The sequence below is a fragment of the Xiphias gladius genome, chromosome 3, assembly GCF_016859285.1.
Source record: "Xiphias gladius isolate SHS-SW01 ecotype Sanya breed wild chromosome 3, ASM1685928v1, whole genome shotgun sequence".
In the NCBI taxonomy this organism is placed as follows: domain Eukaryota; kingdom Metazoa; phylum Chordata; class Actinopteri; order Istiophoriformes; family Xiphiidae; genus Xiphias; species Xiphias gladius.
In genome coordinates this window covers 4,620,314-4,884,030 of record NC_053402.1, presented here as the reverse complement: position 1 = coordinate 4,884,030, position 263,717 = coordinate 4,620,314, and the positions used below count along the sequence as shown (strand labels likewise).

The window sequence follows — 263,717 nt, the reverse complement described above, 5'->3', positions numbered from 1 at the left end:
TAGATATATATAAATATATAGTTGTATATATATATATATATGTATGTATATATATATATATATATATATATATATATATGTATATATGTATGTGTATATATATATATGTATGTATGTATATATATATATATATATATATATATATATATATATATATATGTATGTATGTATATATATATATGTATATATATATGTATTTATATATATATGTGTGTGTATATATATATAGATACATACTACTGTCAAGTAAAACTGGTAACTGGTCTTAATTTTGTGGCTGATCAGTGTATGTACACATATGTGGACTCCTTATAACATCACATCTTTCATCGTAATCATCATATTTAGACAATTTTCAAAAGTACTCCAGTGATTGTTACCTGTACATCCCTGGTTATGGTATTTATTGCAAATACAAATAAGAAAAAGAAAAACAATGTGAGTGAAAAATTTATATTAATATAATATTCATTCATTATAATAATAATTATATTAATAATAGAACCTTTTGTTCATTTTGCAGTATCAACCTGTATGTTGACACTATTAAGGCTTAAGAGTTTTTTGTTTTTTTTTTCATTAAAAAATCCTAAAACATTTACTGATCAGCCATAACATCTAAACTAGTTACCAGTTTTAATGTTTTGGCTAAGATTTGTACATGTGTGTGCGTGCGTGTGTGTGTGTGCGTGTGTGTGTATATGACATCAGTTATATATATAACTGATGTCATATATATATATCAACAGTCTCTTCAGGATTTTGACTTTCATGAATTTCCCCACTTCACTGTAACTTACCGTTTACAAGATATTGTTTGAGATTATTTGCATTTAACTCTCCTCTCTCTCTCCGCAAATTAGTAAAGTGCTTTTTATAAATGGAGTGCATTTACTGGTCTTTGTTTGATACCTTGCATTTCATCATATTGGGAGAGTTATTGAAAGTGGTTGGATAGGTGGGCACAGCCCCGCCTAGAAAAAAATTCCTCCAGGTACCTCTGGCCATGTCTCCAGGGGTAAAACCTGGGTTGTGGTCTGCATGAACAATTTAAAGCTGTATGTACTGTTCATAAATCCATCAGCACAACAATATAGTCCTCTGATGCTCCCCACTCCACTCACATTTTCTCTTTTTAACATGTGGACGTTTCTCACTCATTATTAATTCTGATTGGTTCTACTTTCAGTTGAGGAAAATAAATGCCCCGGACATTATATTTATTTAACACAAAGAAAAACGCTATACATTCTTGCTTGGCCAAATCCTGAAGGCTGTCATGTGATCAGGACCGAATATACTTTTTTCCAGTACCTGAACAGGGTAAAGATCACCTGAAAAATCTCAAAACATTATACAGAAATCAGTTTCAAAAGCTAGGAAGGAAGCAGAGGATTCTGCTGTCTCGTTTAGTCTCAACCCCTCTCCCTCAAATTAGATTATAAATTACCTCAACCTGCTTAAATAACTGCCAATATTTACCCAACATACACACACACACACATCAGCTCATTATGTGGTACCATATTTATTTTGCTTGGAGAGTGCGGCTCCTTTAGTCTGCTTTACAAAAAGCGGGCAGTCCGTCTTCCTGCTGCACTGTTGTTCAATTGAAAGAACAGACTCTTTCCCTCCTAATTACAAGCCATCAGGCTGGTGGAGGAAAACCCTGAGATATGACCATTTTTTTCTGCACAGGCAGCCAATTATGGTAAATTGGAATAGCTAGGTTGAAATGTTTGCTGGCTCTGCATAGTGGGGAGTTTTCAGGAAGCTCAGTGTCCAACACTTTTCTACCATTTATTTTGGCTCTCAAATCTCTTGTATAGAGCTTGTGGGCTTTGTGTTTTAAGCATTTTAAGATATCCTGTATTATGTTGTTAATAACAATAATTAGAATAATGATAATATGCGTGACATATAATAAAACAAAAATGATGAAAATTATATTTAAAATAATACAAGAATAAGTTCAGCAAATAAGACTAAATCCTGAATCAGACTTTACTAAACAAACAAACATGAGGAGCCCTTTACTGATGTCAAAACCATTTTAATGACCATGTGACTGTGTTTGAGTAAATGCATGTGTGTGTTTGTGTATGTGCATGAAATCTGAAAGGTTTTCACTGTCTGAGACGATCAGAGGAGGAAGAGAGATTCTACCAAACAGTAAATTGGGCCTTATGCAAGAACATTTCCATATTGTTATCCTAAACGCCAAATACTTTTTGCTCACATGAATGTTCCAAGTTGGATTCAGCAAACTTTACTGCATAAACTTAACTTTAAGGGTTTTGAATAAATTTAAATTGTCAGGGTAATATACAGTATATCTAATAGTTATAAACAACACTTTACCCCAATTTTAGAACATTTTACAGAGGGCAAACCTGAACACTACACAGTTTGTCATCGTTGCCACAGCAACAACACAGGCAGGAATGCTGAACTAATGTGTGAAAACTACATGCAGAGGAAGAGGGAGTGAGACAGGGCATGGGCACAGGAGAGAGAGATATAACCCATGACCAGGTTATCATAATTTATAAAAATGCAGAGCCATGAAAATACACCCATTTCATACAGGGGGCAAATATATAATGTGGATAGCGTGCATTTAACCAGTGTTGGACCCGTTCATATGGGACAGCTGTTGCTTTGTTTATTACTTTTAATAAAGACACCAGTATGCAGTGTAGTTAGTAGATTTCACTGATAAATCACAGAATTATGATCAAATTCATGATGAAAGAAAGCTTTTGTTTCATGTCTAGTCTTCTGTCCATATGCACGCATTCTCCCTCACTCTCTCTCTCTGACCCACTGTGAGTCCACATTGCAGGAAATATAATAATGGATTAATAAATATGATATAAATGCATAAAAAACAAAGTAAATAATTACTCCAATTACAAATACTACAAATACACTCTAGCCTGGGATGAGCCCTGACAATAACCCGCAAGTCGAGTTTTGACATAATTTTTCTTGCTCTGAAAATCAACCAATGCTGGGAAAGCATCAATGTTACCATTCTCCAGACAAGCTAACCACAACGACACATTGCTCACCCATGCTTAAGTTCTTTCACAGAGGGTGAGGAATGATGTATTTTCACCCTGGAGTCCTGCATTCAGATCCTTAGGTCTATTGAAAATGCTAGGTAGGAGAGAAAGCCATTTTTCATTACACATTTTTTTCAGCTAGCAGAGTGTTTTTTTATTTTTTTTATTTTTTTTATTTTCCAAAACAAAGAGTCTCACAGCTCGAGAAAACCTGACTGAGACCTTTGCTACAGCACAGCAGTTCGTGGTGGGTGTGGGTCCCCATCATCTGCGTGAAGACATACACAAGGTACTATTCATCATACTTCCTCCTTTTGGCTTTTTTTCCTTTTGATCATATGTGCAGTGCTGCCGATAAAACCCTCTGCCACTTTTTTCTCCAAGTGAGGAAATAGAACATTGGCAGTATGCACAATTCATTTTTTTAAGCTGTTGTAGATCATCACTAAAGCATATGTCATGCAAAAGAGCCAATAAAAACAAATTAAACTGTCAAAGTTGTCATATTGACATTTAATGCATTGATTGATTCACAATATCAACTCAAGCAGTAAGTAACATGCGAGAAAATATTCCACCTTAAAAGCTGCAGGTAGCTGCTGGTAGCCTTTGAGCAGCACAGTGAATTAAATAATTTTTTTCTACCTAGCTAACATTAACTAGTAAGGATGAAAAGGCAGCAAAACATCTTTTCATTCATCATTGACTCTCATGACAGTTTCTTTATTTGTGATGCATTTGCAAAGAAACTTTAAAAAATCAGCCTATTAAACTTTTTAAAATTTGCTTAGCTACCTTTTCATAACCTAACCTATTAGAGCTTGACCTCTGCCTGCACTGTAACTTTTCTTGAGAATGAATGTTTTGAATGTGGCTTCATTTGCTTGGCAAAAGTAAGTAAATAAAATCATATAAACACAAACTACTTGTGTTAATTCGCCTATATTGCTTAATGCTATGCTAATTACAACTTACTACATCAAGTGTATCATCTAATACTACTTAGCTAGATGTTTTGGCTGACTGCAACATAATATTGTCAACAAGATTAAACAATTCATAAAGTCTAACATCTGATTGTCTGGTCAGTTATAGTTGAATAATGTATGTAGATTTGCCACCGTAGGACCAGTGGTTACATAACCTTCGAAATGAGCCACAGCTGCCTGTGCAGCCTGGGTTGACTCTGGTACTTAAACAAATAGCACTACACCTCTTCATTTGATTCCTCTGCTGGCCGTCTTTTAGTGTCAGCATCTTGGGATTTTGTACTCCCACCGTTTAGTAATCGCTCCATGTGTCTGCAGTCTAACCACACTAGTGAAGTAAAGTGTGCATTCAGTTAGTTTTAGGAGTCTATGTGTTTTTATCAAGCATTATTGCTTTAACAAAAAAAGTTTCTCCTAACAGCCAAGACCTGCACTCTTGAAGCTTGGCAAACAATCAAAAATGACAAATGGCAACTTATGATACAATGTTTTTGAACCTCTAAGTAAACTGCCAAGGGGTGAGGATGTAGAGAATGTTAATTTTCAATATTAAGTTTATTTTAATTATTTTCTATTTTAATCACTTGTACATGCCACCCAAGAACAAAAATGTTGCATGAGGCCAGCTGTATCTGAAATATACACATGTATACAAAGGATGGAGAAGCTACATCTAATATATTTAAATAAAATAATGTTTAACTTGGTCCTTGGTCAGTCATTCTCTAAACTGTGTGCATGTTATTAAGGACTACTATTTTACACTGTATGATTATGCCAATTTAAATATCCATCCAGTGCTATAATCTCACGGTCAGCATAATAAAACTAATAAAACTGTCTCTCTTGGGGATCAGTGAAGAGTGTCTATAACTCACTAATTATGTTTAGGTAAGAATCTACATGCAAAAAAGTTTTGAAAAAGTGTGGAAAAGTGTGAAAAGTTTTTTGAAGTTGTTCTCTGTGTTAATGTTAGTGCGTTTGCTTTGTGTGTAGTATGGACTAAGTTAAACTTTTTAGTTGCACAATAAAGGTTTGTTAAAACTCCAAACTTAATCTAGCTCTCTATCTCCCGTTCTTTCAATTACTTTTAATTAGCTGACTGTTTGCCGCCAAGACATAATGCAGTGATAACCCAAAACAGGTTGCAGCCTCAACACACACTCATAAACCAAGATGTGTATACACACTCAAACACTCATGTGTAGTCACACGCTATTTACACAGAAAGACAAGCATTTCCATCCATCACTGTCAGCTTCAACAGGGAAGTGAGCTGTCAGAAACTTCAGAACTTCAGACTGATGACATTAATTACGCTTGAACTTTTGATACAAATAGGCGGGGAGGAGGATGGATGCAATGTATCACCAGTGACACCTCTTACACTTTAAGCTTTTTTATTTCACATTGTAGAAGTCACAAATGCTCATAAGTTGTTTAATTTCAGTGCAAACTTTGAAACTACTAGGTGGTAATTGACTACAAATATTATTAAAAATTATTTTTTTGGGGGGTATTGATCCTGTAATCTCCCATTTTGGCACCGCATTTACACACATTCACATTAAATTTTTTGGGTGAGAAATTATAGGAAATTAGGAGAGAGAGATCTGAACCAGGGACCTTGCAGTTCATTGTTGGCACCTTAACCTCTATGATTCTTGTCTATATCATGCTAAATAATGATTTGTTAATTATGATTTAGCTCAAGAGCGTTACATACACTTACCTTAGAGGTGGTGGGGAGTTCTGAAAACCACATGGCTAAGAAAATGTCAATCATGTGAAATGTTCAATGGCAATTTTGCATAATACATTGTAATTACATAACAGAATGAAGTCTCTGACCCAGCACAGAGAGAGCATTTAAATTGTTATGGCACTGTCTTGTAGCTGAAGCACTTTGTTGCTGTTGTGTGTTTGTGTACATTTGATAACAAAAGTCTGAAACCAGACAGATGTTGAATGAATGTAAACATAACTGAACACAATCTTTTCACAGGAATTACTGCTGGGAAAGATCAGGGCAACTCATGTAACTCTCTTGAGTGAGGCACAAACACATTAGAATGAATGAGAAGTCCAGCACTGACTGAACTAAGAAGTTGGGCTTAGTAATATAATAATTAGGTGCAGCTGAGGGTGGACTGACAAACTGAGGAGGGACCAGAGTGTGTTTGACATCACTCGTAGGTTTCTGGGGGGACCATCTCAAGCTTAGGTTGACCAGTGATTGCCGTATTTTTTAGGTTACAGGAACAAGACAATCCACAGAGGAGAGTGAGCCTGAGTGGACGTGAGGTGTGACGAGAAAGTGGTGACTATCATAGCTGACTGTGATAGGTTCTGCTGCCTGAAAAACATGCTCCTTTATAAACCTGATTATCCTATCAATCCTCTGACCCCCAACCCCTCTGAAGACACCATATTTTGAGGGTTGTAGCTGTATACTGTGTACATTGGGCCTGGAGTAATTTTACAACAGAAAAATTTTTTGACACAAATTTGGATAAATTGTTGAGAACAGAGCTTTTTGTGAATGCAGATTTATTGTGCTTGTATTTTGAGATCGTAGCTGGAGGTCTTGCTGCACTCAGTGTCTTACAGAAACACCACAGTTTAATACAACAGGTTTAATTTTCACAACTCTAGCCATCATGTATGAAGTGAAGCCTAAGTACCTAAAACTACCTAAATGATGGACTACCTAAAATTGAATCTGACATGTCATGACCTCTCCTAAAGTGACCCAGAATATACAAAAATGGAATTGATTTAGTATTTTTTTATTTATTTTTTTATTTCCTACGTATAGCTGGTACACATTTTTGTACATAGAATGCATTCCACGTCAAATTTGACCCCTATTTATTCAAAGGGATGTAAAAGTCACCAAAAGTGGTCAAATCGAAGTAAAGGGTGAAAAAAGGGTGAAAAAAGGGTGAAAAAGTGAAACTGTAGACTGGCATGTGTATTTTTTCATTGGGATAGTGAGAACAGAGTTCAAGGGGGACCTTTACATTGTCGATGTCCCCACCATATTGCTACGTTTGCCAGGATTCTCATCTTAAGCAAGCTCCTGTAGACCTTTGAGGTCTCAAGGGGGAATCTTGCAACAGAGGAAGAATAAAACTTTGCATAGGTATCATCATATGTGGTGTCCATAGGGTCATGAAATGCTTCACCATTGTTGCAACATCTGCACCTGCAAGCACATCCATTGAAAGTAACAAAATAAACCCATCCATTTTCAGGCAACCAATATAGTTCAGAAGAGTTTTTGTGTGTGTGTTTGCATGCATTTGTGTTTATAGGGACTATAATTTGGTGGAGTCATGGCAGAAGGACTCAGGGACTGCGTTTACATACATTCAAGTAAACAGCTGATTTCTTACCTGCCATGTAAACCCAAAACCTGGTTTCTGTGGTTCTGTAGATTTCTCCATGAGAATGCCGATTTCTCTGTCATGTGTAAAGGTAACCAGGTTTCTAATTAACTTTTTACAAGTGCACAAGTGCATGATGAAAGATCACAGATGAGGAAAGAAGCGGAGTGGAGTGGCTCGATGAGATTGGAGATCATTACATTGAGCGATGCATAGACATTGAAAGTGCAAATTTAAAAAAAAAAAGAGTCCGTCCAAAGTCCGATTAAAACTGAAACTAACGCAAAGTGGCCCATAGAAGTCTGAATAAGTCGGTCTCCACCACTTAACATTTTAAAAATTAGCTGTTAAAAGAGCACCTTTTATCCAGCAAAACACAGCTACAGCCACCAGGATCTTCGGGAGTGTGATAGAGTGAGTACAACTCCAGGGCTTTTATACAGGTTATGGAGTCTAGGTCTGCTATGCTTTGCATCCCAATAACACGGCTCAGGCTATAGAACTGTACCGGAGGGGGAAGCTCCAAAAGCGGTGTGAGAGGACTCAGAAGTGCGGCACTCATAGATGTATCTGGGCTAGGCGAAAAGCCAACGCCACTATACCTGCTCTCCCGTCATTCCTGTTATGCTCATTGGATAACAAATTAGACTTACACAGCTCTGACAAACTACCCAGCATGAAATGAAGAACTGCTGCACTTTTGTTTTCATTGAAACATGGCTACATAGCAACATTCCGGACACAGCCATTGAACTGGAGGGGCTAACTTAGTAACTAACATTGCTGTCCAGCAACACTCATGTAGGTGGACCGTGTGTGTATATCAACAAGGAATGATGCGCGGAAATCATGGTTGAGTCCAAACACTGTTCTCTGCTGGTGGCATATATAATCATGAGGTACCGGCCATATTATCTGCCAAGAGACGTCACTGGTGTTGTTATTGTAGCAGTCTACCTGCCCCCAAGTGCTAACACAACAAAGACAGTCTGAGAGCTGTACAGCAGCATCAGCAATACACAGCACATGCCAATGACATTGCTGGCAACATAAATCATGCAAATTTAAAGAGTGTTTTGCTGAAATTACACCAGCATGTCAGGTTTGTTATAAGAGGAGAAAATACATTGGACCTTACTTACACAAACACAAAAATTGCATACAAAGCATTCCCCTGCTGCCTCTATGGATATTCAGACCACATATCTGTCATGCTAGTCCCAGCATAAAGACCACTCCTGAAATTCTCCAGACCAATCCAGAAACAAATTAAGTACTGGCCAGAGGGGGCTGTCTCAGCCCTGCAGGGCTGATTGGTACATGTTCAAAGAGGCAGCTTCCTATGAGGACCGCATTGATTCTTATTGAGGAATACACAAAGACTGTGACAGCCTACATCAGTAAGTGTATTGATGATGTTACAGTCATTTAAACTATCAGCTCAAGGGCAAATCAGAAGCCATGGCTGACACTGGAGGTTTGGACAATGCTGAGGATCCAAAATACTGTGTAGGGACTGTGAGAGAAGGCAGTACGCACAGCAGCAAGAAATAACGTTTTAAGTGGCATCAGAGAAGCAAAACAGAATAATGCACAGAAAAATGATGAATGAATCAAGCACGACTTTGCTGAAAGCACACGGTGCTTTCTGAAGGACATATGCATGTTTAACAGTCACAGAAATTACAATAAAAAGCTTGAACCTTGAGTTTTTGTTAAACTCAGACACTTTATGCTGTGAAGAGGAGTTCTGGTCTGTCTGCCTGCCTGTCTCTCTTTCATTGCCATCAGTCTGCTCCACCAAGACATATAGAAAATTTGTTTGTTTTTTTTTAAAGTCAAGAATCAGCATCTTCTATCACTACACAGTAAAAGCTAGTGAGCCATGACTCTAAAATAAGTCTGGGGTAGAGGAGAAATCTTATCTGCTGAATGAACTGTTTACGCGTATTTACAGTAACCAGATTTTTACAGTGCATGTATTTGCAGTGTCCATAAGGCCTTTGATCTGTTATTCCAAGATGAGCAAGGAGACATTGAGTTAGAGGAGGAAGTATCAGAAGAGGAGGACAAGAAGAGAGGAGGAAAGCTCTGATTACAACTCCTCAGTTGAAGATGAACATGAAGGAAGAGCAGCAGGCAGCAGGGGAGACGTTTATATCCAAGGACAACACAATCTGTTGGCCTTAAGTAGCATTTCAGTCTGCAGGCAGGATAGCAGCGGATTCTGGGACCTACAAAACTGGCTACTTCCCATGCATCTGCTACTTTGTCAGCTTTCCAGTTCTTCCTCCCTCCAGCCATTGAAAAAAAAAATGTAACTGAAATGACAAACAAGGAGGGGATGCAACAGTCCGGTCAGGAATATAAGACTATGGATTTGACTGCTGGCCTCATGCCACATTGTGCAACATCATTTAAATACCCACCCACAATACAATTAAATTCATTTTAGTTCAATTTATTTATAAAGTGCCAAATCATAGCATACATTATCTCAAGGCACTTTACAGGGTAAGGTCAAGACCTTACAATATAATAGAGAGAAACCTAACAGTTGCTACCATGAGCAAGCACTTGGCAACAGTGGTGAGGAAAAACCCTCTTTTAACAGGAAGAAACAATACCACATTATGGGAGGGTGCCCGTCTCCCTCGAGTGGTTGCGTTGAGAAGAGAGGGAAAGAGGAAAAATGGGGGGAGAGGGGGAAAGAGGAGAGAGGGAGCAGGAACAGCTGTATATGTTGTATGCAAGCACTGTCAGATTATTTACAGATTTTTGATTACTTATAGGTGTAATAATGTAATTAACAATAACAACAGCAATGATAGCAGCAATTTAAAAATAATAATGATAATAATGATAATAAAATTAATAATGATGATGATGAGTGTTGAGTAGTAGTGGCACATCCAGATCCTGCAGCTCTGGAATCAGAGATGCTTGCAGAATGAGGAAAAGGAGAGAGAGGACAGAAAGGAAAAGCAGAAACCATGGGAGAGAGAAGACACTACGTTATGCAAAGTTATGAAATGCATTGGTTTGATATAAATGCATGGGGAGAGAGAGAGAGAGAGAGAATAAATGCTCATTGCATCATGGGAGTTCCCCCAGCAGCTTTTGCCTATAGCAGCATAAATAAGAGATGGTTCAGGGCTCACCTGAGCAAGCCCTAACTATAAACTTTATGAAAGAGGGAAATTTTAAGCCATATCTTAAATGTAGAGAAGGTGTCTGCCTCCCAAACCAAAACTGGGGGCTGGTTCCACAGGAGAGGAGGCTGCTACAAAGGCTTTGCCTGCTTTTCTACCCTTTGAAACTCTAGGAACCACAAGTAAGTCTGCATTTTGAGAGTGGAGTGCTTTACTGGGATAATAGGGTACTATTATGTCTGTAAGATACAATGGTGCTTAGTCATTTAGGACTTTGTATGTAAGGAGAGTGCTTTTGAATTCTATCCATGATCTTACAGGGAGCCAATGCAGACAAGCTAATTTGGGGGGAATATCATCTTTTTTTTTAGTTCCTGTCTGTACTCGCGCTGCAGCATTCTCAATCAACTACAGGCTTTTCAAAGAGCTATTGGGACACCCTGATAATAAGGACTTACAGTAGTCCAGTCTAGAGGTAACATATGCATGGATTAGTTTTTGTGGCATCCTTTTGAGACATAATGTTTCTAATTTTCACAATATTGTACAGGTGGAAGAAGGCTGTCCCAGAGAGTTGTTTTATGTGTGAGGCAAAGGACATGTCCTGGTCAAAAATGCCCCCAAGGTTCCTTACAATAAAAGGGAAGGCCAAGGTAATTCCATCCAAATTAACTATATGATTAAAGAACGGTTTTCTGAGGTACTTAGGGCCAAGTACAATAACAAGTCGTATAATAACTTTCTGAATTTAAAAGTAAAAGAAATATAGGCCATCCAGGACTTTATGTCTTGAAGACATGCCTGAAGTTTGACTATCTGATTGGTTTCATCTGGCTTCATACATTAATACAACTGGGTGTCATCTGCGTAGCGATGGAAATTTATGTGGTGCTTCCTAAGAATATTGCTTAAAGGAAGGAGGTCATGCGAAGATCGCTGGTAACTTTCACTAGTGCTTTTTCTGTGCTATGATGTACTCTAAATCCTGACTGAAAATCTTTCAACATACCATTCCTATGCAAATAATCACAGTTAGTTTGCAACAGCTATTTCAAAGATTTTAGAAATGGAGGTTGGATATAGGTTGGCTAAAACATCTTGATCGAGAGTAGGCTTTTTAAGTACAAGTTTACCTAATGCAACCTTAAAGGCTTGCAGTACGTGGATCGTTAATAATTCCTACACTAAGTTGACACAAGAGGACAAAAGAAAAGGAGATGTAACTTCTGCGCAGCAAAAAAGGAGCGCAAAACAAGGACAATTTGCTGCAAGAGTGGAAAATACATGTGCAAAGCCCCCACTTTTACATTGTTACTCCGACTGTGACATCTGCAAAGACTAATGTTTTGTTTTGTTTTTTGCAGTTTTGTTTGTTTGCAGTTTGAAAACCAGTTTGTTGTTTTGTTTGTTCACTAATACATTGATTGTTTAGTTTGATAGAAAATAAGTGTTTTTTAATATAGCAATGTGGGTAGTGTTGATTGATGGCTTTAATTGTTATAATGAAACACACCATTCAAAGTAAAATTAAAGTAAATCATTATGGTTGTTATGTTTTCTTGTTTTAGGTAACATAGAACCATAATACAGTGTTTGAATAGTGTGAATGTGATTTTGTTTCTCCATAAACAAATAGTGTAAAACGTGAAAATACACTTGTCCTGCTCTCTGAAACATTAATTAAAGAGTAATAACCTATTAATAAATGACTGATAAGTTAACTATAAATGCAAAATCAAAATTTGGTATTGAGAATAATTATGAGGGGACACTTGGGCTGTGTCAAAAATGAGCCAGTCCATATTGTGGAGGGTCAGACTATGAACAGTATGTAAAGGTTAAGCTGTCAGTGCTCTGCTCATTCTAATGCCATGCCTGAAGCCACACTGCCCACATGCTGTACCAGAGCATGCTTGTTAGAGGCTTCCTCGGGCCCAAATGGCTGATTTCTTGTTGGCTCCTTGAATACATGAATGGCATAAAATAATTTAATGGCACAGCTCCTCTAGAATTTACACATTTTAATGGACCTAATGGATCACGTATGGATCATAAACACAGTTATTTTGCTGTTTTTGACATTCAGAAAAATGTTTTCACCCTTTTATAGTCATCTCGACGGCGATGAAAAGGAATTTTAAAAATAGTGCATCTGCATGTGCATCACATGATCCTGCATGCAATGATGTGAAATGAAATCCTGCCTGATGCACAATGCTCAGCAATCTCATCAAGCCTCCCAAAAGCCCAGCATCCACACCCAGGCTTCACCAGCACCCTGCGTGGGCCTCTGCCCCTCTGTTCCGTCGACCCATGAGGTTCAGTCTACATGCCCATGCTCTGGGAGGCTGCAGGCCAAATGTGGTGGTGAACTATAAATACTAACATTCATCACATAATATACTAACATTCACATAATAAACAAAAACAATCCATGAGGAAATTTGAATAATTGGAATCATGAGATCTTGGAACATCACATCATCAACAACAATAAATCAAACAATATCAGACAACACAAAAATCAAAACAAACCAAACAGAAACAAACAACCAGAACCAACAGTTTTTTAAAAAGAGCAAAAACCAAAAGCTGGAGCTGAAAGAGAAAAACTAGTTGAAAACTAAATTAATGTGTGTGTAAACTCTGTAAAATGAATAAAATGTGTATAATGTAAGTGGTATTATTTTGTAATTAAACTTTTTTTTCTTTTTTTTTTTTTTTAAATTTGTTTTCTTTGCTTGTTTAACTTTTTGCTCAAAATTGCTGCAAAATCTAATTCTATTAATAATTTTGATAATATTTATAATTTTTAATTTATTTTTTTTTTTTTCTAAAAAATTAAACACATTCTATGCTTCCTTCTTCAATCATTGAGGATTTTTCATAGTTGATGGGTCTTACATATTGGTAATTTTTTTTTTTTTAAATTTTTTATTTTTTTTTGATTGTGATTTGACAAACATTTGATTTATAGGAAATTTTTTTGCTTTTTTTCTTTGCTTGCTTTTTTCTTTCTGCTATCAGATAACAGACAGATAGATATAGATTATGATATTATACTACTTTTTGATGATTGATAACTGAACAAACAAACTGTGGAGCCCAACACAGCACAACAACACAAAACAACAACAACACAACAAACACAACACACTGCAAAACAACATCAAAGCACAGTAGAGACCCCAGCTGAACTGGCTTCAGTAGCCAGACCCTCTCCCCTTGACCCCTACTCATAATTCAACTACCTTCATCAATACTATATATCATTAGCTTTAGCATTTGCCTCTTTCTCTGCTGGCACTTAGCATTGGGACACTTGGGAGGGAGGAGGAGGACCTGGACACTAGAAGGAGAGGAGAAAGACAGGAGCCACACCTTGTTCATACTAAAACCCAGGGCAGACCCCAACAACTGTGACAGGGAGGGACTGGGCAAAGGCCTTCTTGCATAGTCTATCATGGTGTCTTTTGTGATACTATCACTATTGGAGTCACCAAAAATCAGAAATGTTCAAAACCTACACACCTAAAAAAAAAAAAAAAAAAGAAGTATGAAATGTACTTTTTCTCAAAAAAAAATTAAATTTATTAATGAGATGCAGAAGACTCATTATGTGATATCAGTACAAAACAGTGAAACAAATTCATTCACCCCCCGTCAATAATACAATTAGGAATTTTCAGAAACTAAACAGTTGTTAAACAAACATAATGACACACTGGCTGCCATGGCCCCCCCCATCCCAGTTTGCTTATATTTTTTTTTTTTTACGCTTAAATAATATTATTCAAAATTTACACATCAAAACATTTTCCTGAGGAGGCCTCAGTAGCAAAAACCATTTTAAAAACTGGAGACAAATACCATACTGAACTAATAGGCAGGGTTCAGAGTGGATTATAATGTAAAAGTTAACATCTTGTGACACAGCAATATTTAAACCATACATACCAGTTTAAACATCATTCTGTGTGTGCACATGTTCATTTCTCTTTTTAACATGAAATGATTGTTTCTGTTAGTAAGCCATTTCATTTTTTTAATGATTTTTTTCATTTTTACTTAGTTTTGAAATATCATTGTCACCTTTGGTTTAATTAAGTATATTTACCTTTACATTTTTTGTTTCTATCTTATGGAAATTATTTGTTTTATTTCAGTTAAGTTTCAGAAATGTTCTATTACAATTTTACAGATAGAATTAAGGCTTCAAAATGGACTTATACGATAATAAATAAATGACTGATCATGAATTTAGTATGGTAAATGGACTTCACTTATATAGAGCTTTTCTAGTCTTATTAACCACTCAAAGCGCTTTACAGTACTGCCACATTCACCCATCACACACACATCCATACAACAATTTTTCTATACAAAAAGCGCTTTCTATACACACACATTTACACACCGATAATACATCAGAGGCAATTTGGGGTTCAGTATCTTGCCCACGACATGTGGAATGGAGGAGCTGGGGATCAAACCACCAGTTAGTGGACAACCTGCTCTACCTACTGAGTCACAGCCGCCCAAGATTACAGTGCTTGGTATTCCCAGGTGGTCTCACATCCAAGTACTAACCAGGCCCCAACCTGCCTACCCTCAGAGATCTGATGAGATCGGGCCTTTCCAGGTTGGAAAGGTAATTGTGAACTGAACATGAATGCTAGGTATTATTCTGAGTAAATTCTCAGTTACTACAGAGGGAACTAGAAAATGATCTCAGTAGAGTGCAGATGTCCGCCAAGGCCAGTGTCAAATAACGCACAGCAGACTTCAGAGGAAAATATTCAAATTCATAGTAAATGATCTGGATTTGCCTCAAAATTTAATGAGTACTTCCCTGGCCCATGCCCCAACCACCAAGTCTGATGAAAATCAGGTCAGTAGTTTTTGCGTAATACTGCTGACAAACAAACAAACAAACAAACAAACAAACAAACAACCATAAACGGTTGATCACATAACCCCCAGGACTTTGTTAAAACAGGATTATATAACAGACAAAGGTTTGTTTGTTTCTCTTATATCTTATAATATCTTAGTAAGAGTTTCTCATCTTTAACAGAAATATTTCCAGTTGCTTCCATTTTTCTGTTAGCGTCAATGAAAGTTATTTTCCTGTACAGATGTTTCAAAGTGTTTCACTGAAAGTAACTTATGAACAATAGTAATAAAAAAAGTAAAAGCTATTAGTGAATAAAAACTATTTTTTTTGAAAAGAGAGACTCAGAGTTACTTAGCAGCAGAGTGCATGACTATGTTGCTCTAATGGAATTGTGCTGTGGAAGTTGTGCTGAATTTACCATGTGAGCAAATAGACTACAGGTTTGAGTACCTCCTTTATGTCAGAATGACATGTAATTTCTTTTTCTGTGCAAAATATATATGACAAATCCCCCATCTTTATCAATTTAGGTTTAATATTTACAACTTTGTGGTGGAGACGGTATTTATGCTGATAAAAACTCTGCCAATTGCTCTATAGGCCTGGCTTATGGCACGTGTGTGGTAGCAAAATAAAGATGTGCTCAAAGGATAGAGGTGGAAGAGAAGAAGCAGAGTTTAAAAAAAGGTGGCGTGTCTTCCTTTGAACGTATGAATAAAAAGCAGCTCCTAGCCTGCAGCCATGCAGTTGCAGTATTCTGCTTAATCCCATAATATACTTGCATTGTCCTTTATGTTCATCTCTCTCTCCCTCTCTCTATCTCTCTCTCCCTATCTCTTTCTCATACACACACACACACACACACACACACACACTTGCATTTCACCATGCACCAAAACAACAGCAAACTCAAGACACACATTGTACCAAGTTATTAGCGAGGGCTATACCGATATGTAGTTTGCTTTTTGCAAATACAGTATAACATGATCATATTTGCCTTTCAAAGGGACAATTCACCCAAAAGACAAAAACGTATATTTTCTCACTTACCTCTAGTTGTGTCCAGCCATGGGTATAGTTTGGTTTTATTCGTGCAGGTTTTGAGATCAATGTACAGATCCTTGTCTGTGCATTGTTGGAATGAAATTTAGACCTTTAGGGCTCTAATTTAACATCAGTGCACCCCAATCGGAGGAGAGGTGCGGTAGAGGGTGTGGCAATGCCAATCCAGCAGTGCACTGCAATCTCGGTGCCAAGAATGCTCCATAATATTTTGGTCACTTCATTTATTGAAGGCACAGCCATGCAAACGTCCCTAAAATGTAACAAACGCCTTTACGAGTGTTTAATTAATTTTTCCACTTTTATTCAACATTTTTCAAACAGTTGACATGCCATCGTGTAAAAAAAAAAAAAAAATTCCAAATGCCATTACTGACAGCCAGACTGAATAAAGATTAATGAGTGATTCTTAACAGCTTCCCTTTACTCTGCTGGCTCTAAAGCCATCTGAAGGCAGCACGTACAGTGTCTGTTCCATCTGAAGTCTGTAACAAGAGTGATGTTGTGCACTGTCAAGCCCCGCTTACGCACGGCAGATCCGTTTTTTAAATTCTGTGCAACCAGCACCAGACTGTTGTAAAATTATGGGTTAATATTGTTCATCTGTAAAAATCCAAAGAAATGTGGAATTGCAAACCAGCCAACATTAGTTCAGAAATCAAAAATACTGTTGATGACAGCCACTATGTGTGGAGACAGTCTCAGTTAGTTAAAGACCTGTCCATTCTGTCGTGTCCTGATCTCCACCATCACCTACACTGCTTTAATGTGGACACATTAACCATTTAAATGCCCTAATTAAATTTTTTTTTTCGCGTTTCTGTTGTCAAATAAACAAATGATTGTAAAAAAGTTGTTTGATTCTTCAAACTTTAGCACTTTGTCTTGCCTTGTTACTGAAAGTTGCTATACAAATAAACTTACCTTGCCTTTTCTAAGTCTAACTACTGCTGTGTTAAATTATACAGTTATTCTTTACATTCATTAAAAACACATCTTTTCTTATCAATTTGTTTATTGACACAAAAAATGACAGAAAAATGATTCTTAATCATTAGTGTGCATTTCTGATCATATTAAATGGTTAGAGGTGGATGATAAACAGATTGCTCACCTCTAGGAGGATCTTGAGTAAGTGATGTAAGGCATGAGATGATGATATCATCTTCCTTCTAATTATTAAGGTGAACAAGTATATTACATTATCCAATAGCTACACAAAGTTTCCTCCACTGAGTTCTACTTAGCAGAAAAATTAAAGTATATCAAATGTAATAATGCAAATGTACAGAAACTGTGACAGTTCTATGGTCTTTGAAAAACAATTTGACAGCTCAGCAGTGAAAAAAATCTTAGTGTTAAAGCCAAAAGGACAACAAAAATGTACTTGTAGATTACTCTTAGAATTGCAGAAAGTATTTGCTATTGGTCTCTGTGCTTTATGCCAACAGTTAAGTTCAGTAGTTAAAAAAAATACTATATCCCCACTAAACCAGTATTTTTCTACACATGAAACCAGCACTTTTCCTGCATATCCTCCAGATTGGATCAAATACATGTACAAAATACAATAACAATGTCATACACCTCTTTTTGGCACCTCTAACCCTGTTTGTGATCACACACTAAAGGTGTTGTTATTATGCCGCATTTATGTTGATTTTATAAAATACCTTCATGATTATAACATAGTGATTAATAGTAACATCAAAGCTTGTTTTGTGTGGCCTGCATTAGCCATGCCACATAGGCAACTGAGCATATAAATTACATTAGTGGTATTGCAATGTGTGAAGCTGTTAAGTTGAAATTTTTTAACAGTTCTAGGATGTTTTTCAGCAGCAGGGACAGGGAGACTGGTCAGGGTTGAGGGAAAGCTTCAACTACGTGCTGAGTAAAGGATCTGAACAGTTGTGTCAAAGTGACATATCAGTTTTTCAGTTATGTATATATATGTAGTTATGGATATATATGTCTATATCTCTATATACACATGTATACATACACATACATATGTTGAGTTTCCTCCTGAGTTTCTTCCCTTGAAATGCTTTGCCAGGCCTTTACTGCAGCTACCTTCAGTACCTTCAGCTTGTATATGGGTCTCTCTGCCTTCAGTTTTGTCTTCAGTAATTTGGCTAAATCTGAGCAGATAGTATACCCCCTACACATTTCAGAATTCATCTTGCTAATTCTATCACCAGTCACATAATAAATAAACACTAGTGACCCAGTTCCATTGGAAGTCATACATGCCCATGCCAAAACATTGCACCCACCATTTTGACAGATGATGTAGTATGCTTTAGAAAATGAGCCGTTCCTTTTCTTCCCAATACTCTTCTCTTCCCATCATTCTGGTACAAGTTAATCTTGGTTTCATCTATCCAGAGTATCTTGTTCCAGAACTGGGCAGGTTTTTTTATTTGTTTTCTGGCAAAGTTTAATCTGGTCTACCTGTTGTTGAGTGTTAATAGTGGTTTGCACCTGGTGGTAAACCCCCTGTATTAACATTAATGAAGGGATCTCTTGATTGTAAACCTTTACAATGATATATTGAGGGTCTTTGACTTGGCTAGATGTCTTGAGGGGGTAATTCTTCATCAAGGAAAAAATTCTGCGATCGTCCACTTTAGTTCTCTTCCGTGGCCTTCCAGGCCTTTTGGTGTTGCTGAGCTCGCCATTGCATTCCTTCTTTTTAATGTACCAAATGTACCAAGTTTTTGATCTGGCCACCCCTAAAGTTCCTGCCATCTGTCTGATAGGTCTGTAATTCCTTAACGGTTAATGTGATATTTTTGTTTACACTTCAATCACATCTTAATGGCTTTGTTTCAAATCCATTGTTATGGTGTACAAAGGTGTGTGTGTGTGTGTTTGTGTCTGTATGTGTGTGTGTGTGTGTGTGTGTGTGTGTGTGTGTGTGTGTGTGTGTGTGTGTGTAACTAGCTAATATTACTTAGGAGTTGACTTCTACGACTGACTTCAAATACAACAATCCCTAACATTTTATCTGAATGTTTTCAAGTAGAAACAAGATGTGATTGGAATAAAATATCAACCGTCAACAATGGAGAGAGAGAGAGGCTTGTATTGTTGCTGCAGTCAGCATCCACGATCGCCTCCAGTAACACATGTCAGGGAACTTCAATTCATCAAGTGAATGAGAGAGAGAGAGAGCGCGCGCGCGAGAGAGAGAGATCAGCATTTTTGCAGGAAACGACACATACACACAGCTGGACTCTTTTTATCTCTGACACAAAAGCGCACTTGCAAACACACGCGCACGACGACCACAAATACACACACACCACATTAGAAACACAGGCATATAGAGACAATTTTCTGCCTCCCTCACGCTCCAGCGATCGCAGTCACAGTGAGTGCTGGCTTGCCTCCACACACACACTGAGTCAAACACACTGCAGTCGAGTTCTCTCTCTCTTTCTCTCTCTTTCTCTCTCTCTCTCTCTGCCAGCACTCGTCCTACCTTCTTGCCAGCAGAAAACGCACGGGTCTCCATCGTATGGGACTGGCTGCTGCTCCCTTTGAAGCTCCATCTCTCTGCTCACTCTCTGCCAATCATTCTTTCTCTTTCTTTGTTTCTCTCTCACTCTGCTAATTCTGCTTCTCCCCCTACCTCGCCGATCAGACCAGGGTTGAGTATTGTCGGGGCTGAGGGAGTTTGTGTTGTTAGCTAGAGGAGGGAACATGCAGCATCCTGGAGGAACATGCGTGGCATTACCCAACGTGGACGCCTGTCCTCAGCTGTCCTGCGCTGCCCTCACCTTCATGTATTTACAGCAGGTAAGTGTGTATGTGCGTGTTTAATTTTGTCAATGTAAATTTACATCTTGTATATATGCCATTATCTGCTGCGGCTGCTGGACATGTTCGTGCTTACAGGGCAAAATTAGAGAAACACAAAGAGTATGTGGATATCTAGCATCTCTAAATGCGTATTGGCAGTTTTTGCCAGTTTGAGAAGAATCAGTCCTGCTTGTCCTGCATACAGTTGATACTCAGGCTCTCTCTTCCAGTTCTTTGAAGATGAAAAAGGTTTAAGTGTAATTCCAGGAAAGATTCAGTGATGTTTACATTTGGTAGTTGGAGAGGCCAGGGATCAGGACAATCCTGCTCTATTTTGTAGGTTTATAGCCTATAAAACCATAAACTTTAATACCATGTCTGCGTGCTCGGCAAATATTCCTTTATTTACTTTGTATTCTAATTACTACATTAAGTATATTGTTTTCCAGGTTAAGAAGTTCCAAATAATTGTGATTTTGTCAGTAGGGAGTGTAATAGTGTGACTTTAACAATAAATTAAATAAATAAATATTTTGTCTGTTATTTTTCATTATTTTTGTTTTTTTAATTAAAGACTCATTGTATGATCTTCCATATAGCACCCAATTTTTTTCTTGAATTAGTAATGCTGTTAGTGCTGCAACAACATGAAGGATTTTATCTTTAAGATTTTTGTGAATTATTTTGATTAAATGACTAATTGGTAATTTGTTGACCATATAGTTAAAATTGAGGAAATTATTTTAAGGATAATATTCGGTTTAGGGATTTAGTAACTTTCTGTTAATGTTAACATAAAGAAGTCTGTGGCAGCCAATATTAAAAAGAAATATTTAAATATTTTATTTTCATGTTTGAAAATGCATAATAATAGTATTTTCACAATTTCTATTATTTATTTCTAGATTGGCAGACAAATTGCAACATAGGAGTTCAGCATTTGTATTTGAATTATGTGCTGTTCTATTTTATGAAAATGAAATGAAAGTGGCCTTTTCATGATCATTTTTATATGGGTTAGTTTCATTATAACTGGATTTTGACGGATTTTAAAAAATGAAGCCTGAAAAAATCCAGCCATTATGATTTTGTCTTTAATTCCATCAGAAATTAGCTAAAATCAGGATGTATTTCAAATTCAAAAGTAGTAGTCAGTTTGCAATTTAATTTTCAAACTTAGGTTGTAGACTGAATGGCAATTTGAAATTAAAAATTAGAAGTCAAGTATGGCAGTGAAACTTAAACTAAATAAGAAGTATTACTGACATGTTGTAAACTAGTGTAACACAGTTGAGGAAAGAATTCATTCTACTGTTACATAAAGGGCTAGCCATACCTATTGAAGTCAATACATGTGAATGAGTATTTAAGGCCCGAACAAAACAGAGTATAGAACTGGCTTTGTGAGTGGATTTTTGAAAATAATGCTTTTGTTTGCTCCATCAGAGAAGAGAGCACATTGTTCTGATTGTTCAGGTACTACTTTTTAAAATAATTACTTTTAAATTATGGTCACAGATGTATAATTCTTTCACCATTTATTCTATGTGTTTTGTTTATCGTCTCTCCTTCGAGTAAGTGAACTGTCTGTGTTAAGAGAACATTTTGAGTGAGTATGCGTGTGCGTATAAGCACGAATATACAAGCAGCATGTCTCTCAGTAAAGAAGCTGTGGAATGGAAACTTGATCATGTTTCACAGGCCTCATGTTCCTTGATCATTTGAGAACCCACTGATCGATCATCAGCTGTAATGAGTCCCAGTAGATGGCGCTACATTTTTATACATCCATCACTGTGTGTTCTATATAGTGTTGGTTTTTTTGCAGGGACTCTGTCCCATTGAAAACACCTGCACAAAATTAGCTTTCTTGCATCTGCTGAACCTGGGCAGGGATGACAGCCAGCACAGCAACACAATGTAGGAATTAGTAATTTGACATTCGACAATCAGTTAATCACTTTATTTGTTCTGAAATGGTAAAAACCACTTTTAAATACCCATTGAGTAAAAAATATAAAATTGTAAGAAATATTTATTATTTAGATCCTATGGTCATATTACCTTACCCTCACAGAGTTTGATTGACAGAGGTTTTGGCTTTGGCTGATGGGGAAAATATCAAATCAAGTTCCAGAGAGAAGGAGCAGGAGCTGAAAAGGGCCAGGTTCAGGCACTAAGTTGTGGGATCTTTAAGAGCCTGGTTCTCTGGACCAAAAGTGGGCGGTGTGGACTGGTGGAGGAGATCAGAGAGGTACTGTAAGGAGTAGTTAAGTTACTTAGAACCTTGTAGGCAGTGAGGAAGATTTATAGTTAATGTAGAATATACTGTTGCAGTCAGTGAGTCTGGATGTGATAAGAGGAATGAATGCAAGAGAGTTTCTGCATTCATGCAATGTTGCATAAATGGTAGAAGTCTGTTTTGGTGATCTGATTTAATTACACTGTGATGACTTAAAATAACGTAATATACATTAATATGTAATTTAGACATAATAGATTAAAAAAATAAATAAATAAAAACACAATCAGAATAACTAATAATTCCTGAGTAATATTCAAGTTTTAAAAAGGTGAAAATATAATACATAACAGAATATTTTGATTGACATATTGAACATCGATATTTAGCAGTAAATATAAAAATAAGCCATAATTTAACATTTTGATGTCTTCTCCATTTTTATTGCATTCTTTCCTATTTATCTAGTTACTTTTTCCATTCTTGTTTCATTATTTCCTTCTTCTGAGGCCTTCAGGTGTATACAAACACGTGCATATACTTAAGTAGTTGTGTTTTAAATAAATACAGATGGGTTTTTGTTGTGTATGCAGATACTGGAGACTTATGCTTTTACATGAGGCCTTCTGTTGTACTCATACATGCATGTCAGTGTAATGGAGTAAAATGGATGTGTGTGGATTACTGTTTTTTTCTCTTCAGTGGTTGTGTTGAATACATGGGATGTTTTGGAGATGGGATAAGAGAAATTATTTATAAATACAGTATGATCGATACAATATCTCAACATTTATTCACATGTATTCAAATGTCCTGTGAATATACTGCATTCATTCAAAGAAATAATCCCAAAGTGAGAAGGTTGTCAAAGTCTCTGATATCAGTCAGTTAGTACCTAAATGTTTTGTATGCTGTCATGGAAGAGGCAAGTTCTGAATGTGGCCATACGCTCACCTCTGACTGAGCCTTCATTCTTGTAAAAGAGTGCAGCAGTAGTTTTGAGCTCATACACCAGTTTATGACTGTTTGGTACACGTGAGTTCTGAGTTACAGCCCTGCTCCGTGAGGGTCAGGCCAGGTACAGTTGAGCCTGTGGCTTAGAGCTTTTGAATTCAGTTACAAGTTTTGATGTTGGTGAGTTTAGTTATGAGTTTAGTTGTTACATCCCAACTTGGGGTGTGAAAATATTTTCAATAACATTTTTCAATAAAAACATTTCTCATTTTACATGTGAAAGGTTTGTAAGTGCAGGGTCTTGAATTTCTAAATATGTTATTTTAACTCAGTTTTCCACAGAAAGAGGTGACAGTTTGACAGTTTTGAATTTTGTTACCTGCTCACAGACCTGTACAAATACAAAACATGATGATAATGTATAATACAGTAACAAAAGATTCCCCACACATCCGCATTTTAAAACCTAAGGTAAACACCACATTTGCTTCCACCTTACAATGAATACAGCTCTTTATTTCCATTATACAGTGTTTGCAGTCACCAACGTGTTGGTGAGCATGCCATAGGTTTTTATGACCCAGTTTTCAAGTACATCGGCACTGTGGGCCTTCTACTGCAACGTCTGGAAAACAAGCAGAGAAAGAAAATGCAAGGGAGCGAGTATGAAGAAATGAAAGTGTGACTGGTCAAATGCCTGAAGCAGAAGAATATTTTAACAGCACTCTGGGATGAAAGAACTAAATGACGAGTAGAGAAAATGGCTTCTGTAATCTGACAATTTGTCATTAAGCAACTTTCCTCCCTTAGTTTTTTTCCTTTATCCAGCTCTTTCATCCCTCACTACATGCTGTGAGAGAATGTGTGTGTATGTGAGAGAGACAGCTTTTGTTTTCAGATTGCAATTTTTGAGTATTTCAGATTGTGCTAATGTGTTGGCATGCCAGAACATTGTGTGTGTGTGTGTGTGTGTGTGTGTGTGTGTGTGTGTGTGTGTGTGTGTGTGTGTGTGTGTGTGTGTGTGTGTGTGTGTGTGTGTGTGTGTGTCCCTTCCCTACAGAGGGAATCTGGGTCTTTGAAGCTATATATAGTCGAGCCGTGTAAGACATTTTGAATACATCTGAAGGCCTTTGGGGTTTCTGTGTATATGTGTGAGTGTGTGTATATATTTTCAGACAGCACTGCGCATTAATTATTTTTTGATGTACATTTTGATTCATTCTTCGATGAGTTCTTGATTTATTTGAACACATGCATTACATATTTTGTTCTTTTCAAAAAACTCAATACTCTATCACATAAATGTGTGAAAGAGTATATTCTTTAATCATGTACACACCATGTTCCCCTGCTCATGTGTGTATATGAATACTGTTGGGGAAAATCAATTCTGGGTTGACGCTCTCATCCAATAGTAGAGAAAAGACCAAAACACTTAATGGGTGAAGAAGTGTGACTTTTCTGAAATAGTAGTGATAGTGTCATGAGAGTTACTGCACTGCATTGTAGATGCTATTGTTACATATGATTTCCCCAAGACTTGCAAAAATTATGATGGTAACAAGAATTGGGAGGAATTTTAGTATTGAAATAATGGCCGAGTTTCAGATAAATGGTGGCCAGCATGAAAAAATAAAGACCGGTCCCTAATAAATGCCAGGTGAAAAACATTGCAGAGAGGTGAAATAACCTGTACTACAATGACTCACATGATACATTCAGTATAATGTTCATTTCCACAGCACTAATTCCATCACTACAGCAAAAGCGTCATGTCATACTCACCACTCTGCTGCTCTCACTTTCTCTTTTGAAAATAAATGTTTTAATTCACTAATTATTCCCAGTGCTTGTGCATTGTTATTTACCATTCCACATTAAACTAATGTCAATTAAACCCACACTCTCTGCTGAGGTATCACATTAAGAGACTGGAAAAAGGTAGAGTATTTGTTTTTAGCAGCTAAAGGGCTTTTAATTTGAAACACCTGCGTAGGCATTGTTGAGGTCCATTGATGGTAGCTTAACACTATTTCTCAATTCTATTTAAAAAGAAATGATGATTGGCATGATTCTAATGGATGTTATTTCTGTGTAAACATCCATTATCCTTAATTTATGACAATTACACAAAAAATGGAGGAAGTGTTGAATTTACCTCAACAGCAAACTACAACTGGAGCAGATCACAAAACAGGGGGACTTTCTGCTAAAAATGATAAAATATAGTTATAATGGGAAATAAGAAATAATGGCGTGGTTCTCTCTGTGTTTGAGGTAAATAAAATACTTAGAAGTGTTAAATACTGTCCTACTTTAAGAATACTGACCATTATATACTAGTTCCACTTACTATGGGTATTTCACAATCTTTAGGGAGAGAATTAAAATGCCAGCAAAGCAAAGATTGAAATAGACTATGGGTGCCATTTGGAGTATTTTAATACACAATTATGATCTTGCATACAACATATTTTTTGGCTAAACTTGCGATCTGCTGTCTGAGATAGAATGCTGTCCAGTGCTGCCATCTCTGACCAATGGACGTTTCAGTCTATCTAAAAGCTCACTGTCTAAATGAGTCCCACTTGTTTTTTTTTGTTGTTTTTTTTTTTCTTTTTATTTGTGTGTGTCTAATTTTAAATCAGACCTTCAAATCTATTTTTACATTACAGAGGAGATGTTTTGTTTGTATTTATCATGAACTATGTTACAGATGAAATACGTCTCTGCAAATACTGCTCCATGGCTATTGCTTTTAATGTCACCTGTAGTCTAAAATGCGCTGGGAGGATTACTGATCATTGGTGTTTGCTAATAAGCAGTACTCAAATCAAGGAAACCATTGTTAATCTTTACAATCAAAGCAGGATTGCTGTGTGCACAGTGGACTGTCCTAGGTTCCTAGGCCCTCAGGGGCCCACAAGGCTACAGTTTTTCAACGTGTGGCAGTTAGTTTGTGCTAACTGTAGTAATTGCTGTTTTGTTTGTTAGTGTATGCACACTTAAGAACATTATAAACTGAAATGATAGTGGCCTTTTATACCTTCTGTTAGTGCCAGTCATTTTCCAAAGCATACAGCCATATTTTAGCTATTGTAATATTTTGCTATTTTGTTTAAATTTTCTAAATGAAATTTCAGGTACACCCACCTTAAAATTCAGTGCTTCACCTGCTTTTATCAGACTTTTACTTTTTTATAAAACAAACATATCCTAGCTCTAATTTCTCCGGCGGAGGTATTCATTCCTTCTGTGTAATTCTCTGTTGTGTCAGTTAGCATCACAGATGTCCCACCAATGAGTGATTCTGATTAGACAGACTCTGTTTAGTGAAGCACACCACATTTCTGACCAAAACATTAGAGCCAAGACGGATGCACAACTTTTTCAACTTTACTGTGAAACCACAAGAGCATTGAAATCAGAATGGTTTGTCACACAGGTAGGTTCATCCACTACATCGCTGCCTGGCTGTAACTCCAACAGCACCGCCAAAATGTCCCATTCATAGCAGCAAAAACACTCTGTTGTGAACTACATTGTTTGCCATGTGTTACAGCTCCACCACCATCTGTTATTTCAGAGGCTGGTGTTCCGGTTGATTTGATGATGTAGTGGCAGTGTTTTCCTCTTCTTTTCCTCCCCCTGTCTCTCTCTGCTCACCTCAGCGCTATTTCCTCGTCAGCATACTTTGGCTCAACTGATACGACCACAGTTGTTGTCTTAGCTCTAAGCTAAGCTTCTCATCATGAGGCTTGCTATTTAAAATTTTGCTGTGAAAGCATCACTGCTTTGCAGAGTTACTTATTTTTGTTTACCAACAAGTATGCGTTTCCTCCAGCCCTGATCAACCAATGAGAGCACACATCTGACTTGGTGCGTTTATGTGCTCTCGTGCAGCTAAAACTGTGGTGCAGTCTGAAGTCATCAAAAATAATTTTTATAGACCACCATTTCAAAAAAATTATGACATACTTCACAGACATTCATGCCTGATGATTTGTATTCTCCGTTGAGTTTCCGAACATCATTGCTTATTAATGCTATGTGACAGCTCTCCTGTCAGACTTTCACTTCAGCATATGAATGCATTCACAAATTATCTGCCATTTTAACACTATTACAAATCTAAAATTAAGTAACTTTAATGAAAATCAGTGCAGCTGTGTGTTTGATCATAATGCATTAGGTATGCTGAGCAAGTTTCAAGTCTTCGTTAGTTGATTTTGATAGTGTATCAAATTCAAGTGAAACCAGTGGGCTCCTGGAAATTAGAAAAACACATTTAAAAATGTCAGCATCACTTGCAGGAATTTTGAAATGGCTGTCAGTATTGTAAGTTGTAAGCATATAAAATTTAATGGACTGTGCAAAGGCACTGATATGTTCCTTTAAGATGACACCTGCATTATTATCTAATCTCAAGGCCTTGTGCTGTAGAGGAGACCTGAGTTTAAATCTTGTTTTAAGACTATTATTATTGGAGTTTAACTGTTGCATTTTTCAAGTGAAATTACAATTAAGTATGACAAAGTAATGGATGCACTATCAAGAGAGAATGGAAGAAAAATTATGAGGTCAATAGGATTACATAGCTCATTCCTCCTCTGGCCCCCATCAACCGGCTGTGTCTGTTATACTATGAATAACATGCGGATTTTGAAAACAGTTTTTTTCAGCAGCACAGCTGCAGCTTAAGATTGGTATTTGGGTTTGGCCAGGGACCTTTATTATTGCTCTCTCCCTAATTTCCTTCCACTGCTTAGCTATCGCTATACAATAAAATGCATAAAATACCCAAAAACATCATCTCTAAAAAAATTGTTTGCTTCCTACTTAAGTACCCCACTCAGGTAGCATATAAGTAACATTTTTTTTTTTGTCTTTACTGTTGTACTGTTACTGTTGTATTTTGTATGTAGCATTTTCTAACAGAAGGGCTTTTTCATCGTTTTTTTTTTATTGATTGATTTTTTTCCTCCTTAAGATATTCAACACCACCAGCCAGGTGGTTCAGGAAAAGTGGCTTTTCACTGTCTCTTCACTGTAAATGGACTGCGTATGCTTTTCACAGAGCTGTGTGTTTTTATAAGAGAAAGTGAGCCCTTGTTGAGAAGTAGCTCTTGTTCAAAGAGCAGATTAAGGTGTTTTACCAGACCTGTAGAGAGACAGAGCAACAGCACTGGGTAAGAGACAGGTTAATTGTGACTGTTACAATATGCAGCAGAACTGCAAATCTGTAGACTTGTTTTTGCTTTCTTTTTAGGATTTCTCCTCTTTAGCTGAATTCTAACCATTTAACAGTTATACTGTTAGTTCTATTCTTTTTGGAAGTGAAGAGACAACACAGTGTGGGGACTGTATGAAAATTATTAATTTTTTATAGTCTTTTAATTTTTTCTTATCCCATATTTATGTATGTCTTTGCCTTGCCTTTCGAAATGTATTAATAAAAAATAAATATAATAATAATAATAATAATAATAATAATAATAATAATAATAATAATAATAATAATAATAATAATAATAATAATAAATAAAAAGAGATACATGCCATGCACAGCCCTGTCTCTGTTTCCCTTCTCAGACAACAAGTAGCTAGTAAGACCAATATGTTAGTTTTGAGAAACACAGAATAAAAGTGATATGTGTCATTTAAAGTTAAGATGTAATATTAATTCAGCCTTTGGTATTATACATGTTTATTCTTGTCAATAATCCCAACAAAAGATATAGACCTTTTGTTGGGATACATATATATATATATATATATATATATATATATATAACCAGATATAGACCTTCTGTGGGATACAACTATAGAATGTTTGCTAAAAGCTACAGTGGCCATTTATTACAGGGAAATATTTAAAATGAAACAATATATTTGTGATGTGTTTTTAAAAATTACATAATTATTAAGAACCAGTGAGCTTCGATTTGAGAGCCACGGTCAAGGGAAAGAAATCAGACAGTAATGAAAGTTGCACTAACAGTGTTAGTTTTGACGTTTTCATGGGATTTAGTGATAATAATAAAAAAAGCCTCATCATTTGATGTATACACAATTACTGCAGTCCTTAATCATTTGAACACCTATTTGAACACTACATGCCTTATCACCTGTTTCTCTCACCATTAGCTGAACTGTTACCTAGACACATAGAGTTTTATTTATACATAGCATGTTGTGTATAAATATCAAATCAGATGCACACAAAATCAGAGCTGCCCTGTGGCAGCTCTGATTTTGCCTGCCTGCACTCCCACTCTGTAGTGGGAGTGCAGGCAGCACACAACTTCTAGATGTTAGTGGTATGTAACCATTTTATAATATTCAATTCAGACATGAATGCTTCCAAATGAAACTGTGTAGCAATTACTGCATGTGTGTACAATATGTATCCCTGATATGGTTGAATGAGTCTGTATGTCCTGTTCTGAGCTGCACTGTCATTTCCTGTTCATTGCACATGCCCATTTCATCTCTCTCTCTCTCTCTCTCTGTTTCTCTCTCTCTCTCTCACACACACACACACACACACACACACACACACACACACACACACACACACACACACACAAACATACTTGTACATCTATCTTTGTGAAGACACTCTTTGACATAATGCATACCCTAGCCCCTTACCCTAACCCTAATCTAAACCTAATTGTAACCTGAACCCTAAAATCAAGTCTAGCCCTCAAACAGCCTTTTGCCCAAAATGTCCTCACTCCGTAAGGTCTATAACGGAAATTAAAAAAGGTCCTCAAAAAGATAGAAGTACAAGTACACGCACACACATGCACACACACACACACACAGTCATGGTTGTGTGCCTGTAATGACATGCCAGCGCTGCACGGATGAATGGAGTGGAAGATGGAAAGAGAGAGAGAGAGCAAGGGAAGAGAGTGAAAAAGGATGAAAAAGCGGATTAGAAAGAAGAGAGAATAGAGAAGTAGGCCAAAGGAAACCAACTTCAGAATTCTTTGTTCAAAAGTACATTTCCACATGTTATTCCAAGTGGCAGGTAGACAGCAGTGGAGACTGGAGAGGCAGTGGAGCCTCTCCAGTCTCATCCTATTGGATGCTGCCGTCAGCATATTCAAATGACTCAATGTTACTTACACACATTTCTTTACTGTGTACTTAATTCACTTGTTCAAAACTCTTCACACAGTTCTCTTTACCAATATGCAGCCCAGCACAACAGTTAATCTCACATCCAAAATGTACTAATGCAACTAATGCAACTAAAACACTTGAGCCACATCTCAGGATCAACTCTGGGACCAGAACAGGCAACAAGAAACCATGTTACTCAGAACACACTGACTGAAAAAACACTAACAACAGGGAGCATTTTAATATTTACCAATACTGGCTTTGAAGTGGCTTTTATTTATTTATTAATTTTGTATGTTTGTATAAACTAAGATTTCATTACAACAAAAATAATTTTACCTTTTTACCTTATTACATTTTTACAGATATTAATGAGAAATGCTGTAATATGCCTCAATAGGCTTTATTTTCCCCAACTATAGTCATTCCAGTAATGCCATACAAATCAAATATGTATACATTATCACTATGCATTCAGTGTACATGTATAGGAAAGCTATAGATATAGATATACAGCAGTGCTAGTCAACCTTGTCTTCTGCATTTGGTCGCAAGTTCTCATTCACATCACACCTTCTGTCCTCTCTGTCCTCCTTCAATCACACGTCTTTCATAGAGCTTCCAGGAATGAAATTAGTTGCTCATTGTTTTGGGCCCAATCAATGGTTTATGTATTATTTATTTTTCTATGGTATTGAAAAATACATATAATCAATTGTTAAAATACAAACGGAAAAAAAAACAATGTAAATACCGATAATCATATATTATAAGTTCTGTATGTATGCGACAGTCCAAGAGCCAAACCTGTTTCCTATAAATTACCTTTATATGCAGCTAATTTGCAACAGCAAATACGTTTTGGAAGGAAACATGATGCTATCCAGATCACCATTTTCATTGACGTAATAAGGAAATATTGTTAACGTTTAATTTACTAAATTTATTTTATTTGGTAGGTCACAAAATTGTTGATACTTAAGGTGTCAGAAAAATGTTCAGTGACAACATGTTTCATTTGTTTTCCACCAAAATATCTGATCTTGCAGTACAATATCCATTTGTAGTGCCTACAGCATTAATACACTTTTTAATGCTTATGATTAGAATGTCACAGCTCTTGGTTAAGGTTAGGAAAAGATGGTGGTCTGGTCTAACACAAAAAGTTTGCATTGGCTTCAGACACAACCTGTTTATTAATATTGAGCCAAAACCACCATCTTTCCCAAATGTTATCTTAACCTAAGGTGCTTTTGTTAGTTGTTAGTTTTGAGTCTTTTCTTTAGGCATGTTTTTCTGTCAGCTTAGACTTGCCTTGTTGTTGTGGGTGTTTTGACTCTGACTTGTCTCATTGTTGGCCAGTGGTCTCTTGTGTCTGATATAAAGTGGTCTTGACTTCAACCCTGCCTTAAAACATTCGAAAAATATATTTTAAACATAAGAATTTTATTAAAGAGGTACTGCACACTTGAGCATGATTTTTGAGCTATAAAATAAATTATATGACTAGACTGTGATGACAAACATCAATGCTGTTGTTGGCATTTCATGGGTTGAAAATGGCTCAACACGCCATCTACTGTCATCTTCAACCTTGCAAGGCCAGTACTCACATAGAGTCAACCATTTGGGACATGAAATTCATATAAGAAAAAGAATGCTAATGCCCTCTAATCAGAGGTGGGCGGCCCACCTCCCCCCTCAACTGTCCTTGAGTGGGAGTCTGTGAAACTGTCCTCATTTTCAAATATATACTGATCGAGACTCATCATTCACAGGAATTTATGTTATTTTTTGCTAACCCATTACTTACTTTTTTTCAATTTTGGCGCATTGATTCGGAGTTGTGCTTTTGTCAAGTGATTTAGTATACAGAGTGACAAAGTCCGCATTAGGAGGAGATTGGGGTGGATGGATGGATGAACAAAACACACAATTTTCTCTAAGGAGAAGCTGGTTGTTTCCAGTATGAAACCAATAGTCAGTGTTGTTTCTTTGGACCATTCCACAACCTTAAATGCATGTTTATTATTGTTACCATGATGACAACGGTCCGGTACGCCTGTTGCTGGTACGCTTCTACATGTGTATTATTGTTTTTATGATGATTAAGGTCCAGTATGCCTGCCACTGGTATGCTCCTATGGGTCGTATCCATGGGTACGGACAAAATGACCTATATGATCGTTTAGGTCAGAGGACTTGCTGATGTTAACAATAGACACTGTACTTAAGTAACTTCAGAATGCCTGAGTCAATCCCCAATCAATTTTTATTACCAAAACCAATCAATGGCCAATTCTAGCGTTCTTTTAGAATAATATTGTAATTACAATAATAATATACACTATACTGTAATTACAGTCCTGCCCGCATCTGGCCCTTATAGATCCATATATGGCTGTCATTTTTGTTTAGATTTGGTCAACTGATTTGGGATGAGGATCAGTTCACGTTAGCTGCACTCAGGATTGCTTTCAGGTGGATGTTGGCACCCAGAATTTGGCCAGTGTACTTGGAATGAATCACATGAATCTAAAATGGCTCACAAAGGCTGGTTTGCTGGAATCAGCATGCTGCTGGCCAACACACAGTGTAGCCTGTTTTTCACTTTTATTTCAGTTACAGTTTTCCAACAGCTCTATAACAAATACTGTATATTATTGTATGGCATCTCTCTCTCTCTCTCTCTCTCTCTCTCTCTCTCTCTCTATCTATCTATCTATCTTTTCCTCCCGAACATCTCCTGTCAGCCTTTTTTTTGTGTGTTTGTGTTTGTGTGTGTTTGTACACTGTTACTTTCCTGTATTACCTTCCTGTACTGACAGCTGAAAGTGAAAATGACATAGATGTCAAGAAAATTAAATACAGTTTATGTTAGAATCAAGGAAAAACATCTAGATCAATTTCGTATTTTATGGTTTACATTCAATTATGCATTGTAATCTTAAATTAAAAATGATTACTATCATTTTTTAATCAAGTATACATTTTATAAGTTGGAAGTTATGAAGTTATTTCTATTGGCAGGTCATATATTTTTACTTTTCTGCTGACCAGGGTGTTTTGGATTGTATAATGTGTTACTTGACTTACATTCATTTCACCACTTATAATATTTTTGCAGTGAAACATGTTTGAATAAGGTTGCCACAGCTACTGGTGTTCTCTCCATCCAGGGACAAGGTAGCTGCTAGATGAAATCATGTGGGCATACTTTTAGTTTTTTTTGCAGCTAACTACTTTAAAAGCTGAGGTGGACAGCTAAATGGTAAATGGACTGCACTTCTATAGTGCTTTTCTAGTATTATTGACCACTCAAAGTGCTTTACACTACATGCTACATTCACCCATTTACCCACACATTCATACAGCACTTTTTCTAAACATACAGCACTTTTCCATACATACACACACACACACACACACACACACACACAATGTTCTGGCATGCCAACACATTAGCACAATCTGAAATACTCAAAAATAGCAATCTGAAAACAAAAGCTGTCTCTCTCACATACACACACATTCTCTCACAGTCACTCACATCAGGAGATTAATTGAGAGCAATTTGGGGTTCAGTATCTTACCCAAAGAAACTTCAACATGTGGATTTAGGAGCCAGGGATTGAACCACTGACTTTCCGGTTAGTGGACGACCCACTCTACCTCGTGAGCCACAGTTCCCTCCAAAACCAAAAATTCTTTGATTTTTTATTGATTGTGTACTCAATAAACAAATGAGATAAAACATGTTAATTAGTGAGCTTTAGATGTGTTGGTAGGTGTATTTTTGAACTTTGGACAGAAACAAGCTAGCCGTTTCTCTCCCACCACCCCGGCTCTGTACCCAACACACAGACATGAGATGATATCTATCTGAACATATTACTCTCAGAGAAAGAGAATTAACACATTCCCCAAATGTTGAACGTCCCTGTAAAGACTCAATTTTTGCCTGTCACAATTATAAATATATAAATAAATACATAATTACCAAAAACCCCCCAAAAAAACAGAAAGACAAACACACACTACAAAAATGTTTTTGAGACTTCCCATAACATAACTCCCGCACTGTCTCGCACACACTGTGAAAAATACATTTCTGTCGCACACACACAACTTTAGATATAATTACCTTTCTCTTTCTCACTTGTTCTCTCACTCACAAACACACACACACACTCCCATAAACACAATCACACGTGCTATGATAAACTAATTTCTCTCACACACTCTCAGATATAATTACTTCTCTCTTCCTCCCTCACTCACATTCACAAACACACACACCTGCTTTTATGCTTTCACTAACCTTATTGTCTTGTTTTTTGCTGCAGAAAAAAAGGATTTTGCTTCAAAAACAGAGGGAGTGCAGACTGAACAGTTAGAGAACAACAGAAGGTGGTGTCCTCCATTCATCGAAGAAAAGAAAAGACCAAAACCAATATCTTAGTCCATCTCTCAACAGTTTCTGACTTTACTACTCTGTCTGTGGCTCTCAGCTCTAAGCCCATTGGTTCGTACTGAAGATATAAATCTTAAAAACCAATGATAAATATATACATAAATATTTACTAAGCCTATACGCCAAATTTTGCATCTCTGCAATTCTTTCAATTTAGCTTGTATTTACAACAACTACAGATGTAAACGAGCCTAGCAGCACATCATGTGATTTTGATGAAGTGCAAATGTTTGTGTAACCAGCAGTTTTTAGCAGCCCCGAAAACATGCTTGATGGACTGTAACATAGTTTCTACTAAATATATGGCATCAACATTATTGCATATCTGATCTAGCCTTTGTTGCCCCTCTCAAGTTCTTTCCCTTTTTGCTATTAAAAAGTTTTATAGTACAAATTGAGACTCTAAGGAGAGAGGTTGTTGGATGTAGTAAAATAGGAAAGCCTGGCAAATTCGTGATTATTAAATTAAATTTGCTATATAAAACAACAAAAAAACGAGCAAACAAAGAACAAATGTCTGCTTAATGAGTATTTAATTGTCTGTTTCAGTCATATCACGATCTGAGCCATTAAAAGTAACCAGTAACCATAACCAGTAGAATACATATTCAAGCAGGAGGTCATAGGGAAACAGGAAAGTAGAATCATGTGACAAATAACAGCTCTTTCATTCCGAGTTGTTGTGGTGCTGAACGGACAGCTCCTGCATGCTGACCTCATATGCACAGTTGTCTTTGCCGCAGTGTTATTTGTGTAATTCCCATTCTATCCCACTGGTTTTTGGCCACTAAATAGAAAAACGTTTAAATAAATCCTGCAACCAGACCTAACACAACACAACATACATACTTTGAGACAATTACAATCACTATTTTAAGACTACTGAAAACATAAAGTCAGGCTATTGCATGGGTTAACAAGGTACAGTGGAGCATGTGCTGGAAGGGTAGTGTAGTTTGACTTTTGAAAAGGGGATCCTTTTACTACAAAGTTTCTTTCCGTTTCTATTTATTTTTTCTTTAAAACAAATAAATAAAAATGGCATGTAGCCAAACAAGCAATGTTTAGCCCTGCGAAACCTCACCCTTTAGTAACAACACATTTTTGCCGTGTAGCGCCAGAGAGGGACTGAAGTTTCTCAGTAAATATCCCTCAGTTTTATTCTTTAAAATGGCACATTTTAATATCACTTAAAAATTAGGGAATGCTGCATTTTTGGGGACTATTATTCAGCAGTGGATTGATACACATTTGTCTCTCTAGTGAGTGTTTGGGGCAGCAGAACATTGATGACAGTCAAAATAAACTACAGTGTGTGTGTTCATGGTAATGAAAGAACATGTCATCCAGTGCAACATTACGGTTCATTGATATGTTTTAAATCAGCACACCACCAACACATAAGGATCAGTTTACTCATTATGAGGAGTACAACTCAACTTGTGGAAACTGTAACAGAAACAGTTGTATAATGTCTTTTATGGCTCTGATGACATCATAGTAATGTCATTGGTATAATCTCAGCTCAAAAACAGAGACTACACATTAACAGAAAGCCTGTGTGATACACTGGTGGCAAGGAGTTTTTAAGCTGTGGGCATTTACCTGCAGTATAACAAAAATATGATATTAGGTGGAATCTCCACCGTATTTGGAGATTGCCCTCTGCTGCTTTGATTTTGATCAATCGTTTCTTCATCACTCTCTTGTGAGCCCCCCAACTTTATGCAAGTCCAACACTAGATCACTAGGATACTCCTTTAAAAGTTTCTGGGTAACAATGGAGCTCTATGGCACAGAGGAATAATACATCAGGCTTTGGATACACACACAATACTTGTTAGCAGGAGATATTCATTGTTAGTTACGCTCTGCACATGTCACCAGGCTAATATTTAGAGCTTGTACCACACCTGAAACTGAAAGAGAAAATGCATGAAGAAGAGAATGAGAAACAGAGAGCAGAGGAGTGAGCAGAGTAGAGATGAAGAAAAGGGGGTGGGGGGAGTGGTAGACTCCACAACCTCATTATGTCTGTTGGCATTTTAACTCCTTTTGATGATTTAGTAAGAAGAGGGGATGGAGAGGAGGAGAAGGAGGGGAGGACGACATGTGCTCTCTCCTCTGTCCATGACACAATTTCAATCCTCCACTCACCCTGCTCTCCCCATGACGGAGAAGAGAGAGAGAAAGAAGAAAGAAAAGTGAGTGTCTTTAATTTAGAGGGAACCCAAACGCGTGAAATCCTTTATGCTATCTGGGTCACAGTATGCCCTACAGGCTGAAGAAACACACACACACACACACACACACACACACACACACACACACACACACACACACACACACAATGCAAAGTGCCAGCCTGCTGGTTTTTTCATTGATTCATTTTGTGAGTGTCTCTTTCTGTTACATGTGGTGCTTATGGTATGTATTATGTAGGTGGTAGTAGCATTGTAATCATGCACCAGGCAGTATGCTAAGAGTTAGACCTAGCATCCAGCACTATAGCCCAGGGTTAAAGCAAGCCTTCAGTGTCAATCCCTTACCATTCAGTTTTCTCTTTAAGTAGCTTTAAGGTTACAACGATCATCTTACTCCACTGTCTGACAATATCATATAACCTACGTACATGGCCAAAAGCATGCAAAAACCTGAAGAAAACTACATGGACACCCGGACGCTACACCCATGCTTGTTGAACATGTCATTTCAGAACCTTGGGCATTATTCTACTGCTATAAGAGACTCCACTCAGCTGGTTTCAGGCTTTCCACATGAATCTGGCTGCAAAGATTTGCTCCCATTCAGAAAATCTAATTCAGACAGAAAAATATTTTTATTAAAAATAACACACTGTTCCTTTTACAAATAGGAAGGTTAAATTCATAAGCTATATACTGTAACTCCACCTTGCTCAACTCAGTACACTTTTTCCGCTACAGGAAAGCTCTTGCTTCAGTTAGAGCAGTAGTTTGTACTGATGTTTACGAATGTTTAGATTTGGATAGATGCAATATAACTCACTGTTTACTGCCTTCATGACTCCTCTTTACTTACATTGCTGTAAAGAGGCCTAACTTAACTCATTTGAGTTACTAAATTATATGCACAGTAAATGTATTATACTATCCATTGACTGGTCCCAACCGATATTGTTGACTGTAATAGCATTTCTTAAACTTTCATCATATTTAAATATGGACGCAGATAGTGGACACACAGGCACTGCTATATATACTACAATCAGGGGTCTTTGTATACAAACCCATACATCCATGCATCCATTTTGCTTTCCAATTGTAGTTGCAGTTGAGGGCCTTTAGTCTAATTCTAGAGATAATCTGACTATTTTCGTCCTCTAGACCAAAACAAAAAAAAAGAAAAAGAAAACAACAGAAACAGAAAACAATCTGTGATAATGCTGTAGAGTCTGCGCCCCCAAAGAAGAAGGCAACATAACATTCACTCTGATCTGGGCCACGCCCCCCATCAGCTCTCTGCTTCTCTTTCATTCTTTCTGACTGCCACAGATGGGGGAAATCCAGGTATTACATACTTTCTGCCATCATCCAGAATTCATAGAACTGTAGTTACATACCACCTCAGAATTGCAGTTCATTTAATGGCCACTAACAAAACTTAAATTGTACTTAAATGAAAAATGACTAATAAAATGCCAGTTTTTCTCTACTTATTTACAGCAGCACATTACTCAGTAATGTCTTACATACCCCTGAAACTGGAAAAGAGGGAAAGGGAATGTCTAAAAAAAGAAAGCAAAAAAAGGACTTAGACTTAGGACTAGACCACCACTAATGGAAAAAAAATTGAATTAGTCAGCCTTTCTCTTTCTGATGCTCTTTTTTGTCTCTCCCACACACACTGACACATACACACATACACACATAGACACACACACACACACACACACACACACACACACACACACACACACACACACACACACACACACACGCACGCACACATTCAGACAGGCACCAGTATGGTCATCTCCACCCTCTTTGTTCTAATTATTTTTGCCTTTGTAGTCACATCATGTAAAGCTGCTTTACTTTTGGATTGACTAGTACAGTTTATATCACTGTGACTCTGTAAGAACTTCAAAAGATCCACTCCATACCTGCAAACTAAAGCGCTTTGGTCTAGTGGCAGCACCCTGATGATGTTGGCATTTTCCTGATCTTTCAAGAGGCTTTTGTTGTGTTTTTGTATTTTTGTATGCAGTGTGCATGTGTTTTATTTAAATGTGGCAGAATATAGCAGTATTTTCCGAAGAACTGGCTGGTGAATTCAGGAGGGAATTTATGGATGTTTAACCTTAATGGACATGGGAGTTTTTGCAGACAAATTGTGTCACTCAGATGACAGGTAAACTTGCTTTAAAAAAAAAAAAAAAAAACCCAAAAAACTAAACAAAACAAATATTACCACACAAATTTGGAAGTTGTGTGCATCTGTGCAGAGTGCATTATCTGATGATATCAGAATATTGTATTGAATTACATCTTTAGTTAAAGTCCTCTGTTTCATTGTGTCAGGCAAGATGCCTAATCCACCTTAGCTTCAGGGTGCTGTTTTGAAGTTCACCCTGACCTTTGACCTCCCCATAAATGTAGCATCACATAATTTGTATATATTATTTAAAGGAATATAAAGCTCTGAAGCATGCTTTCAATTGAATTCCAGTCTTCTACAATGGATCAGTGCAAGGACAGGGTTTCACTCATCCCTCTTTACGCACACACAGAGGCGCTACAGCAGGGTGCACACACACACACTCACATAGACACACACACACAATCCATGTGTGTGTCTATGTGAGTGTGTGTGTGTGTGTGTGTGTGTGTGTGTGTGTGTGTGTGTGTGTGTGTGTGTGTGTGTGTGTGTGTGTGTGTGTGTGTGTCAGGTGACACTCAATGCTTGACATTCACTGATGGAAGAGCACTTAAAGCAGTAACTGGGAATGTTCTTACACACAGAGCAGAGTAGTTTTAATATGATTTGAGGGAATGGCGTGTGCATGTGTTGGTGTGTGTTTGTGTTTGTTCGGCTCCATACGAGAGAGAGAGAGAGACAGTGATAACTATAGAGCTAGAATTCTAAGTGAGCTGATACACAAACGCATGGACACTGAGGGAAATCACAGAGACAGATGACCCACATGGGTGTATTGACATCTCCCATGGCTGAACAAATGGCACAGTTGAGTTACATTCACTGACATCAATCTGGAAACTGTTTAACATTCCCTCCAACCCATGGCCTCACCTTGGTTATCCATAGAGCTCAGGGATATCATTTATCTCTCTATTTCTCTCTCTCTCACACACACAGACTGTGGTTTATTACATTTTAACAATTAACGATAGTCTCCCACTGCTGCTACTATTGCTGATGTTTTGTTGACAATCTTTTTTTAATGTTGATGATGGTGGCAGTCATGGTAGTGGTAAGATTAAATTTGTTAATGTTTACTTGATGATGTTTATGTTAAGATGATAATGATAATGCTGATCTTTCTGTAGGTGTTTCTGATGACTGAGATAATGCTGATGATTATCAAGTCTATCAGACAGTGTAACACTGATCCTCCTGCAGGGCTGGAAAGTAACAAAGTGATATACTTTATTATGCCATGGCTCCATTGTTGTCCAAAAACTATTAAAAACACATCAGCAAGCCAAACTGTTGCACTGGGTGACATGTTTCTTCATTACCATGAACTCACACATTGTAGTTAATTTTGACTCGTCCCACACACACCATCCTGCTGCCAGAAATACTCACTAAGGAATCAAATATGTATTCATCTGCCGCTAAAAATAGTCCACAACAAATGCACTATTTCCTCCTGTCTTACATTCAGTAAACACAGACTAGATCTTATTATCCCTTTTGCAAGCACTTACAAAAGATCTTGCTGTGGAGAGTGGTGGTGGACGGATGACAAAGAAAAGTTTTCTAGTAGGTACCTTTCTTCCTTGTCGTTGACTAGCCCATGACTTCTCTGGAGGGCGCAACAGCAATTTCTCGCAGGGTTAGGGTTAGCAGTCTTACAGTTGTGGGCCAGTTGTAGCTAGCCTAGCTCTGGTGGTGAGGAAACATTCCTGGCTACTTTCTGTCCCTCCTGGACAAAGGCAATTGCCTGCAGGGGGTTGGCTGCTCTTAGGGGCTGGGAACTGGTGGCTATTCGTTTGTTGAGGCAAGGCTCTTCATCATGACCTCTTCTTGAGAGCACAAGTCCTCCACCACCAATTTCCTCTACTTGATGCTAGTCCAAAGCCTCCTCTTCCCTGCTGAGCTGATGTTGCTTGCCTGGCAGCCTTGGATAATGTCTGTTTGCAATGGGATGTCACGATAGGTGCATTGTCATCTGGAGTCTTAAAGATGGAGTTAGTAAATTCAACAAATATCTCTGCAAAGTCCACTAGCTGTCCGCTCTGTGTATGTGCTGAAAAAAAATCAGGTGTTCCTACACATCCCTGGTTCTGTAAATGGGAAACAACAAAGTGGCTCAGACCAAGCCACACAACACTATTCCAGCCAATCAGCAACATGGGGCATTCTTGCTCATGCATTGGACAAGGGATAGAAGAAGGGGAAAGGGGGCAGTGGGAGCGAGAGACATGCTAACGGATAGTGGCAATTTAAGGATTACAAGGGGAAGGAGAAGGAGCAGTCTACCCATCCATCGCCACCAGACTGTGTTTTGAATGGGATTGATTGGGACTGCAGACGAGAGACCAGCGAGTGCATTGAAGGAATGTCAAGAAAGAGAGATGGCCAAGAAACAGCCAAAGAGGAGAAGGTTGAAAGAACCAAAACTGAAAAAGAAGTGCTATGATCAGGCAAGGGCGAAGATCTGCATTAATATCATGAGGCTTTCCAAAGGTGGTGACTGCACGGTTGGATGGGGAAAGAAATTCAGCCCTGGACTTAATCACTAGGACTGGCCCGCAGCCCGAATGACAGACACACAGAGAGGGCCGGTAAAGAGACTTACAGGTCTGGTAAAAACTTTAAAAACTTTTTTTCCCCCATCTAACTGTGGTCCATCAGCCCACTTCATGGTCCACTGGCCCACAGATGTGGCAGTACACTGGGATTTGTCCCGGTAGTCCTGATGGCCAGTCCGACTATGGTGTAAAGACCTCAGTTAGTTGAAAGGCATAAAGACGAATGTGGAGGCTGCCCTGTTTCTGCTTGGCAGGTCTATAAAACATTAGTTTTACTATGATTCACAGAGCCATTAGACCAATATTGTTTTGACTCATTTGCTAATGTTTGTGATAGCTAATCAAAACTGGTTAGTTAGCAAGCAGGAACTGGTGTCACATTTGTGTGTCTGGTAACGGTAATCTACTTTCCCACAGACATTCGGCTTACTTTTCTATATCCACTCTTCTGGATTCCACCACTGTTTCGTTGCCCTGGCAATGTTTGTCCATGAAGTTTGGGGGATAGAACTTTTGAAGGAGCATTGAAGGCAGGGTGTATTTGTTTTGCGATTTTTTGATATTTGCTGTGCTTGTTCTCTCAATTTTCTCCATGGTTAAGATTGGTACCTTATAGATTGTCAGTGGACACATTTCCCTGCACCAGATCGTTAATCTCCTGGGCAGCAGGGTGTCGTCGATGGCCTTTAGGCGACTGGTGATTTCCTTTTGTAGTTCTTGCACTTGCTCTTTGTCCTTCAGGGATGCATTGTACCACCTTCTGAGCCTTTTGATGGACTGTTCAACCTCTGATGGAATTAGATCACCGCTGATAAAGAGCTTGAGGTCAGTGAGAACTCCTTTGACAATGTAATGCTTGAGTGACTTAGATGGTTCTATCTTCAAAAGGGGACCAGTTGATGTTTTCCTGTAGTTTTTCAAGTAGCCTCTCAGTGCATAGGATGGTGGTGGTCAGAGTTAATATCATCCATGTAAGCCCTGAGCAGAGAGAGGCACTAATAGGATTTGTTTCATTTGCCACTTACAACTCATTTTGAAACAAAAATTATGACCTTTATGGCAAAATTCATGGGTGATGCGGTACATCGATGCTATGAAGCCATCTTCCAGGCACTACCATGTGGTGGTAAATCCTGGGATGGTGGAGCAGAGCTGTAAGTCCTGGAAGTAGGATCTAATCAGGGCTGTGATGGTTTCTGGTTTCTGGAAAAAGCTGAAGGCAGACCACAGGAGTTCATGGGGCACTGATCCAAATGCATTGATGAGATCACAAAGAACTACATGGAGGTCTCTTTTCTCCAGCTTCGTTAATTGAATTTTGTGCCAGATTATGCTGGTGTGTTCCAGGCAACCAGAGATCCCTGACAGCCCTGCTTTCTCCCCAGATGTATCTATGTACGTATTTCTTCCAGGTAGATGGCCAATCTGAGGTGATGGTAAAGAAGATTTCACCAGATACGTTTAGTCGAAAGGTTGGTCAGAATTGGCTAATATCCTTTGCATCCTTCTACTTTGAAATCAGGACCCCAGTTGTGCTGTGCCTCACTTTGGGTATGCTTCTGCCTTGCTCTTTTCATGAGGCTCCACAGAAACTACAAGGCATCTGGTGCATTCTTGTGCAGTTTATATGGGTCTGTTTGGCCCCAGGGCTAATGCTGTCCTTGCCCATCTGACTGTGTTTTCCACTTCTTTCCTCGTCTGATAGGATGGCTAGATGTTTGCAGCACCTTGGATCAGAATGTGTTTTCATCAAGTGCTCTTTTTCTCCTTTTTGAAGAGACCTGAAGAGAGAGAGTAATGGTGGATAAAAACTAGAGTGGCCAACTGTTTTAGGAAATTTCTAATGTTTAAAAAAAATACATGAAATGATATATTTGTGAGCCCTTTATAAAGATTTATGTCTTTTGTAGGAACCAATGAGATTGGAGCTGAGATGCACAGACAGCGTAGGGGACTCATAAAATATTGAGAGATGGACTTTTTTGGTCTTTTCATGGGGTTTGTTGACAAAAAGAAAAATCCCTGAAAAATCCCTGACATTCCCATCAGCCGCTGTACTTTTTATTCAGTGCTACACTTTGCCCTAATGCTAACAGCATGTTAGCATTGTCACTGTGAGCATTCTGATGATAGCATTTAGCTTAAAGCACCTATGTACAGCCTCACAGAGCTACTTTTTAGGATATTTTTCACCATGATATTTAAAAATAATCCTCTGATATACGCTTATATTTCTTTGTATTTATTTCTGTTTATACCTCTTTATTTTATCTGACTTACTTTTTAAATTTTAACATGGTTGTAGCTACTCAGCAGTAGGTTTATGATATATATTTCTCTTATGATATTAGTATGTAGGGTTTATATATCTGTTTGTCCTGTCCAGTGTCTCTCCAGATCCCAGGGAAGATAACATTCAAAACACAACTACACCAGTATCAACACACCCTGTTACTGGCAGTTACCTGCACTATTTGTGATTTTCATCAAATAGAAAGGCCAAGGCCTAGAAACAGGATTTGATAAGAACAGGATTCAATTAACACAATCACTCAGACTCAGCCAAATCTACTATCAGCACTTAGCAGGCTGACCATATTCTCTCATATGAACATAAAGGCAAAACTGTACCGTCAGCTGTAATTTTAAGTTGAAATAAAGCATGAAGTGGACACCAATAGATCCAAGGTCATAAGTGCATTTTACCCCATTCATGTGCTTCTCTCTCTCTGTCTTTCTCTCTCACTCTCGCTCTCTCCCACACAAATACACACACACACACACACACACACACACACACACACACACACACACACACACACACACACACACACACACACACACAAACGTAACAGTAGGCAATTACCAATATCTTCTAAATCTGCTGACATGACAGTTCTGATTTGAAGTTGTTTTGGTCTTTGAATAATGGCTCAGAAGCTGCCCTACATCCTCTGTTGCTTTCTGTGATTTTGCTTCATTTCCTTCCTTACCTATCACTTTCTTTTATTTCCTTTATTTATTTTGATCTTAACATTCCCTCTTTTAATTTATTTGCTTGTATTCTATTTCCTTTCCTTTTCTTTCCTTTCCCAGATAATCTATCTCTCTCTCTCTCTCTCTGTCTCCAGTCGATGGAGGGATCAGGAGGTCTGTGTCTACTTTCTGATACTGTGTCAAAGCCCATCGATCCCCACATATTCCTTTACCTAATCTCGTGGTTAACACACAAAAAAAACCACACACACACACACACACACACACGCATCGTTCTTTGACACATATAGGATTTCCTTTTCGTTTTCACTTTTCTTTTTCTGAAATGTATCACTTCTGATCCTATTGTAAACGAAAGGGTAAACCCAGTGCCAAAACCAACACAATGAACATGTAAAAATGGGACATTCGTATACAGGCAAGCAGACAATTCAACATATGTGATGCAATTCCATATCACAATATTCACGGGTTGATGTGAATATTAATAGGTTTAACTGGATCTCCATGGGGTTTGTAGACCTACTGGATATCAATACACGAACAGCTCAGTAACCTTTTACTGTGAACAGTAAGACCTGAGTGCGGCTCATTTGGTGGATTGTGATGTACTGTCCCACAGTGGTTTAGATCTATCTCACGGTAAACTAGTCTTACCAAATATGACATCATCAATAAAGCCTGACGTACCCCCTACAGAGTGGCAATGGTGAAATGAAGCTTTAATATATTGAAATTCAGTGAAAGTCATGTGAGGATTAAAGGGAAGATGGAAAAGTTCTTGATTTAGTGCTTTGTCATACAAAATATTCCCACAAAGAATGTAAGTTAGGGGTTATTTTAGAAATTAGAGATAAAAAATTATGGCTTTAGTCTAAATTACGTACAGGCCGTGCCAGGTGGTGCTGGATACAGGAGGGGGCTGGGAGAACAGCCAATTTTTCATTCATTGCATTGTAAAAATTAATTTAAGAAAAAGAGAGTATGTCAAAACATTCACATTAAGGAGAGTAAAATGGTAGCAATCCCAGTTATAATATTGAATTGGTGGGTTGAAGAACTCAAATATGGCCACCAGAAGGTGGGATAAAAACAGAGAAGGAGAGACCTTTAATGGACTCTTTAGCTGGGAATGAGATAACAATTGATTTGTAGCAATGTTCTACTTATTAGTTTGCAAACAATAAAGCTGCTCTGACCACAGCTCTCTCTCTCTCTCTCTCTCTCTCTCTCTCTATCACACAAACACACCCACATACTTGTCTTATATAAGTTGTGAGGACATTCGTTGACATAATGCATTCCCTAGCCCTTTACCCTAACCTTAACCATCACATATACATGTCTAACCCCAGCCCTTAACATAACCTGAACCTTAAAACCAAGTCCAGCATTTTGGTCCCCACAAAGCTATCGGACCTGCAAGTACAGTGGGCTCCCCGGTTTTTGGATCTCACGAATATAGTACAAGCGTCAACTTCAAAATTTCTTTCCAGTAACAATAAGTTGGTTTTTCTGGATAATGGGCAGACCTTAATGTCAACAAGTTTTGATTGGTAGTTTCTTTTGGAGAAATATTCCCTTTTAAAACTGCTGACAACATGTTGATACCTTCTCTGCTACACTCTGCTGGAAAGCTGTAGGGAATTAAATGCCTCAATGGAAACACTCTGCTAAGAGACATTAGTAAGTGAATCCACAAGTGCATTTCTTGTTTTGAAAATATACATGCAGAAGTTTTTGCGATGTAATCTACATTGAGGTGAATACATCAGTCTTATGGTAACATATTGTGTAATTTTAGCCATTCATTCATCATTAGCTACATTTACTGTGATTATAATTTGGGTGTGACAACTGACCAAGTTGGACTGTTGGGAGTCAGGAGATAAAATCACAGTGTAGGGTGATGACTTTTAAAAAATCTGTGTATCTTGCTAGAAGCTATGTGTGGGATTGTTCAGTCTTGGCAGGTTTTAAATAATCTTAAAATCTGATCCAACCTCTAGGTTGTGTTTACTTACTTGTAGCTCTTGTCATAGATTCCCCAAGTCTCTGGAACTCTACTAGATGAATGAACAACATTCTTCCAAAATATATTCCCTCATTTAGTGTTTTGATTATGGTGGTGGAGAGGGCTGTCTTATATGTCGCTACAAATTCTCCGGTAGGGCTTCAGTTGGAGTGAGATCTGGTGACTGGGATGGTGATTCAAATAATTTTCATACTTATCAAACCCTTCAGTGAGCCCCGTGAGCTGTATGGAAGTATCTGTATTTCACATTGTGGTTGACATTTGACCTCATCCATCTGTGAGTCTGTATCTATGCTTTTTTGTCTGTCTGTCTGTTTGTCATGTGTATGGAGCAGCTGGGAAAGACAACAGTGTGGCCAACAGCCTCAATGTGGCACCTCCAGGTGGCTTTAGATGTGCAAAAATTCAACTTACCCTATTTGTCTGGCCAAAGTATGGAATATTCACCTCTCCCTGGACACAGATGCCCTCTCTCTTGCGGTGTGTGTATGTGTGCTCAAAGGCGACTGAGGTGAAAACAGATGGAGAGCAGAGCCGAGTCACTCCAGCTCTTTCAACCCTCATCTAACTATTTATTCATCCTCACTCTGTCCACAGCTACACACACACACACACACACACACACACACAAACACACACACACACACACACACACACACACACACACACACACACACACACACACACACACACACACACACACACAGACACATGTTCCAGATGAATATTGATTGGGATTGCGCTGGGTGTACACATTCTCCTTCCCCAGTAACTTGCTACATGGCTGAGTCTGATTAAAGCCAATCATTTACATAATTAACATATGGTTCTAGGCCTTCCTTTAATGTGCTGATCATACTGCCTCACACACACACACACACACACACACACACACACACACACACACACACACACACACACACATGCAAGGGGAATGAGGGGAAAAGAGAAGTAGTGATGTATCCCGCTGACAGCAGTGTTGGTGTTCTATCTTATCATTTAATATAACCAGTAATTTCAAATTATTACTCAAACTGTTGCCAGTATTTCATTTCTAACAGCTTGCTTCTATTAAACATATTTGTTAAACAATATTTCCCTCTAAAAGGTTGAGAATGTGGTTGCAGTCTCAGTTCAGGGATTGCCTGAATGTGTATGCATGTTTGTACACGCACATGTGGTAATTTGGGAGTTGAGTAAGTATTGTGCAACATAGCCATTTGGCTGCATTGAGGTGCTTGAGGTTTAGACCTCAGTAACTTACACCACAGGTTGCTTTTCATTTGGTTGTGTTTGTGAATGGACAAACAATAAAGATGTGACATGTGCACCTGCCTAGATGCTGTGAGAGCACAGGAAAGCTAAAAGAGACAATGTCAATATGAATGAGTAACACCAAGCATTCATGTAATAAAGATAGTGTTTGTGTTGGACTGCATAGTGTACAAAAATATAGGTTATCCTCTATTTTTTTCCCCAGATGATATTTCGTATTGCATTAATAAGTATTCACAATCAATTTCAATACACTAAAGTGTGAGAAGAAAGATATCATATCTCATATCTGCTGCAGTGTAGAGTGTTAGTTAATGTTATTTCACAGATAAAAACAGTTTTCACTTGTAAAGTTGATCCGAAAACTTTTTTTGGTTTAGATGGAGACTGAGTGCTTCGTTTCCATAGCAACCAGCACGCTAGTGTCTCCTAAGAAAGTCTCCTTTGAATGCAACAGTTTAGACTAATAAATAGAAATCAGTATGTTAGTCATTACAGTGGCTAGTACACTGCTTGTTAGCTATTCAAAGAATAATAATAAAAAATAGTAAAATAATAAAAAACTAATCTGATGTCTCAAGCAATACAGTAATAGCATCAAGTTTTCTGTTTCTTGGTAATTTTGTTATAATAATATAATAATTATAATTAATATAATAAGTTCAATATGTAAAATCACAGAGACCATAGGCAACAACAATTTTGCCATTATAATGCCATTATCAACACCACTGTCATTAAATGTGACATTATGAGATAAAGTGTTACTGAGGAAAAAAAAATCCCATTATGAAATAAAATTTTCTACTTGAAATTGCAGTGTCTATTATGAACGAAAATAAGAAGGATGAAATAACATTTCATAATAATGAGTTGATTCTTAATAATTTTTTTAATTATTTAATAAATTATTGCTTCATTTACAGCATGTATTTTACACAATTTATTCTTATGACTATTTCATAATTATTTATTTATTTAATATCGAGCACTGTGGTTCTTCATTCAAACCTGCTGGCAAAGACCTAAAGTGGAAAAACATTAAATGTCTTGCTTTATCTGTAAATGCTCTGACTAAAGAGCACAGGGTTCAGCTTCAGCCATAGAGGGTTCAGAATACTGGGCTTTTGTAACTTTGCACTGGATGAAATTATGAACTAAATTTGTTCTGTGTCTCATTCTTTCTGGGTTGGACTGCCAAAATCATGGATGTATCAAAGGAGTACTCCATTGATTTAGCACTGCAATTCCAACGAGTTGGCAAACCTACAAGAGACAGATTTAAAAAAGGTAATGCCAAACCTCAGAAGCCAATATGTGCTGACTTTTAGTATCTGGTCTGTATCAAGTTCGAAAATTACTGGATCCTACATCTCCCATACTGGAACCCAAGAGCATCTTTTTCTAAGACCCTCCCTGTCTAATACAGGCATGTCTTTCATGATCTACACCCCCAATTTGTTGCAGACTGTCTGTTATAAGTCCAAGCTGATTCAAGGTTATTTTCTCAGACACAGACAAAACTCCTGCAGTGCCGCAGGAGACATTTTACAACTTGAGTTTACAAAGGCAGTTGGGAATGATGAGGCAACTGAGGCAATAAAACATCTGCTGCTGGCCTGCAGATACAGTCATCAATGCATCGGACTGAAATGAAAACACAGTGGTAAAGTATTAATGTAACTAAGTCACAAACTGATTCAGAGTTGCATCACTCCCATGAGGAGTAATTTCAAAGATTATCAGCAGTGTAACTGCAATCATCCTCATATTAAAAGATCAGAGAGATACAATAATCACTACAACTACACACTGTTATAATTTACTAGCTTCACTAACTTTTTCTCTAACATGCTTCTCTCCTTTTTTTCTCTCTCGCTCTGAATCCATCACATTCACCAGAGATGCTGTGTTGAACAAGTACCATATATTTGAGTCTTGACTATGTCTATGATTATATTATTTAGTCTGATCATTATTATTATTATTAGTCTTAATGTGCCTGTACCTGTACTTGCAGTATCTTGCTACTTTTTTAAATTTGTAGTGTAAGAGACAGCGTATTTGTTTTCCACCAAAGTATCTGATCTTGCAGTACAATATCCACTTGTAGTGACTACAGCATTAATAAACTTTTTTATGGTTAGTTGTATAGAGATGTAATTTCTAGGAGACAGGGTTGAGCGTCCATGTGTTCACATGGATTTGTTTGTTTTCCTCCAGGCCCTATGCTCTCTGCCTCTGTCGATGATGTGGGCTGAGCAGAAGACATAGATGAATTTTCAGTTCATTTGCATTTATTAGCTGAGAGATTGCAGAGAGGAGGAGAGTGCAGGTTTGCATCACTTTAGCGCTGTGTGTTTGTGTTTGTGCGTGTGCGTGTGCGTATGTGTGTGTCTGTGTTCGCACACGCACGTGCAGAGTGATCATTTTTCTACAGTTGAATATTGACTGTCTAATAAGGATCTCTGCGTGTGTGTGTGTGTGTATGTATGTGTATGTGTGTGTGTGTGTGTGTGTGTGTGTGTGTGCGTGTGTGTGTGTGTGTGTGTGTGTGTGTGTGTCTGTGTGTGTGTGTGTGTGTATGTGTGTATGGTGCTGCTGTTAAAAAAGTGCTTGCATTAGCAGTTTCACCTGAGAGCCTCTCAAATCAAATGACCAAGAATAATGTGAGAAAAATGCTTAAGTCGGCAATACTACACGCACACACACACACACACACACAAACACACACACACACACACACACACACACACACACACACACACACACACACACACACACACACACACACACACACTCACGTAGTTGCACAGCTTGGCCTGTTCGTATTTCTATATGAATGTGTTTCAATCATTTTTTTCCTTTGTCACTTCCTACCTTTTCTCCTCTTTTTTTCCTTCATTCTCTCTTTTACTATTACTTTTTTCCTCCCTCTTTCTTTACAACCTTGCTCTTTGTCCCTGTACTGTCTGTTGTATATAATCCAATTTCTCTGTAAGATCTACTAGTTGACTGGTGGACTTAAGCTTGAAATCTAGCACTGTTTCTGTGTTTACTCCAGCATTACAGGCACTGTAAAAAAGGTATTTTTAGCATTCAGTCAACGCTTCGTCTTTACTTACTGTGGCTTCAGTTAGAAAAAGATTTGATATTTCAGCACAATTGATTTTTTATATCAGGGCTTTGAAATGGGGCTGGATGATCACCGAATTTATCCAATTATCCCATTTTTTGAATCTCTCCATGCCCTCAATTTACTCTCTGTCACAGTTTTTTTAAAATAAATAAATAAATAGTCTAAATCCCATAAACTAAGAGTAGCTGAAGGATAAATGAGATCTAATAATTTGTTTGACCAATCAATCAGCCCAGAGTCTAGCCTGGATGTCCAGAATCTTGGATATATTGCAGGTTAATTCGTTAAGACAAACATAAAAATTAAGCCATTATTAAAAAGGAACATTTATCACAATGGAGATCATTGTGTCAGTGTATTATTAAATAGAATTTAGATTATATTAAAACTTTGGTGATTTCCACAGTGTTTCTGATTGAGGGGTAGATTCAAATATTTTCAAGTCTATTTTTGAAAATAATAATTATATTTTTTTAAATATTTTTTTCTGTATTAAAGTGTATTTGTATTACATTAGAAGTGGGCAGGGCATGTGTTATAAGTCGTGAATTGTCAATACTGCATCTTTTCCTGTGTTTACTGCTATTTATACTTTTCATACATACTGTAGAATTTAGTTTCCATAAAATATACAATAATATTTCTAACATTATAATTTACGTACCTAAATTAATCATATACTAAAGTATGATTTGTATTTGCACCCCACCTTCAAAAAATAAACACATAAATGAAATAGAAATGATAACTAAACAGATTAAATAAAAGATGCGTAGCTATCAGTGGTTCAGGTCGAAATGGATAATTGAAATTGAACATTGGGAAAATACCAATCATAATTGCATTGGAGCACATTGTAAGACTTTTCTTTAAACACTGTGTATAATGGGATGAATGTAAAATTGGTCAGAAGTGAACAAGGAAATTAGCTATTGACAATAGCTCATTGGATCAAACTTCATAATTTTAAAAGAAAAATGTGGTGTATTTAATGAGAAGAGGTTAAAGTTAGTTTTAAATGTCTATGAAAAAAAAAATCTGATGCTTGTATCTGTTCATATCCAAAGAACATATCTGTATTTCTTTACAATTAAAATAATAACCATCATTACGGGATTTTCTGTGCGTATGTAATGTCAAAAAATGTCCTGAAAAATTTTTTCTGATCTGTCCATGAAGAGTCATGCTGCATTAGTTGTAGTGGTTCCTGTTTGCACTGTAACCAAAGATGTGCAGACAACTATCAGTGGATTACCTTTGATACTGAAGAAAATGTCAAAATATGATGATTTGAGCAACTCTAAGATTATAAGTAGCATCTTTTCTATAATTTTCATGCGGATTTCTGGACATTGAAGATTCCACAGTTACTAGAGAGATTGTAGCAGGATGGTGTCTGTATGTTGTTCTTTCAGCAGCTGTTGGAGCTTTGATTTTTGTGGAAGAAAACCCACTTTGGATTCATTTAATTTAATAATAAATAAACTCAAGTATCATATTACTTAGCAGAAAACATCCAATCTTTACCAAAAAAAAAAACTTGTGCGTGTGTGTGTAAATGTGGGCGTGTGTTCCTGTTTTGTGCCAGTGAATAGCAAAGCCCAGCATCGTGGAAGCAGTATAACAAATAGGACCTGTCAGCACCAAATGGGGGTGGGGGTGGGGGTTATCGGGGGCACTTATGATTGATTGATTACTAAAGCGAGGAGAGTGTGTGTGTGTGTGTGTGTGTGTGTGTGTAAGACAGAGAGAGAGGGAGAGAGAGAGAGAGAGAGAGAGAAAGAGAGAGAGAGAGAGAGAGAAAGAGACCCACACACAGCTCAGAGGTGCTGATGTCAACACTTTGTCCCACCAGACTATAGCAGAAGAGTGTGTTTCGATGCAGGATGCCGGATGAATAATTAGAAGCAGCTAACAGCAACAAATTAGACCACAGACACACACAAACAGATGTGATACAGAAAGGGAAGAAGAGATAAATGAGATGAGACATACTCAAAGGGAAGGAAATAAGAGCAGTGAGGGGTGCAGAGGTTGTTCATGATGCACATTTGTCTCAAATTATTGCAGTCATATCTAGAATCTCCACAAAATGAAGGTTATGAGTCATTACAGGAAGAACACACACTTTGTGTATCTGGTGTATCTGTTGTTAGATGTACTTTTCTTATTTCTGTAGTTAACTGGCCAAATGCAGACAAGTGACATCACACAGTTAGAGTACATTGAGAATATTGTTTTATACATTAGCAGAGTACGTTTCAGACATCAACAGAAACATCTAGACTTACTGTCAGCCCTTTAGTATCAGAGACCCAATACAGAACTAGAGCTGCTGTGCCACACCAGCAACAGTAATATATCCAGTGTAGAAGAGGCAGGTGCACTTTGGTACACTTTATTTTACAGCAGTAACAAAGTTTATTTTAGTTTCAGTTTTTGCTATGCTACTATCAGGGCCAAATAATGGCAGTGTTAGTCTGTCCATCCATCCAGCATTTTGGAGCAAAGAGCCTCCACAAATGGAGGTCAGACTGCCATGAAATAGGTATTTATCCTATTCATAGCAGACTGCTGTTAGGGGCTCCTGCCCATTCACATGGGACCTGAGTCTGCAGCTAATTCCAAACACATCACTTTTAAACCTCAGAGTCATCACCATAAACCTAGCTAAATTTATTGAAGTCTAATAGAACAGTTCTGAAATAAAACCTCCTTCATGAAGGTTATAATGTTAAGTTTGTGTTGAAACTGTGTTAAAATGGTGTTGATTCAACTGTATAATAATTTTGGATTATTTAGTTTGTGGTGCTGTTGAATTGTATTATGTTGTACTGAGAGAGTTTTTGTTATCTAGCCTACCATCACTGATATAAATAGGGTGGGCAAAATAATGGAAACACCTTTCTGTATAAGGCAATACAACTGCAGCCTCCAAAATGACCACAACATTGAGTCAACACCTCTATAAAACAGTTTCAACACAAACTGAACATTACATCATTCATGAAGGAGGATTTATTACAGGATTGTTGTATTTGACTGCATTAGTTTTAGCTAGGCATTCCTAATTAACTGCCAACTGAGTGTATATCTGCAGACAGAGTTGTAGACTTTCAGTTCAGTTAAAAAGTTTGCCAAGTTCTATAATGGCTCACATGGTTAATTCAGCATGATATACAATTATACAGTACTATTTACATCAGTACAACAACAGAGTCACAAACTTAGAGTACCACTTTGGTGTTCTGTGTTTCTCTTTTTAACACAAATACTGTTTTCATTCACTAAGACCATATTTAAACTGTATGCATCTTTGGAAGATTGGATGGAAATCCCATTTCAAAAACGTTACATCTAAGTATACTGTATATGCATCCAAGAAGCATTCAAGATGGATTGAAATTTGTTTTTTTAAACCACTTTTGGTGATGCATTTTGGCCAGATGTAGAAAAGATGTCAATCAAATATGTAATACTTGTGCCTCCCAAGTTTAACTATATCAGTTAAGACTCTGTGGAAGTAGCCGTCTCCTCCCTAGACTGGAATTAGAAAGTGGTGTGAGTGAGAGCTTGTAAAAAAAACTAAAAAAAACAAATGTCTCACATGTAGTTCATAAAAATGATTCATCCATGTGTTTGTGATAGTTTATGGATAATTGTTAGCCATCTCTTCACTATCACCAAGAAAAGGGAACACATCTCACTTGTATTGGCTTCCCTTCACTGGTTACCAGTCCACTGGTTACCACTTTTCAGTTGCTGCCCCCAGACTGTGGAATAGTTTACCCCCGTCAGACCCCCCTTTATCTATCACCACTTACATCCCCGCTAAAGACCTAACTTTATAAAATTGCCTATGAGTCCCCTTAAATTTTATTGTCATTAAAAAAATGTTTTATTTTGTCTGTTATAGTTATATTTAATTATTTATGTTTTTAATTATTTACATTATTTTACTGTATTCTAAAATTTCTGTGTAAAGCACTTAGGTCAACTCCTGTTGTGTTTAGATATGCGCTATTAATAAATTTGACTTGACTTAATTAGCTAATGCTACCTTTACTGTTATACTACACTGAGTTTCATTGACAGTAGCTTTACAGCAATCCAAAAAAAAATACAAAGTGAATGAAAACAATATTCCTGTTAGGGATAGTACAAAATGTACTGGGTGGGGAGGGGGGCTGAATCTTATATTTCATTTTTTTAAAAATGCGAGACCCTCCCTAGCCTTATTTATATTTTTGTTGGAGTATCCCCTTTACACTGAAAACAACAAAACATTATGGCAAACATAACATAAAGGTAAAAATACAACCAGTCTTCAATTTTGAATAAATGAGTTGGTAAATAAACAGTTTTACAAATTTGTGAACCATGGACAGGTTTCAGGTCTGTGGCTCCTGAAGAATAGCTTGAGCGCCACAATACCTTCACCCTACACTAAATTACAACAAACAGCCTAAAATATTTAGGAATTAGATCAGATGATGTGTAGCATAATTTGTATGAGATGAAATGTCTGACTCTCCATTATGATCACAGTAATGACATGATGCCATGACATGTTGTGTGTTAGATTTTATTGATACAGATAGATAAATAGATTAGATAGATAGATGTGATACATAATATCATAGATAAAAAGTCCAGGTGAGCAGTCTGTTCAGAGGAGGAGGAGTCCCCTCCCGACACAGAAGAGAATCATTGTACAGAGTGATGGCAGCTAAGGGTCCTGTGCTGAAACTGTTGAAGAACATGTTCAACTCGTTGCATCTGTTCAGGTTTCCTCAGCCCGATTTCCGTTAGCTTGTTTTCCAGCTTCCTCTTGTGAGCCCGAAGGCTCTCTTCTTCCTGTTCAGCGATTCGTTAAGGTCGCAGGTAATCCAGGGCTTGTTGTTGGGGAAACGTTGTACTATCCTGGTGGGGATGGTTTTGTCCATACTAGATTCAATATCAACATATTTGCAACTTGCCAAGTATGTAAATTAAAAACATTTCTTCATTATGTTAATAGAAAACATAAGCCAGTTGCAAATAGGTTTCATACAAAACTTATTTGCTGATGCAATTTAGTTGTCTATACAGTATACGTAACTTCTAAGTGATTGGGTTGCTTTCAAGGAAATTATAGGTGATTATTTGGTAAATGCATTATAATTGATCAATTTATGGGTCTATTTTTGGTATACTAACATTAAGGAAAGCATGATAACCAGTTTGATCATGATTTATTATTTATTAAATGATTTACATAAACACAGTACTGAAACCAAATCTACGCCCTTCTTTTATGCTGAATTTATTTTTTAGACGCCCACAGCTGACACACACACACACACACACACACACACACACACACACACACACACACACACACACACACACACACACTCACGTAGTTGCACAGCTTGGCCTGACCAGTCCAGGTTGGTGAAATTGTTTGGAGTAAAATAGACAAACATACACAGATCATTGTGGTACTGTGGTGATAATTGACTGGTTGCACAATCACTTCCAAATTCTACTTATCACTGCTTGCGTTTTACACCTGCTGTCTACAAGAGCTCATCACCGGTGTTCATCAGGTTTGCAGGACGACTAAAGCCCCGACCAGCAAATTAGACAAAGGATTTTAATTATATGCTGCATCATAGATATAATGATACATAATATATAATAATATAACATACACATACATCATGTCAGTCATTAATTAAAATAGTAAATAAAATCATACACTGTCACCAAAATAATTTTAACTGTAATAACATACTAATGTCTCACCTCATATGCTACTTAATATTCGGATAGACTGATTAAGAAGCTACTTGGTGCTGTAGTTTATTAAATCTGTAACATTACGCCATGTTTTAACCGACAATGCGTCTTTATGAAACATACAGTGGTCATGCAGTAAAAAAATAAATGTTTTTTAATTTTTAATTTTTTAATGATAAGATTGACAACAGAATTCTTCATCATTTAACTGATGTTGACCTTGGTTGATGTCAAACAGCTGGAATATACTGTATACATTTTAGGTACCTGATATAGAATCTGATGTTAGCAATAGAGCCAGCAAACAACTGTAACCCAAACTGTCACTGTACCTGTAACTACTGTATTTCCTTTCTCCCAAATCCTTTACTTCTTTGGAAAGGTCCTCTGCAGCTGATGAGATCATGTCCAGTGCAGACGGTTCAGGGACTGAGCAGGAGTCATGATACTTTGTGACATCGATGTGGTGTTCTTACTCCACAGGAGGGGTTAACATGGGCCAGAATGATCCTGAACGGTGTTCCGGCACCTTCGATTAATAAGTGAATAAATCTGATTGGCAGTTTCAAGCTTAATAATGTATAGCGACATGTGTGTTGCAGCCCGGCGTTCCTTCTAGCTGATGCCACATCCATTTTCTGTTCTCATCCATAGTGTAACTGGCCAACGGGCATACCAAGACAAATCCCAGTGGGTCACTGCATCGGTGGCTGGTGGACCATCAAAAAAATCCATAAAGTTTTTGTGGATATTTTTTGTGGATGTCACTCCCTTTACCGGCCCTCTCTGTGTACCTCTAATTCCAGGTGCACGTTAGAGTGTGTTGAATACATGTCCCGGGACTGGGCTCACTGGCAACTCACATCCAAGGTTCAACCTTCACCAAGCACCTTACCCTGTCTTGAACATTTTCCTGCGTACACTCATGGTGAAATAACCTAAACATTAACACTATCAAGAGCTCTGTGGCTAGGTAGTTCGAAGTAAACAAATAGACCGGAAATGTCCGAGCTGTACTATTTGGAATTGTATATATGTCACAAAGCCTAGTAAATTGTAAAGTGAAACCAGTTGCTAAGTGGCAACAAACAGATACCTTTTTTAATTTTTAGAAACCGCTAGCTACCAGCAGCTGGCTCGCTGTGCATTACATGCTCACGGCCAAAAGACATAGAACTACCTACCTAGTGCCGTAGCCACACCTAATTGAAAAGTCATGCCACACAACTGATGAGGCATCACGCATGGGGACCAATTCAGAGCAACAGTAAGCGCATGTTTATCCAACATTACTACTAAAATACATATGTGTGCCATTAGTGCAGCATGCAAGCAAAGGGTTAAAATTCAGAAGTCTGCAGAAGCTGGCTAAATGTATAGAATATAGTGTAAGCCCATTTGGGTTTTTGTTATCTCACCAACGCAATCCATTATCCATATATACATCCGCATACTGTAAAACATTGCAAAGAGTAAGTAAATAATATTGCAAAGAGTAAGTAGTAAATTAGAAGCTGCAGTATGAAATAAATGTAAATCTATATAAAATTAAGGTAAATGTGACAATGCAGTGCTCTGTCTACTGCATGTGACAATGCAGGAGACAGAGCATCTACAGCAGGGAATGCCTGCTGCTACCCAGCTAATTAGCTAATTAGCTCTGACCCTGTACCTTTACATGGATGCATGGCAGACACACACATGTAATATTGTAAGAAGAAAAAGTTTGATTATGTGTTAAGAAACAATGTTCTCTGCCTTGTGTGTTTGTGTGGTGAGAGTGTATGGGTTTCAGTAATTTACTGGACGAAGAAGGGCTGTCTTTGTACAAGCCAATCAATCAGACAGAAGAAAGTAAATAAACACACACACTTGATGAGAGAAATCAATCAGTGAAGGAGCTAGCCACTCTCTCTCTTTATGTTTGTCTCTCTCTCTATGTCTCTCACTTTCTGCTTGTTGTGATAAGTGGGTTAAGCTCCTCTGGGTTAATTAGACTGTTTCAGATGTGACTAATTTACTGGCTGCAGGTACCACAATATGCTAAATACTCTGCAAGTGTGTGTGTGTGCATGTGTGTGTGTGTGTGTGTGTGTGTGTGTGTGTGTGCGTGTGTGTGTGTTTGTGTGTATGTCGGGGCAGGGCAGGGCAACCTTCACAATAGACACATTGACATGTATATATAAGATAACACATTATTAAACTTTAAGCTCTGCATTGTTAAATGTTCAGTATGTCTGTGTCTTCATCCATGTTACTCGTCTTTATTATTGTGTTGTATCGTTTTAGTTCTATTTTAGTATCATGCAAAGGAACAATTTTACAATTTCCTAGTTCATTTTCAGCCTCTACCCCCAGAGTGGAGTTCACTGTTCACCACTTTAGTAATATGTAATGACTTTAAAATGTAATGGAGTTCGTGTTCTCAGAACTTTTTCAGTATGTTTTCACCACTATCAGCAGTGCAGCATAAGGTACCACTGAAGATTTCGTTTGCATGAAGTAGGAGTTTTCAAGGAAATTTAGACCATGTCAAAGTTTCAACTCCTTATTGACAATGTATAATGTATACTTAAAATTTTTGCTGACTATGTTCAAATACAGGCTGTTTTATTCCGGATCAAATTTGAAAAGTGGTCTCATGGTGAAATTCAGGAGGCTTATGGCCAAAGATTTCACTACATTTCTCTCACTATACCCAACTTTTTTCTGGGACAGCCCAGAATCACACAGTATATAAGGGCTTTTACCTGACAAGGTTACAACAAGATAATAAAATAAAAGAACAGTATATTCAAATATTAAAATATATTACTGACAGTCAGTACTCAGTCAGTACAGTATTTTGATTCCCTAATTTTTCATTTTGCATGTCTCCTTTTCTCTTCTATGTTCTCTCTCTTTCTCTGGTTGAGTGCCAGTAGAAGAGGCTTAGTTTAACAGTGTTTTGAGCAGTGCATCTCCCATGTGTCATTCTGAAGACACACACACACACACACACACACACACACACACACACACACACACACACACACACACACACACACGCACACACACACACACACACACACACACAGACACACACAATCACAGATGAGGGGTGTTGAGTCAGGGCGTGTGATCACACAGCAGTAGATTTAGTATGACAGGGTCACTGCATCACTCGGGACATTAATATACACTTACAGAGTGAAAGAGAGAGAGAAAGAGCGAGAGAAGGGGACTGAGAGCCTCTCATTACCATGAACACATATAGTGTAGTCTATTTTGACTCAATTTTACATACACCATCCAGCTGCCCCAAATACTCACTAGGATAGATAATTCAGACTGTATTGAGCTTCAAGATTAACACTCAGTATATTTTTCTCTTTCTCTCTGCTGGACCTGATGAATTCATTTGACTTCATAAAGGTAAGAGCAAAAACATTTTCTATTTCACTTATCCCAATATCTATCTTACATCATTCCACACTGGGCTTTCATTTTTTCTGACTTTTGACTTTTTCACTGACCGACTGTAAAACATGATTAATGTTTTAGTTGTAACAGACTGGTTTGATGGCGGTTGGTGGACTGATATGCCATGTGACTGACTGATTTGCTGCAGCGATGTTGCTAGGCTTGAAGTTCGAAAACTTCCCCTTTAACATGTCAACCATGACCATCCCGCTGCAGAGATGTCCCCTTAGCAAGACCCTTTACCCCCAAATTTTCCAGTGGCCTACAGATCAGACTGTTTGTACTGGACAGCTTCTAGATGAGATTTTTTTTTAAAGTTACAGTCACATTGAACTTAAGTTATTTGAATATTCAGCCTTCAATTAACTTCAGTTGAAGCCCACATAACTGACGATGTATGTATCTTATATTGATGTTGTTAGCGGCTGGCCGTGTCACCCCCATCTCCTAGACATATCTCAAATATCTAGGGTGGCACGGTTGTGCAGTGGTTGACACTGTCGCCTCACAGCAAGAAGGTTCTGGGTTCAAACCCCAACTCGGCCCGTGGCCTTTCTATGTGGATTTTGCATGTCCTTGCGTGAGTTTCGTCTGGGTACTCCAGCTTTCTCCATCATTCCTAAGTCATACAGGTTAGGTTCATTGATGACTCTCAATTGCCTGTAGGTGTTAATGTGAGCGTGAATGGTTGTTCGTCTCTGTCCCTGTGGCAGAGCAACCTGTTCAGGTTGCAATGTCAACCGCGACTCGGTTCATCCCCCCCGGGACCCTCAAAGGATAAGCAGTATAGCTAATGGATGGATGGATGTTAAAATATGTTAAATTATCTGGATGTTGCAAAATGATGATACTAAGGCACAGAAGATATCTTATCAGAAAAATGACATCCCATCCATGGAGCTTTGCGTGTTTACCTAGTATAAATTATTGGGTCTGCCCACATTGTGAAATCAATATGCAAATTCCCTAAGTGGGGCTGACGGACTTTTCAACAATCACGGTGCGTCCCAAGTCAAATACAGCAATCTCATGGACAAAATAATTTTTTTAAAGAAGACTTGCTAGCTATTGCTACTACTTGTAACTTCTGTCAGTCAGCTCTAGCTAGTAGGAAAAGATGGAGTTAGGTGATGCCTCAGCTTGACGTTTCAGACTGAATACTGATCAGAATGCACTCTGATAATTTACTCCCACTTCCATGTGTTTATCCTCATCCAGATCAGCTATCTAGATACAGATTGCCAACTGTAAATCGGATTTAAATATATTTAATTAGTTTGCCTTCTATATACACTCTGAGCAACTAGAGCGTGATTAAATGTTTTTGTGGTTATGTTTAAGCACTCACAACACTTGATTAAGGATAGGGGCAGATTTTGGCTTAAAACAGAAAGATTCTGTCGACACACAACATGTTTTCTATATAACCATTTAATCAAAACCATGATCTTCCCCTAACACTAACCAAAGTACTTTTGTTGCCTTAACCAAAACACAAATGGAACTCAGGTGGAGAACCCAGTGTCAATGTCCTGTGCAATCCACCCACACCTTGTCCCTACTTCTGTACCAAACAAAAATGTATAACTTCCTTCACTCAAAAATCATTGTCTTTGAAAATAATCCAGGCAGCAAATATGTTTTCTGCCACAACTTAGTTGGGAAAACCAATTAATTATTATAGGAGACAAGGTTGGACTCACACTTCAGGGTTAAGTTTTGATCGACTTTGCTCTGCCAGTTTGCACAGTTGGCCAATAGAAACAGTTACATATTGTATTTGGAAATGGAGAAGTTATTACTCTAGTGATGTGTCACCATTTTGTTTAGTATAATATGACATTACAAGACTATAAACCACTTTCATGCACTGTAGCCTGTGATCACATTATTAATCATATCTGAAGTGTAACATCACATCTTTTTTTAGGTTCTGAGAGTAGGGGAGTTTCATTGAAGGCTAATGTGACTGTATCCTCATTTGTCATGCGAGACACTGGGTCCGTGTAATATTTTTTTTACATGGGCAAAACGGTTTAAAAATGAAAAAAAAAGGCAACAATCATTTAGACCAAATGAACTAAACTACAGGTGTGAAAGTGACCTAGACATACATTTTGAAAAAAATCCATGGATGGATGGATGTGTCTGTGTCAAGAAAGTGTATAACATGTGGGAGACTGCTGATTGTTTCCAGTTTCCTACCAACAACACTGGTTTCTATTTAATCATTAGTTTTTCCTAACCCAAACCAAGTTTTCTTTGTTCTTTCTTTTATTTTAAATATCTGTATTTAGATTTTATATGGGAAGTTGTTGGAAGTCAAAGCTTCCTCATTTTCTGTTTTAAATTTGTTTTCTACTGCCTTTTATTTTCTATATATGTATGACTTGCTGCTCACAGAATATACACTATTGTAATGGTTCTTACATTTTTACAATTACAATTTTTAATTTTAACCGTTTTGGAAGGCGATGGCAAACAACATATTTTGTTTTTTAGTTTGGAGGATATATGATTTATTAATGTAAACATCCAACAACTTGTACCTTTATTCACAATTAGTAGATTGATTAGTTTGATCGACAGATAATATTATCTATTTTCATAATAGATTGACCTTTTAAGCCATTAAACCCCTTCATTCCTCCCACTCTGTGCAGTATTTAAATTTTTTCTGTTTGTTCAAGGTTTTTTGTGTGGTAAATGAATTAAAACTTAAATTAATTAGGAATGACCATCTTGCATTGTCTCCTGCATTGTCACATGCAAGAGACAGAGCACTGCATTGTCACATTTATCTTAATTATATAGATTTACATTTATTTCATACTGCAGCTTCTAATTTACTACTTACTCTTTGCAATATTATTTACTTACTCTTTGCAATGTTTTACAGTATGCGGATGTATATATGGATAATGGATTGCGTTGGTGAGATAACAAAAACCCAAATGGGCTTACACTATATTCTATACATTTAGCCAGCTTCTGCAGACTTCTGAATTTGAACCCTTTGACCAACACAGGACTCCAAGATCGGGTAATAAAGGCCCTTATCATGACAGGTGATATTATGCTTTAGTGTTTCATACTCTGAAATTTATTTTCAAAGAAATGAGCTCAAACCAGTTGATGCACAGTAGAACAGGAGGTTAACATGTCACTGAGGGTCTTGGAACTCCAGGGGTCTGGGTCTGTTACACACTCTGCCCAGTATGCACAGTAGAACAGGAGGTTAACATGTCACTGAGGGTCTTGGAACTCCAGGGGTCTGGCAGAGCCCAGTTGAAAATCCAGCATTGGTTCTGCTTTGAAAATGTTTCAATTTGCTACTTTTCTCCCATTTTGGTGTGTGTATGTGTGTGGGCTAGTTTCATTATTGTGGGGTCTGAAAATTGGGAGCCCACCTTACTTGTGGGGACCAAATTGCTGGACCCCACAAGTTTAAATGGCTGTTTGAAGATTAAGACTTGGTTTGAGGGTTAGCGTTGGAATTAGGCTTAGGTTAGGGTTAAGACTAGGCATTCAGTTGTGATGGTTAAGGTTACGGTAAGGGGCTAGGAATGCATAACGTCAATGACAGGTCCCCACAAATATAGTAATATTGTGTGTGTGTGTGTGTGTGTGTGTGTGTGTGTGTGTGTGTGTGTGTGTGTGTGTGTGTGTGTGCGTGTGTGTGTGTGTGTGTGTGTGTGTGTGTGCGCGTCTGTTTGTTTGTGTGTGAGCAAGTGAGTGAGTGTGGGGCTGACTGCATGAGGACGGTGGCCTTAATGACAGCTAACTGGAGCAGTTGGAGAGCTCTTTTTGTTGCTGTTTCTTGGCCTTGCTGTGGCCGGTTGCTTACATTGATGACTGGTTCTCATAATGATGGCATTTACATTTTAAATGTGCCTCTTCAACAAACAACAGCAGCACGGAAATCATTGGAAGAATTAGTATAGTTTTACTAATATGATGGTGCATTATCGTTATTTAGACTACTGGGGTAAATAGACTACCAAATTACACAGCATACATACTGGTTATTGGTTGACTTTATTGTGCAATTCGTTACATAGATTTTAAAGCTGTAATGGCACAGTAGAAACACCAACCAGTCATGTAGAAAATAAATCACTGCTGAAAGTCAAAAGATAAAAAAAATTATTGTATATACATTGTATGTATAGTACTGCACATATCTAAATTTGTGGAATAGATTTCAGTGACCAACCATTAAAGGGAACAATCACACAAAAAACACTTTCCTTAAACCCCTATCATTCACTCTTTCCCACTGTGTTTTTTGTCCTGCTGGATGCAGTTTAAGCGGTGTCACCTTAATCAAAGTCAGAATCACATAATCTGGGTCTGCTTTTTCAAACTATATATGAGGTTTACACTGAGTGAAATAATCAAACTCAATACTGTTTTGTAGATGTAACCATTCAATCAAATGGAGACATTCTAGATATCTTTGTTTACACTGATCACAAAATTAAATCCAGTTACCGGTTTTAATGTTGTGGTTGATAGCTGCATGAACATTGTAGGGAGAAATTTTGGACGGATAATTGAGAATACAAAACATCTGACTTGGACACTAGAGACAGCTGTTCGCATTCTGTCTCTTACCAACATTCAGTAGTGTTTTCTTTTAATTCATTAGCACCATCACTCCATAACTTTAAGCACGAAGGTTTAGTTGCTTTGACCTAACAAAATCTTAACTGTGGTCAAAGCAGATCATAAAATGCTTGTTTAAATGTTTTTTGTAATGTGTTTTAGAAGGCACTGACAAACAATGTCTCGTTCTGATTCCCTCATTAAGGGAAGTTTTTTTCTAGTCTACTCCACGATGACAATGAAACACTATTTGTGTCAGCAGACATAACGGAATTTAAATTTACATTTGATTTAAATGTACTCATTTGGCAGATGCTTTTACCCAAAGAGACCTGCAAGTGAGGGGCAAACCTAAAGCTTCAGTAGAGTAGGAAACCTTGAAGTAAGTACTAAGTACTAGATCTCTTCAAAAGACAGAGTGCAAGGTGATCAAGTAGTGGAGAAGTTCACTGAAAGTGCACAGTATGTGCTAGTTAGGCATGTTAGGGTGTTAGAGGTGTTAGAGGGGGTGCTCTTGGGAGAAGTGAGTCTTCAAGAGATTCTTGAAGATAGAGAGGGACGCCCCTGCTCTAATAACATTTGGTAGCTTGTTCCACCACCAGGGAACTACACATGAGAACAGTATGGAGTGTGTTTGCTTTGTGTGCAGGGATGGTAATGCCAGACAGCGTTCCTTGGAGGAATGCGGTGGCCAAGAAGGAGCATAAGTCTGTATGATTGAGTTCGAGTAGATGGGTGCAGACCCAGAAGTCATTCTGTAGGCAAGCATTAGTGACTTGAATTTGATTCGGTCGCCATGGGTAGCCAGTGGAGTTCAATGAGCAGCGAAGTGATGTGCCCTTTTAGGCTGACCGAAAATCAGACACGCCACAGCATTCTTGACCATCTGTAAGGGTTTCACTGCGCATGAAAGAAGACCTGCTAGAAGAGCATTGCAGTTGTCGAGGCAAGAGATAACCATGGCCTGTACCAGGGGTTGGTGGCATACTGACTCAATTAAAGCCTGATTTTTCTTATGTTTGTATAGTGAAAGCGGCATAACCAGGAGACAGATACAACATGGTCAGAGAAGGATAGCTGGTCTTCAAACATGACACCCAGGTTTCTTTCAACCTTGGGTGGGGTGAGAGATGAACTAAGAGTTCAGTCTTAGAGAAGTTTAGTTGAATGTGGCGTTTCTTCATGTATTTGGATATGTCTGAGAAACAAGCCGTGATCCACACCAAGACCATGGGGTCATCTGGTGAGAATGACAGGTATAGTTGGGTGTTGTCTGCATAGCAGTGATATGAGAGGCAAGTGGATAATTTGACACAAGGAGGTGGTTTGTATTGCAAAGAGAATGGGCCCCAGCACCGAGCCTTGGGGCACCCCAGTGGGGAGGGGATGGGTAAGAACGTATATCCTCGCCATGATACTTGGAAGCAACACTAAGTGAGATAGGATTCAAACTAAGTAGCATTTTGCCTGAGATGTCCATATCTGAGAGTACAGACCGCAGGGTGTGGTTGTTCACCGTGTCAAAGGCTATTGATAGGTTCAGCAAGATAAGGACCAAGGACTGAGCTGCAGCTGTGGCTGCCTTTAGTACTTCTGTCATGGCCAACAGAGCTGTTTCAGTTGAGTGGTTGCTGGAAATGTTCCCGAAGCCAGTGAAGCATTTATCGCATGTGTGAATGCTGGCGCAATGGTGTGAGATATGGCTTGGAGGAGGTTGGTGGGAATGGGGTAAGGAGTTTTGATAACTCACTCTCAGTGAGAGGGGTGAATGAGAAAAGTGATACACCATTGACCTGGGAGACAGAGAGATGCATGCAGTAGCACTGCTACTTGTTACGCTTTTAGTGCCTTGCATTTAGCTAGAGGGCTGAGTGAGGGAGGGGTTGAGCCATTGGCTGGAGGAGGCAGAGAAGGGCATGAGAGCAGAGCACGATTGCTACATGTTTGGCTTGTCGGTGCACTGCCCTCGGTGAGAGGGCAAACGATGGAGAGGGATGTGCCCTTAACCAGGGGAGACTGGTTGTTGTTCAGAGAATTGGCTACTGATGGCCACCACCTCTTCTGTAAAGAAGGAGACAAAGATATCACATGAGAGGTTTGTGTCTGATGGAGGTGGCAGAACATTGAGTAATGTTTTGAAGCTTGAAAATAATTTGTGAGTGTCTGTAGTATTGCTGATGTTATCATTTTAAAAATCAGTTTTGGCAGCACTGATGCTGGATGAGAAGGAAGATAGAGGCAACTGATAACACTTGAGAACATTTTCTTTCAACGACTCTGAGATCAGTACGCAGCTTTTGGATATGGTCAGTCAGCCATTGGTGAGGAAGGTTAGATTGAGCAGATTTGGTAGATAGAGGACACAGGCTATCCAGACATGAGGTCACTGTGCAGCAGAAAGATTCAGTGACATCACTGGCTTCTAGTGAGAAAAGTGTGCTGATAGCCATGTTAAGGAATGGTAGACAATAGTGTCTCTATATCATTCCCAAAATCACCCATTTGGCCAGGTGGATGGTAAACGACAACCACAGAGACTTTTATCAGAGCAGTCACGTTAACAGCATGGTACTCAAAATATGTGTATCTGGTTGGAGGCAGCAGTTGTGTGAATTTCCATTTGCTGTAAAATATGGGGCCAGTCATACCTCCTTGCCTGGACAGACGGGAGGTATGGGAGAGTGCAGCTGGGGTAGCAGTCTTTTCTGGTTTGATCCAAGTCTCAGTGCCAGAAGCTCAAGGAATAGCTGGGTAGCATAGACAGGAATTAAATCAGCTTTGTTAACTGCAAACAGGCAGTTCCGCAACCCCAAAAAGGAACACGTTGGTAAGGAATGTTGCATTGACCGTAGGTTAGCCAGATTTCTTTGCCTTTTTCGCACAGTGATATTTTTTGCATTTACTGGAGACAACAGAAATGGAGTGGAAGCACATGGCTACAGTGCTGAGTATGGACATAGTTTAAGTGCTCAGAGCAAATAGGATAGTTTGCCTTGTCGTTGGCCTTGCACAGGTAGACTCGCAGGTCTTTACCCGAGTAGATCTTAAAGCAATGTGGGCTGCACATGAGGGCTGACGCATATGCCTACGCTTCAGCGTAATGGAGGTAGACGCCAGATTCTCACTGTTCTAGACAATGTTTGCTTTGCTTTACAGGTTTGATTTTCTGAGCTCGCTAGCTGATGACTGTCATGCATCTGACAGTGTAGTTTTAGATGTCCAGATATTGATAACAGTAAATGTACACATCACAGACAGGCATAAGGATTCAAATTAGCAAATGTTTAACTTATTTACTTTTTCTATGAGTTAGAATACCTTCTCAAATACTGGAGTCACATAAATACATAGTTCAGTAATTACCATCATATATTTTTAGCCTTTAGAGTTTCTGCTCAGTGTTTATCTGTCCGGCCCACAACTTTACTGTTTTGATCTCTCTCTCATAGTAGACTGTTTTCAACCACAACAGGCAGCTATATATGTTCAGAAAGCAAACAAAGGAGCTTTTCTTGCTGTCAGGAGGTCGCCATCATGTTTTCTAGTGCAGATGTGTGGAACAAGTCCGCGAATGCATACCCCCCAATTGTAGTATGGATAGAAGTGCATCTGTGTCCATTTGAGGGCAAGACGTTAGGATCTAAATATCCAAAGTTTCAAAACAGGGTTTATTAGTACAAACATACAAAATTAAGGTATTAATTAATATAAAGTATAAGTATAAAGTATAAAACCGTATTTTCAAGTGCACCTTTAAGAATGAATTAATATTCCCATCAGGTTAGCCGTACATGATAAATTATCATGCTAACCTACCCTGCTTAAAGGTGAGCTCACTTTGTCAAACAAAAACAAAAACAAACAAACAAACAAACAAACAAACAAACAAACACAACAGTTAAGTGCAAAAACCAAACATAACTTGGTAGATTACAGACGACATGCTGGAATTATTTAATATTCAACCAACATTGTATATCCTGGACAGCACTGGTTGAAAATGCAAAAATGTCACGTATACGCAATTTGGATGGTTGAGACTTTTAGGACTAGAAAACAATGTCTTCCTAGAATCTGCCAGTTAGGGAAGCTTCCAGAACATTCTACACACATTTTCCAAGTCTTTTTGAAGCACTGTATCCCAAAGTATATGTGTTTTTTTTTTTCAAAGACGACTCATTTTTAAAAAACTAGGGAGGCTGTGTATGTATGTGTGAGTTCTTGTCCTGACATGCATTATTTACTGCCAGCCTGTGCTGCTTGGGAACCCTGTTATTTTGTGTAGGTGTTAAGCGTGCACGGAGAGCATAGCTCGGCTCTGTTCATCACAGCTGTTGCATAACATTTCCAGTCTCGTGTGACTTAAGGGCTGTGGCTGTGTGGAGCTAACACTGCTGGCTCTCTGCCGCAACATGAATCCTCCTGATGTCTGACTCTGCTGCTGCATTGTGGCTATGAGGAGATGTATACAGTGTGTGAGTGTGTGTGTGTGTGTGTGTGTGTGTGTGTGTGTGTGTGTGTGTGTGTGTGTGTGTGTGTGTGTTAATGTTTTGGAGGCAAAATCCTGCCTTCAAAACATTAAATCTGGTGGTGTAGCTACATATTATGTAATGCATAAAATGCTAGCATTGTAGCTTATACATTACAAAAGGTTAGATTTTGTGTTAATCAATAGTTCATTGAAATTTTAAGTTGAGCAATATTTTTTTAACAAAAGGACTGCGAAGAAAATTTCCAACCTTCAAATTTTCCAATCTGTATAATTTTTAATGGATAACATGGTTTTTGTTCTTTTTGTACACCTCCAACCAATTTCAGCCTTTAGTTTAGGTTCAGCTATAATGTGTTGCCAAAATGTACAAGTTAGACATATAGTTTGTGCAGTGCTTTGTAGGTGTTTAAGATTATGCACATTTCAAGTGCATTCCTGTTAGCAATTCCAGTTTATATTTAGATAAATAAGTCCCATTTTGTTTATATTAGACAAACCCATGAAAAAATAAGCCTCATTTTGATGCAACCTTGGTTGTTATGGCAACTGCCATTGGGGACTGGGATAGTTTCACTCTATCAGTTATTTCACAGCTTGAGACAGACAGTGACCTACTGTTTTTAGGGCCTACTTGTAAGTCTTATAAGCCTAATACTAACTAAAGACCTAAAGAGTTGGAGTAACAGAACCATTACAATAATCAATTACAATATCTTTGTCAATAATGAAGTAAATCAACAAGAAACATAATTATACAATTGATAAATAATGAAAAATGTTAAATAACGCGTCAAGGAAGTAATTTAGGATCACCCATGCTGCATAAACATGGCACTCAAAACACATCTAACTAAGATCTAATGTTTTGGTCAAATCACATGTGTATGCATCATAGGGGTAGCTGCAGGCCAAAGATCTCCATCCATTGTCAGTTTGGGATTGGTGTAAAAGACACTGGACCAGTCAATTAGTTCTTCTGCTTATACTGATTAAAATCAAAAAAGGAAAGTACAATAAGGATACTAGATGAGAAATAATAATCAAAGAAGAAGTGCAATCAAAAGCTATAAAAATAAAAATAACCATCATAAATCATGTATTGTTGACAAGTTAAAGATTCATATTAAGTGATTCTAGTGACTAAATATGTACCAAATAACACTTGTACTAAGAATTAACAAGTAAATGTTATGAAATGAAGACACAATCAAAATCAATCAAAATCAATTAATACTAAGTCAACCAACCAAACACTAAATCAAATTAATAAACCATAACAGTCTAACCAAACTAAAGCAAAAGAATACTTAATCAGTCAAGTCCACATAATTAATACCACTTTGATTCCTGCATTTGAGAAAACAATGGGTTTTTAAACCACCAGTAGAGGTCGCTCTTGTGTATTTCTTACTTTGCTACTAAGCACTGAGGTGCTCGTCGATCCAGTCTTTGAGATCAGAAGTTACTCGCACGTGACCTACCGTTGGGAGAGCTATTATGTCTCCTATATTTGGGAGCGGGCTCACCTTTGGCCAGCCTCCTGTTTTCATTGTTTTTTCAAAAAATATTAATAACAAAGATTTTTCTTTTTTTTTAATTCTATTAAAATGTTCCTTTCTTCATTCATTTTCCTGATCGATTCATTTTGAATGCACTTCAAAATCTGTAACTGTGTACATTAGAATATATGACAGCATGTGTGCTCATATTGTTGGTCTCCTGGATCTCCTTGCACTGTCCCCTGCACAAATTCATCCAGCAGAAATAGGAAGATGAACCACCCTTTCACTCACCATAGCTTTTCACCTCCTTGTGAATGGTTGGGGAGGTGCTGGCCGGCACACATGGATCCATTCTGCTCTGCTTTCGACCTGAATGGCTGTTCTGTTTTTCTGCAGCACCTGGAACGGTCATTTCTCCTAGGAGAGAGAGATACACACACCCTCCCCTAGATATTTGATTAGTTCAAAATATGTACAATAACTATTTGCACATTTACAAAGGGACCCAATAGCAGTTCCAAATGGTTTTGCTCTACTGAGCTTTCTTTTCTCCTAGTTTGCTGACATGTCACTCATCTGTTCACCCCTGTTTGTGAAATTTGCGTGATATCTGGTGTAAACCATTGTGAACAAATCTTTTATCCCTCCTTTTCCCACATGAGTGGGCCCATGTGTAACATGGGCCAATACATGGCCGAAATTTTATTGTTCCTTTATTAAAGATAAAATTTCCCGATTTTCATTGACAAGTCCTTTACATGTTTAACTTGTCTGTCTCGTCTCTCAAGACAGGTTAATACATCCTGCTGTCTCAACAAGTGCGATCAGTGCCCACAACTAAAAATCCACTAAAGCTCCTGTCTCATTCTGAAAAGTCAGTTTTTTTCTTTTTTAAATCCACCGTGGCTCAGTTCAAATTTTTAAGTCAAAACAAAACTCCTCATCTCTTCTCTAAAATTATTTCAACATATGATGATTTGTTATCACTACGCTTCATGGTCACATCTGTTAAAGATTTAAATTAATGCCTTTTCAGTCATTAACTACTGTGTAGCCAGCAAGGTGTTTGTTATCAGAGGGTCTACAATCTGAACCGTCAGTGTAGAGAGTCATGTAAGAATTTGGCATGGGTGCCTGTAAAAAGTCTGGCATTTGAGACTTCCTTGTCTCAATAGTATCAATGCAATAATGCTCATTTTCTTCATCATTCAAAGGAAAAAGAGTGGCTAGATTTAAGGGAAGTGAGCACTTTAAGACACGTGGGGACTGGAAACAATGACCACCTCAAAGCCTGAGTGACAAGGGCTGCTGCCTTATGCTGAGTTACAGAGGTGCTGCAAATCTGCAACACTGAATGGGTGACATTAACAACATAGTCATGAGTCAGAACAATGGTCTAAAAGAATGTGGCATACCAAGGACTACTGGTGAAAGTCAAGACGCATAGCAACATGTCAGCAATGTGACCTGTGTTCCTGCATAAGGATACCTATAGCTCGTCATCCTTCTAATGCACATGCGAATGAAACGGCTGATGATATTCAATGAGTACATGCTTCTGATCATGAAAGTCATACATCATGCATCGTCTCTCCATTGCACAGTGGGAGGAGCAGATTGCACTGTGGCTGCTCTCAAAATAGAGTTCATAGCAGCATTACCATAAATTCAATGTCTGCAGTAATTTACCATCCCCAGAAACGAGAGCGTGTCTTTCTTAGTGTAGAGGCATGTTGTTCAAGAGTTTCACATTCAGTGGTGAAAGGAGACTCGGTCCACTCTTGAGAATGTGTACCATGTATATCACTTCAGGCACACAAAACTGTAGTTTAGCCATAAAAACCCTTTGACCACACAGCCAGTCTTTGCAGGAGCACAATAGAGTCAGAATGACAAGCTTCATTTGATGGAGAAGAACAAGTCATCAGCATATTTTAGGAGGGTGCTTACCCTGGAAACTGCTAATCTTCCAGATCACCTTTTACCCTTGCTCCACACACCACAGGACCTTCCATAAAGCCCAAAGCATATCAAAGTATAGAGTTTACCTTTAAATTTAAATACAAACAGATACTGACTATCTTAATACAAAGGAATCTAAAAGAATTCTGAACAAAAAAATCAATAACTATGTAGTACATGGGGCTAGAATTGAAATTTGTATGTTGCCCAATAGGAGTTATTACTGGCTAGCAAATCCCGAACAAATCGCCATTCAACCGGATGACTGGGTTTTGGAATAGGCAAAATGGACTGGTAGTCCAACACACCTTGATCTAGTAGAGACTGAATCACACCTTCAATTCCAGCCATTGTTTTTTATTTATTTTTTTAATTTAATTTAATTTAATTTAATTTAATTTTAGTTTTTTGATACAAGTGGTATTATTTAATTGTAGGCAGCTTAGCATTAGCTTTGAGTGTCATTCTGTGAGGTGGAGTAAACTTTAAAGTCCCACATGATTCTTATGGCCATAAAATGTCAAATGTACTTTGTGGCAGTGAAAGTTGTTCACTTAAATGTAAAGGTCATCACCTAGGTTTGTTATCAACTGTGTGTGTGTGTGTGTGAGCCTGCCATAGCTTCTCTCTCTTAGATTGGCATCATGCCACCATTTCTCCAACATGTTTTGGTTCACAACCAAGTGTCACTGCTACAGTAACTTGTAGAAATGAGACGTTGAGCAATTTACTGATTATCAGACAGTAGAATTGGTATAGCACACCCCTGTGGACCTACTGACAAAACTTGTGTACTCTTGTGTATTCAAAAAAGCATCAGCAAATTCAAGAAATACTTGAATTTATCTGAAGGATAAAATTCTCTGTACAATGACAATGCAAGACAGGCCTCATATCAGACATCAGTGATGCACATGCTGGTGATGTTTTATTTGTTGAATATTTGACACAGTAAAAGTAAATGCCATATCAACGTCTCTAATGTCCAGCAGTACAAACAGTCAATGGTAGATTGTAGAAATTGGACTGCCTGTAAGGCCCTCTCTTAAGGAATAGTTCAAATCAATCCTTCTGGAGTACAGTGAATGACAGCATTTAATTTGCATAACACTTCATGTCGCATTAAATTGTTTGGGCTTTTCTCAGAGATAAGGAAGGAATGTTGGATCTCTGAATATTCAACTGTTACACTGGATTTTTTAGACATTGGCTCCGCAATAGGTATGCCTGCAACTCCTACAGTAGTAACAAAATCAGAAGTTGGTGTTCACACTTGTTGATTAGCTTTAACTGCTGTAATAGTAGCTCCATTATCTACCAGAATATCAACAGTAGTACCTTTAACCTCAACTGGCTAGTAGAAAGCCAAATTGTTGCTGCTTGTTATTGTTTGTATTACAATATTACAATACCTTATGTTATATCTGCACATTACTTTTTACTTATTGCACATTTGCATTTGCACGTTTCTATTCCCTTGCTGTCGATTTATTTATTTATTATTTATTATTACTATTTATTTTTATAGTAGTTTTTACTTTTTACTTATTTACTTCCTCTTTCCTAACTGAGTGCTGAGCAAATTAAACAAAACAATTTACCATTGGGGATCATTAGGGTTTTTATGACTGTGATTGTGATTATTTATTGTTGTTCTCCAATCCACAGACTGTCAATCAGCAACAGACATTTTATAGGCTGTGGCAATGTGTGGTTGTACAGTTTGTAGAAAAGTTTGAACAGCAAAGAGGTTTTTATCCTAATCTGGTTAGCAGAGGAGAGCGAGGGGGCTGCCCCTCTGCCTTTCTGTGGACAGTAGCTGCCTGTGTCTCTCCCTGCACTCCTATGAATTTGAGCCAGAAAATCATTCTTTTTCATTCCTTTGGGCCTAACTGGTCTGTATAATTGTTAGCATTGTGTTGTGTATAGTGTTTTAGATATAGTGAAACTTAACTGTTTCTCAGAGGTGGAAGATTAACTAAGTACATTTACTCAAGTACTGTACCTAAGTACAATTTTGAGGTACTTGTACTTTACTTGAGTATTTCCATTTTCTGCTACTTTATACTTCCACTCCACTACATTTATTTGACAGCTTTAATTACTAGTTACTTTTAAGATAAAGATTTGGAAAATATAACAATCTTTTAAAATACTTATAAACCTTTTTGGCTTCTGACATCTTAAAGAAACAGTGTGTAGTCAGGGTCAATTCTCAGATGTCTATGAGTTGTTAACAGCTCCACCAAATAGTTTTTTTCCCTCTAACCTTCTCACATGCTTTCATTTCGATAAATGTTCAAATGATCCAATATCTCACCAAAAATCAGTGATTAAAGAAAAAAATCCAAAGACTGAAAACAGATTTATGTATCAGAAATTTGATATTTTCCTTTTGTCTTTTCTCATCTAATGATGTTGTATATTATAATGTATGAGTCAGAGGGGCAAAACCAATACTTCTACTTTAATAGTAACTACATTTTGCTCTTAATGCTTTTATTACTTTTACGTAAGTAGGATCTTTCATGCAGGATGTTTACTTGTAATGGAGTATTTTTACATTGTTGTATTGGTAATTTTACTTGAGTAAAGGAGGATATGAATACTTCTTCCACCACTATTATTTCTACTATCCTCAACCTTGATGCTTACATCCCCAATGCTTGCTGACTGATGTGTAACTGGCAGATTAGCATTACTCAAAAGAACACTCACACACTAACTCACAAATGAGCGAAAGGCAACCACTACCCATACTTCTCTGCCTTCCTACTATTCCTGCAGACCGTCATTATACCCATATTTGCAACATTTACATTAAAACATTAAACATTCAAACATTTAACATACAAACATATCAACAAACACTGCAACAGCATCAGCAGGTCTCAATTTTTGTATTATTTTGCCTTGAGTGTACACTCTACCAAATGGCACATCAGCTTCTGATGCTATCTAGACACTACAGAACCTTTTTCCCGAATGGACACAAAACTCACCACTGGTCTTGATTACACCAAAATAAGCATTTTTCAGCCCTTGGACCATCTTTCCTAAGGTGTAATCTCACTTATCATGTGTCAGGTGCAACCCAAAGTTGCCCCAGAAACAACCAACCTTTCAGTGGTGCTTTGGGGGTAATAAAACACACACCATAGTCTTCTCTCTCAAATTTACTAACTGACCACTGTCCCTGACATTTAAATTAATACAGTTAAGTTATACATAATAACACTACATTTAGTCAAGTCACATTCAAGCTCCTTGGACTGCTCTCTTTTTTTCTGCTCACTATTTTGATTAATCAAGATGTTCACAGCCAAATTGCAGAAAATTTACACAGTTTCTTTTATGATCCTCTCAAAGACAGACATGGCAAGGCAAAATCAAAGAACTTTAAATTTGCACCTACCAATCTTTTTCTGTTTGGAATCATGTTTGTAACTCAAAATTGTGATGGAAATCTTGTGTGTTGCTGGAGGAAGGTTCGGTAGACCCAGATGGGTCAAGCAGAAGCATTTATTGATGCTCCATGCATCAAGGAGAGAGGCAATGAGCAATATAATGTTAACAAGTTAACTAGAGTAATGCCAACCAAAATCTGAAGCTGGTCTCCTTGCGGGGTGTATTTAAAGATATTCTTCGTGGGCCACAGGGCCAACACATATCCATACATGTGTAAAGATTCTATTTGGGTACCAACTCACCTAAGTCTTGTTGTATAAGGAATTTCAAGGGAAGACAGTTTGTCTCTGAGCTGAAGGGCTCTTGTGTATGACTAAACCTACTAAACTGGATTCTTAGTCAATGGCATCGATGCAAGTTTGGTTACTATGGCAACTGCCATTGGGGACTGGGATAGTTTGACTATCGTTGTTTTCCAGCTATCCTTGAGACAGAAAGTGAACTTGTTTTTAGGGTTTACTTAAATATCTCATAAACCTTATACTAACTTAAGACCTAAAGAAAAATTAGAAAAGAAAAGAAAGAAAAAAAAAGGAAAAGTTCTTTCACAGTCTTGAGCACGATTAGACTCAGTCATCACTGGATCTTGAAACTGTTTGGACGTGTACTCAACTTAACTGGTCTTGACTACAGCTCTGGTATAAAAATGTTGCCAGTAAAAACATAATCCTGGAAGCAATTATGTTTACTCCAAAATGTATTTGGCAAAGATAAATAATATTATTTAATTGTAAGGAAGAGGGCTGGCAGGTAAGAGGTCTGTTAAAGACAACTGAAAGATATAAAATTCACCAGAAATACTGGTGATGTGGATTGCCCTAAGAATGTTGTGTCAGTTTTTTAGTTGGTCCAAAGCAAATTATCATGATTACTAAAGGCTAGATTGCCATTAAATGTGCATTTGATATTCCTAGCCCCTGCAGGGTGGCTCCTAATGATTTTAGTGACCCACTTTTCTCTAGCTCAATAGTCAGGTCAAAACCTTACACTTGCACAAATGGCATATCAAGCTCCAACAGGACAGACTGCAGTGAAATATTCTGAGCACATTTTCATTTTCAACCCTTTTCATTTTGGACACTCAGTGAGCTTTCCTTTACTTATTTTTTTTTCTCTTCATACTTTGCAATGTTTCTTATCATTCTCAACAGAAATGTCATGTAAAAAGTAAACTCTGTGTCTACAAGACTGTAAGATGTATCTGGATGCTTCATTTCATGCTGCCAGTCTGAGTGTGATAGTCTGAGTGTGTCTGCCCTTTCATTACATCCACCACTGGGAGAGGCCTAGGAAGTGTCACCCAACACCCCCAGCTGAGGGAACAACTCAGAGGCATGAACATGAGATGATGCAGGAGAGTGGGTCTGTCCCAAAACCCTCATGTGTGGAATTTCTGGGTACTCAAGTCCTTTTTTTGTGTAGTGTATTTCAAGTAATAACCGAAAAAACCTAAGTGCTCATTAAGACTGTAAGTGCGTGGGAGTTTATCAGAGCCCACTGTGACACACTTGATTGATGAGGAAATCCTGTCATGCAAATACAAATACAGTACATGGTACAAACAAGCTGAGATGATTTGAATCCAGTTCACTAGAAGCACGTAGGTCTACTGTACCTAAAAGAGACATAAGATGATATTATTTTGAATAACTTCTGTCTAATAACATTTTTAATGATGGAACATATTTGTCATTATCATTGATTACATTTATGTTGACATGCACTTAAGTTCTCAAGACCACAAGTGTGTGTATTGGCACAGACCCAGAGAATACCTGATGAATGTACATACACACATAAATGTTGTAGACAAGTAATAAAGGGTATGCAGTACACATGCCACAGCACCCAACAACCACTCACACACACACACACACACACACACACACACACACACACACACACACACACACACACACACTAAGAACTTAGAAATAGACTGTTGTGAAATGTAAGGTTCACAATGAATGCTCTGCTTTTCAGAGTGTTCAGTGCGGGCCTCTCTCAGGCCCTCAGGCAGGGCGTTCTATCTACTTGGGGCATAAATACAAAAGGTAGCCTTCCCTGCACACACACATGCATACATGCACACACATAAATGTTGTAGACAAGTAATAAAGGGTATGCAGTACACATGCCACAGCACCCAACAACCACACACACACACACACACACACACACGCATACATGCACACTCTGTGCTCCAGTGAAGAAATATCCCTCGTTTGCATGCGAGAACTGCTGTGATGGAAAGACAAGCCTGTTTTAGTAGAATATGGAAATAACTGTATGGAGATTAATTCTCTGTATGTGTGTGTGTGTCTGTGTGTGTGTCTGTGTGTGTGTGTGTGTGTGTGTGTGTGTGTGTGTGTGTGTGTGTGTTTGTGTATGTTTGTCTTTGTGTGTGTTACTGCTGCAGACAAGCTGTGGTGTGTTGACAAAGCAGTTCCCAATGAACCAAGTCCCTGGTTACACAGTAGTGAGCTGACTGTATGCCAGAATGTCAGCTTTGTGTATGTGTACGTGTTTATTTTAACACAAAAAAACCGGAATATGTGTATGAGTGTTTGTGGACATGTGCATATATTCCTGGACGTTTGCATATGCATCTTCATGTGTGTGTGTGAAAGTGTACATTGTGCGTATGGTGTTGGAGTTGACATAACAAAAACAGCAGGTCAAGACAAGATAAAGCAATTTGCAAGTCAATGTCAAGATAAACTAATAGAGGCTGCCGTTTGTTTGTGTGTGTGTGTGTGTGTGTGTGTGTGTGTCTGTGTGTGTGTGTGTGTCTGTGTGTGTGTGTGTGTGTGTGTGTGTGTGTGTGTGTGTGTGTGTGTGTGTGTGTGTGTGTGTGTGTGTATGTGTGTGTGCAGCATTGATAATGTATAATGGAGAAAAATGCAAATCATGCAATTACAAGCCCCAAAGCCAAATATTAGAATTAATGCATGCAGCAGATGTGATGGAAATGAAGTAAATTTCTGATGTGGAATGATGTGGAAAGTGTACTGTAGAACAACCCCCATCATACATACACAGACACCACTCACACACATATGCAAAGAGGGCTTATTGTCCCTTTATCACATTCATCACATTTTAATAATAATAATGATAATAATAACAATGATAATATTAACATTATTATGTATTGACAAATAACAACTGAAGCATGCCAAGCATAACAATAAAAGACAATAAATTAGTGTAAAAAATAAGAGGAAAAATTAAAATAAAATTACATTAACATTCAAATACTTTCAGTATAATTCAATAAAAAAATGATACATACAGTATACAACAAAACCAATCCCTGGTCAGTATTGCTAAAATGTTATGTATATACAAATCCTGTCTGGTTAATACAATTTTATTTTGTTTCTACACAAAGTCCAAGAAGAATGAAGCCAATTAATTTGAAAAACAGAAATTTTTTACTAATGAAATTATAATGACAGGTTCATATTAAAGAACCAACTGCAACAAAAGTCAGTACGCCCTTCATTATTCAGATTCCATTCTTTTATTTTTTAATATTTTGTATGTCCACCTTGATTTTTAATGAGAGATTCGATCCGCCTGGGCAAAGATGATACCTGTCAAATCTGTGGAGAAATATTCTGCCATTCTTCAGAGATGAATCTTTTCAGCTGCTCTTTGCTGGAGGGGTTTTGTTGCTCTACCTTTCACGTAAAATACTCAAATTATTTTTGTCTTCTTTACAAACTCTTGTGATTTTTGCATTGTGTTAGGGATCATTGTCAAGTTGGAAAATTCCCCTCCTGTTAAGCTTCCTGAGACTGGGAGCCATATTTTCATTCAATACTTGGGTATACAAAGCTGCCATAAATGTTATTTCCACCCTGCACCTTTTGCACTCACGCAGCTCCATATCAGTCAGTATGATGCAGTTACTGTGGTACTCTTTGCCAGGTCCACACAAAATATGCTGGACCCCATCTGAACCAAACAAATGTATTTTGGTTTCATCTGAACAAAGAATGTGCTTAACTAGTCTTGGACCCAAAATGCAGAACACACTCTCAGACAGCAGTTGGTTAACAAAGGATTTTATTGTACAGGTTGTAATAGTGTTCAACAGAGATCCAGGAGCTGGGAGGTAATTGTTAGAGGAGTAAATTAGTGGGGAATAGGAGTGCGGATTTGCAGAGATTGGCGAGCAGATCAGGGTGAGATGACCAGGTGAGGGAGTTTTGGCCGTAGTCCACATGGAAGATAGGTATTGACAATGAACCGGATGCAGGAACTGGGCATGAGCAGGTGCGTCAGTTCGAAAAATGACTGGCAATGATGAAGGAATTGAGCATGACCACAAAGGGAGCAGGTTGGATGTTTGTACCTAAGCACATGGAAACTCGAACTGAGAGAAAATACTGAAGTATACCGCAGAGATGACTGAACGATCTGGCGAAGATTGGAGAGTTGAACCGGGTTTATATATGGCTGTAGTAAAGGAAGTTGATGAATGGATTGGCAGCGGCTGTGTAACTGAGATAGCGGGAGAGGGACCCAGGTAGCTACACCCAGCTCCTTAAGGGAGACAAAACAAAGGCAAGCACACACACAGGCAGAACGAACAACCTGAGGACAGACAGACACGTGAGGAAGGGAAAAAAGGGGAGAACAAAGGGAAAACGAGTCTAGCCATAACACTGTCACACCATAGAACAGGGTCCATATCTTGAGTCCCCTCTGTGGTTACAACAAAAAACAACAAAAGTACTTTGGTTAATATGTGGGTCAAGTCACTGTGGAATTTTTGTCTCTATTAAACCAGACCATTGACCAAGGGAACCGAGTGCTGCAAATGCCTAACCATAACCATACAAAAGTTTCATAATGCTACTCAGTGAAAGTGGATATTGTAGGCTACTGCAATCAAATACATTGTCAATCTATATATATATATATTTTCTTTTTTTTACTGATTTTACCATTTTACTGTTTTTGCCTGTGTTGTCTGTAATATTATTGTACTGTTGCATTCCTCAGATTGGTGCTTGGTCACTCCAGACTAAGACTGACTGCTTAGTTTTAAATGTCCTAAAAATATGTTATACTCAGCATTCCATAATGTGATTTAAAAGTCGGGAAAATATTTGACATTGTTTATTCATGATGAAATACCACCGGTGCACGTAGACATAATCAGAGAAAAAGAGACACATTCCCACCTGTGAGTTCTTTTATCTTGGAAATGTTACCTGCTGCTGCAGGGAAGATCCGGGGAACTCAAAGTGGAGATCCAGCTTTCCTGTGATGATCTTATGACGCACACTCATAATTTCTCTCTGAGATTTTCTGCGATCACACGGTACAGATGTTGTCATTAACCTTCATTTCTTTATTGTTTATTTTGTCAGAGGACTTTGAAGAAAAATTGAGATTTGATGGATGTCTTCATCAGCAGTCTATGAGGTTAGGTCTTTACAAAAACAATTTTTAACTCACTGAAAAATATGACATTCTAGAGGTGAAGTTAAAAAAAAAAAGTCTCCATAAAAAGGAACTTCTGCCCAGACTCAGAATAACTTACTACAGCCTGAATCTGTGCTGTCCTGATTTGTAATCCTGATGTTGTCAGACAAAAGCTGCATAAAAGGTTGAAAACAGCTGCGAGTTCAGCTGTATTAACATTTAAAATGATTGAGCATAGATAGACCTATCCAAGATGTCTTAGAGTAGACTGTTGAAGGACTTAATAAGGACTGTTTTTCTTGCTTCTGGACTTGTTTTATTTATTAGGCTTATGTATTGGAAATGTTTTTGTCAGAGAGGAGGATCAGGACAACAGCTTAAATTTATTACCGTATGTATAGTTTTGTCGCTTAAATTACGCAGCGGCTTTTTAGGGATTAAGTATCGTGCATCGAGGAATGGGCCAGGGAGTTATTCCATGTGTATCAGAGGCCATGCACACATTTGTCATAAAGACCAGTCAGCACTGTGGACGGCTTTAAAAATTACACTGAAAAATATAAAAAAAATGGCCTGTTTATAGTTTCATAACCAATTTGGGGATACTTGTCTTTACTGCACAACAGAAATGATGAGAGAGACTGCTGAACTGAAAGGTCTGACAAGAAGTGCACTCCAGAATCAGTGATTCTAGAGCACCCATCCCTGAATCCACTCATTGTTATTATACATAAGTGTACAAAACAACACATGACAGCAAATAATGAACCATTGTACATAAAAACGTCCTGCACATGTCCAGATCACTCATGTTACACTCATTACTGACAGCAGATAAAGTCAGATGCACTGACGTACTGCTCTGAAAAAGGCGGCAGAGACAGCCCAGTGCTCTAATAAGTGTCAGCCTGTTAATCCCCTGCTCTTTCCACCACCTTCCTGCCCTCACTGGTCATCTAGACTGTGTTTTAATGCAGCCAAAATCACAATATAGTTCTTCTCATTTACATATGAGTTGAAGAAGTTAGAGGCAGAGACAGCAATTAAAATGTTACAGTTGGAGCTGCAGTTGGGCTCAGGTTTTGCTGGAACTGGTAAGTTGCCACCATCTGGCCCTGCAGTTGCATCTGTTAGTAAAAACTATCCTTTAGTGCCCATGTTTTGCAAATCTGAGGTTGAGACTTATGTCACTGCATGTGAAGGCATAGCTGCTGCGTTAAGCTGGCTGCCGGACGTGTGGGCCATTTTGCTACGATGCAAATTAACTGGTAGAGCTCAAGAAGCGTGCGCTTCACTTTCTGCCGCGGATAGCCTGGTGTATGACAGACTTAAGGGAGCTATTCTGTGAGCATATGAGTTGGTGCCAGAAGCATATCGACAGTGTTTCAGGGTTCTTAAGAAAACCCCCAGTCAGACATATGCTGATTTTGTAAGGGAGAAAGGGCTTCTTTTTGATCGCTGGTGTTCGGCTGGTAAAGCAAATAATTTGGTTTCCTTACAGGAGTTACTGTTGTTGGAAGAATTTAAAAACTGTGTAGCCTCGCGTATCATGACTTCTTTAAATGAACAGAAAGTGTCCACTCTGCAGCAGGCTGCTGTGTTGGCAGATGAGTTTGCTCTTATGCATAAAAAAAGCTTTGTGAAGCATGACATTTTTTCTCTCCGTGACTCCTTTCTAAAGACTAGTGACTGGCATGTTACACAGGCTTCACGTGTCAGTACTCCTTTGTCAAGTCCTAGGGTGGAGAGACCGTGTTTATTCTGTCACAAGCCTGGTCATTTAGTTGCTGACTGCGAGACATTAGAACGTAGGCAGCAGGCAGCATTCTTAAAACAGCCAAAAGGGGTAGGGTTGATTTAAAAAAAAAAAAAAAAAAAAAAAATTCCCTCAGTCCCCAGTTACCCGGCCTCGAGTTCCAAAAGGGCAAGATGAATGTTTCAAACCTGTCGTTTCCCAGGGGTTTGTGTATCTTACAGGGAGGGCTGAAGATCAGTGTCCAGTGACCATATTGCGAGATACTGGTGGTACCCAGTATTTCATTCTTTCTAGTGCCTTTTCTCTGGGTAAGGAGTCTACCTGTAATGTGAGAACTGCAGTCAAAGGGCCTGGAATTAGTTTTGTACGTGTACCTCTTCACCGTGTCAGTGCGCAGTAAAAACTAGTTAGTTTTTTTTTCGTAGCTGTTCATTCTTTTCCAATCGATGGTGTTGACTTCATTATGGGTAATGACATAGCTGGAGGGAAAGTCCATCCTGCACTTGAGGTCGTGGATGTTCCTATTTCTGTGTCTGAACCCGATGTCTTGGCACAAGAGCATCCCAATGTGTTCAGTATCAGTGGTCTCACAGAGCTCAGGACTGTAAACAGGGTCAAGAATTCTATTTGTCTGATTCCCTGTTTGCTTCAGCCTTGACTGAGGACAAGCTGCCCCCTACTGGTGAGGCAGTGAATTGTCCGTCCAAAGAGCCTGAGAATGGAGCGACTGTTGCTGCTCCAGATGTGCCACTGCCACGTGATGCACTGATCCAAGCTCAAAAGAATGACCCATCTCTGGCAAAATGCTTTGCTGCTGTTGTTGATGGCATTGATAAGTGTAGTAAGAAACAGTCACTTACTGGATGACTGGTGCATAAGTGGGTTCCACAGGTGGGAGCTACAGTCAGGGACATAGGTGAGGACTGGAGCACTGATCTGGGAACCTCCGGTCTAAAACCTTTAAACAAATTTCTGCAGTCTCTAGGCATTTCATACTTGGTGAGTAGCAATTACCACCCTGTGTAACAGGGTGTGCTTGACCACTGGCACCAGGCTTTGCAGTCTATGGTGCAGAAGTACTGTTATGAGACAGGACACGACTGGGATGAGGGTCTGCCATTTATGGTTTTTGCCGTATGTAATGCAAAACAGGAGTCGGAGGGGTTCAGTCCAGCTGAACTTGTGTTTAGTCACAATGTGCGTGGCCCGTTGAAGGTGTTATAGGAACTGGTTATGTCCGGTGCCTCCTCTGAAACCAATGTGTTGGACTTTGTTTCACAGTGCAGAGTGTGGTTGCCTAATACAACTTCCCTGGTGAGGGAGGCTTTCTCCTCCTCCTAGGGGAGCCTGAAGTGGTTTGACCGTAAAGCAGTGTTGCGTCAGTTTCATCCCGGTGATCAAGTGCTTGTGGTGGTACCAGTCCCTGCGTCTGCCCTTACGGCTCAATTTCTGGGCCCACATGTGGTGGAACAGGTTTCTGATACAGATTATATCATCCTCACTCCTGAGCATTGGAAGAAGACACGGTTATGTCATTTTAACATGCTTTAAGCCTTACTTCCCCAGAGACACTTCTCTGGTGACACACACAAGCTTTGAGATGTCTGCTTCCTTGGTGTGTGCAGATAGTGCAGCTGATGATGTACTCTACACACCCTCTGGTGGACAAGAGTGGTAGGTTAATTAACTCTGAGTTTCTGTTGGATGTCGACTGCAGTCTGTGATACCTCCCTGATGAACAGCGGAGTGATGTACTCAATCTCCTTCATTCGTTTCCCATTTTTTTTGGTGATGTGCCATCTTACACTGTCTTACAGCACGACATTGATGTTGGTTGTGCTGCTCCTATCAAAAAAGATTGCTGCTCCGTTGAGGTATGTCACTTCATGAAAACTGAAGTTGACTATGTGGTGAAAAACAGATTAGCTTACACCTAGTCACAGCTCCTGGAGTTCCCCGTGTCTGTTGGCTCCTAAAGCTGTGTGGGACACCACATTTCTGCACTGACTTCAGGAAAATAAATTCTGATGTGATTCTTTCCCATTGCCCTGCATAGAAGACTGTGTGAATAGCATCGTTCCTGCTACCTTCATCACAAAACTAGGTCTCCTAAAAGGGTATTGGCAAGGTTCCATCGACCCCCCCCAGAGCATCAGACATCTCAGTATTTGTGACCTACCCCATGACTTCATGCAATACACAGTGATGGCCTTTGGCTTGAAAAACGCTCCATTTCATTAATGCACAAGGTGTTGGGTGACGTTCCCCACTGCAGTGTATATCTTGATGACATAGGGGTGTACTCTAGTGATTGGTCAGATCGTGTTTTTTATCTGAGGACAGTGTTCCAGCGGCTTGTTAATGCAAACTTGACTGTTAATCTAGCCAAGTGAGTTTGGTAAGGCGACCGTTACTTATTTGGGTAAACAAGTTGGTCATGGGCAAGTCTGCCCAGTGGAAGCCAAAATCACTGCTGTGTTGACCTACCATATTCCTGTGAACGTGGACTTAGCCGTTTTCTCGGCATGACGGGTTACTATCGTTTTTTACAAAAACTTCTGTGGTAGTTGCACCCCTCACCACTTTGTGTAGCCTTAAGGTTCCTTTTGTGTGGCATACTGAGTGTCACCACTCTTCTGAAGCTGCCAAGTCTCTCCTTTGTAGTGCCTCTATCCTAGCCGCCCCTAACTTTCACCTCCTTTTTAAGTTGGAGGTTGACGCTAGCACCTCTGGAGCCAACGCTTTGTTACTGCAGAATCATGCGGACGGTGTACCTCACCCTGTGTGTTTCTTCTCCACTAAGTTCAATCACCATCAGATGAACTACTCAACCATTGAGAGAGAAACCCTGCCCATGATGCTTGCCTTGGAGCATTTTGAGGTATATGTTGGTTCCAGTGCACTACCGGTCACTGTGTACATCTATTTGGCCCAAATGTACAACCACAACTAATGGCTAATATGTGGGCTTTAATTAGAAATTAAACACAAAGGAGTTGACAATGTGGTGGCTGATGCACTGTCCCGTGGGTGAAATAACTGGAACTCATTGTAGTCAATGAATAGTGAAAATGTTTTTTTGTTTTGTTTTTTTTTTTAATTATTATTTTGGTTACACATACTCACCACGTAGACCCATTCTCAACTGTAAATGGTACTGATATTGTCTTTGTTTTTTTTTAAAGTATGTAACTCTTTCTATTGAACAAACTGGGGTTTGTTTTTGATGGGGGGGTGTTGCAGCCCCAGTAGTAGTAGCCCACAGGTGTATAAAGGGGGAGAGAGGGAGACCAGTTGGGGCCAGTGGGCCATGTAGAAGTTTGGGTGCTGTGGCTGTGTTCTTCAATACCAGGATTGGTTACCGTCCTCTATTCCCCTTTCTCTTTTATGAGTACGATTATCATTGAGTTTCTCTTACCTTATTCCACTAAGCTATAAATACATCTTTTGTTCCAGAGAAAACATCCGTTTACCTATTCTTTCTTCCTCCCTGGCAAATTTTTACAATTTATCCCCTGGAAATTTTTAGAGGACGTAACAGTCATTGATAATGTGTTTTTATTGCAGCTGAATTGACAATGTCAGTTATCTTATTTATGTATTTTTCTATTTCAAGTGTCAGACATGGGAGCAGATAAGAAATACATAGAAATTGATGGGGTAGCAGCCTACTATTGTTAAACTGCAAGCTGCTGGCTGATGAAATCTAAAGGCTATTTCGTGACAGCTACATCGTGACAGCAGATGTGTTATATCACATTTTACATGAGTGTTCATCGACAAGTTGCTTTCTTCTAGTACATTATTATATTTTCATGACTTGTGGTACTGTGTTAACCATGTTTAATAGATCTTTGACTGAATGTCTGAAACCCTCTCTAATATTACCTTTATTTATCCAGCGCAGTAATTGTATGACATGAAATAGTGTGACACAGGTCACAAACTGCTCTGGGTCTCCTCCCTGCATCCAGATAGACTGCCACTGCAAAAAAAACAAATCTTGTTGGGTGGAACTTTGTGAAGTTGCTCTATGGTATTTCCAGTTTTGTTCATAAAGAGCTCATCTGGCTCAAAAATTGAGTTTATGGCTGTGAGATTCTACTGTTGCCTTTTACACTGTCATGTTTGTGTGTTGCGATAGCAACCTATACCATGTGATTTTTTTTTTATTGATTTTATTTATATTTACTTGAAATGCCCATACCATCCTGGTTTCTCAACTCCTGTGAGAAAAGTCAGAGTAGGCTCTTTATTTTTAGTTATTTAAAATTTTCTTTAACTTAAAATGTTGAGACATGCATGTATTTTTATAGATTTGGGGAAAAAAAATACAAAAAGCATCATTCTAAATCAAGCTTTGTGTGCTTGTTTTTCCCCCATATATCCCTTTTTTATGTGAGAGGAAAAGTTTGACTGCACAAACTACTGTAATTAAGTATTTCACTATCAGAAAATTTAAACTAGACATACTAGACGTGCTTTCTAGACATACTGTAGATACATTACTTAGCAGCTTTAACAAATGGGATTCAGCTGTATTTTCCCATTATACGAAATCATTTTCTGTTCTATCTCTGTGCTATTTACTAAATTTTGATTTAGTTTTTGTTCAGGCAAGTAAATTGTCTAGGTTAGGGTTGTCATCTCACTGTCTGTGTTTTTAGACTCTGTATTGTGCTCTCGATCACTTTCTTGATAAGCTATGTGCTTATCAACTGCTCTCCAATAACTGCTTTGAACACTTCCTATCAAATATTTGCAGAGGTTTGAGTAGCGAATTACGTTAAACTGTCTGTGCAGAACTTCTGTTCCCCCTTCTGGCAGTGAGAGTAATTACACAAACACGGTTGAAAACAGAGAGATTTCCACAGCTCCAAGACAAAAGTCGTTATAGAGGTAGAGTAAATGTAACAGCTCAGTCCATTCTCCTCTTTCAGTGTTCTCCAACGAAGAAAAGTCATACCAATGGTTATTTGTGTTTTTCCTCGCTACCGATCACTTTCTTTCTTAAAATGTCATTCTTCCTCTATGTGCAAAGTTTCTTTTTACCTTTTCTTGGACACTTCCTAGGTGTTTCTGCCATGGGCTTCTCCATACTCCTAGTTGCTGTAGCCCTACTCTGTCTCCATTGCTATGGTTGCTACCCTCTTCAGCTCTGGCAAACTTGCTGGTTGACGTAAAACACATCAGTACCAGAACGCAGCGCGGTAATGTTGCCACCGACACCATATTTAAAACTCTGGTATACTGTGAAATACAGAGAGATTCACCTAGCGCTGATAAACTTAATCAGGATTGTGCAAACTCATTTGGCTAGGGCTTGAATGTAACGGATGATCACTTATACAAAAAAGTTCCGCGCTCCAGCTTTAAATTATATGAGTAATTTCTGATTTTAAACTAGGCAAAAAATTGAAAGAATTAAAATTCATCCTAATTAGACTAGGTCTGATATATAAATAAATGAAAATGTTAACACAGAAGAGTTTAAGACCTAAATATTTATCAGAATGCAAACCAGGTACCTCTAGTAGCATATTCAGTGGGGATACCTAGATTCTCAAAGAGTCTTATGTAGAATGTACTGCAATAGAAAAAAAAAAAAAAAATGGACTGTAGTGTAGTACTGTATGTCTTCTGTTTCCTTAATCTGGAGGGGAAAAACAAATCTGAAAAATATCTAATGTAATGGATGTGTAAAAAAAAAACAAAACACAAATACATTCAGCTGTGTTTCTTTAAAAAGTCATCTGTAGAATTCCATAAAATTACCTGATTTCCCCTGAATGTTTATTAGATTCCATTATCTTACAGGAATTTATGATCAAGTATCTGTAGCAATTTCTTATGCTCTTCTGCTCCTTCTCTGATAGTGTTTGGATTTGTCTATATTTATTCTCCTGCTCTCTCTCACCCACTCACACAAACACACACACAATCTAGAATTTGGTTTTGGATCAGTTCAAAGCATTAGCCATTATGCTTTTGAGTAAAGCAGGTGGAAGCTCATCTTCATGTTGCCTTGGAAACATAGGAAGAAAATGTTTGATATATCCTTGGAGGACCTGGAATGTGTGTGTTTGTGAACCTGTGTGTTTCTTGTGTTTGTGTGCACTCATGGATGTTTACATATATCTGTCAGTTGCACTGTGTGTGAGAGGTGTGTACAGTAGATTTACTTGGTTACATATTTATGCTCACCCTGTGAAAGGGTATTACATTATAACAAATTACATTGTATAAGACTAAGTTCGACTCATAATACGCCATAATTACAGTCTATGATAAAATTCAGATTAAACTCAGTGAGGTCCAGCTCTGACCGTTAACCCCAAAGCTAACCAAGAACTGTGGGCTACATTTTCCTCAATCAGTCGAACAACTAATTAAATTTTATTTTTTTTGTTTTTATTCTGCTACAGCATACTGATCTGCTCTTTAGTTACATGTCCTGAAGGGAGAAATGTATGGTATATTTTTTGGTTATATGATTGTGCCCCCAAGCTGTGCATTTATTAAATTGATTTTCTGTCTATGTAGATGGAGAAATTCTTGACGTCTGGCAAATCAAATAATTTAATTTTAACTGTATTTGCATTAAGCGGTTACATCACTGTTACTGTCACCATTCTCTCATATCCTGACAGTGACACTAACAGACAGCACGCTAAAACAAAACAAGAGTCAGTACTGCCTGTACTAAATGATTTCTTTCAGGTCAAGGCGATTTAATTACCCCTAAGGCTTATGGCTGTACCAGCTACTAACAGGTCATACATATGTTAAATGACTTGGTTGCCATTTAAACTGAAATCCAAGCGAGCTAGGGTGTTGCTCCACTTGGTGCAGTGTCTTTCACTCAACCACATGTTAGGACTGGTCCTCTCCTTGAGTCGATGAGCGTGACCTGAGCCCGGAGTCAATTTTAGTTCATTTAGGTTAACAATGAGACACAGACAGAAATTAAACCAAAATACTTAGGGATGAGGGTCATCATTCATTATCCATCACTGTCTCAACAAGGATATGACAGATTTTTTAAGTGTCAATGTAACATTGTTTGTTACGTAAGCACATCGTTTTAAACCTCATGAGTTTAAAGTTAACGTTTAATGTTAGCATTAAGGTAGATGCTATTAAATTTTTCACACCTGGTAATGTTAAAACACTACTTTTAATTAGACTTAAGATGTACACAAGTAAGCATTCCCCTTTTCTTTTTGGACTTTTTCACATATGAGATTTTATAACATTAGCATTTTTTTTTACCCATTACTGTTATCTTCTCACGTCCTGGTCTTATACTTTTGTGCCAGCAAATGAAGGAATGCATCTCATGTTTGGGAACCCTGAAGAAACACATGCCACTCAGGTTTTGGAACTATACTCTTTTCCCAGTGGCTCCAGGCATGAAGTCCCAACTTGGTCCCTAGTTGTTTTACAAGCTACAAAACAAACATCCACTAGGTAAAAGTGCACTGCTAAAGTCAGTTTGCAGGCTAGTTAGTTAGTCAGCTGTAGCACACTGAACAGCTTTAAAATGTACCTGCAAGTGTCAGCGTCATTCAGTGAAGTCCTTATTCTTAAAACACCACTCCATGGTGTAACACAACAAGATCTGTCCATGGCTTGTACAGTGATTTACAGTAAGCAGTGCAAGTTTGTTTACATTCCCATGCTGGTTGAGTTGTTAAAATAACAGGAACACTCACACTGAGGCTTGGAAATTAAAGGAGCATGTCTGATGAATATCCAAGGAGCTTTTTTTCTGATTTTCAATACAAACTAAATATCTCTTTGACACCAGTTTGACTGCAATGAATAATTGCTCTGAAACTGTGATTTAACTCGGACCTTAATGACATACCATACATACACGCTCAATCTCACACAGAGTGACAGTGTGTTGTCCCCAGTAGAGTTTATACAATGGACAATGAATTAGTGAACAGATTAAGTAATTGGCTGGTGAAAACCCTCAAGTAACCGCAGCAAAAAAAACCCCGGGCATTCAGCCTTAGACACACATAGAACAGCCAGGGATCCTATTGAACAAAGTGTGTGTGTGTGTGTGTGTGTGTGTGTGTGTGTGTGTGTGTGTGTGTGTGTGTGTGTGTGTGTGTGTGTGTGTGTGTGTGTGTGTGTGTGTGTGTGTGTGTACTGGTTCTTATATCCCGGTGGGGACTTCAATATTAAGGTACAGTAGCCCATTGGGACTTGTGTCACCATGGGGAAAAGTAATTGAGGTTCCCATGACTAGAGACTGTTTTTTCAGGTCTAAGACTTGGTTTTAGGGTTCCGGCTAGAATGAGGTTTAGGTTAGGGTTAGGCCTAGGGTTACGGTTAGGCATTTATTTTTGATGGTTATGGTTAGGGTAAGGGGCTAGGGAATGCATTATACAGTATCAAAGTGTGTGTGTGTGTGTGTCAGTGGGTGGGTGTGTCCGGGCTCATCTGCATGGCAGTTTTGGTGAAGTCAGCCAAGGTTACATCTAGGGCTGTCAACATTTATTCTAAATTTGATTATATAATCGATTTATATAAATTTGATTATATAATCAAATTATGAAAAAAAATCAATCATCAATCATTATGAAAATTAATATTTGATTGTGAATAAAAAAGCTGCTGCTGACTGCACTACATGATGGGCAGGAGTCACACAAACATCATTTTCATCAATTGAAAATGAAATGTGGGTCAAGCTGAAAAAAGGGAGTAATTAATTAATTGCAGATAGAGTGATGTGCATTCTGATCACTCTAAATAGCCCCATTTGACAATACTTAGGATTTTAATCAGTAGATGGCAAAATTGTTGAACCTCGAGATGAAGTTGTATAGAAGCTATGTAAGCTATAGTTAGCCGACCATTCCAGCACCAGCAACCTGAGGGCACATCTTAAAAATATACAACCAAGTAGTTATGTCTCTCGTTGTATTGGTTTGCCCTCTTATGGACATAATGCACAAAAATAGATAATCAAATGTTTCAAAACTATGTGTTTTTTTGGAAGGAATAATCCAAAGAGATTTCTATCCAATTTCCAATGAAATGACCCTTGAAAACATGCCCACAAATTTTGAACAAACTGAGAGGAAGTTCAGCCAAAAACACATTAACCATTTAGTGGGCAATACTTTTGTATAGGCCTATTACTAATTCTGCATTATGGGAATGTCTATATATACACTGTTCTATAAGTGTGTCATTGCAAAAGCCTTGTTTACCCTGTAAAGAGCAAGGTTACAAAGGTGCTCCATAGCATCATGTTTACACAATACTAAAGGCCAGAGCTCAAATCTGAGACACACCTCACAGGCTCACCTTCAATATCAAAGCATGAACTGTTCAGATTGAATGCAAAACAATTTGCTTTCGTCATGTGGATTTTGACCAGTGGATTAATGTTCTTGCAGTCCATATTTATTCACCACTACCAGCCAATGTGCTAACTGTACAGACATTAGCTGTAGCTGTCACAGCCATATGCACTGATCTCAGTATATGCCAGAGCTCAGACTTTTCCAGGAACCCCCAGCAGGTTCTCCAAACTAAACAACAAAATATGTTGTATGTGACTGCCTTTAAAAACAACACATGCACGGAGACCATTAAAATGTGATCCATGTGAGTATTTTCTTATCTTCCAGCACTATGGATATTGTCTGGGTAGGTTTAGAGACAAAACTCTTTGGTTTCTTTGATTACGGTTAGGGAACGATCATGGTCATGGTTAAAAGAAAACTAGTTACACGGGAAATATATCTAGCTAGGAACTGCAAGGATATGGGTTTAATACACAATTAATATTCTGATTCAGAATTTTTGTCAAGTGTTTTGTTACCTTCTTCTGCATTTATCAGTGTAAACAGTAAATTATGTGTGCAATTTGGGGATTACATCAATAGTTGCATTACATTTCCCAGTAACATCTGGGTAGCATTGTTTTTTTCAAAATTGTGTACATTTGATAATAGGTGAATAATTGGGCAGCATGACCAAATGTTAGTGTATTTACTTTTTCTCTTAAGGAGAAGAAAAAAGCTCAGAAATGAATTGCAGTATCTGGCAATTGGTTCTTTACCATATTCTTTCTGTCTGCTGATTCAGGACAGACTCAAGCATTGGGCATGTTTGGCAGTACAGAGCAGAGAGAGGGAGGGACTGGCAGCTGACTATGGAGAGCTGGACAGCAATGTGGGGGCTGGTCTACAGCTTGTCTGTTGTTCTCTCTTTTTGTCCATTCTGTCACTCTCCATGGGGACTCTTCTATTATATTAATGATAAGGATTGTCATCTGCCAATTAAATATGAGGACTTTTGTCAAATATATGTCTGAATGATGTAGTGTTTTTATAATCATAGGAATATAAAGTCTATTTGCAGGGTACAGTACATATTTCTTTTTCACATTAAATTGTTTCAAAATGTTACATAAACAGTGCCCTGCCACAAAATGTGAAAAAAGAAAAACTTCACAATTATATGATGTGATTTACCAGGGTTGTACAAACTTTTGTGTGTGAGATACAAACACCTCCTCCCAATGACAACAGCCAGCAGACCAGCAGACCAGCGGGTCTATATTACCAAGCCATCATCTGTGTTTTCACAGCCACCTGCTCTCTCTCAGCCACCAGTGTATTGGTAGTACAAAGTGCAAACACTGAAACACACACACACACACACACACACACACACACACACACACACACACAAATGGAGAAATGTACAAATTCTTATACATTATATGTATAAATTAAAGACTTACCCACATTCATCATCTGACACACTTCACATAAACACTGTCATTAGAATTATTTGCAGGAAATGTAGAAAATTTGACTGGATTAATAAAGAGTGACACTCAGTTGACATTTCAAGGGGGTTTTCTAATGATTTGGGCACTTCATGAAATGTCACTTAACTTATAATCTGGTACAAGAAAATACTTTGTAGTGAGCAACTAGATGAACAACACTTTTCATTAAATGTCAACAGACAAACAATACTAAGTGAAGCTTTTACACAAGGCACATCCACCAAATTCAAAAGAGAGAGTACTTTAGGCTGGCTATTATTACAGACAGGCATTTATTTAATTAATATTTTTTTTACTATCCATTGTTTTATAAGTATATATAATAAATTGCTTTGGTCAATATACATGTTGAACAGAACAAGAAATGACAAGAATTACTCTTGTCATTTCCACAGGTGTTATCAAATAAACCGGCTCTGAAATCTTAAGGATTATAACTTTTAAAGTGCTGAATTATGAGCAATGTAGATCATATTTAGGGAAAACTGTTGTGTTGCTGATTCTTTAGAATACCCACAGTGGTACATAGACACTGTGGGTATAGGTCCTGGACAGCAACGAAATCTTTAATAAATTCCAGTCTGGTTTTCATGTGAGGCACAGTACTGTAACTGCTCTGCTCAGGCTTTCAAATGATAATTTAATGCGTGCTGATGCCGGGAAGTGCTCTGTTTTGTTGCTGCATGATCTAAGTGCAGAATTTGACCCTGTTGAACACTGTTCTCCTCAGTAGGCTTTGACAGTGAGTGAGTATAACATGGACTGCCCTTGACTGGTTTGCTTTTTATTTGTCAGACAGGACTTTTTTGTGGCCATTGATCATTATTACTCCTCACCTGCTGAGCTGAAGTGTAGTGTACCCCAAGGTTCAGTACTTGGTCCTATTCTTTTCTCCCTGTACATGCTCCCCCTTGGTTTCTTAATTAGCTGATTTAAGTGTATTTATCATTTTTATTTGGACGATACTCAGTAAAACTTTTCTTTCAATTTGTATTACCTTACTAAACTTTCCTCCAATTTAGCCATGACAAAACAGATGTCCTCATCACTGGCCCCGAGAGCATTTCTGAGAAAATAAAACAGTGCATTGATCCTTTAAATGTTAAGCGAGCCTCAACAAATTTAGGGGTTTTCTTTGTCCCGTAATGTGTGATTGCCCTCTGTGTAGCTTTTATTGTATTTATGTTTTTTATTGTTATTTCCGGTTTTTATCTTTGTATTTTTCTTCAGTGTTTGCACTGTACAGCACCTTGTAACTGTGGTTTCGAAATGTATTTTATTATTATTATTATTATTATTATTACATTACACTCAGTGACACACTAACACATACAAATTATGATGATGATTAGCTCCTCCCCACAGTCGGAGGGGCTGGGACCTTGGTCAGTACCGATGTTCGGCACAGATTATCTGGTAATCTGAGGGGTTTGTGTTTGATATTTTGAAGTTCAAATCTTGATCATTATGATTATGATTACGTATGTCCCAGAGCAGCTGACGGGATTGCCAAGTAGCATTTTAGCCTTTGAGGCTAATGTTAACTAGCATACTTTTGACAGATATTAAAACTGACAGTTAAAATGTCACCTCCAGTTCTTGCTGAAGAATAGACAACCCGTGTTGACTACATTTCTCCAACCATTTTCTCATCCAGACTTGTTGGGCCTTCTGCTTTTGTTTTTTCACACTGCAAAGTATTACTGACATTACAGCAAGCTGTTGCACCACAGTCTCCATTTTGTTTACATCTGTTTACCCATGAGCTCACATGATATCACTTGAAGTGGGGCATTGCTCCCTGATTGCGCCCTCTGGGACGATGATCTTAATAACGTCCTGGCGTGTGTGATGCACCATTATTTTCAAATCTCGGAGTGTGTGCATGTTTGAGATTAGCGATCTGGATAACTGCAGATAGAACCTACCAATACTGAGAACTTATTTTCTGTTTGGAAATGTCAGGTTCTATCTGCTACTAGAGAAAAAATGTAAGGGTATTCTTGAAAAAATTTAGACATTGTAGTCTTACTATGTTTTCAATCAATCAATCAACCAAACTCCATTTATATAGCACAAGTCATCCATTAAATGCATCTCTAGGTGCTTAACATAAAAAGAGTGAAAAGGATTTAAACTAATGAAAATGTTTAAATTTTATAATAAGATAAAGCATTATATAATAAATATAAAAAAAATAATAAAATAACAGATAAAAATAACAGTAAAAGTGTAAGTCGAAGTAGACAAAACTAAGTAAAAGCCAGGCTAATAACATGTGTTTTAAGTTTTCTTTTAAAGATATCCACATATAAAGATATCCTATGCTCCCCTCAGGTCCTCTGGCAGGCCATTCGACAGCCCGGGGCTGTAGTGGCTAAAAGCGGCCTCGCCGTGGGTCTTAGACTGGATCCTAGGAGCAACCAAGAGACAACTACCAGAGGACCTGAAGGATCTAGTTGGTACATAGCTTAAAACTCTGTCAGACAAGTAGTTGGGAGAAAGACCATTTAGTAATTTGTAAACCAATAAAAAAATCTTAAAATAATTTGTAAATCCAACAGGTAGCCATGTAGCGATTTTTTATACAGGTGTAATGTGTCAGCAGACAAGCAGCTGAATTTTGTACAAGTTGGTCTATGGCTTCTTTTGGTAGACCAGAGAAGAGAGCATTATAATAGTCAAGCTTACTAGTCAGAAAAGCGTGCACAAGTTTATCAGTATTGGCCTTGGAAAGAAATGGACGTACTCTGTCAATATTTTTTCAAGTTATTAAAGGCAGATTCAATCACATTCTAGATGTGGGCATCATAACTCTATGTTGACGACTAGGTTTTTAGCCTGGTGCCTGGGACTGAGTGCCAGTAACTTCAATTTAGAGGTCAGTTTCTCTCTCTGTGTCTCTGCTCCAATGACTAGTACCTCAGTTTTGTCCTGATTGAGCTGGCGGAAGTTCTGAGGCTTCCAAACATTAATGTCTACAAGACACTTGTGGAGGTCATCAATGGGGCTCATGTCATCAGGAGACACAGCAATATAAACTTGAGTATCATTAGCATAAATGTAAAAATGTATGCCATGTCTCCTGATGATACTACCAAGGAACTTTTCATATAAAGGCTGAAAATGATTGGACCTAGGACAGAGCGTTGTGACATGCCATGGTTGATACTATATTTTTTAGAGGGGTGTTCTTCAAGGGCAAAAAAAAAAAAAATCCTCTACCTTTGAAGTACAATGTGAACCACTTAAGAACAGTGCCAGAGAGGCCCACAAATTTATGTAGTCTGTCTATGAGAATACTGTGGTTGACTGTATCAAATGCTGCACTCAGATCAAAGAGAACAAGGACGGAGAGTTTTTTGTGTCCAAGTTCACTCTAATGCGTTGACAACTTTTACCAAGGCCATTTATGTGTTGGGATGGGCCAGAAAACCTGACTGAAATTTTTCTAAAAATACAGTTTGAGGTTGGAAAATCATTTAGCTGCTTAAAAAATAACTTCTTTAAAATTTTGCCTAAAAACAGAAGTTTAGATATTGATCTAAAATGGCTATGAACTGATGAGTCAAGGTTGTTTTTCTTCAGGAGGGGTTTCAGTATAGCAGTCTTAAGTTTGGTTGGGAAAAAACACCTGTCTGAAAATAATAGTTAATAACAGTTTGGATCTAATCTGATAAACAGATAAAAATTGTTTCAAAAAGGTTGTGGGGATGAGACCAAGAGAGCAAGTGGAGGGCTTAAGCAGTGATACTACCTTCATGAACATTTCAGCATCAACCAGGGCAAAAAACTCTACGGTTATCTCACATGGTGAGGTAGGGGATTCTAAGGTGTAACTCCTTAGCTGATCAATGCCAGACCCAATGGTGGTTATCTTCTCCCTGAAGTATGCCACGAACTCTTAAATCTGGATGTAGAGAACAGATCACCACAGTCTAAAGGGACAGGGTTGACCAAACAATCAATTGTTGAGAAGAGGAGTTGTGGATTGTTCTGGTTATCACTGATCAGTTTGGAGAAATTAGTCTGTCTAGCATTTCTGATTTCCTTATTGTACATGTCAAGACGCTCCCAGAAAATGTAATGGCGGACCTGTTATTTAGACTTTTTCGATTTTCTCTCTGCAACAAGGCAATTTCTCTTTAATTTAGCTATTTCATCATTTTTTCCAGGGGTCTCTCTGTTTGGGGTTGACCTTTCTTTGTTTGACAGAGGCAACAGTGTCAATAGTTGACCTGAGTTTGGTAATTAGGTGATTTACGAGATCATTGCATGGGGAGGGCAGAACAGCTATGTTCAGTCTATGGCCAATGCATGGACAGCACGTATATTATATATATTATATAAGTTTCCATCTTATTGGATGATGTGTTTGGGTAGAAGTAAAGATAACCAATTGGATCTGATTTCTTGGTCTTAAGAAACACTATAAAAGATGATTGTAAGGCTTTTTCTATTGAAACTCTCCTTTGACTTCTTTTGATAAGCTTTGTTTGTCTTCTATATTGTAAATTGTAATATATTTCACTTTAACCCTATCACTTTCTTGGTGTGTTTAATTGTGTTCAAATTTCTTTGTAGAGAATCTTCCAGAGGTCATGAAATTTGTAGCAATCTCAGGGGTAAGACATTGTTTTTTAACAAGGCGCTCTGTATTTTTCTTTGCTATGCAGGCTGTAACCAAAAGAAATTCTATAAAATGATCAGACATAGCCATATGTACAATGGAGGATATATCAACAGTAAGTCCATGTGTTATCACCAGATATAAGGTGTTGCCATTGGTATGCTTGGGACCAGTTACATGCTGAGTAAAATCCATATAATTCAGAATATTAAAAACGTCCTTGGCTTTGGAATCTTACTTCAGTAAGTAAGATTCCACATGTAGGTTAAAATAATTTTATCATGATTACTGTGAATAACGGACAAGAATTCTGCAAAATCGGCTAGTGAAAGGGGACATTGTTTGGGGGCCTATAAAGAGTTACTGCAAGAGGCTGACACCTTAACATATAATGGCATGATGCTCAAACAAACAAATGTCACCCGGAAATATGTCCCTGCCGAAATGAGCTGAGGAGCAAGAGGAGCTCAGAATATAGTTGCCGTCCCACCGCCTTTATTTCTTGCTTACAGGAGTGGGAGGAATTGTAGGCAGGTCTATCAGTGCTGATCCAGGTTTCGGTTAAAAACATACAGTCCAATTTGCACTCCGTAATAAGGTTATTAATAAGAAATCTCTTATTAGAGAGTGAATGTACGTTAAAAAGTTCCATACTCAATGTCTCTGGGCTATTACTTTGAATCAGTTTACTTTACTTTTACTGATATTAAATTGTTCCTATTAGATCCTACATAAAGTCTGTTGCTATTTATTGTATTATTATGGTAGGAGATAATAGTACCAATAGAATGGTATTCAGTAGGAGACTGTAGTCCAGGTAAATGATAAACAGTAGATGGACTGCACTTGTATAGTGCTTTTCTACTCTTGCGATGGAGGGGCTTGTGGTGGGATGGAGTAGAGCTGACTGGGGCTTTAGGTTAAGCCCTGAACCAGAGCCAGTATTCATCAGGGACGATAACCAGGGGCAGGATTAGTAGGACGACAGGGAGCGGAGACATCAGCCTCTCGGACACAGATTGTTCTGGTTTGTGCTGTGCTGAAAATCGATGGTATCCATGTGCTTCTCAGTTTTCTAGATCTGGTAGTGCATAGAGATTCTTCCCTCCAACTGCACAATCTTATCCGCAAGACACCTTCCCATCTGAAATAGCCAGATGGGAAGGTGAGTGAAGCCATGGATTATAGATGGGGTGGCTGGGGAACAGAAAGAATAGGGAGGCCAGTACACAGGCCAAAAGGGTTTTGGTTCAAAAGTACAGTCACACCCAAATTTTCTTCTCATTCTCATTCTTCTCATTCTTCTCGCTTCTCATTCTATGTGACAAGGGTCGAGATACATTTGCTTCTGGTTGCAAATTGACCTGCCTCCTTCTGTTTGCTCCAGAGTTCAATCTGAGGGAATTTTGAGATGTGAAATTGAAAGCTGTCCATGATCAGGTCAGTTTAAGAGAAGGGTTGGGACTGACTGATTTCTTTAAGATGGCATCTAGACAGAGCGGCTTGGTGCTACTTTATCTCGTTGTACATGTACAGTGACAATAAAGGTATTCTATTGATTCAGGAAATACTGTTTGTTTATATTCTTGTTTTATAACTGCAAGTTAAATAATACAAGCAGCTGAGAAGAAAGGATGCTATTTGGTTACAGTGAGTGTAAGGATAGTAACAGAGGTTAATGAGAGTAGAATGTTAAAAAACACTGTTAAAACGCTGTATAATTTACAAATTTGTTGACTGCTGCTGGTAGCTTACTAGCCATGTTAGCTTTCCTGTCCCGTCCTGCTTTTGGCCACACCACGCGAGTAAATTCCGTGTGGCAGGTTTCAGTCTGAATGCATCATAAGAGCAATTTACAAAACTTTTTAGTAGTAAAAGTAGCTCCTGAATCTGAGAGAATTTAGTAGCAGTCCAGAGTCCAAAATTTTAACCCAGAATGTATCATGGTATTTGAAATACAAATGTCAGCGACTTACCACTATCAGTACCGATACATAGTTTTCACCATGGGTTTCTTACACCAGAGATGGACACTGCTACAGAATAAATACAGTACCCAGTGACCATAAGAAATAGATAGATGTGTGTGTGTATGTGTGTGTGTGTGTGTGTGTGTGTGTGTGTGTGTGTGTGTGTGTCATCCGGCTTCAGTGGTGTTGCTTCAGTCACACCCTGCCTCACATCGCCCCAAACCATCTGTCAACTAGATGAGCAGGACACACACACATCTGGCCGGAACTCGCTCTTTCTACATCCCTTCATCCAGCTTCTCCTTCCTCACACACTCCCGGTCTCTCTGTGTGTCTGGGTGACCAAACAGAAGGCCATGGCCTCTTAGCAAACTACTGATCTGTGGATGATACACTGTGAGTGTGTGTGTGTTTGTGTGCCTGATTGATTGTGTGCCTGTGTATAGATCTTTCACTTCTTTGTTTGTCCTGTGGAGATATATATTAGTGGCTGGCCCATTGTGGGGGCCATGGAGGAGCCATAAATATAATTACCAGCTATCAAAATGCAGAGAAAATGAAGCAAAAATGAAGTTAATTTATTTAATAAGAAGGGTAAAGTGGGGTTCTCTTTATTGCTTGATTTTGACAAGAATGGATCATTTAATATCTGAATATTTTGTAAGGAAATATTTATACAAATATTTGTTCTTTTATTGTGTGTACATCAGAAAAACAAAAAAATATAATCCTGTGAATATCACATTTGTTTTTTTATTTGTAACTTGACTGGTTGATCAAGGGATACAACCGCAAGTCAGTAAGTCTAGTATTTTGGAGCTTTCAACCACACTCTTCATCATCTAATGAATGAAGACTGTGGTTGTGTGGAATGTGGTCAACTGATAACAGATTAAGGGGAAATGGTAACCCCTGTCCTCTGTTCAAAGTTGGTCTCTGGTGTCAGATGTGAATGTCCTCCTAGATTTCTCCAGAGAACTTGAAAAGACATCTACTGTATGGTAAAACCACACTAAATTCAGCCAGGTCTCCAGGTACCACAGACACCTGACACCTTAAATAAGCAAACATGGGTGCACTGTAAAGACGAATGAGGCTCTGACAGCTGCTTGCTTTAAAAATTGTGTTGTACAGATAGTTTGTCAGGTGTTGTTATGCATAGTTGAATATGTCATTCCAAATCTATGGGCATTAATCTGCTGCTTCGATAGTCTCCACTGTTCTGGGAATAAATTCCACAAGACTTTGGAACCTGGCTGCAGGAATTTTCAACCATTCAGCCACAAGGGCTTTAAAGCCAGATTATTGTAGCACATTTGAAAAAAGATTAAGCATGATTTATGATTTTCTTTTTTTCTGTTTCTGAGTGTAGGAAACTGGAGCATAATAACTATTTGCTAACTAACCAGTATCAAAAAAAATATAAGAATTAAAGTAAACAAGACACGACTAATTACCTCAGAACATTAACTCAGAATTTGCATATACAATGGAACTCAGCCCCCTAAGCAGTTAGTCTAATGCTTTGGGTTATTTTAGCACTACCTTCTGGTTAAATGTGGTATTGCAGCAGTATGGTAGAAAACAGGAGTTTGGACCACATATTTCAGTTGCAAGAGATATCTCAGATCAACATGGTGTTCAAACATCTGTTGTAATCTTTTGATTTGGCCGATCATAAGTATTGCCTATAAGTTATTTTTTATTGAGTATACGTTTAACTTTCAGTTTTGAATAATATTTGTATTTAGTAGGATGTTTTTATGTTTGCATTAAATTAATGCTAGTTACTGGCTGATAGATGCTCATACTATATGAAATGTTCATTACATCATGTCTCAGTAGCATATAGTTTAAATTTAGTAAATTTTGAGCACAGGTTGTGTAACTCTGGCTCTATATATAGTGCTTTTGCAAACATATACATTACATAAACATATATATTACATATACATTTACTATTTGTATATAAGTTACTGAATATATATTTCTGTTGTTTCAGTTTTACTCCTTTAATCTGTGGCAGGTCACATCCCATAGCTTCATCCAAATGCCCAAATCCCCTTTTGATACACTGAGACATTGCAATAGTACATAAGGTGATACCCAGTTTCCTCAGAGATTCGATTTGGTCTGGGTTGTGGTTGGGGAAGTATTTCTTGGGAACACCCACAAGCCTAGCGTGAGCACCTTAAAGATCCATATGTTAGAGAATGGTCAACCATTTCCTTTTTTATACACCCGCAACAGCTTCATGGAGCTGAAAGAGATTGTGTATCGGGTAGCAACGAGATAGTCTCATCAGCACATGCAAATCCAACTTGGAGAGAGTTACAAAGGGTTTCAGTTTGTTCCAAACAACTGAAAACAACAAAAAGCTTGCACTACCCATTGAAGATACTGCATTTTTTAAAGATTATGGACTCAGAGGTTTACAGAGATGAGGAAAACAACTGGGTTATTCCACTTCCCCTTAAGGTGCCACAAAGATGACTCTCGAATAACTGCAAGCAAGCAGTCGACTTACCTCACTGTGTCAAGCCCTCGACAGGAAACCTGTGATGAAACAGTTCATAGCCTTTATGGGAAGGATTTTTAAAGATGATCATGCCAAACAAGCCCCTCCTCTGATGGATGCCAATATTTGATGTCTGCCACCCTCAATAACCTGACCACATCAGGGTGGTGTTCAATTTTTTAGTGCACATGAAGGTGGCGTCTCCCTCAGCATTGTGCTGTTGATAGGCCCTGACCTCAATAACAGCTTTTGGGAGTCCTTATCTGTTTCTGAAAGGAGCAAGTGTTACCATGGCAGACATCCAAAAAATGTTCCACCACTTTCTTTTCAGAGATGACCACAGTAAATTCTTATGGTTCAGGGATAATGATCCGACGAAAGACATCATCAAATACCGGATGAAGGTGCATGTCTTTGGCAATAGCCCTTCAAATTTTAATTTCCATGTGTGGGCTTTGGCATGTTGCCAAAGAGGGTGAAAAATGAACATAGTATAGACACACGAGAGTTTGTAGAGAGACACTTCTACGTGGACAATGGCCTCATGTCCCTGCTGACTGACACAGAGGCTACCAGTCTTCTCCAGAGGACCCAATCATCTCTTGTAGAGTCAAACCTCCACTTCCACAAGATCATTTCCAACAGCCCACCTATAATGAAGGCTTTCCCACCAGAGGATAATGGGAGCTAGCTAATGATGTATTTACCTTCGGAGTGTCATTGGGTGACAAGCCATTCACGCGGCATGGTTTCCTGTTCACTGTAAACAGTGTCTTTGAACGCCTTTGTCTGGCCTTTCCAGTCCTTGTATAAGGACGACTTCACCATTAACACATGTAACTGCTCCACTTTCAGAGGAGCAAGAGAGTGATGGGTAGTCTGGCGAGACATATTCCAGGAGTTGAAGCGGTTGCAAATCCCATACACCTACACACCAGATTCCCTCTCCAAGGTCAGATGCACAGAACTGTGTGTTTTGCCTCACTCAAGGCTATTGGTGCTGTGGCTTACATCAGGGTCATTGCCAAAGATGGAAACAGCAATGTCGGCTTCATACTAGGAAAAGCCAAGCTAGCTCCTCAGTCTGAGCGTACCCTCCCTTGGCTTGAACTTGCTTCAACTGTGCTGAAATCCTACAAGTAGAAATGGCAGAGCTCATCCTTGATGAAATCGACCTCAAGATAGATGCGATAAAGTCCTTATGTACATACATAATGAGATAAAGCGCTTCTATGTGTATATGCACAACAAAGTCAAACAGATACATCACATCAGTCGACTAAGGAGCACTGGTTTTACATAGCAACAGAGTACAATCTGGTTGATGATGTATCCAGGGCTGTCCCTGCATCCTACCTTGCAAAACGAAATGGCTCAGTTGACCAGCTTTTCTTCATAGACCATATAAGGGCCTTCAAGAGAAACCTGATTTCTTTGAACTCATCAGTCCTTGACTTAAAAGTGTGGCCTGAGGTATCAGGCTTCCACACAAGTTCAAAGGCAAAACCTCAACATGGACTGGTTCAAGTGCTTCTCTACATGGGCCTCACTATTGAGAGCTGTTGCCTTCCTTATCCATATAGCTCCACCTCACAAGTCTAAAGACTACGCCAAAAGACGTAGAGGGGGGCATCGGTGCAAACAACCTTGCACTCCTGACGAGCTTTCTCAAGCTATGGACATCATCTTAAATGCAGTAAAAAGGAAGCTTTCCCAGTGGAATTCTCTGCCCTCACCGATGTTAAAACCTTGCTCAAGAACAGCTCACTCTTTAAACTCAGTCTTGTGCTTGAGGATGGGTTCATGAGAATTGGAGGCAGACTCAAACATGCACCACTGGAACATGCTGAGATGAATCCCCTAAATCTACCTAGACATAGTCACATCTCTACTCTGCTAATATGCCACCAACAGGTGAAACATCAAGGCCATCATTTCACCGGAGGGCCAAGCAGATCTTCTGGCCTGTGGATCATCAGATGCAAAAGCCTAATCAGATCGGTCGTACACAAGTGCATCACCCGTTGGAAGCTATGTGGCAAGAGTGAGTTGCAAACCATGGCAGACTTGCCAACCGGAAGCCTCAGCACATCTCCCCCATTGACCTACATGGGACTGGATATCTTTGGACCTTTGAAAATCAATGCACAGGAGGTGGACATATTGAGAGCAAGTGTTACATGAACACTAGAGCAGTCCATATTGAAGTAATCGAGTCCATGGACACCTCTAGTTGCATCAACACTCTGAAGCGGGTTTTTTTTGCAATCCATGGACCTGAAAAATAACTGAGATCGGATTGTGGAACAAATTTTATTGGCACCAGCAAAGAGCTCAGACTGACCAAGCAGCAACAAGAATGCCGTATCCAGAGATACTTGAGTGAGCAGGGCTGCTCCTTTAAGTTCAACCCCAATTATTCTTCACACATGGGACACTCCTGGGAGTGAATGCTTGGAGTAGCTTGCCGAATACTTGACTCCATGCTGATTCAAAAACATATTTGCCTCTCCCATGAAGTTCTGTGCACACTGATGTCAGATCATCATTTCCAAACCCCTTGTTTCAGTCTCTACTGATCCAGACGCCCCCTTCATCTTAACATCTGCAATCATACTTATCCGAAAGGTTGGTACTCCCCCCTCCACCTGGAGATTTCTCAGACAAATACATCCAACAAAACCAGGGGAGACAGGTCCAAGCTCTTGCAAGAACATTCTGGACCCGATTGAGACTCAAATACCTCCTGATATTGCAGAGTTGCTGTAAGTGGGTCAAAGATTCCTATAACCTACAGGAAGTGATGTAGTGCTTTTGAAAAACATACAAGGTGCAAGGAAGGAGTGGCCCATGGCACTGGAAACATCCACTTTTCCAAGTCAGGATGGAAAGGTGCGCAAGGTCGAAGTAAAGGCTACAGCCCAAGGTAGTCCAAAGATTACATGCCTGAGACCTGTCTCAGAAGTCATCCTTCTCGTGCCTAAAGAGGACTGAAAGTTAGGTTAATGTTTAAGATAGTGTAAGTATTTAATAGTGGCATCACAGACGCCAGATGTGTATTCTGCCTACTATGTAGTAGGTCTAATGTTTTGGGCTGCTTTAGCACTGCCCTCTGGTTAAACGTGGTATTGAAGCTTTATGGTAGGAAACAGGAAGTGGGACCACATCAGTTTCAGTTGGAAAGGAGATTGCAGCAAATCAGCATGGTGTTGTAATCCTTTGATTTGGCCCATCGTAAACATAGCCTGTAAGTCATTTTTTGACTTACAGGCTGGTTGTTTTTGTTTTCAGTACATTATGCCTCAGTAATATATAGTATATTTTGAGCACAGTTTGTGTAACTGGCTCTTTATATAGTGCTTTAGCAAACATACTACTTACTATTTTTAAGTAATTACTTACTGTTGAGTATAAGTGACTCGATGTATGTTTCCGTTGTTAAGTTTTATTCCTTCACTATATCAACATTCTCTACAAGAGAAAACTACATCCTAATTTCCATTCCTCAGTTCCTTAAGTTTTTTAGGGAGTTTGGCTGGCTGTCTAATTTTAGTTAGAAAATAACATTAGGAGGACAATACACATTGTATTACAATGAAATAAAATAAAATAAAAAATATGTATAAAGTGTCTCATTTTATGAGCCCATTGTCCTCACATTAGGCTTGTAACTAACTGGTTTGTACGTTGTGTTGTCTAAAGGCAAAAGTGTTCATAGCTTTTAAAAATGGCCAAACTGCAAGGTGGGAAATAAAGCCAGCCTTCTTAGGGATGTTTGATGCATACACAAAAAAAAGTTAAAACCCTGCCTCTTTCACACCTCCACACAACTGGCCAATCACTGCATGAAGTGGGCATGAATGTCAGATTTGGAGAGTTCCAAAATTGACAGACTCAGGGGTGTCCATATACTTTTGGCAAATGAAAAATGATACACTGATACAAATACGTGAAAAGTGAAGGATTGTGAGAGATGAAAGAGAAGAGAGTGGTGAAAACATTTTGGGGAATGCGGCTTTCATACACAGTGGTACCTCCTCCTCTTCCTCCTCCTTCTGCTCAGTCCCCCACTTCACACACACATACACACACAAAGCCATCCATAATTGATGCTAGCTGTAGGCAAACACTGGTGGGCTGGACTTCATAGCACAGCTGGATGTGCATGGAGGAAGGCAGAGGCGGGATGGTAGAGCAGGTACTTCTGAGAATACACACTGTTTTTCTTCCATGTCTCTCTCTCTCCCTCTCGCTCTCCTAATTGTCAGTTCCATACCTGCTCTCTCGGTCCACACTGTTTGTGTTGTGACTGTAGAAGGCAGCATGCTGCATGCTCCTTTTGTGGGTTGTGTGTGTGTATGTGTGTGTGTGTGTGTGTATACTGTATGTTTAGTACATGTAGGTTTGCAGGGCTATATGCTCTCTTTATGTGGGTGTTGCTGTGTGTGAATGCATCTCTTTCTTTCTACCTCATTCTTTCATCTTAATCTATGGTAGATGCTAGCAGGAGTCGATGACAGAGAGAGACTTTCTCTCTCTCTGTCATCGACAGGAGTGTTTTATAAATTAAACCAAGAAGAGAGAGAAATTGTACTATTCATTCCCATTTTCTAGTCTGTTTTCATTCAATTCTACAATGTTATATGTATATTGAGTAAGTTATATTGCTGTTATCCTTCCCAATGTTCATGTTAAGACTTTGCCGTGAAAAATGGAGGACAAAATCAAACAGAAGTTCAGCTGAAGCTTCACGCTTCAGCAGTCTGAGTTAGACAAATCAAGTGGGTATCCTCCAACATTTCAGTCCTTTTAGTAAGAAATTCCCTCTTTGTATTTCCGTCAGACAGTCCTTGCTGAAATGCGGCAGAGGAATACTTCCTGGTAGTCACATATGGCTTTGTTGCCAGTGTTATGATGAAGTCTGTTAATTTTTCAAATTGTTTTTATCTTTACCTTAACCTTAACCTAACCTTAATCATAAACCCAAGTGCTAAACACTATTCGTCAGTGAAACATAGTTTGACACAAAACCGAGACAAAATGCCAGCAATAAACCTACAAATGACTGCCAGGATAAGACACCCACTTGATTTGCCTCATATTAGATTGAGACTGTTCTCCCAAGAAAAACAACATAAGTTATTTTCCTACCGATAGTCAATGTTCTTTTAACTATGACATAGATCTTTTCCTAACCTTAAGCAAGTAGTCTTTCTTTTAACTGTGACAGCAAAAATTTGCTATGATACTTACTGAGCCCTAACGAAGCCAGAAAGTATACAGGGGCATCAGGTCAGAATTAATGGGAATTATAACGTATACATTTTGTTATTTACTTTGAAGGACTCATTTGCAGTTTAAAGTTTGTCATTTAAGTTGTAAAAAACATGCATTGAGGTTTCTTCAGGATCAGAGTATAGGGCTGTCACACTCCAAGGAAAACCTCTAAAGATCAACAATAAGCTCTATCTCATTTGTTTAACCTATATCTGTGCTGGGGGTTATGTGCTGGAACTTTTTATTGTCAAACAAAAACAGTGTATCTTTCTGTCCAGTACTTCTGTGAAGTGTCTCTGGCTGTAGTGTCTGTTGCCAAATTCAATCAGTGAGCACATGTTTTGGTCTACGTTGCAATATATAACTCCCCACAACCACACATACTTTATTTTTGAGTAAGGATAAGACAAACAAGATAAAATCTATTAATTGTTGGGGTTTTTTTCACTTTTCAGAGCCTTGGTTTGTTTCCCTCCGCTTCCAGTCTTTATGTAAAGCTAAGCTAATCACGTCTACTACACGTTGAGCCTAGCTTTCTGATCTCACTCAGAAAAAAAGTAAATAAGAATATTTCCCAAAATGTTGAATTATTTCTTTCAAGAGTCTCTGCAGTCACTTGGAAAGTCACAATTTAAACATACACACAATAACAATAAAATTTTCTATTGGTAAAAAATAACAATAACAAAAAAACACCAAACAAACAGGGTGAGATCTATAATACAAAACTATGCCCCCCAGTACATCACATACATTATATTATCAAGCTTGATATACATAACAAAAATCAAAGAAGGGTGTGTACAATGCAAGGATGCAGTCAGTAGTTCCAGATTTGGTTAGCTTTTAGCCAAACTTTTAAATTTGCCAGAGAGGAAAACTACAGTTTATAACAACTTGGGTTTTTCAGTACATTGCACTCAGCTAAATTAATTGTTGAGACCTGGGAATTCAGTGACATCATCTAAAATAAGTCAGAGGGGGAAAGGGACATAAGCAATCAGATGATTGTACTGGTAGGATAAAAGAAACCCAGGTTAGAAAACAAAGGTGTTGTAAAAATCTGTCATTTTCCTGAGCAATGAGGGATTATCAGCAACATTTAAGGTCAGATAAACTGTTGGTTTGTTTATGACCTGTCTGATTATCAGACTGCTCCTGTTTCTTTCCCAGCTCAACCTATTTTTAGCGATGTCTCAAAATTCCCAAATCTCAGTAATTACTTTGGTGAGTACAGTGTTATAAGTGATCATTAACCTGATGGCAATATCTATGAAAATAAACTCCAAGTTGTACTAAATAAGGTCTATCATTAAAGTGACTGATAGACCTGCAATTCTTATGTCATCTCGTAGAGTGTTCTACTGACTTGTGGCTTTCGTAGAGAATGCTGACTAAACAAATGTAGTGCAACAAAAGTCTACAGTAAAATCTAACATGAAAGTCAAGTCAATGTTTAATGTAAACGATAGATATTATGGTGTTCTCAGAAGGAAGATAGATAGTCAATCAGTGGAGGAGGGGCAAAGTCATTTTGAATTAAAACTTGAGACAAATTTGAGTCTATTGCAGAACTTTCTTTTGAAAAATGGAGAAATAGTTCGCAAAAAAGAATAACACACATTTAAACATACAGAGAGACATTTTTATTCTGAAGGAGAGAAATTCTATCTCTCTGTGCATGTATTCAGAATTTTAATTGTATTCCTTGAGTCGTACGTGAGTGTGTGTGTGTGTGTGTGTGTGTGTGTGTGTGTGTGTGTGTGTGTGTGTGTGTGTGTGTGTGTGTGTGTGCAGCACTTTGCCACGTAAAGCATATTTCTGCCTTCTAAATGTGGTTCTCATTACACAGCAGAGCATTTAGCCAAGACTCACTGTCTGCACCCCCTCCCTCCCCCGTTTCTTTTTCCTGCATATGGCTACACCTTTCTCTCTCTCTTTGTCTCTGGAATGACTGAGATATATAGTAAATGTCCCACAGGACTAGCCTCTCTGACACATACACAATACTTATTTACTACACTAAGTGTTTTGGGAGCAAATTCACTTTCTTTCCTCAAATGTTTCCACCATTTTTTTGTGAATCACAGCTACAATCAGCTGAAACCACATTTCTAAAACTTGTAATTGTCCCTCTTTTTTATGTTTGTTTTGAAGTAAACAGTCATTGCTTAAATGTTTTATATACACATATATAGGCCAGAGCAAGTTAAACAAAGACTATTCATTGTACATTAACAGCTTGCCATTTCATTGTTTTCCTATGTGCACAGTACACACAGTGTTCACCTATGTTTAAGTATATTAATGTATGTGCAATTTGGTTGGTGTGTGATGTAGAGTGCCCTCTATGATCAAGTGGATAACACTGATGGATAAATTGGTTCTCATTACAAAGGACAGCTCTTAAAAGTGCATTTCCCCTTCGTGGAGTAGACTAGTTTGTGTATTTGTGCATGTTTGTGCTGGCGCTAATGCAGTGGAGTCAACTGGGAGTCTCATTACACATTAGCAAAAACTGAAAACTGTATTTTTTTTTGTATATACACAGTATGGTTGATGTATTCATCTACAATGGAGTGTGCAAAACAACATTTGATTACCCATAATCGTTGTTTTAGTTTGATTCTGTGCAAAAAAAAAAGTATTAAACAAGATAAATGACTAAAATTCTACTAGCAGTCACACAAGGCTTCAGTATTCACAGTTCAAAAGCGTTGCTTTTAATGAGAAACAATTTGATGATTTACGTTCTTTTAATCTTGCCAGCTACAGGAATGTACATAAAATGTAAAATTTGTCTGAAAATTCTGCCAAATGAAAGCTCACAATGTGTCCAAAATGGAAAAAGTTCAACCTCTTTGCAGTGTAAATGTCCACAAAAAATTTCATGACAATAAATTAGATTGTGATGAGTCTTTTGCTGACACTCCAAACAAAGTCAGGGGTCCAACAAAAACATGAATTCATCCTCTGGGGACTGTTAATGTCCTCAGCAAACGTCACAGAAATCCATTCCTTTTCAAGATACAATGACATTGAGCAAATTGTGGTCAGGTAGAAATTTTGGCGAAATAGTGGAACTAAAAGATTATCTTCTGAGGAAGATATTCCTACAAAAGTCCAATGTAATCTAACTAGTAGGAAAGGTATTTAGCTCTACAATAAAGTGCTGGATAGACAGACCAACTAACATCACCATCCGTAGGTCTGCAGGCCATACTAACAACTCTGTGAGGCTGTACTGTACTACTCTAATGGTAACATGCTGATGTTCAGTACGTAATGTTTACCATGTTCACCACCTTACTTTATTTTTATCATTAGGTCAAAATTTGAAATTCTGACCTAATGATGGCACTAGATGAAAAGTTAGTGGGTTGCCAAAGTCAATAGGATACATCCTCTAGACCTGATGAATATTGTGAATTGCATGGCAATCCATCCACCAAAAAAAATCTAAATTTTGACCTGATGATGGCGCTGGATGAAAAGTCGGAGAAACACTAAAGTCATTATGATTCATCCTCTGGGATGACAAATGGCTGCACAAAATTCAATGTTAATCCACTGAAATGTTGTGGTGAAATTTCAGTCTAGACCAAATTGGCCAACCAACCACCACTGCCTTTCTCAGAGCCCTGCCACTATTTTTGAAAGAGATGTAAGGGAATACAGGAAGTGAGCAAAATCTCCAAGTATGGAATGTTGAAGTGGTCTGAATTTAAAAAGTGCATCTCTCTGTTCATATAGGGTAACCAAGAGACACCAGCAACCCCGGAAACATCCATGGCCCAGGCTTACCCATCAGCCCAATTTGCCCCCCCTCCCCAGAACGGCATTCCAGCTGAGTTCACAGCTTCACATCCCCATCCGCATCCACATACCCACCCACATCCACACCAGCACCCAGCAGCACCACAGGACTACACCGGGGTCCAGGCCTCCGTCAGTGAGCATCCACTCAACATGTACCAGTCCTCGCAGAGCCACAGTGAACAGGGCGGGTCAGACTCTGGCAGTCAGACAGTCACCGGCACAGCCACAGTAAGGCATTATGGGAGAAGCTGGTGTTTGAGTTGGGAATAGCTGGGTTTCAGAGTTTGTATGTACTGTAACATGTTTAATTATTATTTACTTCGAACAATTAAATGCAAATAAATGTAAAATTAAGACATTGTGGTTTTGGAACAGTTTGTACTATTGTTCTTTGCTTTCCATTTTTGGCTGGACCGCAACAGTAGGGCCAGCCCCATAAACGTGAATTTCTGTTACTGACTGACTGACTGGCTGACTGACTGAGAGAGGAAGTTACATCACTGGTGGGTCGGCTGAGTGTTGGAGTTTCCTGATTGGCTGTTGCTCTTTCAAAATGAATTGGTGTGAACAGTTTCTATTACATAACCAGGGAAGCATTTACAGGCAGTGTTGCCCACTTAGTGCCTTTGTCGCTAGATTTACCTACTTTTCGCACTGCTTTACTGAGGTTTTTTTTTTTTCAGAAAAGCACCTAGCAACAAATCAAGTGACTTTTTGTACAGCTACTGACGAATGTAGAAGAGAGTAGCCAGTATTGCCCCAGAGGTTGGGCTTTCCCTCTGCAGGCATACCTCTCTATGTGTCTCATTCAATCGACCACAAAGCAGCTGACATAGAAGGTAATGACCTTTTGCTTTGAGTGATCATTTCACAAGTAAGTATAGCTGAAGCACAGCCATTCTCTTTAACTTACGTATGTGTATGATGATTTTGTGAGCTGACGTGATTATAAAATAAGGATTTTAGCAGTGCAGAGCAGCAGGTTGGAAGTGACTGTTGGTTAACATGTAGTCTTAATGAGTTACATTTCAATACCTATTTCATACTTGTTCCGTTGTCTGACAACAAAAACAGAAAAACGTGTTAATGAGAACAGCTTTATTGGGAGTTCAGCTGTATTAAATTACTGTATATGTGAGCACAGAAACTAGGAGAGAAGCAAACAGATAAAGGGCTGAAACCCGTTGACACTAGGCAGAATACAAGTATGCTGATTAGTGTATTACATCATTTAGTAACATTTAACAACTTTTCCAGAAGACTTTAGCTACTTTCAATTGGAAGTAGTTGTATACAGTGGTTCCATAACAGTTTTCAACTACATCCTCAATGGAGGAGGTACAGGTTTGTAGAACTGGACCATTACCTGGAGGTATGGGGTTGCGGGACTAGATCATGACCTAGGGGTAAGGAGTTGTAGACCTGGAGGTATGGGATTCTAGGACCATAATCCGGCCATAAATCTTTTTGTTCCAAAGTAATTTCTTGATGTTCTTTATATATTTTATTCCTAACAAACTGCAATAAAGTTTTCTGGACACAAGACATGCTGATGCAATAATTTGGCATCAGTTAATGACACTATTAACCTTAAAAATCAAACTGCACAGGAGCTTTAAAAATATGTGTGGGGCAAACACACTCTGAAATTGAGTGACACTGGCAAATTTTAACATTGTTTGCTTCTCATTTTTTTCAAAAGAAGAGGATACTTAAATTCCCTTTCACGTCTGAAGTTCGGTTCAGTTATTCAAGACCTAGAGAAAAAAAAAATAATCCCACTGTTGCATTTAAGGTCCATAACTGCCCAAGGTAACATGGTTAGCAAATGATCTTGAATAATTATACTGATTGCCCCTTAAGATCCATTTTTTCTGACAGTTCCGGATCATCAGATGGATTTAATAGTAGTTTAACTTTTGAATTCATGCTATATTCATGCATCTTCTATCACAAAATCCTTTACTATGCTTTCACACCACAAACAATGTGCATCAGAGTCCAGTTGGAATTGGAAAGGTACCCAAATTTTTACGTCTTGGAGATTTGATCCTCATGAGGATTTGATTAACAACTTTCATCGCAGTCCAAACCAATCAAACCAAGCAAGCAAGCGCACCACAGTTTGTCTGAACCATACCAAACAGGTTAGAGGTGGAACATCCCTAAGTGGACACACTAGTGTAAGCTGATGTTGATGTACCAAAAACTTTTCGCTTGTAAAAACCTCAGACTGTTTTAAATTCGATGTGAAAATGTCTCTCTCAAAGTCAGCAACAGTAGCTGCTTATCTCATGTTTTTCTACAGTCGATAGTTTACATTTACTCACTTATGAAGGCATGCAAACCAATCTCTGAAATATGTCCCATTTAAAACCAGTGTGAAACCAGTGTACACCAATCAGCCACAACATTAAAACCAGTTACCAGTTTTAATGTTTTGGCTGAACGGTATATATTCAGTATGTATGTGTATATATATATACATTTCATTATATATTACAGGAAAAAACCAACATAAAGTGTCTTAGTAAGGTGTTGGGCCACAACTACGAGCTGCCAGAACAGCTTCAATTTGCCTATATATGTGTATATATATATATATATATATATATATACACATATGATTGTGATCACCACTTGTGAGCTCCAATCCAAGGCCCTTACTGTCCCCTCAGTTGTGTCTTTGTTCAGCCGTATAGCTCGACTAGAAAACAGACCTACAGTGTTAGTTTCTGAGTGTTAGCTTATTGTCACTCCAACACTCCACCTACCCCAAGACAAATGCCAGTGATCTCTTGGGCCATTTTTGAGTTACTGTTCTAATAGAATTCATATGATTTTTATTGCTGCATGTACGAGTTCAGCCTTGCAGGCAACACAAATCCAGATAGTTATTCGGTCCCTGGATTTATAACTCAGTTAATTTAAATATTTATGACACCGTTGGCCTTAAGTGTCATAAAGATGGGTATTATTTTGCATAGTAATATTGTGTTCCCTCAGCACTGCAAAACTTACTTCATTTTCTTTTTCTTTCTAATCTGGATTTTGACATTTAATTCACATGTGAAATATTGATCTGAAATGAAGATTAAGCTCCACTGACAAATGCATGTGTGGGAGGAACCGGAATCATAAAATATTAATTTACAGCAATGTGTTGAAGTCTGTACATATCAAATAGCAGTTTGATCAGACATCAGTCAATCTGACAGCAATCTTACATGTAGGGGTACACTAGTATCTTTAAGAATCTTTAATCTGTATTTGTAGCTACCGGTACACTTAAATCAATAAAGCACTTAAGAAATTACAATGAAATAGTGTTTCCCTTATATTTTTGTAATCTAAAATATAAAAATATTGTGTTAACCTTTGCAGTAATGTTAATGTTAAAATCATGTTTATAGTTTCCTTGATAGAAATGATACAGTTGATAATGTTGTATTTGTACCTTTACAACAGGGAACTCTGTCCTTTACTGCCTTAACTATATTAATATTAACTGTAAATAAAAATGTAGATTTGTTTTTTGGAGGTAGAGGTAATTTTTCAGCTTTGTTTAGTATCTGCCAGTATGCCTTTCAGGCTGAATATATCCCTAACACCTTCCACCAACAAGTTAGGAGAGCCTGTATGTAGGCTGAAAAACAAAACCCAAGACAAAAAAGTCTGCAAACAGTTGCGGCATCACTTACTCCACATTGCTGTGGGGCACATAGCAATAACTGGAGGCGACTTAAATTAAAATATCAGCTTTTTTGTCACTTCCTCTCTTCTCTCATCTGCACTATGATAACTGGACAGTAAGAGTACACTGTTTAGAGAGATGTTAGTAAGAAAATCAAACTGAAAGTGTAAAAGTGACCTATTGGACTTCCCAGATCTCAGCAATTACTTTGTAACCAATACAAAATACAAATGATGGACAAATTATAAAAAATCAGACTCAAGTTATAATTTATTGGAGTGAGTCAAGGTTCCATCCATGATAAGAAGAATGAGTTAGTTAACAGAATATGTTGTATCTAAACTCAGAGACATATTTATTTACATTTTAAAAGGAAAATGTTCTGAGAGTTCATACCATGTCTTGACTTGATGCAGTGGCAGGAAAAAAGATTTAAAAATTAAAACAGATAACAGATAACTCACTCTACCTGAAAGCCCCAAATCCCCGCTGTTGAGTATTATGTCAGTGGTTACAGATTAAAGTAGGTAATCAGTCATTGGTAATGGGTTTCAGAGCTAGAATATCACATTTCCAGTTCTTCTTTAATCATTCAAAACTTTCAAAATCTGCTTTATCAGAAATGCAGGTCTTGTTTATGCTCTGGGTGCTGAGTGTTGTGTGATGATTTCTTTGCTGCACTCCCCAAGTAGTTCTACCAGAGGAAAGAGTGAGACAACAAAAGCATGTTGGCAGCAAGAGAAAGGCATACTATACATCTTGAAATCTCATCAGTTCTCCCTTCAACTCAGTCTGTGTGCACTCCTTCCCCCACATCATCAAACCTTCCACTCACCACTTTATTCTCTCTTCTTTTCCTTGTTTTTTCAGCCACAAAGTCTCTCTGCATCTGGCACTCTGTTTCCCTCACTCCAGCATGCTTCAGCTGTTTGCCCTAACAGTGAATTTCAGCCCCAAAATACCACAAAAGCGGTGATGACCAAAGATTCTGACAACATCATATTTGGTTATACTATGTACAATATACAGTAAATACACACATTTGACCTCTACATAGGACACAACTGATTTTCAGTTTATTAAATTTACAGGACAGTCATCGCAATAAAGATAGTAGAGAAAAGAGCATGATTAAATGTAAGACATATTTCTGAAACTATTCAGTTTTCAAACATAATCATGCAATTCAAAATTGAAATACTATTTATATCTTAATATCTGACTGATGACCCCTGTTAAAATACAATCAACAAACACATTATTACGAACACCATACTAATACTGGGTAGTTCCTCTCTTTGCTCTTAAAACAGCAAAAAAATCTTCGTGGCATGGATTCCACAACATGTTGGAAACATTCCTCTGAGATTCTGGTCCATGTTGACATGATTACATCAGATCATATCTGCAGATTTATCAGCTGCACATTCATGCTGCCAATCTCCCATTCTACCCCATCCCATTGGTCTTATATTGGATTCAGATCTGGTGTCTTAGGAGGCCACTGAAATAAACTAAACTCATTGTCATGTTCATGAAACCAGTTTGAGATGACTTTTGCTTTGTGACATAGTGCATTATCATGCTGGAAGTAGCCATTAGAAGATGGTAAATTGTGGCCATAAAAGGATGCAATGGTCAGCAACAATACTCAGACGGGCTGTGGCATGCAAACCATGATTGGCTCAGGTGGTAGAGCAAGTCATCCACTAAGCGGAAGGTCGATCCTCGGCTCCTCCAGTCCGCATGGTGAAGTGTCCTTGGGCAAGATATTGAACCCCAAATTGCCCCTGATGTATCATTGGTGTGTGAGTGTGTGTGTATGTGTGTAGAAAGTGCAGTTTGTATTGAAAAAAGCGCTGTATGAGTGTGTGTGTAAATGGGTGAATGTGGCAGTAGTGTAAAGTGCTTTGAGTGGTCGATAAGACTAGAAAGGCGCTATATAAGTGCAGTCCATTTACCATTTACCAAGAAAACATTCCCCACACCATTACACCAACACCACCACCAGTCTGGACATAAGGCATGTTGGGTCCATGAATTCATGCTGTTGACACCAAAGACATCTGCATGCTACCATTTGGATGCCTCAGCAGAAAACCAGATTTGTCAGATCAGACTATGTTTTTCCACTTTTCATCCAGTTATGGTGGGCCTGTGCCCACTGCAGCTTCACATTTCTGTTCTTGGCTGACAGGAGTGGAACCCAACATAGTCTTCTGTTGTTATAGCCCATGCGCCTCAAGGTTGGACCACAGTTTCAAAGAGTGGTTATCTGAGTTACTGTAGCCTTTCTGTCAGCTCCAACCAGTCTGACCATTTTTCTCTGACCTCTCTCATCAACAAACTGTTTCTGTCCTCAGAACTGCCGCTCACTGGATGTTTTTATTTCTGGCACCGTTCTGACTAAACTGAGACTATTTTGTGTGAAAATCCCAGGAGATCTGTAGTTTCAGAAAAACTCGAACCAGCCAATCTGGCACCAACGATCATGCCATGGTCAAAGTCACTGAGATCACATTTTTCCCCATTCTGATGTTTGATGTTTACATTAAGTGAATCTAGTCACCTGTATCTGCTTGATTTTATGCGTTGCACTGCTGCCACATGATTGGCTGATTGGATAATTGCACGAATAAGCAGGTGTACAGGTGTTCCCTAGTAAAGTTCTTGGTGAATGTAAATGCCACTTGTTGCTGGAGTTAGCATTAGTTTCACAGACTGACAGGACCAGCTACTTCACAGCCCCAAATACCCAGCCCTGGAGCTTAAAACGATGACATGATTTGTGTGTTTAAAAGTAACTGGAAGACTCTGGCTGCTGTTCACTATCTCCCAGCTATCAGCAATGGTGAAAAGCAACTAAGTATAATTATTCAAGCACTGTACTGTAATTATGTGGTACTTGTACTTTATTTGAGTATTGTTACTTTATGCTACTTTATACACTTAAGAGGGAAAACCTCCAATGGAAGGTGCCCAGGAAGCTTCCTGATCAGATGTCCGAACCAACTGGCTCCTTTCGAAATGAAGGAGCAGCGGCTCTAATTCTAACTCTCTCTGAGCTCCTTATCCTTTCTGTAAGGTTGAGCCCAGCCACCTTACAGAGGAAATTCATTTTCTTCGCGATCTCATTCGAACTCCGTGGAAACACATTTTATGTCCGACAACTATTAACATGGCCTACAGTTCTAATGTAAAGAACCTTGGGGTCATTTTTGACCAGGACATTTCCTTAGGCTTTAAACTTCCCTTTTTGATAAAGCTTATAGTTAGGACTTGCTCAGGTGAGCCCTTAACCATTGCTTAATTATGTTGCTATTGGCCAAGGCTGCTGGGGGAACTCCCATGAGCTCTCTCTTTCCTCATTTATATCACAGGACTTTTATTTTGAATGGAAAACGGGGCTAGACTTAATAATTGAGGCCAGGAATCTAACATCAGTCCAGGCCAATTTCCACACATTCACAAGATACCACATATATTCTAATCATTTAGTTGAATTTTTTCTCTGTTCACTGTTTATGCCAGTAATATACGGTACCTTTTTTTTTCTTTTTTTTGCAATACACACAAAAAGTGTTGCAAAAAACAATGAAAATAGATAAAATCAGCAAAGTGTTGTCGGTTTCAAGAGTAAGTCAATTGCACTTCTATTATTAAGGCTACAGTAATATTGTAGTATGGATTTGTGTTGATCATTGTGAAGCTTTGGTAGCTCTGAGTAACTGGAGCTACTCCCACAGAAAAAAGTATAAAGCTCTTCATTTTCAATACTATTTTCATGCACGCACACCTCCTGTTTTCCTACATAGTGTGAATAAGTGTTGATGCCAGTTATTAGTTTTTTGAAACATAGAAACAACTTGGGAAGGGTGATATTATGATGTGATGTGCCCTGCTCGTGACCATTTAGCTGAACTTTCCTGCATGGCTTTTCTTCTTTTAATGTGCTCCCTCTCAGCTCCACCCTTTGCCTTTCTCTCACTCTCTCTTTCCCCTGCGTTGTCCATTTTTGTAATAGTAATATGTAAAGGACATTGCTGTGTCCAAGAACTCTAGAGGCTTTTGATTCAATGTGTTTTTCTTTCTGTTTTTTTCCTCTCTTCCATTCCATAACAACAGGTTCTAGAATAAAGAATTACTTTATTTATAGATATCTTTTTTCAGCCTTTTCACTGCATTGTCTCCCCAGGTTACATTTGTCTTTTCTCCTTCTCTGAGAACCTGATATTAGCAATCATCTCTTTTTGATATCTGCAATACATCTGAAACCACTCTACATTCAGTCTGGCCTCACCTTAAATATCAGTATCTAATACCAAAAGCGATGAGATGAGATCATTTGTCTCATTATTTGTTTGTTTTATTTCTTCATTGCTTGTGTAGGCGGATGACGCCGCAGATGAGGATATCTGCACAGATGGCAGTCGCTGCTGTGTGTGTACACTCCTTTCCATATGTGGCCATATATATGTAGACATTGTGTGGAAGACTTGTAGTCTGCTGTCCTTATGCTGCTTCTTTTCAAGCTCACACAACCACACAATTTCACACACATGCACACATGCAGGCTTTATTTTTAGCTGGCTTGGAGCCTGGTTCTGTTTGTGAGCAAGAGAAAGAGTAGGCAAGAATGGAAAACCTTGTCAGTAGTCACTAGAAAAAAACACCCCAAATAATTCCAGTATTGTTACACACTTTGTGTTGAATAATCAACACCTCTTTGGACCAACACCTTTTTGACTTGTCGGAGAGGTTAAACTTTGATTTCATGATTTTTTAGGCTAGTTTAGGGTGCTTTGGATGAATTGTATTGTAGCCTCTAATATGTCTAATATGTCCTGTTTCTATACTAATTTATGAAACTTTTTCATAAATTAATTATCATTTTGAAAAAGCAGCCAACCAGCAAAGGGACACACCAACAGTTTGTGTAACACAGACGCAGACTTGCAGCGTAACAGGAGACTGTTGAATCCTCACTTGTGTTTAACAGCCATAGATCTCACTCATACTGAGAGCTAAACGACAAATACAGACTGTAGCTGTTACCCTGTATATGTTTGCAACAGCATCTATTATGTCTGTGTGTTTGATTATTTGAATTCTCTCCGGTTCAGACTCCTTACTTGTTTTCCTCTTATGAACTTTTTAAACCTTTGAATCCATGGGCTCTATGGATCAGGCCATACCTGAGGTCTGATGCTGTTTTCTCACAATAATGCTATTAGGTCAGTTATTAATGTGAGAACTGAATTGACATTAAATAACAACTTATCAACCCACACTTCACTCCTTAAACATACACCAACTGGCAACTTTTTGGTACACCTATACAATTTAAGGAAATACAACATATCTGCCACATGTCAGACGGACTGCAGATTGGACTCAGACCAAGCAGGTCTGTGGCTGGCAGAGACTTCAACATTTAAAAATTATTTGTTGTTAGATAAAAATATATACACATACACCGGTATAATCATTATGAGGGACAATGCGGCATCTGTTACATTGTTCAGCTTTCTGGGACATTTTAATGTCCAGAACTTGCTTTCTAATATAGTGTTTATGTTTTAGAATCGGTCTGCACGTTTACGTAGACACAATGCGTGTAAATGTGTAAATGCTGACTACTGAAAACTCTCCTGGCTGATTCTCCACTGACAGGAGCTGAGTACAAAGACTACACTGGGAGGGCCACATGTGATGAACTATAAAGATTAAGGGATTGGCTGAAAACATTTGGGGTTTATTTACGTACTGAAGTGCATGCGAGCAATGATGCAATTGCTTAGCTTCGGAAAAATGTGAACCAACTACATAGTCAGAAATAATGAATCTTTTAAGTGAACAGAACGACATGATTTGAATTAGCAAAGTGGTTTTTGATTTCCATCTCTAGTTCTTATCCCCACTACTGCAGTAGGGACTCCTGCTGGTGGATTAAGACACCGGATGGATGGAGGCCAACTGGGGGATATGCATTTTGGTAAATTCCCAGAACAATATAAAAAAATTGTGTGTGGTATGACACAGATCATGACATTTTAAATAATGTCAAATAAACAGAAGATATACAGATGCTTTTTTTGTCAAGCAAACTTCATGGTGTTAGAAAATTTCAAGAATCTTGTAAAATTGCAATCATAGCTGCTAGAACAGCCTTTGTACATCTTTCATTTGTGTTTTGTGTGTTTTTCAGCAGACAGATGAAGCCGCCCCGACGGACAGTCAGCCGCCAACACAGACTGTACCTGAAAGCACAGATAGCAAGGCCCAACCCAAGAGACTTCATGTCTCCAACATCCCCTTCAGGTTCAGAGACCCAGATCTCAGGCAAATGTTCGGTGTAAGTACAAGAACATCTAACATTCATACACAAATTTGACACATCTCAGGTCAATTTTTGACAGAAAATTTGGGTTAACAAAAAAGAGAAGTAAACAGTTGGGTATATGTTTTTGTTGAACTGATGTCAAAGAAAATATGTTAAGAGATTTAAATATTAATGACCCAGCATCTCCTTTTTTGCTTGTTTCTTTACAGCAATTTGGCAAAATCTTAGATGTGGAAATCATCTTCAACGAGCGTGGTTCGAAGGTACATGGCGTGTCTGTTTTTTTCTATTCTGTTTTTTTTTTCCTTTTTTTGTAGCAAACTGATCCAGTCCAGAAAAATGAATATGCAAACAAGTTTAAATTCAAGGAACACATTTGGTTCTGCTTCTTTGTGTTTATTGAAAGCCTCACTATTAGATCAGCAGAATTGATTGATTATGCCTTGTTCATTACTGCATCCACAAAATTCCTTAGACCTTTCTCAGTAAATTTTCTGCAAAGTTTGAAGTCACATTCTTGGGAGTTTAAACTTCACATGTTGAACTCAGAAGTCCAAATTCACAAGACAAGGGGGGCACAGTACATTCGATGTACATTTTGTACAGCAAACTTCATCTAGAAGCCTTGCCCTGCTTGCAGGCCCTCAGAGATTGTGTTTGAGTAGGTATCATTTTGATAAATAGACCACATACTTGAAATCTAATTTGTTAATTTCTAATCTAAAAAATAAACATAATAAATTTGAGGACACAATAACATTTGGAAAAATTATAACACTTGTGTGTATTTGGGTGTCCACCAGCATGAATGATAACCAGGATACACCCATGTTTTCATAAATAAGGTCTAAAGGCATTATCATCTGACTGGGCAAAAGAAGAAATTTTAGGGTATCTGGACCATACTTGGCTAAATGAAGATTTTGAATTGGGACTGTATCTGGGCCATGACTTATGACTTTCAAAAGTCCATGACAGCAAAAGTACAGACAATAATGTGTTATTGAGAAACTCTAATATTTTACTGTTAAATAACAAAATGTTGTTGCTAAAGCACAACAAGATATGTGCAGTCAATGATACACTCAATGATAAATCATATTATTGAGGGAAATTAAGATTTTGATATTGATGAAAATGTTGTAGACTGATGTTCAAAGTTAATCAAGTATATAAATAAAGTTTCCACTCCATTTCATTAACAAGCCAGAGTGCCATGGCTGATCAATACTGGTATATTAAAACGTCCTCCTAAGAATAACATCCTTCTTTTATACTGAGCTAGACTATTGTATATCAAAATGAAGTTCCTTTTAAACTCCTTAATTTCCTATGAGATTTTTAGAATAAGACTATTTTCTGTTTATGTGTTCTTAGGTTTGGCCAATGTTCCTTGCTGCCCATTATAACTTAGTGTCTTTTTTTCTTATTGCTGATTGCCATGTAATAAAGAAGTTCATTTTTCCCCGTCATTGTTTTGGAGAATTTAATTTCCTCTAGAATGACTTCAACAGAGTAAGACTATTTTGCTATACCACCTTGCAACACTGCAGTAGATCATTTATGTCTAAATACATTGAATGCAACTGTCATAAATCCCTACTAAAAAAGCAGACATTTATTATTGAGCCATGTTATTAACCCTTGAGGCCTGAATATAATGGGACAGTGTAGGTAATGAATGGGAGAAAACGGTAGAAGGCTTCAATTCCAATAACTAACAGTTGTGAATAAAATGTCTTACAGACAGTATTGCAATTTTTTCATTGTTAACATAAAAAATCCTTACTTTTTTCTTGCTCAATTAATTGATGTTCTATATGAATTGACTGTTCACTCAGTCTGTCCCCCAGCAATTGTCCAATTGTGGCTTAGTAACAGTAACTAGGGGCAGCAGGCCTGTCAAGCATTGGCTCTCTGAACACAACAAAGCAGTATACAGTTTCGTTAACTAGCCAACTAGTAGCCAAAGAGTTTAGAAGGTTGTGTCTTTTTTTCACCTTTTCAAAACCAGTAAACACAAAAGCAAAAATGTAATGGATTAAATGGGATATTTGTCTACTCTAACATAAGCCACTATCATTAGCATGTGTGGCTGACTCCCTCACTACCTACAGTAGTAACCTTGCTTTACAACCAATACCAAGGAGTACATAAGTAGCTAGCTACATTATTTTGTGGGGTTAGACGTCATGTGAATAAAATAAAACCCCAGTGCATGGGAGCTGTTCCTGGGTGCTGCTACTTGTATTAGACTACAGGCTGATTTGAGCAGCTCTAATCTGTGGCTGAAAACCCCAAGAACCCTAGCCAAACTTGAGCATGCAGCTTTACCCTGAGTCTTTTAGCATGCTATCATGTACGCAGACCTTAAGTTCATATTTAAGATTCATTAGCAGGGTTCCCATCTCAAAAGGAATCAGCCAAAGAAAGACTTTTCAACCAGCTCACAAAGTTAAATTTCAGACAGCAAAATCAACTTTTACCATCTTAGATTTGTGAAGTCTGCCTTTGTCTCCCTCTGTCTGAAATGCGCCTTAGCAGTTACCCAGTGTAGTATAAAGAAAACTGTGCACATATCCATGTCTGTCCATTTTGGAGTGTGTACAATCCTTAAATTGTACCTTCAAATGTGTTATGCTAGAATGGAACAGGCATAACAACAGTACCTAAGGGGGCAGGGCTCTGCAAAGTGTCAGTTTCTGCTCCTCAATGAATATGCTTTTTTTGTTTCTTTTCCCAGACCCTTGTAATATTATTGGATATTGATTAATATAGGATAGTGAAGCTGCAAATTGAAGTAGAAGCTGCAAATTTTGTTATCAATTGTGCTCCTATTGAGGCAAGCCAATTTTCGCTGTAATGTTGGATATAATATGTACAAAATAATGTGCATGTTGTTCTTGCCTCTCTCCATCCTGCATGCAGGGTTTTGGGTTCGTAACATTCGAGCATAGCGTGGACGCCGACAGGGCCAGAGAGAAATTACATGGCACTGTGGTCGAAGGTCGTAAAATAGAGGTGCATGTTCTCAAATATTTCTTCGGATTTCTTCCTTCTACCTGTCCTCCTTTTCCTCTTTTTGTGCGTACATGTGTGTTTGTGTATTTTTGTGTGTGTTTGTATGTGTGAGTTTTTGACAGTCTACTGCCACATCCCATCTTGCCATCTTTTTCGTGACATAAAACTGAATCTCATCATTTCCCTTTCCTTGTGCAGTTTCATGAACCAAAACACAAATAAATGTCAACATATAACTAGTCTAACATTATTGTATGTGAGAGACTTTGCTTGTTTTTTTTTTTGTTCTTTACGATTTTGTTCTTTTTTCCTATTTTACTTAGTTTTGTACTGTCAAGGAAATTGACCTTATCGAAGGTTTAAAAGGGAAAATCCAAACTAGCCAGCCCTTATAGATAGACATATTTGTGTTTACGAAGGTGCAGAGATTGCTTTGGAAATTGGTCATAAATGTTCAAAAGCGAATATGTTCTTATATTCAGTATGTTTAATAAAGAAAGGAGCTTTTACCCAGAAAAAAAAATCCTCAAATCTTGCTTATCCATGGACAGAGGAAGTACTTAGGAATTTTAAGACACCTGGAGAGCGAAATGCAAGGTTTACAACTAACTTGATTCAGTAGCATGACATTACCTAAATGCTATTTCAATGTATTGTGTCCACTCAGTGGAGTAGTAACAAGACACCAATAGCTTTGAAGCATAACTCTATCCATTTTTAATCAAAGTTTCAACATAAATTTCCTAATACCTTAATTCATGACTGGTGTAGATAACTTTCCTCCAGACACCCAACAGATTCCATATCATCCCCATTCCAATCATGAACCATATTGTAAAGTCTGCACGGTCCACACTGGTGTCTGGACCATGTGGAATTTACTACATGGGCTGGACTTTCGAAGGGAATTGTATGAGTTTCTGATGGTTGAGCAGAATTGGCACTGAACGATAATAGCAGGTTGGGGCTTTAAAAAGCTATTAAACCTAAAATGTGCTTTTTTTGGACCACTTTTGGTTTTGCTCCCATTTGTTGTATTTCAGACGCAATCTTCCATTGGTAATCCTTCACACCAGGCAATGTCCACACCTGTTGTACATACGGGTATAAAATCATTTATTTCTATTATTGTATGATGACGAAAGCTATAGTACCCTGGCACGACAGCAAGTCACCTCCATCTATCCATCTATCAATCCATCCATCCATCCATCCATCCATCCACTCTCAATCACTTATCCAGGTTGTGGTGGCAACAGGCTTAGCGAGGTAGCCAAGAGGTCCTTCTCCGAAGCTACATTCACCAGCTCTTCCTGGGGAATCTTGAGGCATTTCCAAAGCAAATGGCATATGTTATCCTTCCAGTGTGTTATGGGTCTTCCCTGGGGTCTTCTCCCAGTTGGACCTCCCCAGAATATCTACACAAGAAGGAAGGAAGGAAGAACAGGTGGAATCCTAATCAGAGTCCCAAAGCATCTCAACTAACTCCTTTTGATGCAAAGGAGTAGTGGTTCTATTCTGAGCTCCCTAATGATATGAGTTCCTCACTCTATTTCTATGGGTGAGCCCAGCCACTCTGCAAAGAAAACTCATTGTTCTGGTTATTTCTCAAAGCTCGTGACCCTGAAGTTTGAGGTTTAGATTGCTCGGAAAATGGACAGCTTTGTATCAGGCTCAGCTCTGTTTTCACCATGACTGTCTATTACAGCATCTGCATTTGCAGCAACAGTCCATCAGTTTATTTTATGTTCAATTCACTCGTATAGAGACCCTGAGATATTCAAAGCAGTGACTCCCACCATATTTATTTAGCAAACAGATAGCAGTTAAAGTTTCTACCACACCTTCCTTCACTGTGTGGTGCATATCTTGTATCCTTGGGAACAGTAATCTTAAGAAGAATCAGTAATCCAACCAGCAGTCCCTGTAAAATATATCCTACACCCAACTCCTTGTAGACCTAAACCAATTCTACCCTGAGAGCCTGGAGTTCTGTACATTGTTGGTACATGTAGTGTCTGTTCCAGAAAGTTACTCTAGACACAGGTAATCCACCATCCAACCTCAGCAGCTCTTTCAAAAATCAAAATAATCTTACATGCTGTAAGAGAATGGATTGTAGCTCATCTTGAGTGAATCCTCAATATCATATAATTTCTTAAAGGACATTAGTGCCCCACAACAGTACCAGTTCCAGACCTCTAGATTCTCTAGGAAAACTATGTCATCATCAGCCATGTTGAGGCCAGACAGTCATGTGTGCCGATACAGGGACCATGTTCTACCTCACCACTGTGCCTTGTCCCTCCCCCTACCTCTTCCTATTACTATTTCTGAATAAACCTGAGAATATAGGTATGAAAACATCCGTGTTCATTAGATACAGTGAATCCCCATGGTAACATTCCCCTTGTTCCTATCTTGGCCTCCAATCTTTTTTCAGTTATTGATCACACATGGCTTTGGTACTTTGTTTCATCTATTCCCTCAGATTAATGCAGGGATCATCACCATCCAGCTAAAGTAGTTCTACCCAGCTTTCTTATTAATTTCTGACATGCTGGACCTTTTTTCCCTCCCTCAACCCTGTTCTTCCCAACACCATAATGTTTCTCTTGTGGTTCTGGCAGATCACAGGCCTTATTCCTATCTATCCCGCTCCCGCAGTACAACCTGTGTTTTTGCAGTTGACCAAATGTTTCCTTTTTGCCCGCACAATTTACTGTTGTAATCCAAAGCACACACATAAGCAGAATTCACCTTTACAGTTCCCCTCTGACACTTTGTGCTCAGTATATTTACACTCATTGAAAGCTAAAAGCTTAAGTGGGCAGCTATGTCTCCATCAAGATTGAAAAGTAAAGGCTTCTTCTCTGACCATATTCTGCAGCAGGAAGCTTCCACAAGACAAAGGAACATACTTGATTCCAAGGTTTAGTCCAAGGTACCTTACCTTTACATTTCAAGCTTTCTTTTCATTCCCACCTACGGCACCACTAATTGCACTAAACCTATCCAGTGTCAGTCTTGTATGACTCTCTATATTAAGGCCTCCCAACCACCCAATACTCTCATTACATTTTCATAATGGCAGCTTCCATTTCCCCTCTACATAGTAGTTGTCCTTGACAAAATATGCAAAATGGAACTGAAACAATCACATTTTCCAAATATTTTGCAGTTCAGATGCACTTCTTGTGGACAAGCTGGTGAACACATTTTCCAGAAGCACGGTTGACCATACCTACCATGTGTATACCACTCATTATAAATTCCCCTCATCACTGGAATCTATGTTTCTCTTTTTCTTGTTTCCTTTTCTGAGTTATCCATTCACCTTCTTTACACATTAACTTATCCAACATTATCAGTTACCAACTCCCTGATCTTTACCCTCTGTAACAGTAACCAACAAGAACACTTGTTTCCCATTTACAGTATTAGTTGTTATTCTGATCTCAGGCTGTTTGCAACTTTACAATGTGTTCACCTGATATTAATATGTGATATGTGTCTGTATCAGAAAAAACACATTGATGCAAGCTGTGAAAACACACATAACAAAGTGCAAATGGAATGCTTTTGGATCGGACAGAACATATTTGGAACAGCCAGACTACATCTCCACCTTTTCCTCCAATTTCAAGCTGCCATTCAAAAAGGTTCAGATGATAACTACCCCTTGCAGCACATCATTTAAAGGGCATTCAGAATGAAAACAGCCCTGTTTTAAAACAGAGTAGGGGTCTGTGTTAGTTGGGGTGGGTACCAGTGAGACATGAAATTAAATTAAATATAGTCCCGTGAGGCCAGTTTGAGTAACAGATCCATGAGTTTGAAGGTTTGTCAGACCCCAAAACACTGCATATTTATAATAATATAGACAGGATTTTACAACTCTCGGAAAGCTATGATGGCTCAATTATTTTATTTTTCATCATGAAGATTACAAGTTAGACAGCAGAAATACGGTGCTCTTATTACAGAGTAATCTACCAGGTATGTGCACTTACATGTATTTGAATGGCCACCGCAGCACCTTGGCAGATGATAACACGTTGCAGTCCCACAAAACTTCAACCAGGTTCAACTTTTATAGCTGACCACCCTGTTTTTTTGCTGGAGCACTCTGTTGTATTGTTGGACTGGCCTCATTTAAATTAATGAGGACGCTGCATTTTTCATGCAAAATCAGTCTGAATGGAGCCTTACTTTGAGCTGCTACTCACCATGTTTGTTAAAGATTCTGCCAGCTCTGACTACCAGATTTGCATATTGAGATTCAGTCACAGTCTGGGCAGACTCAAGATAACTAGTGTAAATGCAAAGGCTTGTGATCAGATGTCACTACCCAGATAAAGCATCTGCATAGAGACTGCATGTTCATACCAGGTGGAAATGGGATTCTATAGCCCCATTCGGATGGGATTTATTTCTCTAGAGGAGGTGGGTATGGAGTCATTGGAGTGCCATGAAAAAGAATAAATCTGTAAAAGAATAAGAAAATAAATGTGGAAATATAAAGAGAATTAAATAAAAGAATAAATAAGTAAATAAAAAATGAAATAACCAAATATAAAAAAAAATATATCTGCACATATCTTTTACTTTACAAGTCCGTGTCACATCTATTTCCTGTTTTTTGTGCTACAAAGCTCCAGCCAAAGCAGAATTCCTATTTGCAGGAATTGAAAACTCAGCCTGGGCAGGAAGGCCATTACCAAAGCCAGTTGATCGACAGCCTAGCCCTTCAAGTAATACCAAAAGCAATAGGGAAAAGCCTAGTGAAAAATAAAGGGATGAAAACAATAAATTACAGTGTACAAAAAAAAAATATTTTTTTTTTTTTCAAATGTACTAAATAAATAAATAAATCAAGATTTATTAATAAATCTTTATTTATTTATTATAATGCAATAAATAAATAAATATATATTAAAACATAAATAAATGTAAACAGAAATAAATGAACACATAATTGTAAAATTTAAAGAAAATGCTAATAGTTATTCTTTAATATTTGGTTATTTGTCTTTATATTTCCACATTTATTTATTTTTTTATTTTTAAATTTCCACATTTATTTTCTTATTCTTTAACAGATTTATTCTTTTTTATGGCACTCCTGTGACTTCATATTGGGGTGATATTAACATTACTTGCCCTGGTCAGTCATTTAAATTCTGTCCGGAGCACGTATGTGAGTAATTTTTCACCCTCCATCTGCCCAGGTCTCTGCAGTGCACTTAACAACTTTTATATTTTATCTCAACTTTTGCTTCCCTTCTGAATTAATATCATGATATGGCAGCTGTAGGATTTTGCGCTACCTCATGAAGCGAGGCACAGGAAGCAGTGTGGAAGTGACAATAAGCACAGAAGTGCATCAAAACTTCAAGATAAATGATAAATTATGAGAAGATTTTGGATGACATTTATTTACATATTTTTGTGTTTCATTACAGATCAATGAGACTATGTGTTAAGAAAAAAATGCTTTGTGTTCCTTCAGTGTTCCCTGTTTCTATAGGACTCTATTTGAGACTTTAGCCAATATGTAGTTGTCTCCATAGTGAAGAAAACAACACATTTTTGGTAAAAATCAATCAGTATGATTGATGAAGACAGCTTGTCTGAACAAAATGGTCAGAGTTATGCTTTAAGAAACTAGCTAACTGCTGTATAGAGCAAGCTGAAAGAGAGAGTTTGTGCAGTGGAATGATTGCAAAGTTTTCTTGGCCACCTGAGTAAGATGCTGCTTATTCCTTTCTCATCCCCTCCTCCCCCACCATCTTTCCAATGGTAGCTTGTTTAGGGCCCCATCCAACACAGTTACAACGGTAACAGTACACAAACAAGTGGGAGGGGCCAAAAGGTTTGGGAATGGTAAGTGTGGGCGAGCAAGCCATTCTGCCAGCATTTCCTCTCACTCTTCCTCTCTCTTTGGAACGTTTGCAACGCTAAAACTCACGTGACATTTCTTTTTGAATTTTGGTTGAGTTGATGCTGTATATTGACATACATATTTTCTTGCGTGTCGGCGTGCGTGTCCATTCACTAAGTGTTCTCCTGAAGCTGCGTGTGCGAGCAATACTGACTGAGATATGAATTCGTTTGCACATCTGAGATTGTTGGAAAACTACTTATTTGTTTATTTTATTTTACTTTGGAAGACAGTGCACCCTTATTTTCATTTACCCTGTTAGCTGTTGTTTGAATTTGGAATGATTTGATTGGTTGATTGTTTGACTTGGTTGATTTATTTCGGTACATCTATTTTCTTTGGTTTTTTTTAATTTTATTTCAAGATTTATTCTTGCAATGAATTTGAGAGGCTGTTGTCTAAGTGTGAATGCTTTGTGGTGCTTTTGTCACAACAGTTTTTCTCACATTTTAAGGTTGACTGGATGTTGCATATTGCTCCCAACATATTCTCTTCTTCCCTTACCCCATTGATATTTTCTTTGTCTGTTTTCTCCTATTTTTTCCTCCCCACAGCATGCATCTATACATTTACAAAACATCATTTTGCCAAGTGCATCAATGGTTTCATTACTTTTGTCTGTATGTTATTGAAATGTCACTAGAATTGAGGAGAGCATGCTGCAAAACGTCATAAGATAGAAAATATGTAATGAGAAAGAAAACTGATTTGTTTTGGATGTGTTTTTAAGTGTTTCTGAATGCAATTTTGAAAACACATAAGTGACATGGGTGTTTGCCATGACACACTGTACTGCTTTCTTTGTTTAAAACATTAGGAAACTTTGCATGCAGATTTACTCTAACAAGTACAGCACTTAGTACTGATGTATACGTATCATAATTTATGCAGCTCTCTCTTTACCTGCTGTAGGTCAACAATGCAACTGCCCGAGTAATGACAAATAAGAAGACTGTCAACCCATATGCAAATGGTAAGGACAAGTCAGTGTTTACAGTGCCTATATAAAGTATTCAACCCCCTAGGAAGTATTCATATTTTACTGTTTTACAACATTCAAAGTAGATTTAATGTAGCTTTTGTCACACCGATCAACAGGAAAAAATACCCTTTCATGTCAACATGAAAACAGATCTGTACAAACTGATCTACACAAATCTAGATCACAAAATAAATGTTTCCATAAGTATTCTCCCCCTTCAATAGGACACACTGCAATCATCACTGGTGCAGCCAAAAGATTTTAGAAGTCGCAAAATAACCTTCATCTGTAGTATAAATAAAGCTATGTCTGGGAGGTCAATCTTTTGGCGAGTCAATATCTTTCTCCATGAAGACAAAGGAACATCTCAAGCAACCTTGCAAAAAAGTAATTGAAGTTCAAGTCAGGGGATGGAAACAAGAACATTTCCAAGTGACCAAACATCTTTTCGGAGTGCAGTTAAATCAGAATGGGGAATTCTGGCACAACGCCACCTACTTCCAAGGTGCACGGAGAAGGGAAAAAGTCTGTGGAGGTAAAAACCCTAGCAACATTTGTAGTATATAGAACAACTTGTGCCCTTCATCAGGGTCTGGAGGCCACAAGCTGAACAGTTTGAAGAGGGTACATCAGGAGACTCTGCAGCTGCTCCTGGATGCCTTTTGAGGTAGATAGAGGATAAAATGCAGCTAAATAGACAGGAATCCAGGGAGAAAACCTGAATTTTGCAAGAAACCTGCAAATAGGGGTTTTCAGCAATACAAAGAGCCCAAAGCTCTAAAACCTAAGCTACACAGGAATGACATAACCAACAAATCCATGGTTGTTTTGTCAAACTTTTCCATATACCTCATGTTGTTAGCCACATGGCACTTAAGGGAAATTGAGCCATATAGTAAAATCATATTGCTTGTAAACTTTTCAGAATGTATTATTAACAATATTAAACACACACACACAAAAAATGTAATTCATTAATTATTTACAATCACTGGTGTTTTTTTTTTTGTTTTTTTTAATTCATCACTCATTATGGTAAGGTGGCAGGCTGCTCTATAGGTAGGCCCCAATGAGCTCATAAACCATCTGTCTAAGGCCCCTTAAAGAGACCTTGAAGCTTCTGTAGGAGCATCACCAAAAGTGAATAAATGGTAAACCAACTTTTCTTTCACAACTGACACCTACCAAATTAGTTAGCATAGTAAGTCAGCACAGCGTGAACTGTGCTGACTAATTACTGTGGCTGATCAGTGTATATTTACATTTTTTATTGTTTATAATATAGACAATATAAAATTTCAGTATAAATTGTCTATAATATTGACAATATAATGGAGGTATCAACTCAAAACTAAAAAGGTTCAGTCTGTTGATTAAAAGTTCATTTGAACTTAATGTGTTTTAAATATATAAATACATTTCATGCTAGATTAAAGTTCAATCAGAACATACTGAGCATATAAAGATCAGAACAGACTTCACATATAAACTAACCAAAATTAAACACTGTTCCCTGTCTCTTTCTCTTCCTCATTGTCTGTTTCTTTGTCTTGCCGTCTATCTTGTCTCAGGCTGGAAGTTAAATCCAGTGGTCAGCGCTGTCTACAGCCCAGAATTCTATGCAGGTGAGAAGACATGCCCTTCTCCATCTGTCACCATCTCCTTTGTCATTATCTTCTTCCTCCTCATTCTTTTTTGACAGTTTTTTTGACATCTTCATTTTGTCCTTCTCCTCAACACCCTGCTCCCTTTCATTTTAACCTTCATCAACTCGTCCTCTCAGCTTTCCTTGCAAGCAACATGCAACCAGGCAAAGTCTGTTTATAGCCTGAGAACTATGGTGAATGGCACAAATGCAACAAAAACAGTCATTTGTGCAGCAAAACAAACATACATTCTGCAACGCCCCCACCCACAAGCCATCTGCAATCTTGGCCATCCCTGCATTCACCTCCGCCGACCCTTACCCACCACCCAGCCCTCACCATGTCATTAACCATGGCTATTAAGGTGAAAAATACCTGGATTTTGTGATAAGAGGAGCAAAGACAGAAAAAAGAGTGTGGCAGAGGAGAAGAAGAATGAAGGAAAGTAGAGGACAAAAGAAAAAAAATCGAATTGTCCATTTTTGCAAGGACTTTAATAGGTATGGAATATATTTTGTAAATTAAAATCAATTTTTTCAATTTCTTCAGACAGTCGTTTGCCTAATTCACCCCCACGTTCTTTTAATTACTAAATTGCTTTGTATAGATTTACCTTTGTCTCACCTTCCAAGTACCAAAAGGCCATTGGGGCGATTGTTTGTGTGTATGTGCACATGTGCAAAGAGTGTACAAGCTTTTCAGGCTTTTACTGTACTAGTAATTTGTGCTATTATCACAGCCTTTCAAGATAGATACCAGGACCTGCCCTTGTGGTTCATTGGTTCAGATGTTTTGATAGGAGAGCAGATTAAGACTATGTCTTCATTAAGTCAATTAAAACGCTGTTTTCATTTAAAAATGATTTTCATCCACAGATGATGATGATTAGCATTCCCAAGGTTTTCCAAGTTATTTTAATAGTGTTCTGTCCAAAGCCAAACCCTTGAACAACATGAAAATGGTTATATCTGTTCTTCTTTGCCCTCTTTTCAATTGGCATACAACAAAACTGCATCACAGCCAACATCTGGTAAACAGTGAAACTGACACAGTTGATGAAATCATTATTTTATGGTTTTGACGTCATATGATAACATCAGCATGAACACATGTTGTGACATCTGCATCGTCGGTTATGATGATGTTTAAAATGCATGATCACATAAAAAGAGGACAGAAAGTTTTTTTCGTTGCTGCCACACAGGCCCTGCCTGTGACAAAGCAACCCACAGCTAGTTTTGGGAATCCTCTATATATCCTTTGAAGTTTCTGGGAGTAATTTAACCTATAAAAGTTATCCATCTTACATGGTTTATTTATACAGTATATTTATACCGAGATATTTCATCTACTCAGGAGACCATTTAAGCTTAAATGTTGATTGCTTCTCTTAATAGTCAAAGTTAAAAAAACAGTATAACCTATATTTTTGACCAGTTTAATTTATAGCCAAATACACTTACAAAAAACCCATTTAATGTATACAAGTGCGGGAATTGAGAGGAAAGCATTACTTTGATAAAGTAAAATGTCATCAGCGTATTTAAAGATTATGTGTATGTCATCTCCAATTTTAATATGTTGTATCTGGTCATGTGGTCTAATTGTATAGTGATGGGTTCTATGGCAAGGGTGAATAATAATGGAGATAATAGGCAGCCCTACCTGTTCCACAAGATGTGTGAAAGGAGCAGAATATTGGTTGATTGTCATAATTATTGCCTTGGGGTGTTATACTAAATCTGAACCCATGAGGTGAAAACAGGGCCAAAATTAAATCTAGACAGACCCTAATTAATTCCATTTAACCCTATCAAAAGCTTTTTCAGCATCCACAGAGATGATCACCATTTGTATAACAGTCATTAGTATGGGAAAAAATATTATAACTTATATTATGTGACAAAAGATAACCCTGCACAAAAACTTGACTAGTCAGGATGAATTAGATTTGATACGTCTGATTCCAAACATACAGTTAAAATTTTTGCAATGATCTTTTAATCAACATTTAGTAGAGAGATTGACCTATCTGAAACATACGGGAGTGGGTCCTTGTCCCTATGTGGTAAAGTAATGGCTGCAGTACAAACAGAAGGAGGGAGCATTTTTTTATTGAGGCAGGTGAAACCAAAAAGGGGGATCAAATGTTGTAAAAATTTACTGTTCACATTTGAGATAACCAACGGTGCACATTCTCTGTGTGCTTTAAATCTTCTGATGTAATGTCCCCATCTAAGCAAGCCCTCTATGCATTTGTCAGAGAGGGTGGTGGAATATAATTTAAAGAATCCTTCTTATTTTCAGAACTGGAATGACTATCAGATGTGTAGAGATTGCCATAGAAGTCTCTAAAGGTTTAATTACTCTCACATGGATCCAATGATATGCCACTGTCACATTTGTTTAAGTTTTAAATAGCCCTATCCTGGGAATCCTTCTTTAATTTTTTCAGGCTAATAGTTTGCCACTCACTTCACCTTGTTCAACAGACTTTTGCTTAGCTCTCAGATTATTCGGTTCAGTATCATGTGTATTAATGATATTATATTTCAGGAAATTATAAAAAGTCAAACCTTCAGCAGCAGAGACCCAGGTCCTGGGAAGTACGGGCTAATGAAATAGTCATGTTGGGTAGAATATACTTAGTAGTCTAAAATACAATTGAATTGTCTGTAGACATGGTAATTTCATCCAGACCCAAGACTAGTGACACTGTATAGCATAAAAATAATTCTACAACAATAAATAAATAAATAATAATACTGAAATAACAAAAGTAATGTTAAATAAATTGAAATAGAAAAATTCAGCGTGGCAAGAAAGAAATGTATATAATTATACACAGAAAACAAAATAAGGAGACACAAAATACCATCCCCCTTTATACTCCTCAACTGATTAATCCTTCCTTCAATTTAGTAACTAACAGCACTGGACATGGTTGATGCTTAGACTGAAATATACATTATGCATATATATATATATATATATAAACATATAAATAAACATATAAATACCCTCAGTGAGCACTTTATTAGCTAATTGTTGGTGCCAGACCTGCTCGTTTGACACACAACAGTCTCTTGAATTTACTCAGAGTGGTGCTAAAAACAAAAAAACATCCGGTGAGCAGCAGTTCTGTGTACACAAATATCTTGTTGATGAGAGCGGTCAGAGGAGGATGCAAAACTGGTTGGAGCAGATAGAAAAGCTGCAGTAACTCAGATAACAACTCTACAACTGTGGTGAGCAGAAAAGCACAATATGTCTAACCAGTGCTGGAAATTAACAGGACCAAAGGGCAAAAATGCCCCAAGAAATCTCAAAATGCCCCTAAAAGCCATGACTGAGGGACAAAAACTTCATCCAAGATTTGGAAAAATGATAATTAAAAAAAAAAAAAAAGAATAAAATAAAAAAATGAAATATATATATATTTATATATATATATATATATATATATATATATATATATAACACACACTCAAACAAGTTGGAAGTTGGCTGTTACAATGGACCGGTATCTCATTAAAAAAGTTTAAACTGTTAACGAAGAAAGCAACCTGAACTCTGGACCCTCACCAATGCCACCCCCAGCAAATAAGATGGTTTCTACAAAGTTTCTGTTTCTACAACTGAAAAATGGAAAAGAGACTGGCTTGGTGTTGAAGAGGTGATTATCATGACTCTCCTCTTCTGTAGAGCATGCAGGGCTCACCCACCCAAACATAGCCTTCGACAGCTAAAAGGTAATCACGACTTTGTCTTGGGAGCGAACAGGTGAAAAAGTATTCAGTTCAGTGCCACCAAACAAGCAAGCATCATCGATTTGCTTATGGTTAGTAAAATTAATGCTAACGCTAGTGACTTTAAAATGTTTTTTTCTGGCCTAAGCCAGAAGCGTCAGCAAGTTGGCAGGAAATGTTAGCTAGGTAATGCCCTGATTACATCAGCTAGGTAATGCTGATGTAATCTCACATAGCCAGACCCTTACTTCGTTTTAGCACTGTCCCAGCAGTGAAGAAATGTTAATGTTCCAGCCTACATGTGGGGCTGCATAACTGAGTATATAATTTTATTTCAACCATGCTCAAGATGTCAAAAGTTTCCCCCTATATAGTTCTTTAAATTCCTACACTGTGTCCAACGTTGAGGCAGACGACCACGTAGAGTCCCACTCCTTTCAGTCAAGAACAGAAATTTGAGGCTGCAGTGGGCTCAGACTCACCAAACCTGGACAGTTGAAGACTGGAAAAACGTAGCCTGGTCTGATGAATCTGGGTTTCTGCTAAACCTGCTTCGTATCAGCAGACCATGCTGATGGTGGTGGTGTAATGATGTGGGGGATGTTTTATTGGCACCCTTTGAGCCCCTTAATACCAATCAATCATGGTTTGAATGCCACAGCCTATCTGAGTATTATTTCTGACCATGTGCATCCCTTAATGGCCACAATTTACTATCTTCTAATGATTACTTCTAGCATGAAAGTGCACCATGTCACAAAACAAAAATCGTCTCACACTGGTTTCCCTACCCAGTATTAGTATGGTGTTCCTAAGAAGTTAGTGTATATATTAATTTTCAAATACACAAAATAAACATTTTTTTCGATAATAGAGAAAAACAGGGGAAAAATGTTGGCGTTGAAGAGAGATTATTATAGTGCATCACTTTCCATTGATTTTGGTAGTTTACAAACTTCATGATTTTGGATCCATCAAGGGAAGGGGTGTAGTGGGCCCATTCAACATATATCAGCTCTGGCAAGCTTTCTGCACTGAAGAGTTCAGGTAACAGGCGGCGTACACACACAACTGGATCACTTTTCTCACCCCTTTCTGAGATTCCAACAAGCAATAAATTTAATTGGTGACTTTTATATTCCAAATAATCCACTTTTGACTTAAAAAAGTTTAGTTCTTTTTCTACAGCAGAAGGAAGCAGAAGCAGAAGTTGACATGAAGGTTTTACTATCAGAAAATTGTGGTTGAATAATTGCCAGCTTGGAAATTTTTTTCTGTCATTTACCGCTGCCGACACATGCTCATGGGTAATTGAGGGGGTACCATCAATTGTGTAATATAACGTGGAAGCAGCAACATAGCCGGACACAAACTGAAGCCAAAGGTAAATGAATATAGAATTGTTAGTTGAAGTCACATTTAATGGCTTGAAGGGGGCCGGTTCAATGGAATTAATCAGGAAAATTTTCAAAAGAAGCCACTCAAGAACATTTTCTTGAGGAGAACTCACTCCGACACAAATGTAAGAGTTGCCATTTTCAGCAACAACCCCTTTTTGTACTGTTGTGCCCAAAAAGGGGTTGCTAATCCTTAGTGCATGTAGACATATGTACTGACATTGTCAGTGGGTTATCAAGTACTGTTAAGTATCCTTAAGTCCTTGTTCTTTATCTGTATATACCAAGTACCTTTTTCATTTAGGCCATATCGACGCCAGAATGGGGTAGTGTTGGGAAGAGTCATCAGTGCAATTTTAAGGGTCATCAGACCACTCGGCCTTAAAATCAAGGTGACAAAAGATGAATAGGAACAATTACCAGCCCCACTCCTCTCTTTGTCTCTCTTTGAGAAACTCTTATCCTTTGGATCAAACCTTCCATTTTTCATCAGGTCAATGAATGATTCACTGTTTCTATTAGCTATTTATTAGGTCTCCATTTGGAAGAGATGTATAATTAGGGTTGGAAATGGCACCTCGATTTCCTTCTCACCCTTCACTCACCCCAGCTCTCAAATTAAGTTTTGTGTCAGTCACCCCCCATTAAGATTAATGATAAGTTAATAACAATACCACTTCAGTAGCTCCGCTCCACTGCCACTCTCTCTTTATACTTTCTTTCTCTTAACTTTTTTTCCATAACTGGAAATAGGAGAACACTTTACACATTCTCTCCAGGATTCAAATGCTAATGTAATCTAAAGGTGTACAGCTCTTTGTGCTATACCATGCCCTGAACACTATTTAAATAATCTGCCTTCAGCAGAAATTATGGGTTCTTTTGGGGGATTTTGTGATATCACAGAACGTGTGCATCATTTTCTGTTGTCTGTCTCCAGTACAAGGTTTTCCCTACCCAGCAGCCAGTGCAGCAGCAGCGTACAGAGGAGCCCACCTACGCGGTCGAGGACGGACCGTGTATAACACATTCAGGGCAGCTGCCCCACCTCCCCATATCCCATCTTACGGAGGGTGAGCATCCTTTCTCACTCTTGCCCTGTTGTCATTCCTTCCTCTTTGGTCTCTCCTTCTCTCTTCCCCTTCCAATGGCAAGTCCTGAATCTCTGTTTTCAGTGTCAGCAGAATGATGCATGCCAGTCAGGCATGTTTCAGGACATGTGACTCATTGGAAATGACTGTAAATTTGGCCTTTTACTGTGGTGTCACTAAGTGAGGCTGTCTTCATGGAGTAAATGGGTTGTCCTCAACTTTGTGTCCACTTTTGGAGTTCACCCAGTTGCCCCCAAAAAGAGGGGTAAAAACAAATAAACAAACAAACTAAGCAAAAAACATCTTACCAGCCCCAGCAGGACCTCTGGCTGACCCTCCATGGCTGAATGTTTTGGACACAAACCAAGGGGAGCTGTGTATTGTGAGCAGTCAGATCTGATTTGCCATCATGCTGTTGTTTATTTATTTTTTTTATATTGCTCTTTATGACTGCAAGCAAATGGACACTCGCTGGGAATCTATTTAAGGATGGGAGCAGATAGAATTTGTTTTCTCCTGCTCACACTAGTCAGGTTTTCATCCAAATGTAGCACACATTTTAAATGACTTTCCAGAAAATCGCAAAAGAAAGAACGGACTACACGTGTCTTTCCATCCACTACTATTATGTAAATATTAGGAGTTGAGTGGATTGACATTAATCCGTTGCAGAAGGAAAAGACACAATGAGATGAAATCATTAAAGGAGTCAAACAACAAACTATGAGAAACCATGTGGAAACTGTGATGGAAATATGACATATATGTTTCAAACAGTCTTCTAATTGGTCCAAATGTTTTCGTCTGCCACTATTTTTCCTCTCTTCAGTAGAGTTGAAGCTTCAGTAATGTTTAATTCACATGCTTCATGTAGGTCATGATTTATTCGGTATGTCTGTTTACATTGCACTTTGTTAGATTTTGTTTTTAATCAATACACCAACTTTTCTACCTCAGTCATGTATAAATTCCTTTTTGTAGAAACTTTTTTGCAACTTGTTGTGTTGGTAAATTTAAAATACGCATATATATAGGTGGATGGAAACTTACTTACTTCTAGTGATTCAAAACAATACCTCAAAGTGAACAATGAGCATCACACTCCTTGGTGTACGATATAAAGATTGATAGCAAAAGAAAATTAATAGATATACTTTAGCTAGCTGACCTGAAGTAACAAAGATTTTATTTTAACGTTCAATTTCTTTAAAATGTTACAAGTTACAACGATTTTCCCTTAAAATCACATGGGCTTTGTGTTTTGTTTGTCCCAAAGAAAACAATATATGCAAGCTAATGTAAATGATGGTTTATTTATTAATTTTTTTGCTTTTTTTACATTTAAATAATATGAACATTAAATAAATAAATATGAACATTGCACTAAATAAATTAATAATAATAAATTACTCGTATAAATGAAAATTCAAAATACGATTCCTTAAAATTTCACAAACAATTGAAATGTGAATGGACTTTTCATTTGCATTTGCAAAAATTTACAAAATCCACAAAATAAATGCAACTTTTTTTTAACACATGCCAAACAATATGTAAATGCAAAAGCATATGTATTTACTTTTGCTTGTAGGATTGAAAAAAAATTATAGTAATGAATGATATTTGGCAGCAATTATAGGCACAGCATTTGCACTTCCAACAAATTCGCCAACCTTAACAACCATATTGGTCATTTGTCCCTGACCTCTGATAGGATCCATAGGAGTCTTTCCTGAAATAGTGCCCCACTGGTGGCAGGGGAGATGTCACAGATAAACTATTAAAAATCAATGCCCCCCTATGATGTGACAGTGCCATGTTAAAGGTTTGGTTAGGTCCTAGACACAAAAAACAACTAAATTAAGTTTAGGGAAAGATTGTGGTTTGGGGTAAAATAAGTACTATGTTAAGGTTAGAGAACCTTTGACATGGTTAGTGTTAAAGAATGATCGTCATCATGGTTAGATAGAAAGCTTTTAGGCAGTTAGAGTGCTTTGTCACTTCAACGTAAACATGCCGATTTGAGGATTTTGCTGAAAAGACTGATGATATCTAACAAAACCACTAGAACTCGCTTAACAATAAAAACTTTGTAACTAACTTTGTAATAAGCTACTTGCACAAACAACTTATGGGACTGTTTTTTTATGGGAGGACAGTCTCTGCACTTCAAATGTCGATCTTTGAAGCTTACAGTAAATTCACAAAAAAGAGCTGGTATCAAAAAAGGGTGGGGTCTCAAATAATAGTGGCCTACACCAACAAATAAAGGCGTATACAAAACCTTAAGTGAGAATTACTTCATGTAAAAAAACTGTAAACATACATTTACTATAATATGCATTTCTACAGCACTGTTTCATTTCTAATTCACCTATTCATTTAAATTATTTCTACTTTGCAGTCTTTTCAGCTGCTATCATTTGCTATTGCTAATATATTGTCAATGAGACCCAACATGTACTGCAGATATTTCAAATTACAAGTTTACCAGTGAGAGAAAGGATTAAACCATTTGAGCTGTTGAAAAGCTTTTTAATGTCAAATGTGCACAGGAAGAGTTGAGTTTCATTGATAGAAGCTTAAACCCAATCGAAAAACAAAAAAGTTTTACAGACTAAAATTAATTGATAATTGATGACAATAAATCTGTTAAAAGGAAAAAGTGAGAGCAGCAGAGTGATAGATATGAAATGACTGTTGTTGATGGAATTAGTGCTGTAGGTGCGCCTGTTTTCCAACAGCTTCCTGTTGAATGAATGAATAGTACTACCACCAACTGTCAACACTGTCACTATGAGCATTCCTAGTAGCAGATGAACCGTCATATAGAATGAGGTAGATAGGTGTTTGGGAAAACATTGGAGCATGGTCTTGACAAATACATATGTGCTACAGATATTGCTTTCATTAACGCTGCTGCACCACTTAATTGCCCTTGTGGTAGTCAGATGGTGAATTATTAATGTGAACCGTAATGTATTTTTATTAAAACTGTCCATATCAAGTAGCGATGACTCAACTCCAAATAAATCCTGTGACACAGCTAGGAAACCAAGTTTGGTTTCTGTGTGTGTGTGTTCATAATGTGTTCCTTCATGTCTTTGAGGGGGCCTGACATGATATCCTATAGTATCAATAAGCCAATATGTGTATATAGCTGTGCTGCAATATCAAAGAACACATTTTAATGAGTGAAACAGTTCTCTCGACTTCCTTGAAATTTGAGAAGTTATTGATTATCAGAGATAACATAAACAGTGTGAAACAAGTCTGATGGCTGGTGAAATTGGAAGCTTGGTCTTCTGAGAAGCTGAAAAGAACCATAACAGACACAAAATAGTTTTCTCCACAGTTATCAGTAAATTGAAATTTTTGAAACTTACTATTCATCATCATTTTGCACCATCACTGCCAGCTATAACATCGCTCAACTGTAATTTTTGTATCTGTATAATATAGCATATTGCATTGTGGGGTTGTTATCAGAAAGTAGTGCACATACCATGGAAACTATTTTTTTTGTACCATTGTGGAATTTTTGAGAGCACTAAATTGTGGTTGCATTTACACACTCAGAATTTGGACATTCATATAAAATGGAAGACAGTAAATACAGTGCACTACAAAGTAAAACAGGAGGAATTTTGGACACAGCATCTGATTCAGTATTTTTGGAGTTGATCTATACTGGAGATTAAAACACAAGATATGTTGGCCTCTGATGCTTCAGTTTCTCTTGGAAATCCCACAGTTTTATGGAAGCCTAATATGAAATTACTGGAGTACTCCTTTAACCATTAAATGCTCTGAAAACATATTTTCTCAATCAGCTTCTTACAATGAGAAATGGCATCCAACATCAACACAATGTCTTCTGTGAAAATTAGAACAGTTTAGGTTATCTCACGACAGATTTCTGTCTATACTGTTTTTCTCCGTGCTCTTTTCACTGGTTTAAAGTGGGTGGGGCTCAGTTGGAAAAAAAATGTGAAGTCACATACTTCACTGCACCAATCAGGATTTAGCAACATTGGAATCTGATGATACTTGTTTGGTCTTGTATTGTTTGGTCACTGTCAATCAGTTCTGTTTAAACCAAACCCACACAGAGTTCTTTAAGTGTTAGAATATAATAAATAATAGCTATGTATATATTTTTTTTATTTTAATTGTTGTTGTTTTATTATTTTAAATTTGTTATGTTTCTCTTATTCTTTATTTTTATTTAGTTATATAGTAGATATTTATCTTTATAGAGAAATACTTAAAATTCAAAGATCCTAGGCCTCTTTAACACAGATTCAGCTTTAGTTTTTGGTTACTTTTATGAAGACATCTTTCCAAACTAAAAATTTGACAAACAAAGATAAATGAAAACAACCAGAGGCTGTGTGGCGTATCTTTCAGATTGCGTTTTATTGTTAATATACATTACATTGAGGATAAGTGGTCTACAGTTGTACTGTGTTACAACAACCTGAGCCCAGGGCCCAGTTCCAAAAAGCAAATTTACCTTAGTCTGGCTCTCTTTGGGTTGCCTGCTTCACTGAACCTAACATTGGTGATCCTGGAAAACTTGTTTCATGAAGCTAGTTATCAACTTGCTCAGTTAATTGTGTGTTTTCTAGTCCAGCTCTGAGCACGTTCATGTGAAAGAGGAGTAGTTGCTAATTACAAATGACATCATCAGAACCATATGAGATGAAATGATGATACCTATGGGAAAATTTGATTATAGCACAGCAAAAAATTATATCCACTGAGGTCAAATGTGTACAATTTAAGAGAATAAGAAGCTGTAGAAACACTAGAAATAATGTCCAAATATGAAAAGGTTATAAAGGCTATAAATAACTGTAAAATTACTATGTATTATGTAGTTATTTAGTGTGATAACCTCTCCCTGTGTTTTTTACTCTTTTTTCCATGTTGGAATCCTGTAGGAATGATGACTTTGTTTGTTTTGATCTGGTCCTCCGAAGAAGGTTAGCTGTGTCTACCATGGTGATTTATCCCAGTTAAAAGTGAGCCAGTTTTGTGATAAAGAACAACCTGACTTATGCCCCAAAGAGAGCTGAGTAACCCACTAATCTCGCTTAATGGCACAGGTTGATATCAACAAAAACACTGTTGTCCAAGTTGCAAATTAAGTATACTGAATCCTCCTGTCCGTGAAAGTCTTGAAGTTATAATTCAACTTGAAAATTCAAACTCCCAATAACAAAAGGTTTAACTTTGCATACTATGCATTACGAAAGGTCAATGATCCTTCGTAGATCTTTTTTAATTTTCTGAACTCTATAATACTTAAAATATTTTTGGCATATGACATGCAAATCGTACATTTTCAGGAAAAATACATAAACTAAATATACTGTAACAATGTAAATGAAACGAAATAACAAAATACATTAAAGTTATGTGTTTTTGTAGTTGACTCGTTCAAATTAAATATAATATTAAAATATAAATCAATAAATTGCATGGACATATTTTTTTTTTTATTTCTCTCCAGTGTTTTGTAGCATTCTAAAAATATCACTGAGCATTACTTTATTTTCTATTTTAGATTTTTTTTTTATAACTAAAAAAAAAAGCTGATGCTGCTGACTGGACTTTAAGCTGTATCATTTTTGTAAACATAAACTAGTGAAATTGTGTTTTTGGACCGTCCCAACCTCCTTACTCAGCCATTAAAGAGCAGAGGGGGGTACCTGCTGTATTTCCTCTTTGCCTCTGCCCCTCATATGTCTTTTGTTTGTTTTTTGTTTTTGGTTGTTTATTGGATTGTGGTGATGGGGGTTGGTTGGTAGCTAGCCCAGTGCCTTCATGTCAACATGCACTAATATGAATGTTTTTGCTTTATCGTGTGTTTGTCTGTTTGTTTGTGTTTGCATCCTCTGCAGTGTTGTTTACCAGGATGGATTTTATGGTGCAGATATTTATGTAAGTATTATTTACTGGTATGACATTGCATGCTACACCATCATCTTTGTGGGCTCTGCCCTGTTTCTACGCACATGCAAACCTCCCTACTCATTCATGGCTTTACCCTCACCTGGGGGAGCAGATAGCTGGTCATGTCACAGCCTGCGGTTCAGATTGGCCCCAACAAAGAGACTGTAGGCTCTGAACATCCACAGGCACTGTGAGCCAGACACAAAAGCTGCAGTCTAACAAAAAAGAGTCAAATACAGCTGTTTTTACAGGTGCAAGAGTTAACAGGGATCTCACCATTCAATTCAGAACTGATTTTTGATTTAATAAATAGAAAGAACACCGTTTTCATCATCTGATGATGATGGTGATTAATCTGGAATTCCAAATTTTCCAACCTGAAAATGTAACCCACGTGAATAATGCAGATCCATAAAAAACAATTTTTTGGGGGGGCTCGAGTTCAACATGCCCAATTTCACACCTGCTGCGTACCCCAGTCACGCTTGTGCGTCACCCAGTGACAATTGACAAGAAGAAGGCAGTTTCAGATGAGATAATTCAGGTATGTCAACATTATCCGTCGTTATATGTCTAATATATATGTTGAAGATACAGGTCTATTTTGACTTTTTTTGTTGTTTGATCAATCAGATGATCACTTATTTATTAATTTTCATGTATCGCAGGGTCCCATGGCTTGCTATATTGCATGTTATTTCACTTTTTCATGTAGCTAAATTTGCGTATCTGCAAACTTAGCCTGCTAAGTTAAAAAACTAGCCAGCTGATTAACCACATGCAACATTTGGGTGTATGAATGGTTGTTTTTCAAGTTGTCCTTAGGTAAATGGTTATGGCACATTTTGTATAAATTTCTTGTGAATGGTTAATGGTGGGAAAACCATATAATCCTTACCTATCAGTGGACTAGTAACCTAGCTTTAGCAGCTATGTAGCAGTTTAGCCACATGTCAATGGATCCTCAGTAATGGTAACAGTGAAGAGTTATGTTGTCAGGTGTAATACTAATAATAAATGAAATCTACTGGTACTGGTCTTACTTGCTAGAATCATAATTCTCCACTTTTGTTCTGAATGTCAGATACAGTACATAGTCTGCAACTTGGATTGCGTAGGTTACCAGCCCATACAGTTCATTGATCAGTGTGTATGGTTTAATAATCCATGCACACAGTTTATTGCTTGGTGTGTAATAATAAACTATATACTAAGCTGAGCACATGGTTTAGATGAACATTTCTTATTATTTGAACCCCATGAATACGTCAGATTAATATATTATTAATATTATATCAATACATCAACTACAATTATTTTAATTAATTATCATATGATTAATACATTATATAACTTGCACTAAAAAGTTGTTTGGTATATTGGAAAATATATCAAGGTTAAAAATAAAATTGGAGAAAAATGTATATGGTAAAAAATCATCTTTTCTAAACCTTCAAGTTCTTGAAAAGGGAAAACAAAAGCCCACTATATTCAGACTCAGTTTTACTTACTAGGGAAAGAGAATGTTAGAACCACAAACTGAGTTAATTAGCTCTGAATTAGAGTAACATTATCTTATCTGCATATGCATATATGTATACATTTTCACATCATTAAGTTGCAAAAAATATCTTGATCTTAGTGGGTCTTCCTGAATAAATTTTTAACATCTGAGGTTTTAACTCACTGACATGAGGATTTTTTAAATACAAAAAACAAGTAGGCTAAGTTGCATCGGTGTGTGTTAAAGGGAAGCAAAATGTTCAGTTTTATATTTAAACAGTTTCTTCATCATATTTAAATTTTTAAAACCACCAAACAAGTGGTTTGGTATTTTAGTCCATTTAACACAAATCATGTACATGTAACTGCTTTATGCTTCAAGTAAAGACCATCTAGACTCCATTCTGCTGTGTTGTCTGCTGTGATGTGTTCTTTACGTTGGTGAGTATTTACATATCTCAAACATAGCCAAGATGAAAAGTTCAAACAATAAAAATAATATAATAATGGATAATAATAATAATAAATACATGCTGCCCCTGACCAGGTCTGACCACAGTCATTTAACTGGAATCCATCCAGGATGGTGTCAAGAAATGGAAATAAGTCAGACTTACCAAAATAAGATTCTGCTGAACTTACATTGAGCTCACTTTGTGAAACACACTCATCATGCTCTCTGTAATGGATCATTCTCTAAATGTGAGTTTTCTAACCAATGCAACCTTGCAGAGACACATTCAAAAAGGTGAAATCACAGAATGAATGATGAAAAACTGAACAGCATTACTGTATAAAAAAATCTATGTGTCTAGACGAGGTTCTTCAACAGCTCCCATAACATTCATCTCCTTGCCTCCACATTAGCCCATGTGCCCTTGCCACAGGGACTGATTGTCATGCTGCAGTCACAACATTTAATATTCATTAGCACAGGGATCAAGAGCCCCTGACACTGTGTTTATGTTTATGGAAAAGCAACTACCTAAGAAGTGGGTTCAGTCAATTCATCCAAATAGCAAATTAAATAAGATCGAAAAAGAGCTGAGTGATACCCGAGAGGTTGACACTATTGGAAAATACTGATGAAAAAAGGAAATATCGTTAATAGTGGCCATTATTTGAAACAGGCTGACATTGGAGGCAAGCCTTTATTTCTATTTTCTCCAGTTCTCTGGTTAATACAAACTCAGAACTTCTTCATACATTAATAATGAATGATCACTGTTAAAATACCATCAATAAAACACACTACCTGCACAGATATCCCACATTAAATGTTCCAGTGGGTCAATGGGCATAATCCCCCACCCTCATCAGATTTTTACTGCGTTTCCTGCAAACCAGCACACCTCCAACACGTCATCAAGGCAAACTACTACTTTTACCTTGACTTTTTATCCTGTGGAAAACCATTCATGCTGTGCTAGCATATATTAAATGGTCATAATTAGTCTTGGCTCATCTTGGCACAGGTACCCCCTGTAAAAAGTAATTTGACATTACTCAGTTGTCTTACTGATGGAATTGGTGCTATGTTACCATGAATTTAACAGGCCTTAATTTGTTCATGGTGGCAATAACAGTCAGCCTTTACTTATAGGTTAAAGCTGGGAATGGTCTCTGTAGCTATTGAGAATTTTAGCTTTGATTTTAGTTGCATGAGGGCAGTGCCACAACATGAGTTTGGGCCTGCAGCCTCATGGCCAAAAATACTGAAAGTCATTGAAGATGGATGGACAGACAGGAAAAGGAGTTCTGCTCAGCCTTCTTTTGCTTCACTGAATCAGCAAATGTGATGGATTAGGAAAATTCTGGGTGTGATCCTGTGTGTGTGTGTGTGTGCGTGTGTGTGTGTGTGTGTGTGTGTGTGTGTGTGTGTGTGTGTGTGTGTGTGTGGAGTGGCTATACATGAATGCAAGTACACACTAACTATGAGTCTCCTCTCCAAACAAAATTTACACACATGCACCGGCAAACAGAGCTGTAGAGTTGCCATTCCTCACTTAGTCAGGAGTGACAGTCCATAGTGGCTGGTAACTAACATGGTCCCACCTGTTCATCTTTCTGCCACGGCCCATCATCACACGCCTTAAGTATCACTTACTCTCCTCCACAGTTTATAGTGGTAATAATACATTGCTCATGTCAGGACAGACGCTTTCTCAGTCACAGAATGTGGAAGGGTGGAAGGGGAAAGTTTTGAGAAGTGCTGGAGTTGTTACTGAGCCTTGGAGAGAGAGAAATGGCTTGTGTTTTATGATAAATTAACGCAGTGGTTTTCAGCCATGTGCCATTTACAGCCAACAGTCTGCTGGCTTTCACTGAAAAGTGAAAGACTGCCAAGCTATAATATAAATGCTTAAATTTTAACATACTTTTAAAAAGAAGAGTAAAATAAGACAAAACTCAGCCACGATACAAAATTGTTTGATGAAATACATGAATAGATGTAACTATTCTTGAAATCTTACCCATGGTGGCAGACAGAGCTCAGTGCACTGCAACATCGCAAGCAAAGAGACAAATGTATTCACCAATTCGTTAGCATGTGTATGGGATAAAGATACGCACAAAGGCACACACTGTACATAGGAAAATACAGGCAAATAGACAAATGCTGTGAGTCATACACAACAAAACAGAGCTTTTCAGCAGACATTAAAAACCAGCAGTGGGAAAAATCATTCCTTTGCAAGTCACATTGAAGTCTCAATGATTTTCAAGTCCTAAAAATGTTATTATGTGCCCTACATTTCAACTGAGTTAGAAAACAGTTAGTAAATTTACAAAAATAATCAATGCTTTTTAGAATTTATATTTATAGCTTTCAAATAAACTTTATAGCTAAATGATCCAGTGTGTCTTGGTACAATTGCTTATTCCGATGACACAATTACAGTTATCTATAATCCCTGAGAAAAATGTGTTTTTGTTGACCACAGCACACTGTAGTTGTGCAACTTTCTGAGTCTGATTGGCTGCTTTGCACTGATTCTAATTATATATATCAGTAATATCTGTTGTCAGGAAAGCTAGTTTCTATTACATAACCTTTCATCTTTGGGCTTGGGATATCAACTCATTCCAAACCAAGAGGCTAAAGTACCAGGTAAGTCAGGACTGGTGTTAAATTCAAAGCTGAGATACAAATTTGATTTTGTCAAGTCCAGATTTATCTTCATGACTCAAATTTAAATCAAAATCATGTGGCTTGAGTCCACACTTGAGCTAAAAACTGATGAACATGCTAGTGATTTGTAAAAGGCTAATGTTAGTTGTATAATATTTTCAGTAGTATTCGAATTTGGATTTTGAGTGTTGAAACTAAAATAAACAGAGTTCCCCCTCATAATGACCTCAGGGTTTAAGGCTATGTAATGGCAATGGCTACGACATGGTTTGGGTTGGGACCTTTGTTGCTTGCTAATCCCCAACCTCTCATTTCTGCAACATCTGCCTCTACTGTCTACTCCAATAAAGGATTAAAATGCCCTCAAAATACTTAATAAAAGGTAACATCTGAGCTCCAGCTGCAGAGAGTTGAGCTCTCTCACCCACTACACTAACCAATAGCATAGCTAAAAACATTAATATGTGTCCTCTTGAATTGAAACATATTGGATGGCTAGAGGCTCCTTGCAATGCTGACATACACTATTACACTTTTCTTATCCTTGATTTTAAAGCTGCATTACTAGATTCTGGAAAGAAAAACATTTACACATTATTACATTATACGATGTAGTAAATGTGTCAGTAAATATCCAGCAGATAAAGAGCAACAACACAACAGCTCCTTCAAATTTATATTGGAAAATAATTGGTAATAAAGGCTTACCTTGCTTTATTCCCCACAAAGCCTAAGCATTCATCCATTGACCCTCATTCTGAATTTGATTGTGATTTCAGTTTTATGAATATCTAATTATGAGAGCACTTGAAAAACATATTTATTTTACCTAACGATTTAGGTTATATTACCTTCATTCAAGTTAGTTATGTTAGCTCCAATTACAAAATTTACTTCAAAAATTTACAAATTAAAAGAAAAAAAAATCTACTAAAATAAGAATATCTAGAATAAAACAAAAGCATAATATATTCTGTTTCCTCAAAACATAATGAGCAAAAATGGTCTAGGGCACTTTTTTTAAAACACCCCTTTTCTAAATTACTTAATCTTAAACCAACAAAATGGACTGCACTTATATAGCGCTTTTCTAGTCTCATACTATACTATATTAAATGCTACAGTCATCCATTCACACACACATTCATACAGCCCTTTTTTATACAAACGGTGCTTTTTATACATACACACGTACACTCACCGATGATACATTGGAGGCAATTTTGGGGTTCAGCATCTTGCCCAAGGACACTTCGACATGCAGACTGGAGGAGCCGGGGATCGTACTACCGACTTTCCGGTTAGTGGACGACCTGCTCTACCTCATGAGTCACTGCCGCCGAACAAGGTACAACATATCAAGATAACTAAAGATATACTTTCTTACACAGTAGGGACCGACATTAATACTGTACACAGCATATTCTGATTAATTTCTAAAATAAACGGGCCAGTGGACAGGGAGTGAAGGAATGGGGCTAGGGATCTCAGTGAAATAGCAGGAGGACTGGACAGGGGTGAAGCGGGAGACCTCAGGATGACTGTCACTGGGCACACAGGTGGAGGAAGAGATGAAGGCAGGATTGCTCTTTCGAGGATGTCAGCAAAGGACGGACAAATGCAGGTCTGCTCCAGAGGTCTAGCAGGAGGATGACAGCGAAGGTTGGACTGCTCTGGTGGGCGGTGATGAAGGCAGGATCACTCTGAAGACCAACAGCGAACGTGGGATCTCCCTGTAGGAGAGCAGGAGGCTGACTGCAAAGATGGAATGGAAAGCATTGGCGGAGACTGGTCCCCTCAGGAAGAAAAGCTGGAGGACGACCAGACAGATGGAACCTCTCTGGAGGACAACTTGGAGGCCAGCGAGGAGACTGGAGGTCTAGAGAGACAGCTGGCACCAAGAGATTCAGCAGGACAGGCAGACCACTGGAGTGCTGGGCTAGAGGCGGTCAGCTGGAGATGAGGCTGGCCGTCGACAAAAATGATCACTGATGATCTGGAAAGTCAAACAGTGTGACAGCAGGAACCTTCAAGAGAATATCAGGGGCTTGTGTCAGCCGAACTGCCGACGGGAGATCAGGGGCTGGTGTTGGCTGGGACGGTTGACTCAGGTTCCAGCTGGGGGTTCTTACACCTGGATACCTTCCAGGAAAAGCTAGGCGAGTCACGAAGAAAGGGGTCTGCTCAAGGCCTGGGTCAGGGCTCTAGGTATGTGGTATACATGCATCCCGTGTTTATGCTGCAGCAAAAATGATAAGGCCTGTAATTTCCAGTAAAGTCAAATTTCATGAACAAGGTTATGAATAACCTGTGTTTAAATAACACCACAGATTTTCAATTTTGGCTTAGGTTGTGTCTAATGCAACAGGGCTCAACATGGCAAGGAATAGAACAGGGAAGAAACCAGATTGTGAGATTTCATAAAGATTGGAGAGGTTAAAGAGCACCAGTAGCAGTAATACTGAACATAAGCTGAAGAACAAGCTGTAGCAGTGGTTAGGAGGTATAGGAAGAGTAATACTACCAATAAAAGAAGAAGAAAAATTACGTCACACACAATTATTTATGCAACCTTGCATTGAAAAACAGACAGGTGGGTTAACACTTTCTCACTCTGACTCTGACACTTGTTCAGGGCCCCTTTGGCCTCAGTTTTTAAACCAGTGGGTAACCCTTTAACATCTCTTTTCAACATGCAGGGTAGTCTGATAGATAAGCTGTCTATCAGATGGTCTCCACCAAAATATCAGATCTTGCAGAATAATATTCATTTGTAGTGAGTACACCATTATTAGGATTTTTAATGGTTATGTTTAGTCACACACAGGTATCCACTTGGTTAAGGTTAAGGAAAGTTTGAGGTCTGGTTTAGTAAAGAAAATGTTCACAGTGACTTCAGACACAACATGTCTATTTATATTTAACCAAAACCAGGATTTCTCAATCATAATTAACCAAATCACTTTTGTTGCATAAACCTGAGCAAGGATGGGACTCTGGATGCAAACCCCAGTCTCTGGTGTGACAGTCGTGCCCTTTGTACACCCACATCCACCACAGCCACCTCCTGGTGAATCCGCTGCTGTTATGTAATGCTTAATTCATGCTTTACCCTTCACATTGAAAAATGACGCTAAAAGGGGTCCTGACCACACGTCTGTATATGACGACTTGGGAATAAAAATGTGTTTGGTAGGTGCAGGAAATAAGCTTCTACAGGTGGAATCCAAGAAAAAAACCATTGCTCGCAAAACGGAACAATACTGCAAGATTAAACTTTGTCAAAGAACATGAAAGAAGCCTGATGAATGTTGGCAGCACATTCTTTGGTCAGATTAAACCAAAATAAACTTGTTTGGATCAGATGTATACCCAAACTCTGAATGAAAAGCTGATTCCCAGTCTCAAGAAGACACTGCAAAAATCACACAAGACTTTGTAAAGAAGAAAAGAACATCTTTCAACAGATTCACGTTTGACTGGTATCAGCCATGCCAAGGAGGATTTCTCATCAAAAATAAAGGTGGACCTGCAAAATATTAAAAAGGATAAAAGAATGGAATCTCACCAATGAAGGCTATACTGACTTTTGTTGCAGTTGGTTCTCTAATATGGACAGTTATTATAGTAAAACATTTCTATTTTCAAATTAATTGGCTTCATTCTTCTTGGGCTTTGGCTAATAAACATGGTGGACAGGGTTTGTAACTAGTTAACATTTTAGTGATATTGACCAGGGGGTGGACTCCCTGTTTTGTTTTATACTGTATATGTACTATGTATGTATGTTTGTTGTTGTTGGTATGTCTTGCTTATTATCTGTACAACAGAACACTGTTTTAGAGAAGAGTGTCAAGAACACTGAATTTACAATCTTTACTGTTATCTGCTTGTGTTTTTGTGTTTCTAGGGTGGTTACGCTGCATATCGATATGCCCAGCCTACTGCTGCCACAGCTGCTGCATACAGTGACAGGTAAGATACAAACTGTCAGGGACACACTAAGAGATGCAAGCTTCATTATTATTATCATGTTTTATGTTCAATACAGGATAAATTGACCTATAAACAGTAAAATAGTGTCATCTAACCAAGACTAAAGTGGCTTTATTTACACAGCACTGACTTTTGGATTGCATTCAGATGGACAATAAACTTCAAAGCTGTCAATAAAATTCAGTCAATTACCTCCAAGCTACAGCAAAATTTAGTTTAACAAGTTGAATGACTTGACTGAAAGAACTGTAAATTCTCAAATAGCCCACCCAGCTGCTTAGTTTCTCTTGTTAAAGGAGATACCAATTTCATTAACTAATAATTTTCTAGTCACTTTTACTTACCATACATTAATTTTAACAGTTTTTAAAGATCAACTGATATAGCCATAAATGTTCTTGTTCTTTTTAGTGATTTTACGGTCATTTTAATTTACCATTGCTTTTGTTTTGTGCTGTTTTGTTTTTATTATTTTGTTTTGTGTATTCCATCTAGTTAGGGGCATTGCTCACCACCCAATGCATAAGGGAAAATATCAAACAAATTGTGTGTTCTTTGATTGTAATGATACGAGGGCTCTACAGAATCATGGAATGTACAAACTTGGAGGGTGTTATGCCGCTTATACCATTGCCAATTGCCAAAAAAATGCAATGTATCATCTAATTAAAAATATTAGCCACTCATTTATTCCTACCTATAGCTACCCAATTTCCCCTAATAAAAACCGGTACTCAATCAAAAGCCAGGTCTATGACAATGGTTGGGGGTATGGTCAACACGAACAAATAAAGGCCAGCCCCGAAAAATAAAGCCCGGGGAAAAAACAAGGGTGGATAAACTCCTGGTGCCTATCATATAATGTGCATGCCAGTTAAGCATAATGTACATTTCTACCACTTTAATTTAATAAGTTCAAGAATATAATCATGCTATTTTCAACAGTTTGTTGTTCATTCTGATCCACTTTACTTTGCCATCCTTTCATCTCCTGCTGGTGCATATGAAATGCCTGCAGATGTTTTACAATAAGAGCCATGTTACGAAATTAAGGGTTTCTCACCACTGAAATGCTAGAGGGCTTTTAATTTGAAGCGGTCATGGGAAGTGTTGAGTTTGTATTAACAGTGTAATGCAATAACTTTAAGAGGGCGAACAGGAGAGGATAAATTATACTTATCAAACAGAAGGAATTAGAAATAAAGGCCTGTCTCTAATATAATCCTGCTTCAGTAAAGGCCTGTTACCTTCTGCATTTGAGGTAAATAAAGGCCCCGGTCACTATTTGAGTAAATAGGGTAATTTTGATTTGTTTTAAACATCAACAAATATAGTTCTTGGGCCTCGGAATTCCTGCTGTTTGCATTACTTGGCAACATCTAATAGGAAGGGGTTCACAAGGTTGAAACAGAATATTTTAAAATCCCAAAAAAGTATTGGATCTGGGAGAGAAAGAGAAATTTTACTGATTGCTCTCAGTCTCAAAAATAGAAACTAGTGCTGCATTCTGCTACACAATATTAATAAAATCTCCAGTAGAAGTAATGTTATATTGCGCTTTCTCTCACCCTTACACATGCCGCCTGTCTCTCCCCCTTCCTCGGTCACAGACATGCTGTCTTAATTTCCTTCTTTCACTTTTACCTAAGACTTCTTCACATCTCTTTATTTTGTGTTAGGTTTTGGTTGCATGTCCTCTCAGATCATGTTAGGTCTATTTGCCCTGCAGCTGTCCCTCAGACTCAGACTATCAGCTTCAATGAAGCTAACATTCTTTCAAAAGTCCTTTCTTTATTCTTCTGATCAAGATTCCCACAATTATCAAACCCATTTGAAATTAAATTTGCATGATTCTCACTCTTTTTATGTTTTTTCATCATTGTTGGCTGTGGTTACATAAATAACCCTTGCTCCAAGTTCTCTAGCTGCAGATCAGCTTTCGCTTTCTCTACCTACAGTTTAATACTTGCACAGTCATTTAGAACTACAAACAAACCTGCATCATAGGTGTCCTGTTATACTGTTCAGTTACTAAAAGTAAGCCCAGTCCTTTCAGCCAGTCATAATCTAGAGTTTTTGGTGTCCATAGTATAATTATGCCAATAAACATTAAATGAATACATAAGCCTACCAGGCAAGGGAGGGATTGTGCTCTTTGAGCCATCGGAAGGCTATGAAATATTAAAACGAATGGAAATAATTATAAGTATTTAGGAAAGTGAGAGAAATCCACAGTGTTGTCATACTGATGGAATTAATGCTGTTGAAACACACATTTAAGTTTATCAAGATAAGTAGACAAATTGATTGATGTAATTTTAAAACTGTTGGCACTGAACATTAAAAAATAGAACATAATCAGTAGAATTGACCAATATCGACCTTTTATTCTGGTGATAGGTTTGAATACTCACTAACACTGGTAATTCAGTAAGCAATCCACATTTATTTGTACAGTTAAAACAGGATAAACCAGATCCATACTTGTTAATATTGTCTCCTTACCCGAACCCCACCCTACACATTTAATATCCATTACAACAGCAATAATGTACAGGCTTAAAAACTCATGGAGACCATGGAGTTGAACCACCCTGAAAAAGTCTAAAAAAAATGGAACATTAGAAGCTTCACTAAGTTTATTACAGGGCTATTGAACTGGATTGCAGTGCAGTTGTTTAACAGTTGTTAAAGTCTATACTGGATAGCGAGTCATAGTCCTAGTTAAATACTGAAAATACGCTTCATGAACATCGGAAAAGGACTTGAATTTGAAATAGTGGTTTATAGGGATAAAATGAAATGCCTTTTCCCCATATTGTTAATAATAGATATAGTCATAACACAATTAATAATTTGTGCTAAACTAGTAAGCACTTTTGTGTAATTTTAGTTTATAATTGCATGGAACTTACAGATGTCTGTCCTTTCTTTATTATTCATTTATCCATCTTCCCCTTCACTTTCCCACCTTTTTTTCCTTTTTTTGCGAGCTGGATTTGAATTAACAGCCTTGGATGGAAGAAATACATCTATATCCATCTATTTCAGCATGATGTAAAATTATAGAGATGGCTTTAGCTCAGCAATTAAGCAGCTAATATCTTATTTGGTAGTTGGTAGTTGGTATATAGCAGTTTCACTGGAAAAGAAACACTATGTTTATGAATGATGACAATGGCTATATTTGTCAAGGGAGAAATAAGGGAAAGCCAAGAATAGAAGGGGAGAAGATGTATTCCACTGTCTAAGAGCTTTTATTCAGAACAGAGGGCAAAATGGGCAACAGAAAAATAGGTTAAACCAGTGGTCCTCCCCTACTTAAAACATTTTACATTACACACTCATGGACATAAGAAACACTAAGTAATAAGCAATAACTAGAGAAGCATTTCCTGAGAGAAAATCTTGCAATTGCTGGAGGCCTTGGTGCTGATTGGCATCACTGTACTGACAGTGTTGATTTGTATATGTATGATTCAAATTAATCAAATGAAAACTCATAATTAATTGTATTGGCTTTAAAATGCAAAACATACATCTACAATTGTATGCATTATATATTTCATGATAATTTATAAACTGTACATGTCATTTTTAAGTTTGTGAAATTTTTACCTCATATAGTGGCTGAAATAAATTAAAAATACATTTGGCAGTACATTGGGGTTTGTATCTTTTAACACGCTAGTGCATTGCCCGTTTAAAACATGCTTATTATCTCATTAATAGTTAGATATTTTATGCAATCATACCACCATCATCATTATCATCATCTAATTCCAAAGTCACTGCTGTATTATAATATTAATAATATTAATAGACCCCAGAAAATACTGGACCACAAATTCAAAAGGATTGTTCACACACTCACCTGCCAATTATTAAGTACACCTGGATAAAACTGTTTTTATGTTGTTCAGTTTTTATTGAATCTGTTTGAAAGAGGTGTTGATTTCTTTTAATGGTTGTTTTGGAGGCTGTAATTTGTGGTGCTGTTGAACTGTACTGGGTTATACTGAGAGATGTTCCTAATATTAATATTAATATTAATATTATGTAATAATAACAATAACAGTATTGTATGATTATTATATTATACACAATTTTGTCTATCCCATTTAGAAGAATTAAATTAATTTTTGCCCATCTGTGCGGGGCCTCACTGGCACCATGTGGGTCATGTTTGTGCCATGAGGGTCACAGAAGGGAAGCACCAACAGCTGCTTTCATGAAGCCTGATCAGACCCAGCCTTACTCATGCTGCAGAAACCAATGCAAATGCAATACAGCCACTCATGCAGATACACTAATGCAAGCCAACTGTATAAGCATTTACAAATGACTAAACCCGTGCACATGAATTAAGTACTACTTGCATGTCAACATTTTTGTAATAAAATCCTTTATTTTTCCGCCTTGATTTAATTTGCTTATAAAAAATGTTCCTCCCATACTAGAATCTGGACCTCAACAAAAGTACATAACATATAATCAAGCTTTGTGACCCAAAATGTTACCTCTCCTGAAAATAGTGGGCTGTCAAGACTCAGTCCTTAACATCCCTGCACACACACATTTACACTAACACGTACAAACATCAGCTCGAACACTGTTTTGACAGTGTTGTGAATCTTTGAAAGCACCTGGCCTTCCTACTGGTCAGTCCAGATATCTTAACAACGGTTTAGCTAGTGGGGCGAATAAATTGGGAAAGAGGAAGAGAGACGGAGACATGAAATACGAGTAATAGCTGAGTCGACCCTGTTCATTTTGCCTTGACTCCATCTGTTTATCTCTAGAAGATGAGAAATTTGTCTCTGATATCATTCTATTTTCCTCAGTTGAATACTTCAACATTCCAGGAATTACGCTTAAGTATAAGTGTGAAATGAGAAGATTGATATAAACCCTTACACTGTACAGAGCTAGAGTCACAATGTGGTTAGCCTAGCTACATAAAGACTGGAAACAGGGGGAAACAGCTAGCCTGGCTCTGTCCAAAGTTCAAAAATACACCTACCATCACCTCTAAAGCTCACCAATAAACACTCTGTATCTCACTTGCTTAAAGTGGCAATCTTGAAGATTTCAGCCCTGGTTGATTTGGTGACACATGTAGTTACTGGTGGTAGCAGCAAATGCAGTTTAATACTACTGGCCACAGGATTCTGGGGGCAGCAAAACAAACTTTTGTGTTTTAATAAAGAAGTCAGGCAATCATTCAGGCATAATCATTCTATGAGCAACCGTGATCTGATTTTATGCTGCACACAGCATGAGCCCGCGAACAGCAGGAGGTGGTTACCAGGAGGTGGTGTGCCTGCAGCTCTTCAGCTCACTGTGGCTGGTCCTTCTTGTTCTATTACTGCCTGCAATATTTCAAACTTATCCGCTGCCCAAAAATACCGAAAATGACCGTTGTTTTGTTTTGTAGACATATTTTTGATGATAGCTGTAAGTGCTAAACTCACTGACAAACACGTTGCCTTTCATTTGACTACCTCATAATAAGTCAACTCATGTTTCACCAGTTAATGTGAAGGCTTTTAATGTGAAGCTACAGCAGTAGGAAATGTTTGGTTTGCATTAGCAGTAACTTAATACAACATTTTTTTCCAGGAATGTTGCCACAGACACCCAGATTGTAATACTGTAAATATATAAATACTGAAATACTTTCATCAGTGGGCCAAAGGCTCAATCACCAGTGTGTTACCTCATTCAGCAATAGATAGTGATTTAACAGACATTTATTTAAATGAAAATCTTCGAGATTGCCACTTTAATATGTACACAAAGTATGTATGTACAAACCAGTACAAAAAGTTTGTGGTTTGATGGGGGGTTATATGCTGGAACTATATCCTGACAAAGAATAGCTGCATGCAGTGAAGTCTTCATGTTATAGTGAGGTTTGGTACCATTGTGATTGGACCTAGACTAAACCAAAATATGTTAACACATACAGTGTGTTAATTTGTGAACTTTAGAGATGAGACTGTTGAAATGGTTGGTGTGAAGTATGTGGTGTGACTTTTTGGGGGTCTGTGTCCCACCTCTTGTCTTAAGCTTGATGTATAGTTGTACATCTAGGGGTTGCACTCTAGCTGATATGCGTGTCCTCAAAAATATAACTAGTCGGGTCTAGTCTAGTTATCCAAACAAAATTCTTCAATTGAGCAATTTTTAGCCATGGTAGGAGGTGTAGCTCTTGGCATGGCAATGTCTGTTGTTTGGTCCACCAGTTTAGTCCAACTGAAATATTTCAACAACAGCATTAAATAACACATTTTGTACATACACATTCACATTAGGTTTCAGCAGATGAAGCCTAATGACTTTTCATCTTATGCCATCATGAAGTTGATGTGTGGCTCGGAGTGAAATGTCTCAACAACTACTGGATAGACTGGCATTAAATTTGAGTAATTCATGTTCCCTTGTTAGAATTGACAATGTTAGCATATAGCTTAAAGCACCACTGTTCCTTACAAAAGCCTCACAGAGCTGCTAGCCAAGACATGAGACTGATTTCCATCATCTCATCTTTCTCTCACAAAGATGATGCTTGTTTGGAAATGTGAATTCATTCAAAATTAGAACATTGGATATTATTCTGCAAAATGGCCATAGAAAAATGTAGTTTAAGGTAATCTGAAAGCAGTACTTTAGATGGTTAAAAGGCAAGATATGGGCATTTTTTGAAATATTTATTTTTCTCTGAATATTCTCTCCGTCTCAAAACCTTGTACATTACACCAATCATCAATCATGGGTTAGGTTTAGTGTGGGTGTTGGGGGGCTGCATGGTGAATAGCAATGTCCAAAACTAATCGGGATTAACTTCTAATCACTTCAACCACTGGGCTGCTACGCTGCTCAATTATGGGACGAGGCCATGGCCCCTGATTGGCCCTTATCGTGACTGGGCTAGCACAGGGAGGGGAGGAAGGTAGGATGGGTTGGCCTTCTCACAACAGGGCTGCTCAATAAGAATAAACATTGCTGCTGTCTATTTCTTTCTAAATATACTGTACATTTCTCATTTATTCTTTGATTCTTTGATTGTCTGTATATTTAGTTTCTTTGCATGAAGCTTTGTGGTTTTCATTTTTTTATTGAAATACATTGAAACTGCCTTTCTTAGCCCTCTCTGTGCTTCCCAAACTATTTAATCACAACCTTTGAGATTATTAAATTAAACAGGTCTATACACAGGAGGTGAAGTACTGGACAAACTGCCATGGATTTTGCTGTGGATAATAATGTTCCTAAGAGGATAATTTCTAATTATTTTAATGATTCCCTGGCCAAAAAGACCAAAAAGTATACATAAAAAAGGCATTAAAATAAAACAAAAAAACAAAGGCATCAGTTGTTTCAGCAAATTCTGCTGACCTTAATAATGAACGAATTGCTACATTTATCAAAGTCAGCAGAGTGTCCCGTCTGTTGTTTAGGCAACAAGGGTGCTTTGGCTAAGGTTAGGGAAAGGTTAGGGTTTTGGTTGAATGTAAATAAACTTGTTGTGTCTGACGTCACAGACCACGGTCTTTCCCCTGTGGTTTATTTGATGGTGTTGATGATGTGAAGAGGATGAAGGAGACTCCGCTGACACTGTCTTGATTACATATAAAGGTTTATTATAAAGAAGAACAGCGTCAAGTCAAGCTTCTGCAGATCTGCTTGTGAGAGGGTGTGAAGCCAATGAACCACTCTGAAATTCAGCCTTGGTCACCGACTCTTAAATAGGACAGTTGTTTTCCTAAAAACTGTCAGGCACATATGGTTTTAGTTACAAAGCATTAACTGCCTTTGGGGTCTGCAAGACCCCTTCTGAGGAACTTTGACCTATGGCCTCTGAGCCATATCTCTATTTTCACACATGATTTATATTCTACATATATGACCATACACCTCATTTCCCCCCTTTGAGGCTTACAGAGCCTCAAAAAGAAAAGAATTATGTTTACAAATGTACCAAGAAAGACAGTTCTTCCTATACTGCTTGTCGCAGCTTAACCTTATCCAAACAACAAATTTATGGAGTGTGAGAGCAAAAACCTGTCAGGCAGCTGTCCTTTTTCACAAATTTCATCAATCAATCAAGACAGGAAATTCTTCTCACGGCCCTTGCTGCCTTAAGCGACCACATTTAGTACTCCAAGCCAATTAAGAAAAATTTGGTAAAAAAATATATATACAACGTACAAAAGCAAAACATCACACACAGTGATATAAGAACTGCTATCAAAATTTGAATCAATGCCGCACCTAAGACTCCAAATCTGTCTCGTAACCAAACATTAGCAGACCATCCAGCTCCTTGTGATGCGTCAAACGCATCCCTAATGTTCTTCAATGCATCTACAACACTAGTGATATTATCAGAGCTGTCAGGAATCAAAGTATAACAGGCATCACCAGTTAAATTCAAAGCCACACATAGGCCACCTTGTTTGGCCAGAATATAATCAAGAGCCATATCATGTTTCAGCAATGTCAGTCTGTGACTCCTTTGGGTGTTTGACAAGTATTCAAACCCCTTTATAGTCTCATTTGCAAAACCCTGCAAGGTGTAGGTTATATTATCAATATGATCGGCCAAAAATGTCACACCATACCATGGAAATAGTCCTATACCCCATTTTTCTCCAAGACTAATCCTCCAATGATAGGACTCCAGATTATGAAATTGTGCCATTTCCCTTTTCTTCCTACTACCAGGAACAGCAGTAGATTTGACCTCATCAGGTGCTTGTCCCTTCTGGACATAAAACTTCATATGGAAGCTTCAATCTTGCCATGTAACAGCATCCGGTCCATCCATATGGCAGAAATAAGTAAGCTTTATCACCACAAATCCACCAAATGTCTCTAAAATTCCCTATAGTCACATTCGCAGGCAAAGTTTGGTTCTTCACCTTTACCTCAGTTTTACTCTGTTTGCGGTGCGGTGTATGAAAGGTCACTGTATATAACCCATCAACAGTCTTGTGTTCACGCCCATTAAATTGCATCATATATTTATCACAGTCTGCTATTCCCATAAACATACCCGGGCCATTATGTGTTTCATTCGAACAAAAACAGTCTTCAGCCTTTACAGGTGTCACGTCCTGTCCATCAGGAACTGCTGTTGTCACATCCTCGTGTTTGTCGAGTAAATCTAAATATGGCAAGTTTTTCAACCAAGAGCAATCAAATCTGGGTCTAAACAGATGTACTGATAAAGCCATAACCTTATCTTCTCTTGACTTCTGCTGATACAACAGCCATGATAGTGCATAAGATTGACACTTAGGAAGCAGCGGTTCTGGTACTGTTTCCAAAATTGCAGGCCATGTGCCTGGTGGTGGAATTCTCACCACACATGGGCAATTCATGTCCTTAATCGATCTTACAGAATGAGTCAATTGTTGAAACCACAAATTTCTACCTGCCCATGGGTCTGAAATTTGTAGCACAGAGGAGTCAAATCCATATGCCTTCCACGTAGTTTCTCTCTTTTGTAATGCTCGATAAGATTCAATCATGTCGTCTGGTGTCCGGTCAAGGTCATCGAGGTCATTGGTCATATCTGACAGAGTCCTCTGAATTATTTCAGATGAGTTTACATTAGTGTTGTCCACTATTGATTCCCGAGTTTCAGCTCTCTTACTACTACTGTTCAAGCTAACCTCTGTTTGCAACATTGGCTTTTGAGTCCCATTAACAAATTCCTCAGGTGGCAAAGGTACCATAACAGGCGTCTTTGTCCTGTTTACGAGTTCAGTCAATGTTTTATTTGTGACAGCCCCTGTCACAACCTTACTTGTAGAATTTCCCAAAGTAATGGACATTTGAGTCGTCACCACCATTGTTGTGCTATTTATCCCCTTCTGAGTCGTAACTAAAGTATCGACCGGAGTTGTCATCTTGACACTCTTAGTCACTTCTGGAGCTACAGTAGTATACATCACCTGGTCGCTATATATCCCCTTTGTAGTTGCTGTAGTAAGTTGCTCCTGAACTTTTCTAACAACTTGAACAGGACTAAAACTTCTTATCACAAGTGTCACTTTGCGAGTTACATATCCCTCTATCCAATAGTTTCGAAATGATACAAATTTTAAGTGTGGTTCATAATAGGTGCATGTATATTCCCCTTGATCTTCCCAAGTAACATTTCTCAAAACAAGCGAGCAATCACCCTCTATCTTCATCCTCTTCATGTCATTGTACAATACATACTTCCTTCGATCAGGAGGCACAATGTCGACATCAGGTCCTATTAACACTACGTCTTCACCGCCATTATTATTATTATTATTATTATTTTCCCACTTAGGAGGATTATTGCCACCAACGTTCCATTTACCACACTGACATGGAAGATGAGCTGCACTGCCTAAATTTACCCTAGTCACAGAGTTCGAAGCAGTTGGTGTCGGTTAAGTCGTCCGAACTGCAACTGTTGTTAAGTGCGATACATTTGTAAGCTGCAGAACCGGAAGAATAGGTTTCTGTTCCTTTTTCCCAGTTTCCCGCCGCAGAGTTGACATTATAGTTGTTAATTCTCCTACTTCTTTAACAACTTGAAGGTGTGTGATCTTACTTGCATTTATTACTACTAAAGTCACTATCTTAGTTCTAAACCCTGTCTCTGACCCCTCACTCTGAACTTGTGGATCATAATAAGAACACTAATGTCACCTTGATCCTCTTGCTGAAGCCCTCGTACATAAAGGCTACAGTCACCTTCAAACTTTATTCTCCTTTGATCATTAATTAACACATACTTCCCTAGAGGTGATGCTCCCAACAGATCAAGAACCTTGCCATGATTATCTTGCCACTGAACTCTGAATTTCCCTTCGCCAGTATTCTCTCTCGTACAATTACATGGGAGCTGAACTGACTTTCCCAAAGGCGCTTCAACTCTAGTTCTCGTAACGTTTTGGTATAACCCTTTTCCGAACTGGCCTTGGACTCCTTCGTCTGACTGAATCTCTGGATTCCCCTGAAACAGGCTCACAGCCCTCTGGTGTCTTTGATGCATCAGGCCCCACAGAAATGGGCTCTGCTGTTTCTGGGACATATTGGAAATCAATGTCCTCAAATTTTCTTTCCTGATCATTAACTGCAAAGTCATCCCTGGCATCATCAGAAGTGTGCTCAAGGTCATCACCATTGTCCCCAATATGGACAATCCCCTCAGGCCCTTCAGCCTGGAGGTCTTCATAGACCTCTGCTTCTTCTGCATGTTGTTCCACATTTTCTTCCGGCTTTCTTAAGCCCTCAATATTTCTGCTGTGTGAGGGCGACACCTCTTCACTTGGCGCTTTGACACAATGCGATAAATGATACCACGTTGGAGATCCTTTAACCTGGACCGCAGTTCCGGTACTGCGAACTACTTCAAATGGTCCTTCACGCCGTTCGTTAAACCACTTCCTTCTAAACACCTTCATGAACACCTTGTCTCCGAGTCTCCATCGCTGTTTCCGTTCTCACTTTCATTGGAACTGTCATCTCCTTGATCCTTTTTCCTCCACGTTCTGACTCCTTTTCTCTCCACTTTAGCCAACATCCGTCTGACTGCTGGGTCATATCCACCCATAATTGCATCCGAATCACTCTGATCATCTTCACTTTCCATCTTCTTGATCCTTAGTCCCCCCTTAGTTTCTAAACGTGCCGTTTTCTTTTTACTTTTGGTGTTTGGATACATCTTTATGGTTGTTTCCACTCTTCCTGTTTCTATTATTCGCTCATTGTCATCTGTAATGTGATAGTTACCCTCCTGACTAATCACTGGAAGTTGGGGATAAATCTCCTCAAACTTCACCTCCTTCTCATAAGGTGGGGGTTTCTTTATTGGGGCCGTATGTGAGAATGGTGTATTAGTGTCTGCCACTAATTTTTCTATTTCTTTTGCATTCTTCTCTATTTCTTCTGTGCCTTTCTCCCTCTTATCTTTTGCGGCTTCCAACAATTTCTGTCCCTCATTTTCAAACAACTGGAGAATGCCAAGCTCTGTTTGTCTTTTTTCTTTGCATTTCTGTCCCTTTTTACCTTTCTTCTGATCCGCCTTATATGTAGATATAAGCACCTGCATTGTTTTAATTACATCTGGGTTGAGTGTCCCTTCCACTGGCCAAGGTTGGTCAATTTCAGGCCAACGCTTATGCCACTTTTCTGACATTTTTTCTACACCTTTAATTAGGGGATTACTCTTCTGCACAACATCAACCGGAGTAATTGTTTTCAAAGTATTAGCGTCCTTCTTCGGCATTGTAATAATTACCTTATACTCCCTTATTATAAATCAAATCAACCCTTTTTTTTTTTTTTCTTATTTTTTTTTTCCTCAAGAATTTATTTAGATTATTCCTCTCTTCAATTTCCCATTTAAAGTAATTACAAACCACTGTATTGCCACAATCAGTAACAAAAAGTGAAATAAATTTGCCAACTTCAGAGCATCAAGAGTCTTATTTTAATTTATTTCGTTCTAATAATATCTTAAATCTCCCAGTTATTCTACTTTAGATAGACTCACATGTCCTTAAAGACTATCCATTTACTCTAAGCCCCTGCTCATCAGTTTTTCCCTTTTTTTTTTTTTTTTCTCTCAGATTCTGACCAAGAGGGACGGGAGGGTGCAGCACTCTCTCACTCTCTCTCTCACACACACAGAGAGGCAAAAAGTAAAAACAGAGAAAAACTACGCTCATCAACCACTCAATCGGTCCCTCATCAAAACCAAATGCGTGCTTTAATATTGGTTATCTTTCCTTCCTATCTTGTTTCTTGCTCATTCCTGCTTTACAAAACATCCTCGTTGTTCTCCTACTTTTCTACAATAAAAATGTTCTTCTCGGGCTCATATTTTAGCAGATTCTATACGTCTTCTCAATGGAAGCTCATAGATATTATCAAATGTCCCTCAAGGGCTCATATATGTATTTTAACAATTTTAGTCCCCTTAAAGACTCATAGATCATTACTTTCAAACGTCCTTTCAAAAAGGCTCATGATTTTTTCAAAACGTCCCCCTAAAAGAGGCTCATATATATTTAACATTAAAAGCAAGCATATCTGTCCTTATGAATCAATAGACCACTTATTTTCAACCACAACCTATGTGTGGCTTTCACACATGAACCTTCCGCATCCAGTCACACCCAGCTGAAGCACCGCTGACACACCACGGAGCAGACACACACACAGACAGACCACTCGTTGAACAAACAAAGACACAGAGCAGAATACACCAAACAGAAGCTCACAACAAATTCAATCATCATCCCAAATTTCTCAACGTTAACTCATTCATACCTTTCCCTACTAAATGCGCATTTTTGCCGCTCACTTTTCTCTTTTTTCCTAAATTTAATTTCAATGAGAGGCTGCTTCAGACATCGTTCGTCAACGAATGTTTGAGTGGGAGCTTACAACTGAATTTTCTCCATCTGCACCTCCAGTTCTTAGAACTGACCTGAAACATCTCCTAGTAACATCCCAGGTTTTATGGCCCGTCTAACACCGCCTTCCTAAGGGCTTCATCCAAATCTGCGGCTTGACCTCTTTATTCTTCTTTTTTCCTTTACATTTCCTTTTTCCTTTACATTTCCTTTTTTCCTTTATTTCTTTTATTTATTTAATTTCCCCTAATTACTCCGGGCCCGGAGTTACGATTCTAATTTCCAGTCAAATTCCAATATTCTTTAAAAGCCAACTTTCACGCAGCAGCTAAGACGCATGTCTTACCGTTAAGGAAGATAAGGGCCCTGTCTTCATTAATCTCGCATGGCGTTTATTTAGCACACTTTACCGCTACTAATTAGGCTATTCTACCATTTCCTACTTTAACTTCTTATTTTTTTACATCTTTCCTTCTTTAACTTCTTATTTTCTTTACGTCTTTCCTTCTTTAACTTCTTATTTCCTTTACGTCTTTACTACACTACTCCCCCCTGTTGCGTCGCCCTAACGCATAACAAACCAAATTTAGAACGGAGCACCGAACCAAACATCGACACATCATGACACGCACACACAAACGATTCTTTGCGGTGTGTCCAACCAGCAAATACAACAGCCTCAACGAACAAACCAGCGCCCCAAACATGTGAGGAATGCTCACCTGAACTGCCGGCGTGGAGGAGTCGGCGCTGATGCTGGTGAAGATGCGGCAGGGCACAACACGACCAAGTTCGTGACGCCAAAATTCTTGTGGTTTATTTGATGGTGTTGATGATGTGAAGAGGATGAAGGAGACTCCGCTGACACTGTCTTGATTACATAAAAAGGTTTATTATAAAGAAGCGTCAAGTCAAGCTTCTGCAGATCTGCTTGTGAGAGGGTGTGAAGCCAATAAACCACTCTGAAATTCAGCCTTGGTCACCGACTCTTAAATAGGACAGTTGTTTTCCTAAAAACTGTCAGGCACATATGGTTTTAGTTACAAAGCATTAACTGCCTTTGGGGTCTGCAAGACCCCTTCTGAGGAACTTTGACCTATGGCCTCTGAGCCATATCTCTATTTTCACACATGATTTATATTCTACATATATGACCATACACCTCACCCCAACCTTAACCAAGTGTTGTGAGAGCTTAAACATAACCAAAAAAAATTAAAATTAAAATTTACTGCAATATCAGATATTTTGGTGGAAAACAAATGCGTTGTCTGTTAACATATGTTCAGTATCAATGTATTTGCAACTTATTAAGTACGTAATTATAAAACATTTCCTCATTACATTAATCAAAAATGTAATCTGGTCATAATTACATTTAATACAAAACATATTCGTTGCAGTTTACTTTCACTAGTTTAATAGTTTTTAGGAGACAGGGTTGCCTGCTGATAGGGGCGTCGGATCAGATAATGCATTCATTATAGAAGACAATGGCAAACAACATATTTTAGTATTTAATTTAGGGAACTTGTTGAAAAAATAAAAAAATAATAAATGGAAATGACAAAAAAACAATTCTCATGTTAAGTCAGAATTATGACTCAGTAAGTCAGAATTTTGATTATCATAATTTTGTCATGAATTAACTTGATGAGTAAGTTTGATGTATGTAATCATTATTCTTTCTTATCTCATAACTTTTGAGCAATGAGCTAAAATAAGCTATATAGAGCTGCAGACTTGGGTGATAATGCTCAGTGACTTTGGCACTGCCATTATTAAGTTTATATTCATAATTCCTATTGACTTGTCATTTCCATGATATACAGTAGTTCAATACTAACATGTCTCTGTGCAAGTTATGTGTAACCCATCTCTATATTATAATGAATCCCACTGCGTATCACAGGTAATTGGTAAGTAAATCAAGGTAGAAGTAATGAGTAGTAATTTGGAGTCTTTGCTTTGATGCCAGGATATAATTTGACTTAACCATCCTGTTATCTCATGTGTTTCTACAGTTACGGACGAGTATATGCTGCCGACCCCTACAACCACACACTCACTCCAGCAGCCACATACAGCGTTGGTGCCATGGTAAGAGTGTCATGACTGCCACATCTCCTTTCTTCATTCCTATTCCTCTTCATATCATCCCACTTCTCATCTGCAAAATGTCTAAAATCTTAATTTATATTTAAATTAAAACATTAAAAAACAGGCCTTCTATATGATCAAATTAAAGGTAGCCCTATTAAATGCCAGAGTAACCTACATATTTTTTGAACTAAATTAATTTCTTACTTTAATGCGGTACTATCTGATGCTTCACCTTGGTATTGAAGACACTTTAGTCCTCAACAAACTTACATTAAAGTGGAACTAGTTGCCCATAGAGACCTTGAGAGGGGTCAATCATCCACCCAGTTGGGCATGCCTGGAAAATATCTAAAGATTCTCTGTGCCAGCTCCTCACACTGTCCCTTACGATGAGCCCAGCCAATCTGTGAAGGAAATTTATTATGACCACTTCTCATTGTTTTGGTTACTACCCAAAGCTCATGACCATAGGTAAGGTTTGGATTGGCAGGTTAACTGAAACCTTCGGCTCTTCACCACAGGAGTGTGGTGCATTGCCAGTGTTGCATCTTACACTCATGAACAGGACTCCAAGATACTGAAACTCCTTCACTTGCATCTGTGCTGGAGGTTGTGGTCTGATGAAGCCACTACAAAATGTGGCAATCCATTTCTGAGGTCATCATAAAAATGACAAGGTACAACTCTGGCTGAGCCCAGTGGATGCAGGGAAAGTGCTTAACTTTTTTCTGAGAATACTGACATAGCTCTCGTTTTGAATATACAAGGCTCGGATCGCACATAGCAACTGTCCTGGCACCTCATACTCCCAAAGAACATCCCACAAGACATCCTGGGGTACACAGCCTTCTCCAAGGCAACAAGCAAACTCCCAGTATCCTTTCAAGTTAAGAACTGGTCCACTCTTCCACAATCAGGTTGGAATCCACATTGCTCCCACTGAAATTGAAATCTGACAATTGGCCAGAGCCTCTTTTCCATTACCATGGCATAAATTTTAACCCGGAAAGTTTGATATCCTGATAACTGGACCACACTCTGAGCACACTGCAGTACCTTTGACTGAGCTCTTTGGCTCTTCAAAAAAGAAATGATCCCCTGGCCCCTTGGCCTGTGCTCAAAAGGCCCATTTGGGTAATCCAGCCTTTAGGATGGGGATACCATTTTATCAAATCCAAATCCAGCAGTTAATTTGCCTATCGGCCCTGAATAAGTGTAATTGATTTTCACAACCTGTAGATACAACTTAAACACCATTAAAACATTGATCACCTCAGTATGCCAGTAGAATCTCAACAATAAATTTTGGACAAATATTCAACTGGTTGCCATTCCCTGTGTGCTCTGCTTTTAAAAACATTTATACAGATTTACATATGTATGGTAGAGTGAAGCATTGCATTTACTCTTTGCTGGTAATGTGGATTTGAGAGACACTTCATTGCAACTTTTTTGTCAATGAGGACCAAAGATACATTAATCTTTGACCAATTATGACATTTGGTAAATTCTCTATTTGCATCTATTCATGACTAATGTCAAGTCTTTCTTAATATATTGTTTACATGCCATATGTACATTGAAAGAGTTTTTGGTTGTTGCAATCTTTCCTTCATGCTGGAAGTGAAGTAATCCCTTCCTTGAGTAACTCAGGTGTAAATGATGGGGAACAACATACACAGTGCAAAAATGCATTCAGCCAAAGCTAATATGATACTATAACAGTCCTAGTTAGGCAAGTCAAGTCATCTTCATCCTGGCAGTCATGTGCAGTTTTATTGCCAATGTTGTGTCTCGATAACAAACATACATGCATGGACCAATTATGAGACAATGGGCTCCTGGTCATAGGTGCATTATTGGCCCCCCTACTACCTTGTAGCAAAATAACCCTGGTCTTTTTACCAATATTTGGTAGGTCAACCTTAACTCTAAATTGCTTTTCTTGACTTAAAACTGCACTGTGCTGGGGATGAAAACATGCTAAGTCATCCACACTGACACTCCTTTCCATAGATCTTAGGCACAACACCATACAACATACAGACAGCTAACAAATGAAAGGAATAACCTGAATATATGAGTGGATAAACTAACAAATGCAGATGCTTCCACACAGGTCCACTGTATGGTACAATTAAGCAGTTGCTGAGCAGGCCCAGCTGATTCTGATTATGTATCAAGATGGCAAGAGGAAAAGATCTAACTGAGGGTTCATTGTTGGAGCATTGATGGTAGGAGCTCAAGATTGCTCAACTGGCTAGTGTTTCAATGAGAATAGTGACTAAAGCAACATTTGCATTTCGATCTATGGGAAAGACATCAGTAAATAGGGACGGAAATTGCACACGACTCGACAGTGCACATTTGAAGACCATGATGCTCGTTCATTAGTGCGATAAGTTAGGAAAACAGAAGAGCAACTCTTCCTCAGATGACTGAGAATTTCAATGCAGGACGTAATCAGACTGTGTCAGAAAGAACAGTCAATCGACTGTCGAGAGGGATATTATAATACGTTTGGAGTGCATAAACCCCTCATCACAAAGATGAATGCATATTTGAGTGTTCAGTGGTTCAAAAACCATAGGCACTGGTCTACAGAGATGTGGAAAAAACTGATATGGTCAGATGAGTCATCTTTCACCATTTCTTGACAAGTGGGCCAATGCATGTGTGGCAAAGTTTGATGAAACATTTTTATCCTGATGGGAGTGGTCTCTTCAAAGATGACAATACCTAATTTCCATAGGGCACGAGGAGTCAATCAATGTTTTGATGAGTATTTAAATGACGTCAATCATATGCTATGGCCTTGACAATCAACAGATTTCAACTCAAATGAACACCTATTGGAGATTTCTGGCCGACCTGACAGCGCTCTCCACTATCATCAAAACACCAAATGAGGGAATATCTTTTGGAAGAATGGTGTTCCATCCCTCCAGTAAGTTCCAAAGACTTTTAGAACAATGACAAGGCATTGAAGCTGTTCTGGTGGCACGTGGTGACCCAACAGTAGTCTCACATAGCCAGATTATCTCCACAGCGCTGTGTCAGCGCTGGAAAATGTTCTGGCTACACCCAATTTCATTCTGCTATAGGGGGAAAAAAACGCTCTGGCTTGTTTGTATTTCTTTAAACTAATCACAATTGTCTTGGGTGGCAGTAAGCCCAGGATGCAGTGATAGTGCCCCTGCAAAATAGCGTCCAGATGGATATTGTTTTGGTGGCAAATTAGACAAAGGATTTTAATGATATGCTGCGTCATATATATAATAATATATATAATTTATATATTATATAATGTATAATAGACACATACATCATGTCAGTCATTAATTAACATTGTAAATAGAATCATACACTGTCACCAAAATAATGTTAACTGTAACAACTAAGCTAGTGTCTCATCTCATATGCTACTTAACATTCAGATACACTGATTATGAAGCTATTTGGTGCTGTATTTTATTTTATCTTTAACATTAGGCTATTTCTTAATCAGCAATGCATCTGCGTGAAACATACAGTGATCATGCAGTAGGCAAATACACTTTTTTTTTTTTAATTAAGACTGATGACAGGATTCTTTATCATTTAACTGATGTTGACCTTGGTCAATGTCAACCAGTTAGCTGATATATAGACAATTTATGTTTACCTGGTATAGAATCTGATGTCAGTGAGCCAGCAAACCGCTGTAACCAAAACTCTCACTGGACACAGAACTCCTGTATTTCCTTTCTCAGATCCTCTACTTCTTTGGGCAGATCTTCTGCAGCTGATGCGGTCCAGTGCACACAGTGCAGACTGAGCAGTAGTCAGGATCCTTTGTGTCATTGATGTGCTGTTCTTACTCCTCGGGAGGGACTGGTTCAATGGACTGCTCTGTTCTTGCCCACACACTATGCCGTGGTATTTTAACAGCATAGCCAGGGGTTGAAATGGGCCGTAACGGCATTCCGAAAGCAAACAATCAAACAATCCGGCACCTTTGCTTAACAAGTAAATAAATCTGGCAAGTTCATGCATAATAATGTCAAGCGAGTTCTATTTTTGTGTGCTGCAGCCTGGTGTTCCTTCCAGCTGATGCCACATCGTTTACTGGCCAGCGGGCATACCAGGACAAATCCCGGTGGCCCGTTGCATCTGTGGGCCAGTGGGCCATCAAAACATCCATAAAGTTTTTACCGTCCCTGTCTATTTCATTACCGGCCCTCTCTGTGTACCTGTCATTCACGGTGCACATTAGAGTGTGCTGTGTGCATGTTCTGGGACTGGGCTTACTGGCCACTCACAACCATGTTAATCTAAAGCTAAACATTAATGCTGTCAAGAGCTCTCAAATTAGCTACCTTGAAGTAAACAAAAAATTTAATGGCCAAGTTATTATTTGGAATTGTAAGTACATCACAAAGCCTAGTGCATGTAGCAAATTTGAGATGCAGGTTATATTAAAGTAGAGATATTTCACTGTAAAAAAAAAACAGAATACGTTTTAGAAGCAATTTTAAATTGCTTTACTACTTTTTTGGCTCAGTGTAGCACTGTGCACTTTCATTATGTAGGCGGAATAACTAACAAATATAAAAAAAAAAAATATTGTATCAGACTTACCATCGGCAAATAATCTGAATTCAGTAATATTTCTGCTTATTAAATCTGAATCCTTTCCTATTTTTATCAAATCTAATTAGGTTTAGATTTGATTTTTCATTTGCAAGTAAGAAGTTATTAAAAACTAAATCAGAAAGTTCTGCTATCACCTTGTGTTAGCTGAGAGGGCAGAAAAAGAGGCGGCCTAATTTACATTCACAACCTATGGTTACATCCTCAAAATGAGGTGAGCAGCAGAATTATTAAATTTTTTTAGATGTATCTGTTACTTTGAAATAACAGGTGGAGCCTACTGAGTTCGAGTGCTTATTTTTCACTAAATGTCCTGATTCAGAGCCATTAAGTTGTGACATTTAAAAATGTTAATATGATATGAATGAAAGTTTAGTAATTGGGAGATTCTCCTTCAACTGATAAGTCAGATCATTTATCCATAAAAGAGTCAGCACTCTGTTGGTCTCATTTAACTACAAAAACACGTATGTTTCTTTTTCCTTGCATACAATCTTTCCTGAGTTCAAACACTGGCTTAGAAAGAGTACATTAAACAGACAGCAGAGAAAACTATCAGTTTAGCAATTATGGAAACAATGTTTATAGGATGTAGCTCATATAATCTGCTGATGTTTGTTATTTTGACTGGCAAAGTTGATGGTCAGCAGTGGCTATAAATGAGCAGCTACTGACCTAACGTTTTCTATGTTTGTTCTGCAAATCCAAGTATTTGTTCCAGCTGGAGACTAGATCTTAATTGTAACCATTTGTTGTAACTATACCATCTCTACCACAGTAGCAAGGGAGCATTGTTCATGGAAACCAATAAATGAATTTTGTGCAAAATCTCTGCATCTGTAAGACCCACTTCCTTTGTCTTACTCAGACTGCTGAAGCCAAAATGAGGACTATGAATTCAGTTTTGCAGTAGAGTCGTGTTACTTCACAGCCAGCATGGACCAAAGCAACTCTTTCAAGTGTATATGGTATGTTAATATTGTATTTAAATCATCATGTGCAGGACTGTAAGAGCCATAATGACCATCACTTATTTTTAAATATTTTTAAAAGATAGCTCTCTAAGTATGGTATCAACCAGCATTATAGTTTAAAGAATAAGAAACAGTTCATAGTTTGGCTGCCATTTAGATGTCTTTGACAAAGGTGGAGAAGAATTGAGCTGACCATAAAAATGCAGCCTATGTATATGTTTGTACACTGAATTTTCTTTTCCTAAAGTCATGTTATTTTTGACATTAATCTTGTGATCCATACACCTGAAACAATTGCATTGTTAGCTATATATTAATTTTCTCCAACTGTACTCCACAATCTCCAAACACTCTCACTTTATCTCTTTTATACTGTCCCCCTCCCCCATCCCAATCTCTTCTTCAGTCACTGTGCATGCTTCTCTGTAGCATTGACATCTCCTCACTTAAACTTAATTGAATTTGTCTGTGCTGCTAACGGCAGTCCAAATGCCACTTTAATCCCGCCTGTAAAAGGTGATGAATGTCTTAATGTCTTGGCAGCCCAGTCCATGTTAGTTATTATATTTCTAATTGGGTGGATACCACCTCACCCTGCACTCCCTGGTAATGAAATAATTAGTCATTTTGATAATTAAATCCCTCGTGGTGCGCAGCCGCAGGGAGGCAATAGAACGAAGAAGTGAGTAAGAAAAGGGTAGGGAAAGCGAGTGAAAAAATGTTGAAACTTCCTAGTTAATCACAAACAATGCTTTCTGAACTGAACAGAAATCTAGGCTCAGCTACTGTGCAATTAATCAACAAACTGTTATGAATGTCTGCAGATCACTTACATCAATGGTTCAAAGCGGCAGTCAAGTCTTAATGAAATACACCAGTAGGTCTTGTTAAAGGTGCCACACCCATCTACTAGAACCTCTGACAGGCAACATAATTCTTTAAGACTGACCTAACTTACTTTTAAACTGTCAGTGAATTCTAACTTTGCCCTATCATACCTTAAATCGACATTATATCCACATAGGCTTAAACTACGGTTGCTAGCTCAATTAGCTTGATAGGCCAATATTTGGCTTGATATTTGATCGTTCCTCGCTCTTCATTTGACCTGGAAATCATTTCACTTTGCCATCATGAAGGATGTTCCAGTGTTTTATTTCTGCTCTTAGGCGCAAGGAGCAAGAAAGGAGCATGGATACAGGAGAGCAGCCTCTGTCTACAGACAGATTTCCCCTTTATGGGACGTTTGTTATTGATTTGACCCCACAGCAAATTAGGATGTTTTGAGCCCACATTGCAACATTACAGCAGTTTTCTACTGCTGTGGACGGAAAAACATCAGAACCTTCTAAAGTGTTTTATTTCCAGGTTTTATATTTTGTTTTCTGACTCACCATCTAGTTAAAAATAGTGGATCTGTACATTTGATTGACAAAAGAACCATAAATACCTTACAAACAGACTTTTCTATTCATGATCTGTTACTTTCCCTTTTAATCTGTATCATAAATAATGCTGTCTTTCAGCAATAAACATGTTTTAATTGTCTCTTTGTTTCCATTCAGTCACATCTGACTGAATTCACTGTGCATCAGGTAGAAACAGTTTGATGTGAGATATATTTACATGATTTCCACTTTCTGTAAAATATTTGGGCTAATAAATAATTACTACAAATCTAATCACAATATGGATTATTAAAAAAAAAACTTGATTGATAACAGAAATATCAATAAATGTAAAAGCAAATAGTTATTAAATTTAAAATATGTGTTGGTGCTTTTAAAAACCCTTTGTTTTTATCTTCAAGGCAGGGAAGTCCTTTTACACACTATGGTTCGCCAGATATATACACAGTATAAACACAGAAGACAGACAGGTTTTCAAATGCAGATGGTTTCCAAACTGTTTATTTTAAATATAAGGCGAATAAAAAAGGAAGACATGAAAACTTTCTCTTAAACCATGTTTCCTCCATTCCTCATATCTTTTCTTGCATCTCTCCTCATGTCTTCAGTGGAACACATGCAAAAAAAAAAAAGACATAAGTGAGGCAAATATGGATACAGTTGAGGGAACTGGGATGTGCCGTCCGTTTCATCTAGTTCCACTAGTCTTAAAAATAGCCACTATTTTGCCTCCCATTCCAGTATTGAACACTTTTCACACTATTCTCTGACCTAATACAGCTTTTATCTGTCCATGAATCCTACCCCCAACACTCAGCTGCTTAACCAGACTTAATATCTACATTGCAACTAATACAGCTGGTTTATGGAAGTTTCGCCTGAATACCATGGCTCCTGAATAGTCCAAATACCGTGACTGTATATCTAGTTCCACTGATCTTACAAACATCCAATTAGCAACCCCACTGGTATCACAAACTTACTTTTCACACATGAATCATGTCCTTGACCTGTCTTACTAAAGGAAAAAGAAAATGGTTTGTGTGAGTACAAGTGCATCCGCAAGTCTGCAGGGTCATCAGGTGGGCAACATCTCAATAACTGCTGTTTGGCTGTGTTGGGCCCACAAGACAGAGAAGCCTCAACAGTGTGTTCCAGCATGCCAGAATCACTCTCCTCTTTACTTGCACCCATACTCTGCACTCTCCAATGCAAGCAAGCACTGTCTCTAACATACATGCTGCTGTGTTAGGCATCTCCTTGCTAGTCATATATATATATATATATATATATATATATATATATATATATATATATATATATATATATATTAAGTGTAATAAAAAATAAAAAGCTAGGTAAAAAGATTGATAAATGCAGTTTCATTTAGACACTCAAAAAATAGTTATCAATATTCCCTTTCAACTGTAAATTTCACAGAAACAAAGCACATTTGTAAAATATCTAAAATGACTTTTGTTAAAAGCTGCAACTACCTCAAAATCTCCATCCAGTGAAAACCAGCACAATCCATCCAAAAGATTTTGCTTTCCCTGGTTCACATTCTGCTTAAAGTCACCTTTTGACTTGATTTCTTTGATTCATCTTTTCCTCCACTTTTTCATAGTTGTATTGACTGGATTTCTTTCACATAGCTGTTGGCATGTACCCCTGGCATGAAGCGTCTCGCTGTGCTTGCTGCATGACGGTTGCTCCGGTCATGGGTCTTTTCATCCCCCATGGGTTTGCACTGGAATAACGGTAACGTAATGTTGAAACTCTAGTAGCAGTTTGTGCTGGACTAAGGGGGGCTAACAAGGGTTTATGTGTGTGTGTGTGTGTGTGTGTGTGTGTGTGTGTGTGTGTGTGTGTGTGTGTGTGTGTGTGCGCGCGGGTGTAATGTATGTGTGTCTGTCTGTGTGTGTGTGTGTGTGTGTGTGTGTATGTGTATGCACATGTTTCCATGCCTTTGTCTATGTGTACTTTGGTGTTTTTATGAATATGTGTGTGTGTGTGTGTGTGTGTGTGTGTGTGTGTGTGTGTGTGTGTGTGTGTGTTTTTGGATTTTCTTATGGGTGTATATGCCTCTGTACGTGTATGTGTGTGTGTGTGTGTGTGTGTGTGTGTGTGTGCGTGTGTGTGTGTGTGTGTGTGTGTGTCATTGCGTTTGTCCGTGCATGTATGTATGTGTTTCAGAACTCGTTCACCCCACTGACAGATGCCAAAACTCGGAGCCATGCTGACGACGTGGGGCTGGTGCTGTCCTCTCTCCAGGCTAGTATATACAGAGGAGGCTACAGTCGCTTTGCACCGTATTAGCAACATCTCCAACGTATACTCAACCTTCCAACAGGACAGAAAGAAAGTTTGTGTGTGTGTGTGTGTACGCGAGAGTGTGGGAGCGAATGAGAGAGAGAGACACAGAGGGAATGAGTTATCAGAGGAGAGATGTTACTGAGGCCCGGGTATTGCAATACATGCAGTTTGTGCATCATTTCAGAATCTCCTAAGAGAGAAGTACAAAAAATAAAGAATAAGAATAAAATGACAGCTGATATTTTTCATCTTATACCTCAGATATTTTGTGCTGTGTATTTTGATATTGTGGGTTTTTAATTTCTAAAGATTTAAAAATAGATTATCAGCTGTAAATGTTTTTCCATGGTACTAAGAGCTGCTAGAGTGACGAATATGACACAGAGGAAATATTTATCAGACTCAAATTGTTAGGGCTTGTGTAGAACTCCAACCCCATAAGATAAGTTATAGTCACACTTTGGGGTTTTTCTCTTTTCTAAGAGTGTTTAAGTGGCTATGCTACTCAAGTGTTTTAATTCTCTCAGCTTCTTCTGGCACTTCCTCTGTCAGTTTAGCAATGATAGATTTTTTTCCCCTTTGGTTTGGAAGAAAGTAAAGAAGATTTGGAAACATGAACATATACAAAAAGTTGTTCTCTGAACTTTTGAGAGCAGCAGTGATTGCCATTTTTTGTCCATGATCTTGAAATCATGACTTTGTCATCTTGTTATCTTGAGAACAAACTGTTAACTTGTGAGTGCAACTTTACTATTACAAGCTCATAATTATTTTGCCAAACTGAGATCATAATCCTTTCCCAAGACAAAATCCTATGTAGTATTTGCATAAACATGAAAATTGCTTGTACTCTACCTTAATTTCACTGAGCACAAAACAAGGTTTTCTTGTGTTTGTTTCGTAACATGTGAAATTGCTTTGCATTACAAAGAAAAACAAATATTTAATTTTGACTAAATATTTCTTAATTTCATAATTTTAACTCTTTTTCAAACATTTAACATCTACGGACATTGTTATGTGGACCAAATCAGTGTGGTCCGCTGTGCATGTTGTTTAGCCCAAAAAGAGATACATACATAACAGATATTTTTTCATATCATCTTCTGCAAGTTCTACTTGTTTAAGCACCTTTTGTTCTGATCACTGCACATACACTATACTCAACACAAAAACATAGCCATTAACCTTAAGGAAAAACTAATTGTGACCCTTCTTATCTGATCCTATTACCACAACAATCTACAACATCAGTTCCTGTGACTAAATTGATTATCTGATAGTAATTGCTCATAATTAATCATATTGCTCATAATAAACCTCATAATTATAAGATACTAAGTCTTAACTACAAAATTAGATCTCCAGTTCTTTTTTTCTCTTTGACAAATGTAATTTGTTTTTGAATAACAAGATTCTTTGTCTTAACTAGATGTTATAATGACAAAAATGTGACAAATTGTGTCTATTGTAATGGCATTTCTATTTATTCTACTTTCTTAAATTATCTTGAGATAACAGGTTAATTGAACACTAATAAACACTAATGAGCACTAAATAAAATAACAAAACTATAATAATTATTAACAATCCCAGCTGCTCTCAGAAGTGTAGTTTAGTTTTCTTTTTAGGGAGAAAATGGTCTGAGCCAGCACATAGGTTTATTGACTTATAATGAGGTTATATCTGACATCACTTCAAGCCAAAGGTTCTAGTGGATATATCTGGCATGTTTATGTGTATAGTCAAGATTCTACATAGATATTAATTATGAGATAATTGAAAAAAAAAGATTGCCATAGCAACTCAACTGTTTAATCATTTAATTGCTTAGTCCACATGCTGCGATATGAAAAAGAATTAGGGCCAGGTAAATACAGAAAAATACATGAATTGCAGACATCTGAGGTAAAATTCAGTTTCCCCAGGAAAGAAAGTCAAACTTTAATCATAGAATTCTGACTTTGAATTTGAAGGTTTGTGGCACTAATCCTCTTCCATACCGAGCAGCGTTGGCCATCCAAACGTAGATGTTTATTTTATATAAACTTCCAGTATATTCATTGCTATAATTGATAATTTTTATATTACAGGAGAGATTTAAAAAAAAAATATATATATAGCAGTGGCCAAAGCCACTGTGTCTATTTTATCGTTTTTTTATTTTTATTTTGCCTTTTTTTTTTCTATCATAAGTAAAATTTCTGGGGGGGTGGTGTATGTGTGCGTGTGTGTGTGTGTGTGTGTATGTGTGTGTCGGGGTGGGGTTATAATAATCCAACAACGTATTATATTTGAACTGTGCAGTGAAGATGTTCTCTTATATGAAATTCACAATGGTATAATGTTTTAGATTTAGATGAGTAGATCAATTGTTAGGGCGTGCAATCTCATTTTCTATCAAATCATATTCTAATTTTTATTAACTCTTTACAAGTAATGAGTATAATACAAGTAATCACAATGTAAATACTCTCATTCATCATTGGTCAACAGTACTGTTTTACACATTGTAATTTTCACATAAAAAGACATATCAGTGTATCAGTGTTTTAATTTTCCTTAACTTTTTTTTATTGATTCTGTAATTTCTGATTTTTTTCTCTTTCCTTTCATGTCTTTCTTAATGTGACACCCTGTCTGTTATTTTCTAGAACTCAAACTTCACTCTTTGAAAATTAACTGTTTCAATATTACAATACTAAATAAATATGGGAAATAAAATATTTGTGCACAGGCTAATCTATGATGTAAATAGAAGTTAATGGAACATATCTGTAGTGTATTTGAAAAGCGCTACATGGGCAACAGGAGCTAAGCTATGGCTGCATTGGAAGCCAGCTTATGGGCTGCTTCCTGTGCCACATTCTGTTTACAACTATTCCCAGTTAGTGGTGTTGTTACATAACTCTATTTTGTATTTATAACAAATTAGATAGGAAAAACTCTCAGATGCATCACATTATAAAAAAGGCAGCGGTAAGAGCCTCTGTGACATTTGGCTCTGTTGGTTCAAATCATCGTCTGTGTGTTGTGTGTGAGGACCATTGGTCAGAAACTGGAAGACTCACAGTCCACACTATGCTGAATGTCTGACTCTGCAACTAGTTTATCCAAGCTCTGCTTCCAGTAGGTGTTGTGGTTCAAAACAAGGCGTCCTGCTTCCTACTCATTGTATGTGCATGTACTATGGTTCTGTCACCAATCAATAACCATCAATAAAGTTTTGCTTTCTCAAGATGTTCTCATCTCTTTCCTATTCATAAGCTTTTGAGTGAAGGGCTTCTCAAAGAAAGATTAGCAGGCTACCCAGATTGCATTTCGTCAAGTCAAGTCACTTTTAATACATTGCACCAAATCATAACAGAAGTTATCTCAGGGCACTTTTCATAGAGTGCAGGTCTAGACCATACTGTTTATAATAATATTTAGAGACTCAACATTCCTGCATTAGCAAGCTTTTGGCTACAGTGGCAAGGAAAACTCCCTTTTAACAGGTAGAAACCTTGAACAGAACTGGTGGGCGGAGAGGGGGTAAAGGGAGAAAGAGAGCAGGAGGAAAGAGAACATAGTACACCACAGGTTCCACATAAAGATGTATAATAATAATAAGACTAATAATAAAACTAATAATAATAATAAAAGGGCTAATAACAGACTAATAATAATAATAATGAGACTAGATATAAGAATAATAACAATAACTGGAGCAGTTGGTGTTGAGCAGGATTATGGGGTCAGTAAGGGGTTTCTAGTCACAGATCCAGACCCTACAGCTCCGGAGACAGAAATATCTGCAGAAAGCGACAGGAGGAGAGAGGAGAAAGACAATAAAGCACAAAACTACGGGAGAGGGAAGAAGCCAAGTTAGTAACAAGCATTAATGGAATAAGAACGCATACGGATGGAGAGGGAGAGGAGGAGAGAGGAGCTTGGTGCATCATAGAAAGTTCACCAGCAGTCAAGGCCTATAGCAGCATCACTAGAGCAAGTTTCAAGGCAACCCCGTGCCAGCCTCAGTCTGACAGTTTTGTCATAGGTAGCAAACATCATCATTGTACTGCATGTCCTGGGCTGAGTATGATTTGCATTGTGCAGTATTCTGCAATGGCATTAAAAGTTTGGACACCACTGGTCAAAATTCCTGTTATTGTGAATAGTTAGGTGAATATAGGTTGAACTGATTTCCAAAATGCATAAAGTTAAAGGAGAAACAGTCTTTTCAACATTTTAAGCAAGATTAGTGTATTATCTTATGTAAAGAAGCAAAGGAGCATACAACACAACATACAAAAGTTTGGACACCTCAAGAGATTTGAGCTCTCAAATAACTTTTACTAAGGTCTCAGACATTGTTTGGGCTATGGCTTGCTCACAATTGTCATTAAGAAAGGCCAGGTGATGCAAATTTCAAAGCTCCGTGAAATTTGTCCCAACAGTCAGAAGCCATGGGCTACTCTAAGTAGATGCATAGGAAAGCGTTTTCAGGTATCCCAGTCTTTAGTTTGTAATGTAATTAAGAAATGGCAATTAACAGGAACGATGGAGGTCAAGTTTAGGTCTGGAAGACCAAGAACACTTTTCAAGAGAACTGCTCATTCCAAACCCTCGTTTGACTGCAAAAGACCTTCAGCAAGAGTGGCTTTGCCCTGTTCTACTGTGCAGTGACACCTGCACAAATATGACCAAATATGACCAGCTTGCACCTTCAAGAGGTGTAAGCTGAGGGTTTTGCCGTGGCTTTCACAGTCCCCCGACTTTAACATCATCAAAAATCTGTGGATTATTAAGATATCAAAAGAGCAGTGCGAGCAAGATGGCCTACGAATCTCATAGAACTAGAAGACTTTTTGAGGATGAATGGGCGAAAATCCCCTAAACAAAAACTGAAAGACTACAAAAAGCATCTACAAACAGTGATACTGGGCAAAGGGCGTGTTACAAAGTACTGACCACTTTTGTTCCAGGCCCATTTCCTTTTTTGTTGTTTTCAAATTGTAAAAGATGGAAATAAAAAAGTAATCTTTATTTTATGTTGTTTGTTATTCTTTATTTTTAAAAGATCAAAACCAATGGGTCACTCCATCTCTGAACACTTTTTGCCTTCCCTACCCTATATGTAACTTTCAGCTTAGCTTCGCTTACTGATTCCTACCAAAGATATAAATCTTTAAAAAAAAAAAAAAACGGTTCACAAATGTTTTGTTTTTAAAAAAAAAGGTTCAGTAATTTCCTAAAATATTTGGTCACAATGCAAACATGAGTCAAACTGGTGGAAATAGTGCGTTCGTTGGGGACTATTTTCAGCAGTGGATTAGTCCACATTTGGTGCTCTATTTGGGGCAGCAGGATGGTGTGTTTGGGAATTGAGTCAAAATAAACTACAGTGTGTGTGTTCATGGTAATGAAAGAACATGCAACCCAATGCAACAGTGCGGTTCACTGGTGTGGTTTTGGTTTAGACAACAATGGAGCTCTATGGCACAAAGGAAAAAGTTATATCAGGCCTTGATACACACACAGTATGTGTTAGCAAGAGACATTCATTGTTGGTTTGGGTCTGCAGATGGGATTGTTAATTTGTTAATTATCACCAAGCCTTTAATTTTGCTGCTAATTTGAAGACAAAAAAGCCCAGTTAGCCCTCATATTGGATAACAGCAAAAAATTCTGTCTTATGACAGCATCAGTGCCTATAAATTCAAGTTAAAGGTGTGGAGGCTGAGGTGGTGGTGACATCAGTATGGTTCCTCTGTCCTCTCTCAGACCAACAATCACTGTACTTACAGGGCCATAGCTAATATTGAGGAGTGGACGTCATGTCCTCTGTTTCATTGCTGGGAATCTTGGGGTCTTGGGAACCTGGGGGGAGTTTATATTGTAGAGGCAAAAATATGAATGAGTTTAGTTTCTGAAGTCACATACATAAATGTCTCCTCAATGGGGATTGTTGTTTGTGATATGGTTAAGATCAGAATATTTCTTTGTTTCGACCCTTTAAGTTGTCATTGCAATTCACTGATTTAGTTTTGGTGTGATGTGTCAGTTTGGCATATTCTACGCTCCATATCAGATTGTTTGAATCAATTTGTTTGTGATAAATTTTTAAATGTCTTTGGAGGTTAGAGTTGGGCCATTTCAAAGGATTTTTTTTATGAATAAATAGTCAGTATGTCCATGCAGCTGTGCTATTTAATACATTTATCGAGCAAATGCTTTTTTGACCTGCAGTATACCATCAAACAAAACAAGGGAGGGACACCAGACATTATTCATCATTTCACCTCGCTGGAAGTAAAGTACTCTGAGATCATGTGAAATATAAATTTTATCCCTACTCTCTAATTGAGTCAAAGAGAAGAAGTACTCTCCATCTCAATTGTATTAGTGTAATTAGAAAAAAAATTAGCGGGGGGGTTGGGCAGAAAGATAAGCAATATATATGTTTAAGTTTGATGAAGGGTTCACATTACAGTAGGTAATTATGTTTCAATATTGTATATACAGGTGATCAATAATTAATGCATAGCAGATCACATGTGGTGGAGACATAATTCAAACTGCTTATTATTTCTGCAATTCAGGAAATGTTGAGAGACAAAGGGACAGTTTTTCTTCTGTTCCTACTCTCTGATAAGTGACACAGACACTGAGGCTATGTGGGATGTGACTTTATTAGTTTTCCATACATGTACAGACTACACAGTACAGTATATATGTAACATCAACTATATAATGACTGCATGTGTGTGCAAAGGCTTGAGATATTCATTAACTTGATGAGTGTATTATCATTACACTGCAGCACTCAATGGTCAAATGTGACCCATAACATGGTGTACAGACTATAAATTTCTCAAAATGATTTTTTTTATTTTGCATAGGAATGTTTCAATATGAATACTGGCCAAATTTAGTACATGATATTGTGTATGTTATATGTAAGTTGATTTAGAGAACCAGGAAATAATCAGAGGTTGGTAGAAGTCAAAAACTGTACTTCAGTAAAAGTACTGTTAATTTATAAGAAAGTAGATAATTAGTTAATTATAAACCAGAAAAAATCTTAAACCATCACCTGGTCAGTGTGACCAAAAAAAAAATCCCAATAATTTACTGCAAACAGTATATTAATATAGAATAAAAGGGAATATGGCTCTTCAACATTCAGTACGTGTGTTTTACAAGTCTTAGAGCACAAGTCAAGTCACCAGTATATCTGTGTGTACAGTGATGATAGTAGAGAGAAATGGGAACATGGGGAGAAAGACAAGAAGATGACATGAAACAAAGGTCCCCTGCAGGATTTGGACTGAGAATACATGGTTACATGTGATTACATGGTGTGTGTCTTAAACCATAAGACCATCATGACAAAAGATTTTTTTGTTTGTTGTTGTTTTTATTATTATTTGTTTTTGTTTTTTTTTACTTGACAGTAATTGAGACTAAACAGTGACTTCTAGATACAGTCAGGTTATTGGGGCTCATTGACTACAATGCAATACTTTAGGGTGGGCAATCTTCAAAAAAAATCATATCACAATCTTTTTTAACACACAGTCATGATCCATGATCTGAATTGCAATCTTTCTTCCTAATTTTGAAATGTACTGTCAAGAATATCCAGACCCGAACCAGCCTATGGACTTATCTATTTGTACCATTTAAAACACAATATTGCATTAAAGACAGTTGTCAAAATGGTCAACCTGAGTCAACTCAAGATGCTGTCATCTCTTTCCTATTTTATAAGCTTTTGAGTGAAGGGATCCTCAATGAAAAATTACCTACCCAGATTGCAATTAGTGAAGTCAAGTCAATTTCTTTTATGTAGTGCCAAATTATAACATGGGTTGTCTCAGGGCACTTTTCAGATAGAGCACGTCTAGAGTGTACTCTTTAGGCCAGGATCATTTGTATACATTTTTTTCTTTTCATCTGTGAAAACAAGCCATCAGAGTGATTTTGGTTTTTGTAATTCTCATTACGGTGACAAGAGGCTGAAGTGCACCACTACACCAGTCTAAATAGGACTGAAAGCATAAATGTTTTCTTCTAGGTGATTTTTAATTTCTCTATTTCTTTTTTTTAATTTTCTCTATTTCTCTATTTCTCTATTTCTATTTCTATTTCTAGAATCAGTCTATTTGAATTTATCTATTTTTAGGCAATAAATATATTAAATAATTAAAAGCTTCAACATTTCACCCACAATTTTAATCCAGACAGTGTGGGGAAATGTTTTGGAAGCATTTAGTATTTCAGGCCACGAAATAAAATTTACATGAAGTGTAACTGAACCACTCCCTGAATAATGGTATTTGGTCAGATTTTTCTGACTGTGTTGAGGGGAGTGTTGAGGGGAATTGAGATCTCACAAGTTCTAAAATTCAGGAGTGTTTCATACACTTTTCATAGCAGGTCAGCTGAACATGCCAAAATTTTTAAATCAGCATATGTTATGTGGACCATAAGGTTTCTGCTAATAAAAAGAATAACGAATGAACATTTATAAAATAAAGCATCACTAAACATACCTACTGGTAATGCCTTAGAAAAGTCGTTGTGACAGACATATGTCATCACGTTTGTTTTGTTGATGCCTTGGCTGCCAGTCTGTTCACATATTTTCGGCATATGTTATTTTAAATTGGTTCACTGAAATAACCAAACAATTACAGCAGCGTATTGCTGCCATCAGGACCAAAAAAACTGATCAGTTTCTCATTTTTACAAGATCCTTTTTCCAATATGACAGTATATTTTTTCATGATATTATGGTATATTTTCACTAGCCACTCTCTATTTAAGAGATCAGACATTTTGTTTCTATATGTTCTTTCAATTCAAAGTGTAGGTTCTATCCTGGGACCTCTTTTGTTTATAATATACATGCTTCCACTTTGCAATATTATCAGACACTCAAACAAATACAAATCACATGCAGACAGCATACATTTGTAAATCTCACTCCCCTCCAAAGGTCCTAGATCCTAGACATTAACAACTGATAAGGATAAGAAAAAAATTCCAGTAATTAGTCACAGAGATTAGAGACAAGATGTTTTTTTATACCTTGAAACCCTGTCACTGAAAGGCAGTGAGCAAGTAAGGATTCTTAGAAGTATCCTTGATGCTGATTTAAAGAATATATCCAGTTAGACCATTTACAACTCTGGTTGATTCTGAGAATCTTGTTCATGCTTCATCACCTAAAGAATGAATTACAGCAACTCCCTCTTTGTTGGACTGCTAAAAGACTCAATAAACCGGTTACAAGTTCTACAGAACAGTGCAGCCAGAACTCTTACTCACTGCCTATACTCCAACTATATCACATGATCCTCTGGTACTGGCCTTCTTAAAGTACCCAGAGTTTGGTTAAAATCCACTGAAGGGGCTTTTAGTTACTTAGCTCCCTTTCTGTGGAAGAGACTTCCTGAGAACTGGAGAACAGAGAGCAGCTTAAGTCGCTTCAAAAGTTTTATTTTTTTTCCCAGACTTATGGCTGAATTGTTGTTTCTTCACTCTCTTTATCTCTCTGCCTCCCAACATTTCAACCTTTTTTCTGTTTGTGTGCAGGTGTGTACTGACGTGTTCTAACTTTTAACCTGCACTTTTTTCCATTTCAAATGTAACGCACTTCGAGTTGCACATTGTGTCTGAAAAGTGCTATATAAATAAGTTTATTATTATTACGTTCCTATGTTTCAATGTACAGTATGTAGCAAACTGAATAACCTAAATTCTTCAGTGCCCAGTACCACGTAGTCACTCCTCCGCCTCCATCTGGACCAGAGGCTGAACACTGCTGTTGTTGTTCCATTTCCACATGTATAGTTTTATATATAATTTTTAACCAGAACAGAAACATAAAGCTGCCAGTAGATGTGAATGTATGATTGTCCATCTGTCTGCATCAGTGTTGTGATAGACTGGTGACCTGTCCAGGTGTATCCACTCTTTTGCCCTGGGACATGTTCGAGCCCCTTGCAACCCTGCACAAGTAGTATGGATACAGTAATGGATCAGCCATGTCCTAAGCATCAAATGAAACTTAAACCATATTTAAACCAGTAATTGTAGTTTTTTTTCTAGCCGATGTAAGCTACAGTCTAGTCTCATTGTTTCAACGTCTCTAGTTGTTTAAACAACATATAGAGGTTTCTTGGTATAACAACATACCAACTTATTATGTCACAATGAGAGAAGTTTGTTTTAGCAAGATAAATTGGTTTTCTAAAATAATTTTGATATAACAAGACAAAGAAATATGTTGTTGTAACAGGAAACAACATTTTTTGTCTAATAATAATGGAAAAGTATGATATAATAACTTGAAAAATATCTCGTTATAATGAGAAAAGGATTATGTAAAAATGTTTCTTATTAGGAGTCAGCAGTTAGGTTCAGTGTTTCACAATGAAAGCCAGTGCTTATACAGAGCCTCACGTTTGCGAAAGCAGATCAATATATTCAGTGTTGTATCACCATCCAGTGGTAAAACCGGCTCATTACAAACCCTGATCCTTAAACTACAACAATACAGTTGGGTCGAATATTATGTAATACTTTGATGCTGTTAAATCCTCTGAAATTGTTTTGTTTTCAGTAAACTCTTGTCTGCCTTGGCAAGAGGCCAATGTTAGGTCAGTTAACATCTAGACTTTCATACACATACACTGATTAGCCACAACATTAGAAACAGTTACTAGTTTAGCTTCACACTGAACCTTCGGATGTTGAATTTAAATGTATATATATATATATATATATATATATATATATATATATATATATATATGTGTGTGTGTATGTATATCTTCTTTACAGATGAAGGTAGAAATTCCCTTTAAATTAATCTTGATATGAAATAACCAGGCATAGACCCCACCACGGATCACTGTAAAACCACAAAAAGTGTTGTGCAACATTGGTATTGTTACCTGAGTGTGGTGCTAAAACCATAGAGTGTTCAAAATGAAGAGTTAGTCTTATAGGGTGCATAGATGTACATAGTAAAATTCATGGGAAATTTGATGCCCAATATCTTCAACTATTTAAAGTGGATATCAATAAAATAATGATCGGAAATACTCTGGGAACAACAAATACCCACAGCTAATTTAATGGAAAAGCCTGCCTAAATCCAAAGATATTTTGCCATCGACCATAGCTTTGGTTAAAATTTTGACCTTAATTGTGGCACTAGAAGACACCTCACTATCATATAGTGGCCATGGTTCTATTGTTATCTTGACTATCCACAGCAAATACAGCATGCTCTGTAGTTTTCATGATATTACCCTGGAGAGCTGGACAGACCAAGATGTACAAACTTTATTCTCCTGGTGAAAAGGGTGCTAAAGGCATGTAAGTTGCCCCATTCTACAGTACGGGCAAGAATACTCCAGGAGACATCACATATCTTTGGAAATTTACTAGCTTTTACTGAGTAAAATTTTTATTAACTTATTTTTCTCAGCCCAGTTTATCAGAGGCCAGTATCCCTTAGGTATTACAGTGGCTTAAGGAAGTATTCAGACGCCCTCACCTTTTGCACTCTTTATTGTGTTGTAAATTGAATAATAACCCATACTGACCAAACCCATATTGACGAAACATGTTTTTAGAGATTTTTGCAAATATATTAAAAATCAAAAACTGAAATCACTCATTTACAAAAGTATTAAGACCCTTTGCTTGTGGTACTCCTTGAGATGTGTCTAGAACTTGATTATTCCAAGTTGCTAATTGAATAAATTGGACATAGTTTAGAAAGGTACACACATGTGTATATGAGATCCCACAATTCACACAGCATGTCAGGACAACAACCAAACCAGGCCATAGATCAGGGCAAAGGCTTAAAACTATTTCTAAAGCTCTGAGTTTCCCAGGAGCACATTGGCCTCAATAATTGTAAAATGGATTAGTTTGGAACCACCAGGAGTCTTCCTATAGTGTGCTCTTCGACCAAATTGAGTAACCAGACAAGAAGGGACTTGGTCAGGGAGGTGACAAAGAACCCAACAGTCACTCTAACAAATTTTGGAGAACCACCGGAAGGACAACCAATCTCAGCAGCACTCCATCAATCCCGCTTTTATGGTAGAGTGGCTAGACAGAGGCCACTTTGAGTAAAAGGCATATGACAACCCGGTTGGAGTTTGCCAAAATAAATTTAAAGGAGACTGAGAGACTCAGGAAAAATATTCCAGGTCCGATGAGACAAAAATTTACCCCTTTTGGCCGAACTCCAAACACTATATCTGGTGGAAATCAGACACTGCTCATCACCTGGCTAATACCTTTCCTATGGTGAAACATGGTGGCGGCAGAATCATGCTATAGCAATGATTATCAGCAGCAAGCACAGGGAGACTGGTCAGAATTCAGGGAAGGCTGAATGCAGCCAAATACAGAGAGTCCTTGAAGAAAACCTGCTCCAGAGTGCATGCAACCATAGACTGGGGCGATGCTTCCTCCTTTCATCACCTTAATGACCTGAGGCATACAGCCAAGGCAACGCTGATGTCATGCTGGCCCAGATTTAAACCCCATAGAACATCTTTGGAGAGACCTGAAGATTGCAGTTCACAGACACTTTCCATCCAATCTGAAAGAGCTTGAGAGGATCTGCCAGGAAGGTTTGGATAAACTGCAGAAATCCAGGTGGGCAAAGCTTGTAGAGATTTATCCAAGAAGACTGAAAGTTGTAATTGCTGCCAAAGGGGCTTCTACAAAGCAAAAAAGTATTCAATACTTTTGTAAATTTTCTAAGTGTTCAAAAAGTGAAGGGGTCTTAATACTTTCTGAAGCCACTTTATGTAATTTTTGGATGATTCCCTATGTCAAGAGTTGCATTTAATGCAAACATTCGATGCTAGTGCAACAAGTAGTATGCCCTTAATGCAGAGAGGGGTGTAGTTGCACTACATCCCAGAGACAGGAGTTTGTGTCCTGACACAGACCAGTTAATAATGTTTCCCTGCTTAACTACTACCATGACCTTTGCCTACCTTACCTTCCCTTAACAATGTGTTTATGTTTCTTTAACTTTAAACAAAGTTCATTTTCCACAACCAAAATCTTCCCCTGAGCTAACCAACCCATGGTTGCCATGCAAAGACATTGTAGGAAAAAAAACAAACAAGCAATGACCATTGGATGTAATCATTGTTTTTCACAGAACTGTCTAACATCAGTATTCTGTCTCAGTATATACTGTATTTGTGTGATATGCATGCAAAGACTGTATGGAAAAAAGGTGTATGGAAAACACAGGAAATTTAGGCTGGTTTATTTCATTTATTTGAATTAAAAAACTTTAAAACAAGATTGTTTTTAGTAAAAATTCATATCAATATTTAATATGCCCCCTCCAACATATTCTACAGAATTTCTCACCACTTCCTTCATTTCCCCAACATATCTAATCTGCTTGATTGTTCAGTTGTCTAATAAATAGCATATTTAGAATGAACACTTTAAAAGAGTAACTGTACCCAGTCCAATAATCCTGCTTGCTCTGCTATATAGCAGTTTCTGTATGGTCTGTAACAACTTCTACACCACGTCATGTCACATTGCACTGTAGTAATACTGAAAAGTTGGGTGCGGTCACAGACTTGAATGGCTTAACCTGAGGATTTCAGTACAGAATTCACATTGTCATCTTCCCTGCAGCCTTACATGTGCCAGGGATCTGGGAATCCACCCACCAGTAGGGCATTCAGGGCATTCAACCAAGAGGAGACACAAGCGACATCAAGAAATGGTGCTTCAGTTTCTCATTTGCTGATATAGAAAAGCTTGCCAGATATATATTTTCGAATATCACCCCTGGTGGGTGATAACGGTTGTACGGGCTCTGCTTATTTTTCCTCTGCAGAGTAAGGGTTGATCAGCTTGAGATAGCTGGAAGGGGCAGAGTTATATAACCTTTCAAATTTTTTTCTAATGAATGATGTCAAACTGTAGGCTACTGATGTCATTTACATTTGGTGGCAAGTAGCTGATCTGCAAGGACAACCCCCAGATGTGGTCTGCCCGACCCTGTCACATTCCTATTTCAATGTGTTCTGTTTGCATTTCCATCCGTGTTGCCATGTGTTTTTTTTTTATCCAGAAAAGATACAAATCACATGTTAATAGGTGGAAAATGTGTATGTGTGTTTTGGTAAAGCTTGTACAGTTCCCACCTTATGCAAAACACATTGGGATCAGAATGTGATTTGATCAGTCAGACCACATTTGGAGGTATTCTGGTCACATTGTGATATAATCTCAGCATGTATAAATGCAACCTGTGCAGCGTGATCACATTCTGAAAAGAAAAATCAACCAGGAAGTTGAAATTTCACCTATCTCAACCAACCCAGGCAAAAGTTACAGGTAGTAGCTGTAATGGTAGCTAACCAGACTTGCCTTGCCTTGCCTTGTTGACAAGTAAGCCAGCCCTGCATAACTTATTTTTATACTGACATTTAAATAATACCAGGTATAAATAAAAAGACCTGTGGATCAGATGTCTTTATCCAGATAACACATCCTGATACAGATGGCATGTTAATACCAGGAGTAAATGGATCTTACGAGTTACTACATAATTAAAAATAATTAAGAAGCCGGAAAATCTCAAAAATCCTCCAATTAAATGGGGAATTCTGAGCTGTGCTTTTAGTCTTACATGCAGTACTTCCTTTGTATTTTATATTTGCTTGAGCCCTCATCCCCTTATCTGTCTGTGCACAGTCTTTCCAGTCTGTCTCCAGAACAGTCCAGTTCCTGCTAAACAATACAACAAGGTGGCACAAAATCATCACTAGATGAATTTCTTTGACATTTATCCCTCCCTCATTTTCCTGTTCCTTACTTTATATATCTGTCCTTTCACCATCCCCTCTTTTTTTTCCACCTTTACAAGTGAGGGAAGTAAGCACCCCCCCCCCCCCCCAATGGAATATATGGTGTCATATACAGTAAACTAATGAACCAAAACGTTACAACTGGCATGGGCACTCTGACTGGTTTGTGACTGAGCAGATCCATTCACAGCAGTGTGTGTTGTGTGACACCTTCCTCTCACAACCATCATTAAAATTTTGTGCGACATAGGAGCCCTTCACTCTGTTCAGACCAGATGGGGTAGCCTTTCTTGTCTTTGTGCATCAATGATGCACTGGTTCATGGTTGGAACCCCCTTGGACCTCTGTCGGTGGGTACTCACCACTACTGACTGGGAGCACTCCACAAGCCTTGCCCTTTCGGAGATGTTCCTACCCAGTCGTCTTGCCATAACATTTTGGCCCTTGTCAAAGTGGCTCAGGTCTTTACACCTGCACATTTCTCCACCATCCAACATGTTGACTACGAGAACAGTGTTAATTTATACCATCTAATATATTACAGACCTTGACATGCACTTTTGTTATGAGATAATCAAAGTTATTCATGTCATCTGTGAGGGCTCATAATGTTTTGGCTCGTCAGTGAGTATGTCACATACCAAGGCATGATGTCCCTGATGGTGACTTTTTTTAAAATTCAATTCAATATTCATCATATTTCATAGTTTACAGTTCTATATATTATACATATCTTTTCTGGTTTAGTTCATGCTGTTAAGTGCTCATGGACAATAGTTTTAATTTTATCACCAGAAAATTGTGGATTAGGATTATCCTCTCAATGAACAGAACCAGCAGGGGCCATTATTGGTCAAATTTCTTCCCTTGGAACTTCTCTGTCCCTTTATTTAGCTTCACCTTCTTCTCTAATAATGTACAATACTGTCCTCTAAAGACTTCCTTGTTCACGTAACATGTCCCTGTGATAACTTTCCAAATTTAATATCTAAAGCCTTAAAGGGGGGTTCATTCTACACGCTGGTGCAATGCAATTATACACAGTACAGCCACTTCTTCAGTGACTATTAAAGATACTTCCTCCTCATGTGCCAATAATGTATCTTTCCAATTCGTTGTCTTTAAGGTAAAAGTTGTGGGGAGCATATTCATAAGAGCCAAGGGCACTTTTGACAGTGCAGGAACTAAATTAAATGTGACATAACATGTATCTATTGTCACAGGTTCTGCTTATGTTTCCACTGATTATGATTAATCAAGCAAATGCGACATCACATTACTACAAGGATGACTAAAATAAACATAACAACAGTAACCAGGACTGGGATGACAACAAAAAAAAAAAAAGAAAAACCTACTGCGTTTCAAAACAAAACAAACCAACAACAAAACAAAAAAAAAAACAAACACAGTATGATGTATTTTTATTCTCTGATGCCTACCAATCAGACCATAAAAAGTCATCATTGGTAGCTGTTGGCTTCTTAGTAAGACACATCTAAATTACTGTATTCTGGTCTCTAAAATATAGTTAAATGCAAGGAAGAACCAAGCAGCAGTAAAAAAAAGCTCTTACAAGCCTGGGCTAGGAAGTGTCATGTTAGAGTTCAACTCTTGAAAATAACTGTCCAAATTTACCATTACAGCACATCCCTTGTTGAGATTTCACTGCATATTGAATATTTTATAGCTTCCGTTCTCATCCATTTCAAATCAGTGTTTTAGGAGATAACCCTGGAGTAGAATTTAGGTAGCGCTTGGCTACAGTATATCCAGGATATTCTGTCATATCCACATCCATAAGATTCTAACTTGCTAACTAGCTAAAGTCCCAGGCTAACAGGGCTAGCAGGAGTGTTAGCCCAAGGCTGACTGTACTGTGAAAGGCCCAAAATATAACCATTCTCAGTTTAGCCAGTCCCAGATATGACTGCTCTGGTTTCTGGCCCATTGAGCCTACAGAATTTTTAGTGATATTGACACATCATCAAGTCTCAGAATTACAATGTCCAGCTCTAACAAAATAAAACCCAAGTTGTGATTTTCCTTTACTGAAGGGAGGGGTGGGATAACTATGGAAGATTTAAAATGCCCAAAATAAAACAAATCCGATATACAATAGAATATTTATATTACGATCACGTGTGCATTTAATATGTCATAACTAAATGAAAATATTTGTTAAAAACACATTTATTTAGCCCTTTGTCTTATATAACTGAGTTAATTGTTTTTTCATCGTGGCATAAATTCTTAATGTCACATTAAAATCAAATCACATCGCAGAAAACAAATTAAAGAGGTGTATTGCATGTCAGTGTTGTCCAGCAGAGGGCAGCATAGATATACCAATACTAAATACAAAGCATGGTCATCAGTGGGGCAGTACTATGGGCCAAGCTTATTTTCACTGATACAAGCTGATGGCAGCAATGACAGTGCATCACATTCTGTGGGCCAGCTTGCCAAATGGAGCTGCTACTGAATCTATATTTAGTTACATTTGTGATTGAAATGTTTATAATTCACGTGACAATGAAAAACAATTAATTTAGTTATCAAAGACAAAAAGCAAAATAACAGTCCTTTAAACAAATGTTTTCATTTAATTGTGGCAAGGTAAATGCATACATAAAGGAAATTACATTTAACACTGTGAACTGTATCAGTTTTATTGATGTTCAAAATCAGGAACAGTATAGCTGTGGTAGATTATCCCAGCAATTGACAAGTCATTGTAGTTGTGCTTTCTTAATATTGCGGGATATGGTTGTTGTAGTCAGTTGAGATTTGGAACCAAAAACAACAGCGTTGTAACCACAAGCACAGTTGTCCCTGGTGCACAGAACATTTTTTGGGCAACAACTGGCCATGATCTCCACATTCCAACTGCAGCTGCAATTACTGTATGTGCAGACCATGTGGACTGTAGTATGATGTGATGGATAGGTAGAAAAGGTGCTGCACACAAAACCTTTAACACATGCTGTGGGTCGAAGCAAGTATATTGGAGCTTGCAGCCCCCGATCCCTCCACTGACAGTGACATCGTTATCAACACTTTTCAATAATCGGCATACCTTTAATACTAACGTCATTTGTCATTATGTCTAAGCACATTTTGTCTGTACTTTTTGTAAATTTACTCTGCAATTTACTCCATGGCATCCACAAAGGTGTATAATAGTTGAGAGTCATGGTCCACTAGAGATATATGGGTCTAACTGGGTATGCCTCGAAAATGGTGGGATTTGTAGCCTTATGCTGAAGATGCCAAAGAATTTGCAGTCCATTTCCTGTGAACATTTGAACAGAATATCCACCTAGTGAAAGTGAGGCTGGGACATAGTGGGATGTGTTTTCCAACTGATTGACGTAATCCAAAATGGCTTGTAAAACCAAGATGTTACTTTTTCTTAGTAAGTAAAAGTGAAGAATATTTCAATGAACACACAATATACGACCATGCAACAACCACACATGGACACCCAGGGACATGTGCACTGTTCAAATACACAGAGGAGACATCTAAAAGACAGCATCTTAAGGCTGGGATACACGGGTAGCATTTGGTAGCAATGGTGAATGGCAGTAATGCCAATAAGAGAGAAATTCTATACTTGTTAAATATTAGGTGTTTTTCAAGAAAAAGCCTCAAAGTTGTAAATAGTTTTTCACAGTGAGTGTTTTTGTGATGTCAGTAATGCATTTTGTTTAACTGGGAGGTTTGGTTAACTATAATCTGAATGGAATTTCTCACTGGCTAATATGGGTGTTTCCACATGTGGGGAAAAATCCCTGTATATCACAACTAATAATCCAATAGACTTTCTGTAAAGGTTTCTAAACCTTTACAGATTAAATACTAAAACATTTGGTAAACATTATCAGCTGTGTTTGGTTAAGCCTCCCCGCTTGTCGTGCATGTCTCAAACTATCAGCGTAAGGTATTCTTGCCTAATTTGATTGCTTCAAAAAGTTACCTGTGTAACACCTCATAACTTCATACACCCCCCACTTTCCCCTCACAGTAAAATACTATAACAAAAGTGACATTTTTCATCAATAGCAACAATCAACCTTTTTTTTTAATCAGCAACCTCTTTTAATAGTTCTTGATTGCCAAATAGGATTTTTTTTCCACTCGTTGGAAAGGGCTGATTCCCTTTGTGATTAAAACCTTCACTCTCCATCATCCATCCATTTCTTCAGTTTTGTTCCTGCGATTTGCTGATTCTCTCTTTCTCTTTCAGCTTTTCTGATTGTCCTGCAGTAAAAAAAAAAGATTCAAAAAGATTAGAAGATACACAGAATATCTGCCTTAAGGCCTCATTATTTAGAAGTACACTCAAAATGAATGTCTTTACACACCCAGTTTCCAAAGTTTCACACTGAAAAATCAGTCTTTAAGGAGGAGTTCACTGTCCTTTTCCAAAGGGGGATGAAAGGTTCAAAATCGATTGCATATCTGTGTATGAAGTATAGAGCTGGCATCAGGACGTGGTTAGCCATGCTTAGCATATAGACTGGAAGCAAGGGGGAAACAGCTAACTCTGTTCACAAATACATTGTATCTCATTTATTTAATCTGTATTTAAACAGAAATGTCCAGATGAGGTGCAACATCTTAGCACTTTGAGATAAGCTGCAACATTGTAACACAAGAGTCTATACACCTTGTGTCTATACACCTGCTGGAACAGGATGTGGGACTTCCCAGATTGGTACCGTCACTTATTTGATTGCATTCAGCACCTCCTTTGTCACTATCAAATCTGTAAATAAATTTTGTGTAATATAACTGTTGTTTCAGAACCATAGACAGCGCTGTTTGTTGTGTTGGTGCCGTGCTGTGATAGTAGCCATCTTAAGTGGAACAGAGGAGATTGATAGACAGATAGACTGACATTTAAATTGGTCTATTTGTGTTTCGTGGTTGTAAATAGAACTTTGTGCCCTAATACCATTTTACCCCCATTGTAGTAATCCACAGACAGAAGGGAAACGACAGGTGAGCTAAGGGACAGTCCCTGAGAGAGGCTTACTTTGTTTACTGCCCCCCCCCCCCAGATTGCTATAATTATAATAATAGTAATAGTAATAGTAGTATTATATTAACTGAAGTGCAACATCGGACACAAAATGTTAACTAAAATTAAGAAAATTAAACTAAAAACGTCAAGTGTCAACACTGTGTTGTGTGTGTGTTTACCTGTTAGAGTGGTTCAGGGTAAGCCTGTCTCTGGTCGTACGTCATATCGGGAATGTAGGGCTCATGGAGATCAGGGTCTAGTGGCAGGGTTTCTAGTGGCAGATCAGTGTAGCCATAGGGAGGGTAAGAGCCATCTAACTCTGAGACACACACACAGAGAGATATCCTGTTCAAATAAACATATTGGTGAAATATATTTCAAAGTTTTATCAAAATTAAAAAAATGTTTGCCAAGAAATAGTTGCCACAAGTATAACTGTAACTCGCTGTTGTTTTTACATTTCTGCTTGTGTACAGGTTAAACAAATGAGATACAGCGTGTTGATCAGTGAGCTTTAGAGGTGCTGATAGAGCCAGATTCGCTATGCTTCCACTCTTTATGCTAAGCTAGGCTAACCAAGTTCTGACTCCAGCTCTATACTTAACACACACAGGACAGTGATATTGATCTTTTCATCTCACTCTCTGAAAGAAAGTGAAAAAATATTTTTTTCCCAAAATATCAAAGTGTTTCTTTAAAAGAACAGCTATTATTTAATAAATACATATGTCAGTCAGACCAAAAAGGAAAAAAAAAAAAAAACAGCTCTCCTTGACAAAATCAAATGGGCTACTTTTTGGTTACTGGACAGGTTTGAGGGTATGATATGGTATTTGGTATCAACTGTGAACAATGTTTTCACCCATTTCCGCCTTATCCGGTCCTCAACTGTTGCCTGTTCAGCTGCTGGTTGTTACAAATTTCCTGGCATTTGTTCTTGGAGAAAGAAAAATAAAACAGGCCGTTGCACCAGATTAGTGTAAGTTCAATTGTAGCATTACTTTGGACATAGTGGAGAATTTACAGTATAATTTTGTAAAAACAGATTGGCCCATACGATTAAGTCATAATGTGGAGTTAAAAATAAAACTTAAAATTTACACCTCCTGGTTGGAAGATGGAAGGGGCTAAGGCTCCATTCAGACTGGATTATCATCAGATAATAATATCCACAGGAGATGATAATATCCTCAGGAAGTGTTAGTCACACTGAATGATATCAATATGTTTCATGTCTGTGGGTTCAGATTTGACTGAGTTATGACTCTGAGAAGGAGTACAATTTTTGACTTAAATTCACCTCACTCAATAACTTTGCCTCCACTTCAATTCTCCTGTGCTCACCTGGGAGGCTTTTGTCTTTCTCTTTTGGCTTTGTCCTACTCAATGTCCATGTCTATCACAGTTTACATCCTGTAATTTTGGTTAAATGGCACATCCCTTTACATGTATGATGACACTGTCACACCTTCACTTTTATGTTGTAGTTACCATTACTTGGATTAGACACTTTGTGATTTTATGATGAATTGACTGGAAATGGGAATTGTCGCAATACCACCCAGTTGTTTGTTACTTAAATTTGTAATGTGATGACTTCAGCAGATACAGACAGCCTCACCTTGGTAAAACAACAAAAACAACACAAAACATCCAAGTACAACAGTGATCATTATTGCTGAATAACTAATACGGCAACAGACAAACATGCATTATGTTTTTTACATTACTTTCACTTTTTGAATAAAATATCTAGCATAGGTGTAACAGTAGTAATAGGTAGATGACTTCTCTCAAATTATCCTAATACTACACGGCATGAAATATCTCTGTGCAAGTGAAATTAATTATTTACGATGTAGTGGTTAGTGTTGAATTTACCTTAAACATATGTTCTGGTACAGCAGGCTGCAGAAATGTGACATGTATGTTAATGGTATTTTTTAACTTTCAAGCTAGAATTAAACTCACCCACATTTGTCCAGATTTTTCATATTTTCCAGGATGCATGTCAACCCTGATTATTGACCTCATTGTGATGTATGCTGTGGGCAGTGAAACTCAATATGTAAAAAGCATAGGCCTGAGGAAGAATGTTTGGAGATTGAATGGAAGTGTATGTGGAGGTCTACCTAAGAGACAGAAACTGAATAAATTAGTCCATTTGAGACTGACAAATGCCCTATGAAATCATCACCTTCAATTGACCACAACTACTGTGTGCGCGTGTGTGAGCACTACTGCAGTGGATTAAGTGTTTAAAAAAATTACACATGGAGATCGTGGCTATAAACAGGACCAGTACCCTCAAAGTTAGATGCACGCATGTACACACACGGATACACTTAGGATGAAGGCTAAAGCAATTATTAAAGATGATGAGATGGAGGGAATTACAGAAGTATGTACACTGAAAAAACGTGAGAAGAGGAACGATTTAGTGAAGGGGGAGAAAATTGACCGAACAGAGAAAGGGGAGAGCTTTCTTCTCTTGTTTGTCACTACTCCTTTTTCTCCTTTGTTCATATGATTTTCTCTTCTTCATTTTCTCCTTCCCCTCTTTCCTCAGTGCTCATGTCCTTTTTAGTACTCTGCTCCTTCATTATCTTCTTTTTCTCCTCTTGTCTATCCCTGTTTCTCTCCTTGCCTCTTATCTCTCCCTGCTCTGTCCTCCATTGTCTATCCTAGTTGTCCTTTTTTACATTAGCATCAAGTTTTACACATCCCAGAATCCACACAACCTCAGCTAATTAAGTATGTCCTCTATAAAGACTTCTCAACACTGAACAAAAAAAAATTTGAATTTTTACTTATTTTCTTCAAAAAGCACTGTAAACCCTAATATCGAAACAAAAACTCAACACAGAAAGTTGTACACATTTCTTTGGATAGTGCTAGAAGTAATTTGATGCTTCTAGACACTTCTGTGCATGACTTATGAATATTCTTTTGGGCAGTGTCCATGGGCATTTTTTTTCTTCCAGGAATTGTCATTTTTTTTCCTGTGTGCTTATGCCTTAACATGATATGCATCATGATAGTTCCTGTCTAGAATCACAGGGGCACCTGGCATGCCTTGCACCAGAATGGGGTATTTTTCTTGCAAATTATGCACTTTCTCTTGATTGAAATGACTAAAATAGTTTACAGTAGTATTTAGTTTATTTCACATACTGTTTACTTCCACCATGCACTATTCTACCAAAATAGTCTGTTTTCATTCTTTACCTTTTCTTTACCATGCTATAATAATCCGTATTGCTTACAGGGAAACACACATTATTATCATCGCAGATACTGTAGGTCTGACTGGATAGCTTCTCCTCAACATCTCCTTGAAAAATCAGCTCTAAAGCCTCAGTTGCACTAAATATCTCACTTGCCATAAATTTCTATCTTTTTTTCAAGGAGTGTCAGATTCAGAAACGTGACTTTGGACGTCACCAACAAAGATGGCGGATGAGAATCGATCGATATAAATACAGATGGAATAAGCAATGTGCCAGGCAAAAGGGGAAACTATCAAAGTCTTTTCCAAATTTACGCATTTGTTTATCGACATAAGTGAATGACTCACATGGACAATCAGGATTTTGCAAGAGAGCGCCGATAATCTAGTTTAACAGGAGAAAACCGGCATGTTTCTAGCCCAAACCATTGAGGAGTAACCCAGCCTTAAAGGCAACAAGAAATTGTACAAATTGTATGTTCATTGTATTCTATCACCTCTCTAAAACAGCTTGTGTATAAACTGTTCTAGAGAGATGTTGATTCAACTGTATGATCATTTTGGAGGCTGCAGTTTGTGGTACTGTTGAATTGAATTAAGTTGTGACATCTCTCTGTATGATGCAATACAGTTCAACAGCACCACAAACTTCAGCCTTCAAAATGATCATAAAGTTAAATAAACACGTCGCTGAAACAATTTATACAATATACAAATTATAACCTTCATGACGGAAGATTTATCGCAGGACTGTTGGATTAAGACTGCATTAGTTGTAGTTCAAGGTGTACGTAGATACCTCGCTAGAACTAATGCACATATACAGTATGTTATATCTGTTTCTGTATATGAATGATCATGACATTAAGACATCATTTTTATTTAATTGTCAGGATTACCCTGTTCTCCTGATGTTGATTTCTCTATTTCTCTGTAAACTCTCCATTATCCACCCATGACTCCTGCTTCCATTATTCCATAAAGTCTTTCACACTTATGTCTTTGCATTACAGGGTATCGCACACACACACGCGCACACACACACACACACGGTGCAACAGCTTTATTGCCCAAGTCTATTCTGTCAATAGCAGGGTGCCCACCTGGATGATTGCCTTGTGTGTGTGTGTGTGTGTGTGTGTGTGTGTGTGTGTGTGTGTGTGTGTGAGAGAGAGAACAATTCTGGATTGTTGAGGAGATATATAATAGGAATACTAATCTCATCTCTATGTATCTAGGTTGAGTAATTGTTGTGCATGTTGATGTCCAGCTTTATTGTGACATTGTGTTATTTTGTTTCTTGTGTCTGAAGTGTTTGCTGCTGGGGTGACAACTCTGTCTCTTCTTGGGACTTCTGTCTAATGAGCCTACGTGGTTTGTTTGAGGCTCTCTCTGCCCATTGTGAAGTTGTGAAGGCTGAGAGGAAGGAAGAAGCAGACATCCCCAGGGGCAGATTATATCAGTTGTAGACAATCAGTTATTTTTTTCAAATGAAACTTTTGGCTATTTTTTGGTTAATATGCTGTCTACAATCTGATGTACATATAGAGATTTTAGATAATCTGACTAATGTGTTTTGCCTCACTGGATTTGGACATGAATTGCAGTGATGGTTTCATGTTCCCAGAACTAAGCAATTACTTAATAACTAGAAACTATGGCAAAAACGTTGACCATAACCTAAGCTGTAATAAAGCACAACTTTTCATTAACTGAAAAAATTTCACTGTTGGCAGACATAAATGTTAAATCTGTGTATTTGTTGTTGTATTAAAACTGTGCTTTGGGAACATTTCCCAGTAAATCCAAATACTCACCCTCAGCTAGGTATGTAGGCTCCAAAGGAACTGCAGTATGGGCCTGGAGAGTTGCAGGCAGAGACAAAGATGAACAAAGTATTCAATGATTTTGTACACCGCTATGGCTAAGGTATGACTGTCTCTGTTCAGAGCAGACGTGTCAGTAAGTTGCATCACAGGGGAGACAGTGGAGTTGGAGACACACACACACACACACACACACCCCGGCAAATCTCTAATCTAACCAATACAGAGCCAGCATTAGCCAGCTGAATGACTGTCATTTCTCACATAGGAAAACACAAGTGGATGATAAAGTGAACTTGGAGACAGTCTATGACTGAAAATACTGAATCATAGCAAAACAAATAAACTGTCTCTCATTAAGACCAAATATAATGGACAGAAAAATAAATTAATAGAGAAAAAACTCAGCAATTAGAGGGAAATATAAGACTGTTTGCTACTACTTTGCCTGTTTTTGCCACATAACATGTTTGTGGTCTATTAGCGAGCAGTGCATAGACTGGTACTGGGTCAGTTTATTGTAGTGTTGTCCAATAGCAATGACTCCACCATCAAATAGATGGCGGAGTTGAATGGGATGGTGGAGCAGATTGATGGTTGCAGTGTGGTTAAGGCTTTGGGATGGAGCTACCATTGCTTCTATAGTTGTCAGACCCTCAGGGGAGCCTAGGAGAAATGGAAGAGGAAAGAGAGAAAGGAGAGAGAGAAACTAAGGAGGTTGGATGGGGCATGGAAAACGTGCAAACGGGAGTGCAGGACAGGAAGGCATATCTAGATATATCAGAGGAAGATGAAAGCTTGAAGTGTCGTTCTGCTCCTGAACTTTAGATAAAATTATTTCCAATTCACTAGCAAGGACCACACCATCAAATGAGATGCAGATCAATTGTTTAATGAAGATAAAATGAATGAGCAACATCTGGCTGAAAAAATATCAAATGGGATGGTGGAGCAGGATGATGGCCGCAGTGTGCGGAAGGCTTTGGGATAGATATACCATTGCTTCTGTGCTTGGCAAACCCCCAGAGTTTTGTTATGGATACAGAGACAACTGACCATTGCTGGCAGACCATTACGTTAATTAAGATCTCTCATATTTCTTGGCTGACAGCTACGATGAGGAAGGAGTGACCGGAGAATAATTTTGAAGAGACTCCCGACCAGGTCAGATCGTGCCAAAGTGAGACGCTAACAAAAACTGATTTCCATGCAGCCCAGCTCTGTCCCAGAACTGTGTCGGATGGGGAGGCACCATGGGAATTTGGATTGTATCCAATATGCTGAAAGCTTGTTTGGGCTTGTGTGGCCTTAGTTTGAAACATAACCTCTAATTAAAGTGCTGATTTGGTTGAATTGCTTATTTAGCAAGAATACATGCACTCTTCTGAAATAAATTAAAGGTCTAAACTGCCGTGATGGCAAGATTTCTTGGCAAGATAAATTTGGTTCGTTGGTTGTAGAGTTAAACTCCAAATGCTAATGGAAACCATATAAGGTGGCAGGGACACTGATTCCAGTATGCTTGGATCTTGTTTAAGAATATTAATGATTGTGAGATTGTGGAATCCATGAGAAGAGACCATTGTTAATTCTCTCAAGGGGGCAATGATGATGAAGAGAAAGATTTTAGCGATGACTAAAGACACTGATGTCAGTAGGTCAATCCTACTGACATCAACAACAAACAAACGGAAAAAGGATTGTGAAATGAGTGTATAGGTTGAGGAACTGGCAACCCGATGCCAGTAGCAGAAAGAGGAGGAGAGTATAGCTGAATGTCTAAATGGCAGCCCAGTGCCTTTAACAGAAATAGGAGGAGATTGCTGAGATGGAATGAAAACAGCAGGACAGTACGGAAGTGAGGCGAGAATAGCTTAATAACTGGCAACTAGTATCGCTAATGAAAACAACAGGGAGTTATTGAGAAGAGGGAAGGATAGCCAATTATGAAGTGGCAACTGATGTAAATAAAGCAACTGAAGGGAGGTGAGATAAGCTAATTTTGGAAACTGGTGTGCTGATTGCTTGAAACTGCAGCAAGTTATTGAAGTTAGGCGAGAACAGTCGGATGAGTAACTGGCAACCAGTAACTGTAAGTGAAGAAGTGTCAAAAAGCTGAGATGACGGATCAGATTACTGAAAATTGCAGGAAGTTATTTAAGTGAGGCTACAATAGAGGAATTAGTAGAACCGCGCTGGTGGTTATGTAGAAGATATTTGTTTTCCTCAGATTATTAGAATTATATATATTTTCACAAAAACAATAATTTAAGTTAATTATTTGAATTACAATATATATATATATATATATATATATATATATATATATATATATATATATATATATACATATATACTAGTTCAGGCTTGACTGTGTTGAAGAGTGTGTGTGTGTGTGCATCTCTGTGAAGAGAATGAGAGAGAAAGAACCTATAGGGAGCAAGACAAAAATACAGGGAGAGACATGAAAGTGTATGTGATGTGCTTTGAGCAAAAGATAGTATGTGTATTTGTGTGTGTGAACAGTCTACAGATGCTGGTCTCTGTGGACACATTACACAGTTAAGTTTCCTTACTCAGTTGAAACTTGGAGGTTTTTTCCTTATTTCCTTATTTATCAAATTAAGGATATACAAGTAAAATCTAACAAATCCCCTACACACCTGTTGTTCACCCTCAAATGTGTTTTCACTAGTGTGACTAATTAGACATCCTCTCAGGACTATGTGGGGGTGTACAGACTGTGTTTGATTGCTAGCAGCTGGTAGGCTGAGCTTCAGCAGGAGAACGAGAGACAATGTACACAAACTTGACCTTTACCTTACAAGCCACAGGCAGACAGCATGTTTTTAGTGGTACTGAAAAGTCAGGACCACAGCAGAATGTAGATGGAACAAACTGATATTCAAAGGTACGTTTACAATTTGTTTAATGTGCTGCAGCTGATTAGCTAATTAGTAGGGTTGTAGTCTCCCGGTTGACTGGTTGATATGCTCTCAGCCGACCAGTTCTTTTAATTCACAGCAAAGCTCTAATCAGCCTGAATAACCAAAAACACCTGTGTGGGTGTGCTTTTAAGAAATGTCTTAAAAATTACCTTAGCAATACTAATTTAAATGACAGAATGTAGATAACTGTTACTGGTAACATGCAATGTTCTGAAAATATTTTATAAGCTGTAGGCACATTTTTTTTTTGCTCTTTTGGACCAATAACAAGGACCCCTGTTAAGCCCTGATTCAGTTGGACAAAATTTTCCATCATCTGTCAATTAATGTCAGGCATGCATTTTTTTGAAGGAGTAAAGGAGACTTTGATCATTAGGGTAAATAGCTACAGTATATAGCTGGGTGTCATCTGGCATAGCAGTGGAAATCCAGACTGTGCTTATGACCCTCGTGGTAACATATAAAGACTGAACTGTCTGAACCCAGGAAAGAGCCTTGCGGCACTCTAAATGGAATGTATGTTCTTTGTGATGAGAAGCTTTGAAATGAGACAAATCAGTTGTAATCTGATTGGTAGGACTGAAACCAGTTTAGGGGTGTGCCTTTTTCCAACCTACCCATGAGAATGTTGTGATTGGCAGAATAGAAGGATGCACTGAGTTCCAGAAAAAGAAAAACAAGATTAGAAAGTTCTTTTTCTCTTCATTTGATTTTAGGATCATTTCCAGTTTTCACCAGAGCAGTTTCAGTGTTATGGCTTGCTCTTTAGCTGGTTGGAAACTGATCTATGGTTGATTAAGCTAGTCGAGACCAGGTTACACTTTTAAAGAGTGGGTGCGGTCTTTTATATCTATGGTGTCTTCTTAGGATGGTGTTAAAGTGACACTTTTGTGTCATAACACCTCTACAGCCACACACACACACATACCTAGGGTTCTTACCATTTCCCATGTGGCAGGGTCGTGTTTGAAGAGCGAGTGCGTTAGCTCCACTGATACTCTCTTCCTGTAGTCCGAACTCTTGTCTTCTGAAATTCGGAACAGCACTGCTGCAGCATAGGTGGCTGCAGGGAGACAGCAACATCACAGCCACTTATAAACAGACTTAAGTAAAAAAGGCAGAACACTCATTTGTTCTCTCTAAAGCATTACAGATCAGTTCACCCAAAATGTGAATAGTCAGCTCCTCAAGAATAGACAATCATGTGATCACAATCATCCATTTTTAATTTTTTTAAAATTTATTTATTACTTATTTTTTGTTGTTGTTGCACAAATTAATTAAACTGGAAGAATGCTTTCCAATTTAACCCGTTTGCTTTCATAAAAATAATAATAAAAGTATTAACCAATTTAAATGAGTAAAATTAAATAAAAATCAAGCTTCACTCTCAACAAACCAACATGTAAATACAGGATTTTTCCTCAGGCAGATCTTGCCCAAGGCAAATATATCACAAACAATATTTTTTAAAAGTTAGCAAAACAAGCCATTTTTGATCTGACACCTAAAACAAACAGTTTGGTTTATGGAGCTACATGGTTTGGCAGGAAGCACTGAGGATTCTTTATAAACTTGATTCAGCTGGAAAAAAAAAGTTACTGGAGCTCATTCAACTTCTTGTCTAGCTATTTGCAGAGGCTAGAGATAAGGCCAAACAACTGGTGTAATAGCTCATATTTCTTCCTATGTTCCAAATAAGGCTGCTAATATGTTGTGAATTTAATGGGAGTAAATATGGTTTCATGTAAAGATTGGACACCTTTCTGTAAAGGGAACCATCTGTGTTACAACAGGAAGTATCACAATCATCTCATTTTACAAACTTTACTTGTCGCCCTTCTGTGAGCTTCACTTCAATTTTGTAATGGAATTTGGACTGTGACGGTCCAGAAAAATTCTAAGAATAAAAGTATTAAAAGTAATTTATTTTAATGACAATCTGTGGAAACTGAGGAACAGAGATTCAGCATTAAGGAAAGGAATTCAACTTATAATATGGCTATCTCAAATTTAGACACAGATATAATGATTTATAAAGGTTTGAAGAATAAAGTTATTCAAGAACTAAGGCTACCTAATTTTTATCTCCATATGATGGATGAGGCAAAAGGTTTAACATTAAAAGGGTTTTTAAAATTTTTTTTTTTACCCTTGCGTCTGTTCTTCAGTTTGGTAAAAACCTGATAAAAAGAGAACTGGATATTGTTCCTACAAATGCTGTAGATCAGGTTTTTTAACTGGTTACAACCAGACACAAGTGAACAAAATCATCAGTTCCTTGAGAAGATCTATATGTAGAGATGTTTTCCAAACTGATGCCATGCTTGTGTATTAAAAAACAAAAAGATATTTTAACTCACCACATTTCTCATTTGATTAACTTGTCACTTAAACATGTAACTGGAAATTTATAAGAGACATGCCATTGTCACTCCTATTATTAAATCTGGAGACCACCACAAAGCCAGTAACTATAGACACATAATCATATGGCCAGTAGTTCCAAAAGTTGCTGAGAAAGTATCATTCAACCAAAACATATAAGATCTAAGCGTGATAAAGGAGGAGTAGTTGGTGATGTATTTTTAGATTTGTAGATCATGACACTCTTATTTCTAAACTCTCAAAATTTAACTTTTCATCTGGAGTACAGGCATAGATGTCTTTATAATTATCTAACTGGATTCAGTGTGTTGCAGTTAATGATACACGCGTGTACCTCAAGGATTTGTGTTACCCCCCCTGTTTAGTCTATATCCTATTGATATTTCACAACAGTCTCAATGGGATAGAAATGCAAATACACGTCGATGACAACGTTGTATGCAAAAAAAATATTTGCGTTAGCAGCTAGGAAGCTAACAACTTTTATAGAAAGGATCACACAGTGACTTGATCAGTCATGTCTTAGTTTAAAAACAGTGGCAAGACAGAAGGTGTGTTCTTTTCCAAAAACAATGAATTTTAGACAAATGAGAAACTGTCTTTCTATGAATGCAGCCAAGATATTTCTGCATGCTATGATCTTTCCACATGTTTCCTATTGTATTCTATGCCTCTTATGTATCATCGGTCTGTGAATGTCTGTGTATAGAAAGCGCTGTTTGTATAGAAAAGCGCTGTATGAATGTATGTGTGAATGGGTGAATGTGAGAGTAGTGTCAAAAAGACTGAGTGGTGAGTAACACTAGAAAAGCGCTATATAAGTGCAGTCCATTTACCATGCTGGGGGAAGGCTGGAAAATTAAATTAAACCATCAAGTCCGTATATAAACAAGCATTAAAAATTCTAGATAAAAAGCCATTTCTACATCATCACTGCAGGATATTGGTGAACGATCATCTCCTGAGATTTGAATGCGTGTGACTTTGTATTATGTGTCTTATCTGTTTAGTTTTGTTTTAGTTGAATAAATACATTTTCTTTGCTCGGTTTACTTTCTGTGTTTTTGCTGTATATGTGATGTTTGGTTACCACAAAAAAATGTGAAGTCAATGAACTGACATTTTTTTATTTTGTAGAGCTGCACTGTTATTTATTTTCATGCATAAATCTCCTAATTAGGGGAAAAGTGTGTTGAGGCATGTGTGTAGCAGGGCTGCCGTGTAGTTTGTAAGGCTAGAGTGTACTGTTGAGCCCATGTTTGCTATTTTGGGGCATTTAGTGACATTGCTGATGATCATACATAGGCACCTAAAATATTTGTGAATGTTTTGTTTCTTCATAGCTGCAGGTATGTGGGTTTATGAACAGCTATTTTTTAAATTATTTTTCTGAAAGAAAGTATTTCATTTGTTTTATTTACTAAGTAATTTGCATTTCATTTTTCCTTTTGTAATGCTAGTGTGCATTAAAATATTTAATTTCTTTATGGACTTTCCCATAGGAAGATGCAGAGTATTTACGTAAGAGCAACTTACCATTGTTGGTATTTGGCAATAAATTTGTCGAAGAAAGTCCATCGAAGTTTACTCCTTACCTACACAATGCAACACAGTCTGACCCACTACAATTACACAAACATTTCTGCAAATTTTATAGAAAAGCTGCAGCAAATTAAGTTTTTTGAGGTGGCGAAAATCACAAAAAAATCACGTGAGATTTTATGCCACCACATATACAATGAAGATGAACAGATTTTAAACAGGTATTCTACATTCTTCTTGTCAACAAATCCCATGAAAGACCAAAAACAACAATGTATTAGTCTGTCTCCCAACACTTTCTGACTTCCCTACACTGTTTGTGGCTCACAGCTCCAAGCTCATTGGTTCCTACTGGAACCTGGGAAACAGCTAGTCACTGTACTGCTGCTTTTGTAAAGTGTTGATGCTGTAAAGTAGGAAAGTAATATTACCTACTGCAGGGTGATATTAGGGTCAACTCAATTAATTTTCTTTAATTTATATAGCACCTATCAAAGGGCATTTGTGTGTGTGTGTGTGTGTGTGTGTGTGTGTGTGTGTGTGTGTGTGTGTGTGCGCGCGTGTCCATACATTTGTGTTAGCGCATGTGTTTTTTACACTTTTGAAATACTGATGGGAAATATCAGACATTTTTTTGATTCTGTTAGACTTAATGGCTAAACATGTGATATATATAACATACTCTATGAACCTTTGAGCCACATTAATCTGTTGCTTCCACTCTTCTGGTTTCAGGATTCCAGCAGATGATTGAACCTGGCGGCAGGGATTTGCTCCCATACAGACACAACAAAAGTGAGGTCTGTGAGATGGATGATTATGCTTGGTTCACAGTTAGGACTCCTGCTTATCCCAAAGGTGATGGATGGGGTTGAAGTAAGGGCTCTGTGCAGTCGGGTCAAGTTCTTCCACAACAAACTGGGAAAAACCAGTTCTATATTGAGTTGACTTTGTGTATAGGGACAGCGTCAATTTGAAACAGGAAACTATTGGCACAAAGGTGGAAGAGACTTCTATTCAAAAAGTCAAGGATAAACTTTGACACTTATGTATTAAGATGTATTGGTCATTAAATTACTGTATTATGGAGTTTTGCCTGATAAAATCAACAGTTGTGGGCAACCTGTAAAATGTGATGCTACGATTCTGGATGTTTTTCAAAAACACATTTTTTTAAAAATTGATTACATAATAAACAATAGCTTTCTTGCTGTCAGAATGGAACATAACTTCTGCTGTGACATATGTTGTTTTAAGTATCATCCAACTCAAATCTCTTTTATTCCTGATCCTGGGTCATATCTTCCAAAATTATGTATATATTTTTTTAAATTACATTTTTTTCACAAAAAGTTGAAGTAAAAAAAAAAATCTATTAATGACTTTCAACCATTGTGATTAGTATGTTGTGAAGTCCATGAAATTTTATGTATTTCATTTTATATTTTTTCGTGTTTTCAGGTCATGTAAGTTGATACCATATCTCAAAATGAAATTGCATTAAAATATATCTGTTGATAATGTGCAAAAATGTACAAAATGAAAATGTATAAACTGGCAATAAATAGCTGTTAGTAGACATGTGACGTACCGATTCCCTCATTGGCGGAGTGTAGCAGCTCCATGAGTGGTGCTGACGCGCCCTCTGCATCAATAAGTTCTGCAGACTGTTTGTCCAGGGCCAGCTCACACAGGACACCTGCAGACACTCGCTTCACGTTCTCCACATACGAGTATAGCAGCTGGACACACACACACACACAGACACACACACACACACACACACATGCACAAGGAAAAAAATGCGATCTTAGTGTATGGAATGCATTTTGAACAGCACAGCTTACTAGTGGACTGATTACTTTCCTGTCACAAGACTTTGGCACCCACAGTCTGGGTCCTTCAAAAAAACCAGACAACTCTTCATTTTCAGTTTTGTTGGTTTTTTTTTTTTTTTTAGGTAAATGCAGTGGAGTAGGCTCAGTGGTGTTTGCATGTGCTCCCAGTGTCTGCGGGGGTTTCCTCCAGGTGTCCAAAGACATGCAGATTAGGCTAACTGGAGACTTTAAATTGCATTTAGCATTAACTCTGAGAAAATGTCTACCTGTCTGTGTAAGGTACATGGTGTGACATGATGTTTTTCTATGTGTTCTGAATGTCTACACTGGTAGGTAGCATGAAAAGCCTGTTGTGATAGCCTCCTGGCTGCACCCCACTGCCTTCCTGATCTCTCTTCTACAACTCTATCTTTTGTGTGTCTTTATTATTAAACTCAGCGCAATAAATTGCAGAAATGGCTCTAACGGTACACATTTTTTGAAAGGCTCAAAACATTCATGGTGTTGCACGTAAAGAGTTTCATCCACTGTTAGACATCCTTGCACTTTGAAACTTACACTTAGTTTGAAGCATAGTGAGGCCTTTATCCCTATTATAGACTGGTCACCTGTCCAGGTGAATACTACTTCTCACCCAGAGTGAGATGGGATAGCCTCCAGCTCCCCATGACTCTGCAGAGGATAAGATGACATAGATAATAGATGGATGGAAGTGCAGTAGGAAATGGATCTGAATTACTTGTTGCTTTAGGTCATGCTCTAACTTTCCAGCATAGTTCATGGAGATCTGTTGTTAGCAGTGGCAGAAAAGCAAAAACTCAAGGGGTGGGGTATGATGTCTGTTCAAAACACAATGTTTGAACTCTGGCAGCTGTGGGGAAACTTTACAGCTTGGTAATGGTATGCAAAAAGAAGTTGTATAGTCTTGTTTACTAACTGTGCTAGCAATGTGGCTCCAGGAATGGCAATGGTGGTTGGTCAAACAGTCCATCATTCTCATCCAGACTGAAATATGTTGTCACCTGATTGTTCATTTAGTGCCACCAGCAGCCAAATGTTTTCCCTTATCGAAAAGAATATCCCCGCATTGGATTGGAACTAGTACAAAGGAAGATGACCCCTAAAGACTTTGGTGATCCCTGCTACTACCACCCCAACTTTTCCTCTAGTGCCAACAGTTTCTTGCAGTATCCACTTCAAGAATTCGTAATGTGTGTGAGGGTAGAAATGAGCTGGCTCCACACTTTCATGATGATTATATAATGTCAGCTGTTTCTGTAGTTTTTGCAGCCTGGTATTTTTATCTTATATACATGTTGTAGCAAGCATGTGAGTGTACCTGTACAAACAATGGTATGGTCTGCATGCTGGCGATCTCTCCTCTGTTAATGGGGTCTCTGGCCAGAATATGAAGTGCTCCTGTGCAGCCCTCTACTATTTCCTCCATACGAACACCATCCTGAGAGACAGAGGCACAGAGATGTCAATGAAAGAAATAAACTCTCTTATGGACCGCTGATTTCTGACAACATGACTTGAAGCTCTGCAGTTTGAAATTCGTGTATCCTCATATAGCAGTATGGGGGTGTCAATTATGCTAATGATAAAATCTCACTTTTGTGCACCTCCTCACTAACAGGGAGCAATTTGAGACAGCTTTGTGCATTAAAGAGTGATTTCTGAATCCAATGTGGAAAAGTCGGTATATTTGCAAGCCCGAGATTTAGCATAAGAGTAAAAAATCACTTACAAATAGCATCTTGAGATCACTAGAGTTGCAGCATATGAAAAGGTCTGTTTCTCCCTGATTCTTAATTGAGTTAAAACTTAAAGACATTTCAAAGCTCAACTGGTTGTAAAATAAAAGTTTTTATCTCTATACTCTTTACATTTTGTTAAGTATTATTATTGTATTGTAATATTTGGTTGCTGGAATTTTTTGTTAAACAATTGCATGCCTTATACCATTATGTTTAAAATGACAATTTGTCTAATCTATACATTTTAGGACAGATAGTGGGGAAGAAACAGGAAAACTGTTTTTTTCTCAGGCATAAATAGAAGTGATAACTAACACTGTCAAAACATCCACAATGATGATGTGTTTCCTCTCACTGATTTGGAGACACAATTGGAATTACAGGTTGTAATAACTTTTGCTGACTGAAATAGTTTCATACAGTTCAGTTCAGAGTTTAGTTGTCAGTAAATTTGTTCTTTAGTTCGTTCGCTCATTATTGTCTAACCTAAGCAATCCCATCACCATTCAGAGATAAATCGGTTAGTGATTACATCACTAAGTTCCATAGTTCCTTCAGTCTGTTGCTGATTCAAAACTTGAAGTATACAAGCACTGTTTAAAGTTAATCTTATGAGCCACATATCTGCAACAGAATTATCACACCATGATTGTTTATGTGACTTTCTATTACTTCCGGTGACTAACCATGAAGTAACATACTGCAAAACACAATTGAGCTGACAATTTAATATTGGTATATCAGTTATGGGCTCTCCAGTGCTAAAAGCCACTGGTTGAATCAGTGACAAGAATGATTCAGTCCAGCTTGAAGATTTTGTGTTTAAGACCTGTTTGTACACATACGGAGTACTTGTAACTGGTACAGTACTTTTTCAGGTGAACAGGGTGTTTGTGTTTGTGTGTGTGTGTGTGTGTGTGTGTGTGTGTGTGTCTGTGGTCCCGGTATCAGTTGTGTTGTGGGGACCTAAATCTGTTTACACAGTCATCTTATGTATGGGGACATTTCTTCATCATGGGACAAAAAAAGTAAGCCCCCCTAATGTAAATCATTAAATTTTATGGTGAAGAGTAAGGTTAGAGTAAGGTCAGGGCTAGGGTTTGGCAAGTTGTAGCTATGGCTAAGGTTAGACTAAGTCTCCAGGAAATTAATGTCATGGAGACATCACTGTGTGTGTGTGTGTGTGTGTGTGTGTGTGTGTGTGTGTGTGTGTGTGTGTGTGTGTGTGTGTGTGTGTGTGTGTGTGTGTGTGTGTTTCTGGGTTTCTGTGTGCTCCAGACCTGGTATGTATGCTGTGTGGAGGAGGCGTGTCTCTGGGTGTCCTGGTGAGCCTTCAGCAGCAGGTTGACCAATCGTGGAATAGCACCTGCCTCCCTTAGAGGCGCTTGATTGGCTGGGCACAGCGCCAGGTTCCGGATCAGCCCAACTGTGGCCTGAGAAAAGTACAGAGATCAAACTTCTTTTTCAACAGGATGTTCTAGGCTTATGAAGGGTCAGCTTTAAAGGCAACTTTATATGTGGTGCCTCCAAACAGCAGTGCCGCGTAGTGTTTGGAATACCTGCAAACTGCAGTCATGTTTACCAACCAGTGTGTGATGCTTCATATCAAAGGATAAAGACCTTATAGTTTTCTGTGTATGAAGAGCTCACTGACTGTTGAGGAGACAGCTAGGCTGACTCCCAGCATCCAGACATTTGTGAGAGTTCAGGGCTTTCTCATTGCTAGACCAGCAAAGTGCTCAGAAAAGCTCTAACTTTACTTTTCAAACACTACATGCAAGTCTCTGTCTCTACATATATTTCAGAGGGAATAGCATCAGTTGAAGAGTGTGCTGTGAAAGTTTCCCAAAAAGTAAGCAAATTACAAATGCAGGGAAATTTAGAAATCATGACGAGGAAAGGTTAATGTGAAGGTTTCTAGAAAATCTCTGGTCCACAGCCTTGTTTTTAGGACCAAACATTCTCACGACATCAGCAGTTATACCCAGCATCTGAGTGCAACACAAACTCAGTTAGTGCATTGGTCTATTGAAAATAGTATTGTTTTGGTATCTGTCCCAAAACTGAGGTATTAAAGCGACAATAGTGTTGAAAAATTGAAAACGATATTTGGCTTGATATTATTCAAGTGTAGTTCAGATCTACATCAAAAGTACTTAGAGAGCCAAGAGGCTGAAAACTCAATGCTCCATTATTGTAACATCATATCTGAGGATTTTGTAAACATTTTAAACATTTAGACAAGAAAACATTTAGAAGTAGCACAACTTCCTGTTTCCCTTACTGTTTCTCTCTCTCGCATCCCTTTCCCCACCCTCTCTCTCTGTAAAGCTCCTTTATAAAGTCACATTGTCCATTTCTCCATTCCACATCATTAAACACCAATAGTTCTCTAATATAATCTGCCTCAGTTGGCAGGGCTGTCTGACTGAGTCAGAGAAGATCTGAAATGGAGAGAGCCCATTTCACTGTACTAGGTAACAGAGTGTGACAAAGAGAGAGATAGAGAGATAGAGAGAGAGAGAGAGAGAAGATGTAAAAGTGTGTGAATGTGGAATTATCTATAGATCTTATATTTTTCTTACTCTGCTTTTTTTTCTTTAGACAAACCCCATAAAAAGAAACCAAACCAACTATGAATGTACTGTATCCTACTAACATGTACTGGGTGTGTATCTTAAGCCTGATATATCTTATTCCTCTGTGCCATTGAGCTCCATTTTTGTCCAGAAAGTATTAAAAACAAATCAGTGAACCTCACTGCATCACTGGGTAATATGTTCCTTAATTTCAATGAACAAACACACTGTAATTTATTTTGACTCAATCCCACACAACACCATGCTGCTGCCCCAAATACTCACCAGAGCACCAGATGTGAATTAGTCCATTGCTGAAAATAGTCCCATTTGATAAAAACTACAATGACTAGCTAGTTTACAAAATTAATGAGCCTTTGTAAAAACAAAAAAAAATATTTGTGAGCTGTTTTTAGAGATTTACTTCTTCAAGCGGAACCAATGGGTTGGGACTGAGAGCCACTGTCAAAGTTGTATTTGAATTATAGTGGAGCAAGACTGAGTCTACAGACATGCTAGGAGCTCTGTGAGGTTGTACTAGGGCACAGTGGTGATTTTTAGATAAAGGCTAATATCATGCTAACATGCTCACAGTGACAATACTGACATGGTGATGTTTGCGAGGTATAATTACTAGCGTTATCGTCTTTGTTTTGCCCATTAGCATTCATTTGCCACATTTGCTAATTAGTACTAAACTAAAACTACTGTTGAGACTGATTTCATTAGTTTTGCAGGTAATATAAAACCATAGTATTGGGTATATTCATATTTTGACCTGATGATGACCCTATAGGAAAAATTAAAAGATCACCAAAGTGATTAAAATTTACCCTCTAAACAGTTGCTACTATATTTAACTGAAAACCAAAGATGTTATGGTAATGGTGGCACTAAATGAAAAGTCATCTGACATCATCTGGGAACTCTAAATGTACATAATTTGAGTCAATCCCTGTAGTAGATGTCAAGTTATTTTAATGAATAAGATAAAACTTTTACCTGCTGTTGGTGCTAGAGAAAACTAAGATGATCAGCAAATTCAATAGAATTAGTCACTAGAAACATGAAAATCTATACCAAGTATCAATGCAGTTGTCAATCATTTCACTATTGACACTTCTATGTACAAAATTTATTAGCAGCCATCAAACAATTGTTAAGATATGTCAGTCTGGGCCAAACGTTGGACAGACTGACCGACCAACACTATCATCTCAGGAGCCACATCATTAGCATGGTTAAAAACAGGGCTCTTGCACTGTGTATGCCTCTTTGCTTCATGCTCGATTCTTTAGGGGATTCTAAGAGTCTTTCCACCCAACTCCATTACAAATAACAATTTGCAAATACTTAGCACTAGTTTGTAAGTTGTTGTTTTTTTTCAGAGATTTTTTTTTTTCCAAAGGCAGCAATGTGAACATTGTTTGTCTGTAAATAGATCCATCACTATATTCCCAGGGCTAAATCTGAAGGCTGATATTTGGTTTGAATAGTTTTGGATAGTTTTGTCTCAATATGATGATTTATTGTTGTATACATTTAGAATCCTTTAGAATCCATCCATCTTTTATTGCAGCAAGTGCAACAGCCTTTAACCACTTCCTACACACACAAAATATTGGTCAAAATTCAAGTTTGAAGCTCATGACATACAGTACAGGATGGCTGCAACACACCTCATACACAATAGTGGACAAAATGCAAATATAGTTGAATAGACTGTTGGCTTAGGTCTTTCATGGCATTTGTTGCCAGTATAACTATCTGTTTACTACTGGTTGTGTCAGTGGGCAGGGTTTTAACTTCTCTCTAAAAGTGTGTTTTCATTTTTCACACAACTACTTCAGTCACTTTTTGTTAGCACAACCAAGTGCAACACCATGAATGCCTTCGAGCAGAGACTGCCTGAACGCGTGCATTTTTATCCCCAATGGAAAAAAATCACCTGCTGTATGAGAACAGACTTTTCACCCCACATGGAGTGTTCCATGTGTGTTACAAGATCAGGTATAAACAGTTTTGCCATCAGACACAATCAGATAACACAAAATACAAACTAGTTCATTTCAAGAGTTATCTAAGAGAAAATGGCATGTGCCTGATTTAGTAGCAAGAACAAATTAGTTATGTTTATATATCATCTCGATTTAAGATGGTTGTGGATTGTGATTTATCAAATCTTAGAAAATAACACTGCTGATGTCATCTGGGCTTAACTCATTCTAGGGGCTTACAGTCAGGATATCTCAAATCCTGTCTATTTCCAATTCCGATGGATGGATGCCCTGTGCAACAGCAATTACATTTCAAAGGAAATGTAATGCAGTCAAGATTTTTTTAATCAACATAATGAGTAAATTAACATATCTGGCACATCACAAAAAGGTCAATATTCATTGACAAAATGTGTCATTTGTTTTCTGCTAAAATATCCAATCTTGTAGTACAATAATGATAATAATAATAATAATAATACAAACAAGATGTCTGACATACTCCTTACGACATTTTCAGACGTTGTGGACAAAGCCGTCTTATACGATTTGCACAACTTGTATTTGTACACAAATGAGTACGTACATCCACTTACACAGAGGACATCAGTTGAGTAGGCGGTCCTTCGATTTGGCCCAGGACACATTTGCGTTCACACTAAAAGAATTTCGCCATATGCAGCCCAAACCAACTCTGAATGTGGTCTGAGTGATCGGATCTCAAATGTGAGATCGTTAGAGCTGTCCACTTGTGATCGTATCACCCAAGACGCATGTTAATGTCAGGTATGAACAGGGCCATTATCTCATGTTTCAGATTTAACTACAGAAAATGCATTACACCTGTCAGTTGTTTAATTTAAACATTAATATGCTTGTGCATGTATCCGGGGCAGCTACCCCTACTGAAAAGTATTTCAGGTGCGCTTGGCTGCCAGTCGAATTAATCAATCAGGTGCAAAATGTGCATATGTGCAAAAAAATGAGAGTAAACGGAACGAAAGTCCATGATGTTATTGAGGTCCCAGTTCTTTTAGCAACAGTCACCTCCTAAAACTTGGCTGTTGATTTGAGTCAGAAGGACTGTGATTTTTGAGACCAAATGGTTTACTCTGGTGCTACCAGTTAACACTTAGAAATATCTCCACATCCAGTGGATGGTTTGGCACATTTTTTGCTACAGTCATGGTTCTTTGAAAATGTATCCTTATGACTATTCTTATGATCCTGTGACTTTGTAAAAAAAAACTGTAAAAAATATATAATTATTCTGTTAGCATACTCCAAGTTCCACAATAAAGCTCTAAGAATATCTACTGTATATTGTGAGTATGTTGTTCATTTCCACCAACACGTTTGTATTATGTATCACTGAACTTCTAGGGGCTCCTTGCAGGGCTTTGGACTTTTAGTTGTTATTATTTTACTTGGATTGAAACCCAGTTACTGTCAGTCCTGTCTCTCTCGCTTTGTGATTCAGTCTCACTCTCAGTCTCTGTTCTTCATTGAGAAACTACAACAACCAGCTTTGTCTCCATGCTCCCAGTCCCCCTCTCTCTCTTTATCTGTCTCTCTGTTTGCCTGTCATCTCCTGGGACAAAGCACGCCAGTGGCTGTTGCCACAGCCGAAGTGTTTTGAAAGTGAAGCATGATGGGAAATGTGCGTTATGGTGTGGGTGTTTGCTTGTCTGTGGGTGCTGATCTGGAAGTTCTTCCTATACACAGTATTTATGTGTGTTATTGTCTTGTATTTCTGTCTCAGTATAACAGTGCTTAAACTGCTATTGTCTGCCTCCCTTCAGACTAGCTGACATCATATGAACACCATCAATGCTAATAACATCCTCACCTTTCCTTTCTTTTCCCTTTCTTTCCATTTCTTTCCTTTCCTTTCTTTCCTGCCTCCTTTCCATTCCCTTTCCCTTCCTTGCCTTTCCATCTAACCCACTAAGGCTAATTAAATCCATTTACATTGCATGATAATCTACTAGTACACAACAGTGCCTTCCCTCACCTTTACTACAGGCCAGTAGTGTGGCTGCCCCAGCAGCTTGACGACAGCAGGGATACCGTAGTGTAGCCGCACAGCATTCTGGGCCAGCTCGGCATCCTGGTGTCGGGAGGTGAGGTGACGCAGAGCGCAGACCGCCGGCTCAGCAACGTCCTCCTTCTCCCCAGCACGAAGCACGGCATGGATTAACGCCTCCACGCAACTGTACTGAGTCACCAGAGTCTGATGGATAACAGGTAGAAGAGAATAAAATGGAATTCCTCATCTAAAATGCATATGCACAGTGAAGCTTAATTTATGGCATGAAAGCCTTTAAATATAACACAGAAATTCATTTTTAAAACACGGAGTAGAGAGAAAACAACAATAAATACTGTAAATGTCCTGTTTGTACACTGTGTGTGTGTGTCTGTGTGTGTGTGTGTGTGTGTGTGTGTGTGTGTGTGTGTGTATGTGTGTGTGTATGTGTCCAGGCTTAAACAGAAAACAATCAGTAAATATAAATGTAAACAGATTTTCCTCAGGATTGCAGAGTGCAGCTTGTCTAATGTGAAGAGTGTACAAACTGAGATTTTTCATTAACTAAATACAAACAAACACACACATACACCAAAGAGATGTATAGAATTATAATTTTTCTTAAATTCACACAAGAAGAATCAAGACACACTGGAAGGTGTAAAATCACGAACAGCTTTTAAAAGCTCTGTATAGCACACATGCTCTAAAGAAACTCCTGTAGCTCTAATCCTACAGGAGTTTCTATGAACATTCGTTAAGGTGTTTTCATTAGCAACATGCATAAATATGCATTCATAAATTGGTTTACAAACACAGCAGAACAATAATATAGATACATTTCATGGGATTCACACCTAACCTGTTTGAGGCAATTTATATAAGCTGGTCTGAAAGCTTTCACGTTGTGTTTGTTAGCAGTTCTTGAAATGCCACCACACAATAACCATCATGTTTATTACCATACAAGACATTTCTTTTTCATCCTGTCCATCATTATTTATGAAATATGTGGTCTAATTACAGTCCGGAATAATAGTAAGTGGAAGTGGAACTGTGCTCTGCTCTAGAAGAAAACCTCATTCAAAATCACATTGACATTTCTAACCACGCAAATGACAAAAATCCAGCCTTTGGAAAAAACCTTACTCAACAGTGTCACGTGGTTCACTCCATATACTTAGAGCTTACATGGCTGCTTGCCACACATACAAAGTAGCGTGGCTCCCAGTACCAGTGGTGCTGGGAACCCTATGGAATCACAAATTTCTTTTACGATTTATTTATTTATTTTATTTATTTATTTTATTTACCCATATTATTCTTCAGTTGGAGGAACGTTGCAGTCAAAACAGGAAGTGTTGCATATTGAAGGGTTATTTTTATATGTTTTTATATATTATCTTACTATGAGACTAAAAGAAAGCAGCTTATGGTGCTTATTGAACTCAGGTGCTTCTACTAAACAGAGGTGTTATTCTGCAAAGAATGCACCCAAAAATATATGGTTGTCTATATGTGAAAAACAACCCCTTATATGGAAATGGCATGACAATTCGAAAAACTGCCCTTGGGTGTTGTGTAGTGTCTTGTCTTTTTCTACCTCTTTTTCTACAGATAAGTCGTTAAATAGGGAGAGTCAATCATGTCCAGAGTGAAATGTCCGTACGAGGGAGGCACATACCTGAGGAGTGACGGAGGTCTCAGCCAATAAGAAGATGACCGTGCCGACAATGTTATTTACTATGTTTAAACTTAATATCTGCTGGACCAGGGAAAGAATAGTCACTCAGACTTTGTGAATGATGTATGCTTGTCAGGGATGCATAGTCTGGTCAGGAGCTCTGTAAGCAACCTCAATCTTTAAGACACTGCTGTATTTAAATAAATAGATGTGAATTTAACTTTTTGCATCCTGCATACTTCACTAAACGAATACGCGAGTCCTGATGTTTTGAAGGATGGACTCAACAATATCTTGGCAACAATTAATCCTATTAACACAAAACCCGGACTAGTAGTTCGCCATGGTCTCTTTGCAAAATTTGTTGAAAATTGGCCACTAGGTTGCCCTTTTGTTACAAAATCATGAAATATGCTAAAATTGTTTTTCCAAACTATTCTTAGGCCGTAAATCTTATCTGCATGAAAATCTTCACGTAACATCTATGTACTCTCATGATCACAAGTTATGAAGAGTACTCCAAAAAATGCAAAACTTATAAAGACATATGAAAACATATGAAAACATAAACATACGAAACCAACTTTTTCAAACTCATCCTAAGTCCAATCAGCACGCAACATTTAAGGACCCTCATGATTAAGAGATATTAAAATAATTTTGATAGTCCACAAAATGCAAAGGTTGTAGAGGAATATCTTCCTCTGGGTTAGAACTGATGTTAAATCTTGGCAATGGTGAGTCCAATGAACACAAAACTTGGTCATATAGTTTGCCATGCCCCAATCAGGCTTATAGGTCAGTTCGATTAACACAAAACATACAGAATCATGAAATTTGATAGTTATTTTTCCAGACTACATAAATGAATATATAAATATAATGAGTAACCTGAGGCATCGCAAAAAGCAGGATCAGGTGAATGCAGGGGATTTTGCAGGATATATCTATTATGTAAAGGACACTAAGAGTGGGATGGACAATTTTATGCGTGTTTTTTTGGGCTGCTCCTGTCCTAAGATCGGATGCTTCTCTCTTGTGGTGTCTTACTCCTATGTCAGAAATGGTTACTCAAGTGTATAACTTGTTAAGTCTACGCAGGAGAAACCTTGTAGCTCACTAAAAGCTTAAAAATGCAAAACTTATAAAGTCAAACTTGTACTGTAGGAAAGTGATGGCATATCTTTATACATAGATCTGTCCAATTAACACAAAACTTGGACAACTAGTTTGCCGTGTCATATTTAGGTTCTGTGCAAAATATGGTGCATATTGGCCACTAGGTGGTGCTAGGTGGTGGTGCTTTTACACAAAGTTCCTATATCTAAGTTAACAGTGTTTTCTGGAATATCTCGACAGCATATGTTGAGTGTTTTCCAGTCTCTGTGCTACTCTCAACTTGAGACCTGCAACAATGCCCATGGGCCTGCAGGTCCGACATGCATCGCCTCGACAGGCCGCCGGGTGCAAACTGTGCAGGGGGCTTGGACCTTGTTAATACCTGCCTGCAGGTCTAGTTTTATTATTATTATTTTTAAGGATCTAAGGTTGTTTTTTATTCAATATTTCTGTACTGCGGTCTGTACTGAACACTATTTGTCATGAACCCCAGACCATTTTGGACTGAACATCACAGCTGAACAAAACAAGCCTTTGGGGAGTCGAGTGTGAATTTTGATAGGTTCAATAATATGGGAAGTAAACCCCAGAAACACTCATTCATTTTTTTTTAGAAAGACCAGTGGAAAAAGTGCTGAATGAGAGATTGCATGGAGTCATTAAAGATAGTGGAACAGAGGCTAGACCAAACATGATATCAAGACTCTCTGTTGTTTATAACTAAGTATTTCTTCATAAGCTCTTTGTAATATTAGAGAGAATAAACAGGTTCAGTAAAGTGCTGACGTGACCTGCTGCCAGTCAACAAAGTTTGATTTTCCTTTCATTGATGAAGCAGGATGATACCACCAAAAAAGTCCAATAAAAGAGTTACTTGTTAGTCCATATGACTTAATGTTTACTCCTCTTGTTTGTTTGTAATAAGCCATTATGAATACAAACTGGACCAGAACTAAAAGGCCACAATGGATATTTTTTGTTTTCCTCCTAGGTCTGGACCGGCTGAATAGAATCACAGGTGTGAAAGAGACCTAAAACTTGGTGAGTGAGTTCATGAGAGTAATGATAGGTGGAATGGGGTGGTTTGGAGAGTTGTCACCCCCCCCCTCGTTAGTTATTAAGTATCATTAAGTTAACAGTATGTCTATTAAAAATAAGTAGATTTATGACTTATTATGTCGTAATCAGGATTTAATCAACATTATAACTAAGAGTCTAATAATCATTACTTAGTGTGTCATTTCAAAAATTATGATTTAAACTGAATTAAAGTAACTGTTTAAGTCAGAATAATGAGATACACTCTATGGCCAAAAGTATGTGGGAACATACTGATGTGTACTTGTTGTCTGGGGCTGTCCATAATCCTCTTGTGACTAAATGGGAGTGAATCCTTCAGCCAGGTTCTGGTGGAGAGCCTTTTCAGAGGAGTGGACGCTCAGCAGTTTAATGCTCATGGTTTTAGAATGACATAACCATCTCATCATGGTTACCTTGTTGCGTGAGTTATTACAGGTGAGGTTGGACAAGATTCCAGTTGCACAGGTCAACATGTTGACGTCATCTGAGCCCAGCTGGGTGACCAGTATCTGCAGTAGACCATCTAACCCCTCCTACAGACAGAGACCAGAAAGAGTGGAGACAGACAGAGAGAGAACAAATGCACAAATCATAGCAGTGCTGTCGGTATAATACTTATCAATTTGATTTTCCAGATATAAAAAATCAGTAATAGAAAATTGGAAAATTTAATTCAGTTATCAAAAGATCCAAGATGTCGCCATACATGGCAGCCTTGTCGCAAGCTCCTGCAAAGTGTAGTAGTTTTATTGTTCTTTTAGTGCTTTTGTTTTTTTTTTCAGCATTTAATGGTAAAAGTAGGTTAGTGTACGACAACCAAACACTATTGGATATAAGGTGTATGCTTGATGATCAATGAGTCTTAGTACGACCACAGAGGTATGCCCACCATCAAATCCTTCTTATGACCTGGAATACCTCAAGATCATGTGCCTAGTATTCTGGCTACACCAGAACTCCCTTAGCATTCTGGTGTGCAAAGGGAATTCTCAACTGTTATTGCTGCCACTACTTACATTCCCTCTCAAGCCGACATAGATCTGGCCCTCCCTGAGCTGTATGACATGATCAACAAGCAGGAACCCGCACACCCAGAGGCTGCGTTCATCGTCACTGGGGATTTTAACAAAGCCAAACTGAAGAAGAAAGTATTACCCATATATTCTTTTTCATTTTATTGTGTTACACCTGTTTTGCAGGATGCTTGCACCCAAGAATTTCACTAATTTTTACTGGTTTAATTGTGATATGACAATAATTTATTTATTCGATTTGATTTTTCATTTTTTTCTTTCTCAGATCAACATATAATTAAGATCTTGCAATAATTTTTAAAAATTTCTATCTATGGAATGTAGGATAGAAAAATGGAAAATCTTACTTATACATTGATCTGACAAATGAAAAATATAATTTTAGAAAATTCAATTTCCTGAAACTGAACTGATAAGTGTTACACAGACCCAGTAGTAGGGGTAAGCAGTTACACAGTCTTACAATAAAGTCATACTGAATATAGTATCCAATGATAACAATTAATTTACATCTCATTTCTAATAAATGTAACCAATTTCAGAATTTTCTCATTTTGTTCACAGGATAAACTAACAGCAAGCCCGTAAATTCAAGTGGCATGAAATCATGCTACCTCCTGTAGCAGGATCTGGAAGAACATTTTACAGTGTTAATAGCACTTTATTGTTCTTTAAATGAAACACTCTGGTGCACCCTTAGATAGAAATGAATATATGTTGAGTTTTTTTTTCAGTTTTTTTTAAATGAATGCTGCTGTAAGTGCCGTGCAAAAAGTGAAAACAACAAAGAAAACCCATGACAATGGCGGAGCCCCTGCTAACACATCCACATAGACATAGACTATTAGAGTAATTCAGTTCAAGTGCATCATGTTCACTCCTTCTTTCCTTTGGCCTAAACCTGGATATCAAGTTTTCAGTGCCACTGCTCACCCTTGTGCCTACTTCCCTATTATTTCATAGAATTGCATTCACACACACACGCGCACACACACACACACACACACACACACACACACACACACACACACACACACACACACACACACGCACACACACACACACACACCAGGTGCACCTGAAAGGCTTTTTCCACTATGGGAAAATAAACTATAACCTGGAGCTTCTCATAACATGAACAGTTAATACACACTCTCTACAACAATGCTGTAAGTGTGGTTAATATTGATTTTCTTTCATGTTTACATATAATACCTTTAACATTAGTATCATTAGTATAACAGGTGCCCCATCCACAATAAAAGGTGGACAGAATGGAGCCAAGAATGAATGAGACCAGCACCAGACCAGCTCCCTCCCTGTGGACCAGCTCTGCAAAGCCAGCTGCCCATCCCATTCTCTTTCTGCTCCGTACTGTCACAGCAACCAGCTGCTTGATTCTCTCCTGAATCAGAAGACGGAGAGGAGCAGGTGAAGAATCTGGTGAAGAAACTGTGAGACTGAAGTGCAATCATTTCTGACCTTTTTTTTCCATTTCAGAAAAATATAGCAATATAGATTCGTGAGTGGTCGCACTTCCCCGCTACATTGTAGAATAACTAGCCCACTACCGGAAACACTACAACCAAAAACTACTCAGTTCACTGTGTACTCAGTTTACACAGACAAATGCAGAATAAGGCAGCAAAACTTACATGTTGAAAATCTGGAATCAGAATATTAAGGTACGGTTCATTAAGGTACAGTAGCCAGGATGTGTCGATCTGGAGAACAAATGTGATAAAATTGCTGCCTCCCTTTATACAATTACAATTAAGTCATACTGTATATAGTATACAATGATAACTATTACTTTCCATCTCATATCTCATAAAGGTAACCAGTTTCACAAATTTCACATTTTGTTCACACGTTTTCACTCTTAGATAAAAATAAATATATGTAGAGATGTAGAGATGTGTCTGTTAATCCTCTGCAAAAGACGAAAAATAAATACAGAGACACATTGCCTTGCAGTGCTTAGCTAAACACGAGTCCTGCTTTACCGTGTTTGCCAATCTATTCCATCCCTTCACCCAAGAGTACCTGGAACTTGAATTTAGTACCACCTTTACAGTACCAAATTTACAGTAGTTCCAGGAACTCGCCATCAATACAGGGTGAGGAAAATACAAACAAAAGCAGAACTTGTGATAATGGTTCCAGGTTAAGTTATGGGTTGTTACAGTACTGGGATGCATTGATGCAGGGAGAGAAAGTGAAAAAATCGCAGCTTTTTAGGAGCACTGGCATGCACCATATGCTAGCTACAGTGCCTTGAGAAGTGATCTCTCTGTCCAATAAAAAATGAGTATGGGTGAATTCCACTTGATGCAACTTTAGGAGTATCTGAAAGCAGGCTGCTGCATCGAGTACAGGTGTGTCTGTGACCAGGCAGAGTCGCAAATCACAGGTTGTACCATGCTCCCCTATCACTGAAATCAGCACAACTGGTAATAGTAGTAGTAGCAGTACAAGCATTCAGTAGTAGTAGTAGTAGTGGGTGAAGCAGTACATACCTGTTTAGTTGCAGCATCTGACAGGTTGCGGAGGGTCCACAGACAGTTCTGGATCAGACGCTGACTTGAACCTGTAAGGTGTTGGCCCAGAGCTTGCATACCACCTGGACGGAGATGTAAAAATACAGTTACATACTGTACAAACATCTATCATCAGTCCTCTACATTCATGCTCAATGATGTGGACATACCAGCCTCTACTATTGCTGGCTTGTTGCTGGGACAGACAGACAGCACTTTGAGAACACGGCTGGTGGTCCACAAGAGTTTCTCATAGTTGTAGTTCCTCATGATGAACACCAGACCCTCTGGGCCTCCATTGGCTAGGATGATGAGCTGACAAGAAAAAGGAAGTAGGGGATGTAAGTGTGTCATAGATTAGAGGACACAACAAGGATCTCTTTCCATCTTTAAGTCTTTTCCTCACCTTGCTCTCCTGGTTGCTGTAGGACAAGAGCTGCAGACAGTCAGTGGTGATGGCCAGGAATTTGGGATTGCTCTTTTTCAGTAAGGGAACCATCCTCTGCAGGCCATCGGCGAGACGCACCGCCATCTTGGCCCCCTCTTGGTGCAGCAGTAGGTTGTGGAGGGTGGTGATGGAATAAAATAAGACTGATTCCACCGGTGAACTGCATGAGTGAGACAGACAGAAAGGAAGAGAGAGAAAAGGATACGGAGATTTGACAAAATGAATTAATTTCAAGGGGCATTAAGCAATCTATGACCTTTATTGAACTCTATCAGCCACCAATGTCTCATCAACAGATGTTTGTCAGACATGGGGTGTCTTGCTTACTGCACTGTTCTCCCTCACTGAGCAGTTTAAAAGGCAAGTGTGTGTTTTTTCTGTTCAAAAACTTGAAAATGTCACCACCTGGTGAAGCAGTCACTGGGACATTAAAATGGATAAGCAACCAGTTGAACTTATAACTTAATCTTCAACTTCCCACAGAAGACCAGTTGTTTTTTGAATGTAACTGCAACTTATATTATCATCAACAAACATGGCAGTGCAATCTTTTAACCCTCTGAAGTGAATCTGAAGTTTTGGCTCTTTTGGCTCACTTTTCACTTCCTTTATTTACAGGTTTTTGGCATTGCCACTACAGCAAAGCAAGTCATATACCATACGATTTGGATTCAAAGGGTTAATGTATAAGCTATTATTTAGCTAGCAGGAGGGCTCTAAGGATGGCTATTACGGTTTTTCTGTCAGTCGGTCTATTGGTCTGTGGTGTGTTCCGACTAAAATATCTCAGCAACTATTTGATGGATTACCGACAAATTTTGTACAGACATCATGGTCCCCAAAGGATGAATCCTAATAATTTTGGTTATCTTTTGACATTTCACCTGGTATCATCATCAAGTCAAAATTTAAATTTGTCCAGTACTTTGGTTTAGAATACCTACAAAACAAATGTAATTTCAATCAGCCACAGCTGTACTTTGTGTTTAGTGCTAATTAAACACATAATGTTTGAGCAAATTGCAGCTCAAACATTATACCTGCTAAACATCAGCATGTAAAACTTTGTCATTGTGAGCATGTTAGCATGCTAATTTTATCATTTAGCCCAACATGTTGCTGTACATAAGAACAGCCTCACAGAGCTGTTAGCATTTAGACTCTTAGTCTTGTTCATATTAAAATCAGTCATTGAATAATAGTGTACAAATACATTTGAGCAATTGAGTTAATTCAAGTCAATAATTGTTTCACAAAATAATCTTGATATAAGGTTCATTTAGTGACTTTTTTCTCGGCCTTATACATTCCCACCACAGACAACCCAGTGGGAATCCCCTATATATCTGTACTTAAACCATACAATTTCTTAAAGCATAGGCTTACAATCTTTCAAGTCTGTCTTAAAACAATAGTAAGATGCCTATATGTGATAATTCTTCCTGTTTATATGGGCCATTAAAAGATCCTTTCCTAATGTTCCTAAAGTGCTAAACAGGAAAACATAATAAGGGGAATTTCATATTAAAAAGAATGGGTGACATTTACTTTTGTTTTGTGATATCTTTTTAATGATGTAAAGATGTTAAGTTCAGTATACTTTCGAGTATCCTGCTGGCTTACATCTGTGTATACATACAAATGAGAAAGACACATTGGAAAAATACAAGGCATCAGACATGTAGAAATATATTCATAAATAGTTAAGAGAATTAGGAAAAATGAAAAATGGAGGTAGAGAGAGATAGAACAGCCTCCATGAAGAAAAGTACAGATATAAAAGATAAGAAAGAGGAGTTTTTTTTATTTTAATGCCTATTACCTGTGTGATTACCACCCAGTAACACACACACACACACACACACACAAACACACACAACCAACCAAGCAGTCAAGTTGCATTTTATATCCATGTCTGTCCAGATTAACGTAATATATGTAGTGAAGACTCTGAAGGAATTTAATAAAAGGTATTTTATCATAATTAACACATGAATTCTTGATTTATGGCCAAAAAGGGGTTTTTGAGGGCACAGTGACCTTGACTTGACCAATAAATCCTAATCAGTTAGTCCCTGAGTCCAAGTGGACATTTGTACCAGATGTAATAAAATTCCAGCTTTCCGGATAAATGGCATTCACAAGAATGGGATGAACGTGAGATCACAGTGAACTTGACCTTTGACAACGTTAGTGCCAAATTCGAAGAAATTCCCTCAAGGCGTTCCTAAGATATTGCATTCACGAGAATGGGACGGACGGATGGACAGACCTACTGACTGATGGACGGAAAGATAAAAAAGATAATGCCTCCAGCCAGGGCTGTCTCTGGCATGAGGGGCGTATAAATAAAAGAAACAGAGACAGAGGGTGGGAGACTGTGTATTAACAGGAAGAGGTGAAGAGAGACAGAGAGAGAAAAGCCAGATGTTGAAAGCATTAATACAAGTCGCAAACACCAACCTGTCTGCTCTCTGTGAAGCTTTTTTAGTTTTAAAATTTTTTATTCAATTTTCCTTCATTTTCTGTGTAAATAAGCTCCAGATCAATTAGTAATATGATTTACTCTCTTCTGTTAAGACCCCGTGTAAGGGATTAACTCCTGCAGCAGCCCCGTCTGGAGGCTTGGAAAGGCCCTGAATTTAGTGCTAAAATATGAAGGTTAGCCTGTTAGCCTCATCTGCTACAGTTTTCAGACGACCTCTACTTACCATGTTGGAGGCTGAAAGCTTTCAATAGGTCACCACCTGGCAATGTAGGTTTACAGAAAGTGCGTCTTAATCAGTGGTTTTTTTTTTAGTACAACTCCAATTTAAATGACCATATACAGTAGGTTCCTTTTCCCTACCCTGGGATAAGACCCATAGGAGTGTACCAGTGGCAGGCGTACTGGACCTTCGCTGCCATGGTTACAATAATAATAATGTGGTTAAGGATGTGCAACAGTCGTGGATAAAGTAAACATTGTCTATTGGATTAAAAGGGAGATGAACAGTGATCTCCTGTCGAAAAGTCTTGGATGTTTTGTTGACTCATTCATCCTCCCCAGCCTCCACCTTACACAGACTTTGTGTCTATTTACTACATCACTTAACTTCTTCTTTTGCTCCCGTAATAATTTCTACAGCCACTAGAAGTCAACTAACTATAAAATGTTATCTATGGCTCAAATAACCTGCTTGCACAGACAACCTATGGGGTCGTTTTTCAGGGCAGAGGAGTCTCTTTGACTATCACAAGAATAAGTTGTTGAAATATGTAAAGCGTTCAAAGTTTACGCATCTCCTTTTTTTTTGTTCTACTATATCAGATTTTCTCAACTAAAGTAGAACAATTTTAGGGTTAATTTTAGGCCGCTTGGTTAGAGTATCTCTAATTGGTACTCCTAACAGTGAATAAAATGAAAGGTGAAAAGGATCTTTGGTAGCGATGAACCAGAACTATCATCTGAATCTGCAGATCACCTCAGTATTACAGAGCTTTATAATGAGTTTCAGCTCATTGTTTATATGTCTGGCACACAACTTTACTATTTTGTTCACTCTCACTGCTCTCATATGTCAATGTTTTGTTCACAACTTGTTTCTGATTCCCAAGTGGCTAAACAAATCTGTTATTGCAGGTTTAAAGGACCTGTCTCACCAGGCTTCCACACTTTTACCACCATGCCACACCACTGGAATCTAATAGGCAGATTCCTATTAAATAAACTGATATACGTATTTATGCTCCTAAGGGCATGAACAAGTTTTTTCAATTTAAGGCTTTCTACCTCAGCATGTGGACAAGTGCTGGTATCCCTCCAGACTTAAATATGGCCAGCAGTCCCTCCCTCTGGTGTGACAAGCTGTGGAGCACGCTGGCTGCGCAACGGGCTGTCTCCATGTCAACTGCTGTTGTCATGGCACGAACCACAGCACCCACCATGACCGGAGATTGCACCAGCACCCGCCTACTTGCCTCCTTTCGGGTCAGCTGGTTGACTATCATGACTGCCTTGTTCACCACAACCTAGATATGTGAGAAAACAATTTTGCAGGCTAGAACACATGGCTGTGTAAAAAAATAATACAAGTAAAACAGTAGTTGTGGCAGTGTACCGGATCCTCGTCTGCCAGCAGCTTGGTGAGCTCTGGTACTGCCCTGGTTGCCAGCTCAGCGTCATCCTGGTAGTGTATCAGGTGGACGATAGCTGTCTTTAGTAGCTGGGAGGGCTCAGCCAGTCGCTGTACATTGCTCTGCTGTGAAGGATCTGATTGAATGGGCATGGCTGCCTCCCCCTCCACCAGGGTCTCTGGGAACATCGCGGCCCTGACTCGCTGAGCCCGCGTTAGTGAGTACTGAGCATCTAAATCTGTCAGACGGAGATGCAGACAGAGAGAGAATGAAAAACATTCAAAATTGTGTGTATGCGCAAAAAAAGAAAAAGGAGTGGTAAAACCAGGGTCATGCAGCCTGTGTGTGTACTTGTATGATTAATGTTGTGGGAACAAATGTAAATTATCAAATTTAAGGGTGAAGTCTTGGTTTAAGGATAGGATAAGGTTAGGTGTAGGTGTAGGTTACGGTAAGAGTTTGGGTTCTGAAAGTAGTGGTTATGGCTAGGGTAAAGGAAATTAAAGGAAGTCAATGAAATGTCCTCTGAAGTGACAGATACACAACTGTGTGTGTGTGTGTGTGTGTGCGTGTGTGTGTGTGTGTGTGTGTGTATACTGTATGTATGTATGCGAAAGTAAGCAAAATCAAGCAAGAAAGACATCACAGCATGATTGAAGTAATTGGTTAAATAGTGTTTAAATGTGTAATTCCAGTTGGGAAATGAAGTTTGATTTGTGACTCAATATTCAACATTCAGCTAACATTATACTGAATGAATTAAGGTGTGGAATTTAAATTAAGGCTTTTGCATTAGTTCCCCAAAGGACTAATATTGAGTTGGAATGGGCCTCATTAAATGTGATCTAATTTGACTAAATATGGCTAAAGCTGGTTTAATCTGGACTAAACAAAGCAGAGACACTGTGTCTGCCTCAGGACAAGCAGCAGTTACACACTGGTTTACAATTCAAAAGAGTCTATATTTCAACTCTGTCTCCTCGAAATTATGTATATATACAACCGTGCCAACCCAACATCCTCCCTAATTCCTCATTATGGACTAAAACACTAGAGGCATGACAGGATTTCACTTCATGGACCCTCCAAATAGAATCCTGGTCAAACTCAAAAGTCTCCCTGTGGCGTGACATGGAGAAGTTGAGAAAGGTTCCATTTTATGCATGCCATCCTGAAGAGGACATATGGGTAAAAATAATACAGTCTTGTCCTTTCTTTTGTGGCAATCAAAAGCTCATCTAGCTGACAACAGCAATACTGCACTTTAAATTTCTGCACTGCAACATTTGCAGAGTAAATTATAGGACTACTGGCCTTCAGATATAGAGGTGAATAATTCAAATGTGTCACAAAACATTTGAAGAACATGCTCCTGAAACCCACTGAGCTTTTGAAAAGCTATTTGGACCCCATCATTATATGAAACTTTCAAATGCAGGGCTTGATGCACTTAATTAAGATGACAAGTTGGTATTTATGTTTTTAAACTTTACAAGAAGCAGTGGAATAATTGCTGAGATGACCTGAGAAGAATATAACCATCTGCTGCTGAACCTGGAGGGGGATTTTATAATATACTCTAACTGGGTTATGCATGATATTTCTTTTTGAACCCCGAGTGCTTTCATCATTAAAGATATTTTGTAGTCATGCCTAATGAGGAATAATTGTTTAATAGATGATTTAATAATCTCAGAGCTGATGACAGACTTGTGAATTCAAACCTATTAGACTCATCTTAGAGGCCAATAGTCTTTGTGAGTTTGAAGAACATTTCTCTGTAAACACTTTCTGTACTCAGAGTATATTAATCCAGGTTTAAAATCAGTTAAAGGAAAGACGAAAATCCATTAGATGTTGTCTGGGGATAACCTTGTAGTTTGTCATATATGGACATTTTTGAAATAGGTCTTTCACTAGGGAAAAAAATGCAATTAACATCATATATAACATTCTGTTACCTGATTTGTTTGGGATAAGGGCAAATGATTATTTACAGAGATGGTCTAGAATTATGTTAATTTTGTTAATGAAAATTGTAAAGAAATCTATTCGTCAACCATCTTTTCCCCCATGATAAGGACGAGACCGAGTTGAGACAAAAATGATGCAATGAAACAATGACTGTGTCTAAATCTCCATATTATATCCTTGATGAAAAAATGGTAACTAAAATGGAGTTTAAAAATAAAAACTATAACATAATCTCTCTATATTTTCATTTTACGAAAAAAAGGAGACAATTTTACACTTGTTTTTTTCAAACAATTACATATCCAGATGTCTGTATGTTTTTGGATGGCTACACTGCACATTTCTCCTCCTGCTCACTCAACCAAGGGACTTTACACACCAGCAGCTCATGCAAGGATGCATTGCCAACAGTGCCAGTCTGGGCCTAGCTATGCACTTTAATGCTATGGAAAATATACTGTGACAGGAAAGGAACATAGTAATAGTAATAGTAGGGGCTTTAATGGACCGTTTTCAAATATAATGTGGCTGAGAGAAAAAGTGAGTGTGTAGTATTGTCGTTAGAGAAGCCTTGCAGCTACAAAATTGCTGGGAAGAAAGCCAGGTCTTGTCAATTTTGAATGGGTCCATACAGCTAAATGTAGTCTATTTGAGTCATCTACTGCTTATTAAAATGCATAGCATATAATGCAGAAGATTGGTTTTGGGCTTGACTACAGTCTGGTGGGCTGTAGCCAGTTGTCTAGTTCTTAGCTTGTTTTTGTCTGCAAAGAGGTTCCAAAATGTTCTTTACAGATTAATTTAAATGGTAGCGTGCAAACTATTATTAATACTTACTGTATGAGTATAACACAGTACAACAGTACCAATTAGGCCTAGAAAATTACAGAATAAAATCAACACCTTTCTAGCCCAGCCCTGACAAAACTGAACATTTTAAGGGTAGGATTATTTTCATTTTTATTTTCTTTTAGGCTGAAATCAGTTGGATGAAATCTTATTAGAAGCAGTATACTTAAGTTTGTGAGAAGTGCTTATTCTTGATCTTGACTAAAATTAGACTAAAAAGAACATTCTTGTCAACTAATCTTCTGATGACTGATGACGATGATGCCTAAAAATAGACTAAAATGTCAAGTGTTTTTGTGGACCAAAACAATACTTAAATATCCAGCGTTTTAATCGAAAAATAATGTAAATGGTTGTGTTTGATTAAATATGACAAAAACATGGACCTGTGATCTCAGGACTAAGACTAAGAATGATGATGATGCCTAAAAATAGACTAAAATGTCAAGTGTTTTGTGGACCAAAACAATACTTAAATATCCAGCGTTTTAATCGAAAAATAATGTAAATGGTTGTGTTTGATTAAATATGACAAAAACATGGACCTGTGATCTCAGGACTAAGACTAAGAAAAATTTAACACTAGCCTAGAACAGGGGTTTTCAAACTATCAGAGCTGATAAGTGGTGCAGAGAGAGCTCGAGATGTGAGCCAAACATACAGTGTGGGGTGAAAGGGTCAAGTGCATGCAGGTGTTCTAAAAACAATGGGAAGTTAGTTACTGATTGGAGATTTGGCCCTCTTATCAACAATTGGAGCTGCATCAGTGGCTGTGACACATAGCTCATGGAGGATATTAGGGTACTTTACAACCCTTATGGACAGCTCACAGCTAACCCACTGCCACCAAGTAATATTGCAATTCCCTTTTACATCTCCCAAAGCAGTTCTTTTCCCTTTTCTGCATTTTTGTAATGAGTGAAGTTTTATGAGATAGGGGTGCTATACCTAAAGTATGAAGAGACCCTATGAAGCTTTTGAGCCACACATCCTGTGGCTCAGGAGGTAAAGCGGGTCGTCCACTAACCGGAAGGTCAGTGGAGTCCATTTACCATTCGCCCATTAAGCTGGTGAACTTCATCAAGAATAGCTATGATTGAATGACCTGTGAGTGATACATGAAGGACAGGTTACCAACCAGTTCAAGATCAAGACTGGGGTCAGACAGGGTTGCCTATTATCTCTATTCTTGTTTCTACTAGCCATTGACTGTGTAATATGAACAATTGAACAAAGAAAAAACAGAATCCAGTGGACCTTGTGGACACAGCTGGATGATCTACACTTTGCAGATGACTTGGCACTACTCTCACACAGCCACCATCAGATGAAGGATAAGACCACAACACTTGCAGCTACCTCCTCCTTGAAGAAGTAGAGTCCTTTACCTGTTTAGGGATTATCACTGACACACAGGGAGGTACAGATGCAGATGTCAAAGCGAGAAGAGGCAAGGCAAGGCGAACCTTTTTACAGCTCAAGAACACCTGGCACTCTAGAGTGATATAATCCATTTCTTGGACACAACAAGGGCAAGGAATGACAGACACGCAAATTCCAGACATTACTGTCATGACTTAGCAATTCCCATTGAACAGAATAACTGACCTGGAGAAAAAATGGATGACAATACAACAAGACTGGACATTCATTAGAAGTTGGTGAAGAACTTGTCAGACAGAAGACTCACCCAATTGGAAAAGGATATCTTAGCCAAGGGACGGAACTTTGCAGTAACACCAGAACAGATACCAGTGGTAGACCTCATCAAAGCCAAAGAATGAGCCATCAGAAACAACAATTTGGCAGATCAGCTGCCTTCGCCAGTGTGAAAGCACCACCTTCCAACCTCACCATTCAAGAAAGGAAGGCATTGGCATTGTTAAAAGAGACCATGACATCACCATCTTGCTGGCTGATAAAGGAAGAGGCACAGTGTTGCTAAACACAGCTGATTTCCATGCCAAGGTGACCAGTCTCCTCAGCGACACAGTCACCTATGAGACACTGAGACGAGAGCTATAAGAGATAACAACTGGAAAAGGACAAAGCCACTGACTGACCACTATATTATTGCTATTACCTTGGGGAAGCCACCCCTTGCATTTATGGACTCCCCAAGATACACAAGGAAGAAGCCCTGCTCAGTACCATCATCAGTAGCATAAACTCGGTTACCTACAACATTGCCAAACACCTAGCCACCATCCTAGCTCATCTGGTCTGGTCAACACTCTACACCACATCAAAAACTCCCAAGATTTTGCCAACAAAGTTAGAAAAATCACATTGGACTCAAATGAAACCATGGTATCTTACGATGTCTCTACACTCTTCACATACATTCCCACCCTGGAAGCAGTAAAGACTGTAAGGAAACAACTGCTACAGGACAGCTCTCTGTCCAACTGAACCAACCTCATCCCAGACCACATATGTGCCCTGCTCGACCTTGCCTGACTACCACCTATCTTTAGTACAATGAGAAGGCTCACCGGTGTCTCCAATAGTGGCCAATCTCTATATGGAAGAAGTAGAGAGCAGAGCCCTTATCTCCTTTGCAGGAACTGCTCCCAGCCACTGGTTTAGGTACGTGGACGACACCTGGGTCAAAATAAAAACACAGGAAGCAGAAGTCTTCACAGAACACATCAATGCAGTGGACAGCAACATCAAGTTCACTTGGGAGGATGTCAGACGAAATCTGGCCTTTTTGGACTGTGAGGTGAACATTGAAAATGACAGAAACTTCAGCATTGAAGTATACAGAAAACCCACACTCACAGATATTTACTCTTTGGGAGTTATCAGAACCCTACACCATTGGGTGCAGAATGTAACCACAAGGACTGAAGGGAAGAAGAAGGAGAAAGAAACACATCAGGGAATCAGTTTTACGCACATAACTACAGTGATTGTGTTGTGCTATGACAGCTGCCAAAACCCAGGTGACCTAAACTCAATACTGTGCCTGAGCACAACCTGTGTAGACACAGAGCATGGAAGTTCCTGCTCTTCTAATGTGCTGCTTTCGCTACTCCACCTGTGTAAACACGCTCTTAGACCGTCTGTATAACTGCTCATTCTGTTTGATCTCTCAGTTGCGGTAAGAATGCGATCAAAACAGGAAATTCTGCAAAGTAATGACAATGGCAAAGTATTACCGCAGTACTAACATAATGCTTGTTTGACAAAGTAGGTGAGACCGTGCCATTTGTCCCATTTACTTACGTTTTTCTAACCATGCTTGTCATATGTTTGTATAACCAGTATACCATCTTCATCTGTAGCATTGCAAACACCCACTATCCGAGCTTTGTTTGTTTTAGTATTTTATATTGATAGTTACCATCAACATTTTCAGATTAAATCAAAACTCAGACAAATACTTAAGGTCAGTTATTATTTGTATTGATTTAATCTTTAGTTTTCTTGAGTTTAATGGTGGATTTCTTTGTTTTAACATACAACACTCATCATGCTTTCCCAGGGGCAGAAGAGAGTGGTAATATGTTATGTTAATTAGTCACTGTTTGTTTTATGGATTGGTTGTAAGTGCTTTTTTTGCAAAATGGTGAGGAGTATTTAAGACTTGTTTGTACTGACAATGTTTACGGATTCAAATTACACTGCCATTTACCTGTTTAAGGTGAGAGACACACTAAGCAACCCCTGGATGGAATATGGTTCTACCTAAACTGATTGTTCTGGAGACTGAAGGGTCCCCAGCAACTGCACTGAATATAGTTTTATGCTAACCTAGATATGTTAGCCAAAACACATCAGTGAGACTCAGGTTATCCTTCAACAAGATAACTATAGTATATAGTGATAAAGAGCAGCACACAGCTGTGGCATTAAGATTTCTCTTTATCTGATCTAAGCTGCCAAAACTCTGGGGTTCATCAATCTCTCAAATATATGTAATTAATCTCAAAAATTCCTCGAGTTTTGTTATCAATCACTAAAGTTTGCATTAATTTTTGTCACAGTGATATTATCCCTACCAAAGTAACCAAGTGCAGACTCTTCAATCTATCTGCATTTACACATCTTTCTAGAAAGAAGTAGAAGTACTCTTCAGCTTTATTTGGAAAATGTTCTGCAATAATATATAAAGGAGACATGACTTGTAGTTAAGGAGCTATAACTTGCCTCAACACTGGTGTGGCTTCTTTGCCTTAAACAACCCTATTGCTAGACAAGAATGTTGATATTGTTACATGCCAAGTTTTTTAAAAATCTCACTTTCGGTGCATGGTAAATATGGTATGGTTAAGACAAGAGCAGGATTACAGTTATCACAAATAAATTATTGTAAAGGACATTGTGTATGCTATCACTGGTGTACTGCAGCTAGATTTTCCTGTTATCATTTAGAGGGGGCAGGCGACTAACTCCTTACAAAAAAATGACTTTCCACAGTCTTTCTAACAATACTGTCAAGGACTTGTAAAAAGGACATGTAATTAACATATTTAATACTACCTCTAAATACAAAACAAAATGATCAATGAATAATATTTAATAAAGGAATATTAAAACAGTAGCATACTGGTTTGGACATATTAACATACGGTAGAATGGGTAGTGGTGAATAAATGTAGCATTAGTTGGCTTATGCTGCCCTCTACTGGCCACACATGTGAATGTGGATGTGAATTGTAACATGAGGCATCATCCAATATGGACATAATATGACCTTAAAGGTCAGTAGGTTAAGGAGTGATTTATACCTCCATTTATACCATATATCAAGTCCATGTAAAAGGCACAGATGAAAGATTAACTTATTTTAGTCATTAATCCCCAATAAACAATGCATCAGGCTGATATTTTGCTTTCTAATTAGATTTTACTGTATGTGTTTTCAGATCATATCTTAAAAAGTTTACTCCACAGTAAGCACTCAAGTGTCTGACAGCAAATCCAAAACAGTAATTTGCATTGACTCTTAAAATTATGGCACCTCATATTTAAAGTCATTAGTGCTTCTATTTCATGCTGTCTGAACATGACTTACTGGGGAATATGATTTCCCTTTGGTTAATGTCTTTAAAATCTACTGTTGATTGTTTTGTCACTAATAGGAAAAACATGAAAACATGATCATTAAGATGATATTCAATCACCAGTGACAATATGAAGGTGCAGAGCAGAATGTTTGAAAAGCTGTGGGTATTTCTGACGGCATTCTCAAAAGAGATGTTTAGTTTCAAACGACAGAGTCCACAATGAAACTTTAGCACCAGAAGCCTGTATGAGTTGTAGACAGCGCTAGAGAAATTGATGTCCTGGAATGGTGATTAGAAAGTATCTAGGAGGTGAAGCAAATAGTCTCCTGTCTGGATCAGGAATACAAGAAGCTCCCCTATGTCCTTAAGGTTAAAATAACCTGTCATATTTCTGTTCACCTACAAGAATTTGGATTCAACAATGAGGGGAGAGAGGCACAGCAAAGCCCAGTTGTCATCGATAATCCCACCAGGACCTGTGACAAAATTCCAAGCAACCAATGAATTTTATCCCCAAACTTGTATGGGAATGTTTTCAGTTCCCAGGGGAGGGTAATATTCCTTTTCCTTGCAGTCCCAATTCTAATGCTATTACACTCTCCAGAATATTGTGTAGTATGTCAGGTGGCTTTCCAGATGAAACATCCAAACGTTTAATAGGACAGCAAGCTTGTAACCCACCACCAGGAGCCGGACCTCAACTCCATCCTACACCTTTTGGATGATCTGAAACATGACTTCAGTAATAGGATAATAAATAGGAAAAATACATTCAGAAATTTAAAACACTAAAACATGGGTTGATATGAGGGTTGAAATATACAAAATCATTGGTGTTAATCACCTTACTGGCTGACAAAAGGGTTTCGAACCCAAAGAAAAAAACGTGAAAATTAAATGTAACACATCAGTTATTTTCTTTGGGTGTGAATAACTGACGGAAAGCAGTCTGTAACACAATGCAGCACTGACATGGAAATGTTCATTTCATTGCAATGTAATGAGGATAAAAAGAATGTTTCTTCATGTTATCCATATGCTAGCAGTGTGTAGAAATGATCAGGACGAATGGAAGGGGGAAGGATACCGTACCATTATACTGCTGGTTTAAGCCTATTAACTACAAAGAACTTAAACTCCAGGTTTCAGTTCATTCCAATATGCACAAAAGAGGAAGTATGAAAAGAGGTAAGTATTCCACCACAAATAACACTTTTAAAAAGTTCTAATATTCTAATATTCTAATAGAATGCGGGTATGAGCAAGGACTGTTTTGGTGTATTCAAAGATGCACTAGTATGTTGGTTTCTCTGTTAATAAAATGATTTAATCCAAAAATGGGCTTGGACGACAAATGTGCATGTGGTTCAGTTTATGCTACATTGGGTGTCTGCATACGCAGATGTGCTCATACGTTTGTCGGTATGTGTTGCCCATGCATACAGTTATTGAAATTTGCATGGTCATAAGATTTGGGCTCGGCCATGTCCTTCTGAGATATGGGAAGTTTTTAGCTGTAATCTCTGTCCAAAAAATGTCCAGCCCACTCGGCACTACCTGTTCTGCACAATGTGTCGACTAGCCACAGCTACTTGACTGGATCCACCTATTGACCTGCTGAATGTTACAGCAAATGTTTTGGGTTTGTATGAAATTCTGTTTATTAAAGGCCAAAAAAACAAACTATTTAATAAACAGTTGAACATTATGGGCTATCTATCTCATGTTTAAATTCTCTGCAACTCAATTTTCATAGCATACTGAATTAACTGAAAACCAAAGGTAGGAAATAACTTACACTTTACTTTTGAAAGGGTCAGCAATAGCAAACATATGAGATTTGTTGCAAATGGGTTAAAATATAGAAAATTGCAAATTTGGTTTGGTTCTTTGATGAAAGACTGGCACTACCATTACATAGATTCTCTTCCTAAAAGGACATCACTGTATGTGTAATTTGCCCTTTTCTTTTAAGATAAATATAAATTCTCCCTCATTAATCTAGGGTTGTTTTGGTCTTTTCAAGCCCTTTCTTTCCTTATTAAAGGAAACTCTTAAAGGTAATCGATATATTTAGCAACTGATGGACCTCCCAGAAATGAGCACAGTTTTATCAGTGAATTTGCCCATCTTCTGTCTTTTATCCTGCCTCGATTTAATAGGTTTCTGATATTTTAATATCCATGTATGCTGCCCGAATGACCCCTTGGCCTAGAATTCCAAAACCTCCTTGATTCTTTCAAATTATTGCATGCCCTGACTGGCCCTATTCACTCGACGTCACACTTTAGATTTTTTTTTAACCTTTGGTACGAGGATTTCAGATGTGGACTGCATTGATGCTTGTAACTCCAACCACAAGTGTCTCATTTTTTAACATGGTGTTGCCTTGTAACCAAGGACCCAAAATTCAATCCAGATCTTTATATTCCTTCTCTGCTGCTAGATTAAAAACTGGCTTTACCATCTTCACTGGTTTCCCAGGTTCAGCCTTTAAAGTGAGTGAGCTTTTGAATATTTTTAATAATACTTGTTGTTCAAACCTAGATGAAATCGTTCCTTTCAAATCTAAAAAATCCTAGCTGCCTCTCAGTGCCCTGTATTAATGAAAATATTTTTGCCCTAAAGTGAAAATGCAGCAGAGTGGAGTGTTTGTGGAAATCCTCCAAGAGCAGTTTTCACATGGAAAATGTTAGGCTGCTACAAAAGACTTTCAATGCACAGGTTAATATTCCAGATCAGGTTACCTGTGACTTTAATAGAAAACAACCACTCTAATCCCCACAATGTTGAACAAGATTGTGAGCTGTGTCCTGACTTTTTTGCTTTCTTAACTCAGAAGATTTCAACTATTAGATGGTGCATTTACTCTTCCAGATTCCCCAATCTCATTTTAGAAGCCTTGCACAGCACCATTCTGACTGTTTAATCCAATCTCCCTCTCTTTTTAACATAGTTAGTCCCACTATTTTTAGTTGCAATCTGTCAACAGGTTCAGTTCCTGAATTTTTTAAAACTGCTCTTGTTCAACCAATTTCAAAGGAACCTTTACTTGATACCTTGGCCAATGTCTAAACTATCGTTTTTAGCTAAGGTGTCAGAAAAGGTGGCGGCATACCAATTGTTAGCTCTTATTCATGAAAAAAAAAAAAAATCAGTCTTGCTTTAGGAAAAATCATAGTACAGAAACTGTGCTACTTAAGTTCATGAATGACTTACTACTATCAGCCGATGTTGGCCATCACTCCATTCTCATCCCCCTTGATCTAAGTGCAGCCTTTGATACCCTTGATGATGAGTTTCTTTTGGGCCAAACCTGGGTGGGTATCAATAGCACTGTACTACAATGGTTCAAGTCCTACTTAAAAGACAGGTATTTCTATGAGGGTATTAGTGACTCCAGGTCAGCTGCAACAGATATGCACTGAGGAGTACCTCAAGGTTCAGTTCTCAGTCCAGTTCTCTTTTCCATCTACTTGCTTCACTTAAGCCACTTTATACAACGACATAAAATCAATTTCCATTTTTACACTGACGATACTCAGATCTACATAAGCTGTGACCCTGCATACAACTATCAAAATACTGACAACCTTAAAAACTGCCTTCAAGGCTTCCATAAGTGGATGTTACCAAATTTTCTTCAGCTAAATGGTGTCAAGACTGAAATACTGATCATTGATCACGTTAGTGCAAATACCCAAATCTCTAACAGCCTTTGGTTCATTTTCCCTTCATTTTCCGGCAGTGTTGAGTTACTACTCAACACTGCCGGAATCTTGGTATCATTTTTGACTGCAAGCTTAGCTTAGATAAACATGTTAAATCAGTGGTTCATTCCTTTTTTCTACATCTAAGAAACAAATGGGAAAGAGGGTCAGTGTGAGCATTTACTTTGGAGCATCAATTGGACTTCTATGTCCCTGCTCTCTGGCATCGTTAAAAAGAACCTCTCATATTCACAGCTCATCTGAAAACTTAGCTGTTAGAATTTTAACTGGTATAAAGAAACATGATCACAGTTCACCGATCCTGGCTTTCCATTCATTCATTTTGCATTTATTTTACACAGATTAGAATAAAGTACAAGTAAAATCATACAAAACATAACAGGAATGGGTGAAAATAGGACACCCTGATAAGCTACAAGAGCTTGTGAATAGGGGCCCAGACACTGCATGTACAAATACATTTGCACGACAAAATACCTAAAAATAACCTAAAACCCTAAAATGTGCAACAAAATTGTCCCAAAACATCTATCCCGTCAGTCCAAACATTAATCCAATAGGCCAGATACACAATCAGAGATATGTGGCAAGTGTAAGTAACAGCACAGTAGAGTAACCACTTCTGAAGTCCCCAGCCATTCAGGATATACAAGTTTAAACATGTTTTAGTAGCCACTGCTGGTTAAAAACTCTTTTTACAAACAGACACAAATATTGACATTTTTATAGTGTTATCATGCTCATTCCACACCTGTGGATCTCTGCAAACCACACGTAAACTCACACATTTAAGTTTACGTGTCTTATTCTTCATAAAATGCTTTTTTCTAGTCTTATATGTTTGCAAAGGAACATAAGTTGGAAAAATGTCACTAAGTTTCTCACTGAGCATATATAAACATTATACATTATACACATTATGAAAGATATTACATTCAGTAAGCTCCAGAAAACTGAAGCAGTGGAAAAGAGGTTCAGTGGGAACATTTACTATGGACCATGATATGGCAATTATGACATTCGTCTGTAAAATAATAGTTTCTCAGGATAACTAGGAAAAGTATTGCACCATTTAACTTTACAGTATTTTAGATGATACTCAAATAAGGACTGTTATGAGGTTAGAAGTTTATCACGTAGCAGAAAAGTTATAACATATTTGAACTTTTTTGTCAACTCATCAATATGGCCCTTATAATTCATCAATATGAACCCCTAGGAATTAAGTGGACTTCACTCTTTCAATTACTTGTCTGTTTATTTTGATACAAACATGTTCAACATTATTTCAGTTTCTATTTGAATGAAAAACAATGAAGTTTGTCTTGCTTATATTTAATGATAATTTATTGCATATAAACCATGTATCCACCTTTTCTACACTGGCTGATTGCAAAATTCAGCCGCTTGCTTTTAAAGCTCAGAGAGGTCTCGCCCAAAGATATATTTCTGACCTTTTGTTGCTTTATGTCTCCTCTCATCCCCTGAGATCCTTTCAAAGTGTAAGATTACATAAAAAAGGTTATAGAGCCTTTGCAGTTAGAGCTCCTAGACTTTGGAATGACTTTCCTGCGAAGATCTGGGCTGCAAACTCTATTTCATCTTTTAAATCTCTCTTAAAAACCCATTTTTCATAACTGCCTTTCAGTGAATTATTTATTACATTGTTGGTGTTTTATCCTTATTCCTATTGTGCTCTGTTTTTATTACTTTCACTTTAAAGGACTTTGTAATTGTGTTTTGAAAAGTGTTATATAACTAAAGTTTAGTATTACTGTTATTATTATTATATCATTATAATGCAAATGATTTTTTTATGTTAATGTCTGAACCAACTAAACATAAGGTTTTGAAACACCCTGTTCGGAAATCTTGGAATCTCTCTGACAACGTTAGAACTCAATTGCAAGAGACATTTGGGATTTTAGTTTGCACCATCAGAATGTTCTGACATCAACTACTGGCACCATGGGCAAAGACACAGACGAGTACATTTATATTCTTGATCCCCTCACAGTCACTTTGACATTTCCTAATGTTGACAGTTTCATTGCTGGTTCAACAGATGGATTCATTCAGGCTTTGGATGAGACTTCTGGATCCCCAGATATGATGATTATGTGATTAGCAGGAAAGTGTGACTCATCAGGCACAGCACTTGCCTGCTGAAATACCAGTATTTCAAGAGAGACGGAACTCTCTTTGGCTTTATAGTGATCCTTCAATAAATCCTTGATAAATCATCTGAAAGCAACTCTCAGTTTGCCAATCCTACAATTGTTAAAATAACTTAACACTTATATTCACAGTCACTTTATTGTAGGGTTAATCAATTCATCGTGGCCCCTGTCTAGAATACAGTGTTATCTGCAATGACATTTCTTGTCTTTTCCAAAAGTAAACAAAAAAAGAAAAAAAGTTGATCTATAAAAATATAAATCAACTGTTGGTGCTGTGGACAGTTCTGTTTCATTCTTCCACGTGCCACAGAATAGGTAAAACCAGGTATTACAAACTGCATTTGTAATTCTTGAGTTGCAATTTCTAAAGAGACTGGGAAATTGAGAGCAGTTATTTGTTGTCAGCCATCTCACGTGAAATTAATTATGTGAAGGTAAAATATGCACAGCGTTGATATTTGACATCTTGGTTCCAACCTCATCACTCCCCACAAGAAAATACAAAGCTCGGCACAGCTGGGATAGGGAAGTGACAATACTAACTTGTAGGTATTCTAGACTCAAAGCCTACAGTTGATGCTGGGATGGAGGTGTGCCTTTTGAAACATGCTTATGAACAGCAGCAGCAGCGGTGGCAGCAAGTGTCAGTATAGTAATTTGTATTCTGCACTAAAATATGAATAGGGCATTGAATATTCCTGTAAAATTGTCAAACATGATCACACTTATTATTGTCTCCATTTAGTTGACATTTTGTTACTTGTTTTGAAAGTCCAAGCACTGCAGTGTCAAACTGATCTTGAAATGACCTGCTTTCTCAACTAACAGCACAGGTTTGACAGTGAAGTTTGTAAGGGAACATGTTTTTTGTGAGGGATTTTTTCCTGGAGGACAATTTTATTTTTTCCCATGTTGTCAGGTGACTGGCGGGAAACAGAGCATAACAGAGTGAAATGAGGATAAAACACAAAGTTTCTTCATATTTACTGTGATGGATTATCTCACACTGTGGAAGCTCATTTCATTGTGAAGACAGATAAATGACAGTAAATGGTTTCCCCTTAAGGAGGAAAACAAGCCCTATTACCTGCAGCCATGCACAACAAACTTTTCATGTTCACTGTGTACTGATAGCTATTTTTAGCGCATTATTAAAGCTGCACTAATCAAAAATTTTATATTAACAGTAGATCAAATGACTATAAGTTTCATCAAAATCTATTCAGTGGTTTATGGAATAATCATTTGTGTTGGACAGACCAATGGGCATACAAATAAACAAGCACATTACTAACCAGAAAATAATGTACCAGCGAATGGAACAATATATTACATGATATTACATCAGTTAATTTTGTTATTCTAGCAAAAACAAGAACCGTAAATTCAGAAAAAAGCGTTAGTAAGGGAAACAAATATAAAGAGAGTGAATGGAGAAGGAATGACGTATAAAATGAAATAAACCAAATAAATCACCACACATTGAACAAGTGACACCAAAAGATTTTTTGGAAAAAGTCTCACCTGTCGGGCTCTGTAGTCCAGCAGCTGCTGTGTCTCCTCCTCCTCCAGCAGAGGCAGTAGTGGGAGCAGTGGTAGTACTGGTTGTAGTACTGCCACTGTACTTTTTACAGCCGCTGTACTCTGTGCTGATCTCATCATCCTGCACTGTGGTAGCTCCTGACTGGATGCCAGAGTCTGACGCGTAGTAAGTCTGCTGCCACTCTGCCACCTTCACCACACTGTCTGCCTCACTCACTACAGGGAACACCACATTGCTGACATCAGATACTAGTATTACCGCTATCACTACTACTGTTACTGCTGCTACTTGTACTGTGACTGGTCAGAGTACTACTGCTGCTGCTGCTGCTAGTACTAAATACTTCCACCTCTAGTGCTGCTTGTAATAATAGTAATACTGCCAGTATTACCTCTACTACTAATGCTAATGTACTTACAACACATACAATGCTGTTACTTATACTACTACTACTGCTACTTCTACCTCTGCAACTACCATTTCTACTTGTACTGTAACTATTTTTACTGCTGCTGGTGTTAGTACTAATACTGTCATTTCCAAAACTATAGCTATACTATATACAACAGTACTGCTTATACTGCTACTACTACTACTGCTACCACAACTGCTACTACTGTTACTTAATTTTAATCATAACCACCTCCAGTTAACACAGTAGAGGAGATAGGCAGTGAAGTAACATATAACATTACACATTAATATTTGTGAATACAGTATGTGCTTGAAATGTATACTGTCGATATCTGTATATAGAAAACAGAAAATAGAAAATAAGAGCTGGCTGCTGTGGTGACAGAGCACTTACTTTGCATGGACATCATCTCTATCCACTGGTACAACTTCCTTCACTGGTACAACTTCCTTTGAGCTGTAGAGAAAGAGAGGAATCATTAGGTCTGCAAACAGGATTACAAACATGATTCGAACTAATCCTTTTCTTTAAGGATTAGGCTTTAATCACCACATTCATGCCTAATTCCTTAAAATGCAAAGCAGTGTCCCACAAACCACTTGAGAGGATCCTATACTCATGCAAAGCATGTTAAAGAATTAGTTCTTCTTATATTCTTCCCATATTCTTCCAAGAGATAAATACATATATTACATATATGTGCTTGGTGCGTCATAGGGGTCAGTAAGGGCTACATTTGCTTTAGGAGCTATCAAACCAGTGAGCTTTCAGTCACGTCCACCAATTCCCAATTTGTCCAAATTCATGCTGTTTTTCATAAACTATCATACATTTTCAGTCAGCATTTTCTGATCAATCTGTTACCAGTTGCGATTTGTGGAAATCTTCTCATATATTCTGCACTTCTGTCTTTGTTTAAATTATTGCTGCATTATCAAATACAACAGTAATTAAAACTGAAAACTGAAAATAATAATTAAAATAACTTATCATTAACAAGTAAAAAGCAAGCATGTTAGTGATCTTTCATTTACTTCAAAGTGTACATTTTTGTCCCTAAAAAGCATTTTTGGCACTAACCCTTATACAGTAGCAGGGTATAATATACTAATAACATGACACATTGGAGATGTTCTGTACTGTGTGTAAGTTGTAAAAAAAAAACATCATCTCCGCTGTTACTGCTCTTGTGAAATTATTTCTTTCCATAAAGCCAAAAACCGCCTGATAAGCAGCTACAAGTTACACAAATGTAAGTGTTGTGATGCTTATGAAACTCCAGAGAGCACACTTATCTAACTCCCAGAAGCCAAGGCCGGTGAAAGGTCAAAGCGTCTCATCTTCCCTGCCAAGAGCTCTTCACAAACCTCACTGCCTGGTGGGAATTCACACTAACGCTCAGAGGAAGATGAAATGTGTGTGTTTATGTGTGTGCATATGAGATATTACAACAAACAAGTCCAACACATCCACCAGTTGTGCAGGATTTAATGCCATCTCACTGTGACCCAGAATAAATCAAGATTGGTTGGCATGCGTTAGTCTCTTGTCGGTCTCTTATAAGTTCTCAAATAATAAGTGACATGAAAAAATAAAGACTATTCACCACCAAAAACTGGGTAAAAAACACTGAGAGGGTGGTATTACGTGTAATAAAACATGTGATAAATTTAATATAATGTACATTTCCATAGTACTAACTCAACAATTGTCATGCTATACCACAATGCTGCTCTGAGTTTCTCTTTATAACTTTGCTGTCCTTTGGTTCAGTGTTTAACTACAGTCAATGATAAGCAACACTTCTTGCACTGGCTGCTACTGGACACATTAAATGCCTCAAGACTTAAAAAAATGCAGTCGCATAGTAAAAGGTTCCATGCAGTTTGATTAAACCAACAGTTTCCCAGACAAGCTGGCTTTATCAGGGTGTCCTTGATGAAATTGTACGCTACCTGCTCAGCAGCAAGCAGCAGGCAAACACAGTTAGAGACTAGCTGGTGAGCATAGTGGAGCATTTAGCAGCTAAAGACCCAGGTATTCCCCTCAGGAGTTGGTGGAGACCAAACCAGAGCTAAAAGGAGAGTGAATATTGAAATTACATTCATCAAATGGACACATACACCACTCCAAATAATGTTGATTCATGTTTGCTTATTTTACTTGATGTGTAAATATGCAACTGTTTCGTAACATGTTCACTGTAATAACTGATTTATGATGTTATAATATGTCAGTGTTGAGTTGTTCATCTGCCCCCAAATGGGAAAATACTTAATGCAGCTTTAAAGTTTTAATGTCTTTGCAATAAATTCACAATGTGGGTGGCCCAAAAAAGGGTGTACATTTGATAGGAAGATCATGTCACAGTGCTCTTTAGTAAGGCTGTAAAAAGCTTTGTGACATCCCTTCAGCCCTAGTCTCCCCTACATTCATACGATGTGTGTGTGTGTGTATGAAGAGTGAAATTTAAGACTACTCTGTTGTGTCGAAAACAGTGTAACTTATTTTCCCTATTCATCCCCAATATCCAGTTCATGAGGTAGCATAACATTACACCTTTGGATAGTGTGTGTGGGCATGTGTGCTTGGTATGTTTAAAACTGTAGTATCTCCTCAAGATCATCTCCAGTATGTGTAGGTGATATAAATGTTACAAGCACTGACAACGAAGAAATGTAGGGAAAAAAAAGAAATAGTGTTGACAAGTTGCATTGTTTAACAACCCACTAATAACCATCACATTATAGAAAGGAAGCTATCTGTAACCAAACATATGGCAGTCCTTTAGTCCTGCAGTTTGGCATGTTTGTACGGGTTTGTTGTAGTAAACAGTGTCAGCAGTGGGTGCATGCAGCTATTGTAAGCCCTGAGGGGAAAACGTGTCAGTCAGGCACCTCCCGTACCGCTTAAGGCAAGCTAAACTTTGTGCCACAGTACAGAGTGAGTTTGTAACACTATTTAAGCTTGTAATGCTTCCATTTATATGATCAGCAGTTAGTTTCCTAATAGGCTAGGCTACTTCAAGTCTTGACTTTAAACGGACTGTATATTGTTAGTTCTGTAAAAAAAACAAGTGCCAACAAAGATGGGAAATGCCACAAACTAAAGAATGCAGAATACAACTTACTGTCTCAAACACCAGCAATTATGAGTGCATCCACAGAAACAAACCCTGCTCTGTATCCAATTCCACTGAAATATGAAATGTGCCAGCCTAAGTTTATTTTGCCAAGCAACACCAGGGTTTGTTTAGATTGAAGACCATTGTGTAACACAAAGCAAATTTTATTCCTATTCATATATTAATTATCAACCCCACACACTGGTGGCATCATGATAGGTCAGTGCCCCAGAAAATGTTAACACATTCACTCCCTGGATGGTCATATCCCACCAACTGTACTTTGACTACTACTTCTGTCTGTATGGTACATTTGTACTACAGCTGTCAATTGACGTGATCTGATGCTGTCAATGCGTGTTGCACTAAATGGATGGAGTTTAACTGTCAGTCCCTCTCAAGCGCAGCACAGAAAAGTGATCAAGGAAGAAAAAGTGGCAAGAAAGAGGCACATGACTAAACAGAAACCAAAAGCACTTGAAATCCTGAATTTAAGAGAAGAAAATTAGGAAATGATAAGGATGAACATAACACAGATACACTTCATTATTCTGTTTACAGTATTTCTGTTTAACAGGGTGGATTTGTGGGTAGGGGTTGTGTCACTGTTAAGGTCTTATGACCTTTTGCAAGGTACCCACAACAGGTATAATTTTTAAAAAATGAATTCAAAATGAATAAATTGAATAACATACATATTTTCTCCCTGTTCCATCTCAGGGTGCACCAGAATGCTTCATTTCATGGTTAAAACTGTAAAAATGTTGCTGTCTGGAGATCACACTCCTGGACTCCCATGCAGGAGCTCAGCTTCAAAACTATATTCTATTTCATCCCAGTTGTTTTGATGAAGTCTTCAATGTGATGTTCCAAGCGCCTTTGTCATCGTCTCTCCTCATTTTAAAGAGCTAGCTCTGTGATGCAGTGCACTGCTTGTCCACCTGAACAGACAGTGTGGTGTAAATTGCTCACTGCCTCCATATCTTTGTTGGAGTCCCTGCCTAAAAAAAACTGAGCAGATTCTGTAGGATACATGTGGAGTTAAAATGTTATGGAAAGTTTAGTTGCTGGATGTTGGAGCCTTCCCCCATCGGTGTTTAAGCACAGCAAAAAAGGTATATGGAGGAAAGAGGAAATGTGAGCCGAGGAAAAGGTGAATGTAAGAAGAAAGTGAAAGGAAAGAAGAAAGAAAAAGCAATGGTTAGGGAACAGGTGGGCTGAAGAAAGAGAGGAGGTGGGGGAAGAGCCACAGAGGAAGACAGGGAAATGGAAAGAGAATAGAAACACCCTGTCAGCCGACCCTGAGTTTGTTTGTGTGTGTGTGTTTATGTGCGTGCATGTGTGTGGTAGCATACACTGATCAGCCACACAACAACAATAATATCTATACATATATACAAATACATAAAGACATACATATATACACATACATGTAGACACATATACACACACATATATATATCGCTTCAGTTTCACTGTCTATGAAAACTGTCACATCCCACTCACTTTTGTCACCCTCCACTCTCTCCGTCCATGTCTTTGATGGAAATAGCTTTTATAATTGCAACATTTACAATGCCAGATAACTAGACACTGTTCCCATTCTATTTATGACACACAAAAATTCACACAAACAACCAGCCAACAGTGTCCATACTACTGAATCTATCAGTTCATTTGGGCGTTCCTTTCAGAATATAAATAGCACAGAGTGAGAAAAGTGTGAAAAAGAGTGAGATGTCTGTCTAATTATGTCTACTAAATTTTTTTTTCTTTGTGTGTGTGTGTATGTGTGTGTGTATATGTGTTTTCTATTCGAAATCCTCATTTAGATATAATTCATTATTAGAATAACAATACATTCTATGTATGAAACCTATTTGACACTTTAATATTAACCTAAATATTGAAAGTTAGGAAATATTTATAAAATATTTCTCCAGAACTCAGCCATCATTCCTGTCAATTTTATTTTAGGTTTATTTTTACCCTGAAAACAATCTTGAAGATGCAGAATTAACTCATCTCATTCCTTATCCCCCGTTAAGACAGCCTTAAAAGTATGCAGAAATGACTGAGTGACAGTGGCACAGACAAATAAGTGTAGTACTCCAGAGTAAGTCCTTCTTCCTTGCAATGCTCTCAAGGTTCTCCTGGGAGCCCCAGGACTTTCCAAGATGGGATATATAATCCCTTCAGCATATTCTGGGTCTGCCCCAGAGTCTCCTCCCTGTTAGACGTGCCCAGCGAACCTCATGAGGAAGGCATCCTAATCAGGACACTGAAGCACCTCAACTGGCTCCTGTCAAATGGAAGGAGCAGCAATTCTACTCCCAGCTCCTATCTGGACTCCTCACTCTTTCCTTAAGAATGAGCCCAGAGAATCTGCAAAAGAAGCAATTTTGTGTGTGTAGCCCCTTCTTTCTTTGCCATGTCACCAATATCTCTCAGAGAGATCCTAAGGCATTTCCAGGCCAGATGGTATATAATCTTTCAGTCATGTTCTGCCCTACTCCTCCGAACTTGACATACCTGGAAAATACCTCTGGAGGGAGGCTTCACAGAGGCATCCTAACAAGAACCCCAACGAACCTCAGGTGGCTCCTTTCAAAGTGAAGGAGCAGCAGGTCCATAATCTGTATCCACAATATTATTTTTACAGTCACTACCCAAACCTGATGACCATAAGTGAAGGTAGGAAGGTAGGGTGACTATAACAAATTTGCTTTCAGCCTCGACTTCCAATTTACCATGACGGTCTGGTACAGTGTCCACAATTTGAACAAGACATGCACTAATCTACCTGTTGATCTCATGCTCCCTCTCACTTATGAACAAGACCCTGAGATACTTCAACTCCTTCCATTAACTACAACAGAATATGGTTTTCGATGTGTAACCAAGTAATGCCAGGCCAGAATCAACAATACCAATACTTTATAGCTAGATAGCTAACAGCATGGCTCCGGGTAAAACAATGTCAGTTGGTCATTTGTGGTCCAACTTTAGCCCAGACAGAAATAACTGAAATATTACTGATAGATTACCGTGACACTATTCCATACTCATCTTCCTTTTAAGTTAACGCAACTATTTGTGTCTCCTCTATAATAACAAGGTGATCACTTTATGCATGCACAAGCAGCAGAGAAGCTACAAGACAAATAATAAGAAGTGTTTTCATGCCCAGAATGTGATGTAAGGTCACACTTTGAGACAACAATGAAACATTTTCAGAGAAAGTTTTTCTCCTCTTCGAGGACATAGAAGTCCGTACAACAGACAAGAGATGGATCAGTTCATGTTTTGCATTGCTCCTTTAGATTGATAGTCAAAGCAAGGCATGTACTGATATTGAAGCTGTCTTTCTGCCAACCCCTATCAACAAGTCACTTTCAAACCCCACAGGGCGGGCAGGTTTTCTGGCACAGTACTATTGTCTTGGACTGTGGGTTGATGACAACCAACTATTGCTCTATATTCAGCTGTAAACCAAAGTGTACTTTGGACATCACAGCCTGATGAAGCCAGCTACATAATTAAGATGCAGTCCTAAAGTTACAAAACTGGACATTCTCCACTCCTCGGCTGAGCTTTGAGAGTAAAGTTACAAAGTGCCTTGGTGACAGAGCCCATTCAGAAGTATGACTTTATTCAGCCCAGGCCAGTAGTGCATTATTCAATTATAGGGAGGGTTTAAATGACACCTGCTGGGCCTGGCTGTAAAACTACAGCTCTAGGCTTGCTTCCCTCTACATTCCAGTTTGTTGAAAATTCATGGTTTCTCTCATGTAATCAAGCAAACTTTCCTCTATTTCTGTCTTGCCCGCACAGAGGCTAATCACTAATTTGTGTGATCTATATTTATGTCAGTCAGGTTGTTCTGTCATCCAACTCTCGACATTTATTTGAATCTCTACCCCACTACCCCACCACCACATCAGCCCCCTTTTAGAAAATACCAGTGATATGCAACTCTGGGGATAACTAGTACTATTCAAAACATTGTCTGCCGTCATTACTACAGCATAGACATACTGAATTTATAGTAGTTTTTCTCAGAAACACCAATACTATTAGGGACCTTTTTTGTTTTCATTTTGAAATGAAGTGCTTTAATATTTAAGAAATTGCACTCCAGATGGAAACAGTTTGTTTCCAACTTCAAGTAAATCTTTCTAAGACTGAACCCTTAGTCATCCCGGCCAATAAATCTCTCCATCACAATATTAACATCAAAATCACCTCTTCATTTCTCAACCCAGCCATGGTTGTGAGAAACCTGGGTGTCATGTCTGATGACCAGCTATCCTTCTCTGACCATTTTGCATCTGTTTCCTGGTCGTGCTGCTTTTCAGTATACAAAATAAGAAAAATCACACCTTACCTGACTCAGTACGCCACCAAACTCTTGGTACAGGCTATGGTTATTTCTTGTCTCAACTACTTAAATGGCCTTCTAGTGGGCCTCCCTTCACATACAGTGAAACCCTTACAGATGATCCAGAATATAGCAGTGCATCTGGTTTGTGATTAGTGTAAAAGGGCACGTCACTCCACTGCTCACTGGCCTCCACTGCCTACCCAAGTCACTAATGCTTACAGAGTGACTTCTGGGTCTGCACCCATCTACTTGAACTCGGTCATACAGGCTTATGGTCCCTCTCGGCAACTGCATTCCTCCAAGTAATGTAATCTGGCATTGCCATCCCTGCACACAAGGCAATCACAGTGCAGACTGTTTCTCGTTTGTGGTTCCACGATGGTGTAATTGAGCTACCACATGTGATCAGAGCAGGGGCGTCCCTCTCTACCAATAGAGCCTGGGCTGAGGAAACACCAACCTCGGTGTCCAAAGCAATAGCCTGTCTGACTATTTCCTCTATACCCCATGTTACTGCCTCCACCACATAGAAGGAGGGCAAAATGTTGGAGGGGGAATTAAAGGAGTAAGTCCAAATCAAACTGGCAGGATAGAGCTTCAGGCTTAATGTTCTTGGAGCCAGCAAGGTAAGAAATCGTAAAGTTGAATCTATCAAAAAAAAGTGCCCATCTCCATCGGCTGGAGTTGAGTTAGGCTGTCCGGATGTCCTTTAAGGTTTTTTTGCTCTGTTCATATCAAAAAAGTCTGTTCTCTGCTCCCTCCAACCAGTGCAGCAACTCCTCCAGTGCCACTTTAACTGCCAACAGTTCTCTATTAACCATATTGTAGTTCCTCTCGACAGAGGAAAGCTTCCAGAACAGGAAGGTACAGGGATGCAACTTGTTATCCTAAGGGAAACGTTGAGAAAGAACTGCCCCAATGCCAACATCCGAAACATCCACCTCCACCACAAACTGGAGATGAAGATTTGGAGGAGTGAGGATGGAGATAAAACTTGCCCTCGGTTTTTGGAAGGCTTTGTCTTCCTGGAGGCACCATCGGAATTTGACATGAGAGGAGGTTAGGGCATGCAAGGGGGCAGTAACGGTACTGAAGTTTCTTATGAAACATCTGTAAAGGTTGGCAAACGTTAGGAAAAGGTTTTCTGCTGTATTCTGCTGGTGGGTATCAGCCAGTCAGCTACAGCACTGAGCTTAGAAGTCAATGCAGGGGTGGAATGATTTTTCTTTTTTGTCTATAAAGAAAATTCCAGCTCAAGCAGGTGAAGAGGATGGGTGGATACTTTCAGCTTTAGGCAGAAATATACTTATCCATGTCCTCCATTTCTGCTGACAGAGAGTAAAGGCGCTCTCTAGGGGCGAGAGGTACCAGGGAGCAGGTCAATGGCACAATCATTCTCACGTTGAAGAGGCAAAGAATTGGCACAGGACTTGTTAAAAACCTCCCTGTGGTCATGATAACAGAGAGGAGTCTTCGAGAGGTCAAGGTAGTCAGAGTCCAGTGGCTCAGGGGGTGACTGGGATACAGGAGGATCAGGAATCTCTGGTGCTCCAAGAGACAGGGAGGCTTCTGGGAACACACTGAAGAGAAACAGGTTAGTGAACAACCCTTCCCACAGCCCGTTACCTTGCAAGTAGCTCATCTAATTTGGGGATAGTACCTTTTGAGCCAGGGAAGCCCCATAATGAGTGGATGCAGAGGAGAGTTGAAAAGGTGGAAGCTGAGTTGTTCAGTGTGTCCCTTGGCATGATCTTGACTTGTCGAGTACAGTGAGTGACTTTACATAACACACAAAAATCCAAAGCGTTGGCAGGAATGGGAGCAGGAGATGGCACAGCAGCTGGATCAATGAAACCCAGAGAATCAAAGCAGGCTATCAGCTGTTGCATCTGATCATGAGATGGCCCGCCTGGCTGCTGAGAGAGGACTGGAAGCCTTCATGACGTTCGTTAAGCTCTCTCGCACTGTGGAAAACTGAGGTGAGCTGCTCTTTTTGCTGTTGCATCTGTCTGCCTTGAGACCGGATAGCAGCTTGCAAAGAGACAGAGTCGGCCTGACTCCACAGTGGCCAGTACATACTGTAACAACTGGTAACCACAGGACAAAAGGACTCAGATGCGTGACTCAGGATACAGTTTCTGGGTTCCACAAAAATCATGTCTTTACTAGGAAAAAGGTCAGTACATGGGCAGACAAAAAGTAAGCAAAAGCAAGATCAGTAGTACTAGGCAAAGAACAAAAAACCAGGAACACTAACACCAGGGGAAGGCTGGTACACTGGTCACAAGGAACAAAGACAAACTGACACAGAGGAAGGGGAGCACAAAGGCTAAATACACTAGGAGGGGAGAGACAATGAGACATAGGTGAAACCAGTCAGGTTGGGGCAGACAATCACAGTGGCAGGAAACGCCCAAAGGCAGGAAGTGGGGATCTGAAACGAGAGGAAAGGTACGTGAAACCAAAATAAAACAGAAAATACTGCACAAATGACAAAATAAGGAAAACATGACGCAAGAAGTAGAGCGGGACATGAAACCGGAGATGTTCTGAAATCCTTCAATACTTTTAGGAGTACATTGTTATCAATACTGATGAAGTCAATGAGTGGAGCTACAAAAATTCAATCCAAGTTGTGAACCATCATTTTCCTTTAATTTTTTCTGATCATTCTTCACAAAAAATGTATGGAATTCCCTTTTGGATTTAGCGATTTTGTGCAAATCGATAGCACAGCAATGTTGCATAATTTTGTGACAGCAAGAGCAGCACTAATATTGCTCTCTCCTCAAGAAAACTATGATTCATATACCTACCCACGATCCTGAACTGTGGCTGTAACAGGAAATGTCACTACTTGGATCTCCTAATCAACATTTTCTTCCTTGTGTCTTAATAGCATGCCTTTTGTATATTTGTTTTCAGTCAGACGGGAATTATTTAATTCAGCAAAAGACTGAGAAATTCTATTTCCTCTTTATGTTTTCTTCAAGGTCAAAATACCTCTCTGTTCTTCTCATCTCTAACAAGACACATATACACACACACATACACACACACTCAGCAGTGCCTATTTTATTGGACAGGAGGGAATCCAGCAGAGAGGAAGAGGAGAGAAGAGCAGACAGTAAGAGATTTGAGTTGTCACTTGTCATTGACCCTGTCAGCTCGTTCGTGATGACCCACCACATCTATTGTTTGTTTGTCTCTCTGTTTGTGTGATAGGTCTGCACAGGCTTGACAGTCAAATGACAGTGCATCTGAAATGCACACGCACACACGCACTCATCCACCAATGCTTGCATGCACGCACTCAACCATATTACAGTATTTCAGTTGACTGTGTACATTCCCTCAGTGTGCATGTTTTTGTATCAATAAAGAGTGTGTGCGTTCATGTGTTTTTTTGGTAATATGTAGGCATGTGTACACTTGTTGAATGGTGTACTTGTGTGTCCATGCTAAAAATATGTTCATGCAAGTATCTCTGTGTTTGTGTGTTTGTTTGTGTGTGTGTGTGTGTGTGTGTGTGTGTGTGTGTGTGTGTGTGTGTGTGTGTGTGTGTGTGTGTGTGTGTGTGTGTGTGTGTGTGTGTACAATTTACAGCAGTGAATCTGATGATATTAAAACTCCCACTGCTGGCTATACAGTCACACACCTGTTGTGGAAAACACAAACACATTAACTCAGAAACACTTGTCTGTGTTATGAGCAGCTGCGTAGTAGACAGTCACCCTTTTTAACACTCATTTCCTGTCCTGTCCTGTTTTTGTTTTAACTGGGGAGACAGTGAGAGAAGGAGATGGGCATTGGAAACAAGAGTATAAACGTGCGTGTAACTGTGCTATATGTGTGGTTTCCCAACAGCTTTGAAACAATGACAATCACATTCCCTGAATTTAGCTGGATCTCAATACATTTCTTTTTTGCAAAATTGTGAAATATTTGAAACATACTTTTTTAAACACTTGCTTGGCTGTGCTGTCTGATCTGCAAGAAACGTTGCACATAGAATCTATGGACTCTCATTATCAAAAGTTATTAAAAGAATTTAGATAATCCAATAAATTTGCAAGGTATAAAGGAACAACATCCTATAGGTTGCAGTCAAAACAGGAAAAGTTGCATATCTTGGCAACAATCATTCCTATTAACACGAAACTCAGCTCAGTAGTTCTGCATGCTATGCTGAGGCATCCTTTTCACCCCATACAATGACAAGGATGGCTTAGATTTTAAAAAGTAGCTTAGGTGCAAAAGTTAAAACACACGTTGATTCTTTTTTTTTCAAACAATACCTGGTAAACCTACTGAGCTGTTATGCTGCAAATATCTGGAAAAAGCTCTACTTTCATTTTAATCCTGACAGTAAATTATTTGATTTTATTCTGCTGTTTAAATTACCTCTGATTTGAAATGTCCATCCATCCATCCATTAGCTATGCCGGTCGTCTTTTGAGGGTGGCAAGGGGTTGGGCAACCCCCAGGGGGCTGGGTGAGAGGTAGGGTACATGCAAACTCCACACAGAAAGGCCTCAACTAAACCAGGTTTCAAATCCAGAACCTTCTTGCTGTAAGGCGCCATGCTAACCACCGCACCACTGTGCTGCCCAATTTGAAATGTGCCTCACAAATTATAGCCCAGTAGAATGGGATAATGGTTCACCTACTTCAAAGTTCAGTTTCCCTTCATATTTTAGATTAAAAATATTAGATCCCACAGCCTTTAGAGCAAATAACATACTTTATTTGTTCCAAGAGGCCATGTCATGTATTCACTTTAAATACCCCAACAGCCAGTGCTTTCACTCATATGGCAAGTTAGGGTAATTTACATTTTTCTATCAGGTTTTTGGAGCATGACAAATCAAAATACAGGTTAGAAGTTCCTTTCCCTTCTGTGTGCAATGGGTGCAATTAGAAATAATATACGATGGTGCTACTTTGTTGTATTTTGGGTCAAAAATACTCCAAATCCTCACTTATTTTAAGTTAAGTTACTAATTTTAAGTTTGGCTCCTCTCTGTGCATCCAAATTATTTTTCGGACAATACCTTCTACTTTCTGCTTGAACACTCACTGTACAGGTATTTATGTAGAACTAGCAGGATTTTTTCAGTTTGAAAGCAGAGCAGTTTAATGGATGAAATCTCTCCAGGATGATTTGCTAATTGATACTGTGTTACCATCTCATCAGTTTTTTTATTTAATTTTTTCAGATTAAACAATAGTACTTAACTGGCACTGGCTGACACTATAACACAGCAACTTGGTCAATACTACCCCTTCTTCAGGAATACAGTCCACTGGTCCACTACTAGAAAAAGAATGAATTACAACCATGAAAGAGGAGGAACAGCAGAGTCTTGGGTTTGCGTTTGGCACATCGGATAGGGTGACTGAGTATGCAGACACTCACAGAGGATTTGTAAGAACAATGTTTATCTTAAAAATTCAGACATACATGTTCCCCTTGGGATTAATTATTTAACTTTTGGTGTTTGCTTAAATTTTCATCTAGCACCATCATTAGATCAGTCTCACAATTTGTCCTAAACTTTGGTTTATGACCAAATGCCTGCAAAATTAGTAACATTCCCATCAAACGCGGCTGTACTTTAGTTCAAATTAACGAATTGTAGAGTGCTAACACTCTAAATTAAAATGATAAATATGGTAAATATTATCTTCTCAGCATTTTAAGATTCTTATTTAAGAAAACAGCCACTATTAAACCATCTCAAACTTTTTTTCACACCACAGCCTCAATACAACTGATATGGATTAAGAACAAACTTCAGGCACCAACTTATAACCAACTCCATTGTAACTAGTGGCTTAATTAATGGTCAATGAATTTTACTAATGTTTTATAAAGTCATTATGAGCCATTATAGGATCAACTTTTGAGCTTTCACAGTAACTCAAAACTTGCTGTAAGAACTTGGCAACCAATAAATGTTTGTTATGGGCTTATAACTGCTTCATAAAGCATTAATAATGACAAATTAACTAT

The 263,717-nt window shown here is 38.1% G+C and overlaps 2 protein-coding genes across 9 annotated transcripts; one reads left to right on the top strand and one right to left on the bottom strand.

Moving 5' to 3' along the window:
- The first annotated feature begins 20,271 nt into the window (after positions 1–20,271).
- rbfox1 (RNA binding fox-1 homolog 1) lies at positions 20,272–180,427 on the top strand. 6 transcript variants are annotated; one of them, XM_040121660.1, is made up of 13 exons: positions 20,272–20,367; positions 27,769–27,771; positions 113,053–113,346; positions 123,021–123,167; positions 123,365–123,418; positions 126,084–126,176; positions 133,033–133,093; positions 134,674–134,727; positions 140,835–140,967; positions 146,895–146,934; positions 155,493–155,557; positions 171,015–171,090; positions 180,305–180,427. In XM_040121660.1, exons 1-13 carry the CDS (start codon positions 20,272–20,274, stop codon positions 180,425–180,427), a joined length of 1,239 nt encoding a protein of 412 aa, XP_039977594.1. The 6 variants fall into 6 exon arrangements, with proteins under 6 accessions (XP_039977594.1, XP_039977587.1, XP_039977603.1 ...); XM_040121653.1 differs by lacking the exon at positions 27,769–27,771; XM_040121669.1 differs by lacking the exons at positions 20,272–20,367; positions 27,769–27,771 and adding an exon at positions 108,182–108,220.
- A 17,528-nt stretch (positions 180,428–197,955) lies between these two features.
- On the bottom strand, positions 197,956–250,626 carry jupb (junction plakoglobin b). Of its 3 annotated transcripts, XM_040124285.1 has the most exons (17): positions 250,587–250,626; positions 249,760–249,993; positions 234,471–234,724; positions 234,143–234,381; positions 230,329–230,530; positions 230,093–230,237; positions 229,902–230,005; positions 228,686–228,787; positions 226,762–226,881; positions 222,451–222,669; positions 217,141–217,293; positions 215,440–215,559; positions 213,854–214,004; positions 209,274–209,395; positions 205,376–205,418; positions 200,509–200,648; positions 197,956–199,563 (listed from the first exon to the last, which is right to left on the bottom strand). In XM_040124285.1, exons 1-16 carry the CDS (start codon positions 250,600–250,602, stop codon positions 200,512–200,514), a joined length of 2,361 nt encoding a protein of 786 aa, XP_039980219.1. In that variant the 5' UTR covers positions 250,603–250,626; the 3' UTR covers positions 197,956–199,563; positions 200,509–200,511. The 3 variants fall into 3 exon arrangements, with proteins under 3 accessions (XP_039980219.1, XP_039980220.1, XP_039980221.1); XM_040124286.1 differs by lacking the exon at positions 228,686–228,787; XM_040124287.1 differs by lacking the exons at positions 197,956–199,563; positions 200,509–200,648; positions 205,376–205,418; positions 209,274–209,395; positions 213,854–214,004 and adding an exon at positions 214,695–214,772.
- Positions 250,627–263,717: the final 13,091 nt, after the last annotated feature.

Excerpts from the sequence above, each read along its gene's own strand:
- rbfox1 (XM_040121660.1), top strand. The coding sequence starts at position 20,272 with ATGCAGCATCCTGGAGGAACATGCGTGGCATTACCCAACGTGGACGCC. Across the intron at positions 123,168-123,364 it reads ATCTCAGGCAAATGTTCGGT|CAATTTGGCAAAATCTTAGA; the intron begins GTAAGTACAAGA and ends GTTTCTTTACAG. Across the intron at positions 155,558-171,014 it reads GCTGCTGCATACAGTGACAG|TTACGGACGAGTATATGCTG; the intron begins GTAAGATACAAA and ends GTGTTTCTACAG.
- jupb (XM_040124285.1), bottom strand. Across the intron at positions 230,006-230,092 it reads GCCAGCAATAGTAGAGGCTG|GTGGTATGCAAGCTCTGGGC; the intron begins GTATGTCCACAT and ends ATCTCCGTCCAG. Across the intron at positions 222,670-226,761 it reads GTAATAACTCACGCAACAAG|ACTCTGGTGACTCAGTACAG; the intron begins GTAACCATGATG and ends GTTATCCATCAG.